This window comes from Coregonus clupeaformis, chromosome 13 (assembly GCF_020615455.1).
Source record: "Coregonus clupeaformis isolate EN_2021a chromosome 13, ASM2061545v1, whole genome shotgun sequence".
NCBI lineage: Eukaryota > Metazoa > Chordata > Actinopteri > Salmoniformes > Salmonidae > Coregonus > Coregonus clupeaformis.
The window spans coordinates 7675295-7900393 of NC_059204.1; the positions used below are offsets into that span (position 1 = coordinate 7675295).

A 225099-nucleotide genomic window follows, 5' to 3' on the forward strand; every position below is an offset into this window, starting at 1 on the left:
GGGGTGGGGGGTGATGAAGAGAGATGTTTAGGGATGGGGGGTGCTGAAGAGAGATGTTTAGGGGTGGGGGTGCTGAAGGGAGATGTTTAGGGGTGGGAGGGTGCTGAAGAGAGATGTTTAGGGGTGGGGGGGGTGGGGGGGTTCTGAAGAGAGATGTTTAGGGGTGGGGGGTGTTGAAGGGAGATGTTTAGGGGTGGGGGGTGCTGAAGGGAGATGTTTAGGGGTGGGGGGTGCTGAAGAGAGATGTTTAGGGGTGGGGGTGCTGAAGGGAGATGTTTAGGGATGGGGGGTGCTGAAGAGAGATGTTTAGGGGTTGGGGTGCTGAAGGGAGATGTTTAGGGGTGGGGGGTGATGAAGAGAGATGTTTAGGGGTGGGGGGTGCTGAAGGGAGATGTTTAGGGGTGGGGGGGTGCTGAAGAGAGATGTTTAGGGGTGGGGGGTGCTGAAGAGAGATGTTTAGGGGGGGGGGTGCTGAAGGGAGATGTTTAGGGGTGGGGGGTGCTGAAGGGAGATGTTTAGGGGTGGGGGGTGATGAAGAGAGATGTTTAGGGGTGGGGGGTGCTGAAGGGAGATGTTTAGGGGTGGGGGGTGCTGAAGAGAGATGTTTAGGGGTGGGGGGTGCTGAAGGGAGATGTTTAGGGGTGGGGGGGTGATGAAGAGAGATGTTTAGGGGTGGGGGGGTGCTGAAGAGAGATGTTTAGGGGTGGGGGTGCTGAAGGGAGATGTTTAGGGGTGGGGGGGTGCTGAAGAGAGATGTTTAGGGGTGGGGGTGCTGAAGAGAGATGTTTAGGGGTGGGGGTGCTGAAGGGAGATGTTTAGGGGTGGGGGTGCTGAAGGGAGATGTTTAGGGGTGGGGGGTGCTGAAGGGAGATATTTAGGGGTGGGGGGTGATGAAGAGAGTGTTTAGGGGTGGGGGTGCTGAAGAGAGATGTTTAGGGGGGGGGGGTGCTGAAGAGAGATGTTTAGGGGTGGGGGGGTGCTGAAGAGAGATGTTTAGGGGTGGGGGGTGCTGAAGAGAGATGTTTAGGGGTGGGGGGTGCTGAAGGGAGATGTTTAGGGGTGGGGGGTGCTGAAGAGAGATGTTTAGGGGTGGGGGGTGCTGAAGGGAGATGTTTAGGGGTGGGGGTGATGAAGAGAGATGTTTAGGGGTGGGGGGTGATGAAGGGAGATGTTTAGGGGTTGGGGGTGCTGAAGGGAGATGTTTAAGGGTGGGGGTGATGAAGGGAGATGTTTAGGGGTGGGGGGTGCTGAAGGGAGATGTTTAGGGTTGGGGGTGATGAAGGGAGATGTTTAGGGGTTGGGGGTGCTGAAGGGAGATGTTTAGGGCTTGGGGTGCTGAAGGGAGATGTTTAGGGGTGGGGGGTGCTGAAGGGAGATGTTTAGGGATGTGGGGGTGCTGAAGGGAGATGTTTAGGGGTGGGGGGTGCTGAAGAGAGATGTTTAGGGGTGGGGGTGCTGAAGGGAGATGTTTAGGGGTGGGGGGTGCTGAAGAGAGATGTTTAGGGGTGGGGGGGTGATGAAGGGAGATGTTTAGGGGGTTGGGGTGCTGAAGGGGAGATGTTTAGGGGTTGGGGGGTGATGAAGAGAGATGTTTAGGGGTGGGGGGGTGCTGAAGGGAGATGTTTAGGGGTGGGGGGTGCTGAAGAGAGATGTTTAGGGGTGGGGGGTGCTGAAGGGAGATGTTTAGGGGTTGGGGTGCTGAAGGGAGATGTTTAGGGGTGGGGGGTGCTGAAGAGAGATGTTTAGGGGTGGGGGGTGATGAAGAGAGATGTTTAGGGGTTGGGGTGCTGAAGGGAGATGTTTAGGGGTGGGGGTGATGAAGAGAGATGTTTAGGGGTGGGGGGTGATGAAGAGAGATGTTTAGGGGTTGGGGTGCTGAAGAGAGATGTTTAGGGATGGGGGGTGCTGAAGAGAGATGTTTAGGGGTGGGGGGTGCTGAAGGGAGATGTTTAGGGATGGGGGGTGCTGAAGGGAGATGTTTAGGGGTGGGGGGGTGCTAAAGGGAGATGTTTAGGGGTGGGGGGGTGGGGGGGGTGCTGAAGTTTTCTCCCCGCCCTGTTGACGACTATTTTTGTCCTCTCATACAGGAGGAATAAAGGCCCTGATTTTTTTTACTAAACATTTTTTTAAATCTGATTTATCAGGTGGTGCTGTAGCACCTTCAGCACCTCTACTTCCCGCGGCTAGACTACAGGATCCACTATCAGCTCAGTATTGACCTGGTGAGCATGGTGAATCTGACAGAGGGAGAACGTCAAGACTGTGTTTCTTGGCTCCTGTGGCACAAGACTGTGCCTCTCTGCCTGTCTGAGCTGAGCACTATCCTGCTACTCTCTGTAACCACAAATAGGTAGAAGTTGCCAGTAAACACAAATCCATTTTTGGTTTTTATTAGATGTAGTAAACTGATCCTAGATCTGTGCCTAAAGGCAACTTCTACTCTGAACATACAGTACCTGCATCCCTAATGGCACAATATTCCCTATATAGTGCACTAAAGTAGGGTGGCATTTGAGACACAGGCTGTCTCCACACCATCCACACACACAGCTGTTACGTCAACAGGAACAGGAAGTGTGTCATCACCTGCGACCCTTCCTCTTCCTGTATAGCCTAGCCCCCATCCCCCATAATAGTACACTCAACAACACCAACACAGGCCTCCATCAACAATATAGTGTGTATTGTCCTATAAGCCTGGCGATGTTCAAATGTCTTGTTTTATTTTAAAGGGATGATTCTGACGCAAAAACAAATTTCCCCTTCAGGGATAATAAAGTTTTGTTTAGACTACCAATACTTCACAGGGACAACACCTTGTCACGGTTTCGGCCGAGGCTGCTCCTTCTCCTTGTTCGGGCAGGCTTCGGCGGTCGTCGTCTCCGGAGTACTAGCTGCCACCGTTCTATGTTTCTATGTTAGATTGGTTTTGTCTGTTGGTTACACCTGTTCCTTGTTAGTGTTCATTATGCGTCCTATTTAGTTCTCTTGTGTTTGGTCAGGTGTTGTGTGTAATTGTTCATTGTCACGTTGTGTGCTAGTTCGTTTATTCTGTTCTCTCTGTATTTTTGTGTTTGAGAGAGAGTTCCGCACTTTGTGCGCCTTTAGCTTACTTTACCGTTGTGTGTAAAGTTCGCCTGTAGCCTGTTGCCGTGTGTGGCTTGTTTTTGGATTTTACTAAAGACGCTGTTCGAAACCTCTGTGTCCTGCGCCTGATTCTACACTACCTCTACACTCAACCCTGACACACCTGTTTACTCTGAAACAGACAAACATGAGCAAACATCCAATGTAAACAAGTAGTGGCCTAAACCACTGTGCTTTATCTCTATGAGAGGGATGTGTTGCTCTGCAGACTGGTCTTCAACAGAGAACCAAAACCTTTATGAGCGGTGAAGGGGAGAGGAGAGCTACACGCACATCAACTACCTCATTTCATTCAAACACCTTGACAAAACTTTCCATAAAAAGAAAGCTCTTTGACACAACAGAAATCAATTTGTTTTTGTTCAGTGGGTGTTGTCTTTGGATGTTTATTGCTTTCCTGCATCATGCCTAGCGGGTCAACAATATTGTATTCCAAAATGCTTCATTACCACACAATTACACATGGGTGAGAGAACATGACTCTGCATAAATAAATAGTAACACACGCACACAATCACAGTTCATGTTTCAGTAGTGTCGTATATGATGAATGGTGGCAATTATTGCTGTCAACAAAAGGAGTCTGCTCATACTGAACATTGATCATAAGGTTTATTCAGACCACAAGCTTCAGCATGAGTTTACAGACACACGCGTGGTCCGGAGAACAGTGTCGTCCAATTCTAATGTCTGCTCTGTCCTATCTTCTTCGTGTACCCCTATTTATAACCAATGCAACAAGATGGGCTCCCTCTTCTGGCCAGTTTACAATACACTTCCTGTCTATTATATGTTACATTATACTAACATAACCAACATTCCATTTCGTCATGAAAAACATTTAACAAAGGCATAATCTTCAGATACGATATTCCCCCCTTTCGAGACGAAATAAACGTCTCGAAAACAAACAGAATAAGATTATGACTATTAACCATTTATCTCCTTGAGTATCTTTAACATTAAACCAAACACATTCTCCTCTAGAGTGTAAATACCTTCCTATGAAATACCTGTTTATGAAGTGTGAATCCATTACTATGACCTATGAAGAAATCTCTATGGAGTGTGAACACATTACTATGAATTATGAATAAATCTCTATGGAGTGTGAGAGCGAAAAACTGTCCAGCAGCCATCCATCCATATCAATCAAGACAGTAAAATTCTCTCACGGTCCCTCTGCCCCAGGCAACCACCGTCGGTACTCCAGATAACCTCATTAACCATGTAAATGCATTTGAAACTATGATGTAATTAAATACCCATGTAAACAAAATCCTATCCATAAATATCCATTGTACAACTGGTCAACCCATCGAATCGTACAATGAATCTCTCCTTCCTAGACCTTCTGTCCCTAACCCCATCGAAATAAACAAAAGCATCTAAGATCCTCATCTGCATTCAATAACATCAAACATCATTCTACTAAAATCAATACCTAAGAATATGACACAATTATGTATTACACATGTCTATATTTCATTGCAGACACTGGAATGTAGTCCACTACACTTCATCTCCCTGTAATGTCCTCTTCCAATGGACTTGTTGATGATGGAATCAGCCACACCCTCCTTGTTTCATCTCCTCCAGTCATATTGTCTTTGTTTGAGTATTCCAATCTCCACATGTTCTCCCAAATGCTTCTGGAATGACAAGAAAATAAACGACCAAACAGTATCCTTTGCAAAACAACCACTTTCAAATTAAACCTCCATTTCACCTAAGAATTTAAAAAATGATACATAAATGATGTTTAAAAAATGATACATAAATGATGCATGAATCACATTATCCATTCCCCCCTTTGATTCATAAATCATACTAAAAATCATACTAATATTGAAAAAACAATTTGAAAAATCATCAAATAATCCAAAATGATATTTATCCCTCAGTTCCACTTGTCCATCTTTATCCAGATCAGGAACAGTCCACACCGGCATCTGAGTGTTGTCTCCAGGCACCACTTCTCCAACCTATCTCAATCTCATAACTTTCTCAAAAGTCAGTACAAACATCACACAGTGTTATCAAAGCTTAAACTAGAATCTGACCCATCACTGCCCCTACTGGCCTAATTGATCTTGCATCCTCCCAAACACATCCCTTATAATGCACCTATAACCCCAGTGATATTATCTGAACTATCTGGACTCAAAGTATAGCTAATATTTATCAATATTATCTTCCCAAATGTTACACCATACCATGAATGAAGTCCCCCCTTCTCCCTTAAACTTATTCTTCAATGATAGGCTTGAAGACTATGACATGTCGCCATGTGTCTGCTAAATGACTAAAATGTAAATGTAATGTCACCCTTTTAACCCTAGAGTTAGCTGTGTCCAATGCTATCCCTCTTATAATGGTAAAACCTCCTATGGAAGCTTCAACGTTGACCTGTAACAACATCCTATCCCCCATAGGGTAAGAATATACTCTATCATCACAAACCCACCAAATATCTCAAAAATTCCCCATAGTCATAAGCAAAAGCTAATCTTTTACCCATCAAAGTCCTGCTCTTCTTACTACCTGATATATAAAAAGTAACCTATTATTTGTCATTACTACCCTTAAGGTCATACTTATCCCAGGTTATCATATAACATCACACTCTGATCTTCCCATAAACATATCCCTACCTCATATGTTTTATTAGAACAAAAACAACTTTTATCCCTCAATATTTCACCTGAATATTTCAGAGTTTGCAATTACCTGATTTTACTTTCCATCTAACAATTCCCATAGGGTAATCCATTTACCCAAGAACACTTAAACCCTACTGTTCTGACAACGACATTATTTTATCTGTCAATGACTGTTGCCAATTCCACAGTCATGACAAAGCTCAAGACTGACCCACACCTGACAGAGGCTGCGCAACCGTCTAACAGGTTCGGGATGGAATTCTCAACAGACATGGACCCTCAAGATTCCTCACTGACCTTACAGAATGAGTTAATCTATCTCTAATTTCCACAACAGAGGAACGAGCAGCACTGATCAGATGCCCCCCCCCTCTGTCATCAAAATCAAAAGACCTCATCCTGTCCTCCATGATGAATCTATATTCTCTCTACTACTATCTGTTCTCCTATTTTAACCCCATTCGTAGTAACCTAAACCCCTGAGTCTCTCTTGCTGCCTCCTTTAATTTCAGAAAAGTTGTTGTCATCCTTCCTACATTTGCTATTACCATCGTATCATTAATCCCTTCCAAAGTTACCATTAACGTTGTTGATTTAGTTGATGAATTAAAACCCTTAATTCCCTCTAGTGGGAAACTACCAACATCCTATTCGATTATTCCCTGTTGGAGTGACTACTGTAATAAACTTATCCTTAACTCCCTCTGTGACTGTGGAAAGTTTTACAGACTTCAAATCTTCCATTATAAGCATCACCTTACAAATTACATAGCCCTTAACCAATAATTCTTAACCGAACAACTTCTAATGCTTGCACTAGATAAGTACACATATATTCTCCCTAACCTTTCTCTGTAACATTACGCAAAATAATCCCTTATTTGAGTAGGTGCAACAGCTCCTACTTCTGATCCTGCCACACCATACTTATCCTCCCTAATTATCTCTCTCTCTCTCTCTCTGTGAAAGAAACGTCATCATCCTAAATGGCATATTATAATTATTATTCTCCTAACCCTCATAACAGTATTTTCCCCCTATAATTGATGCTGGACCCTTAATCAAATGCGCTATATTTATGGCTTTAATAACTATCAATGTTGAAAGAGTTAAATTACTTCTACCTGTTATTTTAATAGACTCACGTGTTGATGTCATTATTGTTACTACCTCATCCCTAGTTTTCCCCTAAGCCCTGAACTCTTTCCTTGTACTTCCATCCATCACCCCTAGTGTCACTTTTCCCCCTTTCAGTTCTACCTCTAAACTTTAAACTTTTGATTACACAAAATACACCTATAATGACATTGATCTCCCTGCTGGAAACTGTAAATATAGATACTCAATCACCCTCAAATCATTCAGCAACACATACTTTCTCAATGCATCTGCTCCTAACCGATTTAAACTCCTACCATATCTTCCCACTAAACTTTAAAATGTCCTTCCTCACTGTTCTCTCTCTGTCTTACTACTAACTTTGAAACTTAGCTTACTGTCTCAGAGTCCCTTCAACCTAGCCTACCCCTAACTTATTTTAATCTAATATTTTCTCTCATAACATTTAAAACCTTTTCCCCTGATCTATTGACAAAATCTCTTACCACCAAATTTTTGGAATATGTGATTGGGAAAGTTCCCCACCTGCTTCTGACTCATTACACACAGACTTGGCAAAACCGACTAAACACCTTTTAGCCTAACCTCAAATCTCTTAGTGTAAGAATGTAACCCAAAATAACAGTCACCCCTATTAAGTTTTTTCCCAGACAGATTGTCTAACAGGTAATCTAATACATTATCATCCTTCCTATGATATTATCTTTTAAGCAAATGATTCCCAAAAAACCCTACTTCGTAAAATATTCTACCAGACAGTCAGTCGTCTAGTGTGCATCTTATTGTACGCTTCAATTCTCTTCCCAACACTACAATAACAGTATCTTCTAATATTAGTACTTTAAGAGTAAGTACTACCTCAAATCCCTATCCTAATTAGTTATCAATTAGTTTATTTTACAGAGTGATATGTTTAACCTCTTTAGACTGAACCCAGATAAGTTTTCCCCTATTCACTATCACTTCTAATGACCGGTGGTTTCAACTGTTAGCTATTTTCTCTTCTCCTCTAATCGATGCTCTCAGCTGATACCCCCCTTCCGGATATTGTTCAGTTGAAGCTGTAACAGTGATTGTTGATTTGGTTCACTCTGATTCTTCATCACACAAGCTTCTCTTCTCCACCAATTGTATGATTGACTTCTCAGAGTTTCTTCGTCCTGTTCTTTGTTGTTGACATATCAGGATTCTTCAAAAGCTTATATTCTAAGTTCTGTTCTTGAAATATCATCTTCATCGTCGTTTCTGCTCGTATTCGTCGTCATCTCTGATGCCATAATCACCCTGCTAGATGATCACTGAAAGCTTCCTTCTCGTAAGGTGGGTGTCTTTCTGCTGAATCCGTATGTGAGAAAGGTGTACTAACATCTGCCATTAGTCTCTCCTAACACTACCTTAGTTAAATAATTACTATTTTAGTCAATGTTCCCCTATATCAACCCTTTCAACTTCCTTTATTGTGAACTATGTTATTCTAGACTGTATAAGTTATATAGACTTCCCCCCTGTAATTATTAATATAACCCTAACAACTCCAAATAAATCCTGAATAATTAAACCCAATTTTATTCCTATATCCTATGTCACCAACTTATCCATTAGTGTTGAGTATATTACCACAACCCATCAAATGCAAGTAAATGCAAGTTAGTCATCTTCAGACTAAAATACCCATAAACAAAGCCTTCTAACCTTACAACCCTTCAATACTCCAATTCCCATAACCCCTTGCTCTATTAGCTCTAATTATCATAAATTTACAGAAGAATCCTCAATCCATCCTGGATTCCCAACACATCTGTAATTAAACCCCAGTGATACACATAGCCTCCAAAATGCAATTTTTAATGAAATAGTATTTGCCAAGCCCATGTAAGATTGTCATAACATCACATATCTTGTTAGGGAAAGATTTTGTAACCATAATCAGTACCAAAACCTTTTTGACTTGATCCTCTGCCACGTGACGTGCACGTCAGCCCGTCCTCTCTCTCTCTCCTTTGCTCTCGTCTGTCGTCTAGTCCTATTGCTCCTCTCATATGACAGAAGAACATACACAGAAAAAGACTTTAGTAGTTAATGCAATCACTGAGTATTTCCAACCATTCAATATTCGTTTGTTCTACATTATTCACTGTAAGACTTTAACTCAGGACTAATTATAGATCGCCCAAAAACCTTTTGCTTTCAATCCGTCATTTAATTATTTAATTCAATCTATTATAATCCGTTATCCTATATTTAATTTATAAATTCAATAGGCTACAAAACAAGTTTCATCTTTAACCAATCGCAGTTTAAACTTATAAGATTCGTGTTAAACTCTCCTTGTGCCTATTTGTTCCGTCGTCTGTGTTCCTCTGTCTCCCCCTGCAGTTTAACCAATGTGTTGTTTTGCAGAATCCCACGCATGCGCAAATATCATTTTAAAATTAAACGCATCCCCATACATTTACTAAATAGATCGCTCCAAACCATTTCATTTAATTTTAATCGTCTTATTTTAATTAATTATACTCCGTCAACATATATTTGATCTATAAATGTACTACATCTCGCCAAATAGTTTAACGTTCACATAACAGTTACTTTAACGATTTTAAAAGAGTCGTGTTCACCTCTCTCTTCCGGTAGCCCTTAAACCCCTGAAAAGGAAACCCCAAACAAACATATGACCTTACGCCACCATTTTGTTTCGTCGACCGCATGTCGTAGATTTAGTGCCGTAAACCAAAACGTGTCCTAATCTCGTGTCATAAACTCCCCCTTTCTGTAGTGTAGTGTCGCAAAATTAAACGCATGCGCACAACCATTCAAAAACCCCTTTTCACCGTGGAAGAAAGATTCTCTCTTCTCTCTCCCCAAACAGAATAATACCAGTCCAGCTGTAATTCCCATTTCCCCCTTATAGTCAAACAACATTTAACAGCGCTCACAAAACATACAACCTGACTTACAGACAGTGACAAGTTTAAGAGACTTTAATCCATCGCAATGGAATCTCTAAGGATATCCGTTAGCATGTAGCACGCAACACAATTAGCCTTAAGCATTAACATTTAGCTTAGCCTAAGGTACACCGTGGCACAAAACACAATTAGCCGTTAGCCTTAAGCATTAACATCAGCCTTTAGCCACGATGTACCACGTGGCCTGATACAATCCAGCATTAACACCAACCTCCAGCTAACTGCAGCCTACTAGCTATACAAATGAACACCCCGCACCGTGGCCAAATCATCATCACAATTATCTCCCCGTCTAACTTTTTGTTGCCTTGAAAGATGAATCTCATATCAAGCGGTTATCCCCAACCAATTTCCCGTCGGCCAGAGGAGGAGTATAACATAAATACACCAATTCACTTCATAATTCCCGCTTAAGGAATCAACCTGATTCAGTCTAACTAAGCCCAGGATTTGTAGCCCACTCAATAATAATAATAATTATTATTACGAGTCGCCCCTTTCGAGGTCTTTTCCGTATTCACGGTGCCCTAACTATGCAGATATCTTCCCAACATTATTCTCTACCAATCCATTTGTACAATCCATTGTTGTAAACAGCGTTTACACATCAACCAAATTTAAAATATTTTAGTTCAGACTCCCAGTTAACAGCCATAACGCCACCCGAAACACGGTCGTAAGGGTACATTCCTCCAGTGTACATAAGCAGTAACAAACCAACAACTTAGCTGTGTCTAGTCGGGTCATGACTCCAGACCAAAGTCAGCTTGATTTAGCTTGATGACTCCAAATGCAGCAAAGAAGGATTGCATCATCCCTCCTGGCAAGCTCGCCATTCTGTCGTATATGATGAATGGTGGCAATTATTGCTGTCAACAAAAGGAGTCTGCTCATACTGAACATTGATCATAAGGTTTATTCAGACCACAAGCTTCAGCATGAGTTTACAGACACACGCGTGGTCCGGAGAGCAGTGTCGTCCAATTCTAATGTCTGCTCTGTCCTATCTTCTTCGTGTACCCCTATTTATAACCAATGCAACAAGATGGGCTCCCTCTTCTGGCCAGTTTACAATACACTTCCTGTCTATTATATGTTACATTATACTAACATAACCAACATTCCATTTCGTCATGAAAAACATTTAACAAAGGCATAATCTTCAGATACGATAGTAGCACTGGCCCCACCCACTTCAGTTCAGAGAGCACTCTGGGGTGTATTCATCACCAGGAACCAAACTGAAGCAAATGAGACGAAACGGGGAGGGAATTTGTCCAGTAAGAAACGCTTGTTTTCATTTTTCTGTTGCACAACGTTTTGCTATAGTGTGTGCTAATGAATACACCCCCAGCTCTAGCCATCTATCCATCCATCCATCCATCCATTCATCCATCCTGACTGGCAGTCTCTCTATCACTGTGAGGGGATTAGCAACAGTGGCAGCAGAGAGTAGGAGAGATACGTTTGGGATTACGACAGGGATAATGGTTTTTGAGGTTTAGAGTCACTCAGGAGAGACAACAGAAGAGTCAGGAGGGAACCAAAGCCTCAGCTTTCATCACAGGTGATTCCTCTGATCTCACCAGAGATAATGAGTGACAGGAAGAAAGCCTGGGTATTAGTGGTATGGTATTATTAAGGAGAACTGGCATGGTGGGAAGAGAGCCATCAACCAATGAAATTGTTATGGTTTCAAGGTAATTCATTTAAATAAAGAACACATTTTTTCTTTATTTTGTCATTTCTAGCCTCTGAGTGCTGTCCTCGTCTCATTTCCTTGTGAGCGTATCAAAATTCTCGGCTTGGCTGAACTGTACAATGTCGCCATCTAGTGGTAGTGGTGGCGTACTGTAGCTGTCAAAGTAACAATCTTTGTTGATTCTCTGTAGACCTGCTGGAGTTTACTACATTTACCGACAGGCCTTTGCTGATAAAGTGTTATTAGAGATTTTCACGTTACAATAAACGGAGCCGATTTAAACGTACCGATTGAAATTTCCATCTGAACGACTATTCTCCAATTCTCTGCAATGTTGAGTACCTGATCTTAATCAGATTAATTGGCATGAGGCACTTTCGCCATTTACAAGAACGCTAATGAGAACACGGCGCAAACGTAATTTATTAAATGTACCAATATTATATTTATGTATAGCTACCTACATTGCATATGTTCTGGACATCTATACAATTATTTTGAGTTCTCGCTTTTTTTTATTTTAGCTTGCCAACGTATCTGTCGGCAGCTGGTCAGACATATCTGAAGGAAAACCAACAAGTGATATGTGTTTCAGTCAAATTGGATTTTCGGCATTTATAGCAATGGTTATCAACTGTACTGCAGGGATGGAACGTAAGTCGCAGAAAATAGAGGTTGTGGTGGCAGCTGCAGAGAGGTATTTGGGTGTGCGAGACTTGACATCAGAAGAGTTACAGGGTGTGATAAATGGTGGTGTCCCATAATTTCAGGCTGTTGGCCTGAAGTAGGACTAAATAGTGGACTATGGTAGTGATTATTATTATTAAATTTTTTGTGAGTCTAGTGATAGATGGTAGGTTATTTGTTGTATTTTTTAAAGCAAAGTATAAGGGAGTTATACTCCAGTCTAGTAGGTGGCGGTAATGCAACAATTATTGGATGCCAACTGCCGTTAAACCTAATCGAAGAAGAACATATGGTCCTCTGTAGCTCAGCTGGTAGAGCACGGCGTTTGTAACGTCAAGGTAGTGGGTTCGATCCCCGGGACCACCCATACACAAAAATGTATGCACGCATGACTGTAAGTCGCTTTGGATAAAAGCGTCTGCTAAATAGCTTATTATTATGTTATCTGAAGGCGCAAGATTGTGGCCCCTGGTAAACAGCATTTTGAAATTGACAGTACAAAAATGTTCTTGTATCGTAGCTATTTACCATACAAACATGTTTATTAGTTGGGGTTATTTCTCCGCTGTTGCTTATCCTGTTCACCGTGTGCTGTGGCTGTTATCCTGTGTTCCCAGGTACGGTCTGATCATACCCCAGAAGGCAGCATCTAAGACAGCCACCCTGCCCAGACCCTCTGTGTTTGGGGATGACTCTAATGAAGAGGTAGGAACAGTGTATTAATGTCTGTCTGTTATCAGTTATTTTATTTAACTAGCTGGGTGAGTACCATATAGTCTACCGGTATTAAGGTATTTTGCAAGAAAGCCTGAGCAGATTACATAGTAAGTATTTAAAGGATTCTTGTTTGACCAGTAGTCCCTTAAAGTCAGGACAGTTTCTCCACTCTGGAGATCCTTTGCGACAGTCGGCGAGATGTCGGGATGATGGGGGTGAGTGTGAGTGAGTTGCAAGTTTAGCAAAATGACTGAAGCTCTATCAGAAGTAATGTTGTGGAATGTTCCAGACCTCGGTTGGGGAGAGTTTGCAGAGGGAGTCTCTGAAGAGGAGGAGGATGATGAAGAAACAGATGGATGGATGGATGGATGGATGGATGGATGGATGGATGGATGGATGGATGGATGGATGGATGGATGGATGGATGGATGGATGGATGGATGGATGGATGGTTGGATGGATGGATGGATGGATGGATGGATGGATGGATGGATGGATGGATGGATGGATGGATGGATGAATGGATGGATGAATGGATGGAGGAATGGATGGAGGAATGGATGGATGGATGGATGGATGGATGGATGGATGGATGGATGGATGGATGGATGGATGGATGGATGGATGGATGGAGGAATGGATGGAGGAATGGATGGATGGATGGTTGGATGGATGGATGGATGGATGGATGGATGGATGGATGGTTGGATGGATGGATGGATGGATGGATGGATGGATGGATGGATGGATGAATGAATGGATGGAGGAATGGATGGAGGAATGGATGGATGGATGGATGGTTGGATGGATGGATGGATGGATGGATGGATGGATGGTTGGATGGATGGATGGATGGATGGATGGATGGATGAATGAATGGATGGATGAATGGATGGAGGAATGGATGGAGGAATGGATGGATGGATGGATGGATGGATGGATGGATGGAGGAATGGATGGATGGATGGATGAATGGATGGATGGATGGAGGAATGGATGGATGGATGGAGGAATGGATGGATGGATGGATGAATGGGTGGATGTAGTGCTGGGGCGATATGGCCTAAAAATCATATCTAGATTTTTTTCAAACTTATGGGCGATTCACAATATACAGCTCAAATATTTTACAATGTTTTCTCTAAATAGACTTTGTTGTACAATTAAAGGTAAAATGCCTTTAAAACAATAGTCTTATGAATTCAGGGCGAGTGGATTAGGCTAAATATAAGGCCCACTAATAGTTTAATAATTTATCAAAATTGTTTAACCTGCTTTTTTTTTGTTGCAATAATCACCTGATCTGGCTTTCAAGTCTGTCTATGAAAATGCCCAATTTGTTACAAAGTTAACCAGAACCATGAATAATGCACATTCACTAATAATGACTCTTGTAGTAATAATAATGTAATAACTAATAATGTAGCAGACATTATAGAACATTATCACAGGTCTCATAAATTATCTCTCAAGCACAAGCCCACGTGCTAGTGAGTAGGCAGCTGATCTTTATATTTCAAGTTCAGCCAACTTGGATATATTTGCTAGCTAACAAGGCAGAACTGTTGAATTGTTATGAACACACCGTTCTGTCTATCTCCAGCTGTTTTGAACAGCGTGCTAGCCTGTCCACTTTGTTCAGATGTTGAAATCAAGTGGCCTACCTTATTTCTCAGAGTAAGAACGAGTTGCTAATATCCTTATATAATTAGACAGCTAGTATAAGTCTTTGGCTAAAATGCTGCTAGCGGTACGTGGTACCCCAATGCAGCGCACAACAAACTGAGCATGAATTTTCCAGAATCAATGTTCATTGATAGTCCTGTTTTAGTAGTGTCTGCTCTGTGTGCAATTAGAGTAGTTGAGACATAGAAACGGTTATCGTTAACGGTTCACTTTTCTTCTAGTACAGTAAAATAATTTCTCAATGTGTTTCGGTGTCCATATGACCGATTTTGTTGGACCAAACCTCAAATGTCCTCCCGAGTGGCGCAGTGGTCTAAGGCACTGCATCGCAGTGCTAGCTGTGCCACTAGAGATCCTGGTTCGAATCAAGGCTCTGTCGTAGCCGGCTGTGACCGGGAGACCCACGGGGCGGCGCACAATTGGCCCAGGGTAGGGGAGGGAATGGCCGCCAGGGATGTAACTCAGTTGGTAGAGCATGGCGTTTCCAACGCCAGGGTTGTGGGTTCGTTTCCCACGGGGGGCCAGTAATATAATAATGTATGCATGCACTAACTGTAAGTCGCTCTGGATAAGAGTGTCTGCTAAAATGTAAATGCAATTGGTGTGTGTGTAAACAGAGAGGAAGAGGCAAAGCGAGAGGTTTCACTTTTGCCCAAATCTGTCCAAAATAAGCCCAATGCGTTTCTATGGGCTTATTTTGGACCTAAGCGTGTCGCCTGCCTTCCCGCCTTTGGGACAACGACTCCCATTGTTAGGGCAGAGACATGAGTATCTTGTCATTATACTTAGATCTCTGGTGTAAAATGGGAAGCTGAACTGCAGTGGATGTCAGGGGCCCAGAACTGCAGTGGATGTCAGGGGCCCAGAACTACCCCACAGCCTCCGCCCCCCTTTTTCAGAGCTTCTTCTGAAGGTCTGCTATCCCCTCCACTTGGACTCTTTCGCTCCCCTGCTTTCCCTAACCTCACACTTTCATTGTGCCTTTCTCCATTTGGCCTTTTTAAATGTCACTTATATCCACCCCCTAGAGATGGAGAGAGACAGAGGACATGGAGAGAGACTGAGGGAGGAAAAGAGATGGAGAGAGAGAAGGACTTGGAGAGAGACAGAGACTGAGGGAGGAAAAGAGATGGAGAGAGAGAAGGACTTGGAGAGAGACAGAGACTGAGGGAGGAAAAGAGATGGAGAGAGAGAAGGACTTGGAGAGAGACAGAGACTGAGGGAGGAAAAGAGATGGAGAGAGAGAAGGACTTGGAGAGAGACAGAGACTGAGGGAGGAAAAGAGATGGAGAGAGAGAAGGACTTGGAGAGAGACAGAGACTGAGGGAGGAATATAGATGGAGAGAGAGAAGGACTTGGAGAGAGACAGAGACTGAGGGAGGAAAAGAGATGGAGCGAGAGAAGTACTTGGAGAGAGACAGAGACTGAGGGAGGAAAAGAGATGGAGAGAGAGAAGGACTTGGAGAGAGACAGAGACTGGGGGAGGAATAGAGATGGATAGAGAGAAGGACTTGGAGAGAGACAGAGACTGAGGGAGGAAAAGAGATGGAGAGAGAGAAGGACTTGGAGAGAGACAGAGACTGAGGGAGGAAAAGAGATGGAGAGAGAGGAGGGGGCAGAGAAGGAGGAGGAGGAGGAGGGAGAGGGGACAGAGGAGGAGGGAGAGGGGACAGAGGAGGAGGGAGAGGTGGCAGAGGAGGAGGAGGAGGAGGGAGAGGGGGCAGAGGAGGAGGAGGAGGAGGGAGAGGGGGCAGAGGAGGAAGAGGAAGGGGCAGAGAAGGAGAGTATAGTGTGTAAGTTTGTTAAGTGTAGCAGTGAGCAGACAGTAACCTCAGCCAGAGACAGATACCTGGCCAGACAGATACCTGGCCAGACAGATGGCACGCTCAGCCACCAATACATACATCGAGAAGGATGAGGACTAAACACACACACAAACGGTGACAACTGTGACTGCGTGTGATTACGTGGAGGGTGACTGATGAACTGAGACACATTACGCCCACACATGTCAACATACTGTGTGTGTAAACCTCTTTCTCTAATAAACTGCATTGGACGGACCACCAAATAGGAGTGTGGTCTCATGGTGTAAACCTCTTTCTCTAATAAACTGCATTGGACGGACCACCAAATAGGAGTGTGGTCTCATGGTGTAAACCTCTTTCTGTAGTAAACTGCATTAGACGGAACACCAAATAGGAGTGTGGTCTCATGGTGTAAACCTCTTTCTCTAATACAGTGGGGGAAAAAGTATTTAGTCAGCCACCAATTGTGCAAGATCTCCCACTTAAAAATATGAGAGAGGCCTGTAATTTTCATCATAGGTACACATCATCTATGACAGACAAATTGAGGAAAAAAAATCCAGAAAATCACATTGTAGGATTTTTAATGAATTTATTTGCAAATTATGGTGGAAAATAAGTATTTGGTCACCTACAAACAAGCAAGATTTCTGGCTCTCACAGACCTGTAACTTCTTCTTTAAGAGGCTCCTCTGTCCTCCACTCGTTACCTGTATTAATGGCACCTGTTTGAACTTGTTATCAGTATAAAAGACACCTGTCCACAACCTCAAACAGTCACACTCCAAACTCCATTATGGCCAAGACCAAAGAGCTATCAAAGGACACCAGAAACAACATTGTAGACCTGCACCAGGCTGGGAAGACTGAATCTGCAATAGGTAAGCAGCTTGGTTTGAAGAAATCAACTGTGGGAGCAATTATTAGGAAATGGAAGACATACAAGACCACTGATAATCTCCCTCGATCTGGGGCTCCACGCAAGATCTCACCCCGTGGGGTCAAAATGATCACAAGAACGGTGAGCAAAAATCCCAGAACCACACGGGGGGACCTAGAGAATGACCTGCAGAGAGCTGGGACCAAAGTAACAAAGCCTACCATCAGTAACACACTACGCCGCCAGGGACTCAAATCCTGCAGTGCCAGACGTGTCCCCCTGCTTAAGCCAGTACATGTCCAGGCCCGTCTGAAGTTTGCTAGAGTGCATTTGGATGATCCAGAAGAGGATTGGGAGAATGTCATATGGTCAGATGAAACCAAAATAGAACTTTTTGGTAAAAACTCAACTGGTCGTGTTTGGAGGACAAAGAATGCTGAGTTGCATCCAAAGAACACCATACCTACTGTGAAGCATGGGGGTGGAAACATCATGCTTTGGGGCTGTTTTTCTGCAAAGGGACCAGGACGACTGATCCGTGTAAAGGAAAGAATGAATGGGGCCATGTATCGTGAGATTTTGGTGAAAACCTCCTTCCATCAGCAAGGGCATTGAAGATGAAACGTGGCTGGGTCTTTCAGCATGACAATGATCCCAAACACACCACCCGGGCAACGGAGGAGTGGCTTCGTAAGAAGCATTTCAAGGTCCTGGAGTGGCCTAGCCAGTCTCCAGATCTCAACCCCATAGAAAATCTTTGGAGTCCGTGTTGCCCAGCGACAGCCCCAAAACATCACTGCTCTAGAGGAGATCTGCATGGAGGAATGGGCCAAAATACCAGAAACAGTGTGTGAAAACCTTGTGAAGACTTACAGAAAACGTTTGACCTGTGTCATTGCCAACAAAGGGTATATAACAAAGTATTGAGAAACTTTTGTTATTGACCAAATACTTATTTTCCACCATAATTTGCAAATAAATTCATTAAAAATCCTACAATGTGATTTTCTGGAATTTTTTTCTCATTTTGTCTGTCATAGTTGACGTGTACCTATGATGAAAATTACAGGCCTCTCTCATCTTTTTAAGTGGGAGAACTTGCACAATTGGTGGCTGACTAAATACTTTTTTTCCCCCACTGTATAGCCAACCAATCAGCCTGTTACCAAGCGTGCTCGTCATCCTCACCAGGGTCTTGACCTGACTGCAGTTCGGCGTTGTAACCGACTTCAGTGGGAAAATGCTCACCTTGGCTACTGGCACACTGGAGAAGTGTGCTCTTCACAGATGAATCCCGGTTTCAACTGTACCGAGCAGATGGTAGACGTGTGGGTGAGCGGTTTGCTGATGTCAACATTGTGAACAGAGTGGCCCATGGTTGCGGTGGGTTGATGGTATGGGCAGGCATAAGCTATGCACAACGAACACAATTGCATTTTATCGATGGCAATTTGAATGCACAGAGATACTGTGATGAGATCGTGAGGCCCATTGTCATGCCATTCATTTGACACAATGTTTCAGTATGATAATGCACGGCCCCATGTCGCAAGGATCTGTACACAATTCCTGGAAACTGAAAATGTCCCAGTTCTTCCATGGCATGCATACTCACCAGACATGTCAGCCATTGAGCATGTTTGGGATGCTCTGGATCGATGTGTACGACAGCGTGTTCCAGTTCCCGCAAAATTCCAGTAACTTTCCACAGCCATTGAAAAGGAGTGGAACAACATTCCACAATCAACATTCTGATGCACTCTTATGGAAAAGAGATGTGTCGCGCTGCATGAGGCAAATGGTGGTCACACCAGATACTGACTGGTTTTCTGATCCACACCGTTGCTTTTTTTTAAGGTGCATATCTGTATTCCCAGTCATGTGAAATCCATAGATTAGGGCCTAATTTATTTATTTCAATTGACTGATTTCATTATATGAACTGTAACTCAGTAACATCTTTGAAATTGTTACATGTTGCGTTTATTTTTGTTCAGTATATTTCTATGGTTGGTTGCGACTGTCAGTTTGCCTTTTGCAAATTTCAAAACACAATCCTGGGAAAAATGTAGTTTGGAAAGCAAACGCCTACAGCTGAAAAGAGAAGACTATATAGAAACAAATCTCAACAACTCCAAATTTCTAACTAACAGCAGCACTGTATTTCAAAGTAGCTCGGCGAGCGCATCGACCATCACCGTGGGTAGCCTATGGCTTCGTCTCCATCATTAGGTGAGTCAGTGTGCCACTGGAAATGATCAATTATTTAAAAAACAAAGCCCCGGGGACTATGATTTGTTAATCTGACCCTGTTCACGGGTTGAACTAGAACCAATAATTATAAAAACACATTTAAATAATCAAATTATTATTCAGTTTCTCTTATTTAATATTTCCTTTAGACAAAAACTAAAAAAACGTTTATGACTTGTTTAATTTCAGATTCAAATCATATAAACGAGGAACGACCCTTTACTCGTTTTTTTATCTTGTCATGTAGTAAGAAATATTAATTGGCCGAAACGTACACGGAACTCGGTGTCCTCAGATGTAGTTAAGGCCATGTTTCCATACGCAATAGTCTATGCTACACAATTGCGCACAGCAGACTGTATCCAATAAAACTATACCTCATTACCTTGACACGTTCTCTGTTCAATCTAACGTGACCCTGCTTTAAATCAGACAGACAATCAACATCAATCTGCTAGGGATATTAGATCCAATGTGGATCACAGCACAATGGTCTTCAACGGGTTAACGAATGAGACACCAAAGCATTCTGGACATTCCTTGCAAACATCATTTTTCCTGCACTTTGGCTGTTATTGCATCAAGTGCTGTATCACAACAGCTGTTTGTCACTTGACTGTCATTCAGAAAATAATTTCCTGGATCAGATGATGTGTGAAACTATCACAACGTAATTAAAACAGCTGGACATCAAATGCGCATCCAACAAGTATTTATTGAAGAACCACGTTTAATGACTATCGATTTTGGTTTTAACTATTTAGTGAAGACTATATCAGTTAGAAGCATTCGATTTTGCAATCACATATATTTTGGATTTGTGTAACCATGAAAACTATATTCACGCCGTAACAGGAAACACTAAATGTTACGTAGGCCTAGTTACAGTGCATTTCCAAAATCGGCATATAAAGAACTGTCCGAGCAAGATCCAGGATTCTTACCGGGTTCAAGTTCAATGTCTAATTTAACTGATAAATGCTTAATATATGATATAACAACAAACACTGCCATAAATGCAAGGTAAGAAATGTAGTGTTTTATGTCACACGATTTTGGACAAATCTGTCAAGACACCATGAGAAAGGGTTAAAAATAGTTGAATTTTATTGAATGTTCCTTATATCAATTACTTATCAACAGCTGTATCTGTAAGTTGTCCAGCGCAGGAAATCTTCACTGGTACTCTAGCTTATAGAAAGACCCTTAAGCGATGTCAGAGGTGTTACTGCGTTGTAGCTGTCAAATCAGCAAGCGTTTTCGCGGCGTTATACCGATCGCGGACATTGCCATTCGATGCACCGAGTCGCATTAGTAGAAAGCTCATGCATCCGTTTGAACATTGGAATGTGTGTTGTAATACAAAGTACACCTCGATTAGGCTGATATCAATCTTTATTCTTTCATTTAATGATTTTCAATTTGAGTGTCATTATTTCTATGTAGCTACACTTCCTCCTTCTGAACTTCTAACATGGGTAGGATGGGTGTGGCTTTGTGACAATGACCACAAGAGCAATGCAATTACACCTCTGACATTGCCTAAACAAAAACAATGATTTGCTATGCAGTTCTGGTTTTAATCTAGGCCCTAGTTTTTGTTCAGTTACCCTGGGGTGGACAAATTAACATAAGGCTATACACAAGGCTAAGAGTTTTAATTCAAATCCAATGAACCCCACATCTCAGTTAGATCTACCCAGCAAATGCAAATGTTCCTACAATGTTGGGAAACTTAATATTCAAATGGAGACTCAATTTGGTGTCCAGATAATGTTAGCAGGACAACATTCCATGACTGACTTATGTTGGAACCACCTGCCGTCCATCTTCTTTATCTTTCATGAATTTTCGCTCATTTGGGAGTAAATCTACTCCTTTTGCAATCTTGTCCAGAATCTCAGACTCTGCCTTCATTTTCTTCAACCCTACGATCCGATCCTCGAAGCCTGGCTTGCGTTCGGCCTCCTCTGTGCGAATGAGTATCTCAATGTATTCCATAGTGGAGAGAGAGCTTGGATTCAGTGCAACTTCATTAAGTCTCTTGAGACAGTCAGAAGACTGCTTGATCAAATTCATCAGCGCGTCCTCGATCATGTGAAACTCATCCTTAAGCTTACTCAGCATCTCCTTGGTTGACATATACTTGTCCCACGCCTTCATGAAATTGTCCTTCAGTTCTTGAATAGTCTTTTTCTCAGTCTTTGTTTCATATGTCAACAAGACTTTCTCCCTGTCGTGGTCACTGGAAGAGCATTTTCCTGGACATACGGTACAGTTGCCATCATCATCCATCACGGCACAACTTTTGATGTCATCCTCATCTGGGAGGAAGCAGCAGGTGTGACATGTGAAATTGCATACCTTGCAGTTTGTCGCAAAGTCCTTGGATAATTTGCTTCTCTTCACCTGCAGCACATCTACCTCGGTCTCAAAATCTTTGTTCTGTTTCATGTTCTCGTCCTCGTTCTCCAGACTCTGTTTGAAGCTTTTCATCTCACTTAGCTTTGACAGACCTGCTGTGATCTGAGGGGTCAGGCGTGTCATGGTCTTCTCCAGAAGTTCACGTTCTTCCAGCACTTTCTTTGTCAGGGTCAGATCTTTGCTCTCAATGCTTTCCAGTGCTTGGAAAAATTTCTTAATCTCCTTGAAAGTTGACTTCCATTGCTCTGGACACTGTGCCTTAAGATCATCATCAACATCATCATCTGTATCGTCCTCTTCACTGCTGCTCTCCATCTGCTTTGAGAACAGAATTGAACTGTTGAATTTGAAATGGGTTGGTTGCCCCTTCTTGTTTTTCTTACAGGGCAGATTTGCAGCTTTGATGGCCTCTAGCACCGGTATCTGCTTCCCATCAACAAATGTCACAAGCATCAGGATGTTTTCAGCAACATCCTTTCCAAAGATGGACAGGATGGAATCAAAGATGTATCTCTGGGAAGGACTGAGACGAACAAGTGGTGCCTGCACTACAAAGCAGACTGCATCAATGTGATCAATCCCTAAAGGATTACACAAGAAATCCTTCAACATCTGGATGAGCAATTTATCCTGAGCCATTCCTCTGGTGTCTCCGAACCCTGGTGTGTCAACGATAGTCAGAGAATAAGGAATCTGAAAGCCTGGCTGGTTGTAGAGCTCGTATGATGTCACAACCATAGTCTGGCTCTCAGCCTGTGACTTGTTGGTCACCTCATGGATGAGCTTAAAGCGGTGACCGTCTTCCCACTTTACCCCGAGAATGTAGTTTACCATGACATTGACCAGAGTTGTTTTTCCTGCACCTGTGGCCCCCAGAAGCAATATCACCTTGTTATTCCCTTGCTCAACCTTCCTCCCAAATCTGTACTGGCCAAAACTTTCATTTACACCAAACTTCTCTTCCAGATTCAGCCAGTGGATTGAGGGGTTGCCCTTTTCCACCTTCTGGGATTTTTTGAGGAATTCCTCACTTTTTGCGCCGGTTGATTTGCTCGTCTTCGGTTGGGCATCAGAGACCCTAATGGTAGTCAGCACAGTCTCAGGACTAGGTAGACTCTTCCCTGCTTCGCCACAGTTAGCAGAGACCCTGATGCTGTATGCAGTGTCAGCCTCTAGTCCTTCCAGTGTACTCTCTCTAGTGGTGGTGTTGATGGTGTGCCACATCTGATTGTTTATAGCCTTTACACTCTGTCTGTATTCAACCACATAACCGATGACTGCAACATCGTCTCCCACTATGGTAGGAATGTCCCAGTTCACTCTGATACGTCCCGATTCTATGCTCTTCTCTGTGGGTGGTCCAGGGGGGCTACATGAACGGGTCCTGAAGTATTCTGTCCAGTCACTGGAGAGGCTCACACCAGGTCTACACACCGCCCTGCAGCTGAAGCGGTACTTTTTGTAAGGGTCCAGATTACGGATGGTGACTTGGTTAGTTGTAGCATCAGGTTTGACCTTTGTCCACTCAGAGTCAGCCTGCTCAGCCTGGTAAAAAACCTGGTATGACTCCACAGAGGTAACACCAAGGTTGGGAGGGTTGACTTGCAAGTGGACACAGTCATGCTCCAGACTCTTGATGGTGGGAACACCTGGCTTTGATGGCAGCTCAAACTGTGGACTCAAAAGTGTCCCTCTTTCGTAGACATGGATGGACGACGCAGTAAGGAGTTTGTTTGGCATTGATGCAATGCAGAATGCAATATTTTCTCTGCCTTTGTTTGACTCTTTGAAGTCTAGGAACAGATGTATGGTTTGCCTGGTTAGGGTGGTTACCTCCCCCAAGCGAAACCACTTTTCTGCTGCAGATTTCCCGGCTGCGTTGGGGTTGTAAGGTATCAGTGAAAAATCACTTTTAGATTCTTCCAGCAAGTAGTTCTCCAAGACTACCACATACTCTTCTTTCTCCTTCAAATTGGAAAATGCAAAACACACTACATAATCATTAGCTTGATCAAGCACTATTCCGTCCAATTCATTGCTTGAGTACACAACTTGTACCTCTTTCATTATGTCAAGGTAAGAGCTGACAACAGTCATCTCTCTCTCTCTGTCGTCCAGGTATGCGATCATAAGGTCATTCTGGAATGGAGAACGTTCTTTGCTGTTGAGCATTTTTATCAGCTCTTCCTCTTCCATTCCTCCTCCTCTTATTTTGGGAAGAACCTTGCAGAGACCTTTCTGGAACACCAGCTTGTACTCTGAGCACAAGTCCCTGAACTTGTTGAGCTTGGCTTTGATTTCAGGGAACTTGATAGCCATGTCTTCCTTCATCATGTCCTGGCATTGTACATCAGTATTGTCCAGTCCGTCCAAGATTCGCTGTGCGCGACGCACCAGGCTAACACTGATCTGCCTGACTAACTGGGCAGCTGCAGAGTCCAGGTTTTTGAGAGGATAGAGCCAGACGGTCATGGGCACAGCGTGTTCTCCGTTTTCCCCTAGCAGATGTGGCAGGCCAGCATACACCCTAATGGCATCTTCAAATGTGACAGGGTTGTTTTCTAGTACAAAATCACCATGGAAAGTGCAGTTGAATTTATTGGCCTCCCTCTTCTCTTCCTCCCTCATCTTCAACTTTGCCTCCCCTTCTATTGATATTTGAGGGATCTTTTTTATTATGGCCTGCAGGTTTCCCTGGATGTCCTGGTGGTTTTCTCCTGAGGAAACCTCTTGGTCAAAAACGAAAAAGGCCTGCGCTCCGTAGAGCAGGGCAGTCACCACATGGGTTGCAGAGCCCTCTTGTAAGACATTACTGTATTTTACATTTCCTGCCCCCAGGTGGTCCATGGTCAGCTGCTCGAAGCGAGTGGTGGTACAGTACTGCAGAGAAACTCTAGACTGACGCTTTGAGGTCTTTTTGTCATGTAAGAATTCAGCAGAACCTTTCACACTGACTAAGCCACCAAGAAAACTGGCCTCAAGAGATGCAGACACATTCAAAGCTTCTGCCTTTGCTTCACTTGAGTCTGAAGCAATGATTTTGAAGTCAGTGTTTGGTTGTGGACAGACATTGATGTGTTTCTGCAGCATCTCAGAATCCCAGTGAGTGATACCTGCAGTTTAAAAAGAGAATGACCAAAGAATGTTTATTTTGAAAATAATACTCCAACGTGTACATGTATAATTATTTCTGCATGTTAACATTGTTTAATTCAAATAACTAATTGAAGGTACATATTGAACTCAAAGTAAATATTCTAGGTGACATGACACCCATAGTTAGAAAACCTAAACCTCCTACACTCTCAGAAGAAAAGAGTGCTATGTAGCACCATTTGTCCTTGTAGGAGAACCAGTCTGAAAATGGGTTCCAAATAGAACCCTTTTCAGGTCAAATAGAACCTGGGTTCCAAATAAAGGGTGCTATTTGGAACCAGAAAGAGTTCTATCTATAACCTTTTAACAGATGGTTCCCCTACAGGGACAAATGGTGCCACATAGCACTCCTTCTTTCTGAGAGTATCTTTGCCATTGATCACTTCTATGACAGAATTACTACTATATGACGACTTCAAAAACAACTTGCATGCCATCAGCCGTTTGTTCCAAGTGCGTCCTCTAGCTTTTCTTACTCTGCGGTGACCATAGAGATGTACCAGAAAACGAATCTCTCTTTGCAATAGCCACTTCTGTTACAGCATCATAGAAGGATCCAAGATGGTGTAGCAGTGCGGTCGTGTTCTTTGCTGTGTGTCTGTGTAAATAGCCTGTTTTTTGTATTTTTCGTACATATTTCCCTATCACACTCTTCATCCTTCTACAAAATATACTTTCCTGCAACCCGCCTCACTCAATGTGGAACGGATTCTATTATTGACTTACCTTTTATCTAGAATCTCCAGTTGAAACTAGCTAGCCAGCTAACTAGCTACTTGCTATTAGCCACCGTTAGCGGTTTTTCACCATTGTCCGTGGCCTGCACTACCTACCAGCCAGCTCTAGCCTGGACTATTATCGGCCAGTCTGCACAGCGCGTTATCGACCCAGAACATATCGTTTTTTCTGCCGGAATTACTGAATCACTGGACCTTTAACACCGGATCATCGCAGCTAGCTAGCTGCAACCAAATTGACATTGTTATGGCTAAATCAGCCTTGAGCTAGCCTAAAGCCAGGCCCATCTCCTGGCTATCTACCTCTCCGTCAACCGGACGGGACCTCCTAGTGTTGACACGGAGCCCCGCCGATCCAACACGACTGGTCTGCCGACGAAATCGTCTGATGTGGTTACAACAGGCTTCCCGTTACGACGTCAACCACGAAGATCCATCTGCTAGCCCCGGCCCGCTAGCACACGCTAGACGTGGCCTCTTGCTCGCCATTGCTATAGCAACCCCCGAACTCTCCTATTGCTGTTCTCCGGACCTTATGATAACTCAGCTATACAGCTGATGCCTGCTGGACTGTTCCTTTATACGGTACCCCATCCTGTTTAGCCTCAGCCCAAACTTTGTTGCCATTACCAGCTGTTGTCTTAGCGCTCTTGAATAACACCTGTGATTGCTTTATGCCTCTCTCCCATGTCAATATGCCTTGCTTATTGCTGTTTCGGTTATTTCTTATTGTACTATCTCACTGTAGATCCCCCAGCCCAGCTCAACCTGCCTTAGATAGCTCCTTTGTCCCACCCCCCATACACGCGGAGACCGACTCAATCGGTGCCTCCAGTGATGCTATCTCTTTCATTGTTACCCAATGCTTAGGTTTACCGCCACTGTACTCATATCCTTTACATAATGCCCTGAATCTATTCTACAACGCCCGGAAATCTGCCCCTTTTTTTCTCTGTACCCAACACACTAGAAGACCAGTACTTAAAGCCTTTAGCCGTATCCTTATTCTACTCCTCCTCTGTTCCTCTGGTGATGTAGAGGTTACCCAGGCCCTGTAGCCCCCAATATCACTCCTACTCCCCAGGCGTTATCATTTGTTGACTTCTGTAACCGTAAAAGCATTGGCTTCATGCACGTTAACATCCGAAGCCTCCTCCCTAAGTTTGAGTTATTCACTGCGTTAAAACACTCCGCCAACCCTGATGTTCTAGCAGTGTTTGAATCCTGGCTTAGGAAGGCCCCCAAAAATTCAGAAATGTCCATCCCCAACTACAACATTTTCCGTCTCGATAGAACTGCCAAAGGGGGTGGGGTTGCAATCTACTGTAGAGATCGTATCGTACTATCGTACTATCCAGGTCTGTGCCCAAACAGTTTGAGCTTCTACTTCTAAAAATCCACCTTTCCAGAAATAAGTCTCACTGTTGCCGCTTGCTACAGACCCCCCTCAGCCCCGAGCTGTGCCCTGGACACCATATGTGAACTGATTGCCCCCCATCCATCCTCAGAGTTCGTACTGCTTGGTGACCTAAACTGGGATATGCTTAACAACCTGGCCAACCTACAATCTAAACTAGATGCCCTCAATCTCACACAAATTATCAACGAACCTACCAGGTACAACCCTAAATCTGTAAACATGGGCACCCTCATAGATATCATCCTGACAAATTTACCCTCTAAATACACCGCTGCTGTCTTCAACCATGCCCCCCCCTGCTTCTTCTTCACACAAATTCAGACAGCTGATGTTCTGAAAGAGCTGAAAAATCTGGACCCCTACAAATCAGCTGGGCTAGACAATCTGGGCCCTTTCTTTCTAAAATTAGCAGCCGAAATTGTCGCAGCCCCTATTACTAGCCTGTTCAACCTCTCTTTCGTAACGTCTGAGATCCCCAGGGATTGGAAAGCTGCCGCGGTCATCCCCCTCTTCAAAGGGGGTGACACTCTAGATCCAAACTGTTACAGACCTATATCCATCCTGCCCTGCCTTTCGAAAGTATTTGAAAGCCAAGTTAACAAAACAGATCACCGAACATTTCGAATCCCACCGTACCTTCTCCGCTATGCAATCCGGTTTCCGAGCTGGTCATGGGTGCACCTCAGCCACGCTCAAAGTCCTAAACGATATTATAACCGCGATCGATAAAAGACAGTACTGTGCAGCCGTCTTCATCGACCTGGCCAAGGCTTCCGACTCTGTCAACCACCGCATTCTTATTGGCAGACTAAATAGCCTTGGTTTCTCTAATGACTGCCTCGCCTGGTTCACCAACTACTTCTCAGATAGAGTTCAATGTGTCAAATCGGAGGGCCTGTTGTCTGGACCTCTGGCCGGCTCTATGGGGGTGCCACAGAGTTCAATTCTCGGGCCGACTCTATTCTCTGTGTATATCAATGATGTCGCTCTTGCTGCTGGTGATGCTCGGATCCACCTCAATGCGGACGACACCATTTTGTATACATCTGGCCCTTCATTGGACACTGTTAACAAACCTCCAAACGAGCTTCAACGCCATACAACACTCCTTCCGTAGCCTCCAACTGCTCTTAAACACTAGTAAAACTAAATGCACGCTCTTCAACCGAACGCTGCTTGCACCCGCCCACCCGACTAGAATCACTACTCTCGGCGGGTCTGACCTAGAGCGTGGACAACTACAAATACCTAGGTGTCTGGTTAGACTGTAAACTCTCCTTCCAGACTCACACTAAGCATCTCCAATCCAAAGTTAAATCTAGAATCGGCTTCCTATTTCGCAACAAAGCCTCCTTCACTCATGCTGCCAAACATGCCCTCGTAAAACTGACTATCCTACCGATCCTTGACTTCGGCGATGTAATTTACAAAATAGCCTCCAACACTCTACTCAGCAAATTCCATGTAGTCTATCATACTGCCATCCGTTTTGTCACCAAAGCCCCATATACTACCCACCATTGTGACCTGTACGCTCCTGTTGGCTGGCCCTCACTACATATTCGTCGCCAAACCCACTGGCTCCAGGTCATCTATAAATCACTGCTAGGCAAATCCCAGTCTTATCTTAGCTCACTAGTCACCATAGCAACACCCACCCGTAGTCTGCGCTCCAGCAGGTATCTCTCACTGGTCATCCCCAAAGCCAACACCTCCTTTGGCCGCCATTCCTTCCAGTTCTCTGCTGCCAATGACTGGAACGAACTGCAAAAATCTCTGAAGCTGAAGACTCTTATCTCCCTCACTAACTTTAAGCATCAGTAGTCAGAGCAGCTTACCGATCACTGCACCTGTACACAGCCATTCTGAAATTAGCCCACCCAACTACCTCATCCCCATATTGTTATTTATTTTGCACACCAGTATCTCTATTTGCACATAATCTTTTGCACATTATCGTTCCAGTGTTAATACGAAATTGTAACTATTTTGCACAATGGCCTATTTATTGCCTTACCTACATAACTTACTACATTCGCACACACTGTATATATATTTTCTATTGTATTTTTGTGTTACGAACCCCGTGGCTTTAAACGTCTAGGGTGATGGACATGAGACCCGTAACATAATTCATACAAATTATAAGTGTGGCATGGAACAGTGAGAACGAAATATGACACAACAACCATGAACTACCGTCAAACACAAATGGTTTATTTCTGAACACACGGTAAAGGTTTGGGAAAAAGGGCTGAGCAGGACCCAAGAAATGAAACAATAGTGTAAAACACCCCTAAACTGATCTGGCCTGCCTCAAGAACCGCTAGGCTACTGCTACCATACAAAAATACAGTGGGTGGTCCGCTCAGGTCTAACTAGTGTTTATAGACAGTTCTTTCTACGGGAAATGTATGCCCAAGGGCAGCTAGCTCAAACTCCCCTTTTCCCAGAAACACACAATAGTTACCAAACAGAGTAACCAGCAAATTAATGAGCTCTCTAAACACAGGACATCACAGTATCCATTACTCACATACCAAACAGTGGTCTAACAAAATTACCAATCACAGTAACCAGCAACTTAGTGAGTAACCAAAAAACAGGACACCACAGTGTCCATACTCACATACAGAAATATTCTCTCTCTCTCCACAAACACAAGTGACTGGTTTTTATATAATGGGATGTGTGATTGAAAAAACGAGTAACAGGTGGTGCAATGCACAGGAATGTTCACTGATTGGTCCAATCAGCAGACACCTCAACGACCACCAATCAGGAACATACAGGACACCTGTGATTAGGGCAGAAGGAGAGAAAAACACAGGACACAGGATACCTGTATCCGTAACACTCCCACCCTTAAAAGAGCAAACCACAATGGTTTGCGACACACGTACCATCACAACACCCAAATTTCAATAATCATCCTGCCGGGATAAAAAAAAAAACTAGATCATTACACACGAGACAAAGCATCTGCCAACACATTATCTAACCCCTTTTTGTGGCGGATCTCCAAATTATAATTTTGCACGACAAGTGCCCAACGCATAAGGCGTTGGTTCTGGTTGTACATCCGGTGGAGAAAAACTAAGGGGTTATGGTCAGTATACACTATCACTGGTAATGCACTGGAACCAACATAAACTTCAAAGTACTGCAGAGCTAACAACAAAGCTAGAGCTTCTTGTTCAATGGTGGAATAATTTGTCTGACATTTGTTAAATTTCCGTGAAAAATAACAGACAGGATGGTCCACTCCACTCTGGCCCTGCTGCAGTAGAACAGCACCAGCACCTCTGGCACTTGCATCTACCTCCAGTTTAAACGGTCGTTCAAAATCTGGCGCAGCAAGAACAGGAGTACTACATAAGAGTGCTTTAGCAGTGTTGAAAGCAGTACAACGATCTTCAGACCATACAAATTTTCTCGCCGGACTGAGCAAATCCGTTAATGGAGCAACTACCGCAGAGAAATTTTTACAGAAACTACGGTAGTAGCCAACCATCCCTAAAAAACGGCGTAGCTCTCTTCTGGTGGTAGGTGCGGGAAATGCATTTATAGCGGAGACCTTGGCATCTACAGGGCGCACCTGACCATGGCCGACCTGTTTACCGAGATAAGTAACAGTGGCCTTCCCAAACTCGCACTTTGCTAAGTTCAGGGTTAGAGAAGCGGTTGCTAGACGTTCACACACTACCCTTAGAGTTTTAACATGATCAGACCACTCAGTTGAATAAATTACCAGATCATCAAGGTAAGCACTACAATTAGGAACTCCAGCCAATACTGTGTTAACCAGGCGTTGGAAAGTGGCTGGTGCGTTCCGCATCCCAAATGCCATGACAGCATATTGTAGGAAGTGATCTGGGGTCACAAAGGCAGATATGTCGGAGGCACGTGGGGGTTAACGGCACCTGCCAGTAACCTTTTAGAAGATCTAGTTTGGTTACATAAGTAGCAGCACCTACAGTATCAATACAGTCATCCAGTCTGGGTAACGGGAACGAGTCGGGCACTGTGACAGCATTGACTTTCCGATAGTCCGTACATAATCTGGATGTCCCATCAGGTTTAGGAACCAGAATGCACGGAGAACTCCAAGGACTTGTACTTGGCATAGCCAGGTTATTCTCCAGCAAATAACCGACCTCACCCCTCATTATCTTTCTCTTAGAGACGTTGACACGATAAGGATGTTGCTTGATAGGTGCAGCGTTTCCAACATTAATGTCATGTTCTAACACATTTGTACATGTAGGAACATCATTAAAAAGACATGGAAAGCTGTGTAATAGTCTCACAATATCATCTGACTGTCTGTCCGTTAAATGAATCAGGCTTGACGGGAGAGACAGCAGCATCTCTGAATTGGGCAATCTAGCACACTGCTGCTGAGTATTGCGCAACTCCAAACCATCTCCGTCCACATCATTAACATGACCTTCCACTACAGCCGTAGCAGCAATAGAGACAGCCGACTCGGCCAGTTTCTCTGGACTGTCTACCTGAGTGACGGGTCTGGTGTGGTATGTCTTCAACATGTTAACGTGGCACACACGAGATTGCCGTTTTCTATCAGGAGTCTGTATCACATAGTCAGTTTCACTTAGTTTCTTTTCAATGACATAAGGACCAGAGAAACGTGCTGACAATGACGCTCCTGGCACAGGCAACAATACAAGAACTCGGTCACCTGGCTGCAGTGAACGAGAACAGCCTGTGTGTCATAGTGTCGTTTCATCCGTTTCTGTGAGGAAGACAGCGCTTCCTTTGCTAGAGCACAGGCAGCATGTAGGCGCTCACGAAAGCGACTAACGTAGTCCAACACATTTTCTTTCACACACAACTCTTGTGACAAAAACTGATCCTTAAGGACTTTCATAGGTCCTCTCATGGTGTGTCCAAACACCAGTTCAGCTGGGCTGAACCCTAGGGATTCCTGTACTGTCTCACGGACAGCAAACAACACTAGAGGAACTCCCTCATCCCAATCTTTCTCAGATTCCAAGCAATATTTACAGAGCATAGACTTCAGGGTCTGATGCCAACGTTCAAGCGCACCCTGAGACTCTGGGTGATATGCGCTTGACACACGGTGTGTAACGGACAAGGATTTTAACACTTGTTTGAAAAGTTTAGAAAGGAAATTCGTACCCTGATCAGTTTGTATCACCTTAGGTAACCCAAAAGTTGAGAAGAATTTGATCAACGCTTTACTCACCACTGGAGCAGTAATCCTTCGCAGAGGAATGGCCTCTGGGTACCTGGTGGCCACACACATAATTGTCAACATAAACTGGTTACCAGATTTTGTTTTTGGTAATGGTCCAACACAATCAACCATCACATGTTCGAAGGGTTCACCTATGGACGGTATGGGACAAAGAGGCGCGGGGGAAATAACCTGGTTCGGTTTCCCAGTTACTTGACAGGTGTGGCAAGTCCGACAGAACTGAGCCACATCTTGTTTTAAACCAGGCCAAAAGAAATGTCGCAAAACTCGATCATAAGTCTTGGTGACTCCCAGATGTCCGGACCACTGGTGATCATGAGCGAGGGATAAAACATTTTGTCGAAAGGCTGTAGGAATCACTATTTGGTAAACAGCATTCCAATCTCCGCCAGCGTCAACATGGGATGTCCATTTACGCATAAGGAGATTACCATCAATGAAGTATGCCATGTTTTTCTTCTTTAGCTCCTCCTCTGAGACAACACTAGAAAAACATTTAGCCAGGCTAATGTCAACCTGTTGGTTAGCGATCAGCTGCTCACGAGTAACGGGTAACTGTATTGCCTCAGCAACAAGTTCCACATCCTTCTTCCTTTCTCTGGACTGTTGGTCAGACTGCACCAGCTTACCAGAGGTAGCACCCGAACTATCCTCTGGGTCACAATCTCTGAATAGAATCGTGTTCGACAAATCTATCACTTCACCCACTTGTCGTGCTTGAGCACGTGTGACAGCACAAGCGGGGAACACATCTGGATAACCCTGTGCCAGCTCCTCGGAGAGAGACTGGTCACTTTTATCCAATACCTCCAATACGGGTATCACCTTTCCTCCGGCAATATCGTTGCCCATTATAAATGTCACACCTTTTACTGGCAACATAGGACGTACTCCAACTCTGAACACTCCACTGACTAACTCAGAGTGTACGTTCACAAAGTGCAATGGCACTGGAACAAATCCCATTTCAATTCCTTGTACTAACACACTGGAACCACAATATGTATTATTAGACAAGGGCAACACATCAGCTAGTATGAACGACTGCGCCGCACCAGTATCTCTGAGGATTCTAACTGGACGCTGAGACGCCGTCACCTGATATAGAAACAAACCCCTCAAAAATGAACGGTTCATAACTGTGATCTGGGACAGGGACTTTCAAACCACATTCACTATGAGGCCTCTGTCTTGATTCCGGCCTTACAACCGCGATTCGAATCAGCCCAACACCCGTTGGCGGCCTGGCGTGCTGAGGCATCCCCGGTTTGCGTTTTAGCAGAAAGCAATCATTAACCATATGTCCCACCTTATGACAATAGAAACAGTGACGCACATCTTTTGGGCGTGCTGGATGTACTGCTGGTCGACTAGGACTAAAAGTTAGCAACTCCGCAGCCCTGCTCTCCGTACTGAGCCGAAAACACGCTCTTATGCGTCAACACAAACTCGTCTGCCAATACAGACGCTTCCGACAGTGAGGATACTTTCTGTTCGTTCAGATAAACTACAATGCGTTCCGGTAAGCAATTTTTAAACTCTTCTAACAAGATTAACTCCCGTAGAGAGTTAAAATCAGTTACCTTACTAGCACTGTGCCATTTGTCAAACAGATTTCCTTTGTCTCTAGCAAACTCCACATAAGTCTGAGTAGGAGACTTTTTATGAGACCTAAATCTCTGTCGATATGCCTCAGGAACAAGCTCATAGGCACGAAGAACAGTAGCTTTGACCACGGCATAATTCAAACTGTCTTCAAGAGGTAGCGCTGCCAGAACCTCTTGGGCTTTACCTGTTAGTTTACACTGAAGTAATAGGCACCATACCTCTTCGGGCCATTTCAATGCTACCGCTATCCGTTCAAACACACTGAAATAGGAATCAACCTCTGACTCCCTGAACACAGGTACCAAGGTGATCTGCCTACTAATATCAAACGTAGCAGCCGACACAGCTGGAGAGGATGGCTCACTAGCAAGCATAGTATTAGCAGAGACTAACCTCGCTGTTTCTGCCTCTAGTTCCATTTTACGCACCTCCAGTTCCATCTTACGCATCTCCAGTTCCATCTTACGCGTCTCCAGTTCTTGATCAAGCCTACGCGTCTCCAGTTTGTCTAGCCTGATTTGTGCCCGCTCTTCCGCCTCCATTTGGAGCCGTGTCAAGCGGACATCCATCCTGGCATCACTGTCAGTCAGTGGGGAGAGTGGGTCATAACGGGGCAATGTGGCCGGAGCCTTAGCCTCGTCCTCAGACACTGATGGGCTTACAGGAACAGCCACCACCTCCCCTACAGGAGCAGCAGACTCAGGCGGCGGTAACTCAAGCACTCGCTCGCTCAACAATATTTCTAACACTGCTTTCCTCACTTCGGCTTTCACTAAAACCCTTGATATCGGTACAGAAAAGTGGTCAACCAAAGCCTGTAGATCCACTCTACGGCAATTCTCAAAAACCTCCCACGTAGGGTTTTCCAAAAATGCTTCCAACTCAAAAGTAGCCATCCTACTCTAGCAACACGAGCCGTCGACTACTGAACACACAAAAAAAAACAGGTAGTTACAGCTGCCAAGCTCAACACTGAACCAGACACTTACTAATTTGCATGAGTAGCATGGGATAGATATCCCAGACGAGCCCCCACTTTATGTTACGAACCCCGTGGCTTTAAACGTCTAGGGTGATGGACATGAGACCCGTAACATAATTCATACAAATTATAAGTGTGGCATGGAACAGTGAGAACGAAATATGACACAACAACCATGAACTACCGTCAAACACAAATGGTTTATTTCTGAACACACGGTAAAGGTTTGGGAAAAAGGGCTGAGCAGGACCCAAGAAATGAAACAATAGTGTAAAACACCCCTAAACTGATCATTGGACCAATCAGTGAACATTCCTGTGCATTGCACCACCTGTTACTCGTTTTTTCAATCACACATCCCATTATATAAAACCAGTCACTTGTGTTTGTTGTGAGAGAGAGAATATTTCCGTATGTGAGTATGGACACTGTGGTGTCCTGTTTTTGTTTACTCACTAAGTTGCTGGTTACTCTGGTTGGTAATTTTGTTAGACCTCTGTTTTGTATGTGAGTAATGGATACTGTGATGTCCTGTGTTTAGAGTACTCATTAATTTGCTGGTTACTCTGTTTGGTAACTATTGTGTGTTTCTGGGAAAAGGGGAGTTTGAGCTAGCTGCCCTTGGGCATACATTTCCCGTAGAAAGAACTGTCTATAAACACTAGTTAGACCTGAGCGGACCACCCACTGTATTTTTGTATGGTAGCAGTAGCCTAGCGGTTCTTGAGGCAGGCAAGATCAGTTTAGGGGTGTTTTACACTATTGTTTCATTTCTTGGGTCCTGCTCAGCCCTTTTTCCCAAACCGTTACCGTGTGTTCAGAAATAAACCATTTGTGTTTGACGGTAGTTCATGGTTGTTGTGTCATATTTGTTCTCACTGTTCCATGCTACACTTATAATTTACATGAATTATGTTACGGGTCTCATGTCCATCACCCTAGACGTTCAAAGCCACGGGGTTCGTTCCAACCATTGTGACCTGTACGCTCCTGTTGGCTGGCCCTCACTACATATTCGTCGCCAAACCCACTGGCTCCAGGTCATCTATAAATCACTGCTAGGCAAATCCCAGTCTTATCTTAGCTCACTAGTCACCATAGCAACACCCACCCGTAGTCTGCGCTCCAGCAGGTATCTCTCACTGGTCATCCCCAAAGCCAACACCTCCTTTGGCCGCCATTCCTTCCAGTTCTCTGCTGCCAATGACTGGAACGAACTGCAAAAATCTCTGAAGCTGAAGACTCTTATCTCCCTCACTAACTTTAAGCATCAGTAGTCAGAGCAGCTTACCGATCACTGCACCTGTACACAGCCATTCTGAAATTAGCCCACCCAACTACCTCATCCCCATATTGTTATTTATTTTGCACACCAGTATCTCTATTTGCACATAATCTTTTGCACATTATCGTTCCAGTGTTAATACGAAATTGTAACTATTTTGCACAATGGCCTATTTATTGCCTTACCTACATAACTTACTACATTCGCACACACTGTATATATATTTTCTATTGTATTTTTGACTTTGTTTTGTTTACCCCATATCTAACTCAATGTTGTTGTTTTTAATCGCACTGCTTTGCTTTATCTTGGCCAGGTCGCAGTTGTAAATGAGAACTTGTTCTCAACTGGCTTACCTGGTTAAATAAAAAAAATTGACGACTTAAGTGCCCAAAAGCCTGTTTTAGCATGGGCAGCGCCACTGAGGTCTTTCACCATTTTGAAGTGGTCTACTGGGCGAGACTTCCTTTGGGTTAAGGAAGGATTACATAATTAAATCTGGGTCCTCTGGAGGGATCAGACAGAATATAATCACTACCACCTGGTGAGGTTAGCATAGGGCTAATGTATGCCATGTTATCGGATGGGACCAGATACAATTTAGCATTCTGTCACGTGCAAGTAAATCAACAATTTTAATTAGCCAAGACTCATTTTGAGCTGGAGAAACTGTTTACATTTAAATGTTTGCTTATGTACACAAGTATGGCCCAAATGTCTTCTTCAACTTCTATGAGTGTATTAGCAGTTTTGTAAATCAATTGAAAAGGTGCATACCACCACCTACTGTGCGGAGTGTGTATAGTCTGAACAGGTATAAAGCCCAGGTTGGTGATTTACTGACACCTGCAGTTATGGAATGTTTGCTCAGGAGTGCAATTAATTGGCTGACCCCTCCTGCTGATTCTTCCTTAATCCATAGAAACTACTTTAAAAATGGTGAAAGCCCTCAATGGTGTTCCCCGTGCTAGAACAGTGTGCCCTCTATCCAACTCAATGGTGGAAACACTGTCAATTAATTTAAGATAATCAATATGCATTACCTCCAAACCAAATAGTAATAGTTTCCTGTACCTGGAATGAGGACATCTCTGCGACAGTCATACAGCATCCCCAGCTGGAAGGGTCGGCCCAGAGCGGCTAGCTCGATGGTCTCAGAGTCGGACATGACTCACTGTTCTGAAAACATATCAGAACTGGGGTTACTTCAGCAGCCACGGTGTTAGAAAATTATAACAGATCATTTGGCCGTTGTTAGGTTCTAAATAAAAGGGAGTAAAACTCACGGACGACTAGGGAAAGCTCAAACCAAGTTTATTCACCCACTGGGTCAAACAGCTGAAAAGACATGTTTCCACCAGCATAAGTATTTATACCCTCCTTTAGGCGGAGTCTCCTCCTTGCACCTCTAAACATTACATCTTTGTTGCTAGGAAGGAAGTTAAGTGATGTGTGTAACAAAAGTGTACCTTCTCCCTTCATCTGACCTCAGCCCACATTCCTCACTAACCCACAGCTATCCAACCTTATCAGTGACCTCAACCAAGTGATTGCCTTTTCCCTTAGTCACTTTCCAGGCCCATATTTCCTATCCAACCTCCATTGAACCCACCATATACATTCCTCATACATGTAGCCATTAACTTCTAGTATACAGTGGGGAGAACAAGTATTTGATACACTGCAGATTTTGCAGGTTTTCCTACTTACAAAGCATGTAGAGGTCTGTAATTTTTATCATAGGTACACTTCAACTGTGAGAGATGAAATCTAAAACAAAAATCCAGAAAATCACATTGTATGATTTTTAAGTAATTAATTTGCATTTTATTGCATGACATAAGTATTTGATCACCTACCAACCAGTAAGAATTCCGGCTCTCACAGACCTGTTAGTTTTTCTTTAAGAAGCCCTCCTGTTCTCCACTCATTACCTGTATTAACTGCACCTGTTTGAACTCGTTACCTGTATAATAGACACCGGTCCACACACTCAATCAAACAGACTCCAACCTCTCCACAATGGCCAAGACCAGAGAGCTGTGTAAGGACATCAGGGATAAAATTGTAGACCTGCACAAGGCTGGGATGGGCTACAGGACAATAGGCAAGCAGCTTGGTGAGAAGGCAACAACTGTTGGCGCAATTATTAGAAAATGGAAGAAGTTCAAGATGACGGTCAATCACCCTCGGTCTGGGGCTCCATGCAAGATCTCACCTCGTGGGGCATCAATGATCATGAAGAAGGTGAGGAATCAGCCCAGAACTACACGGCAGGACCTGGTCAATGACCTGAAGAGAGCTGGGACCACAGTCTCAAAGAAAACCATTAGTAACACACTACGCCATCATGGATTAAAATCCTGCAGTGCACGCAAGGTCCCCCTGCTCAAGCCAGCGCATGTCCAGGCCCGTCTGAAGTTTGCCAATGACCATCTGGATGATCCAGAGGAGGAATGGGAGAAGGTCATGTGGTCTGATGAGACACAAATAGAGCTTTTTGGTCTAAACTCCACTCGCCGTGTTTGGAGGAAGAAGAAGGATGAGTACAACCCCAAGAACACCATCCCAACCGTGAAGCATGGAGGTGGAAACATCATTCTTTGGGGATGCTTTTCTGCAAAGGGGACAGGACGACTGCACCGTATTGAGGGGAGGATGGATGGGGCAATGTATCGCAAGATCTTGGCCAACAACCTCCTTCCCTCAGTAAGAGCATTGAAGATGGGTCGTGGCTGGGTCTTCCAGCATGACAACGACCCGAAACACACAGCCAGGGAAACTAAGGAGTGGCTCCGTAAGAAGCATCTCAAGGTCCTGGAGTGGCCTAGCCAGTCTCCAGACCTGAACCCAATAGAAAATCTTTGGAGGGAGCTGAAAGTCCGTATTGCCCAGCGACAGCCCCGAAACCTGAAGGATCTGGAGAAGGTCTGTATGGAGGAGTGGGCCAAAAACCCTGCTGCAGTGTGTGCAAACCTGGTCAAGACCTACAGGAAACATATGATCTCTGTAATTGCAAACAAAGGTTTCTGTACCAAATATTAAGTTCTGCTTTTCTGATGTATCAAATACTTATGTCATGCAATAAAATGCAAATTAATTACTTAGAAATCATACAATGTGATTTTCTGGATTTTTGTTTTAGATTCCGTCTCTCACAGTTGAAGTGTACCTATGATAAAAACTACAGACCCCTACATGCTTTGTAAGTAGGAAAACCTGCAAAATCGGCAGTGTATCAAATACTTGTTCTCCCCACTGTAGCAGGTACAGTGGCTTGCGAAAGTATTCATCCCCCTTGGCATTTTTCCTATTTTGTTGCCTTACAACCTGGAATTAAAATGGATTTTTTGGGGGTTTGTATAATTTCATTTACACAACATGCCTACCACTTTGAAGATGCAAAGTTTCCCGGTCCCTGCCGATGAATAACATACACACAGCATGATGCTGCCACCACCATGCTTCACTGTGGGGATGGTGTTCGAGGTAATGAGAGGTGTTGGGTTTGCGCCAGATTTAGCTTTTTGGCCATCAAGAAAAAATTCAGTTTTAGTCTCATCTGACCAGAGTACCTTCTTCCATATGTTTGGGGAGTCTCCCACATGCCTTTTGGCGAACACCAAACGTGCTTGCTTATTTTTTTCTTTAAGCAATGGCTTTTTTCTGGCCACTCTTCCATAAAGCCCAGCTCTGTGGAGTGTACGGCTTAAAGTGGTCCTATGGACAGATACTCCAATCTCTGCTGTGGAGCTTTGCAGCTCCTTCAGTGTTATCTTTGGTCTCTTTGTTGCCTCTCTGATTAATGCCCTCCTTGCCTGGTCCATGAGTTTAGGTGGGCAGCCCGCTCTTGGCAGGTTTGTTTTGGTGCCATATTCTTTCCATTTTTTAATAATGGATTTAGTGGTGCTCCGTGGTATGTTCAAAGTTTCAGATATTTTTTTATAACCCAACCCTGATCTGTACTTCTCCACAACGTTGTCCCTGACCTGTTTGGAGAGCTCCTTGGTCTTCATGGTGCCACTTACTTGGTGGTGCCCCTTGCTTAGTGGTGTTGCAGTCACTGGGGACTTTCAGAACAGGTGTATATATACACTGAGATCATGTGACACTTAAATAAAGTCAACCTGTGTGCAATCTAACTAATTATAGGACTTCTGAAGGTAATTGGTTGCACCAGATCTTATTTAGGGGCTTCATAGCAAAGGGGGTGAATACATATGCACGCACCAATTTTCCGTTATTTTTTTAATTTCACTTCACTAATTTGGACTATTTTGTGTATGTCCATTACATGAAATCCAAATAAAAATCAATTTAAATTACAGGTTGTAATGCAATAAAATATGAAAAACGCCAAGGGGGATAAATACTTTTGCAAGGCTTTGTACAGTGAGGGAAAAAAGTATTTGATCCCCTGCTGATTTTGTACGTTTGCCCACTGACAAAGACATGATAATGGTAGGTTTATTTGAACAGTAAGAGACAGAATAACAACAACAAAATCCAGAAAAAATGCATGTCAAACATGTTATAAATTGATTTGCATTTTAATGAGGGAAATAAGTATTTGACCCCTCTGCAAAACATGACTTAGTACTTGGTGGCAAAACCCTTGTTGGCAATCACAGATGTCAGACATTTCTTGTAGTTGGCCACCAGGTTTGCACACATCTCAGGAGGGATTTTGTCCCACTCTTCTTTGCAGATCTTCTCCAAGTCATTAAGGTTGAGGCTGGCGTTTGGCAACTCGAACCTTCAGCTCCCTCCACAGATTTTCTATGGGATTAAGGTCTGGAGACTGGCTAGGCCACTCCAGGACCTTAATGTGCTTCTTCTTGAGTCACTCCTTTGTTGCCTTGGCCATGTGTTTTGGGTCATTGTCATGCTGGAATACCCATCCACGACCCATTTTCAATGCCCTGGCTGAGGGAAGGAGGTTCTCACCCAAGATTTGACGGTACATGGCCCCGTCCATCGTCCCTTTGATGCGGTGAAGTTGTCCTGTCCCCTTTGCAGAAAAACACCCCCAAAGCATAATGTTTCCACCTCCATGTTTGACAGTGGGGATGGTGTTCTTGGGGTCATAGGCAGCATTCCTCCTCCTCCAAACACGGCGAGTTGAGTTGATGCCAAAGAGCTCGATTTTGGTCTCATCTGACCACAACACTTTCACCCATTTCTCCTCTGAATCATTCAGATGTTCATTGGCAAACTTCAGACAGGCATGTATATGTGCTTTCTTGAGCAGCGGGACCTTGCGTGCACTGCAGGATTTCAGTCCTTCACGGCGTAGTGTGTTACCAATTGTTTTCTTGGTGACTATCCCTGTGTTACCAATTGTTTTCTTGGTGACTATCCCTGCCTATCCCTGTTCTCTCCTCTCTGCACAGGCTACACAAACGCCTCACACCGCGTGGCTGCTGCCTCTCTAACCTGGTGGTCCCTGCACGCACCCCACACCTGGAGTTCCAGGTCTCAGGCAGCCTCTGGAACTGCCGTTCTGCTGCCAACAAAGCTGACTTCATCCCAGCCTATGCTAACCTCCAGTCCCTCGACTTCCTGGCGCTGACGGAAACATGGATTACCACTGAAAACACTGCTACTCCTACTGCTCTCTCCTTGTCTGACCATGTGTTCTCGCATACCCCGAGAGCATCTGGTCAGAGGGGTGGTGGCACAGGAATCCTCATCTCTCCCAAGTGGACATTCTCAATTTTTCCCCTAACCCACCTGTCTATCTCCTCATTTGAATTCCATGCTGACACAGTCACTAGCCCATTTAAGCTTAATATCCTTGTCATCTATCGCCCTCCAGGTTCCCTTGGAGAGTTCATCAATGAGCTTGACGCCTTGATAAGTTCCTTTCCTGAGGATGGCTCACCCCTCACAGTTTTGGGGGATTTCAACCTCCCTATGTCCACATTTGACTCATTTCTCTCTGCCTCCTTCTTTCCACTCCTCTCCTCTTTTGACCTCACCCTCTCACCGTCCCCCCTACTCACAAGGCAGGCAATACGCTTGACCTCATCTTTACTAGATGCTGCTCTTCTACTAATCTCACTGCAACTCCCCTCCATGTCTCCGACCACTACTTTGTTTCCTTTTCTCTCTCGCTCTCCTCCAACACTACTCACTCTGCCCCTACACAGATGGTAATGCGCCGCCGCAACCTTCGCTCTCTCTCTCCCACTACTCTCTCCTCTTCCATCCTATCATCTCTTCCCTCTGCTCAATCCTTCTCCCTCCAATCTCCTGATTTTGCCTCCTCAACCCTCCTCTCCTCCCTTTCTGCATCCTTTGACTCTCTGTGTCCCCTATCCTCCCGGCCGGCTCGGTCCTCCCCTCCAGCTCCGTGGCTCGATGACTCATTGCGAGCTCACAGAACAGAGCTCCGGGCAGCGGAGCGGAAATGGAAGAAAACTAAACTCCCTGCCGACCTGGCATCTTTTCCTCCCCTCCTCTCTACATTTTCTTCATCTGTTTCTGCTGCTAAGGCCACTTTCTACCACTCTAAATTCCAAGCATCTGCCTCTAACCCTAGGAAGCTCTTTGCCACATTTTCCTCCCCCCCCCTTCCTCCTCTCTCTCTGTGGATGACTTCGTCAACCACTTTGAAAAGAAGGTTGACGACATCCGATCCTCGTTTGTTAAGTCTAATGACACTGCTGGTCCTACTCACACTGCCCTACCCTATGCTTTGACTTCTTTCTCCCCTCTCTCTCCAGATAAAATCCTGCGACTTGTGACTGCAGGCCGCCCAACAACCTGCCCGCTTGACCCCATCCCCTCCTCTCTTCTCCAGACCATCTCCGGTGACCTTCTCCCCCTACCTCACCTCGCTGATCAACTCATCCTTGACCGCTGGCCATGTCCCTTCCGTCTTCAAGAGAGCGAGAGTTGCTCCCCTTCTCAAAAAACCAACACTCGATCCCACTGATGTCAACAACTACAGACCAGTATCCCTTCTTTCTTTTCTTTCCAAAACTATTGAGCGTGCCGTCTTTAGCCAACTCTCTTGCTATCTCTCTCAGAATGACCTTCTTGATCCAAACCAGTCAGGTTTCAGGACTGGTCATTCAACTGAGACTGCTCTTCTCTGTGTCACGGAGGCTCTCCGCACTGCTAAAGCTAACTCTCTCTCCTCTGCTCTTGTCCTTCTAGACCTGTCTGCTGCCTTTGATACTGTGAACCATCAGATCCTCCTCTCCACCCTCTCCGAGCTGGGCATCTCCGGCGCGGCTCACTCCCTGGATTGCGTCCTACCTGACCGGTCGCTCCCTACCAAGTGGCGTGGCGAGAAGCTGTCTCCGCACCACGTGCTCTCACCACTGGTGTCCCCCAGGGCTCAGTTCTAGGCCCTCTCCTTTTCTCCCTATACACCAAGTCACTTGGCTCTGTCATATCCTCACATGGCCTCTCCTATCATTGCTACGCTGACGATACACAACTAATCTTCTCCTTTCCCCCTTCTGATAACCAGGTGGCGAATCGCATCTCTGCATGTCTGGCAGACATATCAGTATGGATGACGGATCACCACCTCAAGCTGAACCCTGGCAAGACGGAGCTGCTCTTCCTCCCGGGGAAGGACTGCCCGTTCCATGATCTCGCCATCACGGTTGACAACTCCGTTGTGTCCTCCTCCCAGAGTGCGAAGAGCCTTGGCGTGACCCTGGACAACACCCTGTCGTTCTCCGCTAACATCAAGGCGGTGACCCGCTCCTGCAGGTTCATGCTCTACAACATTCGGAGAGTACGACCCTGCCTTACACAGGAAGCGGCACAGGTCCTAATCCAGGCACTTGTCATCTCCCGTCTGGATTACTGCAACTCGCTGTTGGCTGGCCTCCCTGCCTGTGCCATTAAACCCCTACAACTCATCCAGAACGCCGCAGCCCGTCTGGTGTTCAACCTTCCCAAGTTCTCTCACGTCACCCCCCTCCTCCGCACACTCCACTGGCTTCCAGTTGAAGCTCGCATCCGTTACAAGACCATGGTGCTTGCCTATGGAGCAGTGAGGGGAACGGCACCTCTGTACCTTCGGGCTCTGATCAGTCCCTACACCCAAACGAGGGCATTGCGTTCATCCACCTCTGGCCTGCTGGCTCCCTTCCTCTCGGAAGCATAGTTCCCGCTCAGCCCAGTCAAAACTGTTCGCTGCTCTGATACCCCAATGGTGGAACAAGCTCCCTCACGACGCCAGGACAGCGGAGTCACTCACCACCTTCCGGAGACATTTGAAACCCCACCTCTTTAAGGAATACCTGGGATAGGATAAAGTAATCCTTCTACCCCCCCCCCCAAAATTGTAAAGTGGTTATCCCACTGGCTATAGGGTGAATGCACCAATTTGTGAGTCGCTCTGGATAAGAGCGTCTGCTAAATGACGTAAATGTGCCCTTGAGCAAGGCACTTAACCCTAATTGCTCCTGTAAGTCGCTCTGGATAAGAGCGTCTGCTAAATGACTAAAATGTAAAATGTAAAAACTATGGTCCCAGCTACCTTGAGATCATTGACAAGATCCTCCTGTGTAGTTCTGATTCCTCACCGTTCTCATGATCATTGCAACTCCACAAGGTGAGATCTTGCATGGAGCCCCAGGCCGAGGGAGATTGACAGTTCTTTTGTGTTTCTTCCATTTGCGAATAATCGCACCAACTGTTGTCACCTGTCACACCCTGGCAATGGGACTCTAGTTGTTGAGCCAGGGTGTGTTTGTTCTATGTGGTGTGTTTCTATGTTGGGGGTTCTGGTTTGTTGTTTTCTGTGTTTGCCTTAGTGACTCCCAATCAGAGGCAACGAGTGTCAGCTGTTCGTTGGTTGTCTCTGATTGGGAGCCATATTTAAACTGTCTGTTTTTCATTCGGGTTTGTGGGATTTTGTTCGTGTTGGTTTGTGTTGTAACCATAGACGTCACGCATTCGTTGTTTATTGTTTTGATCGTGTGATCATTTAATAAATATAATATGTTCACCTTCGACGCTGCGCATTGGTCCTCCTCATTAGACGATCGTGACAGAAAATCTCACCTAAACCAGACCAAGCAGCGTGTCCAGGAGCCATCGCTGGCAGATCTCCGTGGCAACCTCGACTGGGTCAAGCCTAGTGAGGAGCAGAGAGGGTGGACTTGGGACCAGTTGAGGAGGAGCTTTGACTGGGTCAAGCCCATAGAGGAGCTGAATGGCGGGAGTTGGAGACAGAGGAGCGAGAGTTGGGCGAGAACGATGGAGGCCTGGCCCACGGGGAGGAGAGACCCCCAGAACATTTTTAGGGGGGGGCTCACGACGTCGGGGCAGCAGGAGGCCGCGATAGAGCGGTCCAGCGGGTTGGCAGAGGAGGCCGCCAGGTTACGGGAGTCACTGGTCACCAGGGGGAAGGAGGTTGTAGAGGCACGGCGAGAGGTACTGGCGTGTGTTGCCAGTCCGGTCCGGCCTGTTCCTGATCCCCACGTAGGGCCAGTGGTGTGTGTTCCCAGTACGGTCCGGCCTGTTCCTGCCACTCCCACCAAGTCAGTGGTGCGTTTCGTCAGCCCGGCGCGGCCCGTTCCTGCTCCCCGCACCAAGTCAGTGGTGAGCGTCGTCGGCCCGGTCCGGCCCGTTCCTGCTCCCCGCACCAAGTCAGTGGTGCGCGTCGTCAGCCCGGTCCGGCCCATTCCTGCTCCCCGCACCAAGTCAGGGGTGTGCGTCGTCAGTCCGGCACGGCCCGTGCCTGTTCCCCGCACCAAGTCAGGGGTGCGCTTCGACAGCCCGGCTCGGCCCGCTCCTGCTCCCCACACCAAGCCAGTGGTGTGCGTCGTCCAGTCCGGCACGGCCGTGCCTGTTCCCCGCACCAAGTCAGGGGTGCGCTCGACAGCCCGGCTCGGCCCGGCTCCTGCTCCCCACACCAAGCCAGTGGTGTGCGTCGTCAGTCCGGCACGGCTCGTGCCTGTTCCCCGCACCAGGTCAGGGGTGCGCTTCGACGGCCCGGCTCGGCCCGCTCCTGCTCGGCCCGCTCCTGCTCGTCAGTCCGGCACGGCCCGTGCCTGTTCCACCGGTGGCTGGTCCGGCACCGGTCAGAGGCTTCACGTCGGAGCTAGAGCAATCCGCTCCACCAGTGTTCAGTCCAGCTCCGGCCAGCAGGGCCAGACCGGACCAGGGGTACTTTGGGGGGTTAGAGAAGGAGTGGGGGTCAAGCCCGGAGCCAGAACCGCCGCCGAGGAGGTATGCCCACCCAGCCCTCCCCTGTTTTGCTCTTTTTGAGGCGCGGTCGCAGTCCGCGCCTTTAGGGGGGGGTACTGTCACACCCTGGCTATGGGACTCTAGTTGTTGAGCCAGGGTGTGTTTGTTCTATGTGGTGTGTTTTTATGTTGGGGGTTCTGGTTTGTTGTTTTCTGTGTTTGCCTTAGTGACTCCCAATCAGAGGCAACGAGTGTCAGCTGTTCGTTGGTTGTCTCTGATTGGGAGCCATATTTAAACTGTCTGTTTTTCATTCGGGTTTGTGGGATTTTGTTCGTGTTGGTTTGTGTTGTAACCATAGACGTCACGCATTCGTTGTTTATTGTTTTGATCGTGTGATCATTTAATAAATATAATATGTTCACCTTCGACGCTGCGCATTGGTCCTCCTCATTAGACGATCGTGACATCACCTTCTCACCAAGCTGCTTGGCGATGGTCTTGTAGCCCATTCCAGCCTTGTGTAGGTCTACAATCTTGTCCCTGACATCCTTGGAGAGCTCTTTGGTCTTGGCCATGGTGGAGAGTTTGTAATCTGATTGATCGATTGCTTCAGTGGACGGGTGTCTTTTATACAGGTAACAAACTGAGATTAGGAGCACTCCCTTTAAGAGTGTGCTCCTAATCTCAGCTCGTTACCTGTATAAAAAGACACCTGGGAGCCAGAAATCTTTCTGATTGAGAGGGGGTCAAATACTTATTTCCCTCATTAAAATGCAAATCAATTTATAACATGATGCGTTTTTCTGGATGTTTTTGTTGTTATTCTGTCTCTTACTGTTCAAATAAACCTACCATTAAAATTATAGACTGATCATTTCTTTGTCAGTGGGCAAACGTACAAAATCAGCAGGGGATCAAATACTTTTTTCCCCTCACTGTACGTCAAACTACAACCCAACACCGTCAACATAAAATCGTAGTTTATTTGCTCGTTGCCCAGGCAACGCAGCGTGTGTAAATTATAACTAATACAATATGTTATGCAAACATCTGAGTCACTCACATCTTTGTCCACCAGTCTTCTGTTCTTTTTGAATGGGAAGAGAGTTCTGGAGCCCTAACGGTTGGCGCTCTTATTTCTTTGGAAAAACCTCATGAACTGCAGAAACAAAACAAAGACTCAGTGTACATGTTGATGGCTTTCTAGTGGCCATAATACAGTCTTAAAACGATCCACCTTAGGAGTTGACTTAAGTAATGTCCAATTGTCAGAGACGTAACAAACAACCATGATTTTATGTACTTATGTAAATAAGATTTTTCTATTTTTGGGTCTATCCTCTTCTGTTCTCTCTCTCCATCACATCCCATTGTTGTGTTGTGGTCTGTTTTGTGTCTCCCCTCCATCATCTACTCTTCTGTTGCCATCTATCTCTGTGTCTTGTCTGGTGGGTCTCTTTAGTTTTGCAATCCAGAATGGCCAAGGGGATACTGAGGTAGCTTAACTTGTTTTGGGCCTGTGTCTAGGTCACCTAAATCCTTCTCTTCCCTAACATTTGCCCCTGGCTGCTGCCATTCTAAGTGCTCCACTGGACTGCTGTTCTCACCTGTCCTCCTCCTTGGCTCTGAAAGGTAACAAGGAAGAGGTGCAACACGTCATCAGCTAGATTTAAAGGGTGACTGCCCTTCCTGATCTGGTCTCGTTTTAGATTTGGTTCATTAAGAAATGCTAGCAGCCATGACTGAATTCAGCCGTAAATTGGTTTCGGGGTGTGGTTTGATGTGGGTGTGTTTGCAGGTGGGAAGAGTTAGCCAAATTAGTTTGTCAATTACCTTCAGCTGGCTGGTGTGCGACCTGACTTTGGATAGCCTAGCTCCAGGACTAGTTAGTGACCGTCAATAAATGGCAATGTAAATAAGACAATATATTGATGTTGCACACCTTTTAGTTCTCATTAAATGCTTTCAATATTTGTATATGCATTCATACAATTTATAGTTGGTCATTGACATTTGGAGCTATTGGAATCTTTACGTATTATCCCATGTACTGTACTTGTGTAATTTACCTATGGTCCCTAACTAGCCCCATAGGGATGTCCAAAGTCAACCCAAATTTACCACAGGCATTAAGATCAGGATGCATGCAGCTGCACTCCGAATTGATGATTACTTGTCTGCTGCCAGCTGTGGTCATGTGATTGAAACATGCCCATTTTTCATTTTATGTTGTAATGAAGTCACGACCACAAGACTCACAACTCAGGTTTGGACGAGACTGACTTTTACCAACATTTTCTATTTACACTTTGTAGTCAATTGACAGTAGAATACTTTTATACGCACAATTAAAAACAACCCTATTTGTGGCCCAAGTCCAGTTTCATTCACTGTGTTCCTGGCATCGTCTGCTGTGACAGGAATTGTTATGTTGGGCCTCAAGTAGAAGTCTAAAAAGTTGGACCCATTCCGAAATGGACCTGGGCAAATATGCATGAAATTTTTTTCCAATATAGAGACCCGTTCCGAACAGACCCGAGGATAACCAGTTCCGTATAGACATGATCTGATCCGGGAACAGCAGAAATCCATTTGTAAGCTACTTTATTAACCAGAGCTGATACAGAGCAGGTGGAGGAGGGGTCTTGCGGTGTGTGTGTGCTGTGAGCGAGTGCCACGGGACCAAGGAGGGAGAGACAGAAACCAACCATAACAAGCCGACTCGCGCTAGAATACAAACTTGTAGCTTGTCATAGCTGGTTATTTATCATCCAATATGATTATTTAGTACTGGTCTTGACTGCAACAAACTGAGAGAAGCTAGTTGGCTAAGACGGCTAGCTATGTTATCAAGCTAGGCTAATTGAGTCTGCATGCGCTTTCCTGACGTAGTTAAAAATTACACCGTTCAGATGATTAAATAGCAACCTACCTGGTGGCTCTTGGTCGTTGTACCATACACTTACTTCCATTTTCCGTTGATTAGATCATCTCCTAATTTGCTTCACCCGTTGCTTTGCCACACATGGAGGCTGTATGGACTGACTGTATTGGCACATTGATGACTTGCGATGGCCGACAAGCTACACACGCCACTCTGGGCCATTCTCGTTGAGCAGTGGAGAACATATTAACGTTTTATCCACAACTCTGTCCATCGCTGTTGTAATCGGCAGGGAAACCAAAATGTTCCCAAACTGGAGATTTAAACGATGGAGGCTCCTCCAATTCTGGTTTATCGAGCCCACCACGCGCCATCTACAGAGTTCCCGGCTGTGCCTCACAAAAGCAGAATTTAAAATCTGACAGTTAATATTATTATTTTGATTACAACGTGAGCATAGGTTGTAGTTGTTTTAAAGGAATAACCTACAATGTTTTTCAGCTTTACTCACGAGGCAGTGGCATACAACGCAGCGTAGGCATGGCGTTATTGTTTTTAAAATGTTTTTTTGTATTAATTCAGGTTCACAGTGTGGACCGAACCGAGGTCCCCGTGCCTAATGGTTTGGTATATCTACACCTGTACCGTTACAGCCCTATCCTAGTATACTGACAACCAGGGCAACTCAACTGTAAAGAAAAATGTAAATGTTCACATAACAGCACAACACAACTCCAAACACGACAGGTAAGAAGCTACATAGCCCCCTAGGCTATATGAATATAAAGAGACTTGATTCAAAGAAAATGGACTTGTAGAATGGAATGAGTTATCAGACCTTGTCAGTTCTACCAGCTAATGTGAGATGTTTAGATTACATAACATTTGAGGACACAATTTAAGGGCCGATGTATTTAATGTTATGTTCACCTATAATCTAACCACAAAGCTGGCCATCTTTTCCCCTCTGTTTCTGGCTGCCCTCCCCCTTCTTGTCTAAATTCAAGTTGGTTTGTCATATACATGAGTACACAGTGCAATTAAATGCTTACTTGCAGGTTCACCTCTCAACAATGCAACAATAGAGAAAGTAAGTAGCTAAATTAGTAAAAATAAAAGCTCAATTAAATTATTTCAACAATTTAATAACGGGAAGTTCTTTACAAATAGTTACATAGCCTATATGGAAATAACAGACATGAGCTAAGCATGTTTACCTGTAGAATAATATATGTTATAAGACCTATGATTCATTTAATTTTGTCAGTTCTACCACCTCAACATTGCTCATTTTAAAAAATGGTTAAATATGTTGTAGTAAAGTTCAGCTTCAGTCCACAGGGGGGCACTGTTTCACTGTCAGAAGATATGAGCTTCAGTCAGAAAAACATTTGCTCATCTTTTCGGTCTCAGATAGCTACAGAAACGAAACCCATCAAATACACTCGCAGGAAATAAATACTTTTCCTAATATCATAACTTATATCAACATCCTTAGCTTGCCCATTCACTAAATATAGTGTTAAATAACTCAATGACATCCAATACCTTTAGGATACTGAACGCTAACGCTCGCTTATTAGCATTAGCCTACCCTTATGCTGATGGGGACTAGTTAGCTACCACCAAACCTGCGGATAACCTTTGGCTAACTCTGCTGCTGTACTGACTTTGTGGCTGTTCTACACTCTCCACCTCATTCACTACTCAACGTCAACCTGCTCGATTTTTTTATGCATAATTCTGAATATCCATATTTGCTGTGTTATGCTGAGGTTTTTTACTGAGTGATGACATTGACATCTAACCGGTGCTGTAGGGGTGGGGTCAACTGCGTTGTGTAATCGACCAATCACAGCAGGCACTGAGTCACACAAGGGGCTTCTTTCAGTGCCTGCTACTGCAGTATATTGGATCGTTTATTTTAGTCATTAAAATGTGCATAGCGCAAGTGATGTGTGGTTATGGAAACTCAGACTTAAATGTAAAAAATATAAATAATACCATCAAAAGGGTCAGGACCAAAAACATCCGGGGCTTAATCCCAGGCCTAATGACGCCACTGGCTAACATACTGGGTCTGGTCAAGATACATGGACATTTGATAGAAAACATGCCTTGCATTGAATACCGGCCTATAAGAGAGTTGAATGTAAATAAATCCTGAATAAACTGTTGGGATTTTTCTGTCTCAGGTGTGAAGTGCCAGAAGAGATCGGACATCAAGGCATCAATAGAATATATTTATTGCAATGCTACAGAGGATTCTATAGATATTGACAGGCATTGGTTTTGAAAAGCATTTGGCGACAGCAGCCAGGTAAACAAAACCAGAGACTGATAACAGGGTTATAAAATCACTATGTAATTTGTGTAAACTATCCCTTTAACTACATCATTTGGGGGAAATAAAACAGGCTGTGCAATTGTGGATTTAAAAGTTTACAATGATTGTGTGCTTTGTCTAATAATTCATTTTGTGGATAAATTAAACAATTCATGCCCTTGTCTGTTTAATATTTGGAAACATTTTATACAGTTTTCTGATCTCCTTTTGCGATCTCTTTTTCCTGCCTAATCCTCGTCCTTTCAGCTTTCTCTCGCTCTCTATTGTGATCCATTAATTTCCGTCTTTCCTTCTCGAGCTGCTGTCTTCGTTCTTTTTTCATCTTTTGTTCTGTTTCCATTCTCACGTTCTCAGCAAGGAGTTGCCTGTAATCCACTTCAGCTCTTCTCTTTTCCTCCTCCGCTTTCTGTTTCTCCTTCTCCATGTTCTGTTTTTCCTCCTCCGCTTTCTGTTTCTCCTTCTCCATGTTCTGTTTTTCCTCCTCCGCTTTCTGTTTCTCCTTCTCCATGTTCTGTTTTTCCTTCTCCGCTTTCTGTTTCTCCTTCTCCATGTTCCATTTTTCCTCCTCCGCTTTCTGTTTATCTGTTTTCGCTTGATCGCGGTCTTTCTCTGCCTGATCCGCTCGAAATTTTGATGCATCTCCACCCATTCTCTTGTTGGTCTCTGAATTTCTTAGAGATGAGATATGAAAATAACCAAAACATAACCAGACAGTGAATGCTTTTGCTCTCAAATCAGCACATTTGTACTGTATATTTGGTACCGTTTCTTGAAGAAAATGTGTGCCTGCTTCGACTACGTTTTTTGATAAATGTGTGTTCTTAGGCTCAGTAGAAGCTATTTGTGATAAAATATGCATCTCCACTCTGATCTACCAGCATGACTAAACAGGATGGTCGAACAAGGCTAACTTTCTAATGTTTCTTTAATACCTTGAGACAATATAACTGCCACCAGCCTCTGTGTTTCTAATCTAGAAACACTATATAAATATTTGTAAATAAAAATGTGTTCTTAATTGCCTAGTTAAATAAAATTATTGTTTGTGTAAATCCAGTTTCTCATCTGGTCGTTCAAGTGAAATGGTGTTGGGAGTGTAAAGTAGTACTCATGCCGTCTTCCTCTGAATCTCTTTCCAAGTTGGTGAAGGTGGAAATACGACATGATTGCGTTCAAGTGCTTTAAGTCGCAATAATTATTCAGTACAGTCAAACTAGCTAGGCTTTAGTAAATTAATAGCATAAAGCTTATTTCATTATTCAATGTTTTTAATTATTGTCAGTGCATCAGGGAAAGCGTACACAGACAAAAATAATATGATAGACTGTCAAATTCTCTCCTTGTGCGTTTTCGCTTGAGGATACCCCGATACCTGGCTTGATAAAACTAAAAAACTAGTTAAAAGCTTGAACAGAAGCCAGTTAATTAATAAACAACTAAAAACAGAACATACAGTTCTGTAAACGATATACTCAGTTTCAATGATATCCGTAATGGCATGAAGTCTATTGTCAAACATTGGCCCATAGATTCCTCTTTAAATTCTGCCTTCCAGAATCCACCTTTATTCACCTATAAACAATCTAGAAATCCAGCAAACATATTGGTTAAATCAGACGTGGTCAGAGAGAGAAAAGAGGCATTCATAAAAGGCTGCTTCCCCTGTATATCTTGTATCTCTTGTAGAACCATTAGTTAAATTTAAATAAAAATTTCCATAAGGATATTGTCTAACTTTGTATGCCCTCAGACTTCTAGGACCAATGAGATGTATAACTTGCACAACGAAAGGATATATTTATATATGTTAGTGTTCTTGTAATAAGATTTATATTGGCAAAAAAATCCCGCGCCTTGAAAGTACATCTTGGAGAACATAAATCCACTATTAGATGTCTAGATATCACCTCGCCAGTTGCGAGACACTTTATAGAACAAAATCATTCTATTAATGAATTGCGTTGCGTCTGGATCGAAAAAGTTCATATACCAGGTAGACTGTTAAATAGCCATCACTAGCACATCAGAGGCTGCTGCTGCCTATTGAAATCACTGGCCACTTTAAGAAATGGAACACTAGTCACTTTAATAATGTATACATGTCTTGCACTACTCATCTCATATGTATATACTGAATTCTATTATATTCTACTATTCTTAGTCCATGCCGCTCTATCATTGCTTGTCCATATGTATATATTCTTAAATTCCATGCCTTACTTAGATTTGTGTGTATTGGGTATACGTTGTGAAATTGTTAGATCTTACTTGTTAGATATTACTGCACTGTCGGAGCTAGTGCATTTCGCTACACACGCTAAAACATCTGCTAAACACGTGTATGTGACAAATAACATTTGATTTGATTTAGAGGTGACTGACAACAAATTACTCCAAAGAGCCATGTGTATATACAAATTAAATTCTGTATCTCCACACGGTTTAAGCGAATAATTAGATTTCAGCTCCTTCCTATAAGCCACGTTTAGACTGTTATACAGGAACACTGACCATAAAAACGATATGCAAAGTCTGATGAATTGGCCCCACATATTTATGAACGGCTTTGCCTGAAGTCCTTTGTGGTAGGCTCTCTCATTAATTGATCCGATGTATTTAGGTGAGCGGACACCTGGGTCGATTAATTTGTGAGTTGCCCTTCGTGCCCGCTCCCGTACCCTATAATTCTGTAGGCCTATATCTTTGTGACTCATTTCTATGCAGGTAGACCAGAACAGCCTCATCCCAGATTGGCAGATGAGCGGCAACCCTGAAGCTCCTGCTGCTCATCTGTTGTTCTTCACAAATGTTGTTTTGAATTAAAATAAAATTGTACCTACACTAAAGGCTGCAAAGCCGAAACGTCTGTGTACGCTCCCTGATGCAGTGGAAATAATTAAAAACATCGAATAATGAATTAAGCTTTTTGCGACAACTTTGAGTGCGAACCCATTACGCCCCTTAGTTTGTCTGAATTAGTGGGTTTTACGCACCAGCAAAGCTTTCTGGGAGAGCGCGATGGTTCTTTTGTTCAGTAAATTATCCACATTATTAAAACTACAGTCTGGGATTGGTACATACATTTTTCGGACATTTAAATTAATGACGCAGTATAACCATCAATTTGTGAAGAATATAACTTATAAATACATCATGAGCTTAGTACAATTCTCTTACCCCATTAGAAGCCAAAATAAAACGATTATTTTGTGTATGGTTAAAACTATAATGCAGATGTCATGGACTGTCAGTCCTGGCATCTAGAGCACTGTCTAGAATTTGAGAGGGGTTCCATTTCCCTAGCCCCATCCCTCTGTTGTATACCACAATAAGTGGAGGGACGGACAATTTGTTTGTTATTTCTCATAAAGGCTCAAAGATAAATTAAAGCTAGAATCTACATTTGGTGAAACAGCGCCAGCGCCTTTGATATTGTTTTCTTGATGAAACAGTGGAGAGGAGCGTCCGGCAGTGGGATTTTGTTTTTTGCAATGATGTCCGATGGAAAGAAAACAGTGTTCTTTGTTTAAAATAACTTCGTTGTTGTAATATCCCAAACAGACGTGCCAGTTTCACCAAATGCGGATTGTAGCTTTAATTATTGCCCAGTAAAGATTTTGCTAAGCAACCATTTAGGCCTACCATTTAAATGAAATGAGGGTAAGTAGCCTACCTTAAGTCAACGAAGCTTGCCGATGGATGTCAACCAAACAAAAATCACATGTAGATGTTCAAAAAAGAAGCCAAGTATGCAGCATATGTCAGAAGGTATGAGATCTGTCTCTACCAATATGTAGACCGGGGTTGGACAACCTGTTTTATAGATAAAATCACAGAGTTTCTAAACCCAGAGGCGCAACATCGCGAGATTTCCAGGAACGCTTGTGAAATAGACTAAACAGAACAGGCCGGGGTTTGGGGCTTGAGAAATCAATGAGAGAAGAGAAAAAAACTTCCTTAGTTGTTCATTTTATCGAAATCAAAAGGCACAACCTTGATTTGAGACAATTTATTAAGTAGTTGAACATGTTATTAAGCCAACCTCGTGCAATTGATAAACTGGAAACTTTTCATTTTCGTCAAAAACAAGTTTATATCGAAGGACTGCCTTTGAGTTGACGGCCTGCACATGCGCAGTTCGGCGCGAGACGACCGTCAGACCGGATGCCTTGCTTCTAAGCATGAGCCTTGCCAGCCAACGTCGCCATGACATCACCTACAAGTGTAATCAGGGATTTCTATTGGAGAAGCAGTTTTAGCCTATCTTCATACTGTACTGTCTTTGACCAAATCTCTCTTTCTTGTAAAACATGTGACCACTGCACCCCTGAACTCTTCTTGTAAATCACATGACTAAAGGTCAGCCTCTGTGCCTCTTATACTGTAACATTGGAGACAGAGTTCATCCTATAGTCCAGTGGTTCCCAACCTTCTTCGGTTACTATACCACCAACTGAATTCTGCTCTGCCCGGAGTACTCCTGAAGTAACCCCTCATGTGCATTTTAACAGTAAGCCTATAGTCTCATGAGTCTTCTCAGGTACCCCCTGTGGAAAGGCCAAGTACCCCCTGAGATCCTAGTACCCCTGGTTGGGAACCACTGCTCTAGTGGATACAGACTGCTACTGTAGCCTACTGGTGGTCATGGAGTTGATCTGAGTAATTGTATTTCTGCTTTGTATGCTACTTTGAGTACAGTACAGTACAATTCCAGTACAATGCCCATGCACTGGTGGGTGAAAGTGAATATAAACTGTATTACATTGTCCTTACTGCATAGTAAGTTTTGATTGACATTCATGTAGGTACAGAATAACAATATAATCATTGGCGAACCGTGAATAATGGACCTAGGCCTTCAGTTGGGGAAATAAATTCCAATAAGGCCTAACTCATATCAAATACAAAAATCAAGAAAAATAACATCACTTAAAGGGGAATGGGAACACTTTAGGGAGTAAATCTAAGCAAAGATGTATTCAATCCACTCATCTTAAACGTGCATTTAACAAAAACATCTCTATATTTAGTATTTTGATCGTGGACAATGTTTATTTGAGCTATGGTCAGCACCATTTTAAATTGCCATAGTAACAAATTACACCAGTACGTCACTGTCAGGAATCAGCTACAGTGCCAGTCAAAAGTTTGGACACACCTACTCATTCAAGGGTTTTTCTTTATTTTTACCATTTTCTACATTGTAGAATAATAGTGAAGACATCAACACTATGAAACACACATGGAATCATGTAGTAACCAAAAAAGTGTTAAACAAATCAAAATGTATTTTATATTTGAGATTCTTCAAAGTAGTCACCCTTTGCCTTGATGACAGCTTTGCACACTCTTGGCATTCTCTCAAACAGCATCATGAGGTAGTCACCTGGAATGCATTTCAATTAACAGGTGTGCCTTGTTAAAAGTGAATTTGTGGAATTTCTTTCCTTAATGCGTTTTGAGCCAATCAGTTGTGTTGTGACAAGGTAGGGGTGGTATACAGAAGATAGGCCTTTTTGGTAAAAGACCAAGTCCATTATGGCAAGAACAGCTCAAATGAGGAAAGAGAAACGACAGTCCATCATTACTTTAAGACATGAAGGTCAGTCAATCCAGAAAATTAAGAACTTTGAAAAGTTTCTCAAGTGCAGTTCCAAAAACCATCAAGAGCTATGATGAAACTGGCTCTCATAAAGACCGCCACAGGAAAGGTAGACCCAGCGTTACCTCTGCTGCAGAGGATAAGTTCATTAGAGTTACCAGCCTCAGAAAATGCAGCCCAAATACATGTTTCAGAGTTCAAGTAACAGACACATCTCAACATCAACTGTTCAGAGGAGATTGTGTGAGTCAGGCCTTCATCGTCGAATTGCTGCAACGAAACCACTACTAAAGGTCACCAATAAGAAGAAGAAGACTTGCTTGGTCCAAGAAACACGAGCAATGGATATTAGACCGGTGGAAATCTGTCCTTTGGTCTGATGAGTCCAAATTTGAGATTTTTGGTTCCAACATCTGTGTCTTTGTGAGACGCAGAGTAGGTGAATGGATGATCTCCGCATGTGTGGTTCCCACCGTGAAGCATGGAGGAGGAGGTGTGATGGTGCTTTGCTAGTGACACTGACAGTGATTTATTTAGAATTCAAGGCACACTTAACCAGCATGGCTACCACATCATCCTGCAGCGATACGCCATCCCATCTGGTTTGCGCTTAGTGGGACTATCATTTGTTTTTCAACAGGACAATGACACAACACACCTCCAGGCTGTGTAAGGGCTATTTGACAAAGGAGAGTGATGGAGTGCTGCATCAGATGACCTGGCCTCCACAATCACCCGACCTCAACCCAATTGAGATGGTTTGGGATAAGTTGAACCGCAGAGTGAAGGAAAAGCAGTCAATTGTTCAGCATATGTGGGAACTCCTTCAAGACTGTTGGAAAAGCATTCCAGGTGAAGCAGCTTGAGAGAATGCCAAGAGTGTGCAAAGCTGTCAAGGCAAAGGGGAGCTACTTTGAAGAATCTAAAATATTTTAATTACTACATGATTCCATGTGCTATTTCATAGTTTTGATGTCCTCACTATTATTCTACAATGTAGAAAATAGTAAAAATAAAGAAAAACCCTTGAATGAGTAGGTGTCCAAACTTTTGACTGGTACTGTACAGTTGTGGTCAAAAGTTGAGAATGACAAATATAAATGTTCACAAAGTCTGATGCCTCAGTTTTTATGATGGCAATTTGCATATACTCCAGAATGTTATGAAGAGTGATCAGATGAATTGCAATTAATTGCAAAGTCCCTTTTTGCCATGAAAATGCACTTAATCCCCAAAAAACATTTCCACTGAATTTCAGCCCCGACCACAAAAGGACCAGCTGTCATCATGTCAGTGATTCTCTCGTTAACACAGGGGAGAGTGTTGACGAGGACAAGGCTGGAGATCACTCCATCATGCTGATTGAGTTAGAATAACAGACCGGAAGCTTTAAAAGGAGGGTGGTGCTTGAAATCATTGTTCTTCCTCTGTTAACCATGGTTACCTGCAAGGAAACACGTTCCGTCATTATTGCTTTGCACAAAAAGGGATTCACAGGCAAAGATATTGCTGCTAGTAAGATTGCACCTAAATCAACCATTTATCGGATCATCAAGAACTTCAAGGAGAGAGGTTCAATTGTTGTGAAGAAGGCTTCTGGGCGCCCAAGAAAGTCCAGCAAGTGCCAGGACCGTCTCCTAAAGTTGATTCAGCTGCGGGATCAGGGCACCACCAGTGCAGAGCTTGCTCAGGAATGGCAGCAGGCAGGTGTGAGTGCATCTGCATGCACAGTGAGGCGAAGTCTTTTGGAGGATGGCCTGATGTCAAGAAGGGCAGCGAGGAAGCCACTTCTCTACAGGAAAAACATCAGGGACAGACTGATATTCTGCAAAAGGTACAGGGATTGGACTGCTGAGGACTGGGATAAAGTCATTTTCTCTGATGAATCCCCTTTCCGATTGTTTGGGGCATCTGGAAAATACCTTGTCTGGAGAAGACAAGGTGAGCGCTACCATCAGTCCTGTGGTGGAACAAGCTCCCTCACGACGCCAGGACAGCGGAGTCACTCACCACCTTCCGGAGACATTTGAAACCCCACCTCTTTAAGGAATACCTGGGATTGTCACGGTTCAGACAGACGACCAGAGGACCACAATTGCGTCACACCAGAAAGTTTATTAAACTTAAGGGAAAAGGGAAGTAGGGAGTGAATGAAGGCTCCAGGGGTAACAGGGATCCCGTCCAATGCGCTGGGTCTGTGCCCCCCCCAGTGGCAGCGATGCGTCCTATGAAGCCGGTGGTGGGTGGTCCAGAAGTCCTGGGGGAGACACAGACACAACAGGGCGGGAATGAAACCAGGCAGCAGTACAGTTCAAGGGAAATCCAAAATACGTAGTAGCAAGGCAGAAGGCTGGTCAGAGTTACCGGGATTGAAGAGTAGTCAGGAGTCGTAATGGCAGAAGCAGGTCTGGATCTCCTGAGGCAGAAGAGTATCCAAAAACAGGCAGGTCCGGGGTCACAAAACCAGGGTGAGCCAGAAGCGCGAGCAAACAGGTTCCGGGTGTGAGCTTTGCAGACGATCTGACACCGGAGAGCTGAAAGACAGGGCCTTAAATACTGGGAGAGGTTAGTGGGTAATGCAGCGCAGCTGGCAGAGTAATTAGAGCCGAGCAGAGCAGGGACAGGTGGAGCTAGTTAGGCTGAGTAGAGAGAGGGAGGTGAGCAGAGTGGAAGATAGTGGAAACAAATTAAGGTGGTAACCCGGTGGAGTGAGAGGGCTCATGACAGAACCCCCCAAGGGACGGCCCCAGAAGTCCCAAGAGCAACACCACGCCGGGCGGGAGGAGGGGAGCCGGAGGAGGGCTGGGAACTCCTCCCGAACGGTCCAGTGAACGTCCTCATCCTCGGAGGAAGCCGGAGGGCCGTGGTCGGGAGATGGGACAGGTCCCGAGACAGGATCAGGCACAGGACAGGAAGCCGAGCGGGCCGGACGGTTAGGGACCCCTCTGGGGCGGCCCCCTACGGATTGCAGGTTGATCCGGATGCCGTTGGTGGAAAGCGGTGATGAGAGTCCTATCCACAATCCGACTAGCTGGCACCCAGGTCCTTTCCTCAGGTCCATAGCCCTCCCAGTCAATGAGGTACTGGAGACCCCTACCCCTCCGTCTGGACCGAAGCAGGCGGCGGACGGTGTAAACCAGACCACCATCGACGAGCCGTGGAGGAGGAGGACCAGGCGCAGCAGGGACCAGCGGACTCTCATGGATGGGCTTAATCTTAGACACATGGAAAGTGGGGTGCACCCTCAGGGAATTAGGCAGTTGGAGCCGGACAGCAGTTGGGCTAATCACTCTTATGATAGGGAATGGGCCAATGAACCGAGGTGCCAGCTTCTGCGACTCCACCCTGAGTGGCAGGTTCTTCGATGACAACCACACCCTTTGACCAACATGGTAGGTGGGAGCAGGAATTCTCCGACGGTTGGCCCCGGGTAGTGTAGCTGGCAACGGACCTGAGGAGTGTGGCTCGGGCTTGTGACCAGGTGCGGCGACATCGACGGGCAAAAGCAAGTGCAGATGGGCAAGTAACCTCCTCCTCCTGGCTGGCAAATAGAGGAGGCTGGTATCCATAAACACATTGGAAAGGGGACATACCGATGGCAGAGCAGGTCAGAGAATTGTGTGCGTACTCCACCCATGTCAATTGCTGCGACCAGGAGTGGGGGTTGCGTGAAGTCATGCATCGCAGTGCCTTCTCGAGCTCCTGATTAGCCCGCTCCTACTGCCCATTGGATTGGGGATGGAATCCGGAAGTCAGACTGACTGTGGCTCCCAGCAGGTGACAGAACTCCTTCCAAAAAGCGGAGGAGAATTGTGGACCACGGTCAGAAACAACATCCCTTGGCAGTCCGTGGATCCGGAAGACGTGTTCCAGGACCACCTGGGCGGTCTCCTTGGCGGTTGGGAGCTTGGGGAGGGAATGAAGTGTGCCATCTTGCTGAAACGGTCAACGATGGTGAGAATGATGGTCATGCCACTTGAAGGGGGCAGCCCCGTGACAAAGTCAAGGGCGATGTGAGACCAGGGACGTCTGGGCACAGGCAGGGGCTGCAGCAATCCGGCTGGGGGGCTGGCAGGACGACTTGTGTTGGTTGCAGATGGGGCAGGCTTGGACGAATTCCCGTACATCCTTCCTCAGAGAGGGCCACCAGAACCTCTGGGCGAGCAGGTTGTAAGTGCGGGGTGGAGCCAGGGTGACAAGCTAGGCGGGAGTCATGTCCCCACTGAATGACCTGGGACCTCAGGTCTTCGGGGACAAAAAGGCGGTCAGCTGGGCAAGTGCTGGGACCTGGCTGGTTACGGAGAGCCTCCAGCACCTGTTCCTCAACAGCCCAGGTCAGAGCTGCAACGATGCAGGGACTTGGCAGAATCGACACGGGTCCTTGGAGGGGGTGTCATCCTTCTGGAATTGACGGGAGAGGGCGTCTGGCTTGGTGTTGCGTGATCCAGGCCGGTATGACAGAGTGAAATTAAACCTGGTGAAGAACAGGGCCCAGCGGGACTGCCTGGAGTTCAACCGTTTGGCCGTGCGGATGTACTCCAAGTTCTTATGATCGGTCCAAACGAGAAATGGAATGGTGGACCCCTCCAGCCAGTGACGCCACTCCTCCAAGGCAAGCTTCACAGCCAGCAGCTCACGGTTCCCTATGTCGTAATTGCACTCAGAGGGGGACAACCGACGTGAGAAAAAGGCACAGGGATGGAGCTTCCTATCCTCCGCAGCCCACTGAGAAATCACAGCACCAACTCCCACATCCGAGGCGTCCACCTCCACAATGAATTGCCGGTCCACATCAGGCATCTGGAGGATGGGAGCGGAGGTGAACCTCACCTTGAGGGTACTGAAGGCTTTGTCGGCTGCTGGGGTCCAGGTGAAGGGTTGCTTGGTGCTGGTTAGAGCAGTGAGAGGGGCAGCAACGGTACTGTAGTTCCGGATAAACTTCCTATAGAAGTTAGCAAACCCCAGAAACTGTTGCAGCTTCTTTCTGTTCTCCGGAACTGGCCATGAAGTGACTGCTGATACTTTGGCAGGATCCATTTGGATACTTCCTTCTGCCACTATGTACCCCAGGAAGGCCACTGTCTTGACGTGAAACTCACATTTCTCTGCCTTGGCGTAGAGGGAATTCTCCAGAAGACGATGAAGGACTTGCTGGACATGGCGGGGTGTGTTCAGACAGGTTTCTGGAGTAAATTAAGATGTCATCCAGGTAAACGAAGACAAACTTGTTTAACATGTCCACGTAGTACATCATTCACTAGAGCCTGGAACACAGCAGGAGCATTGGTGAGGCCAAAAGGCATAACCAGATACTCGTAGTGGCCTGTTGGTGTATTGAATGCGGTTTTCCATTCATCTCCCTCCCGGATCCGCACTAGGTGGTAAGCGTTTCTGAGATCCAACTTGGTAAAACAGTGGCTCCCTGGAGCAACTCAAAAGCAGAGGTGAGCAGAGGCAGAGGGTAACGGTTCTTCACTGTGATGTCGTTGAGTCCCCTGTAGTCGATGCAGGGGCGAAGAGATCCGTCCTTCTTCCCCACAAAGAAGAAGCCAGCACCAGCAGGAGATGAAGATGAACGGATTAATCCTGCGGACAGAGAGCCATTGATGTAGTCCTCCATGGACTTTCTTTCAGGAGCAGACAACGAATAAAGACGACCCCTAGGAGGAGCTGTTCCAGGGAGGAGGTCGATGGCACAGTCGTACGGTCGGTGAGGGGGCAGAGATGTGGCTCTTGCTTTGTTAAACACCTCTCTGAGACCATGGTAGCATTCTGGGACATTGGAGAGGTCAGGAGCGGAGTTAGTAGGTACTGGCCGAGGGGGTAGTGCGGCAGCAAGCAGGCAGGTTCGGTGGCAGTCCTCTCCCCACTCCCTGATCACCCCGGTCACCCAGTCGAGCTGAGGGGTTGTGCCGGGCGGAGCCATGGGTAACCCAGGATGAGGGGTTGGCCTGGAGAGGGGAGCAGGTGAAACTGGATAGTTTCTTGATGGTTTCCGGACAGACCCATCGAGACCGGGGGCCGTGACATGAGTGACCGATCCGAGTAAGTGTCCGTCCAGTGCCCGGGCAGGAATAGGAGGTGTCAAACGGAGGTTCTCCAGTCCCAGTTGGCGTGCCAGCTTGATGTCCATTATGTTGGCTTCGAGCGCCAGAATCCACCAGAGCAGCCAGGGTGTGAGTTGAGTCAGAGAGGCGGAGGTGAACTTGCAGCAGGGGTTTGCGGTCGGAGGACTGGATGGTCATTGAACTCAACCGGACTCCCCCTACGCCCGGTGAGCTTCGGCCCTTTAAAGGGCAGGTTACCACACGATGTCCATCACCTCCACAATAGAGGCAGAGGTTTGAGGTGAGCGGCGCTGGCGCTCTGCAGGAGTGAGGGAGGCTCGCCCAATCTCCATAGGCTCAGACTGATCAAGCTGACCTGGGTGAGTGGCAGTAGATGACAGGAGCCCAGTCGGATCTCTCCGAATGCCGGTAGTAGGTGGACCTTGGCGCCCCCTCTCACGGCACGACGGGTCTGTATCCTTCTGTCGATCCTGACAGTCAGTGCGATGGCTTCATCAAGAGTGGAAGGCAGTTCATGGGAGACCAACTCGTCCTTGATATAGTCAGCCAAACTATGGAAGAACGCGTCCACCAACGATGGTGTGTTCCAAGAACTTCGTCTAGCCAGGGTTCGGAAGTCGATGGAATGGTCTGCGACTGTACGTCTGCCTTGTCGAATACTGAACAGTTCACGCGAGACGCCTCTGCGGTGGGTGAATCCAGGTCAAACACCTTCAGCATCTCCTCAGCAAACAGGTCGAAGGTTGCACATGCGGGGGTTTGACGCGTTCGAACTCTGCTGTTCCCCAGAGTCGAGCTCGGCCCGTCAGGTGAGTGATGGCATACCCAACTTTAGCCCCTCCGTGGCGAAGGTCCTTGGCTGCAAGGAGAACTGAAGTCGGCAGCTAGTCAGGAATGGCCGGACCTGGGTTGAATCGCCGTTGAACCGCTCGGGGGTTTCCAATCTTGGGTTCGGAGCAGCGGCTGCAATGACCGGGGCAGGTAACTCGGGGGCTGGGCTGGTGGGCAGACTGGCTGGGGTAAGGTTGGTGAGGAGTTGAATGATCATGGCGAAGTTGTTGTTGCTGCTGCTGGAACTGCTGCTCATGCTCATCGGTTTCCATGTCGGGGAAAGTGTGCGCTGAGTCCATAATGGTCAGATCGTACTGTCACGGTTCAGACAGACGACCAGAGGACCACAATTGCGTCACACCAGAAAGTTTATTAAACTTAAGGGAAAAGGGAAGTAGGGAGTGAATGAAGGCTCCAGGGTAACAGGGATCCCGTCCAATGCGCTGGGTCTGTGCCCCCCAGTGGCAGCGATGCGTCCTATGAAGCCGGTGGTGGGTGGTCCAGAAGTCCTGGGGGGAGACACAGACACAACAGGGCGGAATGAAACCAGGCAGCAGTACAGTTCAAGGGAAATCCAAAATACGTAGTAGCAAGGCAGAAGGCTGGTCAGAGTTACCGGGATTGAAGAGTAGTCAGGAGTCGTAATGGCAGAAGCAGGTCTGGATCTCCTGAGGCAGAAGAGTATCCAAAAAACAGGCAGGTCCGGGGTCACAAAACCAGGGTGAGCCAGAAGCGCGAGCAAACAGGTTCCGGGTGTGAGCTTTGCAGACGATCTGACACCGGAGAGCTGAAAGACAGGGCCTTAAATACTGGGAGAGGTTAGTGGGTAATGCAGCGCAGCTGGCAGAGTAATTAGAGCCGAGCAGAGCAGGGACAGGTGGAGCTAGTTAGGCTGAGTAGAGAGAGGGAGGTGAGCAGAGTGGAAGATAGTGGAAACAAATTAAGGTGGTAACCCGGTGGAGTGAGAGGGCTCATGACAGGGATAGGATAAAGTAATCCTTCTAAGTGGCTTGGGGAACAAAACATTCGACATTTTGGGTCCATGGCCAGGAAACTCCCCAGACCTTAATCCCATTGAGAACTTGTGGTCAATCCTCAAGAGGCGGGTGGATAAACAAAAACCCACACATTCTGACAAACTCCAAGCATTGATTATGCAAGAATGGGCTGCCATCATTCAGGATGTGGCCCAGACGTTAATTGACAGCATGCCAGGGCGGATTGCAGAGGTCTTGAAAAAGAAGGGTCAACACTGAAAATATTGACTCTTTGCATAAACTTAATGTAATTGTTAATAAAAGCCTTTGACACTTATGGAATTATTGTAATTATACTTCATTATACCATAGTAACATCTGACAAAAATATCTAAAAACACTGAAGCAGCAAACTTTGAAGACCAATACTTGTCATTCTCAAAACTTTTGACCACGACTGTACATGTAAACAGGGCTGAAAAGTGACTGGTAGCAGGAATATATCAATTCAATATGGTAATAGACTAATGTTAATATATACAATGCCTTCAGAAAGTCACACACCTTGACTTTTTCCACATTTTGTTGTGTTACAGCTTGAATTTAAAATGGATTAAATATAAACATTTTGCTATACAGAAGGAGGCTAATTCGTTATTTTTCGATCAGTCCAACAGAATAACTTAGCACACTGTTGGACTAATGATTACACCCTAGATCAGCTAGATGCAGGCAAGAGTGTGCAAGGTGGTATGCCCAGAGTGTGCAAAGCTGTCATCAAGGCAAAGGGTGGCTATTTGAAGAATCTCAAATATAAAATATATTTTGATTTGTTTAACACTTTTATGGTTACTACATGATTCCATGTGTTATTTCATAGTTTTGATGTCTTCACTATTATTCTACGAGGTAGAATAAAGAAAATAAAGAAACATCTTTGAATGAATAGGTGTGTCCAAACGTTGACTGGTACTGTACACTGTGTGCACAATTATTATGCAAGTTGTATGTTTGAGGATTCATTTTATTATTGAACAACTACAGTGCTCTCGGTCAATCCAAAATGTTAATAAACCTCAAACCTGAATATTTAAGAAAGTAAAAGTGAGGTTTTGGCTTTCTTTGGAGAAAATCTGTGTTTGCACAATTATTGGGCAACTATTAGTGTGCAGAATTATTATGCAACTAAATGAAAAACGAAAAGTTCCCATCTGACTTGTTTATTTTCATCTGTTAAAGTGAGAATAATAAACAAACAACTCAAAATTTACAAATAAACTTTTCAACAACAAAAAAATCTGTGACCAATATAGCCACCCTTCTTTTCAATAACAGTGATAAGCCTTCCATCCATGGAGTCTGTCAGTTTCTTGATCTGTTGACGATCAACTTTTTGTGCAGCAGTAACCACAGCCTCCCAGACACTGGTCAGAGAGGGGTACTGTTTTCCTTCACCGTAAATCGACCGTTTAAGAAGGGACCACAAGTTCTCAATAGGGTTTAGGTCAGGTGAGGAAGGGGGCCATGTCATTATTCTTTCATCTTTAAGGCCTTTACTGGCTAGCCACGCAGTGGAGTACTTCGATGCATGCGATGGACCATTGTCCTGCATAAAAATCATGGTCTTCTTGAAAGATGCAGACTTTTTCCTGTACCACTGCTTGAAGAAAGTGTCTTCTAAAAACTGGCAGTAGGTTTGGGAGCTGAGTTTGAGTCCATCTTCAACACGAAAAAGGTCCAACTAGCTCATCTTTAATAATACCAGCCCATACCAGTACCCCACCTCCACCTTGCTGGCGTCTGAGTCGAAGTGGAGCTCTGTGCCCGTTACTGATCCAGCCAGGGGCCCATCCAACTGGTCTGTCAAGAGTCACTCTCATCTCATCAGTGTATAAAACCTTTGAAAAATCTGTCTTTAGATATTTCTTGGCCCAGTCTTGACGTTTCAACTTATGTGTCTTGTTTAATGGTGGTCGGGTTTCAGCCTTCCTTACCTTGGCCATGTCTTTGCGCACTGAACACCTTGTACTTCTGGGCACTCCAGGTAGGTTGCAGTTCTGGAATATGACAGCACTGGAGGATAATGGGTTCCTGGTAGCTTCACATTTGATTCTTCTAAAGTCTTTTTTTCTCAACACGGTTCTTGCGACCCTGTTGACTATTTGCAACAAAACGTTTGATAGTTCTGTGATCACGCCCCAATATCTTAGCAATTTCAAGAGTGCTGCATCCCTCTGAAATACTTTTTAAAATGTGTTACTTTTCAGAGTCAGTTAAATCTATTTTTTGGCCCATTTTGCCTGAGGAAAAGCTGCCTAATAATTATACACACTTTGATATAGGGTGTTGATCTCCTTAGGCCAAATCCTCCCTCATTAAACAAATACACATCACCTGATATGCTTAAATTCCAATAAGCATTCCAGTTTATACAGCTTAGAGTTGGGAAATATGCATAATAATGATGATATGGTCAAAATACTGACTTGCCTAATAATTGTGCACACAGTGTATAATACCACCATACAACAATATTACACTTAATTATTATTATATTGCATGTGTGTGTAGAGTGCGTGTGCTAGCGTGTGTGTGTGTGTGCGTGTGTGTATATCTCTTCACAGTCCCCGCTGTTCCATAAGCTGAATTTGTATCTGTTTAAAAAAAAATCTGATTCTACTGCTTGCATCAGTTACTTGATGTGGAATAGAGTTCCATGTAGTCATGGCTCTATGCAGTACTGTGCGCCTCCCGTAGTCTGTTCTGGACTTGGGGGTTTTGAAGAGACCTCTGGTGGCATGCCTTAGCTACTGTTGTATAAACATGTTTTGACCATGACAGTTTACAATCCAGGGTTACTCCAAGCAGTTTAGTCACCTCAACTTGCTCAATTTCCACATTATTACAAGATTTAGTTGAGATGTAGGGTTTAAGTGAATGATTTGTCCCAAACACAATGCTTTTAGTTTTAGAAATATTTACGACTATCTTATTCCTTGCCACCCATTTTGAAACTAACTGCAGCTCTTTTGTTAAGTGATGCAGTCATTTCAATCGCTGTAGTAGCTGAGCTGGTAGAGCACGGCGCTTGTAACGCCAAGGTAGTGGGTTCGATCCCCGGGACCACCCATACACAAAAATGTATGCACGCATGACTGTAAGTCGCTTTGGATAAAAGCGTCTGCTAAATGGCATATTATTATAGTGTTGAGTCATCTGCATACATAGACACAGTGGCTTTACTCAAAGCCAGTGGCATGTCATTAGTAAAGATTGAAAAAGTAAGGGGCCTAGACAGCAGCCCTGGGGAATTACTGATTCTACCTGGATTATGTTGGAGAGGCTTCCATTAAAGAACACCCTCTGTGTTTTGTTAGACAGGTAACTCTTTATCCACAATATAGCAGGGGGTGTAAAGTCACAACTAGGGCTGTTACGGTGACGGTATTACCGCCACACCGGCGGTCACGAGTCATGAAGGCAGTCAAATTCCACGTGACCGTTTAGTCACGGTAATTAGGCTTCTCCAAGCTCTGATGCTGCTGATGGTCATTAGTAGCCTACCAAACTTGCTAACTGCCTGGTACTCAGCACTCTATTGTCCCTCTAATCACTCTAATCGTAAATCACATTTACATTTTAGTCATTTAGCAGACGCTCTTATCCAGAGCGACTTACAGTTAGTGAGTGCATACATTTTCATACTGGCCCCCCGTGGGAATCGAACCCACAACCCTGGCGTTGCAAGCGCCATGCTCTTCCAACTGAGCTACAGGAGGCCTAATCTAACGCTTCATAAGAGCCCATGAGCTCATGTTGTGCAACATTTCTATAGGCTACGCAATTGCGTGAGAAAACAGAGTGATGGCCTCTGCTAAAAAGAGGAGGATCCCATCAGCTTTCTATAGGCTAGGCCTACTATATTTATTTCTCAACTTTCCTAATATTAAGCACATTGTTTCTCTTTACAACAGGAGTATAGCCTACCTGGCTGGCATGAAACTGAACCACGGGAAAAGCATTCTCCATTCCCTATTTAAGTGCATAGATGACATGTATTTTTTTCCCCCTGCCCCTGGTCCATTCTCAATCAAAACAAATTACACACATATTATTTAGTATATGTAAAGACAAGATTAAATCAAGAATAGTCTGATGGGTGACAATATTAGCCTATCACTTGTGAATTCTATATTATCACTTGTGAATGATGCCCAGCATAAGGCAGGAAACAACGCATTCCTTTTTTTTGCAACTTTTTCCAATCATAGACCCACACCTCATGTAGCCTAGCCCATAGGCCTATATGTTTTGATAAGGTTTGTATCACAACTAAAGTGGCTAAATAACTTCTTAAAATTAAGCACATTAATCCCCTTTATAGTGGGTGTAGAGCCTCACTGGCATACATATGCAGCATGTGAGTTTCAAGTTTGGGGAAGATAATTTTCACCATAAAAATGCACCTTTATAATAAAAGCAGAACAATGCATAATCGCATTTGCGGTCACTTTTGATCATGGTGTTTTCCCGCTGATGGAACATTCCGCTTATAGCCTACTGCCATGTGAGCATTGCTGCTCTTATAATGTGAAGCAATAGCCTAATAGTTTATTAACATTTGAAGCTAAACGCAAAAGCATAATGTATGCACTCACTTAACTGTATGTCGCTCTGGATAAGAGCGTCTGCTAAATGACTAAAATGTAATGTAAATGTAAAGGCATGGATTTTTTCAAGGGGCATTACACGAAGGGGATGCCGCCGGGAAATTCGAGGCATTATCAAGTGCTTGTCAAATTGTGAATGAGAGACTGATGAAGTGTGTACAAGTAACAAAAAAACTAAGTAGAGCTCATGTCTTTCATGCTACATTTTTCAAATCATCATTAGTCGCATGATGCAGCCTTAGAATGTAATAAAAATCTAAACATATAGGAGGACCTGTTTCTTTGTTAACCGCTCAACACAGAATAGCTGCTAAAATAAATAAATAAATAAATAAAATAAATATTTATTTTCCACCATAATTTGCAAATAAATTCATAAAAAATCCTACAATGTGATTTTCTGGATATTTTTTTCTCATTTTGTCTGTCATAGTTGACGTGTACCTATGATGAAATTTACAGGCCTCTCTCATCTTTTTAAGTGGGAGAACTTGCACAATTGGTGGCTGACTAAATAATTCCCCCCCCCCACTGTATAGCCAACCAATCAGCCTGTTACCAAGCGTGCTCGTCATCCTCACCAGGGTCTTGACCTGACTGCAGTTCGGCGTTGTAACCGACTTCAGTGGGAAAATGCTCACCTTGGCTACTGGCACGCTGGAGAAGTGTGCTCTTCACAGATGAATCCCGGTTTCAACTGTACCGAGCAGATGGCAGACGTGTGGGTGAGCGGTTTGCTGATGTCAACATTGTGAACAGAGTGGCCCATGGTTGCGGTGGGTTGATGGTATGGGCAGGCATAAGCTATGCACAACGAACACAATTGCATTTTCTCGATGGCAATTTGAATGCACAGAGATACTGTGATGAGATCGTGAGGCCCATTGTCATGCCATTAATTTGACACAATGTTTTCAGTATGATAATGCACAGCCCCATGTCGCAAGGATCTGTACACAATTCATGCAAGCTGAAAATGTCCCAGTTCTTCCATGGCATGCATACTCACCAGACATGTCAGCCATTGAGCATGTTTGGGATGCTCTGGATCGATGTGTACGACAGCGTGTTCCAGTTCCCGCCAAATTCCAGCAACTTTGCACAGCCATTGAAAAGGAGTGGAGCAACATTCCACAATCAACATTCTGATGCACTCTTATGGAAAAGAGATGTGTCGCGCTGCATGAGGCAAATGGTGGTCACACCAGATACTAACTGGTTTCCTGATCCACACCGTTGCTTTTTTTTTAAATAAATAAAATAATAGGTCATTTAGCAGACGCTCTTATCCAGAGCGACTTACAGGAGCAAAATAGGGTTAAGTGCCTTGCTCAAGGGCACATCGACAGATTTTTCACCTAGTCGGCTCGGGGATTAGAACCAGTAACCGAAAGGTGTATCTGTATTCCCAGTCATGTGAAAACCATAGATTAGGGCCTTATTTATTTCAATTGACTGATTTCCTTATATGAACTGTAACTCAGTAACATCTTTGAAATTGTTACATGTTGCGTTTATTTTTGTTCAGTATATTTCTATGGTTGGTTGCGACTGTCAGTTTGCCTTTTGCAAATTTCAAAACACAATCCTGGGAAAAATGTAGTTTGGAAAGCAAACGCCTACAGCTGAAAAGAGAAGAGTATATAGAAACAAATCTCAACAACTCCAAATTTCTAACTAACAGCAGCACTGTTTTTCAAAGTAGCTCGGCGAGCGCATCGACCATCACCGTGGGTAGCCTATGGCTTCGTCTCCATCATTAGGTGAGTCAGTGTGCCACTGGAAATGATCAATTATTTAAAAAACAAAGCCCCGGGGACTATGATTTGTTAATCTGGCCCTGTTCACAGGTTGAACTAGAACCAATAATTATAAAAACACATTTAAATAATCAAATTATTATTCAGTTTCTCGTTATTTAATATTTCCTTTAGACAAAAACTAAAAAAACGTTTATGACTTGTTTAATTTCAGATTCAAATCATATAAACGAGGAACGACCCTTTACTCGTTTTTTTATCTTGTTATGTAGTAAGAAATATTAATTGGCCAAAACGTACACGGAACTCGGTGTCCTCAGATGTAGTTAAGGCCATGTTTCCATACGCAATAGTCTATGCTACACAATTGCGCACAGCAGACTGTATCCAATAAAACTATACCTCATTACCTTGACACGTTCTCTGTTCAATCTAACGTGACCCTGCTTTAAATCAAGCAGACAAGACCAGACAATCAACATCAATCTGCTAGGGATATTAGATCCAATGTGGATCACAGCACAATGGTCTTCATCGGGTTAACGAATGAGACACCAAAGCATTCTGGACATTCCTTGCAAACATCATTTTTCCTGCACTTTGGCTAATATTGCATCAAGTGCTGTATCACAACAACTGTTTGTCACTTGACTGTCATTCAGAAAATAATTTCCTGGATCAGATGATGTGTGAAACTATCACAACGTAATTAAAACAGCTGGACATCAAATGCGCATCCAACAAGTATTTATTGAAGAACCACGTTTGATGACTATCGGTTTTGGTTTTAAGTATTTAGTGAAGACTATATCAGTTAGAAGCATTCGATTTTGCAATCACATACATTTTGGATTTGTGTAACCATGAAAACTATATTCACGCCGTAACAGGAAACACTAAATGTTACGTAGGCCTAGTTACAGTGCATTTCCAAAATCGGCATCCATAATAACTGTCCGAGCAAGATCCAGGATTCTTACCGGGTTCAAGTTCAATGTCTAATTTACCTGATAAATGCTTAATATATGATATAACAACAAACACTGCCATAAATGCAAGGTAAGAAATGTAGTGTTTTATGTCACACGATTTTGGACAAATCTGTCAAGACACCAAGAGAAAGGGTTAAAAATAGTTGAATTTTATTGAATGTTCCTTATATCAATTACTTATCAACAGCTGTATCTGTAAGTTGTCCACCGCAGGAAATCTTCACTGGTACTCTAGTTTATAGAAAGACCATTAGGCCATGTCAGAGGTGTTCCTGCATTGTAGCTGTCAAATCAGCAAGTGTTTTCGCGGCGTTATACCTATCGCGGACATTGCCATTCGATGCACCGAGTCGCATTAGTAGAAAGCTCATGCATCCGTTTGACAAGTTTGAACATTGGAATGTGTGTTGTCATACAAAGTACACCTCGATTAGGCTGATATCAATCCTTATTCTTTAATTTAATGATTTTCAATTTGAGCGTCATTATTTCTATGTAGCTACACTTCCTCCTTCTGAACTTCTAACATTTATCCAAAGCGACTTACAGTCATGCGTGCATACATTTTTTTGTGTATGGGTGGTCCCGGGGATCGAACCCACTACCTTGGCGTTACAAGCGCCGTGCTCTACCAGCTGAGCTACAGAGGACCACCCATACACAAAAAAATGTATGCACGCATGACTGTAAGTCGCTTTGGATAAAAGCGTCTGCTAAATGGCATATTATGGGTAGGATGGGTGTGGCTTTGTGACAATGACCACAAGAGCAATGCAATTACACCTCTGACATTACCTAAACAAAAACAATGATTTGCTATGGAGTTCTAATTTAATCTAGGACATAGTTTTTGTTCAGTTACCTTGGGGTGGACAAATTAACATAAGGCTTTACACAAGGCTAAGAATTTTAATACAAATCCAATGAACCCCACATCTCAGTTGGATCTACCCAGCAAACGCAAATGTTCCTACAACGTTGGGAAACTTCATATTCAAATGGAGACTCAATTTGGTGTCCAGATAATGTTAGCAGGACAAAATCCCATGACTGACTTATGTTGGAACCCCCTGGCGTCCATCTTCTTTATCTTTCATGAATTTTAGCTCACTTGGGAGTAAATCTACTCCTTTCGCAATCTTGTCCAGAATCTCAGACTCTGCCCTCATTTTCTTCAAACCTACGATCCGATCCTCGAAGCCTGGATTGCGTTCATCCTCCTCTGTGCGAATGAGTATCTCAATGTACTCCATAGTGGAGAGAGAACTTGGATTCAGCGCAACTTCATCAAGTCTCTTGAGACAGTCAGAAGACTGCTTGATCAAATTCGTCAGCGCGTCCTCGATCATGTACAACTCAACCTTAAGCTTATCCAGCATCTCCTGGGTTGACATATACTTGCCCCACGCCTTCATGAAGTTGTCCTTCAGCTCTTGAATAGTCTTTTTCTCAGTCTTTGTTTCATATGTCAACAATACTTTTTCCCTGTCGTGGTCACTGGAAGAGCATTTTCCTGGACATACGGTACAGTTGCCATCATCATCCATCACGGCACAACTTTTGATGTCATCCTCATCTGGGAGGAAGCAGCAGGTGTGACATGTGAAATTGCATACCTTGCAGTTTGTCGCAAAGTCCTGGGATAATTTGCTTCTCTTCACCTGCAGCACATTAACCTCTGTCTCAAAATCTTTGTTCTGTTTCATGTTCTCGTTCTCGTTCTCCAGACACTGTTTGAAGCTTTTGATCTCACTTAGCTTTGACAGACCTGCTGTGATCTGAGGGATCAGGCGTGTCATGGTCTTCTCCAGAAGCTCACGTTCTTCCAGCACTTTCTTTGTCAGGGTCAGATCTTTGCTCTCAATGCTTTCCAGCACTTGGAAAAATTTCTTAATCTCCTTGAAAGTTGACTTCCATTGCTCTGGACACTGTGACTTATGATCATCATCATCATCATCATCACCATCCTCTTCACTGCTGCTCTCCATCTCCTTTAGAGAACAGAATTGAACTGTTGAATTTGAAATGGGTTGGTTGCCCCTTCTTGTTTTTCTTACAGGGCAGATTTGCAGCTTTGATGGCCTCTAGCGCTGGTATGTGCTTCCCATCAACAAATGTCACAAGCATCAGAATGTTTTCAGCAACATCCTTTCCAAAGATGGACAGGATGGAATCAAAGATGTATCTCTGGGATGGACTGAGACGTACAAGTGGTGCCTGCACTACAAAGCAGACTGCATCAATGTGATCAATCCCTAAAGGGTTACACAAGAGATCCTTCAACATCTGAATGAGCAATTTATCCTGAGCCATTCCTCTGGTGTCTCCGAACCCTGGTGTGTCAACGATAGTCAGAGAATAAGGAATCTGAAAGCCTGGCTGGGTGTAGAGCTCGTATGATGTCACTTTAATAGTCTGGCTCTCAGCCTGTGACTTGTTGGTCACCTCATGGATGAGCTTAAAGCGGTAACAGTCTTCCCACTTTACCCCGAGAATGTAGTTTATCATGACATTGACCAGAGTTGTTTTTCCTGCACCTGTGGCCCCCAGAAGCATTATCACCTTGTTATTCCCTTGCTCAACCTTCCTCCCAAATCTGTACTGGCCAAAACTTTCATTTACACCAAACTTCTCTTCCATATTCAGCCAGTGGATTGAGGGGTTGCCCTTTTCCACCTTCTGGGATTTTTTGAGGAATTCCTCACTTTTTGCTCCAGTTGATTTGCTCGTCTTCGGTTGGGCATCAGAGACCCTAATGGTAGTCAGCAGAGTCTCAGGACTAGGTAGACTCTTCCCTGCTTCGCCACAGTTAGCAGAGACCCTGATGCTGTATGCAGTGTCAGCCTCTAGTCCTTCCAGTGTACTCTCTCTAGTGGTGGTGTTGATGGTGTGCCACATCTGATTGTCTATAGCCTTTACACTATGTCTGTATTCAACCACATAACCAGATGACTGCAACATCGTCTCCCACCATGGTAGGAATGTCCCAGTTCACTCTGATACGTCCCGATTCTATGCTCTTCTCTGTGGGTGGTCCAGGGGGGCTACATGAACGGGTCCTGAAGTATTCTGTCCAGTCACTGGAGAGGCTCACACCAGGTCTACACACCGCCTTGCAGCTAAAGCGGTACTTTTTGTAAGGGTCCAGATGACTGATGGTGACCTGGTTAGTTGTAGCATCAGGTTTGACCTCTGTCCACTCAGAGTCAGCCTGCTCAGCCTGGTACAAAACCTGGTATGACTCCACAGAGGTAACACCAAGGTTGGGAGGGTTGACTTGCAAGTGGACACAGTCATGCTCCAGACTCTTGATGGTGGGGACACCTGGCTTTGATGGCAGCTCAAACTGTGGACTCAAAAGTGTCCCTCTTTCGTAGACATGGATGGACGACGCAGTAAGGAGTTTGTTTGGCATTGATGCAATGCAGAATGCAATATTTTCTCTGCCTTTGTTTGACTCTTTGAAGTCTAGGAACAGATTTATGGTTTGCCTGGTTAGGGTGGTTACCTCCCCCGAGCGAAACCACTTTTCTGCTGCAGATTTCCCAGCTGCGTTGGGGTTGTAAGGCAACTGAGAACCAGCACTCTTTGATTCCTCCAACAAGTACTTCTCCAAGTCTCCCAGGTACTCCTCTTCCTCCTTCAAAGATGACAATGCAAAACAAACGACATAATCATTAGCTTGATCAAGCACTATTTTATCAAAGTCACCCTTTGATGACACAACTTGAAACTCTTTCATTATGTCAAGGTAGGAACTGACAACATTCATCTCTCTCTCTCTGTCATCCAGGTACGTGCTCATAAGGTAATTCTGGAATGGAGAGCATTCCTTGTTGTTAAGCATTGTTATCAGCTCTTCTTCCTCCATCCCTCCTCCTCGTATTGTGGGAAGGACCTTGCAGAGGCTTTTCTGGAACACCAGCTTGTACTCTGAGCACAAGTCCCTGAACTTGTTGAGCTTGGCTTTGATTTCAGGGAACTTGATAGCCATGTCTTCCTTCATCATGTCCTGGCATTGTACATCAGTATTGTCCAGTCCGTCCAAGATTCGCTGTGCGCGACGCACCAGGCTAACACTGATCTGCCTGACTAGCTGGGCAGCTGCAGAGTCCAGGTTCTTGAGAGGATAGAGCCAGACGGTCATGGGCACAGCGTGTTCTCCGTTCTCCCCTAGCAGACGTGGCAGGCCAGTATACACCCTGATGGCATCTTCAAATGTGACAGGGTTGTTTTCTAGTGCAAAATCACCATGGAAAGTGCAGTTGAATTTATTGGCCTCCCTCTGCTCTTCCTCACTCATCTTCAACTTTGCCTGCCCTTCTATTGATATGAGAGGGATCTTTTTTATCATGGCCTGCAGGTTTCCTTGGATGTCCTGGTGGTTTTCTCCTGAGGAAACCTCTTGGTCAAAAACGAAAAAGGCCTGCGCTCCGTAGAGCAGGGCAGTCACCACATGGGTTGCAGAGCCCTCTTGTAAGACATTACAGTGTTTCACATTTCCTGCCCCCAGGTGGTCCATGGTCAGCTGCTCGAAGCGAGTGATGGTACGGTACTGCAGAGAAACCCTAGACTGACGCTTTGAGGTCTTTTTGTCATGTAGGAATTCAGCAGAACCTTTTACACTGACTAAGCCACCAAGAAAACTGGCCTCAAGAGATGCAGACACATTCAAAGCTTCTGACTTTGCTTCACTTGTGTCTGAAGCAATGATTTTGAAGTCAGTGTTTGGTTGTGGACGGACATTGATGTGTTTCTGCAGCATCTCAGAATCCCAGAGAGTGATACCTGCAGTTTAAAAAGAGAATGACCAAAGAATGTTTACTGTGAAAATAATACTCCAACGTGTACATGTATAATTATTTCTATATGTAAACATGGTTTCATTCAAATAACTAATTGAAGGTAAATATTGAACTCAAAGTAAATATTCTAGGTGACATGACACCCATAGTTAGAAAACCTAAACCTCCTACACTCTCAGAAGAAAAGAGTGCTATGTAGCACCAATTGTCCTTGTAGGAGAACCAGTCTGGAAATGGGTTCCAAATAGAACCCTTTTCAGGTCAAATAGAACCTGGGTTACAAATAAAGGGTGCTATTTGGAACCAGAAAGTGTTCTATCTAGAACCTTTTAACAGATGGTTCCCCTACAGGGACAAATGGTGCCACATAGCACTCTTTTTTTCTGAGAGTGTATCTTTGCCATTGATCACTTCTACGACAGTATTACTACTAAATGACCACTTCAAAAACGACTTGCATGCCATCAGCCGTTTGTTCCAAGTGCGTCCTCTAGCTTTTCTTACTCTGTGGAGACCATAGAGATGTACCAGAAAACTCATCTCTCTTTGCAATAGCCGCTTCTGTTACAGCATCATAGAGGACTTTAGTGCCCAAAAGCCTGTTTTAGCATGGGCAGCACCATTGAGGACTTTCACCATTTTGAAGTAGTCAACTGGGCGAGACTTCCTTTGGGTTAAGGAAGGATTACATAATTCAATCTGGGTCCTCAGGAGGGATCAGACAGAATATAATCACTGCCACCTGGTGAGGTTAGCATAGGGCTAATGTATGCCATGTTATCTGTCCCCTGTAGCTCAGTTGGTAGAACATGGTGCTTGCAACGCCAGGGTTGTGGGTTCGTTTCCCACGAGGGGCCAGTATGAAAATGTATGCACTCACTAACTGTAAGTCGCTCTGGATAAGAGCGTCTGCTAAATGACTAAAATGTAAAAATGTTATCTGATGGGACCAGATACAAGTTAGCATTGTGCATGTAAATCGACAATTTTAATTAGCCGAGACACATTTTGAGCTGGATTAACTGTTTACATTTAAATGTTTGCTTATGTACACAAGTATGGCCCAAATGTCTTCTTCAACTTCTATGAGTGTATTAGCAGTTTGTAAATCAACTGAAAAGGTGCATACCATCACCTACTGTGCGGAGTGTGTATAGTCTGAACTGGTATAAAGCCCAGGTTGGTGATTTACTGACACCTGCAGTTATGGAATGTTTGCTCAGGAGCAGTGGCGGCTCCTGAAAAAATTCTCAGGGGGGGCAATTTTTCTGATGATTTAGGTGACCTACACACATTTTTAAAAAGATATGTCCAGCAACAACATGAAGACAGGGGCAGCATATAAGTCAATACTGATATACACATTACTTGCTTCAAAAAGGCCTCATGGTTGAATTGGAAATATGTGCACCTGAGCAAGCAGGAGCTTTTGATAGAGGCTACTGAAAACATTGATGCAAGTTATTGGTAATAAGAAATTTTTATAGACTTCCATATTCTGCCCTCTTGTATAGATTTGTGAAAATGAACAGTGATAGACATTTTGCCTGAAAACAGAATTTGAAAATAATTTCTAGAAAAGGTAAACACAGCTATCTGTATGGCTTTGTAAATATGAACAACCATATTCTGGCCAATTGTATAGATTTGTAAAAAAAATTGTTTACTTTTAAAAAAATGAAAAATAACTATTTTAAACAACATCAACTGTGAACTGATTTGGGCGTGTGTGTGTTAAAGAGACAGACAGGGAGGGACAAAGAGAGAGAGAGGCTACATTACTTGTACTGAAACTGTTCTCTTCTCTCTTTCAATGCAGCAAAGCGGTCAATGACTTTCTCATTGAAATCAGGCATGCTGAGGACTAGTTTACTAGTTACTTTTTAGCTTGCTGCATGATCAAATTCAGCTGATCGCATAGCAATGCACGTAATGGCCTTTCTTGAAATGCTCACGCACCTTTGCCTTCTCTCGCCTCATCACACTGGCTCCATCGTAAGCTTGCGCAATGAGTTTGACTTTCACGTCGTCGGCAAAAGACCGTCCAGTCTCTCCAAAAGCACACTGGCGATTGAGACTGAGGTTGATTCCGAGATGGGAAGGAACTCAAAAAGCGCTCCTGCACTTTGTGGTTGTCTCTTTGATGTGAACTTCTTTCAAAGAGACAATCGAGTTGCACTGAACGCTATAGCCATCTTGATAGTAGTACGTGAATTGATTGATGCTGCTACCCGCTCTTTTCTTAGTTACGTTCATGGTTACGTTACGTATGACGAAAGCGCGTAAGTGCAAGCCCTCAGAAACCCATAGAGATTGTATTGAAAGCTCTGAAATTTGAAAAAAATAGATTTTACATGAGAGGCTATGAGAGACTTCTGGGCGATTTTCAACCTGACTGAAATCGCCCCAAAACGGGCGGGGCCATTTGAAGCACGACTTTAGCCTGATTGGACATTTAGTGGCAGATCAGACCAGACGTCTAGATTACAACACTGATAACTACTGTTGCCGTGATATAATTGATTAGAAAAAAAATCCCTTGCTTTTCCCGTTTGGCAGTGCGTCGCCCATATCGCCCTAATGAACACACCGCCCCTGCTCAGGAGTGCAATTCATTGGCTGACCCCTCCTGCTGATTCTTCCTTAATCCATAGAAACTACTTTAAAATGGTGAAAGCCCAAAATGGTGTTCCCCGTGCTAGAACAGCGTGCCCTCTATCCAACTCAATGGTGGAAACACTGTCAATGAATTTAAGATAATCAATATGCATTACCTCCAAACCAAATAGTAATAGTTTCCTGTACCTGGAATGAGGACATCCCTGCGACAGTCATACAGCATCCCCAGCTGGAAGGGTCGGCCCAGAGCGGCTAGCTCGATGGTCTCAGAGTCGGACATGACTCACTGTTCTGAAAACATATCAGAACTGGGGTTACTTCAGCAGCCACGGTATTAGAAAATTGCAACAGATCATTTGGCCGTTGTTAGGTTCTAAATAAACGGAGTAAAACCAACGGACGACTAGGGAAAGCTCAAACCAAGTTTATTCACCCACTGGGTCAAACAGCTGAAAAGATAAAGACATGTTTCCACCAGCACAAGTATTTATACCCTCCTTTAGGCGGAGTCTCCTCCTTGCACCTCTAAACATTACATCTTTGTTGCTAGGAAGGAAGTTAAGTGATGTGTGTAACAAAAGTGTTCCTTCTCCCTTCATCTGACCTGACCTCTGCCCACATTCCTCACTAATTCACAGCTATCCAACCGTATCAGTGACCACAACTAAATGATTGCCTTTTCCCTTACTTAGTCACTTTCCAGACCCCTACTTCTTATCCAACCTCCATTGACCCCCACCATATACATTCCTCATACATGTAACCATTAACTTCTAGTATAGCAGGTATATCAAACTACAACCCAACACAGTCAACATAAAATCATAGTTTATTTTCTCGTTGCCCAGGCAACGCAGCGTGTGTAAATTATAACTAATACAGTATGTTATGCAAACATCTGAGTCACTCACATCTTTGTCCGCCAGTCTTCTGTTCTTTCTGAATGGGAAGAGAGTTCTGGAGCCCTAACGGTTGGCGCTCTTATTTCTTTGGAAAAACCTCTTGAACTGCAGAAACAAAACAAAGACTCACTGTACATGTTGATGGCTTTCTGGCGGACATAATACAGTCTTAAAACGATCCACCTTAGGAGTTGACTTAAGTAATGTCCAATTGTCAAAAATAGAAAAACCTTATTTACATAAGTACATAAAATCATGGTTGTTGTTTGTTACGGTCTCTTTGACTATCCTCTTCTGTTATGGCCTGTTATGTTCTTCTGGCGTCTCTCCATCACATCCTATTGTTGTGTTGCGGTCTCTCTGTTTTGTGTCTCCCCCCATCATCTACTCTTCTGTTGCCATCTATCTCTGTGTCTTGTCTGGTGGGCCTCTTTAGTTTTGCAATCCAGAATGGCCAAGGGGATACTGAGGTAGCTTAACTTGTTTTGGGCCTGTGTCTAGGTCACCTAAATCCTCCTCTTCCCTAACATTTGCCCCTGGCTGCTGCCATTCTAAGTGCTCCACTGGACTGCTGTTATCATCTGTCCTCCTTCTTGGCTCTGAAAGGTAGCAAGGAAGAGGTGCAACACGTCATCAGATAGATTTAAAGGGTGACTGCCCTTCCTGATTTGGCCTCGTTTTAGATTTGGTTCATTAAGAAATGCTAGCGGCCATGACTGAATTCAACCGTAAGTTGGTTTCGGGGTGTGGTTTGATGTGGGTGTGTTCGCAGGTGGGAAGAGTTAGCCAAATTAGTTTGTCAATTACCTTCAGCTGGCTGGTGTGCGACCTGACTTTGGATAGCCTAGCTCCAGGACTAGTTAGGGACCGTCAATAAATGACACAATGTAAATAAGACAATATATTGATGTTGCACACCTTTTAGTTCTCATTAAATGCTTTCAATATTTGTATATGCATTCATACAATTTATAGTTGTCATTTGGAGCTATTGGAATCTTTACGTATTATCTCATGTACTGTACTTGTGTAATTTACCTATGGTCCCTAACTAGCCCCATAGGGATGTCCAAAGTCAACCCAAATTTACCACAGGCATTACGATCGGGATGTGTGTAGCTGCATTCCGAATTGATGATTACTTGTCTGCTGCCAGCTGTGGTCATGTGATTGAAACATGCCCATCTTTCATTTATGTTGTAATGAAGTCACGACCACTAGTCTCACAACTCAGTTTTGGACGATACTGACTTTTACCAACATTTTCTATTTACACTTTGTAGTCTATTGACAGTAGAATACTTTTGACTCATATCGATGCCACAGGCTGTTTTCTAAATGATATGTTTTTTCAGGGGCAGTTGTTCTTTAAAGTTACTGTAACTGTTCACCAAACCCACTGTTGGGTAGTATTGCGGTTTTGGGGTCACGGTTTGGTTGCGGTACAGCGGGAAAATAAAATGCCAACAGTTAAATCAAGTTAATTTGTCTATTTAGCTAAATACGCACAATTAAAAAGCACCCTATTTGTGGCCCAAGTCCAGTTTCATTCACAGTGTTCCTGGCATCGTCTGCTGTGTCAGGAATTGTTATGTTGGGCCTCAAGTAGAAGTCTAAAAAGTTGGACCTATTCCGAAATGGACCTGGGGCGTTCCCACCCGGACAAATATGCATGAATACATTTTCCAATATAGAGACCCGTTCCGAACAGACCCGAGGACAACCAGTTCCGTATAGACATGATCTGATCCGGGAAGAGCAGAAATCCATTTGTAAGCTACTTTATTAACCAGAGCTGATACAGAGCGAGGGAGAGCAGGCGGAGGAGGGGTCTTGCGGTGTGTGTGTGCTGTGAGCGAGTGCCACGGGACCAAGGAGGGAGAGACAGAAACCAACCATAACAAGCCGACTCGCGCTAGAATACAAACTTGTAGCTTGTCATATATTGGATGATAAATATCCTAGCTGATTATTTAGTACCTGTCTTGACTGCATCACACTGAGAGAAGCTAGTTGGCTAAGACGGCTAGCTATGTTAGCAAGCTAGGCTAATTGAGTCTGCATGGGCTTTCCTGACATAGTTAAAAATTACACCGTTCAGATGATTAAATAGCAACCTACCTGGTGGCTCTTGGTCGTTGTACCATACACTTACTTCCATTTTCCTTTGATTAGATAATCTCCTAATTTGCTTCACCCGTTGCTTTGCCACACATGGAGGCTCTATGGACTGACTGTAGTGGCATTTTGATGACTAGCGATGGCCGACAAGCTACACACGCCACTCTGGGCCATTCTCGTTGAGCAGTGGAGAACATATTAACGTTTTATCCACAACTCTGTCCATCGCTGTTGTAATCGGCAGGGAAACCAAAATGTTCCCAACCTGGAGATTTAAACGATGGAGGCTCATCCAATTTTGGTTTTTCGAGCCCACCACGCGCCATCTACAGGCTGTGCCTCACAAAAGCAGAATTTGAAATCCGCCAGTTAATATTATAATGTTGATTACAACGTGAGCATAGGTTGTAGTTGTTTTAAAGGAATAACCTACAATGTTTTTTCAGCTTTGCTCACGAGGCAGTGGCATACAACGCAGCGTTATTGTTTTTAAAATGTTTTTTGTATTAATTCAGGTTCACAGTGCGGACCGAACCGAGGTCCCTGTGCCTAATGGGTTGGTATATATATACCTGTACCGTTACAACCCTATCCTAGTATACTGACAGAACCAGGGCAACTCAACTGTAAAGAAACATTCAAATGTTCACATAACAGCACAACACAACTCCAAACACGACAGGTAAGAAGCTACATAGCCCCCTAGGCTATATGAATATAAAGAGACTTGATTCAAAGAAAATGGACTTGTAGAGTAGAATAGAATGAGTTATAAGACCTTGTCAGTTCTACCAGCTAATGTGAGATGTTTAGATTACATAACATTTGAGGACACAATTTAAGGGCCGATGTATTTAATGTTATGTTCACCTATAATCTAACCACAAAGCTGGCCATCTGTTCCCCTCTGTTTCTGGCTGCCCTCCCCCTTCTTGTCTAAATTCAAGTTGGTTTATTTGTCATATACAGTGGGGAGAACAAGTATTTGATACACTGCCGATTTTGCAGGTTTTCCTACTTACAAAGCATTTAGAGGTCTGTAATTTTTATCACTTCAACTGTGAGAGACGGAATCTAAAACAAAAATCCTGAAAATCACTTGTATGATTTTTAAATAATTAATTTGCATTTTATTGCATGACATAAGTATTTGATCACCTACCAACCAGTAAGAATTCCGGCTCTCACAGACCTGTTAGTTTTTCTTTAAGAAGCCCTCCTGTTCTCCACTCATTACCTGTATTAACTGCACCTGTTTGGACTCGTTACCTGTATAAAAGACACCTGTCCACACACTCAATCAAACAGACTCCAACCTCTCCACAATGGCCAAGACCAGAGAGCTGTGTAAGGACATCAGGGATAAAATTGTAGACCTGCACAAGGCTGGGATGGGCTACAGGACAATAGTCAAGCAGCTTGGTGAGAAGGCAACAACTGTTGGCGCAATTATTAGAAAATGGAAGAAGTTCAAGATGACGGTCAATCACACTCGGTCTGGGGCTCCATGCAAGATCTCACCTCGTGGGGCATTAATGATCATGAGGAAGGTGAGGGATCAGCCCAGAACTACACGGCAGGACCTGGTCAATGACCTGAAGAGAGCTGGGACCACAGTCTCAAAGAAAACTATTAGTAACACACTACGCCGTCATGGATTAAAATCCTGCAGCGCACGCAAGGTCCCCCTGCTCAAGCCAGCGCATGTCCAGGCCCGTCTGAAGTTTGCCAATGACCATCTGGATGATCCAGAGGAGGAATGGGAGAAGGTCATGTGGTCTGATGAGACAAATAGAGCTTTTTGGTCTAAACTCCACTCGCCGTGTTTGGAGGAAGAAGAAGGATGAGTACAACCCCAAGAACACCATCCCAACCGTGAAGCATGGAGGTGGAAACATCATTCTTTGGGGATGCTTTTCTGCAAAGGGGACAGGACGACTGCTCCGTATTGAGGGGAGGATGGATGGGGCCATGTATCGCGAGATCTTGGCCAACAACCTCCTTCCCTCAGTAAGAGCATTGAAGATGGGTCGTGGCTGGGTCTTCCAGCATGACAACGACCCGAAACACACAGCCAGGGCAACTAAGGAGTGGCTCCGTAAGAAGCATCTCAAGGTCCTGGAGTGGCCTAGCCAGTCTCCAGACCTGAACCCAATAGAAAATCTTTGGAGGGAGCTGAAAGTCCGTATTGCCCAGCGACAGCCCCGAAACCTGAAGGATCTGGAGAAGGTCTGTATGGAGGAGTGGGCCAAAATCCCTGCTGCAGTGTGTACAAACCTGGTCAAGAACTACAGGAAACGTATGATCTCTGTAATTGCAAAATAAAGGTTTCTGTACCAAATATTAAGTTCTGCTTTTCTGATGTATCAAATACTTATGTCATGCAATAAAATGCAAATGAATTACTCAAATCATACAATGTGATTTTCTGGATTTTTGTTTTAGATTCCGTCTCTCACAGTTGAAGTGTACCTATGATAAAAATTACAGACCTCTACATGCTTTGTAAGTAGGAAAACCTTCAAAATCGGCAGTGTATCAAATACTTGTTCTCCCCACTGTACATGAGTACACAGTGCAATGAAATGTTTACTTGCAGGTTCACCTCTCGACAATGCAACAATAGAGAAAGTAAGTAGCTAAATTAGTAAAAATAAAAGCTCAAATTATTTCACCAATTTAATAACGGGAAGTTCTTTACAAATAGTTACATAGCCTATATGGAAATAACAGACATGAGCTAAGCATGTTTACCTGTAGAATAATATATGTTATAAGACCTATGATTCATTTAATTTTGTCAGTTCTACCACCTCAACATTGCTCATTTAAAAAAAGGGTTAAATATGTTGTAGTAAAGTTCAGCTTCAGTCCACAGGGGGGCACTGTTTCACTGTCAGAAGATATGAGCTTCAGTCAGAAAAACATTTGCTTTTCGGTCTCAGATAGCTACAGAAACGAAACCCATCAAATACACTCGCCGGAAATAAATACTTTTCCTAATATCATAACTTATATCAACATCCTTAGCTTGCCCATTCACTAAATATAGTGTTAAATAACTCAATGACATCCAATACCTTTAGGATACTGAACGCTAACGCTCGCTTATTAGCATTAGCCTACCCTTATTGTGATGGAGACTAGTTAGCTACCACCAAACGTGGCTAACCTTTGGCTAACTCTGCTGCTGTACTGACTTTGTGGCTGTTCTACACTATCCACCTCATTCACTACTCAACCTGTTCACTTTTTTTTTCCTCTTTCAGAAGAAATTCAGAATATCCATATTTGCTGTGTTCTGCTGAGGTGTTTTACTGAGTGATGACATGCATTGTGAAATCTCGACCAATCACAGCAAGCACTGAGTCAGACCAGGGGCTTCTTTCAGTGCCTGCTACTGCAGTATATTGGATTGTTTATTTTAGTCATTAAAATGTGCATAGAGCAAGTGATGTGTAGTTATGGAAACTCAGACTGAAATGTAAAAAATAAAAATAATACCATCAAAAGGGTCAGGACCAAAAACATCCGGGGCCAAAAACATCCGGGGCTTAATCCCAGGCCTAATGACACCACTGGCTAACATACTGGGTCTGGTCAAGATACATGGACATTTGATAGAAAACATGCCTTGCATTGAATACCGGCCTATAAGAGAGTTGAATGTAAATAAATCCTGAATAAACTGTTGGGATTTTTCTGTCTCAGGTGTGAAGTGCCAGAAGAGATCGGACAACAAGGCATCAATAGAATATATTTATTGCAATGCTACAGAGGCTTCTATAGATATTGACAGGCATTGGTTTTGAAAAGCATTTGGCGACAGCAGCCACGTAAACAAAACCAGAGACTGTTAACAGGGTTATAAAACCACTATGTCATTTAGGTGAACTATCCTTTTAACCACATCATTTGGGGGAAATAAAACAGGCGGTGCAATTGTGGATATTAAAAGTTTACAATGATTATGTGCTTTGTCCAATAATTCATTTTGTGGATAAATTAAACAATTTATGCCCTTGTCTGTTTAATATTTGGAAACATTTTATACAGTTTTCTGATCTCCTTTTGCGATCTCTTTTTCCTGCCTAATCCTCGTCCTTTCATCTTTCTCTCGCTCTCTATTGTGTTCCATTAATTTCCGTCTTTCCTTCTCGAGCTCCTGTCTTCGTTCTTTTTCCATCCTTTGTTCTGTTTCCATTCTCACGTTCTTAGCAAGGAGTTGCCTGTAATCCTCTTCAGTCCTTCTCTTTTCCTCCTCCGCTTTCTGTTTCTCCTTCTCCATGTTCTGTTTTTCCTCCTCCGCTTTCTGTTTCTCCTTCTCCATGTTCTGTTTTTCCTCCTCCGCTTTCTGTTTATCTGTTCTGGCTTGATCGCGGTCTTTCTCTGCCTTATCCGCTCGACCTTTTGATGCATCTCCACCCATTCTCTTGTAGGTCTCTGAGTTTCTTAGAGATGAGATATGAAAATAACCAAAAACAGACAGTGAATGCTTTTGCTCTCAAAGCAGCACATTTGTACTGTATATTTGGTACCGTTTCTTGAAGAAAATATGTGCCTGCTTCGACTACGTTTTTTGATAAATGTGTGTTCTTAGGCTCAGTAGAATCTATTTGTGATAAAATATGCATCTCAACTCTGATCTACCAGCATGACTAAACAGGATGGTCGAACAAGGCTAACTTTATTATGTTTCTTTAAAACCGTGAGACAATATAACTGCCACCAGCCTCTGTGTTTCTAATCTAGAAACACTATATAAACATTTGTAAATAATTTGTTCTTAATTGACTTGCCTAGTTAAATAACGTTTAAATAAAATTGTTTGTGTAAATCCAGTTTCTCATCTGGTCGTTCAAGTGAAATGGTGTTGGGAGTGTAAAGTAGTAATCATGCCGTCTTCCTCTGAATCTCTTTCCAAGTTGGTGAAGGTGTAAATACGACATGATTGCGTTCAAGTGCTTTTGAAGTCACAATAATTATTCAGTATGGTCAAACTAGTTAGGCTTTAGTAAATTAATAGCATAAAGCTTATTTCATTATTCAATGTTTTTAATTATTGTCATTGCATCAGGGAAAGCGTTTTCGCTTGAGGATACCCCGATACCTGGCTTGATAAAACTAAAAAACAAGTTAAAAGCTTGAACAGAAGCCAGTTAATTAATAAATCAACTAAAAACAGAACAAACAGTTCTGTAAACTATATACTCAGTTTCAATGATATCCGTAATGGCATCAAGTCTATTGTCAAACATTGGCCCATAGGCTCCTCTTTAAATTCTGCCTTCCAGAATCCACCCTTACTCACCTATAAACAATCAAGAAATCCAGCAAACATATTGGTTAAATCAGACGTGGTCAGAGAGAGAAGAGGCATTCATAAAAGGCTGCTTCCCCTGTATATCTTGTATCTCTTGTAGAACCATTAGTTAAATATAATTTAAATACAAATTTCCATAAGGATATTGTCTAACTTTGTATGCCTTCAGACTTCTAGGACCTATGAGATGTATAACTTGCACTACTAAAGGATATATTTATATATGTTAGTGTTCTTGTAATAAGATTTATATTGGCATGTCTAGATATCACCTCGCCAGTTGCGAGACACTTTATTTACATTTACATTTTACATTTACGTCATTTAGCAGACGCTCTTATCCGGAGCGACTTACAAATTGGTGCATTCACCCTATAGCCAGTGGGATAACCACTTTACAATATAATTTTTTTTAGGGGGGTAGAAGGATTACTTTATCCTATCCCAGGTATTTCTTAAAGAGGTGGGGTTTCAAATGTCTCCGGAAGGTGGTGAGTGACTCCGCTGTCCTGGCGTCGTGAGGGAGCTTGTTCCACCATTGGGGTGCCAGAGCAGCGAACAGTTTTGACTGGGCTGAGCGGGAACTATGCTTCCGCAGAGGAAGGGAGCCAGCAGGCCAGAGGTGGATGAACGCAATGCCCTCGGTTGGGTGTAGGGACTGATCAGAGCCTGAAGGTACAGAGGTGCCGATCCCCTCACAGCTCCATAGGCAAGCACCATGGTCTTGTAACAGATGCGAGCTTCAACTGGAAGCCAGTGGAGTGTGCGGAGGAGCGGGGTGACGTGAGAGAACTTGGGAAGGTTGAACACCAGACGGGCTGCGGCATTCTGGATGAGTTGTAGGGGTTTAATGGCACAGGCAGGGAGCCCAGCCAACAGCGAGTTGCAGTAATCCAGACGGGAGATGACAAGTGCCTGGATTAGGACCTGTGCCGCTTCCTGTGTAAGGCAGGGTCGTACTCTCCGAATGCTGTAGAGCATGAACCTGCAGGATCGTGTCACCGCCTTGATGTTAGCGGAGAACGACAGGGTGTTGTCCAGGGTCACGCCAAGGCTCTTTGCACTCTGGGAGGAGGACACAACGGAGTTGTCAACCGTGATGGCGAGATCATGGAACGGGCAGTCCTTCCCCGGGAGGAAGAGCAGCTCTGTCTTGCCAAGGTTCAGCTTGAGGTGGTGATCCGTCATCCATACTGATATGTCTGCCAGACATGCAGAGATGCGATTCGCCACCTGGTTATCAGAAGGGGGAAAGGAGAAGATTAGTTGTGTATCGTCAGCGTAGCAATGATAGGAGAGGCCATGTGAGGATATGACAGAGCCAAGTGACTTGGTGTATAGGGAGAATAGGAGAGGGCCTAGAACTGAGCCCTGGGAGACACCAGTGGTGAGAGCACGTGGTGCGGAGACAGCTTCTCGCCACGCCACTTGGTAGGAGCGACCGGTCAGGTAGGACGCAATCCAGGAGTGAGCTGCGCCGGAGATGCCCAGCTCGGAGAGGGTGGAGAGAAGGATCTGATGGTTCACAGTATCAAAGGCAGCAGACAGGTCTAGAAGGACAAGAGCAGAGGAGAGAGAGTTAGCTTTAGCAGTGCGGAGAGCCTCCGTGACACAGAGAAGAGCAGTCTCAGTTGAATGACCAGTCCTGAAACCTGACTGGTTTGGATCAAGAAGGTCATTCTGAGAGAGATGGCAAGAGAGTTGGCTAAAGACGGCACGCTCAATAGTTTTGGAAAGAAAAGAAAGAAGGGATACTGGTCTGTAGTTGTTGACATCAGTGGGATCGAGCGTTGGTTTTTTGAGAAGGGGTGCAACTCTCGCTCTCTTGAAGACGGAAGGGACATAGCCAGCGGTCAAGGATGAGTTGATCAGCGAGGTGAGGTAGGGGAGAAGGTCACCGGAGATGGTCTGGAGAAGAGAGGAGGGGATGGGGTCAAGCGGGCAGGTTGTTGGGCGGCCTGCAGTCACAAGTCGCAAGATTTTATCTGGAGAGAGAGGGGAGAAAGAAGTCAAAGCATAGGGTAGGGCAGTGTGAGCAGGACCAGCAGTGTCATTTGACTTAACAAACGAGGATCGGATGTCGTCAACCTTCTTTTCAAAGTGGTTGACGAAGTCATCCACAGAGAGGGAGGGGGGGATTCAGCAGGGAGGAGAATGTGGCAAAGAGCTTCCTAGGGTTAGAGGCAGATGCTTGGAATTTAGAGTGGTAGAAAGTGGCCTTAGCAACAGAAACAGATGAAGAAAATGTAGAGAGGAGGGAGTGAAAAGATGCCAGGTCGGCAGGGAGTTTAGTTTTCTTCCATTTCCGCTCCGCTGCCCGGAGCTCTGTTCTGTGAGCTCGCAATGAGTCATCAAGCCACGAAGCTGGAGGGGAGGACCGAGCCGGCCGGGAGGATAGGGGACACAGAGAGTCAAAGGATGCAGAAAGGGAGGAGAGGAGGGTTGAGGAGGCAGAATCAGGAGATTGGAGGGAGAAGGATTGAGCAGAGGGAAGAGATGATAGGATGGAAGAGGAGAGAGTAGTGGGAGAGAGAGAGCGAAGGTTGCGGCGGCGCATTACCATCTGTGTAGGGGCAGAGTGAGTAGTGTTGGAGGAGAGCGAGAGAGAAAAGGATACAAAGTAGTGGTCGGAGACATGGAGGGAGTTGCAGTGAGATTAGTAGAAGAGCAGCATCTAGTAAAGATGAGGTCAAGCGTATTGCCTGCCTTGTGAGTAGGGGGACGGTGAGAGGGTGAGGTCAAAAGAGGAGAGGAGTGGAAAGAAGGAGGCAGAGAGAAATGAGTCAAATGTAGACGTAGGGAGGTTGAAATCCCCCAAAACTGTGAGGGGTGAGCCATCCTCAGGAAAGGAACTTATCAAGGCGTCAAGCTCATTGATGAACTCTCCAAGGGAACCTGGAGGGCGATAGATGACAAGGATATTAAGCTTAAATGGGCTAGTGACTGTGACAGCATGGAATTCAAATGAGGAGATGGGTTAGGGGAAAAATTGAGAATGTCCACTTGGGAGAGATGAGGATTCCTGTGCCACCACCCCTCTGACCAGATGCTCTCGGGGTATGCGAGAACACATGGTCAGACGAGGAGAGAGCAGTAGGAGTAGCAGTGTTTTCAGTGGTAATCCATGTTTCCGTCAGCGCCAGGAAGTCGAGGGACTGGAGGTTAGCATAGGCTGGGATGAAGTCAGCCTTGTTGGCAGCAGAACAGCAGTTCCAGAGGCTGCCTGAGACCTGGAACTCCAGGTGTGGGGTGCGTGCAGGGACCACCAGGTTAGAGAGGCAGCACCCACGCGGTGTGAGGCGTTTGTTTAGCCTGTGCGGAGAGGAGAGAACAGGGATAGGCAGAGGCATAGTTGACAGGCTGTAGCAAATGGCTACAATAATGCAGAGGAGATCGGAATGAAATGAACTAAACATCTGGGAAAGGAGAGAGTAGGGCCTCCCTCACCAAAACTCCCAAATATAACTCACCCAACTTCCACCTCAAACTATAATTGTTTCACTGAACCACCCGAATAAAAACTCTCCCAACTTCCACTTTAGAAATTAGAATTGTTGTGAACTACAGCGGTTCAATGTTTCAAGGAATAGACTCAACTTACTTTATTCAGCTAGCTAACTATGACGCCATAGCTAACTAGCATGCTAGCATCCAATAACACACAGTTTAGCACCAATACTTGGTTACAACAAACTACCAATAGTGTGTTAACACACTAAACAGATAATTCGTGTCCGTGTCTAGTTCCTTTCATAACGCAGCAATAATTAAACGTTGGCTAGCTAGCACAAATATATTGTATTTAGCTGCTACAGTACAGCTAGCTGGTCATGTTGGCTAGCTAGCAATGTCTGCTGTGTTGACTTTGTTTGAAAAACGGCGGCGCTGCGAACAAATGTAGCTGGCTAAAAGAATATTGTATCTAGTTGCTACCGTTGCTAATAGCTGGCTAAAAGGCTAAATAGCTGGCTAAAAGGATATTGTATCTAGTTGCTACCGTTGCTAATAGCTACTCGCCAGCTAGTCCAGGAGGTGAGTTAGCTAGCTAGCTAGCATCATGCTACACCCGGCACCGCCGAATACAATGCTAACCTACAATAACTACCCACAACAGCCCACGATGCCTACCTACAATACCTAACTACAATCTAAATACATAATTTAAGCCTTATCCGACAAAGCCCAAGCTATGTATAAAGCCAAACTTACCCGACGCCAGCTGTCTGGGTGGCAGACAAGAAGACATTTGTCTTCTGCAATCAGTAGCTGTAATTAAGTACAGTAGCTACTAACTACCTAACGTTAATGCCTCAGATAATGAGGTTAGAAAAACAGCTGAATGGTAGGTAGCTAGCTGGCTTAATTACAGGTACTCTTAAGCGTGAAATAACATTGGAAACAACTATCCACCGTTGCTAAAAGTTACCAGTAGCTACCCGCTAGCTAGCTAGCTAGCTTTATTGGTCCAGGTAGTGGGTTAGCTAGCCTCGTGCAGGCTCTGCCGTATACAATACTTACCTACAATAACCTACAATAACTACCTAAATAAACTACCTACAATACCTACCTACAATCTAAATACATGGTTTAAGCTTTACTCGACACCATATAAGAAGCCAAGCTTACCTCCTGCTAGAGAAAACACAACCTCTCCCGACCACATATACACATTAAAATCATTCTATTAATGAATTGCGTTGCGTCTGGATCGAAAAAGTTCATATACCACGTAGACTGTTAAATAGCCATCACTAGCACATCAGAGGCTGCTGCTGCCTATTGAAATCACTGGCCACTTTAAGAAATGGAACACTAGTCAATTTAATAATGTATACATGTCTTGCACTACTCATCTCATATGTATATACTGAATTCTATTATATTCTACTATTCTTAGTCCATGCCGCTCTATCATTGCTTGTCCATATGTATATATTCTTAAATTCCATGCCTTACTTAGATTTGTGTGTATTGGGTATACGTTGTGAAATTGTTAGATCTTACTTGTTAGATATTACTGCACTGTCGGAGCTAGACGCACCAGCATTTCACTACACCCGCTAAAACATCTGCTAAACACGTGTATGTGACAAATAAAATTTTATTTGATTTAGAGGTGACTGACAACAAATTACTCCAAAGAGCCATGTGTACAGGGGCGGTGTGTTCATTAGGGCGATATGGGCGACGCACTGCCAAACGGGAAAAGGAAGGGATTTTTTTTCTAATCAATTATATCACAGCAACAGTAGTTATCAGTGTTCTAATCTAGAAGTCTGATCTGCCACTAAATGTCCAATCAGGCTAAAGTCGTGCTTCAAATGGCCCCGCCCCCTTTGGGGCGATTTCAGTCAGGTTGAAAATCGCCCAGAAGTCTCTCATAGCCTGTCATGTAAAATATTTTTTTTTTCAAATATCAGAGCTTTCAATACAATCTCTATGGGTTTCTGAGGGCTTGCACTTACGCGCTTTCGTCATACGTAACATAACCATGAACGTAACTAAGAAAAGAGCGGGTAGCAGCGTCAATCAATTCACGTACTACTATCAACATGGCTAGCCTTCAGTGCAACTCGATTGTGTCTTTGAAAGAAGTTCACATCAAAGACCATTCAAAACGAGCTACTGTAACTGGAGTGTATGCTAGCGGTCATGAGGGAACATATTGTGGAGGAGGTGAAGTCGGCGAACTTCGTAGCTATCCAAGCTGACGAGACCACGGACGTTTCTACACAGATAAAGCTGGTGCTTGTGCTGAGGTACATAGATAGCAACCACAAAGTGCAGGAGCGCTTTTTTGAGTTCCTTCCCATCTCGGAATCAACCTCAGTCTCAATCGCCAGTGTGCTTTTGGAAAGACTGAACGGTCTTTTTGCCATTCAATGGGCCAGGAACGTCTGAATGCACTGGCCATGCTTTCCATGGAGAGTGAACTAGTCCTCAGCATGCCTGATTTCAATGAGAAAGTCATTGACCGCTTTGCTGCATTGAAAGAGAGAAGAGAACAGTTTCAGTACAAGTAATGTAGCCTCTCTCTCTCTCTTTGTCCCTCCCTGTCTGTCTCTTTAACACACACACGCCCAAATCAGTTCACAGTTGATGTTGTTTAAAATAGTTATTTTTCATTTTAAAAAAAGTTAAAAAATAATCATCTGTTCATGTTCATTTTTACAAATCTATACAATTGGCCAGAATATGGTTGTTCATATTTACAAATCTATACAATTGGCCAGAATATGGTTGTTCATTTTTACAAAGCCATACAGATAGCTGTGTTTACCTTTTCTAGAAATTATTTTCAAATTCTGTTTTCAGGCAAAATGTCTCACTGTTCATTTTCACAAATCTATACAAGAGGGCAGAATATGGAAGTCTATAAAAATTTCTTATTACCAATAATTGCATCAATGTTTTCAGTAGCCTCTATCAAAAGCTCCTGCTTGCTTGTTGTGAATTATGCTCAGGTGCACATATTTCCAATTCAACCGTGAGGCAAAAAATGTGGTAAAAGCTCTTGTTGATCCTGCAATCTGAACAAATACCAAGATGCTGTATTTTCAGCTGATATTTCATTTGTTTATGGAAATGCATATTGTTTATGCAGTGTTGAGGAATGTGAAAGAACACCCTTGATTATTTTTACAGTGATAACTTATTTTGCTTTTGTAAGCCAACACTTTTGAGATCAGTCAATAAATGCTTCTGGCATTGACTTATATGCTGCCCCTGTCTTCATGTTGTTGCTGGACATATCTTTTTTTAAATGTGTGTAGGTCACCTAAATCATCAGAAAAATTGCCCCCCCTGAGAATTTTTTCAGGAGCCGCCACTGCATGTGTATATACAAATTAAATTCTGTATCTCCACACGGTTTAAGCGAATAATTAGATTTCAGCTCCTTCCTATAAGCCACATTTAGACTGTTATACAGGAACACTGACCATAAACGATATGCAAAGTCTGATGAATTGGCCCCACATATTTATGAACGGCTTTGCCTGATGTCCTTTGTGGTAGGCTCTCTCATTAATTGATCCGATGTATTTAGGTGAGCGGACACCTGGGTCGATTGATTTGTGAGTTGCCCTTCCTGCCCGCTCCCATACCCTATAATTCTGTATATCTTTGTGACTCATTTCTATGCAGGTAGACCAGAACAGCCTCATCCCAGATTGGCAGATGAGCGGCAACCCTGATTAGAAGCTGCTCATCTGTTGTTCTTCACAAATGTTGTTTTGAATTAAAATAAAAGTGTACCTACACTAAAGGCTTCAAAGCCGAAACGTTTATTTATTTTTTTATTTTTGTCATTTAGCAGACGCTCTTATCCAGAGCGACTTACAGGAGCAATTAGGGTTAAGTGCCTTGCTTAAGGGCACATCGACAGATTTTTCACCTAGTCGGCTCTGGGATTAGAACCAGCGACCTTTCGGTTACTGGCACAACGCTCTTACCCACTAAGCTACCTGCCGCCCCGTGTACGCTCTGTGTACGCTCCCTGATGCAGTGGAAATAATTAAAAACATCGAATAATGAATTAAGCTTTTTGCGACAACTTTGAGTGCGAACCCCATTACGCCCCTTAGTTTGTCTGAATTAGTGGGTTTTACGCACCAGCAAAGCTTTCTGGGAGAGCGCGATGGTTCTTTTGTTCAGTAAATTATCCACATTATTAAAACTACAGTCTGGGATTGGTACATACATTTTTGGACATTTAAATTAATGACGCAGTATAACCATCAATTTGTGAAGAATATAACTTATAAATACATCACGAGCTTAGTACAATTCTCTTACCCCATTAGAAGCCAAAATAAAACGCTTATTTTGTTCGATTATTTTGTTCCATTATTTTGTTTATGGTTACAACTATAATGCAGATGTCATGGACTGTCGGTCCTGGCATCTAGAGCACTGTCTATAATTTGGGATAATTTACATTTCCCTAGCCCCATCCCTCTGTTGTATACCACAATAAGTGGAGGGACGGACAATTTGTTTGTTATTTCTCATAAAGTCTCAAAGATAAATTAAAGCTAGAATCTACATTTGGTGAAACAGCGCCAGCGCCTTTGATATTGTTTTCTTGATGAAACAGTGGAGAGGAGCGTCCGGCAGTGGGATTTTGTTTTTTGCAATGATGTCCGATGGAAAGAAAACAGTGTTCTTTGTTTAAAATAACTTCGTTGATGTAATATCCCAAACAGACGTGCCAGTTTCACCAAATGCGGATTGTCGCTTTAATGATTGCCCAGTAAAGGTTTTGCTAAGCAACCATTTAGGCCTACCATTTAAATGAAATGAGGGTAAGTAGCCTACCTTAAGTCAACGAAGCTTGCCGATGGATGTCAACCAAACAAAAATCACAAGTAGATGTTCAAAAAAGAAGCCAAGTATGCAGCATATGTCAGAAGGTATGAGATCTGTCTCTACCAAGATGTAGACCGGGGTGTGACACCCTGTTTTATAGATCAAATCACAGAGTTTCTAAACCCAGAGGCGCAACATCCCGAAACTTCCAGGAACGCTTGTGAAATAGACTAAACAGAACAGGTCGGGGTTTGGGGCTTGAGAAGTCAATGAGAGAAGAGAAAAAAACTTCCTTAGTTGTTCATTTTATCGAAATCAAAAGGCACAACCTTGATTTGAGACAATTTCTTAAGTAGTTGAACATGTTATTAAGCCAACCTCGTGAAATTGATAAACTGGAACCTTTTCATTTTCGTCAAAAACAAGTTTATATCAAAGGACTGCCTTTGAGTTGACGGCCTGCACATGCGCAGTTCGGCGCGAGACGACCGTTAGACCGGATGACTTGCTTCTAAGCATGAGCCTTGCCAGCCAACGTCGCCATGACATCATCTACAAGTGTAGTCGGGGATTTCTATTGGAGAAGCAGTTTTAACTTATCTTCATACTGTACTGTCTTTGACCAAATCTCTCTTTCTTGTAATACATGTGACCACAACACTACTCTTCTTGTAAATCACATGACTAAACGTCAGCCTCTGTGGCTCTTAAACTGTAACATTGTATACAGAGTTCATCCTCTAGTGCACATGTGTCAAACTCATTCCACGGAGGGCCTAGTGGCTGCGGGTTTTCACTCCTCCCTTGTCCTTGATTGGTGAATTAAGGTCACTAATTAGTAAGGAACTCCCCACACATGGTTGTCTAGGGCTTAATTGAAAGGAAAAACCAAAAACCTGCAGACACTAGGCCCTCCATGGAATGAGTTTGACACCCCTGCTCTAGTGGATACAGACTGCTACTGTAGCCTAGTGGTGGTCATGGAGTTGATCTGATTAATTGAATTTCTGCTTTGTATGCTACTTTGAGTACAGTACAATTCCAGTACAATGCCCATGCACTGGTGGGTGAAAGTGAATATAAACTGTATTACATTGTCCTTACTGCATAGTAGGTTTTGATTGACATTCATGTAGGTACAGAATAACAATATAATCATTGGCGAACCGTGAATAATGGACCTAGGCCTTCAGTTGGGGAAATAGATTCCAATAGGGCCTACCTCATATCAAATACAAAAATCAAGAAATATTACAGAAACAGAGCATCACTTAAAGGGGAATGGAAACACTTTAGGGAGTAAATCTAAGCAAAGATGTATTCAATCCACTCATCTTAAACGTGCATTTAACAAAAACATCTCTATATTTAGTATTTTGATCGTGGACAATGTTTATTTGAGCTATGGTCAGCACCATTTTAAATTGCCATAGTAACAAATTACACCAGTACGTCACTGTCAGGAATCAGCTACAGTGCCAGTCAAAAGTTTGGACACACCTACTCATTCAAGGGTTTTTCTTTATTTTTTTACTATTTTCTACATTGTAGAATAATAGTGAAGACATCAACACTATGAAACACACATGGAATCATGTAGTAACCAAAAAAGTGTTAAACAAATCAAAATATATTTTATATTTGAGATTCTTCAAAGTAGCCACCCTTTGCCTTGATGACAGCTTTGCACACTCTTGGCATTCTCTCAACCAGCTTCATGAGGTAGTCACCTGGAATGCATTTCAATTAACAGGTGTGCCTTGTTAAAAGTGAATTTGTGGAATGTCTTTCCTTAATGCGTTTTGAGCCAATCAGTTGTGTTGTGACAAGGTAGGGGTGGTATACAGAAGATTTACCAAAAAGTCCATTATGGCAAGAACAGCTCAAATAAGCAAAGAGAAATGACGGTCCATCATTACTTTAAGACATGAAGGTCAGTCAATCCAGAAAATTAAGAACTTTGAAAGTTTCTTCAAGTGCAGTCGCAAAAACCATCAAGATGAAACTGGCTCTCATGAGGACCGCCACAGGAATGGAAGACCCAGAGTTACCTCTGCTGCAGAGAATAGGTTCATTAGAGTTACCAGCCTCAGACATTGCAGGCCAAATAAATGCTTCAGAGTTCAAGTGACAGACACATCTCAACATCAACTGTTCAGAAGGGACTGTGTGAATCAGGCCTTCATGGTCTAATTGCTGCAAAGAAACCACTACTAAAGGACACCAATAATAAGAAGAGACCTGCTTGGGCCAAGAAACACGAGCAATGGACATTAGACCGGTGGAAATTTGAGATTTTTGGTTCCAATATCTGTGTCTTTGTGTGACGCAGAGTAGGTGAACGGATGATCTCCGCATGTGTGGTTCCCACCGTGAAGCATGGAGGAGGTGGTGTGATGGTGCTTTGCTGGTGTCACTGACAGTGATTTATTTAGAATTCAAGGCACACTTAACCAGCATGTCTACCACAGCATTCTGCAACGATATGCCATCCCATCTGGTTTGCGCTTAGTGGGACTATCATTTGTTTTTCAACATCTTTGACCAATTGGGTTTCCCACAAAACACACCTCCGGGCTGTGGAAGGGCTATTTGACCAAGACGGAGAGTGATTGAGTGCTGCATCAGATGACCTGGCCTCCACAATCACCTGACCTCAACCCAATTGAGATGGTTAGGGATGAGTTGGACCGCAGAGTGAAGGAAAAGCAGTCAAGTGCTCAGCATATGTGGGAACTCCTTCAAGACTGTTGGAAAAGCATTCCAGGTGAAGCTGGTTGAGAGAATGCCAAGAGTGTGCAAAGCTATCAAGGCAAAGGGTGGCTACTTTGAAGAATCTCAAATATATTTTGATTTGTTTAACACTTTGGTTACTACATGATTCCATTTGTGTTATTTCATAGTTTTGATGTCTTCACTATTATTCTACAATGTAGAAAATAGTAAAAAATAAAGAAAAACCCTTGAATTAGTAGGTGTGTCCAAACTTTTGACTGGTACTGTATATACTGTATTCTATTCTACTATATTTGAGTTAATGCCACTCCGACATTGCTTCTCCTAATATGTATATCTTAATTCCATTCTTTTACTTTTAGACGTGTGTGTTGTGAATTGTTAGATACTACTGCACCATTGGAGCTAGGAATACAAGCATTTCACTACACCTGCTAAATACGTGTATGTGACCAATACAATTTTATTTCATGTTATTTATATTGGAGCTGATAGTGCAGGGTGAGGGGTGTCCTCATTGTCTTACGCAGAGGAGCGCATCATAGCCATAGGCTGTGTGATCGTACGGGGATAGCACACCTGAATATTGAGCCAGTCAAATTGGGTTTAGCCTAGATCTGTCAGCTCGTCCCCTTGTGGGTTCGGCTTGACGTTATTCTCGAAGAGGTCTTGAGCCTACTTGGCAGTGGAAAAAAATGCGTTGTGTCGTGCAAGGTCAAGATGAACGTTGCCAGGTGGATGAAGCCGTATCTCAGGTTGAGCTGGAATCTCACATCGTTGTAGGTCTCTCCGTTTCAGCAGCTCGGCACTCAGATCTGGGTAGATACTAATTCTCAGCATAGGTCAGAGCCCCTGATTCTGCTGCGAGGCAAACAATTTGCAGTTTGACTTCAAAACTGTTGATTTGTACAATCACACACACACAGAGATCCGTTGTGGACCAGTGCCGTGCACAGTGTTTATCAGCGGCGTGGGAGAGATACTGTTCTATAACATTACTCCTGCTCTCTCAGGTTGCTGATAAGGTAAGAAGTCATTGTTCACCTGACATCCATATAACATTCACATGATTAGTTCCCATTCATGCACAGGTTAACTGCAGATAAACAAAAAAAAGACCAGGGTTAAAACGTATTAATTTATTGACGTTTTAAAAGACTCCGAGACTATAGAAAAGACAGACAACACCAATAGCTCAGCAAAACGATGCAGAAACAAACATGACAATGAAAATCAAAGACTAGTCTAAAAACTACAATCCCCACAAGCAGGGTCTGTAGCATGACTTTACTGTCCTGTCAATATAATTAAAATAGCTATAAGTCCTAAAATGAAACCTTGAGGAACTCCAGTGAGATCATAGACCATCAGCAGTAATACATCAAGTCCCTTCAGTAAGGTAACTATGGAACCAGTTACATGCTGCTTCACCCAACCCATTAGAGGAGTCTTTGCAATAAATCAACAGTATCAAAGGCTTTAGGGAGATCAATAAAATGAACAGCACAAGACAGTTCCTTATCCATAGTTTTTACTATATCATTTAAAACCAGGGCTGCTGCAGAAACGGTGCCACGTGGATAGTAGTATAGATTTTTATGCAAGATCGTTGTTGATCTTAACACTGGCCTTTAGTGGCAGTTCTGTGTCAAGTTACCAGAGCAAGAAAGGCAGCGCCGACCATCTTGGAAACGCTTGACAACTCTTGGCACATGGAAGAGAATCTGAAAATGTACAAGTATTGTAAGAGTTTAAAAACCCATTTTAAAACATTGAACTCAGGTAAATAACTGCCACTTCCTGTGTTCAGAAAACCGAATATCACCACTAAAAAACAGTCAGACGGTAATTCCAGCTATTTTCAGTTTAGGATTCATCATTACCTCATCAGGACGCATAAAGAAACTCATACAGCATAGATATAGAATAGGGTTTCATCGATTCTGAAAGTGTGAGTGCTCACCTGGAGGATAGGTGGGAGTTGAGAAATCAGCAAGGGGCTGAGGGGCAACCAAACAGCAGACGAGGAAGACAGGAAATAAATCATCATTAGTCGAATGAAACCTAGAGTTATCAAATGAAAACGTTAAAGCATGTTCAAATGTCTCAGAAAACCAAAATGTCACCGCTGTACAATCTGCCGGTAATTCCAGCTATTTTCAGTTTAGTATTCATCATAGCATAAAACACAGGCGTTCCTTTCTTGCAGCTGACCATGTGAGGCAGCTTGAGGCCAGGGTGAACGTCCTTTACCTCAGCCTCCATGTCCAGTTCAGGGAGACCTTGCAGGGATGTTATTCTAAAGGGACACCACCTGAAAAGTAGAGAATCTCAGATCACAATATATGAAAATGTACTATTGTTATATAGGCAAGTTCCAAGTCACTGCCAGTCGTGTTCAGAAAACCCCAATATCACCACTGTACAACCTGACAGTAATTCTATTTTCTGTGTAGTACGCATCACAACAAAATTACATCTACCTAGAGAATGGGACAGGTGAGGTGTAGGCTAAAGTCTGCATGATCGGCTTACCTTACCAGGTGAAGTCTACTTGCCATCAACCCATTGGGGCGGTTTCACACCTGTTAAAAAAACAAACAAACAAAAAACACAAGGGTTATGACAATTTGAATGCTATCAACTATTCAGAAGAGTGGGAAACTAACTAAAGTAGATATTGAAGTAACTGCCTGTCATATTCAGAAAACAGAATATCACCACTTTACAATCTGCAGGTAATTCCAGCTATTTTCAGTTTAGTGTTCATCAGAATGAGACTAGACAGACACCAAGAGAAATGTCAAGGTGAAGCCTAGGTAGAGTGGGTGGGGGTTGTCTTACCTCTAGAGTCTCCTTGTCATCAACCAATTGGGGCACAGCCACTCCTTTTCAAAACAATCATAGGGTTTATGAGAATCTATTTGAAAGCAATTATCTCCTGAACATGGCTGAAGTTATCTTAACACAGCTGTTGCTCAGAAGTAGTTGAAATCATCAGTTGTTGCATCAAACTCTTCTTATTCAAGCTTTCATCACCGACAGCTGTGCCTCTATTCAAATCATTGATCAGAGGACTAGATGACAATTAGTTTAAATTATAAAACCAATCTCATTCAATTTGCCATTGAATACCCAACTAGACATTACTTGTTAGGCCTCACTAGCCAGTAAAAATCCAGTTGAATTTACCAGCCATGTGCGCAGTCATTGGGTGTATGGCTCCAGTTCATGCCACACTGGCCAGGTCCAGAAGGAGTGGTCTTCCAAATCTAGAACTAATGTACACTTTGGTTAATGCATGAGGACTATCAACAGGACTAGAATTTCAAAATAGTGTTAGCTAAAATAGAGGACTAGCTAGCTTAGCCAACTAAACTCAATGATTTAAGCTGGAGTTGAGCTACCACTGGGCGGACCAAAATGACGTTAACAAAAACTACTGACTTCAGGACCAAAAGAACAACATGCAATTACAGACATTTGTCTGTGTAATTGCGGGATATTCTTTGGGTGTTGAAATCAGTAGTTTGATAACTTCATTTTATGTTACGTCGGACCTCCACTGCGCCCACACTAGTCGCCCTTCAACTCCATCATAAAGCGTGTTGAGGTTAATCGGTTATAGCTAACTATGCACATTTCCATTGAGTACACTGGTTTTCCGTGTTCGTGGATCAGACGGTTAGTTAGCAAGCTAACAGTTTAGGAATCTTCGTCAGTTTCGCATCCACAAACTGTCAAAATCGACCACGTTAGTTATGCATTAGCAATTATTTCGGTAACATCCACGCCAATCATACTTACCCCGACATGGTTTACGTTTCTCCAGTTCCCCACGTGCATGGTTCTGCAAGGCCCAACCCTCCACAACTACCAAGCTAGCTGCTTGGAGCTAATTACCAGTTCAGGAGCATGGCAAGACTCAAGTGGCAGCAGTGTACCAATAACTAAACACTAATGAAGAACTTCTAAGATATAACTTCGACAATGAGGAAGACGTCATGCTTCTACAGGTAGATCACACGTCTCATTAGATGAGCGAGAATTAATGTGAGCATGTGGCTGGGGGGAGGTTCTCTTGGTGCGTTCAAGAGAACTGGGAACTCGGAAAAAACGAGCTCAGAATTGTGACTTCAATGATCTTCAGGTCGGAGAAATTGGCGTTCTAGGATGATGGTGCATTCAAGACAACTGGGAAATCGGGGGAAGAAAAAAAATTAGTCAAATCATGACGTCAGTGATTTTCAGGTCGGCAAGTCGGAGCTCTAGAAAGATGCCAGAGTTTCCGAGTTGGATGACAATTCAAAACTATTTTTCCCAGTCGGAGATAGTTTTTTTTGTTACCAGTTGTCTTGAACACACTGAAGTCGGAGGTCGGAGATTCCCTAGTTCCGAGCTAGGTTGAAGTTCCAATTTGTCTTGAACGCACCATTGGTCTCCATAGGGGCGGCAGGTAGCTTAGTGGCTAAGAGCGTTGTGCCAGTAACCGAAAGGTCGCTGGTTCTAATCCCCGAGCCAACTAGATGAAAAATATGTTGATGTGCCCTTGAGCAAGGCACTTAACCCTAATTGCTCCTGTAAGTCGCTCTGGATAAGAGCGTCTGCTAAATGTAAATGTATGTATGTATGTCTCCGGGCTTTATGTTGAGAGGGTGATGCGGCGTTCACGTGTTAATCTGACTTGGAAACTTGTTGTAGAAACATGAGCTCCGAGTTTCCCACTTGAAAGTACCAGAATCGACCAACAGTAAACTCCTCTAGTCTGTGGGTGAGGAAGGTAGAGAGTCTGTAGGGTGGTGAGGAAGGTAGAGATTCTGTAGGGTGGTGAGGAAGGTATGGAGTCTGAAGGGTGGTGAGGAAGGTAGAGAGTCTGTAGGGTGGTGAGGAAGGTATGGAGTCTGTAGGGTGGTGAGGAAGGTATGGAGTCTGTAGGGTGGTGAGGAAGGTATGGAGTCTGAAGGGTGGTGAGGAAGGTAGAGAGTCTGTAGGGTGGTGAGGAAGGTATGGAGTCTGTAGGGTGGTGAGGAAGGTATGGAGTCTGTAGGGTGGTGAGGAAGGTAGAGAGTCTGTAGGGTGGTGAGGAAGGTATGGAGTCTGTAGGGTGGTGAGGAAGGTATGGAGTCTGTAGGGTGGTGAGGAAGGTAGAGAGTCTGTAGGGTGGTGAGGAAGGTATGGAGTCTGTAGGGTGGTGAGGAAGGTATGGAGTCTGTAGGGTGGTGAGGAAGGTAGAGAGTCTGTAGGGTGGTGAGGAAGGTATGGAGTCTGTAGGGTGGTGAGGAAGGTATGGAGTCTGTAGGGTGGTGAGGAAGGTAGAGAGTTCGATGACACGAGGGCATAAGAATGGTGCTAAGTACAGACATCTCCTGAGTACAAACCAAGTGGAGTTACTTTTACTTGCTCTCTTGAGAACCTTGAGGATCTCGAGGTGGAGTCGGCCGGCCGGCTGTAGTGATTGCTCTGAAGTTGAGCCTGACCAAGATGAGGTAGGCCTACCTGTGGCGATAGGCGTGATAGAGACTTCCTAGCTTTGTCCTGATGAGCAAACCAGAGATGATTTTGGAACCGTTAGAAGTGAGATTTTTGCAAAAAGTGGATCCATGTTTTTTGGCCGACCCATATGTTGTGTCAAGCTGGGTGAAGCACAAACTGGGAACTGTTACGTTTGTCAAAGTCTCTGGAAATTGAATTGTGTTGATTTTTTTGTGCATCGTCCGCCCAGAGCAAGTGGGTGCTCCGCGTCACGTGTCTCGGGGCTCAACCTGTGTCGTGCTTTCCTCTCCGGAGCAGGGCGCCGCTCAGAAAAGTGATCAGTGGGGTGGCGTTGAGTGTAGAGGTGGACAAGACGGGAAATAATATTCCTGGTGGTCGTGAGGCCCGTCGTTTTGTGAGACGCAGACCCGGTGGAAGTGGTGAGATGGAGGATACCCTGTCTGTCTTGTTGAGCTTTGATATGGAGTTTCTGCCTGATAAGGTCAGGTTAGAGTATATTAGCTATTCGGTGAGGGTGTTTGTTCCGAACCCGCTACGGTGCTTTAAGTGCCAAGGATTCTGACTGACATGTGGCAGCAGTGTGTAGAAGGGAGATCCCCGGATGTGGAAAGGGTTCAGGAGGGCAGAGTCAGAGGGAGTGTGAAGTTGGGGTTGGGAAACCACTGTGTGTAAACTGTGGAGGGCGCCCATGCAGCTGGAGATCCAAAGTGCCCTGTACGAGAGAGACAAGTTGAGATTGCTAGAGCTCGAGTGGGGAAGAAGGTTTCCTATGCTGAAGCAGTGAAGAGAGTAGAGGATAGACCAAGGGTGAGGGAGACGACTGGGAGCCCCCCAGTGAGTAGGCCTGAAGAGATAGATCCAGAGAGGATGAGTTTTTAGCAAGGTTGGATTTCTTGTGTTTATAACCATGGTGATCAACTGCACTGATGGAGCGGAAATCACAGAAGATAGATGAGGTAGTTGCAGCAGCAGAGAAATATTTAGGTGTGAGAGATTTTTATGCAGAAGATCTACAGGGAATTTTGAGAGAAGGGGTTCCATCCTCCCAGGCCGACGGTCTGTTGTAGGATCGTTTAGGGCCAAAGTAGTGGGATGGGGTGGTTGTTTTTTGGGGGGGATAGTGTATAGCACTGGAGGTTGGTGGCACCTTAATTGGGGAGAATGGGCTCGTGGTAATGACTGGAGCGGAATTAGTGTAATGGTTACAAATACATCAAACATGGTTTCCAGATGTTTGATGCCATTCCATTTGCTCCGTTCCGGCCATTATTATGAGCCGTGTGCAATCCCCACACCGATCTGCGAAAGGCAGAAATACACAACACAGCACCTCCTCTGCTGGAAATTCACACCAAGAAGAAAAATAACTTCCCGAGTGGCGCAGTGGTCTAAGGCACTGCATTGTAGTGCTAGCTGTGCCACTAGAGATCCTGGTTCGAATCCAGGCTCTGTCGTAGCTGGCCGAGACCGGGAGAACCATGGGGCGGCGCACAATTGGCCCAGGGTAGGGGAGGGAATGGCCGGCAGGGATGTAGCTCAGTTGGTAGAGCATGGTGTTGGCAACGCCAGGATTGTGGGTTTGATTCCCACGGGGGTCCAGTATGAAAAATAATAATGTATGCACTCACTAGCTGTAAGTCGCTCTGGATAAGAGCGTCTGCTAAATGACAACAAAAAAAAACCTTATGTTCATTTTAACTCGGATGCTCCGACTTTCCGATAGCACGTGAACGCGGAATGAGATCATCAACGTGCGCACTTACACAGACAATAGGGCCCATTATGTTGTGTCTCAGTTAGTGTCCGTGCTTCTCTGCTGTAATAATCTAAGGATTTGTGTGCACGATCACACAGATCAGAAAATAGTGTGTCTTAAATATTAAATAATCTTAATATTTCTGAAAGTATGGACGCCCCGGAAGAGAAAAGCTGTCTTTCTGCTGCGCAAAGAAGAGCAGAAATTCGGAGGCGAAAATTGCTCATGAATTCCGAAGACCGAATGAACAGAATCGTGGGTTTCACCAAAGCTGAAGCTGAAAAAAACGGTAAGGAAAACCTAACTGATGGTAAATGGTTTGCTGGCTGATCAGACAAGCAGATTGCATTGCTTGTTAATTTATTAGCTAACAACTCACCCATCGAAACTGACAGCTAACGGTAGCTTGTTAGCATCTAAATGTTAGCTGCACAGTACACATTTACTGAGCTAGCTAAGGACCATAATGGTGCAGTGAGCTGAAGAAAAACCTTGCATCAGTGTAAAATGTGCTGCAGTCATGTAGTCATGACAATTCAGTGCCCTTCTGTATTATATAACAAGTTTATTAATATAAATGTGTATTATATATGTATATATGCAGGTGTGTGTGTGTGTGTGTGTGTTATATATATATATATATATATATATATATATATATATATATGGTCGTATCTCACTTCACAGAGAAGTCTAGTTAGCCTAATATGTTACACTGATCATGCCATCTCATACAGGAGCGTCCAGTCGTGTCACAGAGCCCAGGTTCCATCTGGACCTGGACAGGAACAACTCGTGGTCAGCATCCTCCTCCCCAAGACTGTCTCCATTCCTCCCGGAGGCAGTAGGCAGCAGCGATCTCCCAGAGAGGAAGGGGTCTCCCCTGCCAGACAGCAGCGAGGTTCTGGGCGGGGGTGTAGACCAGGACGTGACTCCAGGGGTCCGACATAGGCCACGGGGAGAGGCCCAGCTGGCAGCTGATGAGCCCAGCCATTCTGAATCCCCACGCAGAGGGTTGCAGAAGTATCTGTCCCGCTTTGATGACGCCATGAAGCTCCGTGGCCAACTGGCCAATGAGAAACAAGCCCAGGATGCAGCCGGCTCAGACCCAGAAGAGTTGGACTCCTTCAGGCTCTTCAGGCTTGTCGGCAGTGTCCTCCTTGCCATCTTTGTCAGAGGTTTTGTCTGCAAGTATCTGGTGAGTCGGATCAGAAAAGTGTTGCATCTTCCCTTGAAATTTGTGCATTTGTTCAACACCACTGACCTATTCTGTCTTAGATTCAGCCGCACTTATGGTGATATGAGAGTAGACCTGTAGCAGTTCACTAACTAGGCTACACTCTCTTTTCTTTTGCAGTCCATATTCGCACCGTTTCTCACCCTCGAACTGGCCTACATGGGGTTGTACAAGTATTTTCCAAAGGTATGAGATACCTCTACACCGTTACTATGTAGTGAATGGAGCACAGCTATAACAAATGGGTCAGACACACATATAGTCATAACCTGTGCAGTATTATAATGCATACATAAACGTGTATTAACTTTCCACCAGTCTGAGAAGAAGATGCAGACCACGGTGCTGACTGCCGCCCTCCTGCTGTCTGGTATCCCTGCTGAGGTCATCAACCGTTTCATGGACACCTACAGGAAGATGGCCGACGTCTTCGCCGACCTCTGTGTCTACTTCTTCACCTTCATCCTCAGTCACGAGATCCTGCTGTTGGTTGGTTCAGAAGAGACTGGTACTCCCTGATGGACTGGAGGTCGCCGTGCTATGTCACTGTCACTGTCACCCCCCCTGGGTGACAGAGGAGGGCATGACCCCTGATAGTGATCCTTTACCCGACCTCCTTCCAACCATCCAGAGTCAGTACACCCCATAGGGGAGGGGTGTTCGAAGTGCAATGTCCGCAGGTGGGTAAGAGAGGAAGACGGAACTAACAGGTTGAACAAAGTAACATAACATGTGTTCTGACCCTCTACTATCCTGTAAAACAACACATTTCACTGCACCTATCCGGTGTATGTGACAATAAAACACGTATATTAAACCTATTTATCTTGTCCATAGGAGCTTCTTTAAGTTACTGTTTATGTAGTTCTACAGCATTTACCTAAGGGGTCCAGTTACTTTGCGATTTTGTTTGTTTCAAGTGAATTGATCTATCTCAAATGGAAGACAGGAGACGCATTTGTCTTTCAGTAAAAAAAAAAAAAATGTTGCCTATGTTTTTTGCACCCTTTTTATGCTTAAAGACATGGTTGACTTCATCTGTACATGCGCAAACTCTTATTGAAAGAGGTAACTTGTGTCATCTGGGCTAGGAGAACAATTGCTTAGGATTGTCTTTTTGGAAAGTGTGTTTTGTCACTGCTATTCAATGTGGGGCGGTGGGATCTTATAAGCTTGTATATTAATCTGTGTTGAATAACTCTGATTGTGGAAATGTCATGTATTGCTTTTCTAGCTATCCCAGTCTCACTCAGACTCTGTTTCTGTGGCATGTTACATCGTCTGTTAATCCTGCATTGCATCCAAATTAATGTATTCAGTTGGTGTGAGACTTATTTTTCTATGTAACTTTATTGGTGTGATTTCTTGTTTGTCAGATGGACTTGAATGCTTTTCATAATGTTGAAAATTATAATTTTGTTAAGTGTAAATGCTTTATTCATGGTTTATTTTATGTGAAATATTGAAATCAATATCAACACAAAGATAAAGAGATACAAATGTTCCATCTCATAATGGTATTTAATTTCTGTTAACGACATGCTGGAATGAATATACTGTGTTAAACCAATAAAACCTTGGAACATTTCACAATTGTTTCTGGTTGATTTCAGATCAGTCATTAAAAAACTCCTAGATGTAGGCAATGTATAGGATATGTGATCTTGATGTCAATGATTATCTATTTCTGCTCTAGGAGAGGAACTGGTAATATTTGTTAAACTTTTTACTAATAATATTTCTACAATAATTATGACGAGGTAAAAATAAATAATCATAGCTACCTCCCACCAACCACTAGATGCGCACAGATCCAAAATACTACGTATTCTAAGAACGGTCGCTTTTTGATTACGTTCCAGGAAACAGCTAACGTGATCACGCATGAAAACAAATGCGCAAAGTTCAACAATAAAACATTGATATTTAATCTCTTTATGGACTCAAAGTAAATATGGGTCGCGAGTCAAGGTAAGTGAGGAGTTTAAGAGTGCCTTGTATTATTTTAGTCTGTTTTGGAGGGTTAAAAAACCTAGCTAGCTAGCAAGTCTGTAACGTTGATCCAACGCGCTAGCTAATAAGCTAGCTAGCTAACGTTTACAGACCATTGAATGTGATATATATTTAGCTAGCTGGCTAGTTAGCTTAATAGCCAAAGTAAAAAATACTTGATAATGCATTAAACGACACAATTATTTCAAACACATTGTGCAGTTGTGTACTGTAAGTCGCTCTGGATAAGAGCGTCTGCTAAATGACTAAAATGTAAAATGTTGTGTAATGGCGCTTTCAAGACAACTGGGAACTCGGGGGAAAACGAGGTCAAACCATGACGTCAGTGGTTGGAGGCAAAAGATATGTGCAGAGATGCACGAGTTTCCGACTTGGAATTCCGAATTGGATGACCGTTCGAAACGCTTTTCCCAGTCGGAGCTCTGTTTTTTTCTCGAGTTCCCAGTTGTCTTGAATGCAGTGAAGTCGTAGATTTCCGAGTTCCCAGTTGTTTCGAACGCGGCATTACTCTAGCACCAACAACATCTTTTTTTTTTGTATACATTTTTTATGTCAGTCGTTTTAGTTAAGTGATGTAAGTTTATGAAGTGTTCAATAATTTTTTACAATGTTTGTTAGGCATTACAGGAAACGGTCGGCTTCGAGGGGTCGGTCTGGGAGTCGATCAAAGAGCCGTTCCCCGGACAAACGCTCCAAGAAGGATGATGGGGCTGCCTCACGAAACCGAGACAGGGACCGCAACAGGCGGGGAGAGAGGTCACGCAGCCGTGACCGCCGCCGATCAAGGTCCAGAGACAGGAAGCGTCCCAGGTGAGCTGTGTGTGAAATAGAGAGACAGAGACCAAGAGAGTGTGAGTTATCAAGTTCATCCGAGTATGCGTGTGTCTGATCTTGTTATTGAATTTGTCTGATGTGGTCCAGACGCTCTAGGAGTCGGGAGAAGAGACGCTCCAGGAGCCGGGACAGGAATAGAAGGTCTAGGAGCCGAGGACGCAGATCACAGTCCGCAAGCCCCAGCAAAAACAGGAAAACTGACGAGAAGTGAGTTTTTACCAAAGGGTGCCATTTTTTTCCTTAAAAAATCTTACTTCCACCCGACCATAACTTGTTGTCTGTTTTGGTTTGCCAGTCGGCCTAAAAGCAAAGAAGAAGACAACCCTGAAGCCTCTGCAGAGAAGAAGAACATCAAAGAAGAGAAGGAGGAGGAGAAGGTTGAGGATGTGAGTCCTACTCCGGTGGAGATGTTGTTTAGCACTTTGGAAATGTTGAAAGAACATGACAGTTGAATTTTTGTATGTCTTTGTCCCCACAGCAAGACTTTGACCAGAACAAGCTGGAGGAAGCGATGAGGAAGAGGAAGGAGCGAGTGGAGAAGTGGAGGGAGGACCAAAGGAAGAAGGCCCTGGGGAACATCGAGGAGATCAAGAGAGAGATCGAGGAGATGAAGCAGGGAAAGAAGTGGAGTCTGGAGGATGATGATGGTGAGGAACAAGCTCAGACTTAGACGTTTCATGGCTGTGTTGTGGGTTCATATGTACCTAAATGCATTAGTTTCCTCTTTCGAAAAAGACTGATTTTAGATAACTGCCAACAGTCTCACCAGACTTCTCTTCCTTTTAGATGACGATGAGGAAGGTACAGCTCCTGAGGATGAGCCTGAAGAAGAAGGCCAGGAGGGTAAGGGGCCGGAGGAGGAGGAGGAAAAGAAAGAGGAGGAGGAGGAAGAGGAGGAGATTACTCCCGTGGAGGAGGAGGCAGAGGATGAGCTGGATACCTTGGACGCCTACATGGAGGAGGTCAAGGAGGAAGTCAAGAAGTTCAACATGGGCCCCCAGTCTAAAGGGAACGACAAGGTGAGTTAGACCACTAGACCACGGCTGCTCCTCAATAGTTTCCTTCACACATACAGGATCTAGCTCACTGGAAACATTGCTGTCAGTATGTGCTGCTTTGGTCTTTTTGTGTGTGATGCAATCTCTCCTTTTTTTTTGCCCTCCACACAAACAGAAGGGAGGAATAAAGGTATCCAAAGTTGTCACCGTTTGCAAAACTAAGAGGGGACCAAATGTCCACAAAAAGAAGGGTGAGCTGATGGAGAATGACCAGGATGCAATGGAGGTAAGCGGTTTTGTCCTGTCATGTTATCATTGTGATCATTTGTGTAAATGTATAGGGCACTACTTTTAACCAGGGGTCATGGGGTCAAATGTAGTGCACCATGTAGGGTGCCATTTTGTTACGCAGACCATCTCCCTCGAAACTCTCTTCATAAAGTCTCAAGAACTTCTCTCAAAATTCTCTCACTGAAGAGAGCAGGTTCCTACATGTTGTGTCACTGTCTTCCCAGTACTCATCAGAGGAAGAGGAAGTGGATCTGGCGACAGCCCTGACTGGCTACCAGACCAAACAGAGGAAGGTGCTGGAGCCAGTGGATCACCAGAAGATTGAGTACGAACCGTACCGCAAGGACTTCTACGTAGAGGTGCCAGAGCTGGCCAAAATGTCTCCAGAGGGTGTGTACATGTTCGAAAAAAGAATGTGTATTTCCCGCACTTATTTTTTTTGAAGAAGGGTCTATTTGCAATGACTGTGGTATGTGGTCGTTTTCCCCAATGGACCTTAGTGGACTGCACTAACTGTATAGCTTACCGTGTGCTTCCCAGTCGAAACAGTTTGCGCGTATATTACAAATAGTTTTTGTGACGTTTTTTTCTTCAGTTTTTGTCATTGGCCCTTTTTTCCCCACCCGGCTGTTTGTGCAGACAAACGTTTTTCTTGAGGCAAGTCAACGTTCTGTAGCCAAAGTCTACGCCCCTTCGTCGGGGATTGGTCAACAGTACTACTCCTAGTAGGAGTGAGAACAAGAAGTGTTTGTTGTCATTCAACGAGAGACGACTAGTTTTCATGCACATTTTTTCACGAGAAATACTGCACCAAACATCTTAGCTAGATGTAAAATCGCGTGACTAAGACCTTTGCGAAGACATCAGAATTAATCACATATTTCTTGATTTTTATCTTTGATTAATTTGGACTATTTTGAGGAAGTGTATCTGGCTATGTTGATACAGTGGCTCAAGAGGGACAAACAACAATAATAGTGCAATTTTTGTCTCATTTTTCAATGCGAATGACTTTGAGGGTTATGAGAGCACAAATAGTCACTTCGCCTAGCCCAGTTCTGCCAAAAGCAAACCGAACCAATGTATGTGGCAGGGTTTCTGTTAGGAAAATGTGTCGCCCGACTTTTGACCAGCAGCATTTTAATTTACTGGACATTTTTGAGAAATGTACCAGACCCATATGCATCATTAGGTGTGTAACGGGATTAGGGCGTCCGCCCACGGTGCTGAGAATGACAAATCACATTTAGATTACGGTAATTAATCTTAACAGAACACTGCAAGTGGAGGATACAACAATTTGTGGTCCTTCTTACCGAATTCCGATGCCCACATTTTACTTTTCCTCAGCCAACAAGATGAGTAACGAACAGCAAAATCACTAGCCTAAACGTTCTCATCTGTTGCATCAGACTCATTTGCTTTTTAACGTTTATTTTTATGTAGCATAGGCCTACTGGTTGTATGAATTTTTGATCTATTGTCCCACAACTGTCCCAGAGTCTGTTTGGAATAGTTTATTTATTTCTCGACAAACTGACCAACAGAATAGGTCAACTATTTTTTTTCCCTTCACATTATTAGTGCAGCAATACGCACAAGGCAGTAGGTGTAAAATGTTTGTTCCATAATTAGCAATTAGCCGTGAAAACACTGTTGTCAAACGCGAGCAGTTTCCTGTGACAGAGATGAAAATATCAGTTTAGAAAGAGGGAAGATCTAACATGCAACAACCGGGTTGCTAATATAACTAGGATTGTGCCTTTGGCTACTGGACAATGAAAGAAAGTTGATATAAAATAATTGCCTCCACGGATATGGTCTGATTTTGTCTAGGCTACTTTAAAGTAAGGCAAGACCTGCCTCATAATATGTAGTAAAACTTTCAGCTTTCCAACAATGAAGTACAGTGCCTTCAGAAAGTATTCAAACCCCTTGACTTTTTCCACATTTTGTTACGTTACAGCCTTATTCTAAAATGGATTCAATTGTTTTTTTCCCCTAATCAATCTACACCCCATAATGACAAAGCAATTTAAAAAATATCACATTTACATAAGTTTTCAGACCCTTTACTCAGTACTTTGTTGACGCACCTTTGGCAGCGATTACAACCTCGAGTCTTCTTGGGTATGACGCTACAAGCTTGGCACACCTGTATTTGGGGAGTTTCTCCCATTCTTCTCTGCAGATCCTCTCAAGCTCTGTCAGGTTGGATGGGGAGCGTCGCTGCACAGCTATTTTCAGGTCTCTCCAGAGATGTTCAAGTCCGGGCTCTGGCTGTGCCGCTCAAGGACATTCAGAGACTTGTCCCGAAGCCACAACTGTGTTGTCTTGGCTGTGTGCTTAGGGTCGTTGTCCTGTTTGGAAGGTGAACCTTCTCCCCAGTCTGAGGTCCTGAGTGCTCTGGAGCAGGTTTTCATCAAGGATCTCTCTGTATTTGGCTCCGTTCATCTATGCCTCGATCCTGACTAGTCTCCCAGTCCCTGCTCCTGAACAACATCCCCACAGCATGATGCTGCCAACACCATGCTTCACCGTAGGGATGGTGCCAGGTTTCGTCCAGACGTGACGCTTCGCATTCAGGCCAAAGAGTTCAATCTTGGTTTCATCAGACCAGAGAATCTTGTTTCTCATGGTCTGAGAGTCTTTAGGTGCCTTTTGGCAAACTCCAAGCGGACTGTCATGTGGCTTCCGTCTGGCCACTCTACCATAAAGGCCTGATTGGTGGAGTGCTGCAGAGATGGTTTTCCTTTTGGAAGGTTCTCCCATCTCCACAGAGGAACTCTGGAGCTCTGTCAGAGTGACCATCGGGTTCTTGGTCAGCTCCCTGACCAAGGCCCTTCTCCCCCGATTGCTCAGTTTGGCCGGGCGGCCAGCTCTAGGAAGAGTCTTGGTGGTTCCAAACTTCTTCCATTTAAGAATGATGGAGGCCACTGTGTTCTTGGGGACCTTCACTGCTGCAGACATTTTCTGGTACCCTTCCCCAGATCTGTGCCTCGACACAATCCTGTCTCAGAGCTCTCCGGACAATTCCTTCAACCTCATGGCTTGGTTTGTGCTCTGACATGCACTGTCAACTGTGGGACCTTATATAGACGGGTGTGTGCCTTTCCAAATCATGTCCAATCAATTGAATTTACCACAGGTGGATTCCAATCAAGTTGTAGAAACATCTCAAGGATGATCAATGGAAACAGGATGCACCTGAGCTCAATTTCGAGTCTCATAGCAAAGGGTCTGAATACTTATGTAAATTAGGTATTTCAGTTTTTTATTTTTTAAATGTGCTAAAAATTCTAAAAACCAGTTTTCGCTTTGTCATTATGGGGTATTGTGTGTAGATTGCTGAGGATTTTTATTTATTTAATCCATTTTAGAATAAGGCTGTAACGTTAACAAAATGTGGAAAAAGTCAAGGGGTCTGAATATCTTTCTGAAGGCATTGTATATGCTTTCGAAATGCATACTGCCTCCAGCTCATTGCGAAGTGGTGAGGAAGCCTCCCTTCCGTTGCTGTAGTAGCAGCTCTCAGCTGTCTGTCAGATTTTCCTCTCAAAGGCTCTGCATCTGTATGCTGTGATAAATAAGATACATAACGAATATATATATATATATATATATATACACACGCGCCAGTTTAATTCCACTAAGTGATGCAAATTAACCTGTAGACTGATATGCATGATGGGTCAAATGTATTTCCATCGACTGGTATTTCCATCAGTGAAGAGGCGAAAAAACATTATTATTATCATTATTTCTTCTTCTTCTCCCCTCTGGTGCCAATTTTATTATGTTTTATTTGTATTTTTTATATTTTATTTTATTATTATGTCGGCTTTGTATATCGGATGCCTTTAGCCGCTTTTGTCTGCTAAATGAATAGTGTCCAATGTTGTGTCCAATGTTGCTCAGGGATGGGCAACTGGTGGCCCCCGGATCGATTTGGTTGTGCGTCAACAGTATCTCTTTTTATGTCGGTCACTAACAGTCACTCAATTAGTACATCAGCTACAAATTTGTAGATTGGTAAATTAGTCTAGCGGCCAGCTATTTAAACTTGTTGTAATCATGGTCGAATTACCGACCGGGGGGCCCCGATTTTTAGATTTTGTTGGTCTCGCTCACTCAGATATCATATTAAAAACAGCAAACATTTCTCTACGCCCCCACTGCAAAATGTGTAGAATTGCAGGAAATTAACGCAGACCTGGGTGCCACTGCGGCCCCTCATGATGAGTTCAGATTTTTTTGTGGCCCCCCCACCCCTATCAAAGTCCCTGATCTAACTCCTCTCCTTTGGTTCTGTTTGGTTCAGAGGTGAATGTCCACAGGCTGGACCTGGAGGGAATCGCAGTCAAAGGAAAGGGTTGTCCCAAGCCCATGAAGTCATGGGTTCAGTGTGGCACGTCTATGAAGATCCTAAGTGCGCTGAAGAGGTGAGTGTCACAGACAATGTTTTACATCGTAGCCGATTTATAAAAGTAACTCACACGTTGTTCCAAACGAATAGGACAGTAACATACATTTTGTTATGCAATCTGCAGTTGATCAAAACAAAAGTTATTTGTCACATGCTTGGTAAACAACAGGTATAGACAAACAGTGAAAATGCTGACTTACGGGCCCTTCCCAACAATACAGAGAGAAAGAAATATAAATAATATACAAATAATAACACATGGAATAAATACACAATGAGTAACGATAACTTGGCTATATACACACGGGGTACCAGTACCGAGCCGATGTGCAGGGGTACCAGGTAATAACCTGGCTATATACACACGGGGTACCAGTACCGAGCCGATGTGCAGGGGTACCAGGTAATAACCTGGCTATATACACACGGGGTACCAGTACCGAGCCGATGTGCAGGGGTACCAGGTAATAACCTGCCTATATACACACGGGTTACCAGTACCGAGCCGATGTGCAGGGGTACCAGGTAATAACCTGGCTATATACACACGGGGTACCAGTACCGAGCCGATGTGCAGGGGTACCAGGTAATTGAGGTAGATACAGTATGTACATTTAGGTAGGGATGAAGTGACTAGACAACAGGATAGATTATATACAGTAACAGCAGCGTATGTGATGAGCCAAAACAGTTGTTGCAAAAAGGGTCAATGCAGATAGTCCGGGTAACTGTTGGTTAACTATTTAACTAACTATTTAGCAGTTTTATAGCTTGGGGGTAGAAGCTGTTCAGGGTCCTGTTGGTTCCAGACTTGGTGCATCAGTACCGCTTACCGATGCACAGCTTCTAGGGCCTTCCTCTGACACCGCCTGGTATAGAGGTCCTGGATGGCAGGGAGCTTGGCCCCAGTGATGTACTGGGCCGTACGCACTACCCTCTGTAGTGACTTGCGGTCGGATGCCAAGCAGTTGCCATACCAAGCGGTAATGCAGCCAGTCAAGATGTTCTCATTGGTGCCATTGTAGAACTTTTTGAGGATCTGAGGAACCATGCTGAATCTTTTCAGCCTCCTGAGGGGGAAGAGGCATTGTCGTGCCCTCTTCACGACTGTGTTGGTGTGTGTGGACCATGATCATTCATTAGTGATGTGGACACCGAGGAACTTGAAGCTCTCGACCTGCTCCGCTACAGCCCCGTGGATGTTGGCGTGCTTGGCCCTCCATTTCCTGTACTCCACGATCAGTTACTTTGTCTTGCTGACGGTGAGGTTGTTGTCTTGGCCTCCTCCCTGTAGGCTGTCTCATCGTTGTCGGTGATCAGGCCTACCACTGTCGTGTCGTCTGCAAACTAAATGATGGTGTTGGAGTCGTGCTTGGCCACGCAGTCATGGGTGAACAGGGGGTACAGGAGGGGACTAAGCATGCACCCCTGAGGGGCCCCCGTGTTGAGGATCAGCGTGGCAGATGTGTTGTGGCCTTCTTCACCACTGGTAGCGGCCCGTCAGGAAGTCCAGGATCCAGTTGCAGAGGGAGGTGTTTAGTCCCAGGGTCCGTAGCTTAGTGATGAGCTTGGAGGGCACTATGGTGTTGAACGCTGAGCTGTAGTCAATGAACAGCATTCTCACCTAGGTGTTCCTTTTGTCCAGATGGGAAAGGGCAGTGTGGAGTGCAATGGAGATTGTCATCTGTTGGGGCGGTATGTGAATTGGAGTGGGTCCAGGGTGTCTGTTATGAAGGTGTTGATGTGAGCCTTTCAAAGCATTTCATGTCTACAGATGTGAGTGCAACAGGGCGGTAGTCATTTAGACAGGTTACCTTGGCGTTCTTGGGCACAGGGACTATGATGGTCTGCTTGAAACATGTAGTTATTACGGACTGGGTCAGGAAGAGATTGAAAATGTCAGTGAAGACACTTGCCAGCTGGTCAGCGCATGCTGGTAATACGTCTGGCCCTTCAGCCTTGTGAATGTTGACCTGTTTAAAAGTCTTACTCACATCGGCTACGGAGAGCGTGATCACACTGTTGTCCGGAACAGCTGGGGCTCTCTTGCATGGTTCAGTGTTGTTAGCATCGACGCAAGCATAGAAGGTATTTAGCTTGTCTTGAAGGCTCACGTCACTGGACAGCTCGTGGCTGCGTTTCCCTTTGTAATCTGTGATAGTTTGACGCGTTGCCTGTCTGATGTTTCGTCAGAGGGCGTAGCGGGATTTCTTATAAGCGTCCGGATTAGTGTCCCGCTCCTTGAAAGTGGCAGCTCTAGCCTTTAGCTCAATGCGGATGTTGCCTGTAATTCACTTGCCATACATTGTCCGTACACTTCTAGATTAGTTGTGTTTTAAATGATGTTGTCTTCACATCACCAGACACAGCTATGAGAAACCCACACCCATCCAGGCCCAGGCCATTCCAGCCATCATGTCTGGGAGAGATCTCATCGGCATCGCTAAGACTGGCAGTGGAAAGACCATCGCCTTCCTCCTTCCCATGTACCGCCACATCATGGACCAAAGGCCCCTGGAGGAGGCTGAGGGACCCATCGGTAAGGGCCCATTTTCTCGTTTTCTGTCGTACAACCCCATATCAGTTACACCTAAATTAACCTGAATGCTGGGCGTCTCTGATTTCTAAGTGTAAATAACAATTTGAATTTGCTGAGCAGAGTGGTGTTATCTATCAGACAGTATGAAAGGTGTTCAGTGAAGGTCCTCTATTTCGTGAAGGGCAAATAAACGATGAGAGTATGTTGTCTGAGTGCTATTGTCCATTTATCTTCCCCATTTTTCAGCTGTGATCATGACTCCCACTAGAGAGCTGGCTCTGCAGATCACCAAGGAGTGCAAGAAGTTCTCCAAGCCCCTGAACCTGAGGGTTGTGTGTGTGTATGGAGGCACGGGGATTAGTGAACAGGTAGAACATCCTCGAACTCTGTGAGGTCAGGGGTTATTGTTAACCAGTACCTCATCATGGAGTAGTGTTACATGGTTGTAATTACGCTTTACCATGATCTAATATATATATATATATATATATATATATATATATATATATATATATATATATATATATATATATATATCTGTGTATATATATATATTGTACATTCCGTTTAAAGAAATCCTGGGTTGTAGGTTTGAATAATCCAGGGTTCGATATTAATGCTTGTTCTCTTGTTGGACAAGAAGAATATAGATTTAAAATTGTCCGAATGGACAAGTAAAAAAAAACATCACAATATCAAACAGTTAGCCTACTCCGATCAGAAGTGTAGGTGATATGCATATTGGCTACAGCCTCATGTCCAAACCCATGCTGACATGAGTGAGGCGCCAGAAAATGGAGCCAAACATTGAGGCTTTTAATTATATAAATTATATTTTATAAAGCGATGAGGCTGATGCAACAGATCAAACCAGAAATAAAACTTTATCAACATTTTAAGCTAAACGGTCTGATCTGTTGAATCAGCCTCATTGCTTTTTAAAAATGTTTTAATGTGCAGGGGTTGAATTAATTTAGGATCTGTCGTCACAGAACTGTCCCAGATTTTTTTTTTTATAAAGACATAAAAAGTATTTGGTTGCTCTATTTTATAAGCTACCAAGTGTGGCCAACCATTCTCCAGGAGAGCTTTAAAGGGGCAGTGTTGTATTTTATTTTATTTTTTACTGTCAAGCCCTGTAATCAGTTAGGAAAAGGCAAACAGGATTGTACGTTGGTTGAATATCGTTATCTTAAATTGTTTGTTTCTTCCTTGTGGGGCAGATTGCTGAGCTGAAGAGAGGAGCAGAGATCATTGTGTGCACACCAGGGCGAATGATTGACATGTTAGGTGCCAACAGCGGTGAGTGACACACCTGGTCCCACACCTCTCTTTGTGTTATTGTAGCCAGGTACATATAACGATAGGGATTTCTGATATGTGATAAACTTGCAGTGTCTGTTTTTTAAAATATATATATATTTTTTTAAAGTCTGCAATGTCCAGTGTTATAATTATTTTGACGTAGAAACGTCACTAACTGACCCTGAAAACACAAGCACTGAAGGTACTGATAGAAAGTGAGCTGTAAATGTCCTGCCTTGCATGGAATGTTTCTGTATGAGAGTCAAGTCAGTACCACTTTTACTAAACTGTCAACATTATCTGACCACCTTGGGAGTCATATCCTCAAGCCATTTGAAGTGTTTCCTGAAGAATAATGTCAGCTACAGGTAGGTGGAGACACGATACTGCCTCGTGGTCCTCACGTTCAGAGGCGTAAGTCCAAGTTTTCAAACAACCTCTATCTTTAGTCATATAAAAGTCAGACGTGACTCGTGTATGGATTTTGAATAACATGTGAAGCTTTAAAGTAGAACATTGTTGTCCGAAAGGTGTGAAATATATTTAGATCAGTTTTAAAGTCATTGTTTTATGACTGTATATAAATGCTAAATTAAAAAATTAAAAACATGTAATGAAACAGACAGTATAGCGTTCTTTCCTTCCACACATGCCAGGTAATCTCTATGTTTCCTTTTTAGGTGAAAAGGCGGTCAGATAGTGCATCATGTGGCCCCATCTCTTTTATTGTATTGGCTGTTTTCTGACATTTACAGGTTCCTCGTGCCCCTGAGATGGTACGCAACACAAGACAAAATATAGAAACAAAAATAATCTGGCTACTTTAAAAGTAGTCCTGAACAGAACAAATGGCAGTTGTGTGAATTGAAGTGAAGTATTTAAATGCCCTAGGAAAAGGATAGCCCCTTTTGTATAGGCTTGTTGAGGTATATTTACCAGTAGGTTCAGGAACTTTGTGTGAAAGCTTTGAGTGAACGTACTTTCCAGAGAGTAACTTGTTTTCCTGTGTCACTATACTTTCCTTGGGTGTGTAGGTCGAGTCACAAACCTGCGGCGAGCCACGTACGTGGTGGTGGACGAGGCAGATAGAATGTTCGACATGGGCTTTGAGCCACAGGTAGGTGCTCCTCCAGATAGAATATTCAACATGGGCTTTGAGCCACAGGTAGGTGCTCCTCCAGATAGAATATTCAACATGGGCTTTGAGCCACAGGGAGGTGCTCCTCCAGATAGAATATTCAACATGGGCTTTGAGCCACAGGGAGGTGCTCCTCCAGATAGAATATTCAACATGGGCTTTGAGCCACAGGGAGGTGCTCCTCCAGATAGATTATTCAACATGGGCTTTGAGCCACAGGTAGGTGGCACATTCTTGTCATTAATTTGTTAATAATTAAAATCCAAGGAGGTGTTTTTAAGCGTATTAAAACACAAAAACAGACTTGCATCAATTCATCTCATAGCAGCTATTTAGACCTGACCCTGGCACCAGAATAATAGGTAAAATCCTCTCCTGTAATGTTTCCTTCCCCCAGGTGATGCGTATCATGGACAACGTGCGTCCGGACCGGCAGACGGTCATGTTCTCAGCCACGTTCCCGCGGGCCATGGAGGCCCTGGCCAGGAGGATCCTCTCCAAGCCCATCGAGGTGCAGGTGGGAGGCAGGAGCGTGGTGTGCTCCGACGTGGAGCAACATGTGGTAAGACTGGCCTTTTTACATTCTCCCGGTGCGTCCCAAATATCACCCTATATTGTACACTACTTTTGACCAAGGACCATAGGGCTCTGGTCAAAGGTAGTGCACTGTAAAGGGAGTAGGGTGCGTCCTCCATCTCATTAACCTTTTTTGGTGCCCTATGGATAGGGCCAGGAGTTATTTCCTGGTCAGGTAGTCAGTATGATGAGGAAAAACTCCTGTTCCACTCTGGATATTATATCATATGTAAACCATCCAGTCAGAGTAGGGTTCCCCAACTGGCCGCCCGCAGGCCGTTGATTTTATTTTGCTCCTAAATTTTTATGAGCAAAACATTTATTTATTTATTTTTGGACATAAGACTGTAAAAACACTAGCAAGTGATTTTTAATTTTGGAAATGTGTTCCAAAAAATTATCACGCATAGTAAAGATACAGTATAGACTGTATGCGATCGTATACCAACGTAAGAAAGGTTTTAAATGATGTTTTAGTCAAATATTAGATCTGTTTGGGCTTCTTGCGGTCAATTTTCAGTTTATAAATGATGTGTAATGATGTTCTGGCCCACTGACCATCCGCTCAAGAAGAAATCGGCCCGCGTCTGAAACTAGTTGATGGTCCCTGCGTTAGAGGATGGTTTACATGTGTCAATGTATTGATTGGTTCTGTTGATGTTTTGATTGGTTCTGTCAATGTATTGATTGGTTCTGTTGATGTTTTGATTGGTTCTGTCAATGTATTGATTGGTTCTGTTGATGTTTTGCACCATAATGACTTTGGCACAATAACCGTGTAACCAACGGTTATGAATGAAGACTGTCATGAAAATAAAATAACCATCATAATCGTTAAATAAATAATTATATATATATATATATATATACAGTGGGGAGAACAAGTATTTGATACACTGCCGATTTTGCAGGTTTTCCTACTTACAAAGCATGTAGAGGTCTGTAATTTTTATCATAGGTACACTTCAACTGTGAGAGACGGAATCTAAAACAAAAATCCAGAAAATCACATTGTATGATTTTTAAGTAATTAATTTGCATTTTATTGCATGACATAAGTATTTGAAACATCAGAAAAGCAGAACTTAATATTTGGTACAGAAACCTTTGTTTGCAATTACAGAGATCATACGTTTCCTGTAGGTCTTGACCAGGTTTGCACACATTGCAGCAGGGATTTTGGCCCACTCCTCCATACAGACCTTCTCCAGATCCTTCAGGTTTCGGGGCTGTTGCTTGGCAATACGGACTTCCAGCTCCCTCCAAAGTTGTTCTATTGGGTTCAGGTCTGGAGACTGGCTAGGCCACTCCAGGACCTTGAGATGCTTCTTACAGAGCCACTCCTTAGTTGCCCTGGCTATGTGTTTTGGGTCGTTGTCATGCTGGAAGACCCAGCCACGACCCATCTTCAATGCTCTTACTGAGGGAAGGAGGTTGTTGGCCAAGATCTCGCGATACATGGCCCCATCCATCCTCCCCTCTATACGGTGCAGTCGTCCTGTCCCCTTTGCAGAAAAGCATCCCCAAAGAATGATGTTTCCACCTCCATGCTTCACGGTTGGGATGGTGTTCTTGGGGTTGTACTTATCCTTCTTCTTCCTCCAAACACGGCGAGTGGAGTTTAGACCAAAAAGCTCTATTTATGTCTCATCAGACCACATGACCTTCTCCCATTCCTCCTTTGGATCATCCAGATGGTCATTGGCAAACTTCAGACGGGCCTGGACATGCGCTGGCTTGAGCAGGGGGACCTTGCGTGCGCTGCAGGATTTTAATCCATGACGGCGTAGTGTGTTACTAATGGTTTTCTTTGAGACTGTGGTCCCAGCTCTCTTCAGGTCATTGACCAGGTCCTGCCGTGTAGTTCTGGGCTGATCCCTCACCTTCCTCATGATCATTGATGCCCCTCGAGGTGAGATCTTGCATGGAGCCCCAGACTGAGGGTGATTGACCGTCATCTTGAACTTCTTCCATTTTCTAATAATTGCACCAACAGTTGTTGCCTTCTCACCAAGCTGCTTGCCTATTGTCCTGTAGCCCATCCCAGCCTTGTGCAGGTCTACAATGTTATCCCTGATGTCCTTACACAGCTCTCTGGTCTTGGCCATTGTGGAGAGGTTGGAGTCTGTTTGATTGAGTGTGTGGACGGGTGTCTTTTATACAGGTAACGAGTTCAAACAGGTGCAGTTAATACAGGTAATGAGTGGAGAACAGGAGGGCTTGTTAAAGAAAAACTAACAGGTCTGTGAGAGCCGGAATTCTTACTGGTTGGTAGGTGATCAAATACTTATGTCATGCAATAAAATGCAAATTAATTACTTAAAAATCATACAATGTGATTTTCTGGATTTTTGTTTTAGATTCCGTCTCTCACAGTTGAAGTGTACCTATGATATAAATTACAGACCTCTACATGCTTTGTAAGTAGGAAAACCTGCAAAATCGGCAGTGTATCAAATACTTGTTCTCCCCACTGTATATATATATATTATTTATTTATATATATATATATATATATATACTGAACCAAAAATATCAACGCAACATGCAACAATTTTAAAGATTTTACTGAGTTACATAAATTAATTAGGCCCTAATCTACAGTACCAGTCAAAAGTTTGGACACACCTACTCTTTCCAGGGTTTTTCTATCATTGGACTACTTTCTACATTGTAGAATAATAGTGAAGAAATCAATCATGTAGTAACCAAGTGGAATCATGTAGTAACCAAGTGGAATCATGTAGTAACCAAGTGGAATCATGTAGTAACCAAGTGGAATCATGTAGTAACCAAGTGGAATCATGTAGTAACCAAGTGGAATCATGTAGTAACCAAGTGGAATCATGTAGTAACCAAGTGGAATCATGTAGTAACCAAGTGGAATCATGTAGTAACCAAGTGGAATCATGTAGTAACCAAAAAAGTGTTAAGAAAGAGATACTTCAAATAGCCACCCTTTTGCCTTGATGACAGCTTTGCGCATGGGTGACATGTCTGGTGAGTATGCAGGCCATCGAAGAACTGGGAAAATGTCCTCTTCCAGGAATTGTGTACAGATCCTTGCGACATGGGGCCGTGCATTATCATGCTGAAACATGAGGTGATGGCGGCGGATGAATGGCACGACAATGAACCTCAGGATCTCGTCACGGTATCTCTGTGCGTTCAAATTGCCATCGATTTTAAAATGCAATCGTGTTCTTTGTCCATAGCTTATGTCTGTCCATACCATAACCCCACCGCCACCATGGGGGCACTCTGTTCACAACGTTGAGCAAACCGCTCGCCCACACGACGCCGTACACGCTGTTCTGCCATCTGCTCAGTACAGTTGAAACTGCGATTCATTCATCCGTGAAAAGCACACTTCTCCAGTGGCCATCGAAGGTGAGCATTTACCCACTGAAGTCAGTTACGACGCTGAACTGCAGTCAGGTCAAGACTCTGGTGAGGAAGACGAGCAGATGAGCTTCCCTGAGACGGTTTGAGCAGAAATTCTTTGGATGTGCAAACCCACCGTTTCCTCGGCTGTCCGGGTGGTTGGTCTCAGACGATCCCGCAGGTAAAGAAGCCGGATATGGAGGTCCTAGGCTGGCGTGGTTACACATGGTCTACACGTGGTTGGAGGTCCTGGGCTGGCGTGGTTACACATGGTCTGCGGGTTGTGAGGCCGGATGGACATACTGCCAAATTATCTTAAACGACGTTGGAGGCGGCTTATGGTAGAGAAATTAACATTAAATTATCTGTCAACAGCTCTGGTGGTCATTCCTGCAGTCGGCATTTCAATTGCACGCTCCCGCAAAACTTGAGACATCTGTGGCATTGTGTTGTGTGACAAAACTGCACATCTTAGAGTGCCCTTTTATTGTCCCCAGCACAAGGTGCACCTGTGTAATGATCATGCTGTTTAGTCAGCTTCTTGATATGCCACACCTGTCAGGTGGATTGATTATCTTGGCAATGGAGAAATGCTCACTAACAGGGATATAAACAAATTTGTGCACAAACTTTGAGATAAATAAGCTTTCTGTGCGTATGAAACATTTCTGGGATCTTATTTCAGCTCATGGAACATGGGACCAACACTTTACATGTTGCGTTTTTATATTTTTGTTCAGTGTGTATACAGTGCCTTCAGAAAGTATTCACACCCCTTTACTTTTTCCACATTTTGTGTTACAGCCTAAATTTAAAATGGATACAATTTTTAGATTTTGTGTGACTGGCCTACACACAATACCCCATTTAAAAATGTTAATGAATAAGAAGATATCTCATACTTTATATATTCCATATTGGTCATTTTGCTAAATGAGTGTTGCTGCCATTTCTCTCTATCTAGCTGAAGTCGCACAGACGTCCATGTTTTTCCTCATCGTGTATTCTCTCCGTCTAGCTGGTAATCGAGGAGGACCAGAAGTTCCTGAAGCTGCTGGAGATACTGGGTCATTACCAGGAGAAGGGCTCGGTCATCATCTTTGTGGACAAACAGGAGCACGCTGACGGGCTGCTCAAAGACCTGATGAAGGCCTCCTACCCCTGCATGTCTCTACACGGGGGTAATGTCATGCAAACACACCGTTAGTCTGCACGGGGGTAATGTCATACAAACACACCGTTAGTCTGCACGGGGGTAATGTCATACAAACACACCGTTAGTCTGCACGGGGGTAATGTCATGCAAACACACCGGTAGTCTGAGGCTCCTCCCCAAATGGTCCTCTGGTCAAAAGTAGTGCATTATGTAGAGCCTTCAAACTCAACTCTGGACCTGGAAGCCAGTTCCACTGCATTTTTTTTTTTCAATCGTTCCCCTCTAATCAGGGACTGATTTTAGACCCGGGACACCAGATGTGTGCAATTTTAATTATCAGGTAGAACAGAAAACCAGCAGGCTCCGGACGTCATAGGGTAAGAGTTGAATAGCCCATGATGTAGAGTATTGGGGGCCATTTGGGACGCACCCTGAGTTAGTCCGGGGTTTGAAAGTGACACATTTTCATTTTATTATAGCTTCTAATTAAACCACGTTTTATGGCAGATGAACGTTTCGCCCTCTACCATGTTTAGTCGTTTGAACTATGTCCTTTGACAACAAGCGTTTGTTTGTCTCCGTCCCACTCCCTGTAGGCATTGACCAGTACGACAGAGACAGTGTCATCAATGACTTTAAGAACGGGGCGTGTCGGCTGATGGTGGCCACCTCTGTGGCAGCCAGGGGGCTGGACATCAAGCAGCTGATCCTGGTCGTCAACTACAACTGCCCCAACCACTACGAGGACTACGTCCACAGGGCCGGACGCACAGGGAGAGCCGGGAACAAAGTCAGTGGTGGCTCTGCACTAGGCTATCAAACTAATTCATTATTATTACTGGTTTATCAAGAATTCCAGAAATTCTGATCACTGAAACAAATCACTGGGCAAAATTTAAAAAAATGTCATCCCCCAAGGACCTCTTCAACCATATTAGAAGGAAAAAAAGGAGAGATTCTCACTGAAACATTTGATTGATATGTGTTTCCGTCTTCTGGTGGTACGAGTACTGGGGTGATGTCGGCGTTAATGTGTCACTGTGTTTGAGGTGTTGGCAGCTGCATAGGCTATTCTCATGAGCAGTGGCGAGCATACTCTCTCTGTCCATCACCGTTGTAATCTACTGGGAAGCCAAAATGTTCCCAAACTGGAGATTTAAACGATGATGGAGAATCCTCCTGGTTTATCGACCCCACCACTCGCCATCATACAGAATTAGTTCCCGGCTGCGCCTCACAAAAGGACAGTTTGAAATAAAGTCTTGAATTTTGATTACACAATTTTACATTTACATTTTAGTCATTTAAGGGCACATCGACAGATTTTTCACCTAGTCGGCTCGGGGATTAGAACCAGCGACCTTTCGGTTACTGGCACAACGCTCTTAACCACTAAGCTACCTGCCACAAATTTCAGCTCAGATTTACTCGAGCTGCGTAAGCATAGCCTATAGGCCTGGCGTTTTTAATTTGTTGGATCTTTTTCGATGTATTCATTTGGGTTCACAGTGAGGACCGAACCCACGTCCCCCCTGTACTGAACGGTTCGCTACAAATACCTATACACTGTTACAACCCTCATTTAAAAACCACCCCGATTTGTTGTGTCCCCAGGGCTTTGCCTACACCTTCATCACAGACGAGCAGGCGCGCTACGCCGGGGATATCATCAAGGCCCTGGAGCTCTCGGGGTCCCCTGTGCCCAAAGAACTGGAGCAGCTGTGGCTGTCCTTCAAAAACCAACGGCAAGCGGTAAGAGGAAGACTAAAGTAGTGTTGTTCCGGTGTTGTCATGGAAGCTCGCTGTCTTTTTGTATGCGGAATGTGTGGCCAGCTAAAACCGTGCGTTAGAGCTGGTGATTGTCAGCGACCATTTACATATTATGTTCTGTGGCCTTTGTTTCTTCAACTCCTGTTCAACAAGATTTAGACCTGTTTGTCGCTGGCTTTACTTCCCATTTGCTGCCAACCGGCATTGGTGTCATCAGTATGTGAACGAAGGCAGGCGAATGTGACACACCCTTCTCAAAAACGGCCTTTTCTTTCCCCAGGAGGGTAAAAGCATCAAGAGCAGCAGCGGGTTCTCGGGGAAGGGCTTCAAGTTTGACGAGACGGAGCATGCCCTGGCCAACGAGAGGAAGAAGCTGCAGAAGGCTGCTCTGGGTCTACAGGACTCTGATGATGAGGATGGAGCCATGGATGTGAGTACAGGTTCTGATGATGAGGATGGAGCTCTGGATGTGAGGTACAGGTTCTGATGATGAGGATGGAGCTCTGGATGTGAGAGGTACAGGTTCTGATGATGAGGATGGAGCTCTGGATGTGAGGTACAGGTTCTGATGATGAGGATGGAGCTCTGGATGTGAGGTACAGGTTCTGATGATGAGGATGGAGCTCTGGATGTGAGGTACAGGTTCTGATGATGAGGATGGAGCTCTGGATGTGAGGTACAGGTTCTGATGATGAGGATGGAGCTCTGGATGTGAGAGGTACAGGTTCTGATGATGAGGATGGAGCTCTGGATGTGAGAGGTACAGGTTCTGATGATGAGGATGGAGCTCTGGATGTGAGGTACAGGTTCTGATGATGAGGATGGAGCTCTGGATGTGAGGTACAGGTTCTGATGATGAGGATGGAGCTCTGGATGTGAGGTACAGGTTCTGATGACGAGGATGGAGCTCTGGATGTGAGAGGTACAGGTTCTGATGACGAGGATGGAGCTCTGGATGTGAGAGGTACAGGTTCTGATGATGAGGATGGAGCTCTGGATGTGAGGTACAGGTTCTGATGATGAGGATGGAGCTCTGGATGTGAGGTACAGGTTCTGATGATGAGGATGGAGCTCTGGATGTGAGGTACAGGTTCTGATGATGAGGATGGAGCTCTGGATGTGAGGTACAGGTTCTGATGATGAGGATGGAGCTCTGGATGTGAGGTACAGGTTCCTCACTATTCTAAAGCCTAGAGTAGAATGCCAACTGTGGCTTGATTAGGTCTCAGTCCCAATGGCACCTTATTCCTTTTATAGTGCACCGTTTTTTACCAGGGCCCATAGGGTTATATAGGGAATAGGGTGTCATTGGGGAAGCACACACTCACCTGGTTCCAGACACTTCTAAAACCTTCAGTAGAATGGCAACTATGGCTTGATAATGTATTGCATTCCCTCCATTGTGGTCAAACGGTATGTTTCTAAACTATCCTAGAATACGTACTATATTGACCCGATATCTCACCCTGTCCTTACAGATAGATGAGCAGATCGAGAACATGTTCAACTCGAAGAAGAGGGTGAAGGATCTGTCGGCTCCAGGGGGAGGGCCGCCCAGTGCTGCGGCCGCGGCGGCTGCAGGAGGCCTGGCCAACCTCGGTGCCCCCTCTGCTGGAAACATCCAGAAACTGGAGATGGCCAAGAGACTGGCTCTCAGGATCAACGCCCAGAAGAACCTGGGGGCTGAGGCTCAGGTGGCTGTTTCTGTGTTTCTCTGTGAGTTTTTTTTTTTGTAGTCTTCACTTTCCATCCTAACGTAATCCATTGCTCTCTCTGGACAGGATGTGATGCAACAGGCCACCAACGCCATCCTGAGAGGAGGCACCATCATGGCCCCCTCCGTCTCGGCCAAGACCATCGCCGAGCAGCTGGCTGAGAAGATCAACGCCAAGCTCAACTACATCCCCGTGGAGAAGCTGGAGGAGGAGAAGCAGGCGGCAGAGCAGGCCGAGACCGTCAAGAGATACGAAGAGGAGTTGGACATCAATGATTTCCCTCAGGTCAGTTTATATGGGGCTGGATCCCAAACGGCACCCTGTTCCCTATATAGTGCACTACTTTTGACCAGAGCCTTATGGAATAGGGTGCCGTTTTGGGACGTTCACCTAGGGTGTAGGTGCAGGACTCTGCTCATTGAAGGTGTACACACCATCGCTACATGAACTATGCATTACTTTATCATGCTAATTCTCTTTCAGTTGAACAGTGAATGGTCTATTTACCATGTCTGTCCCTTGACAGAGTTTACGGTAAAAGCACTAGCTGGTAGATCTTATTCGCATTTGTGACCGACCGGCTCGATTCGGTCTTACGTAGCAAAATTTGAAATGATAAAAGTAGAGACTCGTTGAGGAAAGTTGGGAAAGTAATTCTGCTTTGAAAGTTGATAAACGTGTAACTTCACTCATGAGAAAATGGCCCTTGAATGTTTTGGTAGCTACTGGGGAGCTCTTCTTCCCATTCAGCATCGTTCACACGCTCTTAAGTCTTAGCCCCACATACAGTGGCTTGTGAACGTATTCACCACCCTTGACATTTTTCCTATTTTGTTGCCTTACAACCTGGAATTAAAATTGATTTTTTGGGGGGTTTGTATCATTTTATTTACACAACATACCTACCACTTTGAAGATGCAAAATATATTTTCTTGTGAAACAAACAAGAAATAAGACAAAAAAACAGGAAACGTGAGCGTGCATAACTATTCACCCCCCCAAAGTACTTTGTAGAGCCACCTTTTGCAGCAATTACAGCTGCAAGTCTCTTGGGGTATGTCTCTGTAAGATTGGCACATCTAGCCACTGGGATTTTTGCCCATTCTTCAAGGCAAAACTGCTCCAGCTCCTTCAAGTTGGATGGGTTCCGCTGGTGTACAGCAATCTTTAAGTCATACCACAGATTCTCAATTGGATTGAGGTCTGGGCTTTGACTAGGCCATTCCAATACATTTAAATGTTTCCCCTTAAACCACTCGAGTGTTGCTTTAGCAGTATGCTTAGGGTCATTGTCCTGCTGGAAGGTGAACCTCCGTCCCAGTCTCAAATCTCTGGAAGACTGAAACAGGTTTCCCTCAAGAGTTTCCCTGTATTTAGCGCCATCCATCATTCCTTCAATTCTGACCAGTTTCTCAGTCCCTGCCAATGAAAAACATCCCCACAGCATGATGCTGCCACCCCCATGCTTCACTGTGGGGATGGTGTTCTCGGGATGATGAGAGGTGTTGGGTTTGCGCCAGACATAGTGTTTTCCTTGATGGCCAAAAAGCTCAATTTTAGTCTCATCTGACAAGAGTACCTTCTTCCATATGTTTGGGGAGTCTCCCACATGCCTTTTGGCGAACACCAAACGTGTTTGCTTATTTTTTTCTTTAAGCAATGGCTTTTTCTGGCCACTCTTCCGTAAAGCCCAGCTCTGTGGAGTGTACGGCTTAAAGTGGTCCTATGGACAGATACTACATTCTCCGCTGTGGAGCTTTGCAGCTCCTTCAGGGTTATCTTTGGTCTCTTTGTTGCCTCTCTGATTAATGCCCTCCTTGCCTGGTCCGTGAGTTTAGGTGGGCGGTCCTCTCTTGGCAGGTTTGTTGTGCTGCCGTATTCTTTTAATTTTTTAATAATGGATTTAATGGTGCTCCGTGGGATGTTCAAAGTTTCAGATATTTTTATAACCCAACCCTGATCTGTACTTCTCCATGACTTTGTCCCTGACCTGTTTGGAGAGCTCCTTGGTCTTTATGGTGCCGCTTGCTTGGTGGTGCCCCTTGCTTAGTGGTGTTGCGGACTCTGGGGCCTTTCAGAAGAGGTGTGTATACAGTGGGGAGAACAAGTATTTGATACACTGCCGGTTTTGCAGGTTTTCCTACTTACAAAGCATGTAGAGCATGCTTCATGCTCTACATCACAAAGCCCTGACCTCAATCCTATAGAAAATTTGGTTGTGAGTTTGACGAAATAAAAGCAGGGCATTCTATCTGAATTGTTTTACTTGGACACTGTCTCATTGGCATAATTTATATCCTAATTTGACTTTGGTGCAGGTCATGTTGTTCTTCACATTACCTTCTCTGGTAAACACACACTATATCAAATAAAATCAAAGTTTATTTGTCACATGCACAGGATACAGAAGGTGTAAACGGTACAGTGAAATGGTTACTTGCATAGTGGAGCCTTTTGTTTAGACAACAATAAACCATAATCCCAACTCATAACATTACTACCGTGCATGAACCTGCAGGTAACTAAAGCTAACCAACTAGATTCAATGTTAGCTAGCTAGCTAACATTAGGCTATAACTAGCAATGCAAATGGCTTTCTGAGATATACAAATAATATTACTACACAGATCAAACACGTAACGTTAGCTAGCGAGCCAGCCAGCTAACGTTAGCTAGTTAACAGTATGCTTTAACTTGCAATAAAAATGACTCTGACAAAATTAGAAATGTATAATATCTGAAAATGTAGCTAGCTAGACTCTCTTATTCGTATACATGGATGAACGCTTCTTGCCCTTAGTTTGAAAATGTAATCCAGAGACCGGTGTTTTATTCTCCAAACTTTTTGACCACGACTGTACACATACTGAGCAGCTCATGTTATAGACAGAAGCACGCTACATGGCAGACCAATCCAAACTCATCTCTCGGCATGTCCAGCCCATCCATTATCTCAGCCAATCATGGCTAGCGGGAAGGTTCCGGTCTTTTTCCATGGCTAAACCAACTAGGCTCGTAATTGAACTATTTTATTGGTATTTACAGATGACATAGAAGTTTGTTATTAAGGCACATGAAAGTTCACATATTCCTGAAGGCATTTCTGCCACAAAAAAAACGCATTTTGATAAAAAATAAATGTTTACGTTCAAATGCTGCTCCTGTGAAGTAGCGATGTGCGACATACGCCTAGTTTCCTGAAACGAGTCACATTTGATTGACATTTGTTTGCCCTATCAACAAAGTGATTGTGGTTTGAGTAGTTTATCCCACAAGGGGTAGGTGGTACAGACCTCTCAAAGCATCTCAGAATACGAGTCCTGATCTAGGATCTGTCCATATAATATTATTCATTATGATCTAAAAAGGGCAAAAACTGATCCTAGATCAACACTCTTACACTGAGACGCTTTTGTGAAAACTGGCCTAAGCGAACGGGAAGATGTAATGTCTGCTTCCTGTTCTCCACCAGACGGCGAGGTGGAAGGTCACGTCTAAGGAGGCCCTCCAGAGGATCGGAGAGTACTCGGAGGCAGCCATCACCATCAGAGGGACCTACTTCCCTCCAGGCAAAGAGCCCAAAGAGGGAGAACGCAAGATCTACCTGGCTATTGAGAGTAAGCAGCTATTCCACTTGCATTGACAATTTCCAAAGTCTTCACCAATGTTGGAGAATTGAGTGTTGCATGTTAGCAGTAGTGGGTGTTTTTTTGATGATGTCACTTGTCGTGATATTTTGACGTGTTCGACTGACAGGTGCCAATGAGCTGGCCGTTACGAAGGCCAAGGCCGAGATCACTCGGCTCATCAAGGAGGAGCTCATCAGATTAGTAAGTTCTGTCCATAGAATTAGATTAATTCTATATGTATGGTTCTGTCCCCTGTTGTCTCTTTATTTATTTATTTATATATGTATGTGTATTTATATGTATATGTGTATGTGTGTGTGTATATATGTATATGTGTGTGTGTGTGTGTATATATATATATATTATATAAGTGTATGTATATATATATGTATATATATATATATATATATATAAGTGTATATGTATATATGTATGTATGTGTGTATATATACATATAAATACACATTCACATACATATACATATACATACATATGTGTGTGTGTGTGTGTGTGTATGTATGTATGTATGTATGTGTATATATACAGTGAGGGAAAAAAGTATTTGATCCCCTGCTGATTTTGTACGTTTGCCCACTGACAAAGACATGATCAGTCTATAATTTTAATGGTAGGTTTATTTGAACAGTGAGAGACAGAATAACAACAAAAAAATCCAGAATATTATATATATTAAATATTATCAATTGATTTGCATTTTAATGAGGGAAATAAGTATTTGATCCCTCTGCAAAACATGACTTAGTACTTGGTGGCAAAACCCTTGTTGGCAATCACAGAGGTCAGACGTTTCTTGTAGTTGGCCACCAGGTTTGCACACATCTCAGGAGGGATTTTGTTCCACTCCTCATTGCAGATCTTCTCCAAGTCATTAAGGTTTCGAGGCTGACGTTTGGCAACTCGAACCTTCAGCTCCCTCCACAGATTTTCTATGGGATTAAGGTCTGGAGACTGGCTAGGCCACTCCAGGACCTTAATGTGCTTCTTCTTGAGCCACTCCTTTGTTGCTTTGGCCGTGTGTTTTGGGTCATTGTCATGCTGGAATACCCATCCACGACCCATTTTCAACGCCCTGGCTGAGGGAAGGAGGTTCTCACCCAAGATTTGACGGGACATGGCCCCGTCCATCGTCCCTTTGATGCGGTGAAGTTGTCCTTGTGGTCCTCTGTAGCTCAACTGGTAGAACATGGCGCTTGTAACGCCAAGGTAGTGGGTTCGATCCCCGGGACCACCCATACACAAAAATGTATGCACGCATGACTGTAAGTCGCTTTGGATAAAAGCGTCTGCTAAATGGCATATTATTATATTATTATTATTATTATTGTCCTGTCCCCTTAGCAGAAAAACACCCCCAAAGCATAATGTTTCCACCTCCATGTTTGACGGTGGGGATGGTGTTCTTGGGGTCATAGGCAGCATTCCTCCTCCTCCAAACACGGCGAGTTGAGTTGATGCCAAAGAGCTTGATTTTGGTCTCATCTGACCACAACACTTTCACCCAGTTCTCCTCTGAATCAATTCAGATGTTCATTGGCAAACTTCAGAAGGGCCTGTATATGTGCTTTCTTGAGCAGGGGGACCTTGCGGGCGCTGCAGGATTTCAGTCCTTCACGGCGTAGTGTGTTACCAATTGTTTTCTTGGTGACTATGGTCCCAGCTGCCTTGAGATCATTGACAAGATCCTCCCGTGTAGTTCTGGGCTGATTCCTCACCGTTCTCATGATCATTGCAACTCCACGAGGTGAGATCTTGCATGGAGCCCCAGGCCGAGGGAGATGGACAGTTATTTTGTGTTTCTGCCATTTGCGAATAATCGCACCAACTGTTGTCACCTTCTCACCAAGCTGCTTGGCAATGGTCTTGTAGCCCATTCCAGCCTTTGTGTAGGTCTACAATCTTGTCCCTGACATCCTTGGAGAGCTCTTTGGTCTTGGCCATGGTGGAGAGTTTGGAATCTGATTGATTGATTGCTTCTGTGGACAGGTGTCTTTTATACAGGTAACAAGCTGAGATTAGGAGCACTCCCTTTAAGAGTGTGCTCCTAATCTCAGCTCGTTACCTGTATAAAAGACACCTGGGAGCCAGAAATCTTTCTGATTGAGAGGGGGTAAAATACTTATTTCCCTCATTAAAATGCAAATCAATTTATAACATTTTTGACATGCATTTTTCTGGAATTTTTTGTTGTTATTCTGTCTCTCACTGTTCAAATAAACCTACCATTAAAATTATAGACTGACCAATTCTTTGTCAGTGGGCAAACATACAAAATCAGCAGGGGATCAAATACTTTTTTCCCTCACTGTGTGTGTGTGTGTGTGTGTGTGTATCTGCTATTTGAATGATTCTGTTACTGATGCTAGGCCTAGGGTGTAATTGTAGAATCATTCTTGTCAGTCTAATCATCTACATGTTGGTTGCATCATTGTATGATCCTGTGTATGAACACCAGTAATGAAAGTTGAATGTATTAAAAGTACTGAAAGTAATTCACTTAGCGAAAATAATTAAATAATAGTGTTTCTCATTGCTCAATAACAAATGTCTTCTCTAATTTTAGCAAAACTCCTACCAACCCACCAGCAAAGGAAGATACAAGGTTTTGTAGTGAGGACTTCTTTCTCCAACGTTTCATCATATTTGTTTCAGAATATATTAGTATTTTTATTTTTTTTACTGTTAGACCAGTGACCTCCAGAAGGGATTGTTCTCGTGAGAGTACTTTCTCTTTTAGGCAAAGTTTCCTCTCTCTGTACTTTTAAGTGGAGATTTAGTCATGATTTTTAGGTTTCACAGCACAAAATGTATCTGATATCAATTATTTAATATACCAGCTGAAATGTAACGGCTCTCTACCACCATGACTCAACCATTTGCTTATTTTTGTCCTTAAACATCATGTAGTTGTAGATCCTGTATTTCCGTGTGTAAAATAATATCTTGGCCACTTGTCACTGGTCTGCAGTCATCTGAACGAGTAACAGTCCTTGAATGATGTCATGTGTTTTTAATTATTTCCCTCTAATAAAACAATGTGTTGGTAAGGAACACTGGTCTGTGTTCGATGAATTCTATACGAATGGTTTGTGTGTTTGCTCTGGATTTGATGTTCTACAAATATTTTGTAGTGACAATCCTATCAGGCTATGATTAGGTTTTTTTTTGTAGCTAAAAAACGGTGCATATTATATGTGAAGTATAAGATGAAAACCTATTGACAGAATTCAAGCTTAACCATGAGGACAATGGAGGTTTGTGTATATACTGTAACTTGATCGCTTAATAATTATGGTCCTCTGTAGCTCAATTGGTAGAGCATGGCGCTTGTAACGTCAGGGTAGTGGGTTCGATCCCCGAGACCACCCATACGTAAAAATGTAAGCACACATGACCGTAAGTCGCTTGGGATAAAAGCGTCTGCTAAAAGGCATATTATATTATTATTACGTATAGCCTATTGTGGAAAGAACCTGCTCAACTGATTTTTATTCATTTTTTTCTTTGGACTAAATTATTTAGTGTGCAGAAAAAGTGGTTTAAACTATTTCATGGTCCGTTGATCAATTTTCTACTTTCTAAATAGTGTTTTGGTCTTGGGAGGGATACGGTGTGACGTAACTTTACTGCGCATGCAAATAATGGGACAAATTGATATTTTGAGGAAATGAGTTGATATGACAATTGCGAATGTATTCAAGAACTGGCATAAACACGATGAAAATGTAAGTCATAATTTGCTTGGAGTTGAGTTGCTGCTGCGATTCCCCTTTTGCAATACAGCACATGCGCAGTGTGTCCCTTTCACCTTATTAATTTTTAATGGCAATGGCTGCGTTTTTCATCTAAACCTCTCCCGCAAAACAACAAACCTATAAATACGACATTTCCTTGCACCTCTGACAAAAGGCGTTATCGATTTAGTAATAGTAATCGATCGCTTGTGATCTACGAAAAATGGATCGGCTGTAGAATTTGAAGATAGAAGATCTGTCATTTTTAACCCTTTCCATTCCATGATCCACAAACAATCGAGGTACAGTAAATGCCTGGTTTTATGAATTACTTTAATTTGCCATATTTCATGTTGTCGAAACGTCCATTTCTGAACATATTACTTGTAAATGAGCTTGTGGCAAGTGATTTCCTAAATTTGTTGTGAAAACGAAAGCTTTTGTGTCAGGGTTGTTTGCAAAATACAACGAACACCTAACTGATTAATATATTTAGCTGAAAAAGGGGGTAGGCATTACTAGGCAACTATGATTTGGGAAGGCTAGTCATTTTAGCGCACATTGTATCATTGAGTCTTTATCATGATGAGAGACTAGTGAACCCTGTAGGTTCAACGAAGCTAACGTTGCATGTTGACAATAGACCATTACAAGAGTCAAGATATTCTATACTTTTATACTTTAATAATTCCTTATGGGTGCAGTACATTAGTTCTCTCATTTGAAGTATTCTACATCAGCACTGATTTTAACAGAACAGCCGATACACAATATGCCACTATTGACTAGTCAACTAGTTTGTGGATGAGACCGGAATAGAATTACTCGATCTGCTCATAACTCGCGCTAGCATTAGACCTGTAAAAGGTTATTCATTACATTTGAGTAGTTTTTTGCATTTTCTCTTGTATCCCATTGTTTTCTCCAGCAGAAGATGATGCGCCAGGTGACCAACAGTAATGACTATTGCATGAGTGGCAGGCCGTCGTGCCTGGCAGAGGATGGCCGACACCCCACCAGTCACTTTGACCTGTGCACTGCCCAGTCCAACAAGTTCTACCAACCTCCCCCGCCCCCTCCCTTGCAAATGACCTCGCCCCCTCTGTCCCTGCCACCCCAGAACACCCTGAAACCCATGCCCTGTCAGAGGCAGAATGGTCTCGGTGAACCTCACCCCCAAGCTGTGGGAGTCACGAACAACGAAAAGCCAGAGGACTCCAAGAAGAAGAAAAACCCGGGCAGGTCTGGGAGAAGGGGAAGGCCTTCGGGGACCACAAAATCGGCAGGTTACAGGACCAGCACAGGGAGGCCTCTGGGAACCACCAAGGCTGCCGGGTTCAAGACCAGCCCAGGGAGGCCCCTGGGAACCACCAAGGCAGCGGGCTATAAGGTCAGCCCTGGAAGGCCCCCTGGCAGTATCAAGACCCTGTCTCGCCTCAACAAACTAGGCTATGGTACGTGTAGCGCTGCAGCGTTCCCCTACACTATGATGAACAAAGGCGGCCTCTGCGAACCCTTGCGTAAAGAAAAGGAGACTAGCGAGTAAAGTCCTGCTTTTCTACGTTGTTGGAGGATTAAAAAGGGTGCATGTCCTAAAGTGCTGTCAAATAGAGGGGGGGGCCCGTTTTGTACCGTTTCCCTGGTTGAGTGTACATTTGTACATTTTTTTGTCATTTAGCAGACGCTCTTATCCAGAGCGACTTACAGTTAGTGAGTGCATACATTTTTCATACTGGCCCCCCATGGGAATAGAACCCACAACCCTGGCGTTGCAAGCGCCATGCTCTACCAACTGAGCTACACCTGTACTATTAATGGCATGTGCCTCTTCGGCGTGCATGCTTCTATCCAAACCGGCTTTCTTTGTAACATACAGTATAGCTTATACGCTACGCTGAGTAGACAACATTAGGAACACCTTACTAATATTGAGTTGCATCACACCCCTTTTTGCCCTCAGAAAAGCCCCAATTCGTCGGGGCATGGACTCTACAAGGTGTCGAAAAGCGTTCCACAGGGATGCTGGCCCATGTTGACTCCAATGCTTCCTACAGTTGCGTCAAGTTGGCTGGATGTCCTTTGGGTGGTGGACCATTCTTGATACACACGGGAAACTGTTGAGTGTGAAAAAACCCAGCAGCGTTGCAGTGTCTTGACACAAACCGGTGCGCCCGGCACCTACTACCATACCCCATTCAAAGGCACTTAAATATTTTGTCTTGCCCATTCACCCTCTGAATGGCACACATACACAATCCATGTCTCAGTTGTCTCAAGACTTTTTAAAATCCTTCTTTAACCCGTCTCCTCCCCGTCATCTACACTGATTTGGAGTGGATTTAAACAAGTGACATCAATAAGAGATCATAGCTTTCACCTTGATTCACCTGGTCAGTCTAGGTAATGGAAAGAGCAGGTGTTGTTAATGTTTTGTATACTCAGTGTATGTGATAGAGGTATACCTTATACAGTATGTGATATAGATATGCGGGTGTAGTGTACAGGACACTAGAGTAGTTATTGTTTGACATGAGAAAGTTAACATATTATTTTCCACAGGACTTCCTCCAAAGAACTGTAATTCACCTCTAAGAAAATTACTCCTGTTAGTCCAATCTTTGTTTGCAGTGTCTTTTCTCAATGAACTAATACAGTATGAGTTCTATGCTGATTTTAACAGTAAAACAAAAAAACAGAACTATCTCTTAATTAAGATGTTATGAGTCTACACAAATTAATCTACATTTTGAATTTGAACATGGGTATGTATAACACTGTTGATAAAAAATCACAGCAGATGGTCAGTCTTTGGTGTTACCATCAGAATGGGTATGTATTGAGACTGTCCTGCTATGAAGTCTCTGTAGATAGTTTTATACTGTGAAATGACTTGTTTTTATCAACAGATCCGGAAAAAAGGTGCTAATGTCTCTATAGGTGCGGAGTGTTGTTTACCTGTTACATTTGATTCACTTTTTTTTGGGATCATTTTTGATAGCTATGAAGAAAACACATCGATATAGTACATGGGTAATCCCAATTACAGATGACAATTTCCATGCAGTTAAAATAATATGCTACTTGCGTCATAGTTTTTTTTTTTGTGCTGTGATTTCTGAGGGGAACTCATAGGATATTTTTGGAGAGTCAAGGTATTGTTGAATAGGGGATGTTTTTTGGGGCTTCTTATGGGAATGGCCGGGTTATTGTGTTTTGTAGAAAACCTGAAACGCTTCCTCTAACTTGGTCTGTTTCTATTTCACCTCAGGATAGTGTCAGCTGTCCTGTGTTGTCCATTTTCAGTGCAATAATCAGTTTGATGTTTTGTGTTATGATATATTCTCTATCACCATCTTGAACAATAATAATAATAATAACAATAATAACTTGCATTACGCGTTTTCAATACAAAGTAACAAAGTGTTTTCACATCATAAAATAATACTATTCTTTCAAATATGATCATGTTTATTATTGAATTGTGTACAGCACTTGAGGCCTTCTCATTGAAGAACCCCCCAATGCGTTATGTTTTGCCCATTGGAGAGATTAGTTGCATTTGGATGTAAAATAAATAAATAATTGTTATTGAATAATGATGACATAGGGTACTACTATGTTCAAATCAATCTACAGTGTTTATCATCTTAACCAAAGAATCATGTGTTGTCTGCCTTCCAGCTTGATATTTTTTTTAAGTGAGAGCACGCTAAAGTAGTCCATAACAACTAATCAGATATTTTGAACAAATATTAAAATGAATCCTCTAACATATAACATTCTGTAACTTGTATAGGGGAGAGAAAAAAAACACGTATTTACATCTTCTATATTTACTACAGGTATAATCAATACAATTGCTACTCAATTTCCGTTTGAAGATGTATACGCTATGTACCCTGCGCAAAAAAGTATATGCATTATAGTCCTTGAACGCAGAAACAATAGGCGCATAACTAATAGAAAAGCTAAGAGCTTTTCATTGTGCATTGCAATACGTTCAAAAGCCTTTTAGGTAGTGCTTTATGTAGCAATGTTTCATATTACATTCACTGTTTATTATCATACAGTATTCACAATATTATATAATGTTCTACTGTGTTGTTATGTGTATTGTAACATGCCATTGCCTTTACTGCGATGGGGTTAGGTATTGACATTGTAAAAACAATGTTTGGTAAGAAATATAAATATATTAGTTAAAAGTTCACAATGTTATTTTATGATATAACGGTTAAAATGGTACATTCTGCTTTGGTGTTTTAGTGAATATTCTTGTTATTCATACATAGGTTACACCCATTTCTACATAAGTGCAGGTTACATAAGAGTATACTTGATTTCTATACCAGAGTCCTCTATTTGAAATATTTGCTTCATCACTCTGCTTGAAATCTGTTTGTGAACACAAAGTTTTATCCATGTGGGTATTCATTTTATTGCATTCTGTAATGGATCAAACTTAATAATGCATTTATAACATTGAGTTAGTTCCACTTCAATTATCGGACATTTTGAACATTTATCTTGTAAACCTTAATCGTGTATCTCTATCTGAACCTTTATCTTGTATAAACAGAGGCGATCATTTACTTGTAATTACTTAGGCCTATCACTGCATCCAATCAGTCCGAAATATGAAACTGACATTTTTTACAGGTGACAAAAAACATGAATGGTTGGGAAGATGTTTTACCCATTGGAAATTGATTATCATTGTTAATCATTTCTATGTCAAACTGTTTACATGGGGTTATCTTTTTCTGTCTGGATCTCAGTTGCAAATTTTTTTTCTAGCAACTTTTCACGACGACACACTTCCTTCTCAGAACTTTTAAGTAGTTATTTCAATTGAAATGTAAGGCCCATGCTATAAACACATTGTAATCACTATGATATGAATTTGTATTAATTGTTTTACTAACCCTGCATGATTGTTGAGTGTTGAAAGTTGTGTAATAAACTAATTATAAATATATTTCTTGACTGTCATTAGATGCTTCGTGCTTCCAAGTATTGCAATACAGCTTACATTGGGTGTATAAAGTAGATTATGCTTCACAATATGATATAAACATTGCAAAATAATTCTTATTTCAAACGCAGCCCAGTATTGACAAATGTGTTATTCCTCTCTGGTATTGACCAATTCCAAAGTATGGAAATAGAACACATTATTTTTTTACATTCATTTAGCAGACGCTCTTATGAGAGCATACATTATTTTTCATACTGGCCCCCCGTGGGAATCGAACCCACAACCGTGGCGTTGGAAATGCCATGCTCTACCAACTGAGCTACATCCCTGCCGGCCATTCCCTCCCCTACCCTGGGCCAATTGTGCGCCGCCCCATGGGTCTCCCGGTCGCAGCCGGCTATGACAGAGCCTGGATTAGAACCAGGATCTCTAGTGGCACAGCTAGCACTGCGATGCAGTGCCTTAGACCACTGCGCCACTCGGGAGATGGCATTAGGGACTCCCTAAAAACACACACCCCCATTCAAGTCAATGATGGCATTAGGGACTCCCTAAAAACACACATCCCCATTCAAGTCAATGATGGCATTAGGGACTCCCTAAAAACACACATCCCCATTCAAGTCAATGATGGCATTAGGGACTCCCTAAAAACACACATCCCCATTCAAGTCAATGATGGCATTAGGGACTCCCTAAAAACACACATCCCCATTCAAGTCAATGATGGCATAAGGGACTCCTTAAAAACTTGCCACTTTGATTAAGCTACGACCAGAAGTGACTTTTCGTAGCAGGTTAGGAGAGCATTTTCCCTAACCTTAACTGAATTATTCTAACCTGCTACGTTAATTCTCCTAATGGGTGGACTGGTGGCCATTGTGAGAGTACCTATAGCAAAGCTGGTGGATAAATTAAGATGGTTCACTCCATTTACCATTAAAAATGGTCAGTTCCGGTCTACTTAACGGGGCGGGTCTCCCATAGACACCAATGCAATAGCAGCTGGGTCTGATCTGCTTAGTTCATTGACTTTCATTGAACCAGAAAAAAAACAGCGAGTGGGTTGTCTCCCTTCCTCTTCTGTCTCTGCCCATAGGAGCAAAACACGAAGTAAAAGCAGGAAGTGTACCCATCAATCTGTGCTGTGATTTGTTGAAACAACTCAACTGACATCACAAAAAAATACATTCCATTGCATAAGCCACATCAGTTAGCATCATTTAAATGAACATTCTACATTACCATGGAAATGATTGCATCACAATACCAGGCAGATATTGTGAGTGTACCCATGAGTTTAACAGTCAAATTGCCAGGGTTAGACGTTCCAAACCCGTTCTATTCATTCTATTTCTATGGTCCAAAGATGGTATTGACCCATGGAGAATGATAAACAGTACATCCCTATATACTTCCCATTATGGTGTATGTAGCGCCATTGAGGCAATCTCCATTTTGAAGTAGTCCATTTTTTTCTTCACGATTGGCTGATCCCTCCTGATGACCCGGTTGGACGTGACTCTATCAGGAGGGATCAGCAAATGAAGTTGGAAGTCCCAACCAGTTGACTACATTTAATGGTGGAAGCCCTCAATGGCGCCTCAGATAGAACAATGAGGGTTGGTTAAAATAAATCTTTGTTAATACCACAGCTAATACTGCATTTTGGCCTCTAGATGCCTTTTATCATTCTATGAGTCAGAACCATACAGTCATTTGGTCAGAACCTGTCTCTGTCATTGGCAATGTTCGAGAGCATCACAACCGTGATGTAACGTGGGGAAATTGTGACTGATTGACTGATCTACAAGTCGTATTGAGTAGGTTTTATGATGCAAGGAGATTTGTAGATCAGTCAGTCTCGACTCGCCTTTCAAGTCGGCTGCAATGTCGAACGTGCCCAATCTCTATGTATTGACCCGGAAGTTACATTTTACAGTAGTGCATTGCTTGATTCGGACAGCGACTCACGACATTGGTTCCACTTATCATAAATGCCCGTAACTTATATATATATATTGTTGTAGCTAATAGTAATGATGTCGAGAATATCAAGTAGACTCATATTGACATGTATTGTATGGTTTACGCTTTATGTTTCTGAAATAAAGAGAGAGTCGTCAGTAACAGCTCAAGGTAAGAGAAGGAGACGCCAGCAGTTAGCTAGCGTTAGCTGTTTGTTTTTTGATGTAGCTAGTTAGCGAGCAAGTTATCACTGTTTAGTTTAAACTATAAAGCCAGCAAATTTGCAAGCTAGCTATCTCACTACTTGCTCTTGTGTAATGGAGTCTCAAATGGTACCTGGTACCATAGCTCTAGCTATTTTTTTGTTGTTGCATATTTAGGTAGACGTTTACCCCAGTATCTTGTGCAGGTCATAAAAGTTCTACCATTTAGCGCTAACGTTAGTAGTTGGTTGTGTCAGAGAGGAAGGTGCGAAACATACTCCAAAATCTCTGGTCGTATTTGACAAGCAAGCACATTCAGGATAGATCAGTGGTGTATGCTGGCTCTTATTCGTTCTACCTCGTCTACAGTGATGGTGTATTCATCTGCCAATAGCCTAATTATTGGAACCAGCTGAACACATCTAGTAAGTTGATTCCATAATGTGGTTTCTACAGTTAACTTCTGAAAGGATGTAATAATATGTACCTGTTTTATTTACAGAGAATGATGAACTACCAGAATTCAAGTTCTCTGAGGATGTGGGCTCTGACATGGAAAATATTCCCAAATTTGTGAGAATGGAGGACCTTGAGTCTCAGCCAAAGAGGCAGTACAAGACTGCAGAGATCGCAGACGCAGTAATGGGAACCGAACTACCTGTCAACCCAGCAGGTATCGAGTCACTGATCCCCAAGAATGTGAAAGACTTTCAGACAGGGTTCTCGCCACCCTGCGATGATGAGGCAAAATGTCCCTCACCTTTGAACAAAGAAGAGTCCATGAATTCAGAACCCATGGAACCAGTCACATTGGAAATGGTCCACGTAGACGCCATGGCAAATGAAGAACAGAACTCCACAGAAACTACAAAGACTTACAAAGTAAACTGCGATAAAAGGAACATCACAGGGATGGACAACTTCACAGTACAGGTCCTAAATGCCTCACAGGTAATCAGATGTCTGGGTTTGTTTAACTGTATGCATCATGACATGAACTAGTGTGTCCGAAAAAGTAGGTCCCACTGCCTTGATACTCCCTAGACTCAGTCCTGGGGTGTCTAAAACTCAGTCGTGGGGTGTCTGAAACTCAGCCGTGGGGTGTCTGAAACTCAGCCGTGGGGTGTCTGAAAGACAGTCGTGGGGTGTCTGAAACTCAGCCGTGGGGTGTCTAAAAGACAGTCGTGGGGTGTCTGAAACTCAGCCGTGGGGTGTCTGAAAGACAGTCGTGGGGTGTCTGAAAGACAGCCGTGGGGTATCTGAAAGACAGCCGTGGGGTGTCTGAAAGACAGTCGTGGGGTGTCTGAAGGACAGTCGTGGGGTGTCTAAAAGACAGTCCTGGGGTGTCTGAAAGACAGTCCTGGGGTGCAACAGTTTCTGTAGGTTTTTGATCCAGCTCAGCTTGATTTAACTAATCATGGTGTGGTCCAGACTGGAACAAAGGCCTGGCACACACTACAGCCATTCATGATAGAGACTAGAGACACCCCTGCCATAGACCTCAAAGATAACTTGTTATCTATGTCCAATGGGATTTTATTTCTCCATACAGGACTTGATGGAGTTCCTGAATGTAAACGGCACAGAGTGCTCTCTGGTGTTATTCTTCACTACCTGGTGCCAGTTCTCTGCCAATCTGGCACCTCACTTCAACGCACTGCCCCGGGTCTTCCCCAGCATGCACTTCCTGGCACTGGACGCCTCCCAGCATAGCAGGTAAACTACCAAAATACTTTACACCAGTGCAGGGCTCTCCAACCCTGTTTCCGGAGACCTAGTCCTGTAGGTTTTTCACTCCAACCTTAATCTAGCCCACCTGATTCTAATAATTAGCTGGCTGATAAACTGAACAAGTTAGTTACAACTGGGGTTGGAGCAAAAACCTACAGGAGGGTATCTCTGCAGGAACAGGTTTGAAGAGCCCTGCACCAGTGTATCAACATATCCTCATTTACGTCCAACACAATGAGAAAGGCTACTTTAGTTTTCTGTCTGTGTTGAGCGTAACAATAACTTATGTTATATATTTTTTTTTCTGCAACGCGTTTCTCTCCAGTCTCTCCACAAGGTTCGGAACAGTAGCAGTTCCCAACATCCTCCTGTTTCAAGGTGTGAAACCGATGGCCAGATTCAACCAGACAGACAGAACCCTGGAGACTCTGGTGTCTTTCATAGCTAATCAGACGGGTATGTAAACAAAGGCGACGAGGCATCAGTCCCTGATCATTTAGAAGTGGATGTGTAGTATTTCATAATGAGAAAGAGTTCAGGATGATGATGTAATCCTTAAAGCCCCCATGCAGTCTTTGTAATTTAATGTTTTTAATCATTGCTAATGAATCTATTGTTTTATTTAAAAACGGAAATAACTCCAAAATATATTTCGTATCGGCGTGGTCCTCTGTAGCTCAGCTGGTAGAGCACAGCGCTTGTAACGCCAAGGTAGTGGGTTCGATCCCCGGGACCACCCATACACAAAAATGTATGCACGCATGACTGTAAGTCGCTTTGGATAAAAGCGTCTGCTAAATGGCATATTATTATTATTATTATTATTCGATTCCCACGGGGGGCCAGTATAAAAAATAGATATATTCACTAACTGTAAGTCGCTCTGGATAAGAGCGTCTGCTAAATGACTTAAATGTAAATGTATAAATGTACTTCCAATATTTGAAAGACGGGGTCGTTGCAATTCATTAAAACTGTTGTTCAATCTGTCTCTTGAGGTTTCGAAGTGAGCCCAGATCAGAATGTAACAGAGGAGGACCTCTCTGGACCTCTTCCCAATGTCCCAGTGAAGAGTATTGATTGGCTGCTGGTGTTCTCCATCTTGTTCATCTCCGGCTTTACCACCTACGCCATCCTACGGACTGACAGCATCCGCTGGCTCATCCCAGGCCAAGAGCATGAGCACCAGGACTAATACACAACCCACAGACTGTATGCCCTGTGAATAAAGTTGCTCTCAATGCGAGAGCTGTTGGGCACAAGTGTGGTAAATCTGGACCTGTATTCAGACAGTGTCTCAGATAAGGAGCGCTGATCTAGGATCCGTTTTTTTTTGTCCACAGCTCGTAACGAATCAGATTTGGGAGGATCCTGGATCAGGACTCGCACTCTGAGACGCTTTACAAATACGGACCCAGATTTTGGAGAGCCCAAGACAGCGCCAGTTCAGCTCTGATGGTTGTCGGTGTTAACTGCTGCCTTCGCTGTAACATAGCTGCTGTGATATGGATATACATAATTGTTTGCTGAATGAATTTACCCCTTGGATGTTTGAACACACATGTTCAATGAGTCAGAGTGACCTGCTGTTTATTTCCAACTGTTTTGATGGTGTTGTGATTAAAAGTGTAAAATGAAACATGTTTTTGATGTTTTAAATGCAGGGTTTAACCTAGCCCGTGATCATGACTCTCAGTCCCATTTACATTACACATAAGAGTCATTGGAGGAAGGCGGGTTCTGTTAAGAGCCCCAATGTTTGGTCTGAACATTAACACGATGTTGATGTTTCTAGAACGGTATCACAATCGAGAATCAATTCACGTTTAGATGGGAGTATTTAGCTGTTTTCACTGCCAGAGCCAGTCTAAGGTCCTTGGACATTAAGGCGTAATGGTAGGCTCCTTAAGAGTACGTCTTGGGCTAGATGTGCAGCGGAATCAAAACAAAGCAAGTGCATGGGGTACAATTATTTATTTGCTCATTACATAGGCCTGCCTACATTAGGACTTGAAATATCCTGGAATTTGAAGAGGACTTGGACATTAAACATCCCATATAAGCAATTTCAGAGTTGATTTTTTATCAGGCAACTTCACAGGGAGCCACCTTTTTAAATGGTCGCCACTAGTTACCACCGCCACAATGTCATAAACCCCGCCTATTCCTAAAATATTATCTTCTTAAAATGTGATTTTAAACCCTACCCTAACCTTAACCACACTGCTAACCGTATGCCTAACCTTAAATTAAGAACAAAAAGCTACATTTTTGTTTCATAATTCTTGACGATATAGCCAATTCTGACTTTGTGGCTGTGCTATCTAGAGCGGGGACAGATCTGTAGACCAAATGGTATGCGCGGGTTAATGTTTACTCTCAGGGCTAGCAGTGTATGGCCGTGTGCTTACCAGAGACTTGGCAACTTACTACTGCCCAGATATATATCTAAAATGGTAAGTGCTGCTGGCTGGGTCGATAACGTTAATACTAGTAGTCGGTTGATGTACTCGAATAGCGTCGTCAGACTTGCAACGTGATAGCTGCAGATTTCCCAATACTATTTCAATGAGAACCGTGATAGCGTTTTATATGTGTCATTGTGCAACCGTTTGCAAAAAAATGTCAACAATATATATTTATAGTGGAAGAGCTTGACTATCACTATGTTCCACAATGCAACACTTTCACCTTGCTCGCTGATGTACTTGGTTGCAAAATACTGGACGCCATGAAGAAGGGGGGAGTGGCTAAAGACACGTCATACTTTATTTTCTCCAGCAGGTGGAGCAGTGACATTGCGGAGCGGTACATCGCTAAATTACATTTATGGGTCTTTCTCATACAACCTGTTGCACTGCTCAATAGTAATAGCTATATTCCCCATGATGTCTCTGTTGGCCCTCCAGTCTGTAGATCCCCACTGGCTGCCCCCAGCTGCTGATGCAGATGAATGCTACTGGCTGGTACAAACCACTCAAAGATTAGGGAATGTACAGGGAAAAACGGTTACAACCATATCTTATACCTCTCAGCTGGTAGATGGCAGACATATTAAACCAACCGTTATCTGATCATTTTCACCTAATGAAAATCGGTCAGACCAGGGTACAGGAGTGTGCTACGTAACAGAATGCTCATATGTATTGTGTTGAACAGATGTGTCCTTTTCGTCACATTTCCACATGCAATGTTGTGAACATTTAACTTCACTGAAAGAAAAAAACCCAGAGAGGTCACTTAAAGGGATGTCGTTTTACACATATTATTCTACATACAGCCATTGTGTTTCCTCTCTGTTGGCCCTGCAGTCTGGAGACCCCCACTGGCTTCCCCCAGCGGACAGAGGCCAGCTACTGATGGAGCTGAAGGCTAGTGGCTGGGTAGAGGTAGAGGAGCGGGACGCCATCTACAAAGAGCTCCACTTCAAAACCTTTAATCAGGTGTGTGTGTGTCTGACCTCTGACCCCCAACATCCACACCCTCATCCTCTTAACGGTAAAGTTAACACCATCAACCTAATTCTGACCCCCCAAGCCCAGTTTTAGGTCAGTATGTTTGAAACCCCACTGCCAGACGTAACAGCTTTAACGTTATTACAGCTATGCCAGCTTACATCTTCGCTGCATTACAACTCCCCCCCTATCCATTTGCAGCGAATGTCCCATTGCATGGAGCAGGATGTTCTGTTAGTATTTCCATGATCCACCGTTATTGTCACTATGGATATATGGTCCTGCGTTTCAGTAGGGAAGGGAAACTGGCAGCTACCCTTACAGCCAATGGAGAAGCACTATCTCACAGTGCTATTGCAGGTGACGCCTGCTGCTGTACCTGGAGTCTATTCCCCCCCCTGTCTGTGGAAGTTAATAAAAGTCATGGTTACACCTTCCATGGCATTCGTAGTAGGGGGGAGCTCTGTAGAGAGAGTTGGGGTGAGATATCCCTGTTAGTTTGGGACAGGGTGTTGTGTGATGCGTCTCCCTCTCACCATAGGTACTGACTTCCTAGGTGAGATATCCCTGTTAGTTTGGGACAGGGTGTTGTGTGTGATGTGTCTCCCTCTCACCATAGGTACTGACTTCCTAGGTGAGATATCCCTGTTAGTTTGGGACAGGGTGTTGTGTGATGCGTCTCCCTCTCACCATAGGTACTGACTTCCCAGGTGAGATATCCCTGTTAGTTTGGGACAGGGTGTTGTGTGATGCGTCTCCCTCTCACCATAGGTACTGACTTCCTAGGTGAGATATCCCTGTTAGTTTGGGACAGGGTGTGTGTGTGATGCGTCTCCCTCCCACCATAGGTACTGACTTCCTAGGTGAGATATCCCTGTTAGTTTGGGACAGGGTGTGTGTGTGATGGGTCTCCCTCCCACCATAGGTACTGACTTCCTAGGTGAGATATCCCTGTTAGTTTGGGACAGGGTGTTGTGTGATGTGTCTCCCTCTCACCATAGGTACTGACTTCCTAGGTGAGATATCCCTGTTAGTTTGGGACAGGGTGTGTGTGTGATGCGTCTCCCTCCCACCATAGGTACTGACTTCCTAGGTGAGATATCCCTGTTAGTTTGGGACAGGGTGTTGTGTGATGTGTCTCCCTCCCACCATAGGTACTGACTTCCTAGGTGAGATATCCCTGTTAGTTTGGGACAGGGTGTGTGTGTGATGGGTCTCCCTCCCACCATAGGTACTGACTTCCCAGGTGAGATATCCCTGTTAGTTTGGGACAGGGTGTTGTGTGATGTGTCTCCCTCCCACCATAGGTACTGACTTCCTAGGTGAGATATCCCTGTTAGTTTGGGACAGGGTGTTGTGTGATGCGTCTCCCTCCCACCATAGGTACTGACTTCCTAGGTGAGATATCCCTGTTAGTTTGGGACAGGGTGTTGTGTGATGTGTCTCCCTCCCACCATAGGTACTGACTTCCTAGGTGAGATATCCCTGTTAGTTTGGGACAGGGTGTGTGTGTGATGCGTCTCCCTCCCACCATAGGTACTGACTTCCTAGGTGAGATATCCCTGTTAGTTTGGGACAGGGTGTGTGTGTGATGCGTCTCCCTCCCACCATAGGTACTGACTTCCTAGGTGAGATATCCCTGTTAGTTTGGGACAGGGTGTGTGTGTGATGCGTCTCCCTCCCACCATAGGTACTGACTTCCTAGGTGAGATATCCCTGTTAGTTTGGGACAGGGTGTGTGTGTGATGCGTCTCCCTCCCACCATAGGTACTGACTTCCTAGGTGAGATATCCCTGTTAGTTTGGGACAGGGTGTGTGTGTGATGCGTCTCCCTCCCACCATAGGTACTGACTTCCCAGCCATGTTATGCTGCTCTTGGGAGGGTGGTGGACTTTAGATTTGTTACATGAGGATCAGGAGAAAGACAGCTGGAATAGTTACTATCGGAAACAGACACATTCATGTGTATTTTGTAGCTGATTGGTTGCAGGTGCGGTGAGGGAGGGACAGGTTTTTGGACCCCCCCCCCCTTTTCATAAGTCCCTGTCTGGAGCGTGTAAGAACTCTGAGAATTGACCTGCCTTCAGGTGTGTGAGGTACTTTTGTGTAATAATACTTTCCTATTTCCAACCTCATACTAGATAAGTAGCCTATGTTCTTTCTTTTTTGCACCTTTTTGCTTGTGAGTCAGCATTTTCTCAATGAGTAAATAGTGTATTTTAAATGTATTTTGAACAGTGCAGATGCATGCAGCTCAGTCAGCGGAGTGACCTTAAAATCCATCTGCCCCCTTCAAGCAAGGACAAGACAAGAAAAATGGAAACGTGAAGTTGTGTGTTTTCACTAGGCCCATGTTCTACCGTTTAGTAATTTGTCTCTTTTTGGTCTTCCAGAGTGCAGAATCTCAAGGCTACTTAGCGGACGTTGATCCAGTGGTTAGCTGTTTTAGCCCCTAACAGACTCTGTTTTTACACTTCGCTGCGTTTGAAGTCGCGGGCTGGGCTCTGACCTCCCCCGTCTCCCTCTCTGGCTCTGAAGCCTCTCCTCTTACCTCCACACGTCACAACACATTAACATGAGGCAGACCAGAGGGGCATTTGGCAGCAATTGGGGTTTCGATCAGAATTGTTTCTTTCACAAACAATCAAATTGGTTAAAGAAATTCATCTGCTTCAGAAACCACCAACAATCCCACCATTCCTCCTCACAGTCCCGCTTTGGGACTTTTCCCCAATGAGCTCATGTTGTTCCAATTTGACATCTTGTCCATTTTTCCTCCCTTGCTCTCCCTCTTTCTCTTATGTATTTTCACAATTTGTATTGTTCGTTTGTCATGGCTGTTCTTTAAGGCCTTTTACCAGAGGGGTTAGAGATGAAGAGTGACACGCTGGCTGATTTCCATTCGCCACTTATCTCCAAGTGATGGGCTTGGTGAAATCAGATCCCCATGAGTTTATAATGAGTCACACATCCCTCTCCATAAGGGGATCCCTTCCACACTGGGCCTCTGGGGGGCGCTAGTATTTTACCCATCGATACATGTGTAAACCAGAGAGGATGGACAGTGGAGCACAGTTGCCAATCAGGAATAAACAAGACAGTGGGGTTTTAGTTTTCATGTTTACTACTTTGATTACAGCAGCGAGTGGAAGTCTTGTCATAAATAATGCTGTAACCGAACCAGTAGTAATTTATATCCGCAGAGAGCGGGGTACAGCACATTCTTATTTGAAATAGTCCGAGAAGTAAATGTGACTTATTTTCCTTGTCGAACGAAGAGATATCTAATCAGTTTGAACGTTGAAATCCCTTTTCTGGAGCAGTACTTGTTGATTGGCATCCAAATGGTCTCATGTGGAAATATCTCTGTTATATGTCTATGCTCAGATAAATGTTTGTACAGTTGTTGTTTTTATAGCTGTAGTCATTAATATTTAGAAATCTGAAGTCCTTGATTTGATGTTTTTTTTTTTTTTTTTTTTTTTTTACAGTCATCTGTTTTTCATTGAGGAGTGGGAAGCAGATGGATACATATGACAGTATTTTAACGTCTGAATTGAAGAGGCAACATACGCAGTAGCTATATCATTTTGTACCGTGACCTGTGACCTGTGACCTGGAGTTAAATCAATGACAGATTCCATCAACCTCTTAACATTCTTTCATCCACCAAGGAGAAAAGTCAAAGCTTTTATCTCCGAGCCTTGATAAAAGTCCAAGCCTGTGTCCCAAATGGCACCCTATTCCCAATTTAATGCACTGCTTTTTACCAGGGCTCTAGACAGAAATAGTGCACTATATAGGGAATCGGGTTCCGTATGGGACACAGCCCCAAAATCACTCTATAAAAGCTGTAACCACGCATTAAAGCCAAATGGATGTTATTTTCAAACTTACAAGGTGGCTGGTGATGATTCTCTCTTCAGAAGGAGCTGCTGCCAAACCCCTAAAGAATGAGAAATCTTCTCTCTTTGTTTTCAGCCAAGGAGACAAAGTTCGAAGTTCACCAACAGTTTTTTGTGTGTTTGTCAACAAGGCGGTGCCATTGGTAAAGGGTTAAATCACTGGCATGTCTAGACGCTTGTATGTAATATCATGGAGGCCTGGCCACCTGGTTGTCCCATAGGGTTGTCTCCATAGAGATACAACTATCTATCTGTGGCCTGGCTAGTCTAGCGGGAATGGCACCGCCTCCGACTGTGCCACACGTGTCTACGGTGTTGGCGTAGGTTCAAATCTGGCCTACTGCCCATTGACACAACCTCGCTGTCTTTCCCCACTGTCATCCGCTATCTCTGTCTGTTCAATAAAATCAGAAAAAGAGATTGTTTGTCTCTATGGTTGTCCCCTCACAGCTCATGTCTGTGACCCAGGAAGACGTTTCAATTTCAGCTCCAGAGGATATTATCTGTCTGACTATCTGCACAGCTCCCTCAATATCCCCCAGGTCCACTCTGTTCGAGGCTGACAGCTCCCTAAATATCCCCCAGCTCCACTCTGTTCGAGGCTGATAACTCCCTCAATATCCCCCAGGTCCACTCTGTTCGAGGCTGATAACTCCCTCAATATCCCCCAGGTCCACTCTGTTCGAGGCTGATAACTCCCTCAATATCCCCCAGGTCCACTCTGTTCGAGGCTGATAACTACCTCAATATCCCCCAGCTCCACTCTGTTCGAGGCTGATAACTCCCTCAATATCCCCCAGGTCCACTCTGTTCGAGGCTGATAGCTCCCTAAATATCCCCCAGCTCCACTCTGTTCGAGGCTGATAACTCCCTCAATATCCCCCCAGGTCCACTCTGTTCGAGGCTGATAACTCCCTCAATATCCCCCAGGTCCACTCTGTTCGAGGCTGATAACTCCCTAAATATCCCCCAGCTCCACTCTGTTCGAGGCTGATAACTCCCTCAATATCCCCCAGGTCCACTCTGTTCGAGGCTGATAACTCCCTCAATATCCCCCAGGTCCACTCTGTTCGAGGCTGATAGCTCCCTAAATATCCCCCAGCTCCACTCTGTTCGAGGCTGATAACTCCCTCAATATCCCCCAGGTCCACTCTGTTCGAGGCTGATAACTCCCTCAATATCCCCCCAGGTCCACTCTGTTCGAGGCTGATAACTCCCTCAATATCCCCCCAGGTCCACTCTGTTCGAGGCTGATAGCTCCCTAAATATCCCCCAGGTCCACTCTGTTCGAGGCTGATAACTCCCTCAATATCCCCCAGGTCCACTCTGTTCGAGGCTGACAGCTCCCTAAATATCCCCCAGGTCCACTCTGTTCGAGGCTGATAACTCCCTCAATATCCCCCCAGGTCCACTCTGTTCGAGGCTGATCCCCTGTTTTATATTCTGAGAGGGACTGCCTGCCTCCCTCTCCGCCAAATCTCTCTCAAGCCTCTACCTCTCGTTAAGGGCCATGCTCTGTTTGTATTGAGGAAGTTGTCGTACAGCTAAAACTGAGCCCCTGGAGAAACCAAACTCCTCTCGCAGTGAGTGAGCAGCAGTTAATCTGCTCAGCGGTGTACAGTTCCCCCCGCTCTGTTGTTTCGAAAATGAAATGGCACTTTCCCTGGGAACTGCAGACATTCTTCCATTGATCTGATCTGTGCTGCTTGTGTTGTGAAATAGCTGGAGGGGACCTGCGAGGTGTGGCGCCCAAGCGGAGGTGGTTAGATAATCGGCCTATCAGTCTTGGTAAGCCAAGATGGCCATGACGTTTGCTGTCTATTGAGGAGCCAATGACGTGTTAGTTAAGAGCGTCTGGTAACCCCGTAGTGAAAGAGAATTACACGACACCTTACATAAATAGGACTTGACGTTTTATGAAAATCTGTTCCATATGATGTTATTTGCTTGACCATTTTTTTCACAGGGTCATGGATATTTTGCACCTTTGTCAGAGTGATAGATTTAACTTTCTTCCCATAATAGAATGAAGTTTATTTTCATAAAATATTGAAGTTCGATGTTATGAACGTTAATCCCAGGGGATTTGTATGGCTCATGTGACATGTCCTTTGAATGTCTTGACTACAACAGTGTTGATGCACTACAACAGCATAGAGATGGCCAATATAAGCCAATTATGAGCCAAAGGAATGAATCTGCCGACCCAGATGGGGGACATATAAGGTGCTGTGGTCAGCATCATCACCATTCAGTTTGTGACCTTTCCCTCTATCTCTCTCTCTCTCTCTGTCTCTCTCTCTCTCTCTCTCTCTCTCTCTCTCTCTCTCTCTCTCTCGTCTCTCTCTCTCTCTCTCTCTCTCTCTCTGTCTCTCTGTCTCTCTGTCTCTCTGTCTCTGTCTGTCTCACTCTCTCTCTCTCTCTCTGTCTCTCTCTGTCTCTCTCTGTCTCTCTCTGTCTCTCTCTGTCTGTCTCTGTCTCTCTCTGTCTCTCTCTCTCTGTGTGTGTGGAGTTATGAACGTTTTGAAGCTAGCGTTAGTGTTGATGGGTCTCGGATGGTAATGTAATCACTAGAGGGTGGAGGAGCGGGTGCAGAGAGAGAGAGAGAGAGAGGGGGGGGGAGTGGCACAATCTGCATGCACTTACTCCTGGCAGAGAGTCCAGGCGTCCCTAAGCCTTGGACCGCGAGGCGGTGGAAAACGATCTGTAAATGTCAGGCACATGTGTTTGAAACTAGGGCTGTGTTTCAGCCCCGGCCGCAACGAGGGAAAAGCTATCCGACGTCAAATGGTCTCATCCAGTGTTTTTATGACAATCACGGCGGTAATAGCCCAAAAATGCCCGTCAAAAAAGCGGTGTGTGAGGAACGTACTGGCCCGCCTGTTGGGTGTTTCTGATTATTTGAGATGGGGATCTGTGCTGTGTCACGTCAAATTAGCAGACCCTGACAGCTCGTACGTGGGCTGTAGTAGTGTGGCCAACGGAGTGTGCCCCAATGGTAGGCTTCATGATAGGTAGGCTTCATGATGGGTAAACACAAGGTCCAGAGCGGGATAGTCCTTGACCTCTGTTGACTTTTGGTGTCAGTCGGAGCTGAGGGTTGTGCCTTCTCTTGTCTGAGGGGGGTGCAGAGTGTCGGGACGACCTCTGGGTGACCTTGGTTAAACCACACTGGGCTGTGTCTCAAACAGCACCATGTTCCCTACGTAGTACAAGAACCCTATCGCTCTGGTCAAAAGTAGTGCACTATATAAGGAAAAGTAGTCCCTTTGGGACACACCCTTTTTTACTGCCTTAAGGGACCTCCCTCCCTGCCACAGAACTAACAACATACCTGTACACATACAGGCCACATTCTGTAGACTAAAAGAAAGTCACGGATTTATACTGAACAAAAAATATAAACGCAACAAGCAACAATTTCAAAGATTTTACTGAGTTACAGTTCATATACTGGGGGACCAGGCCCAGCCAATCAGAATGAGTTTTTCCCCACAAAAGGTCTTTATTTCAGACAGAAATACTCCTCGGCTTCTTGATATGAAACACCTGTCAGGTGGATGGATTATCTTGGCAAAGGACAAACGCTCACTGACAGGGATGTAAACAAATGTGTGCACAACATTTGAGATAAATAAGCTTTCTGTGCTTTTTATTTCAGCTCATGAAACATGGGACCAACACTTTACGTGTTGCGTTTATATTTTTGTTCAGTGTAAGTAGCCCACTGTGTGAATGCCATTAAAAGGAACTCTAGACAAATAGTTAATATGATCACTGTGACTGTACCTACTGCATACATGTCAGTCACTAGTCTCCAAAACCCAACCCCAGGCAACACAGCGACTAGGATCTGGTTTCAACGATGGACTCTTTTGACATCGAGGAAGTACAGTATGTCACTGTCTACGTCGATAACACATTGCCAGAACGTCGTGATTCAAAAACCCAAGTTTGCGGGCAAAACCTTTGCAGTGGTTTAAGTTAAGGTAGTTGATGCAAACTAGCTGCCTGTGAAATGCACTCTATAAAAAAGAAACTCCTTGATCGCCATCTTGCTAGCTACTATTTAGTATTTTATTCAAGTGGAGTAGTTCCTCTATGCCTAAAGAGTCCATCGTTGAAACCAGACCCTAGTGACTGTTGCCTAGTCACTGTTGCCTAGTGACTGTTGCCTAGGGTTGCGTTTTGGAGACTAGTCAGTCAGATTAGTTCTGGTAGGGAAATGTTTAAACAACACCTGACCTGGCAGCGAGCATATTTAATCATCTCCATTATTACCAATGAGAGTTGACAAAAAGCAGACTGACTGCAAACCTAAATTGGTGCCAAGGGGTCAAGTTGCAGGAATATGCCAATTACTTAAATTGATCAGGAGATGGTTTCCTTGATAACCAATTTGATCAAGTTCGGCCGATCGTGTTACATCATGCTGGGGGAGAAAAAGGAGGTCTCCAAATTGGTTACAACACACTAAAGACTAAACGTGACTTCCTCTCGCTCTCTCTCTCTCTCTCTCTTCTGTTTAGTCGGATGTCTCCCAAATGGCACCCTATCCCCTACATAGTGCAATACTTTGGACCAGAGCCCCGTATAGGAAATAGGGTGCCATTTGGAACGCGGCCGTCATGTCAGAAGGTGGATATAGCTACAGGTTTGGCTGCTGAGATGGCCTGTAAACAATGGCGTTTCAGTTTATGTAATTAACCGAGGAGGAAGTATTTAGAGGCTTAATTGAGATTGCAGTGGGGAAATTGCTCTGAAATGGCTGTACCTGATTTATTCACAGTGGGAACACGGTGCGGAGCGAGCGATTTCACCCTTCTTTGTAGATTAGAATAACTATAATCACTCCCTTCATGCCTGGACTCTGATTGGAGTGCACACATGCCACCAGAAATATGGAGAAAGATGGAGCGAGATTGTGTGTGTGTGTGTGTGTGTGTGTGTGTGTGTGTGTGTGTGTGTGTGTGTGTTCAGGTAGCAGTGTTGGTGGTGTGGGTTCTTCCTGCATGTCAGAAAAGCTCGCGGCCAGCAGCTTACTGACTCTTGTTTTCTCTTGGTTCCCTCACCTAGGCGTTTGGCTTCATGTCCCGAGTGGCTTTGCAAGCGGAGAAGATGAACCACCATCCGGAGTGGTTCAACGTTTATAACAAGGTAGTGACACTCTGCTGTTGCCTCTTCGGAGTTCAACTGCTGAATAAGTCTTTTATATGAGCTATGGTTTGATATCCTTCACAAACTGGCTTTTGCCATGTCAAACCATTGATTGTTAGGCTACAGGGGGGGTTTTCTTATGTTTCAGGGGCCATCGCCACACACACAAGTCAAACTGATGAGCGGTGGCTTTCAACAGTAATTCAGACATTTTTCTTGAGAAAATCTCTGCAAATAAATGTATTTTTCCCCCTCTCTTAGAAATAAGTAGCAGTTGATATGGCAAACAGTGCCCCTGAAAATCTCTCAGCATTAAGCTTTAGCCTCTGGGTTACTGTGTGGAGGACCAACTGCGCTGAGAAGAATTCAACATTTAATCCTCTCTTTATTAAAGTGGCTACATGTTTTTGGGCCTTCACAGTACTTTCCACTGTGCTCTGAAAAAGAAAAGAAAAAAAAACACATATGACTTGGATGTGTATGTTATGATATGGATGTGTAGGTTATGATATGAATGTGTAGGTTATGATATGGATGTGTAGGTTATGATATGGATGTGTATGTTATGATATGGATGTGTAGGTTATGATATGGATGTGTATGTTATGATATGGATGTGTAGGTTATGATATGAATGTGTAGGTTATGATATGGATGTGTAGGTTATGATATGGATGTGTAAGTTATGATATGGATGTGTAGGTTATGGTATGGATGTGTAGGTTATGATATGGATGTGTAGGTTATGGTATGGATGTGTAGGTTATGATATGGATGTGTAGGCTGATGTGGATGTGTAGGTTATGATATGGATGTGTAGGCTGATGTGGATGTGTAGGTTATGATATGGATGTGTAGGTTATGGTATGGATGTGTAGGTTATGATATGGATGTGTAGGTTATGGTATGGATGTGTAGGTTATGATATGGATGTGTATGTTATGGTATGGATGTGTAGGCTGATGTGGATGTGTAGGTTATGATATGGATGTGTAGGTTATGATATGGATGTGTAGGCTGATGTGGATGTGTAGGTTATGGTATGGATGTGTAGGTTATGGTATGGATGTGTAGGTTATGATATGGATGTGTAGGTTATGGTATGGATGTGTAGGTTATGGTATGGATGTGTAGGTTATGGTATGGATGTGTAGGTTATGGTATGGATGTGTAGGTTATGGTATGGATGTGTAGGTTATGATATGGATGTGTAGGTTATGGTATGGATGTGTAGGTTATGATATGGATGTGTAGGTTATGATATAGATGTGTAGGTTATGGTATGGATGTGTAGGTTATGGTATGGATGTGTAGGTTATGGTATGGATGTGTAGGTTATGATATGGATGTGTAGGTTATGGTATGGATGTGTAGGTTATGATATGGATGTGTAGGTTATGGTATGAATGTGTAGGTTATGATATGGATGTGTAGGTTATGATATGGATGTGTAGGTTATGATATGGATGTGTAGGTTATGGTATGGATGTGTAGGTTATGATATGGATGTGTAGGTTATGATATGGATGTGTTGTAACTATGATCTTGTTTAGAGGAACATTTAGTTATTTCTTCATACTTGGTTTTCCACTCTGTCTTGTTTTCAGGTCCAGATAACACTAACTACGCATGACTGTGGAGGATTGTCCAAACGGGATATCAAGATGGCCAAGTTTATTGACAAAGTTGCCCTGTCCATGTAGATTTTCCTCCTGTATATGTCACAGAATCTTCCAAATAAAATGTATTGATTATAATGTGTGGGCCTAATCATTTTTGTGGATGCACATTCATGATGTGGTTCTATTTTACAGTTGAATAAATCATTAAACGGAGCACTGCCTGGGCCAGGGTTTCTCAAAGTGGGGTCCGCGGACCCCTGTGGGTCCCTGGAGGTAGTGCAGGGGGTCCGCGGCCAGATCTCAAAATATTTGTATATCTTTACATTTTTCTTTTTTTTATGAATATTACTAACAGATTAAACGACTTTTGGCCAAACAATCCACGTAATAAATGTAAAGTGTGCAATACAATACAATGTAATATTATTAATCTACAATTTATGGACTTAACCCTTGGCAACATGGCCTGGGAGGCCGACAGGGATATTGGCATCCACAGTACTCCACCAATTATACATTTTTCGACTTACTTATTTTTTGAATACTTTCTGAAGGCAATGTATATGAAAATATCTTATTTGTGACCAATGGGAAAATACAGTGGCTCTAACTTATTATATATATATATTTAATCATAGCAGATAATTTTTTTCAGTAGATTGAAGTTGAGTTGGGTTATGGATGTACTGGATCAAGATGATCTTACAGAGGATTTTACCATTATCCATTAGCCTTTACGTATGTTTAAATCAGTGATTTTGACTGTAAAATGTAATTGTGTTATTTCAGGGGGAATTAGCCATGTATAGACTCATAAACTGAATTAATGTAATAACTTAACAAATATTTAATGTCAATAGGTTTGTTTAGTGTCTCTTGCACAATGGTAAACACAACGGTAAACACAACGGTAAACACAATGGTAAACACAATGGTAAACACAATGGTAAACACAATGGTAAACACAATGGTAAACACAATGGTAAACACAATGGTAAACACAACGGTAAACACAATGGTAAACACAATGGTAAACACAATGGTAAACACAATGGTAAACACGGTTTATTGTATTATTATTTATGTTAGTTTTGCTGAATAGTCACAAGGGTAGACCTGGTATTATCAGAGTATTGGGACAGGGCCACAGGTGTAAACCTGGTTCCTATGGATATTGGGACAGGGCCACAGGTGTAAACCTGGTTCCTATGGATATTGGGACAGGGCCACAGGTGTAAACCTGGTTCCTATGGATATTGGGACAGGGCCACAGGTGTAAACCTGGTTCCTATGGATATTGGGACAGGGCCACAGGTGTAAACCTGGTTCCTATGGATATTTGTTCTGTAGATCTGGTTTATATTAGTATTGGGACTCGGTCAAAGGTAGACCTGGTTTGTAGGAGAACTGGAGCTGAGGTGCAGGGGTAAACCTGGTTTACAGTTTATGAGGATTCAGGCTTACTTGACTAATTGGGTTCATGCGCAGGTGTAGACTTTGTAGGTATACATTTGATCTGAAGTACAGTTGGAGACCTGGTTTGTAAGAATATTTGGGCTGAAATGCAGAAGTACACCTATTTTCATGACAATTGGGGCTGACGTAAATGTGGTGTAGGGATACACAAGGCTCATACAGGTTATAGGTCTGGATGGACATCTATTGCCCATACAAATCCTTTCTGACGACAAGTTTCTGGTAGGAAAAAAAGTGAATGGGGCTGGGGCATGTGTTATACCACTGTACTATGAGTTTATCTATGAAATGATTAGCGTACAGGTCAGAGGTCAATGGACTAAGATATGCAAATAACAGGGCTGTGGGGTGCAGTGGATATAGGATACTGTTGGTAACTGACAGGACGACTGCACCGTATTGAGGGGGGGATGGATAGGGCCATGTATCGCGAGATCATGTAACCTCCTTCCCTCAGTAAGAGCATTGAAGATGCAGCATGACAACGACCTGAAACACACAGCCAGGGCAACTAAGGAGTGGCTCCGTAAGAAGCATCTCAAGGTCCTGGAGTGGCCTAGCCAGTCTCCAGACCTGAACCCAATTGAATGTAGGCTACCTGTTCCGCTTGTGTTCATGCGTGTAAAATGGCCTCGGCTGAGAGGGTAGTGGTGTAGGCCTAGTGGAGGATACACGCAAGTAAACACAGTTTTCCCACCTTAAAAAACAACAACAATACATTGAAAGTATAGGGAGCGTTACTTATTTTTATGTGACCAGCAATCAGAGGTTGTACACCTATTTTTTTTGTTTTTACCACTAAATCACTGGCTACTGGTGGGCCTATTTGATGTTCAAGGTAATACACATATTGTAACCTAGTCTAGTATGTTAGGGTGACCATCCCGTTTTTCCTAGGACAGTTTCAGCCACATTTCAGGTATCCTGACTTTTCAGGCTACAAAAAAAAAAAAAGGTAAATTTGTCAGCAAGACGCATCAATTTGTAGGCCTAATAAATGGCAATGGCTGAATGTCATTAGGCCTAATAAATGGCAATGGCTGAATGTCATTAGGCCTAATAAATGGCAATGGCTGAATGTCATTAGGCCTAATAAATGGCAATGGCTGAATGTCATTAGGCCTAATAAATGGCAATGGCTGAATGTCATTAGGCCTAATAAATGGCAATGGCTGAATGTCATTAGGCCTAATAAATGGCAATGGCTGAATGTCATTAGGCCTAATAAATGGCAATGGCTGAATGTCATTAGGCCTAATAAATGGCAATGGCTGAATGTCATTAGGCCTAATCAATGGCAATCGCTGAATGTCATTAGGCATAAGGCTTTTTGGTGTTTTGTAACAGATGTCTATTTCCATTCATCAAGTGGCTCGATACGTGCAGTTTGGATGCTGGAATTATTTTAGAGTGGACGAACATGCAAAGGTAGCCTACTTTTTTAACATTTACATTGACATTTACGTCATTTAGCAGACGCTCTTATCCAGAGCGACTTACAAATTGGTGCATTCACCTTATAGCCAGTGGGATAACCACTTTACAATGTTTTTTTATTTTTTTATTTTTATTTTTATTTATTTTTTATTTTTTGGGGGGTGGGTTTTTGTAAGGGGGGGTAGAAGGATTACTTTATCCTATCCCAGGTATTCCTTAAAGAGGTGGGGTTTCAAATGTCTCCGGAAGGTGGTTTTAAGTGATTTGTTTGACAATCAGATGAAAATATCATGACTGGTTGTGTTCCTGCCACATTAAAAGGAAATTAATTTTTACAGTTTAAATTATGCCTTTATTATTAGGCCTATATAAAAAAAGAATGTGCAGCCCCAAATGGCATGGTGTAATTCTGTAATTCGCACTCTATGCAAACATGAGTAGATTACCTTGGAAACAAAGGTTGGACATCTTGGAAGCAGTCTCCCCGTTTCTTAATATCTCTCAGTGGTGTCACCTTGTTAAAGTCCAAAAGCGGAAGTTGTGTCACAGGCTCACTTTCCATTTCCCCTAAAAACCGGAACATCTGGTTGTTGGGGACTCCTTCGAGGCTAATAAGCTAGAGACGTTACTGCGATTGGTTGGCCAAAATGATGGGGCGGGGCTTAGCGAAGGGTCAATTGGGATGTGTAAACAAGAAAGGGTTCTTTTTTTTAAACGTTCCATTGGATTCCATTTCATTGTGACGTCATTGGTGTTGAGCGATACATGGTTCGATTCCTTTTTCCAAGGAGTTCGACCAGAGTCAACGCTTTTACCTCAGGAGTTTGCCACTGAAGATGGAGCAAAATGCAGAGGTCAAAGAAAGTGGAAGCGGATATTTTAGATTAATCATTCAACAGGGAGCAAGTCAGATAGCGCTCCGACGGTTCTCTGACTGGGACGCGGTTGGGAGAGCAGCAGCAGCAGCGGCGGCGGGTTCGAATGTGTAGGCTAAAGACCATCATTTTTCTGTTCAATTTAAATGTTGTACATTTTAGATGTCATAACTCCCTCTGTCTTATCTGACACACACACACACTTGTCTGACTCAGGCCTTTTTACCCTTCTGTGCAGTTGGCCCACTTGTTTCTGATGTTTCTGATTCATTCATTTGAAATAAGGAATTGTTATTATCTAGGCTACTGTTCGTTTTTGTTTATTCAGGAGAAAAGATATTGAGTTCTACGATTACATTGCCAACATTACGGAAAAAACCCTGTTCGATGGTATGATTATGGTCACGATTATCCTCAACGCTCTATTCATGGCTTTGGAGACTGACTATGATTTGAAATACAAACTTTTTGGATTCTTTGAGGTGGGTAATTTGCTGATTGCAATTTGCAAAACTGAGAAACACTGACATGGAAGCATACACAATTACGTTTAGGGAAAATGTAACAGTTCCACAAACCAAAGCTTTGTATCAGGTGTTGTATCCAAATATGTCCTCTACTAAAATCCTGACCTCCCTTCACCCTATTTTCATCAAACAGATTGCAGACGAATTCTTCATGGCCATTTACACCATGGAGTTCTTGATGAAGGTGTACGTTAACCCAGGGGTTTACTGGAAAAACGGCTACAATGTGTTCGATGCTATTATTTTGGTCATTTCATTCGTGCCTATGTTCGCTAACGGAGGGGACTCCAGTGCAATGGGGACCATGCGCATCGTCCGCGCATTTCGCTCTTTGCGCGTTCTGAAGACCGTGTCGTTCATTCGGGGCCTGCAGGTGAGAATGACGCCATTGGCCGTACAATACTAGGCCATAGAAATGTATCTGTTACGTTGGTCTTTTGATACCTTTTTAAAGTTGATGGTAGATAATAAAGCAAACGTTAATCAGTTATCTCTTGGGGTCACTCGGGTGTCAGATTTGTTGAGATTTGAGTGTTCTCTCTCTCTCTCTTTTGTTGTTGTGTTTCGTTTGAATGACAGGCCTTGGTTGTAGCTCTGTTCAAGACCATGAAGAGTGTGGTCTATGTCCTGGGTCTGATGTTCCTCCTGATGTTCATCTTTGCCATAATTGGATACTACTACTTTGGAGACCCCAACACTGGAGACCCTGAGAACTGGGGAGACCTGGGCTGTGCCCTGTTTACACTTTTCAGTTTAGTGACAGTGAGTATGAATTATAGCCTACCTGATCCTGGTGGAAATCTTGCTTAGGGTCCCCAAAAAGGGGGCATGTTTTCATGAGCTTGGGTCCCAGGAAAACACTGAATTTCTCATTTGGGTCCAAGGCTGAAAAAGAACCGCTGCACTAGACAGTCAGCTCTGCCTGGCAGAGGCATAACCATGTCCTGTCTGTCCACCAGTAGGCCTAAATGATAACCATGTCCTGTCTGTCCACCAGTAAGCCTAAATGATAACCATGTCCTGTCTGTCCACCAGTAGGCCTAAATGATAACCATGTCCTGTCTGTCCACCAGTAGGCCTAAATGATAACCATGTCCTGTCTGTCCACCAGTAAGCCTAAATGATAACCATGTCCTGTCTGTCCACCAGTAGGCCTAAATGATAACCATGTCCTGTCTGTCCACCAGTAAGCCTAAATGATAACCATGTCCTGTCTGTCCACCAGTAGGCCTAAATGATAACCATGTCCTGTCTGTCCACCAGTAGGCCTAAATGATAACCATGTCCTGTCTGTCCACCAGTAGGCCTAAATGATAACCATGTCCTGTCTGTCCACCAGTAGGCCTAAATGATAACCATGTCCTGTCTGTCCACCAGTAGGCCTAAATGGTAACCATGTCCTGTCTGTCCACCAGTAGGCCTAAATGCGCTTTAGAACATTTACAGAATCGTTTTTTTTCTGACAGTCGTATTCTCACGTCGTCGCCATTTTGTTGTGGTGTCATGTGTGAAATATGTCAATGTTATGTTCCTACAACAACTGTTGTGTCTTTTATCACAATATCCCAACATGTCATCTGTTGTGATATGATTAGTGCACATGTTGAGGAAACATCTAGGGTTACAAAATTCCGGTAATTTCCCCCAAATACCCAGGTTTTCCATAAATCCTGTTTGGAGGATTCCGGATTTCCTGCTTATTCCCTTCTGATTCCAGGAATCATCCAACTGGGATTTCTGGAAAACCTGGGCATTTTGGGAAAGTTACTGGAATTTTGGAACTCTTCTCCCATTGTCTCTGCCCTCCTCAGGTGGATGGTTGGACTGATCTGCAGCAGAACCTTGACGACCTGGGGATGGACTCCAGCCGCATCTTCACCATCGTCTTCATCCTCATCGGCTACTTCATCTTCTTCAACATGTTCATCGGCGTGGTCATCATGGAGATCCAGGTACGTACTGGATTACCACCATTGTTGTTGTTAATAAACTCAGAGGTGTAACCCCTCTGCCCCCTGTCCTCCGGGTGTAACCCCTCGGCCCCCTGTCCTCCGGGTGTAACCCCTCTGCCCCCTGTCCTCCAGGTGTAACCCCTCTGCCCCCTGTCCTCCAGGTGTAACCCCTCTGCCCCCCTGTCCTCCAGGTGTAACCCCTCTGCCCCCTGTCCTCCGGGTGTAACCCCTCTGCCCCCTGTCCTCCGGGTGTAACCCCTCTGCCCCCTGTCCTCCGGGTGTAACCCCTCTGCCCCCTGTCCTCCGGGTGTAACCCCTCTGCCCCCTGTCCTCCGGGTGTAACCCCTCTGCCCCCTGTCCTCCGGGTGTAACCCCTCTGCCCCCTGTCCTCCGGGTGTAACCCCTCTGCCCCCTGTCCTCCGGGTGTAACCCCTCTGCCCCCTGTCCTCCGGGTGTAACCCCTCTGCCCCCTGTCCTCCGGGTGTAACCCCCTCTGCCCCCTGTCCTCCGGGTGTAACCCCTCGGCCCCCCTGTCCTCCGGGTGTAACCCCTCGGCCCCCTGTCCTCCGGGTGTAACCCCTCGGCCCCCTGTCCTCCGGGTGTAACCCCTCGGCCCCCTGTCCTCCGGGTGTAACCCCTCTGCCCCCTGTCCTCCGGGTGTAACCCCTCTGCCCCCTGTCCTCCGGGTGTAACCCCTCTGCCCCCTGTCCTCCGGGTGTAACCCCTCTGCCCCCTGTCCTCCGGGTGTAACCCCTCTGCCCCCTGTCCTCCGGGTGTAACCCCTCTGCCCCCTGTCCTCCGGGTGTAACCCCTCTGCCCCCTGTCCTCCGGGTGTAACCCCTCTGCCCCCTGTCCTCCGGGTGTAACCCCTCTGCCCCCTGTCCTCCAGGTGTAACCCCTCTGCCCCCTGTCCTCATGTGAGTTCCAAATGGCACCGCACCCTTTTCCCATACATAGTGTACGGGCCCTGGTTAAAAGTAGTGCCCTATATTGGGGATAGGGTGCCATTTGGGACTCCTCCTTTCTTCCTGGTCCCAAGCCGGCTCAGTGCTCGGTGCTCGGTGCAGCTGCTGTCTCTGTGGGGTTTGTCAGATGTGATGGCCAGACGGCGACTCTCAGGCCGGGCCTGACGTGACCCGTCATATAATTGTGCACAGCTGAAGCCCTGAAGAGAGCACGCGGCCAGGCCAGCTCTTTCAAATCAAATCAAAAGTTTATTGGTCGTGTACATAGTTTAGCAGATGTTATAGCGGGGGGGGGGCAGCGAAATGCTTATTTTAATAGCTCCTAACAATGCAGTAAAAGTTACACAAAAAATTATACGAAATCAAGAAATGTCGGAACGAATCCAAGTAGCCGTTACCTGCAGTCAAGTGAGCTAATGGCCTCATGGGTGGAATGTTATTAATATTTTTCATAATTTCATAATAATGCACATTATATTTTTTTAACAGCCGGAAATCCGGTGATTCTATGCCAAATGGTTTAGTTATATTTCAGTTTTCAGTGATGTACAGTACCAGTCAGAAGTTTGGACACATTGAAGGGTTTTTCTTTCTTTCTTTTTCACTATTTTCTATATTGTAGAATAATAGTGAAGACATCAAAACTATGAAATAACACGTATGTAATCATGTAGTAACCAAAACAGTGTTAAACAAATCAAAATATATTTTAGATGTTAGATTCTTCAAATGGCCACCCTTTGCCTTGATGACAGCTTTGCACACTCTTGGCATTCTCTCAACCAGCTTCACCTGGAATGCTTTTCCAACAGTCTTGAAGGAGTTCCCACATATGCTGAGCACTTGTTGGCTGCTTTTCCTTCACTCTGCGGTCCAACTCATCCCAAACCATCTCAGTTGGGTTGAGGTCGGGGGATTGTGGAGGCCAGGTCATCTGATGCAGCACTCCATCACTCTCCTTCTTGGTAAAATAGCCCTTACACAGCCTGGAGGTGTGTTGGGTCATTGTCCTGTTGAAAAACAAATGATAGTCCCACTAAGCCCAAACCAGATGGGATGGCGTATCGCTGCAGAATGCTGTGGTAGCCATGCTGGTTAAGTGTGCCTTGAATTCTAAATATATCACAGACAGTGTCACCAGCAAAGCACCCCCACACCATAACACCTCCACCTCCATGCTTCACGGTGGGAACCACACATGCGGAGATCATCCGTTCACCTACTCTGTGTCTCACAAAGACACAGCGGTTGGAACCAAAAATCTCACATTTTGGACTCATCAGAACAAAGGACAGATTTCCACCGGTCTAATGTCCATTGCTCATGTTCCTTGGCCCAAGCAGGTCTCTTCTTATTATTGGTGTCCTTTAATAGTGGTTTCTTTGCCGCAATTCGACCATGATTCACGCAGTCTCCTCTGAACAGTTGATGTTGAGATGTGTCTGTTACTTGAACTCTGTGAAGCATTTATTTGGGCTGCAATCTGAGGTGCAGTTAACTCTAATTAACTTATCCTCTGCAGCAGAGGTAATTCTGGGTCTTCCTTTCCTGTGGCGGTCCTCATGAGAGCCAGTTTCTTCATAGTGCTTGATGGTTTTTGCGACTGGACTTGAAGAAACTTTCAAAGTTCTTGAAATGTTCCGTATTGACTGACCTTCATGTCTTCAAGTAATGATGGACTGTAATTTCTCTTTGCTTATTTGAGCTGTTCTTGCCATAATATTGACTTGGTCTTTTACCAAATAGGGCTATCTCCTGTATACCCCCTTACCTTGTCACAATACAACTGATTGGCTCAAACACATTAAGAAGGAAATAAATTCCACAAATTAAATTTTAACAACAGGTACACCTGTTAATTGAAATGCATTCCAGGTGACTACCTCATGAAGCTGGTTGAGAGAATGCCAAGAGTGTGCAAAGCTGTCATCAAGGCAAAGGGTGGTTACTTTGAAGAATCTCATATAAAATATATTTTGATATGTTTAACACTTTTTCTGGTTACTACATGATTCCATATGTGTTATTTCATAGTTTTGACGTCTTCACTATTATTCTACAATGTAGAAAATAGTACAAATTAAGAAAAACCCTTGAATGAGTAGGTGTGTCCAGATTTTTGACCGGTGCTGTATATAAATAATAATTGAAAGAATAGGGTGCCATTTGGGACACGTCCAGAGTGATGGGAGGGGATGGATGGAGAGGGAGGGAGGCCCTCTGGGTTTCCTCTGAGTAGCTGCCATAGCGTGATAATGTAACGTATTTCTTAGCTAGTGTGTGAGGTGTTATTTCCGTCCTCCACCGTGTGGTATGAGGGGACGCTGGTAGTAATGGATCTCTCTGAATAAACATAACAAGGTCATAGAAAGTAAATATGGAGCTTAGCCTCTGCTCCTAAGCTCTGAGGACTGCTTAAATATAGCAACTGGTTTAAGGAAAAAGCTACCAGTTTATATGAAAAAGTTCTTAAATGCAAAAACAAAAGACAATTTTCATTTCAAATAATGTTGTAACTCATGTATTCATATGCGTATTGTTCTTAATATAAATATAAACTATGCACTTTAGATGCACGGGTTTGTCAATCGACTTTTAGGGGTTAATATAAAATTCACTAGGAATTATGCATTTACAGATTTTAAAAACCAGTTGGGATAATCATAGCTAGGAATCCAATAGTTTTTTCCCCATGTGTTTTCTCCAGCATGCAACGAAGCGTTTTGAGAATGAGGTGCAGAGTGAACGGGAGGCGTCGCTAGTCCAGAAGAAACACACCATCATCCAGAGACAGAAGCATGAGATCAGGAAGCTCATCCAGAGCCAGGTGTCACTCACTCTGTGTCCCTAATAGCATCCTATTCCTTAGACAGTGTACTATAGGAATCTGGTCAAAATTAGTGCACCATAAAGGGAATAGTGTGTTATGTTTACAGTTACACTTTTATTTGATCTTTATTTAACTAGGCAAGTCAGTTAAGAACATATTCTTATTTACAATGATGGCCTACACCGGCCAAACCCCGGACGACGCTGGGCCAATTGTGCGCCGCCCTATGGGACTCCCAAAATCACAGCCGGTTGTGATACAGCCTGGAATCGAACCAGGGGGTCTGTAGTGACGCCTCAAGCACTGAGATGCAGTGCCTTAGACCGCTGCGCCACTCGACTAGTGTTAGTTAGGTCTAAGGTTGGTTTATGTCGTGGGATACCTATGCACAAAGAGGTGTTGACTTGATTCTTGACTTTTTTTAATTTGACTTTTTCACCCTGTGTGCCCACTCCTGGAGCACTAGCCATTTTTTGTGATGATTGACACTTGAGTTGTTGCGATAGACATCCAAACATGACATACTCAACACGCTCTACTCCATGACCTGGCTTCAAACACTATTTGAAATCATTTCAAATACTTAATCTGGGCTTGATTTGAGTTTGCCTGGCGCAAAAGGAACCAATAGAGTAGTCACAGGCTAAAGCGAATGCTAAAACTGGTTTTAAAGATTTCAGATGGCGTTTGAACCCCGGTCTGCCCTCCCTCCCTCCATTACAGACGGGCAACTTCACCAAGCTAGTGGAGCAGTTCAACAAGTCTCTGCGTCACACTGATTACACGGTGATGGAGGACCTGTGTACCAGCATGTCCTTCATAGACATCTACCTGACCACCCTGGATCACCAGGACAACACTGTCGATAAGTAGGCACCCTACAGCATCCCACAGCACCCTTACAGTCTGAACAAGTAGGCATCCCACAGCACCCTTACAGTCTGAACAAGTAGGCATCCCACAGCACCCTTACAGTCTGAACAAGTAGGCATCCCACAGCACCCTTACAGTCTGAACAAGTAGGCATCCCACAGTACCCTTACAGTCTGAACAAGTAGGCATCCCACAGCACCCTTACAGTCTGAACAAGTAGGCATCCCACAGCAGCCTTACAGTCTGAACAAGTAGGCATCCCACAGCACCCTTACAGTCTGAACAAGTAGGCATCCCACAGCACCCTTACAGTCTGAACAAGTAGGCATCCCACAGCACCCTTACAGTCTGAACAAGTAGGCAGCCCACAGCACCCTTACAGTCTGAACAAGTAGGCATCCCACAGCACCCTTACAGTCTGAACAAGTAGGCATCCCACAGCACCCTTACAGTCTGAACAAGTAGGCATCCCACAGCACCCAGTACAGTCTGAACAAGTAGGCATCCCACAGCACCCAGTACAGTCTGAACAAGTAGGCATCCCACAGCACCCAGTACAGTCTGAACAAGTAGGCATCCCACAGCACCCAGTACAGTCTGAACAAGTAGGCATCCCACAGCACCCTTACAGTCTGAACAAGTAGGCATCCCACAGCACCCAGTACAGTCTGAACAAGTAGGCATCCCACAGCACCCAGTACAGTCTGAACAAGTAGGCATCCCACAGCACCCAGTACAGTCTGAACAAGTAGGCATCCCACAGCACCCAGTACAGTCTGAACAAGTAGGCATCCCACAGCACCCAGTACAGTCTGAACAAGTAGGCATCCCACAGCACCCAGTACAGTCTGAACAAGTAGGCATCCCACAGCACCCAGTACAGTCTGAACAAGTAGGCATCCCACAGCACCCAGTACAGTCTGAACAAGTAGGCATCCCACAGCACCCAGTACAGTCTGAACAAGTAGGCATCCCACAGCACCCAGTACAGTCTGAACAAGTAGGCATCCCACAGCACCCAGTACAGTCTGAACAAGTAGACATCCCACAGCACCCAGTACAGTCTGAACAAGTAGGCATCCCACAGCACCCAGTACAGTCTGAACAAGTAGGCATCCCACAGCACCCAGTACAGTCTGAACAAGTAGGCATCCCACAGCACCCAGTACAGTCTGAACAAGTAGGCATCCCACAGCACCCAGTACAGTCTAAGGGTGTGTCCCTAATGGCACCCTATTCCCTATATAATGCATGATGGAATTTGGGACGTAGTACACCAAGCACTAAATGTCTTGTCTCAGAGACCTTTAGGTAGGCACACACACACACAATCAGAGTCCTATCTGGGTCACAGCCAAACAGACACTATCCTATAAAGGGTTAATGATTCTTCTGTGAGGGCAAACAGACACTATCCTATAAAGGGTTAATGATTCTTCTGTGAGGGCAAACAGACAGTAAACGAGGGTTATAAAGACAGATAGGTGTTTTGGACTCAATTGAGTGTTTGGACATAATAGGAAGGGAATAGGGTTAGAGAGATGTCTGTTATGACATAATAGGAAGGGAAGAGGGTTAGAGAGATGTCTGTTATGACACAATAGGAAGGGAAGAGGGTTAGAGAGATGTCTGTTATGACACAATAGGAAGGGAAGAGGGTTAGAGAGATGTCTGTTATGACATAATAGGAAGGGAAGAGGGTTAGAGAGATGTCTGTTATGACATAATAGGAAGGGAAGAGGGTTAGAGAGATGTCTGTTATGACATAATAGGAAGGGAATAGGGTTAGAGAGATGTCTGTTATGACATAATAGGAGGGAATAGGGTTAGAGAGATGTCTGTTATGACATAATAGGAAGGGAAGAGGGTTAGAGAGATGTCTGTTATGACACAATAGGAAGGGAAGAGGGTTAGAGAGATGTCTGTTATGACATAATAGGAAGGGAATAGGGTTAGAGAGATGTCTGTTATGACACAATAGGAAGGGAAGAGGGTTAGAGAGATGTCTGTTATGACATAATAGGAAGGGAATAGGGTTAGAGAGATGTCTGTTATGACATAATAGGAAGGGAATAGGGTTAGAGAGATGTCTGTTATGACATAATAGGAAGGGAATAGGGTTAGAGAGATGTCTGTTATGACATAATAGGAAGGGAAGAGGGTTAGAGAGATGTCTGTTATGACACAATAGGAAGGGAAGAGGGTTAGAGAGATGTCTGTTATGACATAATAGGAAGGGAATAGGGTTAGAGAGATGTCTGTTATGACATAATAGGAAGGGAAGAGGGTTAGAGAGATGTCTGTTATGACACAATAGGAAGGGAAGAGGGTTAGAGAGATGTCTGTTATGACATAATAGGAAGGGAATAGGGTTAGAGAGATGTCTGTTATGACATAATAGGAAGGGAAGAGGGTTAGAGAGATGTCTGTTATGACATAATAGGAAGGGAAGAGGGTTAGAGAGATGTCTGTTATGACATAATAGGAAGGGAATAGGGTTAGAGAGATGTCTGTTATGACATAATAGGAAGGGAATAGGGTTAGAGAGATGTCTGTTATGACATAATAGGAAGGGAAGAGGGTTAGAGAGATGTCTGTTATGACATAATAGGAAGGGAAGAGGGTTAGAGAGATGTCTGTTATGACATAATAGGAAGGGAAGAGGGTTAGAGAGATGTCTGTTATGACATAATAGGAAGGGAAGAGGGTTAGAGAGATGTCTGTTATGACATAATAGGAAGGGAAGAGGGTTAGAGAGATGTCTGTTATGACATAATAGGAAGGGAAGAGGGTTAGAGAGATGTCTGTTATGACATAATAGGAAGGGAAGAGGGTTAGAGAGATGTCTGTTATGACATAATAGGAAGGGAAGAGGGTTAGAGAGATGTCTGTTATGACATAATAGGAAGGGAAGAGGGTTAGAGAGATGTCTGTTATGACATAATAGGAAGGGAAGAGGGTTAGAGAGATGTCTGTTATGACATAATAGGAAGGGAAGAGGGTTAGAGAGATGTCTGTTATGACATAATAGGAAGGGAAGAGGGTTAGAGAGATGTCTGTTATGACATAATAGGAAGGGAAGAGGGTTAGAGAGATGTCTGTTATGACATAATAGGAAGGGAAGAGGGTTAGAGAGATGTCTGTTATGACATAATAGGAAGGGAAGAGGGTTAGAGAGATGTCTGTTATGACATAATAGGAAGGGAAGAGGGTTAGAGAGATGTCTGTTATGACATAATAGGAAGGGAAGAGGGTTAGAGAGATGTCTGTTATGACATAATAGGAAGGGAAGAGGGTTAGAGAGATGTCTGTTATGACATAATAGGAAGGGAAGAGGGTTAGAGAGATGTCTGTTATGACATAATAGGAAGGGAAGAGGGTTAGAGAGATGTCTGTTATGACACAATAGGAAGGGAAGAGGGTTAGAGAGATGTCTGTTATGACACAATAGGAAGGGAAGAGGGTTAGAGAGATGTCTGTTATGACATAATAGGAAGGGAAGAGGGTTAGAGAGATGTCTGTTATGACATAATAGGAAGGGAAGAGGGTTAGAGAGATGTCTGTTATGACATAATAGGAAGGGAAGAGGGTTAGAGAGATGTCTGTTATGACATAATAGGAAGGGAAGAGGGTTAGAGAGATGTCTGTTATGACAGCCATGAAGTGGCGATAGAGGGTCACCTGGATCTGAAATAAGATTCATAATTAAAAACTCTGTTTGAATTTCTGTTGTTGACTTTCTTTTTCAATACATGGACCGGGGGCACTTTTCAATCAGAACTATGTTTTTGTCTTATCCTAAAAACCTGGATGTTGTGGAAACATTTCTAAGCTGTTTTTCTGGAATATCCAGTTTAGAAATGGATACATTCGATGATTTGTCAGTTTTGCATAATGCAGTCTCATATTCTTTTAAGCTCCAACCTAATGACGTAGACTTGGTACCGTAATCCTTAAAGTGACTGTCACGTGTCAACTTCGTCAAAATTATGTTGACGCAAAGATGATGATTTGGGTAATTACTACATTTTCTCGGGACGTGCATGATTATAGTAATTTAGTCGGTGTAATAAGGCTTGTAACAGCGTGCAGCGGTACCATCCAAACATCCACTATCAGCAGCTTGTTTGTCATTTTGTTTCAGGTTCAAATCGTGAAACTACATCCTCAGAAATCTGCAACTAAATGAGGATACTATCGCATACACCTTTACACGGTTTATGTCTTTATAGCATAAACACTTTCAGTTGATATGAGGCCTCGATAACGCTGCCTTTGTGTACACTCAAATGAAAGGGCAATATCTCATTTGTAAAGAAAACGTGTGTGTGTGTGGTGATAGATAGCTACCACAGTGACTTTAAATTACAGGTCATTATAGAGGCTATAGTTGTTATGAAAAGTAAGGTAACTAAAGTGTTATGAAGAGATGAAATAAGAGAACATCCCCTTGCAGGCTGCAGCAGTTGTTATCTGAGGCCATTCTGATTCTGAGTGTCTTACTGGAAGAAGACCTGATTGAAATGGAGCAGAAAGCAATGAGAGAGAGGAAAATCAAAATGAGCGAACAACAGGTACAGGAACAGGGATCCATCTGAGAGCTGCTGAGAGCTGAAAGCCTTATTCATTTGCATACTGGTATTCAAATAAAAAAAAGAGACATTTATAACGCTGTCTGTCACGTGTTTTGTCTTTGTGGTCCTCTGTAGCTCAATTGGTAGAGCATGGCGCTTGTAACGCCAGGGTAGTGGGTTCGATCCCCGGGACCACCCATACGTAAAAATGTATGCACGCATGACTGTAAGTCGCTTGGGATAAAAGCGTCTGCTAAAATGGCGTATTATTATTATATATTATTATGTCCAGTCCATTAGCCTAGAGCTGGCAGAGAATGGTCTTCAAAATGTATCCAGGGTGCATCCCAAATAGCATTCTATTCCCTAGATAGTGTACTACATAGGGAATAGAATGCTATTTGGAATGCAGACCAGGCCATGCTGTCAGCCAGGCAGGGAGAGTCCAGTCCAGATGGCCCACATAGTCATGTCTGTGCTCAGGCTTGGGGCCACTGTGAGGTAGGCTACTATCTGTAGAATCCTGAGACCCACCTAACCCCTCCCTCTGCTGGTGAAAAGCCACAGACCAGCACAACGCGTAATCTGTTACACAGGGGACTTTATATGGAGTTCTTGAAGATTGATTCTCAAAGATTCATTCGGAGTCAGTTCATGACCCATATGTTATCTTCTCACTAGTAGCAAACCTGTTTGCATTTCGTGCTGTTTTTGGGAAGTAACTATCTATTGTTAAAAGATATGTTCAGAGGAAGTAGACTCACAAGCAATGGCTTTCCTGTATGCATAGAAATATCTGTTCGAATATTTACAGGCTATAAAATGACACCTTAGATCTCCTCTTCAGTGATATACAAAGGCAGGGATGTGGGCTAATTGGAAAATATATGATTGCTTTTATAACAATCAGTCTTTGTTTTTATGATGAGTCTTTATGAGACCTGAATGAGTTTTTATGATCATGTCATGAACAACGTAACCATGTGAAGATAGAGCCAGCCGAATCCAAACAACGCGCGTTTGAAACTCCCATTGACACCAATGCATGGTTTACACACGAAGCTTTGAGTTGCGAAAACGTTTGTCAAGGGTTAGGCCCATGGGTGTTATCTGATCGTCAAACGCTTGATCTGCCCTTAGCAAACTCTGCCAATATGTCATTTATGGTGTCTTTATTTATTTGTATAATATTTTACATAAGTTATTTGATTCTTATTATATAGCCTATTGCATTCAAAATAATGCATTGATGTTTGTGACCAGTGACATAATAGTCGAATATTATGGCACTAAACGAAAAAAGTCTAAAACGCAATAACCCCTGTAAAAGGCATATTAATATATCATTGAAAGTATATAAACATTGCAGTTACAGTAGAGTATGGCGTGAATATCATCCTAATGGGTCAGTAAAATAGATATGGGATTGACTGAAGGTGTGAACCTGGAGATATCGTATTGATCGCTCTCTTAATAATTGTAAAGAGAAAAAACCATCACGCTTGACAATTGCAAACACTCATAGTCGTTGTAAAATCTCGCTGATTATTAGCGTTATCACAGGTATTCAGAGATTTAAAAAAAAAAAAAAAAAATGGCGGTTTAAAATTGGCTATGTTGGTAGGGGCCTATGTTAAGTTGTGTTGGATATTGTGAGGCCAAATTCTCACAATATCCAATTCCAGCTCGTAAGCCTAACATTATGAGTATATCCCTGCTGAAGTATTGTCCCGACAGTAAAAAATACTAAAAAGGAATAGCTTACGCTCAAAAATAAGGGATGAAGAAACCAAGCTGGAGTTTGGAGAAAATGCCAAGTCGTTCGCCAGTAGCAAGTCTCAGCTTTTCATCATAGCGAGTATGATTACTTAAAGGAGTAGCCTGGTCTAAATGCTCTTGCAGTAGCCTGCTTCTCATCAGCGGTTCAGCCCACATCATTCAAACCACAATGCGTTGTCAACAGAATAAGATGTGTAATGTGAAATATCCAGTCAAACTAAAAGCACAGACAGCAGTCGTTGGAATGGCCATTGACTGGCAGAATATCGACGTTAACTGTGTTCATAGGTCAAGATTGGTCTGAGTTGTCATCAATGGTAGACTGGTATAGGCTATTTACTAACATTACTTCCTGACAAAATAAAGGTTAACCCTCCCGTTGTCTTAGGGTCAAAATGACCCGCCACTGTGTTGAACCAACTTTATTTATTTTTTATTTTTGGGGGATCATTTGTGAGAAGGAGGCAGTGAGACTTTAAAGAAAGTATCACTGCCTCCTTCTCATAAATGATCCCCAAAATATAAAAAATTAAATAAAGTTGGTTCAACACAGTGGCGGGTCATTTTGACCCTAAGACAACGGGAGGGTTAAATAAAAAATACTACGCACTCCCATCTTATTCCATAAACTTGGAAAATGTTTGTGTTCGTTTATACCTTTTCCCTTTATTAAATAAATACCTGAAATAAACTACTATCTGCTTTATTGTATTCAAACAGATCATAAACACATGAAGTTACTTTTCAATCACCTTTTGTATACAGTATAATGGACTTTGCTTGATCTTACATAATTATCAACTTGTACAAAACACGTTGCACTCAAGTTAAAGCATGCGGGATTTCTATTTTTAGCACATAAAAAATGAGAAAATACTCCAGACAAAGCAGGCTATAAAATTAAACTCACGCTAAAGAAACTGGACACATTTAACCGGGCCCGTGGCACCCCCTGCATAGACGGTAAAGCACACATGAGCAATATAAGCTATGTACAATATAATTATTTTTCTACCGAGTCTGGATACGCCGTTTTGTTGCACTTTTTGTTCTAATCCAAGACCAAGAGTGTATAGGCCTAAGCCTATACAAGCCACGTTCAAATTGGTTTGAGTCCTCAAAGCAAGAAAGCGAAAATACACAGAAGTTCCTTTGTCTGTTTCTTATGTTCAATGTTGCAATGTAACACGTCTTCATCATCACTTTTTAAATCAAAAAGACAAACATTTTAATTGTTGTGCAAGTTCAATGGTAAACACATACAACCCGCATAATCCATTTGAAAAATAAACGATTGCAACTAATCCAGTTTAGTTGTCTTTCGCCCCGTTCGCCTTGCTAGGCCTTGCTAGGCCTACTTGGCCTACAGCTGTCGGCAAATTATTTTCTTCGCGGCTGATCCGTCAACTGTTGTATTGACAGGCGTTAAGGCTCGACCCGGGACTTTGCAACCCGCTGTATCCAAAGGTTGGGTGCTGTTTCGATTTCAGTCTCAGAGTCGCCAGGCTAGAGTTACATGTGTCTCTGTATACGCTGTAAGGGGAACCGGGAGGTCCATACGGACAGGCGGAGGAGGACATGGCTGAGTTCATTGTAGAGGTGCCGATGCCGTTAAGATTGCTGATGTTGTTCAGGCCAGCAGTCGGCATCCCCGGTACAGCGGAGTGGCCCATACCTCCGGCCATAGTCATAGAAGAGATGGAGTTAGGAGCCGAGAACATTGACTGGGATGTGAGTGGGCTCATTGAATTGAAAAAAGTGAAGTTCTTTGTGGACAGAGGGGCCGGGGTCAGTCCTTTGTTCGTCCAGTTGTTGTAGGTGTAGGCGGGATACATGTCATCGTAGGGCTGCATGAGGCCACTAAACTGCGGAAGGTAGCTGTTCTTGCACAGGTCCATTTGCTGGTTGCGTTCACGCTTCCTCCATTTGGCCCTGCGATTTTTGAACCATACCTAAATATCAAAGGAAAAATATAAATATGGATTCAACATATCTATAACAATAATGTAATTTAAAGTAATTATAATAATAATAGTTGTATTGTTAGCTTAGTATTATTATTTGTCACATTCACAATACAATCCGATGTCAAATATAAAGCTAGGCCTAATGAGCCTATGAATGATGGAAAACCTAGAATATCAATAGTGACAAAATCGGCTCTAATGTTTGTCTAACAAGAAACACTTCGTAATTATTATGGAAACATCAGGTGCATTATATCTTTAAAAATAATTTATATATTTTTTCTATTCGTTTTTTCTGTGGGTGCTGCAGCACCTCAGCGTCCCTCCTTCCCGGGACTATGCTCGGGGCTTCACGGTTGTAGGCTAATGATAAATTGTCCACAAAGACATGAACGACGTGATACCATAAACTTAGAGCACAGCGGTGGGTATATAATTAGAAAAGCCTACTCGTCATTGTATTTTAGCTGTGGGCCTATATCTGAAATTAACCAGATTTTAAGAAGGCTACTAGTGGAATTATCACATTCGTTATTATCAATAGTTGTATTATCAATAAGTGTTTGCACCGCCCCTCGCAAGACCACTGAATAAAAAAAAATATATTATGTTGTGCGTCTATTGAGTGTATTAGTAATTCCGTTCTGTTGACTAATAAGGTCAGCGATACAACATGATAATCTACTGCAATTGTGATCCTCTTCAAAATGTTTGAAACTATTATACAGACATAGGCTATGGATAATAGTAATGTTATCTTCTAGCCATCGAAAAACGAAATTAACACCGTATATTTAGGCGCTTATTGGGTTTTGAAGTAATGTACACTTGTTGCTAACCGGGGTGCATTGTTGTTAGGATATGTAGGCTTGAAAATATTCATACATTTACACATGGACAAAAGCCTAATCGTAAGCCTAGGACACAAACTCAAGTTTATCCTGTTTCTTGCCTACAAGATAAGGTGGTCCTCTGTAGCTCAGCTGGTAGAGCACGGCGCTTGTAACGCCAAGGTAGTGGGTTCGGGACCATATTATTATTATTATTATACATTGCGATTAAAACACCCGATTTGTTTAAGGGGGGGTTGGGTTGAATTTAGCAAAAAAAGGGTTTCCAATAGGCCTACTGTGCAATTATACTCGCAAGAACAGTGTATGTATGTACAGTAAGTATGGTAATTACTCATTGCATTGCACTGCACTAAAATTGTTTTACTGTAAAAAAAGTTTCTAGAGTAACACGTTACAGTAAGTAAACTGTTACCGAAATAAATATTCTAAATTGATTGGCGCAGTATTGGCTATCGGTACAGGTTACAGGCTATACTGAAAACATAGTAGATGCAAAGTCATCAAAAGTGGATACATTTGTGTTCATTTGTCACCCCCGAAAGATGTTATCGAAAATGTAATTGGTGGGGAGAGCCAGTTAGTTTGAGTGGGGATTACAATGAGGAACATTTAAATGCTTGGGGGAGGAGAATTATGGTGTCAGTTCTACCTCATAACGTTAGTAATCACTGGTAATTATTGCAACGAAATCATCCAAGTGATATTCGAATGTAGGCTTGAAGTCAAGTAATAAACCCCGAAAAGGTTTCAACGGAAAGGTTTTTTTTACTGTAGAATTCGTTCATTCACATCTTTATGGTTTCCCTCTGAATAGACTTTACGCACGTTTTACGCACGGCCCAAAGCGTGTCTCGAGGCTTACCCTGACTCTGGCCTCGGTGAGGTTGGTCCACACCGCTATTTCCTCTCTCGTGCTCATGTCCGGGTAGCGATTCCTCTGAAAGGTGGCCTCGAGCTCTTGCAGCTGCTGGCTGGTGAAATGAGTCCGCTGCCGCCTCGCTTTCTTCTTTTTGGGGTCGTCTGCGTTTCCATCGTCACTTCTGTGTTCTACGATCCTCTCTTTTTCTGCGAAAAAAATAAATAATATAAATTCTGGTTATTGTACTGTAGCTTATACTGAGCCAGACTACTTAGATGTTTACACAGAGGGGTGCCCCTCCCCCAAATGGGTTCTGTACAATCTCAGTCCAACTCAACTCATGAGTCTAGATAGGCCAAAAACGCATGTACAATGTTGTACAAAAACAAAATAGTTTACTTCTGCAGCAGAAAAGCATAACAGGCCATACCAGGCAGGATGATCCAAGCAGTGTTTGAAGTGTCTATAAATCACTAAAGTAAATGACCAGTTTCAAAAGCCTTTTACAAAGACCACAATAAGTATCACGTGCTCGTGGTCGTCAAACTGACGGATTTGCTCCGGGTTCAATATTGATTATTTTAGAAGCTCTATTAAGCATTTGTCGGCCTCTACCTGCATAAACCAACATTCCTTTTGTTGCAACGTTTGTCCAGTCTTATCCAACGTCCATTATCTTGTCAATGCGTGTCTTTACAAGATAGCCTTTGTTTCATACCTAGAAAATAGCTAGATGTAAGAAGGGCAATACTTTAAGAAGCAAGGTCAGTTTTTAAAACAAACTCGCCGTGTTGTATAGCTGACTGTATTGGTTAGCCTTATTCTCCTCAGGCCTACGTCTCATGATCTCTTTAGTGTGACTATATATTGATATAGCCTACAACTGATGAAGAGGTGGGATAAGAAATAACTGACCATCCTGCAGCACCACATAATATATCTTCAAGCAATGATTTTTACTTGGTTTAAATATGCAGAAAGTATGCGCGATTTGAAAACTCATCAAACTGTACGCTATTTCTTGTTATAGATGTTAGAACACCTAAATTATTTATTTGAGAATATGCTCGAAAATGTTTTAATAGCATGGCGGTGAAATAGGCCTACACTTCAGCAAAGCGTTTTAGACACGACATTTAGCCTACGGAAATTAATACTGAAATCAATAATATGACGCTGCAGAATTCCCATTCATTCAGATTGGGTAAAATGCACTTAATGGCCTTAACTTTTCCCTGCAAGTTTTAAGAAATAAAAACTTTTTTTTTTTTTTAACAATGGGCCACTTCTCTCTCACATAGCCTATTGACTATGTGTATTTTAGTCCAATACTCAATGCATTGGGCACGTTGCATGCTACATATGTACGTTTCTCTTATCGAAAAACGTACGCACATAAGTAGAATGTTTAACAGGAAAAGCCGTGTTTTAATTATACCTAGCGATAATGATAGTAGGTAGGCCTAATACAATGTTATTACACCGTAAATGTACCTGCTATTTCAGTATCGGTTGACTCGCTGCTTGAGTTCTCTAACGTTTCTCGAGTGTTGTTCGAAGTTCTCGGCACGTGAAGCGTAGAAGCCTGCATGTCGCGCGTCGGTGGCGGTCTCACGGTCTCTGCAATTCTGTCCAAATTCATTCCACCTTGAAAAGAATGATGTCGTATTAAAAATAAATATTCAATCCTGTATATGCGAGCGTTCTCAATCTTCAACACGAATGCTTAGATTTCCACCCGTAGCAAAACAATTGCCATTGCAAAAAAAGCTTTTTAAAACAGATTTCCACGAATTTGTTCTCCGGAAAAACAAACACACTTTTCTCCGCAGCAGTGACAGTGCGTTATACTTTCAGTTTCCGCTGGCGGGGATATGCCCGGTGTGACCGAATGGAAGCGCTCACAGCAGAACCAAGGGATGTGACCCACCCATCTTCTGTGTTAAAACCTCCCCGAAATGAGGAGTCCCACCCACAAAGAGCATTCAATCTGACTGCAGGAGAGGTGTTTTTTTTTTGTTGGGATTTATCTCAGGGGAGCGCATGATGAGGCAACGGCGAGTTGCTTTGCATTGGAAAGTTTGGAAGAAAATGGGCCCTTTATTCAGACATGTTTGAAATATGCTCCAGCGCAATGGAACTGCCCGACAGCTGGGTGCGCTTATATACACACGCACACAATGTATGTCTCGGATATGAACGGGGCTGAATAAACATTTGCATATAGGCCTGTCCGTGTTATTTTCAAGGCCAAACATACATGGAAAGTACCTAATTTATATTTAAGTATGTATATGAAAGAAGCACACTTCTGCTGCAATAAGCTATGTGCCGTAACGGTCTATCAATTCATGTATGGGGCCCTTTTGATGAGCTCTATTTTCAGGCCTTCTAAACAATCACGGATTAAAAGCAAGTGAGGTGGACCTTGTGTCAAAATAATGAAGTGATGTGTTTGTGTGTGTGTGTGTGTGTGTGTGTGTGTGTGTGTGTGTGTGTGGCGCGCGCGCGCGTGTCACTGCACTGATTCAGGCATCTTCGCGTGTAGCCTTTACAATCGTATCTCTCTCTACTTGTAACTGTCAAAGATAAGACAAATAATCTCAACTATGAAAATTACAACCTCATGAGATATTACTGCATAAAGTAGGCTACAAATGATGATGATGATGCGTGTAGGATTTATTTGAGGCTTTAATTTTGTACACTTTTTGATTAACAATTATTCATAGTTCGATAACAACTTGCATATACTAACTACACAGATATGTTTAAGCAAATATTTGTTTTTAGATGTTAATGAAAAAATGTCAGCACTATCAATCTTTTAGTTGGTCCTTCTAAACACAACACTGAATGACCAAACATGACATGCCATTTCTCAGCGTAGAAAGACAAAAAACTGAAATTATAACCTCTTTCATACACATGTACTAAAATATTTGCATGCACTTTTTTACTGGAAATATTCACGTTTACTCGACCGATTTTTGCTACTTAAAACAGTAACGGTAGCCTATGGCATCCAAATACACTAGGCCATAGGCCTACCCATAAATTCGTCTCGTGACAGTTTCTAACTTTATTAAATTCGATGGAACTAACGATTGACCTTTTGCATTCAGATAGGCTAGGCCTCTGTCACTTGATATAAAAAACACATTGCCTAAAAAACGGCATCGAGTTGAGTTGCTTGAGCATGGAGACTATTTTGGACAATCAGACAGACCTACTGTAAATCAGCGGCGCCTGCTGGTAAGACATGACGGAGACGAAACGTCACATCACACAGTTATGAGCCCGGCCATTTGAATCCACTCTTGAATTAAATTCCAATGAATTGATTTTTTCTGTGAATCATTTCAATATATTTCAATATATAAGTTCTACCTCAACATATATGTTTGCCTTGTATTCTTTTTTTTTTTTTTTTAAGAAAGGCTTTATATAGCCTAGGCCAGGATTCCCCAACTGGCGGTGATTTTATTTTGGCCCCCAAAGTTTTCTGAGCAAAAAAAAGTTTCATATTTTTTTGTTTTATTTTATTGTTGGTCATAAAAAACTGTAAAAACACTAGCAAATCAGCTCAAAGTGATGTTCATTTTGGAAGCCTGTTCCAAAGTATAACCACGCATAATTGAGAGATATACAGTATGTGATCGTATAGAAAATGTAAGCGAGGTAGTTAAATATTATATCCGATTGGGCTTCTTGCGGTCAATTTGCAGTTTACAAATTATTCGTAATTATGTTCCGGTACCCTGACCATCTGCTCAAGAAAAAAAAATCGTCCCGCGGCTGAATCTAGTTGATGATCCCTGGTCTAGGCCTATGAACAGCATATATTTGTCTGTCATTGAAGCTAAATGTCTGTCACTGCAGCAGAGTTTTACAATACATAGAAAGGAGTAAACAATGCATATCAATCACCTGTCACTGTAGTTAACGCAATATGCAATAACAATGCAAACTCGTTTTGAGTTGTTAGCGGAGTAAATGTAAAGGGACGAGGACGAGGCAAGGCGAGCCGCCCGCCCGCTGTCAACCTGGATTGGTGTAAAACATAGGCCTATATCTGCATTCATTATTTCGTTTTGGATGATTTTATGCATTCAACTGTTTATCATCGTCAACTAAAAAAAGTAAAGAGTAACTCTGGTGGTAGGCCTATTTTATTCGCCATGCTTCCAAATGGCCCAATAACAATGCAGTATTATATAATGACTTTGGCCAGGTAGCATGTGCAGCTTCCGGTTGTCCACGGTCTCCAAGCTTTGTTGCCGGCGCCAGTGCTAAGCGCTTTAGGTCATTGTATGACATTAACTTTTGACATGAGAACCCGTCGAACTGTAAAGCTTCCCTTCAGGGCCTTTCAGAAGGCAATTGTGCAACCTCTCAACAATCACTTACTATTTCATTCATTTGTTCTGTTTCCTCGCCAGAGTAATGTAATATTGTTTTTATGTTATTGAACCGCTTTGTAAAATGAGTTTTCTTGCGCACTGAATGCACGCCATGCTGTCACCTGAAATAACGCCTACAGGCCTACCCATTCCTTATATTAAAACTAGAATCATATAAACCAACGAAGTGGTTTGGCGTTTGCTTTCCTTATTGGTTCATGCACTCTTGGCTGTGTGTCGTGGTCAACTGCATTTAAGATAATCCAGAAACAAACCAAACATTTTCAATTAATGTAACTATTGCATTTTAACTCTCCTAAATTGACTGGAACGTTGATGGAAAGGATTCGATCCTGGTAAAAGTGAAGAACTGAGACAGGAACATAAAATCAAGGGCAACCCCAATGCCACACAAACGTCCCAGCGAATGAAGACATGTAAGCTATTGACAAACTAATCTCTACTACTTAAAAACAAGGTTCCTACTATCTAATCATTTTGAAGGCGCCTAAAAAAGCCCAAGTAGAGGTGACATAATTGGCCTATAGTACGCGCAATTACGCACAACCAAATGAAGATGCTCATCATAGTGAACGACCAACAGAGATGTAGTCAGCATCGCTTTGGGCTTTGGCTCTTATGTTAGAGGCGAGACTGGACTGGTGCTGTTACCTCTTTGACAATCTATGTCATAGGCCTAATCTGTTCATGTCATGTATATACAGTGAAAGAGGGACTATCATGTCAATTTTGGCGTTGAACTTTCTTATTGGACTGCCGCATTGTTGGCTCGGCTTGGTCTAATAACGCGTTTTCAAATATAGGGCACTTGCGTGACGGATGGTTACAGAAGTTTTTTCATCCACCAAGACGGGTTACAGGGCAGAGGCAAGATAAACAGTCATATTTTTTCGGAGGACTGAAAATAAACTCAACGACCGTCGTTAATCATCACAAACAAACCAAAAAATAAAAAATGGAATTCAAGCAGGGCCTAGTGTGTTTTATCGTCTCCTTTCTGTCGTGCCCAAAACAAACCACCGAAGGAGCAACGAAAACAGAAAATTAAACATTGCCTGAGATTCAAAGCGAATAAATAAATGAGGTTTGAATGTAATTGGACAGGCTGCGTAACTGGAGAAGGTGTGGATCTAGTGACATTATTACCTTAGTGATCGTCATATCTTGGCCATCTCCAGTGGATACTTGGTCAAAGGCCTGGGTGATCCGTTCCCGATAACCACCCTGACATTTGAACGAGTGTTTCAGTCGAAATGTCTCCACCATCTCACTCATTAGGCTACTTTGGTTCAATATAGCTTTAGATTAATTGAGGTTATATCAATCACTATTGTCTCATGTTCTCTTCAACAGTCCATAGGCCAAGTAAAAAGTTATGTTAAGTCCTCATCAATATAGGCTACATGATCCATTTCTTTATCAAATATAGCCTAACCAGTTGATTGCGTAAATGCAAATTACATCATTAATTACATTTCAGGGTCAGGGTTGCCTTTTTGGATTGGACAGGCTAAGTATTTAATACAATGATAATACATAAGCGAACATTCCTGTTGAATTTAATCGTATGGTTTGCATAGCCTACAGATTAAAGGTCTGTGTCAAATAGCCTATATATGATATATCAGTTAAGGCTATTCATTAAAGGCTATTCGTTTTCCGCGTTCACCGCTTTAGTACACATAATGACAGAAACCAATTAAGGATCCTAGATCTCTATAGGTTATTGTTGTGTTTTAGGTTGTCATCCCAACATGGTTTCATCAAGTTTATTTAAGCCACGCTTAGGCAAACAATTAAAGTAACCTATATTTTTGCGCAATAAGGTATAGGCTAAAACTTACATTTAACAAAGCAAATAACAAATCCTTCATAAGGATGCATGAACTATTCAGATGCAAGAAGCATACAAAACGAGAACACTGTGTAACCTACGGGCATAATAAAGGCTTTATTATGCATTTATAAGCATAAAATAACAACTAGGCTTACGTATTGGGCCTCCTGTAGCTCAGTTGGTAGAGCATGGCGCTTGCAACGCCAGGGTTGTGGGTTCGATTCCCACGGGGGGCCAGTATGGAAAATGTATGCACTCACTAACTGTAAGTCGCTCTGGATAAGAGCGTCTGCTAAATGACTAAAAAGTAAATGTAAAATGTTCTCAACACCATGTTCGTTTATAAGCTGCTTGTGCACTGACAACGAATTAATTTAGCATTTACCAAGGCTTTATGAATGCATAATAAACCAGGTTTGACCAGTAAACTGTTACCAAAGTGTAAAAGAAGTAGTGAAGCATGCATACCTGGATCTCCGCAGGAGATTACATTCTTTGACAAATTAAGTTCCATTCCAGATGCCTGAAATAAAAACAAAATAACAAAGGTGCATTCAACATCATATTATTTTACACAGGTTCGTCATTGTAACCTTCTTACCTCTTATTGATAAATCCACTTAAAGCAGGCATAAAACAGGCCTATATTGGCCCAAGTGAATAGCGTGCACGCACTTGCCCCTTTGCTTAGGCTAAATGAAAATATAACGAAACAAATGCGTGCACAACACAACGTTCAATAACATAGTCCTTTTTGGCTGCACGTATTAACCAATGGGAATTATGTTGACCTTTCCGTTCAGAGATACCGTTGCCTAAAAGTCTTTATCGTGATGTATACAGATAACCTCTCGTATCTTCAGGAATCCCTTTGCTCGCTTTATGTCCATAATAAATCGTGACATAATACATGGTTCCCATTTTTCACACCGATGTCGCTCACACACACACACACAGTTGTGATATGTCAGATTAGTAACATATTATAAGAGCACATACTCTAAATATATGAATTAAGAGGCTTTTGAGAAGTAATTGTATTTATTCATTATTACATCTTATGATATAAATGTGTATTTCTTCTAACATTTTACCTCTCGTGCGATATCGTTATTTTTCAGATGTCCAGTCATAGCCTAAAGTTTTGTCATCCATGCACTTATGAAAAATATCATTCAATGTAACATTTTATTTCAATATCCAACAACACCCTATATACCCTGACAAGGTTTGTATTCTTCTTCTACAACTGTCACGTAACATTTTACATTTACATTTAACAACGTAACCCCCCTGAAAGCGATGTCATGCCAACGCGTTATACTCGAATCCTCGACGTACCCACTTGACATGGACTGTAGATGCTGCGCCAATGTGTTAAGACTCGGTTATTGCTAGACGGTTTGAAAGGTTATGTTCAGCAATCTCGCAGACCATCTAATGCGATTTGTAAACACGACTGTCTACTCTACAGAACTGCGGCGCAAACACAAACGCTCTCGTGCATATCGCTCCAGACGCTCACACATAGCCTGATCGTTCGTTCTTATAGTAAATATATTAAAAGGCATATATTTTCCACACAACTCGAATAGCCTACTCACCAGTTAATTCCCAGCAAAGACAGAAAAAAGGAGTCGTTGAAATGTCCACATGCAGGTGTGAAATATATCCACTTAAGTGCGGGCATATGATGCGTCCAAATATGCGCTTTGATAGCTTCTCTGCGTCGCTCCGGGTTTTTCTTCTGGAGACCTTTCTCGTGTCCCGGTGACGTCACGCCAGCGAACCCTCGACAGCAACTCGATACATGATGCGCATATGCCATGAGGAGATGTACAAGCAACCCGTCTTTTGGATGGCTGAGAAAAGCGTAAATAAATGGCTCTGAATATCAATATGTTTAATGGATTATATGATGAAAAAAACATTTATGGTGAAGAAGATATCGACTAGAAATCTCGGCATGGGGAAAATATTTACCATTTAACTTTATATTTTATATAGTCTACTCTACATGTTGGCAAAAATATTATGCGATACTGACAATATAGCCTATGCAAGCAGTTACAATTAATTTAGGAAAGATAATACAATGTAAAAAATAGTAATAATTGTGTTTTTGGTCTTTTGGCTTGGGTGGGCTATATAGCTACCATTAGAATTCCTCAATAAAACACAATTCTCACTTTAAAGCAATTATGCTTGGAGCAGATGCGCATATTGCTTTTATAGCTTTAATTTATCAACGGCAACTATTTAAACAAAACGCTATTAGACAATATTTACCCTCCTTTTCAAACCACACACTATATGCCGCTGATAAACACGTTATTTAATTTGATTAAACTTGCTCAAATCGCACAATTTCATAATTTATGCTTGCAGCTCAGTTTTTGCAGGCCTTAATCTAAAATGATGAATTAGCCAATGGTATTTGTATTTATGTGACTTTCCGCTCAGCATTGATTGGATTGCAGCTAGTTCTTGTTTTAGCTCGACAAACAAGTAATAGGTCTAGCCTAAGAAAATAAACGTTTGCTGAGCATTAATACTTTAAATATCCTATAGCCTTAATGAAGTGATTACACGAAGCACGGCTCGGCTATTGTCAGCGGCCTAGCTACATTTTAGTCATTTAGCAGACGCTCTTATCCAGAGCAATTAGGGTTAAGTGCCTTGCTCAAGGGCACATCGACAGATTTTTCACCTAGTCGGCTCGGGGATTAGATTAGCTACCTGCCGCCCCAAATGTTAAGCTACTTAAACATATTCCCTTTCTGCATGAAATGTTTGCTACCATAGCCATTTAAATACATGATTCTGTTTGTTACTATACAATTTCAAAGTATTTTAAAAAACAGATGAAATGTAGCCTAACAGCCTAACTAGTTTATTTGTTAGGCATAAACAGCAGGAACATTTTGTTTTAAATTAAAATGTTGAACTGTATTTTTTATGCTTTCCCAATTTAGCTATTCGTATTCAAATCATTGTCGCCTATTGGAAATAAACATTCGATATATAGATGCGTGCGAAAATATACAATAACGTAATAAGCCTACTTCATGGTTAATTGTAGCCTACTGATGGCATGTATAGGCTAATTGGACATCTGCCAGTGTCTTCTGTTCGAAAGAATATCGAACAAACAGTTTCTAAGGAATATTGATAATCGAATAGGTTTAAACACCTAGTCTTCAGTCATTTTACTATCGCGTATATAGGCTAGTAGACGTTGTTACTCCAAATATGATTCTTTGGTGATATCATTTATTCCCTGTAATGTGTTTATTTTGTCCTATTTATTAGTAGGCCTAAATAAACAAGAGCACAATATCGTAGCCCATTAAGCCTAATAAGCATGGCTAAAAGTGGTGCAGGCCTACAAATGCGAGAAAAAACAATGAAAAAGAAACACAAAATACCTTGGTCTATGCCACTTATCAAGATTGGATTCTATGCTACCTCATTCGGAAATCGGAATAAATGGGAGCAATCCAAACTAAAATTTTTACATTCATGCCAAGGAGAACATGGACTGTTGGATTTGAACAGTGAAGGCATGCAGCAATTAATTGCAGTCGTTGTTTATAGCGCAAGACTATAGGCCTATGCGGACGGATCTGTAATCAAATACAAATAATTAGGCCTACATTTATTTAGCCTCGTTAAATTACTTTTTGGTGAAAACGTCGTTGTTCGGCTTTGCCATGCATTTTTGGTGCAATTTTAGGCTATACCGTGGTAAACCGCATACCTGTCAGTGTTAAAACAAACGACATGGATAACCATGCCTTCTTGCACTAGGACCTATATATTTTGTTACTGTTACTTTGTTGTTCTATTCTGCATGTTCAGTATGACACACTGCATGGCATAACCACGCTGCATCCAGCTCTGTAGGCCTTTGGCCTGTGAGGCTAAACGCATTCCCAATCCCACTGCAGCTAACTTTGTGCTTCTATCCAGGTGTTGTTAAAGACATGGCAGAAAGTGTGACGTTCGGTCCTGTGCTCCCTTTAAACTCGGCCAACAGCTATGCATGAACCAAAGCGCGGGTCTGTGAGAGGGCTTCCAGAGAGATTAGGCCAGAGCTCGAGGGCAGAGGGAGTCCCTCCAGGATAGGAGAGGACTGGAGCAGCACAGCCATTTCCCATGGTTCCTCTGGAGAGATTACTACTACTACTACTACTACTACTACTACTACTACTACTGCTACTATACTACTACTACTACTACTACTACTACTACTACTACTACTACTACTACTACTACTACTACTACTACTACTACTGCTGCTACTACTACTACTACTACTACTACTACTGCTACTTCTACTACTACTACTACTGCTGCTACTTCTACTGCTACTACTACTACTACTACTACTACTACTACTACTACTGCTACTGCTACTACTACTACTACTACTACTACTACTACTACTACTACTACTACTACTACTACTACTGCTACTGCTACTGCTACTGCTACTGCTACTGCTACTGCTACTACTGCTACTGCTACTGCTACTGCTACTGCTACTACTACTACTACTGCTACTGCTACTATACTACTACTACTACTACTACTACTACTACTACGACTACGACTACTACTACTACTGCTACTACTACTACTAATACAAAAAGAGTAATAACAATAATAATAATAATAATAATTATAAGCCTATTATTATATTTTCCTAGCACCTGACAATTGTAAAATGAACCTAGAATACTTTGTGATATACTGTCCCTGTAGAAACGTGAACTAATAACCATGACCCATGACCCATACAGTATGCGACCCTGTGCAGTTTGCATGCAACTGACGTCTGCCAGCCAATGGTGTGAGTATAATTGCTACCTGTCAGACATGCAAAATGATGAGTCCTGCGACACATAGCTATAATTAGACACTAAATGCTGTAATTACGCAGCGACTGGGAGGTAAGTGCTACTCTGGAGGTGAGTAACAGTCTACATCCCAAATGGCACCCTATTCCCTATATAGTGCACTTCTTTTGACCAGAGCCATATGGGGGTCCCCCTTGGGACAGAGCTAGTGTCTTCGTCTCTTCTCCTGTGTAAATAGATGGAGGATTTAGCCCATTGGGTGGCTGGAAGCAGCCCTGCTGTTGCCTGCCTTCAGGTGGTGGTGTTGATGGTGGTGACCCCGTGGTGACCCCGGTGGAGTAAAATGACAGAGTTAGTCATACACACTCCAGAAGTAGGCTAGATAAGAGATGTGTGTGTGTGTGTGTGTGTGTGTGTGTGCTGTAGGGTCAAATAATCACAACATGGAAGACAAACATAATAAAAATAATTAGTTCTACAGAGGACGCACACGGTCCAGATTCTGTAAAATCAATCATGTCCCGTGCGCTTGACCACTGGGAAGCTGCGCTGGAAAGCTCACTACTGTGACATCACTGGCGTTAGCTGGCCTCAAGCTAACTCAGAACAAACTAGAGTAATTCAAAGGGAGACAGACAAGAATATTTACTTCATAGGGTTCCTTTATGGATATCCACTTCAAAATGATGCTAGCGCAGAATGATGTCATTCACCAGTAATCTATGGCTGCCTCTCCGTTACTAGTCCCCCGGAGAACCTTGAAGTGTGTTGAAAAAGGGCCATGTCACAATTCCCAATCGGCTCTGAAATTAATGTTGTTTTGATTACGCAGGGCTTGGAGATCAGCAACGTAAACGGGTCTTAAGATCATCTCAAGAAAAGACAAGCGTCCCTTTTCACTTTTTTACAAACTTCCTTGGCCTCCCTTGCTTAACTACCATCCAAATCGGACTTGCAGTGTTTTTTATCATGACATAACCCCCCCCTCCCATGCAACGAGAGGCAAACTAGCAGAAATACAGACGGTAACTCCATCATCTCTGTGAAGTTGCCACCCCATGTTCCATACGTCCCCCCCCAGCTCTGTGCATCCGCAGCTCTACAATCCAGCTGCCACTTACGGGGATATAAAGTGAATGGGAGACATAGGTCTGTTTTGTAGGCCTCTTCAGGCACACGTAGAGCAGCAGGACAGTGTACTGTAACATGGGCGGTCTTCCACAGAGGATTAAAAAAAAACAATGATTTCACCAACAGAGTGGCATGATGTGTCCAGTAGGCATGATGTGTGTTTGGTATACGGGGAGGGGGATACAGAACTGGGACATCTCATCCATAGTCATCCACGTTTGTGCTGATAGCGGTTGTTGGCTACAGGACGTTTGTGCTGATATCGGTTGTTGGCTACAGGAAGTTTGTGCTGATATCGGTTGTTGGCTACAGGATGTTTGTGCTGATATCGGTTGTTGGCTACAGGACGTTTGTGGTGATATCGGTTGTTGGCTACAGGACGTTTGTGGTGATATCGGTTGTTGGCTACAGGACGTTTGTGGTGATATCGGTTGTTGGCTACAGGAAGTTTGTGCTGATATCGGTTGTTGGCTACAGGACATTTGTGCTGATATCGGTTGTTGGCTACAGGAAGTTTGTGCTGATATCGGTTGTTGGCTACAGGAAGTTTGTGCTGATATCGGTTGTTGGCTACAGGACGTTTGTGGTGATATCGGTTGTTGGCTACAGGACGTTTGTGGTGATATCGGTTGTTGGCTACAGGAAGTTTGTGCTGATATCGGTTGTTGGCTACAGGACATTTGTGCTGATATCGGTTGTTGGCTACAGGAAGTTTGTGCTGATATCGGTTGTTGGCTACAGGAAGTTTGTGCTGATATCGGTTGTTGGCTACAGGACGTTTGTGGTGATATCGGTTGTTGGCTACAGGACGTTTGTGCTGATATCGGTTGTTGGCTACAGGACAAAAACAAGGTCATTTTTTTTTCTGGACAGACTGATGGCTATAGCACACTCTTGATATATTGTTTTATTTACCCGCGCCAACATCTGGTTTGTAACTTGTCGCGCGGCACACCGGGCTTGGCCGTGGCTCCGTGTGCTCTAAGATTTATGGTACAGGCTTATAGCACTCGGCTGTGTTTGGGATAGCATGGCCCAACTCCATCCTGCTAAGATCACTACTACTCCCCCTTTCTCTTTCCCCCTCTCTTTCGATCTCTGGCTCTGTCACTGAAGTGGAAGACTACTTTCTTTGCTCGTCACTCGGTCCCTGGTTGAAAACGACAAAAAAATGCCCTGTTTCTGTGTGTCTAGGGACTTCCATCTCTTATTCCCCCCCTCCCTCTCTCACTCCACCATTCCCCCAATCCCCCACCACTTTCCTTCTCCCCTCCCTCTCTCCTCCACCTCTCAGTTTCAGAGCCTGCTGCAGTGAGTGAATGTGGCAAAACAAGTTCTCAGTAGCTATGCAGCTTTTCATCATGTTGTTTTCTCCGTGGGCAGACTGACACCCTGTCTGAACACGGGAGGGCAACAACTCAGTCCTGAGAACTGTCAGTGGGAGCAGGGGCTTAAAGGAGGGTAGAGAGGCTCTGGTGTTGTACTGTCGGTCTGATAGTCTGGTGTTGTACTGGTAGTCTGATACGAGTCTCAGGACCATTGACAGGAGCTTTGAGAATGAGATGGAGGCATCCAGCCAGTCAGGGAAAAAAAAAACCTGTGGGGATTCCATCTCTACGCTCGCCTCCCTCTGCCTCGCCCTCGGCTCTGTGTTCCCTGACACCAAGATTTATTATGTCAACATTACCGTTCCGAAAAATACATATTGAAACAATTTTTGGACAAACACAGAGACAAAGTGAGGGGCCTGCGCTGTCACGGGACCGTGCAGCTCCAGGTAGGAAGGCGTGGCTGCGAGTGAGCCGCCAGCGCATTAGTAGTTTCGCTCCAGGAGCCGTGAAAAGGTGAGCAGGCTGGGGCCGCATTGTGAGCCGTCACACAAGACTGAGGGACTGTCAAAAGCGAAACAAAAAAAAGGGGGGAGAAATGATAAAAAGCTGCCAGAGCTCAGTGAAACGAAGGCATGCCATCACAGAGAGTAAACAATTAAGAAAAGGGACAATCATAAAGAGACACAGGTGGAAACTTTCAAAAGACCGTGCGGACAGGAGGAATCAGTGCGTTGGAAAGTCTCCTCTCACAGCAATTCATGTGAAAACAAACATTTCTGTTTTCAGTCAATGAAGGCAGCCAGACCAGTGGCCAACATTTATCTCGTTAGTAACTTTTTCGTAGGACACACGTTTGGACGTTGCCCAATATTTCACGTTTGGACGTTGCCCAGTATTCCTTCATAAAAAGGCCTTAGGGGTCATTTTTGGCAGAAGAAATGTAAAACATGTCCAATGTATTTTGCTCTGTGGACACAGGGCAGTTTACGTCATTTAAGACATTACATGATGTATGAACAGTATAGCTGTAAATCCTATTCATATGTAGAAGTGAAATATAACCGATTTTATGTTCATGAGTTACATAAATATTCTACAAATTACAACAGCCTATTGTAATGACCTGGATCTCCAAGTCACGGAGTTGAAACCACCCAAACTTTAGTTTGTACATTCATTCAATTGAGTGTCCATTCGTCAACACAAGTGAAATGTACGTAGGTTACCTAGCGGAAGTGGCGCACTTCCTCATGACATGAATCATTAGTTAGAGAATCGTGTTAATTAACAGTCAACCTTAGACCTTGAATGAAACCTACAAAAAAAATAGTATTTGATTAATGACACCAGCCGTGTTTGTCCACTAACAGTAAGTCAACGGGATATTGAATGTTCTCACAACACTGCTTCTCCTTGTGTCTGGCGTCATGTTAGTTGAAGCCAGAAGTTATGTATTGTATCCAAGGACTGAAAACAAGTCATTCATGGTTGATCCTAAATGGTAACCTAGTCCTACTCTAGAGCCCCATAGGGCCCTGGTCAAAAGTAGTGCACTAAATAGGGAATAGGGTGTCATTTGGGATGCAGACCCATGTGTTTTTTAATAAAAGGACATAGGTTAAAAAACAAACTCGCATTCCTGCCCTTTCCCAAGTGAAAGGTATTCAGGAAAAGATGTCGGCCGGAAGACAATTTACAGCCTGGCCTGGGAATTCCACATGTTCCAGAACTGGGAATGGGAGTGGAAAAGCCGGAGCAATGAACAACCATGACATTTTGATCTTGATTTGAAGATAAAACACTATCTGTACCCATAAAGCTGTTCATACTAGTCTTTAGCTCCTTTTGCTTTCTGACACAGCATCATTAAGGAGGCCAATAAAAACACACAGAGACATGGCGCCTGGGAATGAGCCACTCTCTTCTTCCTCTTCCTCTTCCTCTCCCTCTTTTCCATTCCATTCGCTCCATACCTCTTGTTGCTCTCTCCCCTCTCTTTCTCAGACCAGGCAGGTCAGGCACACACCTAGCAGGCCAGGCCAAAGGAAAATGAGAGGGCCTGGGGAGAGAGAGGGGGAGGAGAACCTCTGGAACTCTGGTTAGCCTCACTGGGGAAAGGTCGGAGATGTTTCCCACCACAGCACACGCACGGGGAGACAGGCAGCTCCGCAGCAGAGCTCCACATATGGCCCACGGCAGGTTCAGATCCTTCCCTGTGTGGTCAGAGAGTTCCACATTGACATCTGCTTCATGTTGCCCCTTCTAAAAAAAAAAATGGTGAACGAAATGATTCAAAATATTTAGTTAAAGTGAAAACATTGTAACTCTACCACAGTGATAAAGCAGGTGTGGGTGGCTATTGTTAGACTGGGTCTTATGTTGTAAAGCTGATATCGTTTCTCTGAGATGTTCTGAAAGACCATAGTTGGCTTTGCTCAGATGGCTGTGTGTGTGTGTGTGTGTGTGTGTGTGTGTGTGTGTGTGTGTGTGTGTGTAGATAGGGGGCGGGGGGGGGGGGGGGCGATGCTTTCTCAGGTACGGTGCCCAAACACGACGTCTTGTTTACTTGCAGCAATGTCTCTTTTGTCTTGCCCGCCCGTGAGAGGCTAAAGAGAACATTAGCTCTCCTCCATGCAGGACCACCAGTGTAGACTGTGTGTGTGTGTCTTTCTTTGTGTGTGTGTCTTTGTGTGTATGTATGTATGTGTGTGTGTGTGTGTGTGTGTGTGTGTCAGTGTATTTGTTGCTGGGCGTGTTTGTGTACACATGTAAACATGTGTGTGACTAATTCATTTTCTGGAGTTGCAGACAATGCACACAGCAGATGAATAGACCAGGGTTGAGGCTGTGGGGTGGTGGTGTGTATGTGTGTGTGTGTGTGTGTGTGTGTGTGTGGAGTGTTGTAATTTGAGTGGTGTCATTTAAACAGCACATTATGATGAGCGATCCCTTTGAGTTGCCTAACAGTATGCAGCGTCATGCAAAGTTAATGTGGACACAGGGGTTTGATGGTATGTGAGCAACCGTCGTTCCAGCAGAGAAAATAGCCACAAACTGCCTTTCAAACGGCCACGTGTAGAAAGAGATTTGAGTTTCAAATTATTCTACGTCCCACGATTTGATCTTTGTAATAGTCTTTAGATTTAGATTTTGCTTGCTTTGTAGAAGAAAAACCATCGAACTTTAATTCTTCATTTAATTGAGTGTGTTATTAGGCCTCAGAGATAATGCCCCTGTCTGTCTGTCGTTCTATCTGTCTGGGGGTGTGTGCATGCATGCATGTGTGTGTGTGTGTGTGTGTGTGTGTGTGTGTATGTGTGTATGTGTCTTCTACCTGTGTGGTATAGAGGCACTGCTCTCCCACCGTCACAGTCAGAAAACACCTACTGGATGTTTCGTTGCCTCATACCTATAATGGATTTTTCGTTGCCTCATACCTATAATGGATGTGTTGTCGCCTCAAACCTATAATGGATGTGTTGTCGCCTCATACCTATAATGGATGTGTTGTCGCCTCATACAGTGGGGAAAAAAAGTATTTAGTCAGCCACCAATTGTGCAAGTTCTCCCACTTAAAAAGATGAGAGAGGCCTGTAATTTTCATCATAGGTACACGTCAACTATGACAGACAAAATGAGAAAAAAAATCCAGAAAATCACATTGTAGGATTTTTAATGAATTTATTGGCATATGATGGTGGAAAATAAGTATTTGATCAATAACAAAAGTTTCTCAATACTTTGTTATATACCCTTTGTTGGCAATGACACAGGTCAAACGTTTTCTGTAAGTCTTCACAAGGTTTTCACACACTGTTGCTGGTATTTTGGCCCATTCCTCCGTGCAGATCTCTTCTAGAGCAGTGATGTTTTGGGGCTGTCGCTGGGCAACACAGACTTTCAACTCCCTCCAAAGATTTTCTATGGGGTTGAGATCTGGAGACTGGCTAGGCCACTCCAGGACCTTGAAATGCTTCTTACGAAGCCACTCCTTCGTTGCCCGGGCGGTGTGTTTGGGATCATTGTCATGCTGAAAGACCCAGCCACGTTTCATCTTCAATGCCCTTGCTGATGGAAGGAGGGTTTCACTCAAAATCTCACGATACATGGCCCCATTCATTCTTTCCTTTACACGGATCAGTCGTCCGTGTCCCTTTGCAGAAAAACAGCCCCAAAGCATGATGTTTCCAACCCCATGCTTCACAGTAGGTATGGTGTTCTTTGGATGCAACTCAGCATTCTTTGACCTCCAAACATGACGAGTTGAGTTTTTACCAAAAAGTTATATTTTGGTTTCATCTGACCATATGACATTCTCCCAATCCTCTTCTGGATCATCCAAATGCACTTCAGACGGGCCTGGACATGTACTGGCTTAAGCAGGGGGACACGTCTCGCACTGCAGGATTTGAGTCCCTGGCGGCGTAGTGTGTTACTGATGGTTGGCTTTGTTACTTTGGTCCCAGCTCTCTGCAGGTCATTCACTAGGTCCCCCGTGTGGTTCTGGGATTTTTGCTCACCGTTCTTGTGATAATTTTGACCCCACGGGGTGAGATCTTGCGTGGAGCCCCAGATCGAGGGAGATTATCAGTGGTCTTGTATGTCTTCCATTTCCTAATAATTGCTCCCACAGTTGATTTCTTCAAACCAAGCTGCTTACCTATTGCAGATTCAGTCTTCCCAGCCTGGTGCAGGTCTACAATTTTGTTTTTGGTGTCCTTTGACAGCTCTTTGGTCTTGGCCATTGTGAAGTTTGGAGTGTGACTGTTTGAGGTTGTGGACAGGTGTATTTTATACTGATAACAAGTTCAAACAGGTGCCATTAATACAGGTAACGAGTGGAGGACAGAGGAGCCTCTGAAAGAAGAAGTTACAGGTCTGTGAGAGCCAGAAATCTTGCTTGTTTGTAGGTGACCAAATACTTATTTTCCACCATAATTTGCAAATAAATTCATTAAAAATCCTACAATGGGATTTTCTGGATTTTTTTTCCTCAATTTGTCTGTCATAGTTGACGTGTACCTATGATGAAAATTACAGGCCTCTCTCATCTTTTTAAGTGGGAGAACTTGCACAATTGGTGGCTGACTAAATACTTTTTTTCCCCACTGTACCTATAATGGATGTGTTGTCACCTCATACCTATAATGGATGTGTTGTCGCCTCATACCTATAATGGATGTGTCGTCGCCTCATACCTATAATGGATGTTTTGTCGCCTCATACCTATAATGGATGTGTTGTCGCCTCATACCTATAATGGATGTGTCGTCGCCTCATACCTATAATGGATGTGTTGTCGCCTCATACCTATAATGGATGTGTCGTCGCCTCATACCTATAATGGATGTCTTGTTGCCTCATACCTATAATGGATGTGTTGTCGCCTCATACCTATAATGGATGTGTTGTCGCCTCATACCTATAATGGATGTGTTGTCACCTCATACCTATAATGGATGTGTTGTCGCCTCATACCTATAATGGATGTGTTGTCGCCTCATACCTATAATGGATGTCTCGTCGCCTCATACCTATGATGGATGTGTTGTCGCCTCATACCTATAATGGATGTGTTGTCGCCTCTTACCTATAATGGATGTGTTGTCGCCTCATACCTATAATGGATGTGTTGTCGCCTCATACCTATAATGGATGTCTCGTCGCCTCATACCTATAATGGATGTGTTGTCGCCTCATACCTATAATGGATGTTTCGTTGCCTCATACCTATAATGGATGTGTAGTCGCCTCATACCTATAATGGATGTGTTGTCGCCTCATACCTATAATGGATGTGTTGTCGCCTCATACCTATAATGGATGTGTTGTCGCCTCATACCTATAATGGATGTGTTGTCGCCTCATACCTATAATGGATGTGTTGTCGCCTCATACCTATAATGGATGTTTCGTCGCCTCATACCTATAATGGATGTGTTGTCGCCTCATACCTATAATGGATGTGTTGTCGCCTCATACCTATAATGGATGTGTTGTCGCCTCATACCTATAATGGATGTCTCGTTGCCTCATACCTATAATGGATGTGTTGTCGCCTCATACCTATAATGGATGTGTTGTCGCCTCATACCTATAATGGATGTGTTGTCGCCTCATACCTATAATGGACGTGTTGTCGTCTCATACCTATAATGAATGTCTCGTTGCCTCATACCTATAATGGATGTGTTGTCGCCTCATACCTATAATGGATGTGTTGTCGCCTCATACCTATAATGGATGTGTTGTCGCCTCATACCTATAATGGATGTCTCGTTGCCTCATACCTATAATGGATGTGTTGTCGCCTCATACCTATAATGGATGTGTTGTCGCCTCATACCTATAATGGATGTGTTGTCGCCTCATACCTATAATGGACGTGTTGTCGTCTCATACCTATAATGGATGTTTCGTTGCCTCATACCTATAATGGATGTGTTGTCGCCTCATACCTATAATGGATGTGTTGTCACCTCATACCTATAATGGATGTTTTGTTGTCTCATACCTATAATGGATGTGTTGTCGCCTCATACCTATAATGGATGTTTCGTTGCCTCATACCTATAATGGATGTGTTGTCGCCTCATACCTATAATGGATGTGTTGTCACCTCATACCTATAATGGATGTGTTGTCGCCTTATACCTATAATGGATGTGTTGTCGCCTCATACCTATAATGGATGTCTCGTCGCCTCATACCTATGATGGATGTGTTGTCGCCTCATACCTATAATGGATGTGTCGTCGCCTCATACCTATAATGGATGTGTTGTCGCCTCAAACCTATAATGGATGTGTTGTCGCCTCATACCTATAATGGATGTGTTGTCGCCTCATACCTATAATGGATGTGTTGTCACCTCATACCTATAATGGATGTGTTGTCGCCTCATACCTATAATGGATGTGTCGTCGCCTCATACCTATAATGGATGTTTTGTCGCCTCATACCTATAATGGATGTGTTGTCGCCTCATACCTATAATGGATGTGTCGTCGCCTCATACCTATAATGGATGTGTTGTCGCCTCATACCTATAATGGATGTGTCGTCGCCTCATACCTATAATGGATGTCTTGTTGCCTCATACCTATAATGGATGTGTTGTCGCCTCATACCTATAATGGATGTGTTGTCGCCTCATACCTATAATGGATGTGTTGTCACCTCATACCTATAATGGATGTGTTGTCGCCTCATACCTATAATGGATGTCTCGTCGCCTCATACCTATAATGGATGTCTCGTCGCCTCATACCTATAATGGATGTGTTGTCGCCTCATACCTATAATGGATGTGTTGTCGCCTCATACCTATAATGGATGTTTCGTTGCCTCATACCTATAATGGATGTGTAGTCGCCTCATACCTATAATGGATGTGTTGTCGCCTCATACCTATAATGGATGTGTTGTCGCCTCATACCTATAATGGATGTGTTGTCGCCTCATACCTATAATGGATGTGTTGTCGCCTCATACCTATAATGGATGTGTTGTCGCCTCATACCTATAATGGATGTTTCGTCGCCTCATACCTATAATGGATGTGTTGTCGCCTCATACCTATAATGGATGTGTTGTCGCCTCATACCTATAATGGATGTGTTGTCGCCTCATACCTATAATGGATGTCTCGTTGCCTCATACCTATAATGGATGTGTTGTCGCCTCATACCTATAATGGATGTGTTGTCGCCTCATACCTATAATGGATGTGTTGTCGCCTCATACCTATAATGGACGTGTTGTCGTCTCATACCTATAATGAATGTCTCGTTGCCTCATACCTATAATGGATGTGTTGTCGCCTCATACCTATAATGGATGTGTTGTCGCCTCATACCTATAATGGATGTGTTGTCGCCTCATACCTATAATGGATGTGTTGTCGCCTCATACCTATAATGGATGTGTTGTCGCCTCATACCTATAATGGACGTGTTGTCGTCTCATACCTATAATGAATGTCTCGTTGCCTCATACCTATAATGGATGTGTTGTCGCCTCATACCTATAATGGATGTGTTGTCGCCTCATACCTATAATGGATGTGTTGTCGCCTCATACCTATAATGGATGTGTTATCGCCTCATACCTATAATGGATGTGTTGGCGCCTCATACCTATAATGGATGTGTTGACGCCTCATACCTATAATGGATGTGTTGTCGCCTCATACCTATAATGAATGTCTCATTGCCTCATACCTATAATGGATGTGTTGTCGCCTCATACCTATAATGGATGTGTTGTCGCCTCATACCTATAATGGATGTGTTGTCGCCTCATACCTATAATGGATGTGTTGTCGCCTCATACCTATAATGGATGTGTTGTCGCCTCATACCTATAATGGATGTGTTGTCGCCTCATACCTATAATGGATGTGTTGTCGCCTCATACCTATAATGGATGTGTTGTCGCCTCATACCTATAATGGATGTGTTGTCGCCTCATACCTATAATGGATGTGTTGTCGCCTCATACCTATAATGGATGTGTTGTCGCCTCATACCTATAATGGATGTGTTGTCGCCTCATACCTATAATGGATGTGTTGTCGCCTCATACCTATAATGGATGTGTTGTCGCCTCATACCTATAATGAATGTCTCGTTGCCTCATACCTATAATGGATGTGTTGTCACCTCATACCTATAATGGATGTGTTGTCGCCTCATACCTATAATGGATGTCTCGTCGCCTCATACCTATAATGGATGTCTCGTCGCCTCATACCTATAATGGATGTCTCGTCGCCTCATACCTATAATGGATGTCTCGTCGCCTCATACCTATAATGGATGTCTCGTCGCCTCATACCTATAATGGATGTGTTGTCACCTTATACCTATAATGGATGTGTTGTCGCCTCATACCTATAATGGATGTGTTGTCGCCTCATACCTATAATGGATGTGTTGTCGCCTCATTCTTTTTATTTTATTTATTTTATTTCACCTTTATTTAACCAGGTAAGCCAGTTGAGAACAAGTTCTCATTTACAACTGCGACCTGGCCAACATAAAGCAAAGCAGTGCGATAAAAACAACAACACAGAGTTATATATGGGGTAAAACAAAACATAAAGTTAAAAAAATACAACAGAAAATGTATATACAGTGTGTGCAAATGTAGCAAGTTATGGAGGAAAGGCAATAAATAGGCTATAGTGCAAAATAATTACAATTAGTATTAACACTGGAATGATAGATGTGAAAGAGATGATGTGCAAATAGAGATACTGGGGTGCAAATGAGCAAAATAAATAACAATATGGGGATGAGGTAGTTTGGTGGGCTAATTTCAGATGGGCTGTGTACAGGTGCAGTGATCGGTAAGGTGCTCTGACAACTGATGCTTAAAGTTAGTGAGGGAGATAAGAGTCTCCAGCTTCAGAGATTTTTGCAATTTGTTCCAGTCATTGGCAGCAGAGAACTGGAAGGAATGGCGGCCAAAAGAGGTGTTGGCTTTGGGGATGACCAGTGAGATATACCTGCTGGAGCGCATACTACAGATGGGTGTTGCTATGGTGACCAATGAGCTAAGATAAGGCGGGGATTTGCCTAGCAGTGATTTATAGATGGCCTGGGGCCAGTGGGTTTGGCGACGAATATGTAGTGAGGACCAGCCAACAAGAGCGTACAGGTCACAGTGGTGGGTAGTATATGGGGCTTTGGAGACAAAGCTGATGGCACTGTGATAGACTACATCCAATTTGCTGAGTAGAGTGTTGGAGGATATTTTGTAAATTACATCGCCGAAGTCAAGGATCGGTAGGATAGTCCGTTTTATGAGGGTATGTTTGGCAGCATGAGTGAAGGAGGCTTTGTTGCGAAATAGGAAACCGATTCTAGATTTAACTTTGGATTGGAGATTCTTAATGTGAGTCTGGAAGGAGAGTTTACAGTCTAACCAGACACCTAGGTATTTGTAGTTGTCCACATACTCTAGGTCAGACACGTCGAGAGTAGTGATTCTAGTCGGGTGGGCGGGTGCCAGCAGCGTTCGATTGAAGAGCATGCATTTAGTTTTACTAGTGTTTAAGAGCAGTTGGAGGCTACTGAAGGAGTGTTGTATGGCATTGAAGCTCGTTTAGAGGTTTGTTAACACAGTGTCCAATGAAGGGCCAGATGTATACAAAATGGTGTCGTCTGCGTAGAGGTGGATCTGAGAGTCACCAGCAGCAAGAGCGACATCATTGATATACACGGAGAAAAGAGTCGGCCCAAGAATTGAACCCTGTGGCACCCCCATAGAGACTGCTCTAGGTCCAGACAACAGGCCCTCCGATTTGACACATTGAACTCTATCTGAGAAGTAGTTGGTGAACCAGGCGAGGCAGTCATTTGAGAAACCAAGGCTATTTAGTCTGCCAATAAGAATGCGGTGGTTGACAGAGTCGAAAGCCTTGGCCAGGTCGATGAAGACGGCTGCACAGTACTGTCTATTATCGGTCGCGGTTATAATATAATTTAGGACCCTGAGCGTGGCTGAAGTGCACCCATGACTAGTTCGGAAACCGGATTGCATAGCGGAGAAGGTACGGTGGGATTCGAAATGGTCGGTGATCTGTTTGTTAACTTGGCTTTCAAAAACTTTCGAAAGGCAGGGCAGGATGGATATAGGTCTGTAACAGTTTGGATCTAGAGTGTCACCCCCTTTGAAGAGGGGGATGACCGCGGCAGCTTTCCAATCTCTGGGGATCTCAGACGTTACGAAAGAGAGGTTGAACAGGCTAGTAATAGGGGTTGCGACAATTTCGGCAGCTAGTTTTAGAAAGAAAGGGTCCAGATTGTCTAGCCCAGATGATTTGTAGGGGTCCAGATTTTGCAGCTCTTTCAGAACATCAGCTGTCTGAATTTGTGTGAAGGAGAAGGGAGGGGGGGGCATGGGCAAGTTGCAGCGGAGGTTGCAGCGTTGGTGGCCGGGGTAGTGGTAGCCAGGTGGAAAGCATGGCCAGCCGTAGCAAAATGCTTGTTGAAATTCTCGATTATTGTAGATTTATCGGTGGTGATAGTGTTTCCTAGCCTCAGTGCAGTGGGCAGCTGGGAGGAAGTGCTCTTATTCTCCATGGACTTTACAGTGTCCCAAAACTTTTTGGAGTTCGTGCTACAGGATGCACATTTCTGTTTGAAAAAGTTAGCCTTTGCTTTCCTGACTGCTTGTGTATATTGGTTCCTAACTTCCCTGAAAAGTTGCATGTCGCGGGGGCTATTTGATGCTAATGCAGTACGCCACAGGATGTTTTTGTGCTGGTCAAGGGCAGTCAAGTCTGAGGAGAACCAGGGGCTATATCTGTTCTTAGTTCTGTATTTTTTGAATGGGGCATGTTTATTTAAGATTGAGAGGAAATTACTTTTAAAGAACAACCAGGCATCCTCTACTGACGGAATGAGATCTATATCCATCCAGGATACCTGGGCCAGGTCAATTAGGAAGGCCTGATCGCTAAAGTGTTTTAGGGAGCGTTTGACAGTGATGAGGGGTGGTCGTTTGACCGCGGACCCGTTACGGACGCAGGCAATAAGGCAGTGATCGCTGAGATCCTGGTTGAAGACAGCGGAGGTGTATTTAGAGGGTAAGTTAGTCAGGATGATATCTATGAGGGTACCCATGGTTACGGATTTAGGGTTGTACCTGGTAGGTTCGATTTGATAATTTGCGTGAGATTGAGGGCATCTAGTTTGGATTGTAGGATGGCCGGGGTATTAAGCATATCCCAATTTAGGTCACCAAGCAGTACGAACTCTGAGGATAAATGGGGGGCAATCAATTCACATATGGTGTCCAGGGCACAGCTGGGGGCTGAGGGGGGTCTGTAGCAAGCAGCAACAGTGAGAGACTTATTTCTGGAAAGGTGGATTTTTAGAAGTAGAAGCTCAAACTGTTTGGGCACAGACCTGGATAGTATGATAGAGCTCTGCGGGCTATCTCTACAGTAGATTGCAACTCCACCCCCTTTGGCAGTTCTATCTAGATGGAAAATGTTATAGTTGGGGATGGAAATTTCAGAATTTTTGGTGGCCTTCCTAAGCCAGGATTCAGACACTGCTAGAACATCAGGGTTGGCGGAGTGTGCTAACGCAGTGAATAACTCAAACTTAGGAAGTAGACTTCTGATATTTACATGCAGGAAACCAAGGCTTTTGCGATTACAGAAGTCAGCAAATGATAGCGCCTGGGGAGTAGGTGTGATACTGAGGGCTGCAGGGCCTGGGTTAGCCTCTACATCACCGGAGGAACAGAGGAGGACTAGAATAAGGATACGGCTAAAGGCTTTAAGAACTGGTCTTCTAGTGCGTTGGGTACATAGAATAAAGGGGGCAGATTTCCGGGCGTTGTAGAAAAGATTCAGGGCATTATGTACAGACAACGAAATGGAAGGATATGAGTAAAGTGGAGGTAAACCTAAGCGTTGGGTAACAATGAAAGAGATAGCATCACTGGAGGCACCAATTGAGTCGGTCTCCGTGTGTATGGGGGGTGGGACAAAGGAGCTATCTAAGGCAGGTTTAGCTGGGCTGGGGGATCTACAGTGAAATAGTACAATTAGAAATAACCGAAACAACAATAAGCTAACCATATTGAGATGGGAGAGAGGCATAAAGCAATCACGGTGTAATTTGAGAGAGCTAAGACAACAGCTGGTAATGACGACACAGTTTGGGCTGAGGCTAAACATAAACAGGATGCGGTACCGTAAAAAGGAACAGTCCAGCAGGCATCAGCTGTATAGCTGAGTTATCATAAGGTCCGGTGAACAGTAATAGGATAGTTCGGGGGCTGCTAAAGCACTAGCGAGCAAGAGGCCATGGCTAGCGTGTGCTAGCGGGCCGGGGCTAGCAGATGGAATCTTCGTGGTCGACGTGGTAACGGGAAGCCTGTTGTAATCACATCAGACGATTTCATCGGCAGACCAGTCGTGTAGGATCGGCGGGGCTCCGTGTCAACACTAGGTGGTCCCGTCCGGTTGACGTAGAGGTAGATAGCCGGGAAATGGGCCTAGCTCAGGATGATTAGCCAGACCACAACGTCCATTTTGTTGCTGGTAGCGATGAATTCGGAGTTAAAGGTCCAGTGATTCAGTGATTCTGGCAGAAAAACTGATATGTTCTGGGTCGATAACGCGCTGTGCAGACAGTGCAGACTGGCCGAATAATAGTCCAGACTAGAGCTGGCTGGTGGGTGGTGCAGGCCACGGACAATGGTGAAAAACCGCTAACGGTAGCTGATAGCAAGTAGCTAGTTAGCTGGCTACTCCCGTCCGGTAGACCTAGAGGTAGATATGAGCCTGGCTCTAGGCTAGCTCGAGGCTAACTGGTGCTTGCATCGGGGGCAGTGGTGATTAGCCAGACAGCAACATCCATTCGGTTGCGGCTAGCTAGTTGCGATCCGGTGATTAATGTCCAGTGATTAAATTATTCCCGCAGAAAATCCAAAGTTCTGGGTGAAATACCGCTAACTGTGGCTAATAGCAAGTAGCTAGTTAGCTGGCTAGCTAGTTTCAACTGGAGATTCTAGATAAAAGGTAAGTCAATAATAGAATCCGTTCCACATTGAGTGAGGCGGGTTGCAGGAAAGTATATTTTGTAGAAGGATGAAAAGTCTGATAGGGAAATATGTACGAAAAATACAAAAAAACAGGGTATTTACAGGCTATTTACAGACACACGACAAAAACAGGACTGCACTACTACGCCATCTTGGATTCTATAATGGATGTCTTGTCGCCTCATACCTATAATGGATGTGTTGTCACCTCATACCTATAATGGATGTGTTGTTGTCTCATACCTATAATGGATGTGTTTTTGCCTCTACCTATAATGGATGTGTTGTCGCCTCATACCTATAATGGATGTGTTGTCACCTCGGTACCTATAATGGATGACTTGTTGCCTCATACCTATAATGGATGTTGTGACGTCACGAGAGGCTACACAGCTTTCAGCGGGATTGCTCAAGTAGTGCAAGGAGACAAGGTTCAAACAAAACAAGGATTTTATTATAGGTCTTGGGAAATTAACGAAAATATAACCAAATTCTGTTCTCTTGTGGCTCTTTAAGGGTTAACAGTTCAGGGATGTCTCTTCCACATCCAAAAACATAATTCTCACTCGCTCAGATAACTTTTCCCCAGCCTTACTGTAGTCCACGTTGCAGCTAGTGGCCAACCCAGCAAAAAAGTCCTTCCAAATGTCTCTCACGTATTTCCACAGGTGCATATATCCAAAGGTGAGTATTTCCCAAAGGTAAGTATCTCCAAATCCTTATATTCCTCATGGAAGTGGACGTGCAGCACTCTTGTCCTCCAGAGAGCCCAGCTTGGAGACTGTGTCTCTTCCCTTCCCCAAACCTTCCGCTCATCAGCTCCTCATTTGTTTCAGCTGCGTGGGAAGATTGGCCATAGAGGGGTGGAGTTCCCGACCATACCAGCAGATGGAGCCATAGCTGTCTGGGTTTGCAGCCATCTCAGGGGGATGTAACGTCCCTCCAGGACACAGCCTCTCGTGACATCACAATGTGTTGTCGCCTCATACCTATAATGGATGTGTTGTAGCCTCATACCTATAATGGATGTCTTGTTACCTCATACCTATAATGGATGTCTTGTCGCCTCATACATATAATGGATGTGTTGTTGCCTGATACCTATAATGGATGTGTTGTCGCCTCATACCTATAATGGATGTGTTGTCGCCTCATATCTATAATGGATGTGTTGTTGCCTCATACCTATAATGGATGTGTTGTCGCCTCATACCTATAATGGATGTCTTGTTGCCTCATACCTATTATGGATGTGTTGTCGCCTCATACCTATAATGGATGTCTCGTTGCCTCATACCTATAATGGATGTGTTGTCGCCTCATACCTATAATGGACGTGTTGTTGCCTCATACCTATAATGGATGTGTTGTCGCCTCATACCTATGATGGATGTGTTGTTGCCTCATACCTATAATGGATGTGTTGTTTGTATTTGTATTTATTAGGGATCCCCATTAGCTGCTGCCATACCATTAGCTGCTGCCATACCTATAATGGATGTGTTGTCGCCTCATACCTATAATGGATGTCTTGTTGCCTCATTCCTATAATTGGTGTCTTGTTGCCTCATACCTGTAATGGGTGTCTTTTTGCCTCATACCTGTAATGGGTGTCTTGTTGCCTCATACCTGTAATGGATGTCTTGTTGCCTCATACCTGTAATGGATGTCTCATTGCCTCATACCTATCATGGGTGTGTTGTTTTTTAACATGCTAAAATCACCAGAAAATGTATTCATTATGCTCATCCCTGCTAAATGTAATCCTGTCAAATAACCAATTAAGATTGATAATTGATCATATTTGTATATTCTTGGTATATACGTTTTAAATGCTTTATTTATTTTTGTGTATTAGAATCTATATCAGTGTGGCTATTGTATGATCCCACTGTATGTCAGTAAATCTGGGTTTTAATTTGATCAGTAAGGAGACAACTGAGGCTTCCAGGACTCTACTAGAGAATACACAGCTCTATATACTAGAGAATACTCAGCTCTATCTACTAGAGATTACACAGCTCTGTCTACTAGAGAATACACAGCTCTATATACTAGAGAATACACAGCTCTATCTACTAGAGATTACACAGCTCTGTCTACTAGAGAATACACAGCTCTATATACTAGAGAATACACAGCTCTATCTACTAGAGATTAGACAGCTCTATCTACTAGAGATTACACAGCTCTATCTGCTATAGATTACACAGCTCTATCTACTAGAGATTACACAGCTCTATCTACTAGAGATTACACAGCTCTATATACTAGAGAATACACAGCTCTATATACTAGAGAATACTCAGCTCTATCTACTAGAGATTACACAGCTCTATCTACTATAGATTACGCAGCTCTATCTACTAGAGATTACACAGCTCTATCTACTATAGATTACACAGCTCTATCTACTAGAGATTACACAGCTCTATATACTAGAGATTACACAGCTCTATCTACTAGAGATTACACAGCTCTATATACAAGAGATTACACAGCTCTATCTAATAGAGATTACACAGCTCTATATACTATAGATTACACAGCTCTATCTACTAGAGATTACACAGCTCTATCTACTAGAGATTACACAGCTCTATATACTATAGATGACACAGCTCTATATACTAGAGAATACACAGCTCTATCTATATACTAGAGAATACACAGCTCTATCTACTAGAGAATACACAGCTCTATCTATTATATATTACACAGCTCTATCTACTAGAGATTACACAGCTCTATCTGCTACAGATTACAAAGCTCTATCTACTAGAGATTACACAGCTCTATCTACTAGAGATTACAAAGCTCTATCTGCTAGAGATTACACAGCTCTATCTGCTAGAGATTACACAGCTCTATCTGCTAGAGATTACACAGCTCTATCTACTAGAGATTACACAGCTATATCTACTAGAGATTGCACAGCTCTATCTACTAGAGATTGCACAGCTCTATCTACTAGAGATTGCACAGCTCTATCTGCTAGAGAATACACAGCTCTATATACTAGAGAATACACAGCTCTATCTACTAGAGAATACACAGCTCTATCTACTAGAGATTACACAGCTCTATCTACTAGAGAATACACAGCTATATCTACTAGAGATTACACAGCTCTATCTACTAGAGATTGCACAGCTCTATCTACTAGAGATTACACAGCTCTATCTGCTAGAGATTACACAGCTCTGTCTACTAGAGATTACACAGCTCTATCTGCTAGAGATTACACAGCTCTGTCTGCTAGAGATTACACAGCTCTATCTGCTAGAGATTACACAGCTCTGTCTACTAGAGATTACACAGCTCTGTCTACTAGAGATTACACAGCTCTATCTACTAGAGATTACACAGCTCTATATACTAGAGAATACACAGCTATATCTACTAGAGATTACACAGCTCTATCTACTAGAGATTGCACAGCTCTATCTACTAGAGATTACACAGCTCTATCTGCTAGAGATTACACAGCTCTGTCTACTAGAGATTACACAGCTCTATCTGCTAGAGATTACACAGCTCTGTCTGCTAGAGATTACACAGCTCTATCTGCTAGAGATTACACAGCTCTGTCTACTAGAGATTACACAGCTCTATCTACTAGAGATTACACAGCTCTATCTACTAGAGATTGCACAGCTCTATCTACTAGAGATTACACAGCTCTATCTGCTAGAGATTACACAGCTTTGTCTACTAGAGATTACACAGCTATATCTACTATAGATTACACAGCTCTATCTACTAGAGATTACACAGCTCTATCTACTATAGATTACACAGCTCTATATACTATAGAATACTCAGCTCTATCTACTATAGATTACACAGCTCTATCTACTATAGATTACACAGCTCTATCTACTATAGATTACACAGCTCTATCTGCTATAGATTACACAGCTCTATCTACTAGAGATTACACAGCTCTATTACTAGAGATTACACAGCTCTATCTACTAGAGAATACACAGCTCTATATACTAGAGAATACTCAGCTCTATCTACTAGAGATTACACAGCTCTATCTACTATAGATTACACAGCTCTATCTACTATAGATTACACAGCTATATATACTAGAGATTACACAGCTCTATATACTAGAGATTACACAGCTCTATCTACTATAGATTACACAGCTCTATCTACTAGAGATTACACAGCTCTATCTACTAGAGATTACACAGCTCTATATACTAGAGAATACACAGCTCTATCTACTAGAGATTACACAGCTCTATATACTAGAGAATACTCAGCTCTATCTACTAGATATTACACAGCTCGATCTACTATAGATTACACAGCTCTATCTACTAGAGATTACACAGCTCTATCTACTATAGATTACACAGCTCTATCTACTAGAGATTACACAGCTCTATATACTATAGATTACACAGCTCTATCTACTAGAGATTACACTACTCTATATACTAGAGATTACACAGCTCTATCTAATAGAGATTACACAGCTCTATATACTAGAGAATACACAGCTCTATATACTAGAGAATACTCAGCTCTATCTATATACTAGAGAATACACAGCTCTATCTACTAGAGAATACACAGCTCTATCTATTATATATTACACAGCTCTATCTACTAGAGATTACACAGCTCTATCTACTAGAGATTACACAGCTCTATCTGCTACAGATTACACAGCTCTATCTACTAGAGATTACACAGCTCTATCTACTAGAGATTAAACAGCTCTATCTGCTATATATTACACAGCTCTATCTACTAGAGATTACACAGCTCTATCTACTAGAGATTACACCACTCTATCTACTAGAGATTACACAGCTCTATCTACTAGAGATGACACAGCTCTATCTACTAGAGATGACACAGCTCTATATACTAGAGATTACACAGCTATATCTACTAGAGATTGCTCAGCTCTATCTACTAGAGATTACACAGCTCTATCTACTAGAGATTACACAGCTCTATCTACTAGAGATTACACAGCTCTATCTGCTAGAGATTACACAGCTCTGTCTGCTAGAGATTACACAGCTCTATCTGCTAGAGATTACACAGCTCTGTCTACTAGAGATTACACAGCTCTATATACTAGAGATTACACAGCTCTATCTACTAGAGAATACACAGCTCTATCTACTAGAGAATACACAGCTCTATATACTAGAGAATACACAGCTCTATCTACTAGAGAATACACAGCTCTATCTACTAGAGATTACACAGCTCTATCTACTAGAGAATACACAGCTATATCTACTAGAGATTACACAGCTCTTTCTACTAGAGATTGCACAGCTCTATCTACTAGAGATTACACAGCTCTATCTGCTAGAGATTACACAGCTCTGTCTACTAGAGATTACACAGCTCTATCTGCTAGAGATTACACAGCTCTGTCTGCTAGAGATTACACAGCTCTATCTGCTAGAGATTACACAGCTCTGTCTACTAGAGATTACACAGCTCTATCTACTAGAGATTACACAGCTCTATCTACTAGAGATTGCACAGCTCTATCTACTAGAGATTACACAGCTCTATCTGCTAGAGATTACACAGCTCTGTCTATTAGAGATTACACAGCTCTGTCTGCTAGAGATTACACAGCTCTGTCTGCTAGAGATTACACAGCTCTATCTGCTAGAGATTACACAGCTCTGTCTACTAGAGATTACACAGCACTATCTACTAGAGATTACACATCTCTATATACTAGAGATTACACAGCTCTATCTACTAGAGATTACACAGCTCTATCTACTAGAGATTACACATATCTATATACTAGAGAATACATAGCTCTATCTACTAGAGATTACACAGCTCTATCTACTAGAGATTACACAGCTCTATCTACTAGAGATTACACATCTCTATATACTAGAGAATACATAGCTCTATCTACTAGAGAATACACAGCTCTATCTACTAGAGATTACACAGCTCTATCTACTAGAGATTACACAGCTCTATATACTAGAGATTACACAGCTCTATCTACACCCCAATGGCCCCCACCTCGCTACTTCTCCCTTTCTCTCTCTTCCTACCCCATCTCTCTCTCTCTCTCTCTCTCTCTCTCTCTCTCTCTCTCTCTCTCTCTCTCTCTCTCTCTCTCTCTCTCTCTCTCTCTCTCTCTCTCTCTCTCTCCCTTCTCTCTCTCTCTCCCTTCTCTCTACCTCTCCCTTCCTACCCCCCCTCTCTCTCTCTCCCTGCTCTTTATTCCTGCCTTCTGTCTCCCTTTGTCTTTGAGCTGCGTAAAGGTAGCAGCTGGGTCTGTCTCCTGGTTGTTTAGCTCAGGTCGAGGGTCCCCCGGCTTGGCTAAAACCACCAGGCCATAATTCAGGCCCAAGTGGGAGGCTGTAGAGGCTGACAAGCTTTGATCAGGCTGCACAGGGTGTCTCAGCCCTGCATGGGGATCCACAACTGATTGCTTAAGGTCAGGTCCGGAGGATTAGTGAGCTCCGCAGTTTCTCCTCCTCAAGTGAAGATCAGAGTTTCCCCTCCTCAAGTGAAGCTCAGAGTTTCCCCTCCTCTAGTGAAGCTCAGAGTTTCCCCTCCTCTAGTGAAGCTCAGAGTTTCCCCTCCTCTAGTGAAGCTCAGAGTTTCCCCTCCTCTAGTGAAGCTCAGAGTTTCCCCTCCTCAAGTGGAGCTCAGAGTTTCCCCTCCTCTAGTGGAGCTCAGAGTTTCCCCTCCTCTAGTGAAGATCAGAGTTTCCCCTCCTCAAGTGGAGCTCAGAGTTTCCCCTCCTCTAGTGAAGATCAGAGTTTCCCCTCCTCAAGTGGAGCTCAGAGTTTCCCCTCCTCAAGTGGAGCTCAGAGTTTCCCCTCCTCTAGTGAAGCTCAGAGTTTCCACTCCTCTAGTGAAGCTCAGAGTTTCCCCTCCTCTAGTGAAGCTCAGAGTTTTCCCTCCTCAAGTGGAGCTCAGTTTCCCTCATTTTTTCTTCCTTCTCTTCTATGTACTGTTATTTTGGGTCTGATGTCATAGATCCAGCTGGGGTCCAGCTGGCACTAAGACCGCGCTCAGTGAACTGTACAAGGCCATAAGCAAACAGGAAAACGCTCATCCAGAGGCGGTGCTCCTAGTGGCCGGGGACTTGAATGATGGGAAACTTAAATCCGTTTTACCTCATTTCTACCAGCATGTTAAATGTGCAACCAGAGGAAAAAAAACTCAACCACCTCTACTCCACACACAGAGACGCGTACAAAGCTCTCCCTCGCCCTCCATTTGGCAAATCTGACCATACAGTGAGGGGAAAAAGTATTTGATCCCCTGCTGATTTTGTACGTTTGCCCACTGACAAAGACATGATCAGTCTATAATTTTAATGGTAGGTTTATTTGAACAGTGAGAGACAGAATAACAACAAAAAAATCCAGAAAAACGCATGTCAAAAATGTTATAAATTGATTTGCATTTTAATGAGGGAAATAAGTATTTGACCCCCTCTCAATCAGAAAGATTTCTGGCTCCTAGGTGTCTTTTATACAGGTAACAAGCTGAGATTAGGAGCACACTCTTAAAGGGAGTATAAAAGACACCTGTCCACAGAAGCAATCAATCAGATTCCAAACTCTCCACCATGGCCAAGACCAAAGAGCTCTCCAAGGATGTCAGGGACAAGATTGTAGACCTACATAAGGCTGGAATGGGCTACAAGACCATCGCCAAGCAGCTTGGTGAGAAGGTGACAACAGTTGATGCGATTATTCGCAAATGGAAGAAACACAAAATAACTGTCAATCTTCCTCGGCCTGGGGCTCCATGCAAGATCTCACCTCGTGGAGTTGCAATGATCATGAGAACGGTGAGGAATCAGCCCAGAACTACACGGGAGGATCTTGTCAATGATCTCAAGGCAGCTGGGACCGTAGTCACCAAGAAAACAATTGGTAACACACTACTCCGTGAAGGACTGAAATCCTGCAGCGCTCGCAAGGTCCCCCTGCTCAAGAAAGCACATATACAGGCCCGTCTGAAGTTTTCCAATGAACATCTGAATGATTCAGAGGAGAACTGGGTGAAAGTGTTGTGGTCAGATGAGACCAAAATCGAGCTCTTTACCATCAACTCAACTCGCCGTGTTTGGAGGAGGAGGAATGATGCCTATGACGCCAAGAACACCATCCCCACCGTCAAACATGGAAGTGGAAACATTATGCTTTGAGGGTGCTTTTCTGCTAAGGGGACAGGACAACTTCACCGCATCAAAGGGACGATGGACGGGGCCATGTACCATCAAATCCTGGGTGAGAACCTCCTTCCCTCAGCCAGGGCATTGAAAATGGGTCGTGGATGGGTATTCCAGCATGACAATGACCCAAAACACACGGCCAAGGCAACAAAGGAGGAGGCTCAAGAAGAAGCACATTAAGGTCCTGGAGTGGCCTAGCCAGTCTCCAGACCTTAATCCCATAGAAAATATGTGGAGGGAGCTGAAGGTTCGGGTTGCCAAACGTCAGGCTCGAAACCTTAATGACTTGGAGAAGATCTGCAATGAGGAGTGGGACAAAATCCCTCCTGAGATGTGTGCAAACCTGGTGGCCAACTACAAGAAACGTCTGACCTCCGTGATTGCCAACAAGGGTTTTGCCACCAACTACTAAGTCATGTTTTGCAGAGGGGTCAAATACTTATTTCCCTCATTAAAATGCAAATCAATTTATAACATTTTTTACATGCATTTTTCTGGATTTTGTTGTTGTTATTCTGTCTCTCACTGTTCAAATAAACCTACCATTACAATTATAGACTGATCATGTCTTTGTCAGTGGGCAAACGTACAAAATCAGCAGGGGATCAAATACTTTTTTCCCTCACTGTAACTCTATCCTCCTGATTCCTGCTTACAAGCAAAAACTAAAGCAGGAAGCACCAGTGACTCGGTCAATAAAGAAGTGGTCGGATGACGCAGATGTTAAGCTACAGGACTGTTTTGCTAGCACAGACTGGAACATGTTCCGGGATTCTTCCGATGGCATTGAGGAGTACACCACATCAGTCACTGGCTTCATCAATAAGTGCATCGATGACGTTGTCCCAACATGACCGTACGTACATACCCCAACCAGAAGCCATGGATTACAGACAACATCCACACTGAGCTAAAGGGTAGAGCTTCCGCTTTCAAGGAGCGGGACTCTAACCCGGACGCTTATAAGAAATCCCGCTATGCCCTCCGACGAACCATCAAACAGGCAAAGCGTCAATACAGGACTAACATTGAATCGTACTACACCGGCTCCGACGCTCGTCGGATGTGGCTGGGCTTGCAAACTATTACAGACTACAAAGGGAAGCACAGCCGCGAGCTGCCCAGCTTCGAGGCAAGCAACACTGAAGCATGCAAGAGAGCATCAGCTGTTCTGGACGACTGTGTGATCACGCTCTCCGTAGTCGATGTGAGTAAGACCTTTAAACAGGTCAACATTCACAAGGCCGCAGGGCCAGATGGATTACCAGGACGTGTACTCCGAGCATGCGCTGACCAACTGGCAAGTGTCTTCACTAACATTTTCAACCTCTCCCTGTCTGAGTCTGTAATACTAACATGTTTCAAGCAGACCACCATAGTCCCTGTGCCCAAGAACACGAAGGTAACCTGCCTAAATGACGACCGATCCGTAGAACTCACGTCTGTAGCCATGAAATGCTTTGAAAGGCTGGTCATGGCTCACATCAACACCATTATCCCAGAAACCCTAGACCCATTCCAATTTGCATACCGCCACAACAGATCCACAGATGATGCAATCTCTATCTCACTCAACACTGCCCTTTCCCACCTGGACAAAAGGAACACCTACGTGAGAATGCTATTCATTGACTACAGCTCAGCGTTCAACACCATAGTGCCCTCAAAGCTCATCACAAAGCTAAGGACCCTGGGACTAAACACCTCCCTCTGCAACTGGATCCTGGACTTCCTGACAGGCCGCCCCCAGGTGGTAAGGGTAGGTAACAACACATCCGCCACGCTGATCCTCAACACGGGGGCCCCTCAGGGTGCGTGCTCAGTCCCCCTCCTGTACTCCCTGTTCACTCATGACTGCATGGCCAGGCACGACTCCAACACCATCATTAAGTTTGCAGATGACACAACAGTGGTAGGCCTGATCACCGACAACGATGAGACAGCCTATAGGGAGGAGGTCAGAGACCTGGCCGTGTGGTGCCAGGACAACAACCTCTCCCTCAACGTGATCAAGACAAAGGAGATGATTGTGGACTGCAGGAAAAGGAGGACCGAGCACGCCCCCATTCTCATCGACGGGGCTGTAGTGGAGCAGGTTGAGAGCTTCAAGGTCCTTGGTGTCCACATCACCAACAAACTATCATGGTCCAAACACACCAAGACAGTCTTGAAGAGGGCATGACATAGCCTATTCCCCCTCAGGAGACTGAAAAGATTTGGCATGGGTCCTCAGATCCTCAAAAAGTTCTACAGCGTCCTGCCATCCAGGACCTCTATACCAGGCAGTGTCAGATGAAGGCCCTAAAAATGGTCAAAGACTCCAGGCACCCTAGTCATAGACTGTTCTCTTGCTACCGCACGGCAAGCGGTACCGGAGCGCCAAGTCTAGGTCCAAAAGGCTTCTTAACAGCTTCTACCCCCAAGCCATAAGACTCCTGAACATCTAATCAAATGGCTACCCAGACTATTTGCATTGTCCCCCCCCACCCCTTTTACACTGCTGCTACTGTCTCTTGATTATTATCACTTTACCTCTACCTACATGTACATATTACCTTAATTACCTCTACTAACCGGTGCCCCCGCACATTGACTCTGTACCGGTACCCCCTGTATATAGCCTCCCTACTGCTGCTCTTTAATTATTTTAATTTTTAATTTTTAATCTATTTTTTACTTAACACTTATTTTTCTTAAAACTGCATTGTTGGTTAAGGGCTTGTAAGTAAGCATTTCACTGTAATGTCCTGTTGTATTCGACGCATGTGACAAATAACATTTGATTCGATTTGATTTGAGCTATATTTACTTTGGGTTGTTGATGTGTGAGCTCTGATGTCGTAGAATGGGGTCCAGTTATATTTACTTTGCCAGAACTATACTGTACATGAACATTTATGCAACACCCCTCCAACCTAGATTTTGGGAAAACCAGGGAATTTATTGAACATTCGAGGAATTTTGCAACCATATATGTGATAGTGTTCCCTGTATGATATATTGTCAAGCACCCAGCGTATTGTCAAGCACCCAGTGCATGTGTAGAGGTGTGTTGGTGTTTGGTCTGTGGAGATCTGAGTGGCCTGCTGGACAAAGGTCAGATAAACACAGCTGGCAATCTCCTCCTGGCTCATTCAAAAGCACTCTCTCTGTCTCTCTGTGTGTCTCTCTGTCTGTCTGTCTGTCTGTCTGTCTGTCTGTCTGTCTGTCTGTCTGTCTGTCTGTCTGTCTCTCTGTCTGTCTGTCTCTCTCTGTCTGTCTGTCTGTCTGTCTGTCTCTCTCCTCCCCCTCTCTCTGCTGCCATGCTGTCCAGTCTGCTTTGAGAGGAATGCGCCCTCCATGCTCAGATACACCATATCTCCACAGTGTTGTCAATAATTCAGCCCCTCTGTCTCTCTCTCTCTCTCTCTCTCTCTCTCTGTCTCTTTCTGTCTGTCTCACTCTCTCTCTCTGTCTCTCTCTCTCTCTCTCTCTCTCTCTCTCTCTCTCTCTCTCTTTCTCTCTCCTCCGTGTATCTCTCCTTCTCTCTCTCCTCCGTGTATCTCTCCTTCTCTCTCTCCTCCGTGTATCTCTCCTTCTCTCTCTCCTCCGTGTATCTCTCCTTCTCTCTCTCCTCCGTGTATCTCTCCTTCTCTCTCTCCTCCGTGTATCTCTCCTTCTCTCTCTCCTCCGCGTATCTCTCCTTTCTCTCCCACCCTGTCTCGTCTCTCCATTATCTTTCTCTTTCTCTGGCTCTGCACTTGCCGCGCCCCCTCCCTCCCTCCCTCCCTCCCTCCCTCCCATCAATCCTCAGAGACAACACCAGGCAGGGAGTTCTTGGCTCCCTTCCCAGCATGCAGTGTGGTGTGAGAACCCTTGACATTGGCCTAAGCTCACAAGCCCCCCCACCAAGAGCTTCTCCTCCTGCACAAGAATCACGACATCAATTCACTGGGGGGGAATTGTGTTATCCAAACCGTGCCCTCTGCGAGTGTGACTGGCTCTGAGACTTTATGGATGAGAGTCCAGTTATCCCCTTTTCTGAACTATTAAAGTGGCCCCATATTAATAATAGAAGGAGTCTTAAAACCCGCGGAGGAGGTCACCCTTGAAGTTTAGACTTGTTGTCAGTCAGTACGGGTCATCTATCTTTTCCACCCTTGTGACAGACTGGTCCGACCTTCAGAGGGAAGGGTGTCCCCAAATATCTGGAAGACGTTACGTGACGTTTTGAAAAAAAGTATTTTGTTTAGCTGGTGAGTCAGATCTATACATTTACATTTTACATTTTAGTCATTTAGCAGACGCTCTTATCCAGAGCGACTTACAGTTAGTGAGTGCATACATTATTTTTTAAAAATCAAACCCACAACCCTGGCGTTGCAAACGCCATGCTCTACCAACTGAGCTACATCCCTGCCAGCCATTCCCTCCCCTACCCTGGACGACGCTGGGCCAACTGTGCGCCGCCCCAGGGGGTTAGATAATAGTTTTGCTAGTAGGTCTCCTTTGTCCTGTTCTAATTCGTCAAAGGTCATACTGTATGTTTTTGTCAACTTTGTCAGCAGAGGTGATTAAAACAACAGAGGATTTGTCACACCTTTCTGACCAGGTTATTTGTCTTGGCAGTGCACATGGTTTCAGGGCATTGTTTAGATGTGGGTGTTGTATTACTGGTTCAGGGCTTTTGGCAGCTGCTGGCGACCACCGGTAGTCTCGTCTGATTGTCGTATGCAGATGTTTGTCATTGTTCAGAGGAATAATTCATGACTTGCCCCTCTATGGGCCGTTGATTGCTCTGTTCAATATGAAAACTTGCCCTGCTTTGCACCAAGGTACGTCCCCATAGCATGCAAAGGACTTATTTCCTTCTGACAAGACGACACAGCTGCCAAGTCGGAGATGGCTTCATCATTGTCTTCATGTTACAGATGGATTGCACCACTGACAGACAAGAGGAATAAATTGGCAAGGATATTAAAGAGAAACAGGCTTACGTTACAGCCTTTTTCCTGTCCCAAGGTGCACATTTAGTCAAACACAGGCGAGAGATATAGATAGCGGCTCCCATATGTGTCTTTGTCAGTGGAATTTGATATGCTAAGTGAATTCACTTTATATTCAGTTGTCTATATAAGGAATTTCGATTGTAATTGAAATTCCATATGTTGGCCAAATTGCCTGATGTTAACATGTGGCTACTGAATAACTTAATTTCAATGTTTTTCCCCTTTTTAAAGTAGGTATTAGATGAGGTGTGTGCAGCAGTTGTTGAAACTCCTATTACACACACACACGCGCACACACACACACACACACACACACACACACACACACACACACACACACACACACACACACACACACACACACACACACACACACACACACACACACACACACACACACACACACACACACACACACACACACACACACACACACTAACAATTCACAAAATCATTGCTTCACATTTTTAACGAATAAAACCAGACCAGAAAATAAGTAATTTGTTTGATCTACTTTCCTCCATTCCATGGCTGTTCAGGCATCTAGATTTCCAAAGAGACAGTCTTTCTAGCACCAGCCCTGCTTTTGGCCAAACACTTTTACATCTGCGTTACAGTCACCAACACAGAGAAGCTGTTAAAGCACTCGGAGAAAGGCTGGTAGTATATAAAGTCCAATTTCCATAAGCCAGCCCTTAAATTAGACTTTCGGTGCTGCGTTAAGTAAAACCTGAAGGTGTATGCCAGGCCGGAGCCAAGCAGCTCAGAAAGATATACTGTGACATCAAAGCTGTTCTTTGCACCCCACAAAACCTCACAAATTTAGAAAAATCCAAGGATCTCAGCACTGTAGGATGGCGCATAAAATCTTTTTCTCCCCTTTAGGGTGTGTGTGTGTTCTGTGTGTGTGTGTTCTGTGTGTGTGTGTGTTGTGTGTGTGTGTATGTTTTGTGTGTGTGTGTTCTGTGTGTGTGTTCTGTGTGTGTGTTCTGCGTGTGTGTGTGCATGTTCTGTGTGTGTGTTTGTGTGTGCGTGTTCTGTGTGCGTGTGTGTGCGTGTTCTGTGTGTGTGCGTGTGTGAAGAAAACAGAGACCCTGGGTTAATATCTCCAGCTTGTACATATTAGATGAATGGCTCTGAAAGGCCTCTCTAGGTTACAATATTAATTGCCAGTGTCTTGAACAGGATTTATGAATTATGACGGTATTCTTGAAAAGAATGTGAAAGTGAATTTGTCATGAAATCCAATCACCAGAGAGAAGGCATAGAGGACCTTACCCATTCAGCCCTTTGCTTCAGCTGAGCACATGTAAAGAAATGTCAACGCAAATGTCCCTAAGACGTGTATCTATGTTGTTTTGTGAAATCTAAGTGCCAACATGCGGTTTCTGACAAGATTACTTTCGGTCAGAGAAAGAAATGGAATGGGAAAAAAAGCCCAATAGTTATAATATACAACCACAAGAATATCTGGTTTCAATGCCCTCTTTATGAATATAGTTATAAATTAATCTAACTTCAACAGAATGAGCTGTTGTTATCATAAGATGGAGAGGAAATGTAGATGTGTATCACCATAGTATAAAAATGTGATGTTTAGAACTGATGTATACTCTCAAACCAACCTGTGCTAAACTGAACTTTTCGAAGGTGTCATACTTTGATTGTATTGTTCCAACATCAAAATGCTTTCTTTTTGTTTTGGTCGTTTGGGTTGTAGAAAAAGATTGCCACATGACATTCATGCCTATAAACATATAATTAAAATTGATGATATACCTTTGTAATTTGCTCTGTTTCCACCCGCTTTGATGTTCACTCTATGGGCTTTTCAGACTCCTATGTGTGTGACTTAAACTTGCTTAGGTTGCTTTTTATTTTTTTTCATTGAGAGAAAATTGTATGTCATTAAAGAGCTATTTCTCTGTGTGCTGCCAAGTGGGAACCCTGCACTGCATCTTGGGAAATATGGGCTCTAATAAAAACATGAATTATGATCTAAAAGATTCACTCCAGAGACTAAACTGTGTCACACATAACTATCACTTTAAGGCCCACTTCCCTTTTCATGTACGACATTTAGTAAATTATACTGAACAAAAATATAAACGCAACATGTAAAGTGTTGGTCCCATGTTTCACGAGCTTAAATAAAAGATAACAGAAATTTTCCATATGCACAAAAAGCTTATTTCTCTCAGATTTTGTGCACAAATGTGTTTACATCCATGTTAGTGAGCATTTCTCCTTTGCCAAGATAATCCATCCACCTGACCGGTGAGGCATATCAAGAAGCTGATTAAACAGCATGATCATTACACAGGTGGACCTTATGCTGGGGACAATAAAAGGTCACTCTAAAATGTGCAGTTTTGTCACACAACATAATGCCACAGATTTACATTTACATTTACATTTTAGTCATTTAGCAGACGCTCTTATCCAGAGCGACTTACAGTTAGTGCATTATTTTTATTTTGTTCATACTGGCCCCCCGTGGGAATGTCTCAAGTTTTGAGGGAGCGTGCAATTGGCATGCTGACTGCAGGAATGTCCACCAGAGCTGTTGCCAGATAATTTACTGTTCTTTTCTCTACCATAAGCCGCCTCCAACATTGTTTTAGAGAATTTGGCAGTACCTCCAACCGGACTCACAACCGCAGACCACGTGTAACCATGCCAGCCCAGGACCTCCACATCCGGCTTCTTCCCCTGCGGGATTGTCTGAGACCAGCCAACCGGACAGCTGATGAAACTGATTGAGTATTTCTGTCTGTAATAAAGCCATTTTGTGGGGAAAAACTCATTCTGATTGGCTGGGCCTGGCTCCCCAGTGGGTGGGCCTATGCCCTCCCAGGCCCACCCATGGCTACACCCCTGCCCAGTCATGTGAAATCCATAGATTAAGGCCTAATTCATTTATTTCAATTCACTGATTTCCTTATATGAACTGTAAATCAGTAAAATCGTTGAAATTGTTGTATTTTGCGTTTATATTTTTGTTCAGAGAGAGAGCAGAGAAAGAGCAGAGAGGGAGAAGGAGAGGGAGAGAGAGAGAGAGAGAGAGAGAGAGAGAGAGAGAGAGAGAGAGAGAGAGAGAGAGAGAGAGAGAGAGAGAGAGAGAGAGAGAGAGAGAGAGAGAGAGA

At 43.6% G+C, this 225099-nt stretch overlaps 9 protein-coding genes, 1 long non-coding RNA gene, 3 other non-coding genes and 1 pseudogene across 27 annotated transcripts; 7 read left to right on the forward strand and 7 right to left on the reverse strand.

Annotated features, from left to right (window-relative positions):
• Positions 1 to 20714: 20714 nt before the first annotated feature.
• Positions 20715 to 56403, reverse strand: LOC121579123. Of its 2 annotated transcripts, XM_045224208.1 has the most exons (4): positions 55551 to 55702; positions 47710 to 47805; positions 37560 to 37664; positions 20715 to 25168 (listed from the first exon to the last, which is right to left on the reverse strand). In XM_045224208.1, the coding sequence occupies exons 3-4, from the start codon at positions 37651 to 37653 to the stop codon at positions 21435 to 21437; spliced, it is 3828 nt and encodes a 1275-aa protein (XP_045080143.1). In that variant the 5' UTR covers positions 37654 to 37664; positions 47710 to 47805; positions 55551 to 55702; the 3' UTR covers positions 20715 to 21434. The 2 variants fall into 2 exon arrangements, 1 of the variants encoding a protein (XP_045080143.1); XR_006661653.1 differs by lacking the exons at positions 20715 to 25168; positions 37560 to 37664; positions 47710 to 47805 and adding an exon at positions 52367 to 52548 and having other exon boundaries at positions 55551 to 56403.
• Positions 48278 to 51979, forward strand: LOC123492174. The gene is made up of 2 exons (XR_006661654.1): positions 48278 to 50277; positions 51726 to 51979. It is a non-coding gene; the product is annotated as an uncharacterized LOC123492174 (long non-coding RNA).
• Positions 56404 to 75709: 19306 nt separating the features above from the next.
• Positions 75710 to 103672, reverse strand: LOC121579122 (stonustoxin subunit alpha-like). 8 transcript variants are annotated; one of them, XM_045224210.1, is made up of 7 exons: positions 103401 to 103672; positions 102786 to 102871; positions 102438 to 102478; positions 102129 to 102178; positions 81113 to 81208; positions 80388 to 80492; positions 75710 to 77565 (listed from the first exon to the last, which is right to left on the reverse strand). In XM_045224210.1, exons 6-7 carry the CDS (start codon positions 80479 to 80481, stop codon positions 75710 to 75712), a joined length of 1950 nt encoding a protein of 649 aa, XP_045080145.1. In that variant the 5' UTR covers positions 80482 to 80492; positions 81113 to 81208; positions 102129 to 102178; positions 102438 to 102478; positions 102786 to 102871; positions 103401 to 103672. The 8 variants fall into 8 exon arrangements, 6 of the variants coding, with proteins under 6 accessions (XP_045080145.1, XP_045080144.1, XP_045080146.1 ...); XM_045224209.1 differs by having other exon boundaries at positions 102438 to 102481; XR_006002873.2 differs by lacking the exons at positions 75710 to 77565; positions 80388 to 80492; positions 81113 to 81208 and adding exons at positions 101112 to 101317; positions 101557 to 101593; positions 101847 to 101907 and having other exon boundaries at positions 102438 to 102481.
• LOC121580410 lies at positions 101398 to 101475 on the reverse strand. Its single transcript, XR_006003065.2, has one exon. It is a non-coding gene; the product is annotated as a small nucleolar RNA SNORD65 (small nucleolar RNA).
• On the reverse strand, positions 101698 to 101773 carry LOC121580408. Its single transcript, XR_006003063.2, has one exon. It is a non-coding gene; the product is annotated as a small nucleolar RNA SNORD65 (small nucleolar RNA).
• On the reverse strand, positions 101990 to 102061 carry LOC123492253 (annotated as a pseudogene).
• On the reverse strand, positions 102294 to 102368 carry LOC121580409. Its single transcript, XR_006003064.1, has one exon. It is a non-coding gene; the product is annotated as a small nucleolar RNA SNORD65 (small nucleolar RNA).
• Positions 103673 to 106831: 3159 nt separating the features above from the next.
• Positions 106832 to 109667, forward strand: LOC121580131 (guided entry of tail-anchored proteins factor CAMLG-like). Its single transcript, XM_041895188.2, has 4 exons — positions 106832 to 107131; positions 107580 to 108040; positions 108200 to 108265; positions 108398 to 109667. The coding sequence occupies exons 1-4, from the start codon at positions 106993 to 106995 to the stop codon at positions 108596 to 108598; spliced, it is 867 nt and encodes a 288-aa protein (XP_041751122.2). The 5' UTR covers positions 106832 to 106992; the 3' UTR covers positions 108599 to 109667.
• Positions 109668 to 109924: 257 nt separating this feature from the next.
• On the forward strand, positions 109925 to 136923 carry LOC121579120 (probable ATP-dependent RNA helicase DDX46). The gene is made up of 23 exons (XM_041893429.2): positions 109925 to 110050; positions 110711 to 110902; positions 111014 to 111133; positions 111222 to 111312; positions 111405 to 111573; positions 111713 to 111945; positions 112100 to 112210; positions 112440 to 112605; positions 116537 to 116657; positions 119005 to 119180; positions 119427 to 119548; positions 120404 to 120482; positions 121520 to 121602; positions 122021 to 122185; positions 126602 to 126764; positions 127336 to 127529; positions 128354 to 128491; positions 128790 to 128939; positions 129988 to 130203; positions 130291 to 130509; positions 133698 to 133842; positions 133982 to 134055; positions 136436 to 136923. Exons 1-23 carry the CDS (start codon positions 110034 to 110036, stop codon positions 136481 to 136483), a joined length of 3192 nt encoding a protein of 1063 aa, XP_041749363.2. The 5' UTR covers positions 109925 to 110033; the 3' UTR covers positions 136484 to 136923.
• A 626-nt stretch (positions 136924 to 137549) lies between these two features.
• On the forward strand, positions 137550 to 139331 carry LOC121579119 (UPF0461 protein C5orf24 homolog). Of its 3 annotated transcripts, none has more exons than XM_041893428.2 (2): positions 137550 to 137908; positions 138496 to 139331. In XM_041893428.2, exon 2 carries the CDS (start codon positions 138541 to 138543, stop codon positions 139150 to 139152), a length of 612 nt encoding a protein of 203 aa, XP_041749362.1. In that variant the 5' UTR covers positions 137550 to 137908; positions 138496 to 138540; the 3' UTR covers positions 139153 to 139331. The 3 variants fall into 3 exon arrangements, with proteins under 3 accessions (XP_041749362.1, XP_041749359.1, XP_041749360.1); XM_041893425.2 differs by having other exon boundaries at positions 137551 to 137908; positions 138535 to 139331; XM_041893426.2 differs by having other exon boundaries at positions 137552 to 137908; positions 138538 to 139331.
• A 5181-nt stretch (positions 139332 to 144512) lies between these two features.
• txndc15 (thioredoxin domain containing 15) lies at positions 144513 to 148125 on the forward strand. Of its 2 annotated transcripts, XM_041895186.2 has the most exons (6): positions 144700 to 144723; positions 145125 to 145180; positions 145258 to 145706; positions 146308 to 146471; positions 146812 to 146942; positions 147485 to 148125. In XM_041895186.2, the coding sequence occupies exons 3-6, from the start codon at positions 145308 to 145310 to the stop codon at positions 147679 to 147681; spliced, it is 891 nt and encodes a 296-aa protein (XP_041751120.1). In that variant the 5' UTR covers positions 144700 to 144723; positions 145125 to 145180; positions 145258 to 145307; the 3' UTR covers positions 147682 to 148125. The 2 variants fall into 2 exon arrangements, with proteins under 2 accessions (XP_041751121.1, XP_041751120.1); XM_041895187.2 differs by lacking the exon at positions 145125 to 145180 and having other exon boundaries at positions 144513 to 144723.
• Positions 148126 to 148683: 558 nt separating this feature from the next.
• Positions 148684 to 160760, forward strand: LOC121579118 (pterin-4-alpha-carbinolamine dehydratase 2-like). 2 transcript variants are annotated; one of them, XM_041893424.2, is made up of 4 exons: positions 148684 to 148942; positions 149798 to 149929; positions 158923 to 159003; positions 160611 to 160760. In XM_041893424.2, exons 1-4 carry the CDS (start codon positions 148844 to 148846, stop codon positions 160704 to 160706), a joined length of 408 nt encoding a protein of 135 aa, XP_041749358.2. In that variant the 5' UTR covers positions 148684 to 148843; the 3' UTR covers positions 160707 to 160760. The 2 variants fall into 2 exon arrangements, with proteins under 2 accessions (XP_041749358.2, XP_045080150.1); XM_045224215.1 differs by lacking the exon at positions 148684 to 148942 and having other exon boundaries at positions 149897 to 149984.
• A 3494-nt stretch (positions 160761 to 164254) lies between these two features.
• Positions 164255 to 176226, forward strand: LOC121579117 (cation channel sperm-associated protein 3). Of its 2 annotated transcripts, XM_041893421.2 has the most exons (8): positions 164256 to 164523; positions 164742 to 164895; positions 165074 to 165313; positions 165520 to 165702; positions 166752 to 166892; positions 170565 to 170684; positions 171411 to 171556; positions 176017 to 176226. In XM_041893421.2, the coding sequence occupies exons 1-8, from the start codon at positions 164375 to 164377 to the stop codon at positions 176156 to 176158; spliced, it is 1275 nt and encodes a 424-aa protein (XP_041749355.1). In that variant the 5' UTR covers positions 164256 to 164374; the 3' UTR covers positions 176159 to 176226. The 2 variants fall into 2 exon arrangements, with proteins under 2 accessions (XP_041749357.1, XP_041749355.1); XM_041893423.2 differs by lacking the exon at positions 170565 to 170684 and having other exon boundaries at positions 164255 to 164523.
• A 3011-nt stretch (positions 176227 to 179237) lies between these two features.
• LOC121579116 (pituitary homeobox 1-like) lies at positions 179238 to 189571 on the reverse strand. Of its 2 annotated transcripts, XM_041893420.2 has the most exons (5): positions 189459 to 189571; positions 188323 to 188377; positions 183088 to 183240; positions 181597 to 181799; positions 179238 to 179865 (listed from the first exon to the last, which is right to left on the reverse strand). In XM_041893420.2, exons 2-5 carry the CDS (start codon positions 188366 to 188368, stop codon positions 179317 to 179319), a joined length of 951 nt encoding a protein of 316 aa, XP_041749354.2. In that variant the 5' UTR covers positions 188369 to 188377; positions 189459 to 189571; the 3' UTR covers positions 179238 to 179316. The 2 variants fall into 2 exon arrangements, with proteins under 2 accessions (XP_041749354.2, XP_041749353.1); XM_041893419.2 differs by lacking the exon at positions 183088 to 183240.
• Between the last annotated feature and the right edge of the window lie 35528 nt (positions 189572 to 225099).

Coding starts and splice junctions, on each gene's coding strand:
- LOC121580131 (XM_041895188.2), top strand. CDS start 106,993: ATGGACGCCCCGGAAGAGAAAAGCTGTCTTTCTGCTGCGCAAAGAAGA. Junction 107,132..107,579: donor AGCTGAAGCTGAAAAAAACG/GTAAGGAAAACC, acceptor CATCTCATACAG/GAGCGTCCAGTCGTGTCACA. Junction 108,266..108,397: donor TGTACAAGTATTTTCCAAAG/GTATGAGATACC, acceptor ACTTTCCACCAG/TCTGAGAAGAAGATGCAGAC.
- LOC121579116 (XM_041893420.2), bottom strand. CDS start 188,368: ATGGAACTTAATTTGTCAAAGAATGTAATCTCCTGCGGAGATCCAG. Junction 181,800..183,087: donor AACCGATACTGAAATAGCAG/GTACATTTACGG, acceptor TTTTTTTCGCAG/AAAAAGAGAGGATCGTAGAA. Junction 179,866..181,596: donor TCACCGAGGCCAGAGTCAGG/GTAAGCCTCGAG, acceptor TTTGATATTTAG/GTATGGTTCAAAAATCGCAG.
- txndc15 (XM_041895187.2), top strand. CDS start 144,624: ATGATGTCGAGAATATCAAGTAGACTCATATTGACATGTATTGTATGG. Junction 146,472..146,811: donor GACGCCTCCCAGCATAGCAG/GTAAACTACCAA, acceptor GTTTCTCTCCAG/TCTCTCCACAAGGTTCGGAA. Junction 146,943..147,484: donor TTTCATAGCTAATCAGACGG/GTATGTAAACAA, acceptor CTGTCTCTTGAG/GTTTCGAAGTGAGCCCAGAT.
- LOC121579122 (XM_045224210.1), bottom strand. CDS start 80,481: ATGTCCGACTCTGAGACCATCGAGCTAGCCGCTCTGGGCCGACCCTTC. Junction 77,566..80,387: donor CAGGGATGTCCTCATTCCAG/GTACAGGAAACT, acceptor TTTAAACTGCAG/GTATCACTCTCTGGGATTCT.
- LOC121579117 (XM_041893421.2), top strand. CDS start 164,375: ATGGAGCAAAATGCAGAGGTCAAAGAAAGTGGAAGCGGATATTTTAGA. Junction 164,524..164,741: donor GCGGCGGCGGGTTCGAATGT/GTAGGCTAAAGA, acceptor TTGTTTATTCAG/GAGAAAAGATATTGAGTTCT. Junction 165,703..166,751: donor CACTTTTCAGTTTAGTGACA/GTGAGTATGAAT, acceptor TGCCCTCCTCAG/GTGGATGGTTGGACTGATCT.
- LOC121579118 (XM_041893424.2), top strand. CDS start 148,844: ATGCGCGGGTTAATGTTTACTCTCAGGGCTAGCAGTGTATGGCCGTGT. Junction 148,943..149,797: donor CCAGATATATATCTAAAATG/GTAAGTGCTGCT, acceptor TTGGCCCTGCAG/TCTGGAGACCCCCACTGGCT. Junction 149,930..158,922: donor ACTTCAAAACCTTTAATCAG/GTGTGTGTGTGT, acceptor TCCCTCACCTAG/GCGTTTGGCTTCATGTCCCG.
- LOC121579123 (XM_045224208.1), bottom strand. CDS start 37,653: ATGTCCGACTCTGAGACCATCGAGCTAGCCGCTCTGGGCCGACCCTTC. Junction 25,169..37,559: donor CAGAGATGTCCTCATTCCAG/GTACAGGAAACT, acceptor TTTAAACTGCAG/GTATCACTCACTGGGATTCT.
- LOC121579120 (XM_041893429.2), top strand. Junction 111,946..112,099: donor AGTCTAAAGGGAACGACAAG/GTGAGTTAGACC, acceptor CCACACAAACAG/AAGGGAGGAATAAAGGTATC. Junction 122,186..126,601: donor CCGACGTGGAGCAACATGTG/GTAAGACTGGCC, acceptor CTCTCCGTCTAG/CTGGTAATCGAGGAGGACCA.
- LOC121579119 (XM_041893428.2), top strand. CDS start 138,541: ATGATGCGCCAGGTGACCAACAGTAATGACTATTGCATGAGTGGCAGG.